Source organism: Colletotrichum fioriniae (assembly GCF_027942845.1).
Source record: "Colletotrichum fioriniae strain IMI 355084 chromosome Unknown scaffold_15, whole genome shotgun sequence".
NCBI lineage: Eukaryota > Fungi > Ascomycota > Sordariomycetes > Glomerellales > Glomerellaceae > Colletotrichum > Colletotrichum fioriniae.
Genome location: NW_027076851.1, coordinates 1,096,885 through 1,368,897, shown reverse-complemented (window position 1 = coordinate 1,368,897; position 272,013 = coordinate 1,096,885). Strand labels below are relative to the sequence as shown.

The window sequence follows — 272,013 nt, the reverse complement described above, 5'->3', positions numbered from 1 at the left end:
ATCCTGGCAGTGGAAGGGGAACGCAAACTAGGGAGAGTAACCATTCAAGGATAGATGGCAAGCCGCAAGCTGCGAGCCGCACGACGACGAGCTGGTGATGGTGGTGCTGGGGGGCGGGGAGATAGCGAAGGGTAGGCAATAATCGAGGGAGGAGAAAATGAGAGATTCGATCATGACTTACCCATGGTGACGGACGACTCGGGCAATGCGAAGAGAGAGAGGGGGTGAGAGTGGTAAAGATTGGTTAACGACTTGATACAGAGTAGGTCGTGCCGTGTTGCGATGCGAGGCGTTGTTGGTTTGTTGCTGCTGTGCGTTGCCGTGATGCGATACGTTGTGAAGTGATGTGACGCGCGCGCGCGTTACTGTCCTGAAGAGATACCTGAGGTCGGGTCAGGCAAGGTCAGGTATCCGTAGATGGAGAAGGGTGTTGAGGTAATGTGGGCGGCAGGCGCAAGGCGACCAAGGTCAGGTAAGGTCAGGTCCAGGCAGGGGGAAAGGATGGATAGCGCAAAAACAAAGGACAACGGGTCCAGTCTCCCCGTGTGTGTGTGTGTTTGCGTGTGTGTGTGCGAGGTGCGCGCGTGGGTGAGAGGTGAGAGAGAGAGAGAGAGAGAGGGAGGGAGGCAGAGAGAGAGGTTGGGCGGGTAAGTGGTAAGGCAGTTAGCGACTGCGCGTGTCGGGTGTGGTGTAAAGGTGTGTGAGTGGGCAGTGAGTGAGGGTGAGGTGGGCGGCGAAAGCAAAACGGAACGGAGTGATTCGACACGAGCTGGGCCGGAAGAACCTCAACGACGCGGCTTTGGAAGCTGTGGCGCACGCGTGGGGGCGGCGTCACTAGTCCCTTGGATGCTTGGGTGCTGCTTGGATCCAGACGATATTTATTGTTGGCGACTGGAGCTGAGGAAAGGCAAGTGGATGCTTGCTTACCTGAGGTGAGCTACAGCCTATCTTACCTGACCTTGAGCTAAGGTAGTAAGGAAGGTCGGTAAGAAAGTAAGGTATGCTAGCTACCTGGGTAAAGCAAGGGAAACCTCGGTCAGCATTCGAGCTTCAAGGTAAGGTACCTAAGGAAGGTAGTTTGTCCAAGGCTGAAGATGGCAACTGACAGAGGTGAGGTGGGTTTGCTGAGGAAGGTGTGACGATGCCAATGGAAGGGTGGAAAGTGCCCAATTGTATGGAGCACTGGATCGATGGATGGGGAACTTTTTGGCGAAGGGAAGTAAGGTAAAGAGGCACGAAGGATGTTGTGCCTTTCTGGTCTGCAACAACAACAAAAAAAAAAGATAGAAAGAAGAAAATGAGGAAGCGAAATGCACGGTACCTTAGACACGGTACACCCACCGTACGGGGCACCTTACGATTGGGGAAACATAAGGTAACTAACTGAGCGAGGGCGGCGAGGCCACCTCTCATGGCGACTGCAGCCAATTAGAAGCTAGAAGCTCAAGAGGGAAGCCTTGTATGTAGAGCGCCAGGCGCCATCAGGCATTCGTCAAGGTGGTCGTCAAGGTGGTCGTCAAGCTCAATACCTTCCTTGCCTTGCCATACCAAGACCTAAGGCACCTTAGAAGGCCAGATACCTACCTTACCTACCATTGGCATGGAAGATACCTAGAAGATGGTACAAGCAGGCAGGCAAGCAGGCAGGCAAGCAAGCAGGTGAGAGAGTATGGCGACTGCCTTACACAGCAAGGTAAGGTAGGTATCAGATCTCATGATTCTCGCCTGTCCCGCCTAAGGTAGGTAAGGTACCTGTAGATACGAAGAAGGTACACCACGCATTGCTTACCTTGTTAGGTGCTCAGGTACTTTGGGGTAAGGTGCATCACGCATTACCTAAGGTAGGTATCTAAGTAGATATCTAAGGTAAGGTAAGTGCCTCGTCGTCAAGACGGGATAATCAAGGTACCTTGCCTAAATTTCTTGGAGTTCCATTACTCACTTTGGATTCGACGTTGCGCCCGTAGCTCCCATCCTGATCCGTGCATAACCCGACGACTCTCCCGCTGAACGAGCTTCTTCACGTTCATTGGCCATTGGTAAGCTGTGCTTGTGGAGAAGAGCTGCAGGTAATCATGTAATTAATGTGAACACTCAACACCTAGGCACAGCAGACGGCGGAGCTCCAGCACCCTCGAATGACGAATCATGTTGGTGGAGAGAATGGTTCAATTCGTTACGAATACTGCCTAGGTGCCGGGAATGCATCATGCTCTTCACTTTGGCAGCTTTGCTGCAGCTTCCGCCTACCTACCTTACCTACATACATAGTAGGGACCTAAGGTAGGCACGGCAAGGTCACATCTACTGACACGCTAAGGTAGGGAGTAAGTACATCAGCATTGGCACACACGCCCCTCCACCCCTCCATGAGTACCTACCTACTATTACCTTACACCAACACACAGTAGCAGTTAGTGACCTAAGGTAGGTCTGACCGTCCCGAATGGCGGTAGAAATGGATATTTCCTGATACTCGACATGAAAACCACTATTGTTAAGGCACCTGATTACAGTACAGGTAGTATCCATCTATCCGTAAGGTAAGGTACCTTACCTTACCTTACGGATGCCAAAAAAGATGGAAGGTACGGATGTGCCTAATAGGTGAGGTAGGTAGGTTGGTACCTTAGGGTAAGTGCCTGCTTGCCTGCCTCCCCACTCTGTCCACCAAGGTGTCACATCCCCGGTACTATCCTCCCTGTCCATGTCCAGTCGTAACCTTGAGGGCCATCACGGTGGCTCTGCTGAAAGCCGTGTCCAGTCTTCCACAACGGTTTGAATCATGACACCAAGTAACAATTACGGTCCGTCGGGAGTCCTTGACAAAAGCCGGCGGGAGGTCCCTGGCCCGAATGTGGATCGAAAAGCAAGCCTAACTGCCCGTGCAGCACTGCAGCTCTCAACCACTGATGGACGTCCCATCAGCTCGCCGGCGACTAGTGTACCTTGGTACCTCAACCGTTCCGCTGTCTTTCCCACCCGGACACTATCACTATCGATGCATTTCCTCGGCCCGTCCATGTCGTGCCCTGGGCTGTTATCACATAGTACATTACCTCTACGTCCATGGTGTTAGCTGCGACAAATGGCTCAAGAAGCAAATACAGCCTACTGATACCGTGCACATAAGCTAGGTATGTACAGTGAATCGGGCCATTGTAAACTTGAAGCATGTTATTATAGTGCTCAAGTTGCCACATTGATGTGGGTGCGTAAATGTGACCTGAATAACAGCATCTTGAAAGCAATCCAATCAGTCCACTTGCTTGAAGCAACCACCAGATTGGCGCAGGTGCCGTGTTACCATGGTGAGAAAGATGAGGCGTCCCGCAGTTGCCGGTACTCGATTGCCTCTAGATCGTCCCTACCTTACTGAGGGCAACTCGAGTGAGGTTTTCCTATCCGACTACCTCCCCAGTTACGTACCAATGATTACATGCTACTTTAAATATAGAAAGACTTTAATACCTTTTGTATTCTTCCCAGCTTTCCCTGTTCTTCGATGGTTCTTACTGCTTTTGATTCATAGACCACGTCTCGTTAACCCTTCAGCTTGGTATTGGTTAATTGTTAGTCATCCCCATTGAAGTATGCCGACTCAAAGGCACAGGGTGAGGTAGGTACCTTAATGGGAGAGCTTAGCTTAATCCCTGGAGAAAATTGGCCGATCCGGAGAACCAGTGCGCGCATGTATGTGGCTTATGTCGCCCGGGCGGGTTCACCCGAACCATTCAGGATGGCTTAGCTTAGCAGAGGGACGGGGCAAGCCCCTCTAGAGTTAGCCAACGTTTGTCGAAACCACGGGCTTGTAACACCCGTATGTCAAAAAGCTCGCCTCCTGCTTCACCGTCGCCATGTCCGTTCCTTGTCGTCCGGCTGCCAGATTGGCCTTCCGCTCCCTGCACCAGTGCCCGAGAGCTTCCGCAGTCGCGCCCCGGGCGACTCGTGCCTACCACTCCTACGACCACCCGGATCCGATAACAACCTTCCACCCTCACGAATCTACGATACTCTCCGCCGCGTATAAGCATGTCCCAGAGCATGGCTTCTCGCAAAAGGCCCTCGCTCTCGGCGCCAAGGACACCGGATACCTTGACATCAGCACCAGCGTGCTGCCGGACGGTCCCTTCAGCCTGATTCGCTTCCACCTCGTCACAAAACGCGAAGGCCTAGCCAACAAGGAGAAGGAGTTGTTCGGAGAGAGCTCGCAAGTTGGTGTCAGTGAAAAGGTGGAACTCCTCACCTGGGAACGGCTATTAGAAAACAAGGCCGTCATCGATCGATGGCAAGAGGTGAGAACCGCTCCTTTTTAGAGTCTGTTTGGGAGACTTCTTTGGTTCGATACTTATGCTGGATGCAATAGGCCTTGGCAGTCATGGCCCAACCGAGCTATGTGCCTGCTTCTCTCAAAGAACTCGCCAAGTTGGTCGATGAGATTTGGTTCCTATCCGGTGACACTGCCGTCGACCCTTCGTGGTATACCAAGCGCGCCAGCCTGTCCATGATCTACGCGTCGAGCGAGCTGTTCATGACCAACGACAAGTCGGTCGGTTTCAAAGACACCAGAAACTTCCTGCGGCGGCGACTGGGTGAGGTCGAAGAAGCTGGTGGTGTTATGGGTTCTCTTGGACAATGGGCCGGTTTCACAGCTAGCGCGGGTGTCAACGTTCTGAGGAGCAAGGGAATTCGAATCTAGGCCTCCTCAGCGGCAACGACATGTGTATAACAGGAAATACCGAGGCTGAGTTCTCGCTGTGTATGCTATTGTATATTATTGTTTCTAGTACGCAGACTTTGTCGCCCGCTGACGATGTCCCTGACGCTTTCCAGCCAGCAATCTCACTAATTGCTGTGCCGACACGTCCTATCTTATGTAGATGAGCCCTCGTCCATGACTTTGAGGGGGGTATGTTGCCCAGACGCCTGTCACTGCCAAGAAATCATTTGTTCCTCCACCCACGCTTTTTGATATACGAAATTTGATTGACCTGAACGCCGTTGCTCATGGAATTGTGAATGAAAGCTAGAAAGCTGTGGTATCAAACCAACGTCCGCTGCCGGGGGTCGGTTAAACTGTTACATGTGTCAGCCGCAACTCAGAAAGGAGCAAAGCGAGAGTTGCCCCCCAATGTAAAACAACGCACCGGATGATCTTGACGTCCTTGTCGAGCGTGGCTCGTCCTTCAATTGCGTTTGGTGTAATCATGATGTACTGACGTGATACGGAGCGTCTAGCAGCGGTGATCTGACAAAAAGGGGTGCTTGTTAGCAAAGCAGATACCATCACGCGAACAGAAAATCAGGCTTACAAGCATGTTTGTGCTGATGGTACGGTTGACATTGTCCATGAACACGTCAAATTCGTCCAGACATCGCAGGGGCGAGCCCATTGCCTCCCAAATGGCTAGCAGCATGCAGATTGATGAGAATGATTTTTCACCACCTGACAACGTCTTTGTGCTCCGGCCAGCAGTGCCCTTTCGGGTTTCATCCGGTTCCACAAACAATTGCAGCCGGCGCTGCGGATGGTCAATGGCAAGCTTGCCCCTGAAACCTCGCTCACTCAACAAGTATTGGAAGCAAATGCGAGCACGCGCCGAGATATGTCGCTGGAACAGTCGCCACCTGTTCAGTCGATCCTCTAGATTGAGCTTGCCTGCCGCCTGCTCCTCCTGCTGGCCCTTGTAGAGTTGCTGTGAAGCTTCGTATGCAGCCTCAGCCCTAGCCGCACGTTCCTTGATCTCCTCATCCGACGCTCCCAATCTTTGAGCCCTCTTCTCCAGCTGTTGGTGGATAACGGCATACTTGCTCTCGATACTCCTATGAGTTTCGCCTTCCTCGATGTACACTCGCTGCGGCGCCTTGTCCATGGCTTGTTGGGTGAAGTTGGCGACCACTTCAGCTTGTTCGTCACGCCTCGTTTCTGCTCGCTCTTTCTCGAGGACCGCATCATCACGGTCCTGGAACGCGCGATTCTTCTCGAGAACTGCCATTTTGCGCAGGTCTTCCGCTTTCTGGACTGCGAGTTGCAATTTCGTAATTCGAGCCTGAAAGTCTTTCATTCTCCCCTTCTCATCGGCAAGCGTCCTCTTGCACTCTTCGCATTTCTTATTGAGTTCATCTTGTCGTAGTCGCATTTCGCCGTATTGGGTTCCGTGATGCTCCCGTTCGGCTTTAATCTTCTCCAACTCTTCCCGGAGAGAGATAAGGCGACCATCTGCTCCTTCGTACTGGTCCAACTCAGCAGAGATATTTTCAATCCTGGCCTGAACCCGCAACAACTTACGCTCCAGCGATTGCCCCTGTTGTTGCTGATTATTGAGAGCGGCGTTGCATTTTGCGACTGTCTGGTCGAGCTCCCGCCGCTTCAGCTCTATCGAGCGTAAGTCACCGCGTAGATGAGCCAACGATTCCTTTGCCAGACTGATTTGTGTTTGGTCGTCAGACTTCATCCTAGGCGCTCGGGGGAAGGGGTTGATGGTTCCTGTGTTATATCCTGCACCGCTTGACCGGGCCATGCGAAGGCCGAAACCTCTCTTACCCGCGCCATCATGGAGGGAAATACAAGCTTGGACGTTTGGGGGAGGTGAATCGCTCATCATGACATCTTCTGCCTTCGTCCTCTCTCTTATCAGAACAATTTTGTCAATGGTGTGTGCCACAATGAGCTGACTGCGGACCCAATCATTGTCGAACTTGAGCACCCGGAGAACAGTGTCAAAGGCTGCGTCCGGCTCCCTGAGGTGGGTGTTGGGCGGCAGCCGCTTGCTGATGATGATTGGGGGAAAGCGCTGCAAGTTGACTTGTTGCATGAGTTTTGTGAGTCGTTGTTGGTCAGACTTGTTGGACACAAGGAAGCCATCCAGCGTTGCGCCAAAGACCGTTTCCAAAATTGGGGACCACTCAGGTTGAGTGAGCTGAACATGGGCTCCAATGGGCCCAACGGGCTTTTCGTGAAAGCCATTCTCTCGCTCGATCGCTTGAAGAAGGAGAGGTATCTTCTTATCGTAAGCAGCCCAGACAGAGCCTCTGTTCTGCTCCAGGCTACGCAAACGTCCTTCTGCCGAGGTAATTTCCGCCCTCTTCCTGTCGACATCGGCCTTGCCCCCTTGTAAGGCGCCCTGGGCACGATTTAGCTCTGCTCTGAGTTGCGGGACTGCGTCATTCTCTTCGGCGATTTGTTGTTTGATCATAGACTCTTCTGCTCTTGCTTCGTTCAGAAGACTCTCCTGTTCCTGACGGGCGCTCCCGGCTCCAGCGCCCAGTCGATGCTCCTCGGCTTCAATCTTGGTTTCAAACTCGGCCACCCCTTGCCCGGCGCTTTTGAGCCGTTGTTGAACATCTCTGAGTTGATGGTGTATGTCGGTGACGGATTGCTTGGCCTCTTGGTACGCCTCGTCGGCGAGGGCGATGCTTTCCTGAATAGCACCGGCTTCCTGTGATTCCGTTTCGACTGCACCTTGAGCACGCTCAAGGTGCTCGTCGCGCTGACTTAAAGCCTGCGTTGTGCGCTCAATGAGCATAGTAGCGCGTTGGATTTCCCCGTCCAGAGCAGCGACTTCATCGTTGTACTTGACGAGCACATCTTCTTGCTCAGCTACCTGTGACCAGTAAAGCTGATTACGGAGACGGCGATATGTCTTTCTCATTTCCTCATTCTTCTGAGCAATGTCCCTGAGCTTCTGCGCCTCTGAATGCTCTCTCTTCGCACGCCGGACATGTTCCTCTAGGGTCGGTAGCTTTGCCTCGTGACTCTCGAGAATTTCCGTCAGGAGTTTGTAGTCGTTATCAAGCTGTTCGAGCTGGACACCTCGAACAAAAAATTTGTATTTCATAGAGGGTGATGAAGAATTCAGAAATTGTCGGGCATTGTCCTGGGATAGAACATTGAGTGGATTGTCAACCTGCAAAGCCCAATACTCGGAGATCTCATCAACGTCGGCCTTTTTTGTAGAAATTGTTTTTCCAGTCACACTCTTCAGCTTGAAGCCACTGGCGCCAGCCCTGGAGAAATGACGTTCGACTCTGATGGTTTCGCCGTACAGATCGGGCTGATAGGCGTCTATGCCCTGATTCTTAATCCTCACAATGATGACAGAATTGTCTCTCCCCTCCTTGATGAAGCTCTTGAGACTTCCGCCTCTGTTAGTAGAGCTAGCCTTGCCGCCAAGACACAAGGTCAGGGCCGTGAGGACTGCACTCTTGCCACTTCCATTCTCGCCGACGATGAAATTGATCAGGGGACCGAGCTCGACAAAAAGGCGCTCGTGGCACATGAAGTTGATGCACTCGACACTCTCGATAATGCCGTTCTCGGCAGCATGGTTATCGCCGATGCGCTGCGGCCGGCTTTTGATTTTCTGCGTAGCACGTTGATCGTCTTGATCCTCGTACTGCAAATGCCTGAAGCCATCATCTCGGGCAATTTCGTATTGGGTTCGGGGAGGCGAGTCACGGCCAGCTCGTCCATCTTCCTCTTCTTCGTCCGCACCATCTTCGCTTCCGGAGCTTGGGAATTCGTCCCTCGGGGAGGTCGGCTTAGCCGACTGCGCAGTGTTTGATAGTCGAACCCGCTTTGACTGCATAATTCCAGAAGTGTCAGTTGATCTCATGGGTAATGTTCTGAATTCACATTCTTGAAGAAACCTACGGACGCGTTCTGAGCGAGGTTGGACCTTTTTTGCCGCACCTCAACCAACTCCTCCTCTCCGGTGCCTGCTTCCGAGACGGCGTGGGATCTCTTGGCGGGGGCCATGACGAGTAGCTCAGAAGATGCACCTGCAATTGCGCCTGCGTGGAAAAATTCCGCCGCGTCGCGCAATAGTGACTCAATGGGCCTATCGCACTGGGCGTCGATGAAGGAAGGTGGGCGCAGATGTTGGGTACCTTGCGTTGGATAATTTTGGCTGTAGACCTGCGGATTGAAGGAGCACGAAAGCTACGTGCGGCGCGTTGGATGGCGGAACGCGACTGTGTGGTTGTCCGCGGTGGGGGCTGAGGTAATGTCTGCCTTCCATGGATCGATCACTTAACGCGTACAGTGCTCCGGGCAGACTTTTATCAAAGTTACTGTGCTACCTAGGCGACTGGGGCTTTTGTGGAGCGCCTTCTGAGCGACAACGACGCTTCATGCCATAGGTATGCCAACACCAGCAAACAGTCTCTAAAGTCTGAGTTGCAGCTCTATCAAATAGATAGGTCGAGGTGGACAATTCAGGCAAGACAGACATGCACACTTCGGATCAAGTGTGTATGAAATACATGTTCACGAATTTCAATGCGCGAATCCTCAAAGATTTTTCGAAATCGCCTGGCTTCCATTGAAAGAAGTCATCCAACCTTCACTCAAATTATCAGCCCTGCCTGCGACTGAGTAGACCGCGAGCTAAAACCCACGGCTCTGCCTCAACAGAACAACAACAACTGTGTCCGTCGTCTACGCGCATTTACAACTTTATCTGGAGAGCCAAGGCACCTCGGAGCTACTTTTCATGTCTGATTCACAACGAGGAGCTGGAGATGGAGGGGACCGCAACGGAAAGAATGCTCTTAACCTACAAGAGAATTGCGTCGAGTACAGCATTTTTCTCGTCGACCCCAACGCCTCAAATGATGCATTGAAGCAACTTTCCCGACTCGAAGACATACGGAAATCTGCTCTGCAACTCGCAAACTCCCTGACCGCAGACTACATTTGGCAAAAGGGCCTCTTTACTCTCGATGTGGTCACAGAGCAAGGTTCGTCCAAAACCAGAATGATTCCATCCTTTGATTTGTGTGCTAATACTCCGACAGGCAACTCGTTTCTCCGAGGAACTACTGATTACGGAGATGCGATCGAGGACGAATGGCTGATTGTCTTTATCCTCAGAGAGCTTTCCAAAGCTCAACCCACTGCATGGATCCGTGTCTTTGACGCCGATGGGGAGTTTCTCCTCATAGAGGCGGCCAACGTTCTCCCAAAATGGTTGAGTCCTGAGACAGACCAGAACCGTGTTTGGATCAACCATGGCCGTCTGCGAATCATCCCTTACACAACCGAAGACGGCGCTAAGAACAAGCCGTTGGCATTATCGGACGCTTTGCGCGTCATCAAGGCTACCGCAGACTCTCTTCTGCACTCAGAGTTCATAGAGGCTGAGGCTTTCTATCGCCTTGAAAAGTACCCTGGCCAGATCCACAAGTCCATACACCACTCGCTCGTGACGATTCCTCGAAGACTTGTCCATGTCCTACAGCAGACTCCCAAGGCCGTTGCGCCAGCTGTGGAGTCCTTCTACCTCCGCGATGCGCTAGATCTGGACACTCTCCTGTCCAGCAAAAAAACCCTTACTTTTCCCCCAGTCGATCTTGTCACAGTGAGCGTCAAATTTACCAGGGTGTTGTTCGCTCAACTCAGATCGCAGAGATTCGAGCCTCCTGCCCCTTGGACTAGTCTTATCCAACGGGCCAAGGGAGCCGAGCACACACATCTGGAGATGGGCATGAAGCTCACTTGTGGGTTCGAAATAATGCTCAACAATGTTGAGAAGGCCGATAGTCGTGAAGCCAGGGCGGCTAGTATCACTGTCCAGGACCTTGAGGAGGATGGAGACACAGTGCTCCCTACGGACGAACAAATTCGCAGCTGGAAGGACGCCAGTCGCGAAGATGACGAGTCCTGGATGGACATCAACTACGAAGACTTTGAAAGAGAGCTGTCAGGACGTCAAGGCGGTACACAATCTCAATCGAAATCGAGCTTTGGAGATGCCACAACACAAGCAGACCTGCGCAAAATCGTCTCCCGATTTGAGGCCTTTCTCAACGATGAGAATGCAGGACTGGACGGTGCCGAGATCGATGAAATGGACATTGATGATGACGACGACGACGACGACGAATCTGAGGGAGAGCAGACAGACGAAGATGACGAAGATGAAGACAAGGCGGTCAGCTTTGATGAAGCGGAATTCTCTCGTATGATGAGAGAAATGATGGGACTAGCACCCGCAGAGTCCGACGTTAGTGATGCTCCAAGCAAATCGCCTGCGGTAAGAGAGAACACTAAACCCGTCGCGCGAGGCGAGGAACCGGACGGCGATGACCTTCGGAAGCTTACCGCTGAGTTGGAAGCTGAGCTCAATGAACACGGTGCTCTCAAGTTGAATCAACCTCAAGATAGAGCCCTAACTTCAAAGGACAAAGGGAAAGGCAGTGGGCCTGATTCAAGCAGTGATGATGAAGAGGCAAACGACGAAGTTGACATTGACTACAATCTAGCCAAGAACCTCCTCGAAAGCTTCAAGGGTCAGGGTGGTATGCCGGGTCCGGCTGGGAACATTCTAGGCATGATGGGACTTCAGCTTCCGCGAGACGAGGACAACAATGACGGTGAAGACAAGAACAAGCAATGAAGACAAACGCCCGATATCTCATAGGTCATTAATCAGTTTTCATTAAAACGACGAATGCATCTTCCTCCAGGAAGCAACCGTACGCCAGGCTCTAGACATGTCTTTCCCCAATTATGTTCTAAGAATGTTCGTTCATCATAAGCATCGCCTTTCGATATACGACCGTCGTCTACTACTCGGACGATTCCCCGCTCTTCGGCCGTTTCTTGGCCGGGCTTGATTCGCCGCTTGGTCTTCTCCCCCTCCGTGTGCCAGCGTCATCAAGAGCATCAAGCTGCGCCAGTATAGTGTTCAACCTCTTTCGTGCCTCCAATTCGCGTCCGTTCATGTCCTTTTGCGGGCGGAAGTATGTTCTCGCAATGTGCGTGATTGTATGGTAGCAGTCGTACAGCAGAAGGCGGACGTGAGCCCTCTCCTTGTCCTCAATCAGATCCGAGGAAAACATTGACATGATGGTGTGTCGAGTGTTTGAAGATCCGTTGAATCCCGCAAGAAAATCACCACTGGGCTCACGACCGACATTGAGAGCAAATAGTGGATCTCCAAAAATGAAGTTGCTCCAGTCCTTCATGCCAGCCATGACAATGCCATCGTCGTGTTGGAGAGTAAGTGACGTGCTGTCGTCTCTAGAATCCGAGCCGGTATCGTACCCATCGCCATCCTCGCTATTTGCGTCACTACCGTGGCGGTCTGTTCGTTGTAGTCTTTCCCGTGGTCTATCCTCGACCAGAGATACGTCATCTTCAGGGCCTCGTTTTCTGAGTACAAGGGTGTTGACATCTTTCCCAACGTCAACAGCCACCAACCGGGGTGTTTTGATTCCATCCAGCACATGCTCGAAGCGCTTGAACTGCCGTCGGATAGCACTATAACCCAACATTACTTGCATATCCTCCCCGTCACGAAGCACGGCTTCTAACATCGAGTGGAAGGCCACAGTCCAGGAGTGGACGCCTTTTGATTCCATCAACCTCGCGGCGACATCTCGCCTCGGGGGCTTCGTGGGATCTGTAGCTGGCGATGGCGCACGTGTAGGTAGAACAGCAAATGCAGGTCCGAACCGCCCAGTGGGTGATACTTGCTCGCAAAGCTGGCGGTATAATTGACCAATTTGAAAATCAATTGTTCTTCGTTCGGCTGACGAGAGTGGTGGACTGAGTTCGGAGATGGGGATGCCTAGTGTTGGCTTGACGAGGTTATATTCGAGGCCCAGCTCGTTCGAGGCGGCCGTATGTGATATGAGGGTTGGAACCAAAGCCCGCAGTTCTTGTACCGTGACATCAGAATGACTCGTCCCGCTCTCGTAAGTGGCTACGGGAGAGGTTGACTTGGGTGAGTCTCCTGTCTCCGTAACATTCTCGTGGAGAAGAGGCGTCTCGACAGTTTTGCCATCAAGCCATCTTAAAACGGCAGCCTCCGAGATGACGGAGGCTCGTTCAGATCGTAGCAGCTTGACCATGGGCGGCGGGGGAACGACGAGAACCAAGCTCGCTCCGGTGGAGACTTTGACTCCATAGACGCGTTGGCAATGAACCGATGGCATTACCTGAACTTGTTGGACGGTGGCCTGGGGTACCAAACGGCTTATAACGGTCTGTATTGGCTTTGCCGGAGGAGGCGGCGCACACATGGACGTCGCTGACACTGTATTGTGGTACAGGTTCTGCCCTATGGAAGGTCGATGCGTGACGGGCGGGATGCTGCAGGTCTGCGAAACGCTTTGGCAGGCGAATGGTATGCAAGGTGAAGTCGAGGTGTGAGTGCGGTGACACCGGCCAGGAGCCATGTGGTAGGGGTTGGGCGAAGTAGCTAGATATAGCCAGTCGTCCACAGCTTCCCAGACGAAGGTGTCGGGATTTGCAAGGTCGTGTTGCGGCGTAATATGGACACACGGAGTGGTCCGGCCGGGGACTTTGGACGTTTTCATGCCAAGAAAGGCAACACCAAGAGATCACTCCAATAGAAACGGTGTGTCTAGCGAGGCGGATTCGAAGGGTGAGCCGGCAAGTGAAGTTTACGGGGAATATTCGCTTATCTCTTCTGGGCTGGATGATGAGAAGGAGGAGGGTAATGATGATGACGACGGTAGCGTACTAGGTATGCGCATGAAATCACGGAAAGATGAGTCGACTACAAGCGAAAGGATGTTCGGCGATGAGCAGGGCAGAGGTTGAGGGCGTTTGAGAACCCAGGGGTGTGAAGGTCTGAGTGGAAAGGCCAATGCCAATGATGGAGTGAGTGAAGTCGGTCCACACACGAATCCTTGTTTCGCGACAAAAGACGGCAACCGTCCGAACAGAGGTCGGGGCGGCACCTCTTTGGGCCAGCATAAGTGTCTTCGTACGCCTCAAAAGAGAAGATGAGACAGGTGAGAGGAACAGGGTAAGCTAAGCTATGCAGTTGCATTGCAGCGGTCGAGGCGAGAAGCGAGACATGATGGGCGGGCGGCGCAAAAACCAGGCCCAAGGACATGAGCTCGATGAGGCAGCCAAGCATCGAGGATGACCATGAGCTGTTCCAGGACAAGCGAGACGGTCGTGAACAAGCCAACGCACGAGATGAACTAATGAGAAGCCGTAACAGGCGAGAGAGCAAGAGGTTGACAGACTAAGGCCCGATGGCTCGGTGGTGACGGGCGAGGCGTCGTGCAAGGAGCAACACTGGCTGAGTGGGTAGGAAGAGGAGAAGGCGCTCAATGAGCGGGTGAGGAATAAGCGAGAGAGACGACACTAAAAAGCGACAACGTATAAGCTGTCTGATAACAATCTGCCTTTCGCTAATTCACTTTGCCCATGAGGTGCGCAGGGAGGGAACAAGCCCGCAAGAGTACCGAAGAGCACCTATGGACTTCTAAGAGCGTGGGGGTGTGTGTGTGTGTGAGAGAGAGAGAGAGAGAGAGAGAGAGAGAGACTGACACACAAGTATGCACATACACATACAGTAGACAGGCAGAAAGAAAGAGGGAGCGGGAGGACCGAAAAAGCGACTGAAGATTTGTGAATGGATCTTACGGACATAGACCGAGAAGAGAGATGAGGTACCGTAGTGTAGATGAAAAAATGTCGGAAAAGGAGAAGACAGGCAGGGGCCAGAGAGGGGCTCTGCAACGCAGGATGCCAACAACAGACGAAGGAATGTGCCACTCGGGTTCAAGTCAAGCGAGGTTGCAGATGAAGGTCTTTTACTCCCCACAGGAGAGAGGATAAGCGTCGAGTCTGGGTTAGTCGTGCAGTTGACGATCTCCACATGCCACCTTATGCAGGCACTGGTAAGTGATGTAGATATTCCTGCAATAAGTTCAAGTATGTAGGGGCAGAGTATGCGAGCCAGTGACATACAGGCTGGTCTCTCTTCTCGCGGTATGGAAAAAGGTTGGATGGTCCGCGATCTGGGGAGGTGAGGTTGGTGAAGAAGTGGAATGAATGGAGGAAATCTATTCGTAGGGTTCTCATGATGGGATGGAGGTTAGCTTGGCTGAGAGGGTGACAGGGAACCCCCAGCGAGACTCTGCATCGTCAAGCGAGCCGGGGATTTGTTGATTGGACACGATTAAGCGAAACTGGCGGGTCTCGGATCCCCGCCCGCAGCGTCGGGGCGGCCACCCACTCACCCACTCTTTTCTCATCTCATCTCACTGTTCCATTCTCACAGCAAGGTAAGGTAGGTAGGTAGGTGCCTTACCAACAGTGCGCGGATACGGATCCATGCCAACGGATAAACACCTCAAGATCCAAGGGGCAGCCCTGGGCCAAGGTAAGATGAGATGGGAGCTTTGATACCCCGGATTGTCGTCAAATGCCAAGTCTCTATCTACTGTACGGATATCCGTACAATGGCCAGATTTAAGCTGGAATATCTTCAGTTAGCCGTCGTCTTCACCTGTGATGAAGTATATCGAATGCGTGCCTCGAGCCATTGAAACATCTGCCATGCTGAGCTTCTCACAAGAACGCTGCACATGTTGGATTGGAAAGCCTTCAGACGTGATGACTGCCTCGACGCTCACACAAGTTGTCGGAAATGCAAGCCCAAGATCCAGCCCACCAGCGCAGGAACTTTTGCTAGCGTCAAGCGGATTTGGCGAAGTATGCTGATGCAAGTCATACTTGAACTACTGTTTCCTTACTTAACTCCAAGGTAGAATATTCCAACGGGACCACCGAATCACATACCTTCTGGCCGGTCAGGTGGTCGCATTGTGCGAATGGCAAATCACCTCGCAATGAGGTAAGTACAGGATGCATTTACTAAGGTAAGGTAACATAGAAATCTAAAGTTCTGTAGGTACCTAGGTAGGTAGTTACCGATTGAGGTACGTACCCCATCTCGTAGCATTGGATGAAAGGTGGAAGACGGGCAATCTACACTAGAAGTTCTGCATCAAATATTTCAAATTCATCCAGCCAGACGGAATCCACTTGCAAAAGGGCTATGCTGCCAAGGTCTGATATATGCATGCACTGGGTCCGTAATGAATACTAATGATAGCCAATGCTGGATTCCCGGATCGACCGCCGACCCCGAGCTCCAACACACTGGCCCTCCCCCCCAGCCAGCTGACATGATATGGTGGAAGCGGCTAAGGGACGGATCTGGATCCCAAATAGAACATGGAAGTTTGGAACGTTCCATATGTTGGGGACTCGTCAAATTTATACTGATAAGGCTTAGCGCCGTCATGCTCGCCGACGCGCATTCTCCACACGGCTTACACCTCGCTCCACACTGGGCGCTCGGCTTTCAGCTGCTACTTTCCCACCAACACAACACATAGGTGACCGAGTCGCCCCAATGTTTGCGTTGGTTTCCCCATATCCCATAACACGTTGCAGAAATATCTGACCATCATGCGGTCGGTACTCGGTACAGCTCCGGTCGTTCATCGCTCTTCCTACGACCAGCATCCCATAGGCGAGAAACAGATCGAGGTTCCCATCAAATCACAATAAGCCCTGGGATTGCGAATACTCATAGCAACTCAGTCCGCATTACATCCGTACTAGAAAACACCCCACTGTTTATGCTAAGATTCAGATTCGACGATTGTCGCAGGCTATTTGGAGTTTGCGCGTCACGTACGTAAGACCAAGAGCCTTTACCAAGGCTACGCAACCAGGATGAGTTGAAACGCCGTATCTCAGGCTGCTGGCTTTGAACATCCTCGAGGGACGAGTAGGCATACATAAGACCATTCACAGTACAAACATCAAGAGTCTCTATGAATTCATCTCTCAGTGTACTGGAGAGGGCATATCGGCCTCTTTGCTGCACAATGTCTTGAAAAGGAACCAATGTGAGCCAAAGGCCCACCAATTTCAAATGACATTGCCATGTATAAGATACGGTGGTTGTCAAGATGCAGGTGAGTGAGCCATGTACTTTCTCGTCTCTCTCATCATCTAGTACTCACAAGGCCGATTGGCTGTTTCGCTTGGGTTTTCACAAAGTTTTTCCGTAGTTGGTTCCAAAACTTAGAGGATGGATGGACACAAGTGCATCCCTGACGAGCTCATACACTATTCAGGCTGCCTTGTCTTCACCTTCCTTTGGTGCCGGGCGATTCGCATTTGCTCCAGGAGACGCCTTGTACAGTTCGTTGACGTTGAGCTTCTTCAAACCATCCCAGTCACTGCGCTCAACAACACTCATGCCGCAGAAACTCTGCAAATCAGTCAGTTGATGCTCGCCAGCTCTATATTGCTAGTCTCCACTTACCTGGAAAACATCGACAAGTATGACTTTGTCGGCATTGGTGAGATCGACCTTGTGCCGCGGACTGACGACGCTGGCGATTTGCTTAATGAGCGTGTCGCGATCAAGCGAGTTGTTGCTGCGTATGGAAGGTCGGATGGCATACTGCCAAACATGTCAGCCTGAATCACTCGGCCAGGGTTTGTTGTGAATGGACATACTGTGCAGGCCGGCTTCTCAGTCTGAGCATCACTCCCTCCTTCAACCTTCTCTGCGTCGCCTTCTGAAGCCTGAGCAGTCTCATCTACAAGGTCGAAATGCGCAGCCAGAGCCTTTCTAGCGACTCGCACCACGCCGTTCTCAGATGCCTTATCCACAGAGGTGACCGGCGTCAGTCGGTTGATATACTTGGTCTTCCGCTCCTTGAGATCAGTGCAGACGCTGGCGTCTACGCACATCTTACGGCAGAGCTCTACGGGGTCGATAGGATCCCGCGTCTTCATGAAGAAGACACACTCGATACCGGCCTTGATGGCCTTGAACGTACGCTTGGTCTTGCCTTTGTTGACGTCGCTGATACCATCGAGCTCTTTCTTGATAGAAGCCTCAATGTCCTCGTCTTCCTCGTCTGATTCAACCTCTTCCCCCGGGGGAACGATGCCGTAGAGTGTCTTTGCGTACTGAGGGGCAGTCGTGTGAGTGAGCTCAAACGCGAAATGCTGGCGGAATCAACAGACCTCGTCACATAGTGCGCTGAATTCGCTAATGGACTTTCCATCCATGCCTCTGGCAAATGTCACCCAGATACCCTTGTCGCCAACCCCAAGAGCGACCCCCTTGTCCTGAAGACTGGCGACCTTTGCCTTGTGTTGCGGCGTCTGCCATTTGCCGGAACCTTGTCCACCCTACTTTCTCATTAGCCATGAACTTATACTGGACAATGGAGACTCTTCTTTTAAGCTTATTCAGCCAGAGTCAAGAAGAATGAAATGCGCAATGTAATACACAGGAATCAGATGGAAACATACCTTGCTTCGCTTAGCGGGATGGCCACCGCCACCGCCCGGCTGTTTCCTCTTTGCATCTGTCATTTTTCACGAGCTTTGCAAGCTGCAGCTCTGAAAATGTACGAAAGCGGTGCGCCGAAGCCTTTGTGAGCTGTGAGTATGGAGATTGTGGCTTGTGGGATAGCTGAGAGAGAAGCTTGGTGTGCTGCACTCAAGGTAGCTAGAAGAGGTAAAAAAGTCCACACCGCCCGAAGGCAAGAAATCAGACGAACTGGACCCGCTATGCCGTCTGCGTCTTATTGCAGCCTGAGGGTCAGTTCTCTTCAACCAGCCACCGTCAACAGCCATCAATGGAGTGAAGCTTGGTCGAAGCTTCTCAATTGATTTTGTAAAACTTGTATCTAAACGACTCGAAGACGGACGCTCTATTGTTGAAGCGATTGGCTTTGTATGCTGCTAACATGCGTTCTGAAAGTTCGAACTCCAGCGACAAAATATAATTCGATCATGGCTTCTGGGCCTTGGCGCCACTATTCTTTTACTCTTATGCCAGAGAAATTCATCTGATGCGATCAAACGCATAGGTTGGCTGTACCGGTTCCCGGGTTGGATGACTTGAAGGGAAGTCGAAATCCAGCTATGTAGAACGATTCCGCCTGCACATTTTTGTAGTTGATTCAATTTTGGCTTGCCTCCATGTGAGCACTAGAGACGCAGCAGAGGGAGGGAGAAGCCGCACCAGTCATCCAGTTATTGGCTACAGCCTAATGCACCTTGATGAGGCAAGTCAATATATCAACGAAGACACAGAACTGCCACAATTCACTGCAACCTTGGAACGCAGACTGAAGACGCAAGTATGCCATGCCTCTCAGGTCTTTCATGGCGCGACCGTCTTCAAACAACCCTCCAATACGAAAATACTTCTTTCACCCTTTCCTTTTGGGCATTGTAATAGGTACTTGAGCCTTGACACAGCAGAGGTATGGTGATACCTTGAAAGACAAAGGCCTTAAGCAAAAACGAGTGAGGGTGTCTATTGTCTGCAAATCAGTACTCGGTAGAACGTCGTCTCAAGTCAATGGTATCCAGCGCGGGAGGATAATGAACATATATATCTAGTTCATGTATGATCTAGCCGTAGTAGTCTCACTACGTTTTACAAACCAATAATCTAAAGCCAAGAATAATCATAGAATCAACCCACTACGTCTAGCCATGCGCCGAAAAAAACATTTCCTGCGCCGAGGGAACAAATCATCTTCTATGAAAAAAAAAAACTAAAAAAAAAAACTAAAACTATTGCCGTCTCTTTTACTCGACCTTTGCGTTGTTTCTAGCGCTGGCCTCGGCAGTCATGATCAATGCTCTTGGCGCATCCTCCTTGGGGAGGTAGAGCTCGACAAATTGCAGTGTCGTGGGGTTGTTGAACTCCTGGTCAGTCAGGAGCTTCTCGAGTTCGTCCTTTGTCTTGACCACGAATTTCTTGGCTGTCTGCTCGGTACCGCCGAACACTGTCGCAAGTTCCTTGTATTGCCATTGGACAACGTCATTGTACTCGGCCTCCATGCCGTGGATGAAGCGCTCGATGGTGTATCCATCATTGCAGATGACGAAGCTAGGAGACAACATTAGCGTGAGATTCTTCGAGTCGGTGCAACGGAATAAGGAGGTTGAACTCACATTGTCGTCTTCAAGCCATGGCGCAACATGGTAGTGACCTCCTGGGCCGTAAGCTGGAATGATCCGTCGCCGACGAAGAGAATCGTCCTGCGGTCCTCTCCCGCATCCTTGGCAGCGAGAGCCGCACCTTGAGCAGCACCGACAGACCAACCGATACTTCCCCAGAAGACCTGACTCAAAGCTGTGACCCCAGCAGGGAATTTGGTGTCCCAGATGCCAAAGTTGGCCGTTCCTGTCTCGGTGACGACGATGTCGTTCTCGCGAAGGTAGTTGCCAACGCGAGGCCACAAGTAAGCCTGGGTGATAGTTTGCGAGGGGTCCGAGTTGGGGCTGGGCACTCTGTTGATAACCTCGGGTGATGTGACGACGGAAAGCTGGCTCAAGTCAAGACGCTCAGTGACCTTGCGGAGGACTCCGCGCATGGTGATGCCAGGGTACTCGGAGTATCTGACTCTCATGTGTGTGCTGTGGAAGTCGATGGTGTTCAGCTGCGATGTCCTGTAAGAGAATCCAGCGGTGTTAAAGTCACTCTGCAAGAATGTTAGTAAACTGTCTTTGGGTTCTTAGGAGCAGCAGGGCAACCCACCTTGAGACCACCAATGGACAAGATCAAGTCTGAAGACTCGAGTCGCTCGCCCACATCGGGTTGCGAAGCGGTACCGGCATAAACACCACCGTAGTTGGGATGGGACTCGTTAACGGCACCCTTTCCCATAGGCGTTACGAAGACGGGAATCTTTGTCTTTTCAAGGAGTGCATGAACCTCGGGGAGAACGCGGTGGCGGATAGCGCAGGCGTCAATCAGCATGACGGGCTTCTTGGCGGCATGAAGGGACTTGAGGACAACGTCGACGACGTAGTCCTCTCTGTCAGGGTCGTTGATGGCCTCCTCGAGGTCGATGGGCTTGTTCAGGCGCTGGCCCTCGATCTTCTTCTGGACCATGTCGGTGGGAAGCATGATGTAGACGGGGCGACTGCGGATCCAGCACTCTCGGAGAGCATGGTCGATCTGGTTGGCAATCTCGGCGGGGTTATTGAGGCGCGCAACATCGCATGAAATTTGAGAACTCATGTTGGAAAATACGTTGAAATCGCCGTTGCCAAGTGTGTGGTGCAGGAGCATGCCGTTCTTTTGGGAGATAGTGGAAGGGCAGCCGACAATGTGTACGACGGGGATGTGTTCTGAGTAGGCACCGGCGAGAGCGTTGATGGCGGAAAGCTCACCAACACCGAAGGTAGTGATGATGGCAGAGATGCCCTTGACACGGGCGTAACCATCGGCAGCGTAGCCTGGAAAAATATCAGTTCGTCGAATCTTACTTGGTAAGTTGGTAGGTTGTAAGGGAAGGGAGGGTTAACTTACCGGCGTTGAGCTCGTTGACGTTACCAACCCATTTCAAGCCGCACTGGGGAAGATAGTCGAGGGCAACGAGGTTGAAGTCACCGGGAAGGCCGTGGACGGAGCGGACACCGACCTCATGAAGCCTCTTGAAAAGGTATTCGACGACGTCGACAGGCTCTATGAGCCCTTGGGTTCTGATATCAGCCATGATCGAATGTGTGTGTGTGTGTGTGTGAGTAGCTGATGGTGTGTGAGGGGTAGCTCTGGATGCTACCTCGAATGTATATTGGAGAAGTGTTCGTCTATGTAGAGCTGGAATGAAGAAGGAGAAATAGGTTACCAGCCAAGGCCAGAGGCGTATAGACTTATATCAAATTCAACGACCTGTGGAGATGGCGATACTGTTGATGTTCTCAGTCGGACTCGGACTCACTCGAGTCTCGGCATCATTGCATGGGTCGGCCAGGATCGTCAAGTCAGACCACTGGCCATTGCAGATTGAAACGACAGGGCCATCGGCGATGGGCGACAGCTCATGTAGCTCCATTTTCGTATAAGTGACAATAAGTGACAAGATACTAAGAGCCAGCAAGGCGGCTGAAGCGCAGGCAGTGGATACCGGGTCTCGGCATGCGACGGGCTCGATCAAGATTTGGGTCAAAGGGGACCAAGATTGGGTCCTGGCACCAGACAGGCGAGATAGTAGCGTTGTTACCCATCGTGGTGCGGCTCAGAATAGAGTAGAAGGGGAGCAGGCGATGATCCGTTGCACCGAGTAAGGAGACTCAGTCAACAGTGGGTGATGTAATTGAACACGCCACAGGAGGTTGCGGTCACCAATTCACCGGGCTCAGGCCGGACTAGGCCGGTGGGTTCCGGAGGTGAGGTGAGGTGAGGTGAGGTCCCAGATATCTGAGGGAAAAAAGGATTTGTTATGGTACCCTGTCACTGTTCGACGTAAGGCAACCTTCTACTAATAGTGAGACAATGGAATGGGACGATAATAGAGTTGCCCGCGTTCAGGGCAGAACAGGGAAGAAAGTGAACGTATCCGTCCTGAGCATCCATCTCCGTACGTGGTTTGTGGTTTGGGCCCTCTGGAAAAGTGACAGTTCTGGGCAGCATAAGGCCTAGAACACGTCAGGGCCAACCAACCCTTGTCCCCTGCGTGCCTGTGAGTGTGAGGCAATGGAAGCCCGCTGCCCGGCTGGCAACTTGGCAAGGTACGCAACCGTTGACAGGGCGGGATCTGCATCCACCTTGTCGGGATCCTGCGGCGTGCCCTCCCTCCTGTTTCCCACCCCCCCACGCTCCTTATCCGTACGAATTCACCTTGTTGCCAGACTTGGAACGTTCGCATCCTGCTTTGAGCCAACATAAGACCATAACATAAGCTTGAGGCCTCATGGATCAGCGGCAATGCACTATTACGACTAAGACAGTTCCATGGGGGGGTATTACCTCGCTTCCGGGTTTCCCTGACCGCCCCTTCCTGTTGTCGTCGTGCGCAAACGGGGGCGGGAAGGGGAGAGGCGCACCATTCGACATGATCTGATGTTGGCCCCAGCCTATCGGCCCTGCTACGGCGCAACGGCCCAATAAACCGCAATGAAAGCACATCAACCATCGTGCGCCTGTCAGCTGCGGAGCCGGGCCCGGGACCCGCTACGCTCGACTTCGGACCGCCGCTCGAAGACCGAATTATATCGCGGTTCCATTCGAACGAATCGCTTGCGCCTCACCCCCGAACCTGAGGGCGGCCGAAGAGAACGACTGACCTCTTCTCCGAGTTTTGAGGGCAAGTTCCCCCAACGAGAAACTTGATCAGCCATCAGCTTGACAGTTCAGCTCTGCCACTGGCCCATTCTCTTGCGTGGAAAAAATCCTGCAAATATCAGATCATGTTCTTTACCGAGGATCAGCAATGGCCAATGGGAAAAGCATGACGAAGATCTGCATGCATAAGGGTCTAGGAAGACAGGAATCTGTCATTCTTCACCTCAACCAACTGCAAGCAACAACACCCAAACCTTGGCAAGTAGGCAGTAAATGCTCACACGCAATACAATCTGGGCAAAGCTTTACAGATATGTAGTCTGCTTGCTTCACTTTTGTTCTATGTGGAGGATATAGTATTCTACATGTGGCTCGGCATTCTGCCTTGCTCTGCTGCCACTGGGTGAGTAGCATCGTCTATCAAAGTTTAACGCCCTTGACCGTTTTTGCGATACTGCCGCGTGTGCCTATCGCCGTTGTTCGTCTTGTTTTGTACACATTTATACAATTCGACCCGCGCCGCTTTCAATCGCAACGGCCGTCTTTCCAACCCGTCCGCCATCGCTCTTCCCATTTGCTGCAGTCAAACTCCTTTTTGCCCAGCTTCCGATTGACCTCGTTATGCGCCTCGCACAGCCAGTTTCCAAACTCGCTCCGCCCCTCCACTCGAATCTGTTCTTTTTGTATGTACGACTGGAAATCTTCGGCGCACACCCAGCAGGGGTACAGCTTGGAAAATAGTCTCATGAAACCTCGGAGGTCGTCTTTCTGGCTAGGGGAGGGCTTTTCGGGGTACGTCGCGGCGATCGAGTGTAGCAGTTGCCAAGTGCCTCGTCCGAGGGCCTCGACATCCGGGGGGCAGTCATCGACAGGCGTCGAGGCCACCGGAGTTGGTTTCTTGACCGAGCCGTTCATCTGAGAAGCCCAGCTCGAAAAAGCGCTCTTGGACGAGCAAGACCGACATCTAAAGATGACCCATGTCAGCTGTATCTCCGGTGAGGAAGCACCGTCGGATCGGATCAACGCCGTCAGATTACCGTCAAGATAGTTATGGGAACTTACGGTTTGCCATCTGGGCCCAAGACCATTCCCTTTGGTAAAGGCTTGGGCTGCTCAGCTGCCGCCGTCGCCGCGGGGGCTGTGGCGCTGCTTAATTGAGGGTCTCGCTCGGCGTCGGCCATGGCGATAATGCTGCACGAGAACTTCGCCCTTGTCGCGAGAAGCGAGACTAGTGTCGACGGGCCCTATAGAAATAGATTGGATGCGACAAGGGACTTTGAATGGGGTGATCTACCCAAGAGCGCGCGATGTCGGACAGTCTTCAAATTTTGGTTGGGAGGAATTTGTAAGCTGAAGGACTTCGTCACTACCTCAAGGTAAGGTAGGTAAGAATGTTCATGGCGGACCGTTATCGATAAGCTACCACACCTCACTAAAAGTAAGGTACCAAGATTGCAACCAGGAAGGCACTATTTTCGATCTGAAATTCCGAACTGATGACGAGATGACGGGATGCCGGGTCCCGTCGGCAAGCGCCGGGAGACCTTCGACGTACCCAGAATCTGCAATTGAGGTTCGGTTCGGTTTGGTTTGTTTTACCGTCCTGGTTTGGTGTAGTGTGAGGCGGGAGTCTCATGGTTTACGGATGCTGCAATCGGTGTCTTACCGGAGGATCCGCTGCTCAATCGATCCCACGCCATCCGCAAGGTACCAAAGAGATGAGGTGGGGTGTTTCTTGTCCCTGAGCCGCATGGCAGTCGTGCAAGGTCAACCCATTTGGTCACCCTGACTGCTGTCTTTTCGGACCGTCGAAATGCGTCCATAACCCGGGAGTTCTTGCAGAAGTATCCGTGATCAGGTACGAGTAGTTTCACCTGGACTAGCAACCGGGTCTCTATCTACTCGTTGCGACTCGGGAGCAGGCCATGTGTCTGGTATTATCCGAAAACCCCCATTTTTATCCCCTGAGCGAAGAATCTCATCAACTTCACTGTGTTTCGCATATCTAACACGAAGAACTCGTCCAGGACTCCAGGTGGCCCTGGTGCTTCAACAGAGTATTGACCTTGATACTTTGAACTTGACATCCGCCTCGAAATTGACAATGGCGATGAAGGCGAGTCGCTCGAAGAGAGTCGTGTAAGTGAACTGCCACGGACTTACCTAAGACAGTACGTACTGTAACTCTACCTTAATCCAGCTCCGCCTGCCCAAATTCACAAAGTCGCCCGCGGTGGGGCACCGCCGTTCAGTGCGATTACCATTATGACGACAAAGTCAACTTCCCAAGTGCGCAGTTGAGCGGGAAGTCGTCAGCCACTATTGATTTGATATTCCATCCATTGACTTTGAAACGTCTGAGTATTCTGACTTATTTGCCTTACTCATCACGACACAGCGGTCCGCAAAGACATTCGCCATGGCTCAGAACCCCTCATTAGCTCCAGCAGTCAAGGTGCCCGTTCTGCTGCTCAAGACAAAGTCAACCCCAGGCGACTCGTATGAGGACCTGCTCTCACGCGAAAGTGACGGGCGTGCCTTTGAACCAGCTTTCGTCCCCGTCCTGCACCACACCTTTCAGGAGCAGGGCATGGCGACGGTCAGGCACGTCTTGCAGCAACGTGGGATCAATGCCGGCACTGACGCCTCTTACGGCGGTCTCATTTTCACCTCGCAGCGAGCGGTAGAGGCGTTTGCCAGCCTGGTAGATGAGAAAAAGGGTCCGTCTCATTTACACCCGTACCATAGGCTTAGAACCCTTTGATCGTAAGAAGGGCAGAGCTGACCAGATTGATAGGCACTGAAGAAGACTGGCCTCATCTCCAAAACGTACCAGTCTACAGCGTTGGCCCTGCCACCACACGAGCTCTCCAGTCGGTCTCACAGCACACCCCGTTGCAAATATTCGGCGAGCACACGGGCAATGGCGATGCCTTGGCCAAGTACATTTTGAAACACTACGGCCAATGGTACCAAGACCGGCCGACAAAGCCACCGCTGCTCTTCCTCGTTGGCGAGCAGAGACGGGATATCATCCCAAAAACCCTCATGGACACCACTTTGCCCAGCGAAAAGAGGACCCAGGTGGACGAGGTCGTGGTCTACGGCACGGGTGTCATGGAATCTTTTCCTCAGGACTTTGAGAAACACCTGAAGGACACCGAGGACCGGCCGACGCGGTGGGTGGTTGTCTTCTCCCCGACTGGCTGCGAAGGCATGCTGCGTGGGCTGGGGATGCTAGATGAGTCCACGGGAAAGGTCAAGAAGGACGGGCTCGAGGGACGCAAAACGTTCATTGCAACGATCGGCCCGACGACGAGGGACTTTCTAAGACGAACGTTCAACTTGTACCCAGATGTTTGTGCCGAAGAGCCAAGCCCAGCAGGCGTCCAGCGAGGAATCCTTGATTTCATGGGAATGCAAAGATAACGTCTTTCTGGAAATATGCAAGATGAGAAACCGTTAAATGAACCGCTTACAAGCGCCAAGTGATAATATGACGACGAGGGGATCAAGGGGAGCACTGGTGGGTTGTGCCTAGCCTATGTATGACCATATGTGATCATTTCGTGACCTCAGCCCGTCTTTCCTTACGATTGCAGTACCTTCATACATCACTACCTAAGATACGTAGTTGACAAGTCTTTTACTTCCAGACCAGCATAAACCGCACATAATCAATGCGCTTCCTTACTTCGAGACCCGACCGATGTTGAAAGGTTGGATGCAGGGTGTGAGCATCACCAGACCGTTCGACGTTACACGGCCACACACGATGAAGGAGAACTTGCCGTTATGGGGCTGAGATATGTTTTGATTGGCTGCTTGTCCATTTAACTCGAGACGCGACCCACGCGCGTCTTACGCGCAACTCTTCCAAGCTTTCAACGCGTCGCATCCCAGGACGCGTTGAATGCCACACGGACCACGAGACCCAACTGGGGGCCTTTTGGATCCATTGCTAAGCAAACGATGAAGTTACAAAAAGAATTGGTTAAAAAGACACAGGAAACAAGCTTCTACATGTGAAGCATTTGCTGAGCCAGGAACATACAATTGCCTCACACTCAGTCCGATTTAGCGCTCTCAACGCCTCTGGTCCCTTGCGTGGCCCCACGCGTGAAATGAATATCAATGGCTCAAAAGGAATATTTTCGTATTACCGTCTCCTTGTCGAGAAATTGGCGGTGTTGCTTACAATGAAGCTATTCTCGTCCCTCGTGAAATTAATTGCGGAAAGAGACTGGGTAACATCTCCGGTTTTTGCGTATGTTATGCCGGACCATCATGGCCAGCATTTGGTATCATTCAAAAGTATAGTGTTGGTGATAATGACGACGAGGAGAGAGCCACGAGACGCGTCTGTGGGACATCTCATATCAAGCCAGGGGCTCATCAAATGTCAATCGTCTCCTGGCTAGACTGACGGGAGTCCTCGCCGAGGACAGGGCGACGGGTGTCTTCCATGCCTTTTGAGCAGGACTCGGCGTGATGTTGACAAAATCTGCAAAGTCGAAGCCTTGTCCGGGCGTATTGGGGAACATATTGCCGCCACCTGGGGTGGTCATGTGTGAAGAAGGTAAAGTCATATCTCGACTGACCTTGGAAGGAGGCGTCGAAGGAGGCTCCATCCTTGTCTTGGTAGATGGGACGGCGGGTGACGGAGAGGCAGCCAGGTACAGCAGAAGGTCGGCGCCTTCTTGACCAGATTTGACGGGTTCACCGTTGGCGCCTTGGTCTCTAGTACGACGATTCGGCAAGACTCGATTGCGCATTGGTGGTGTTGTAGGGGGAGAAGACCGAATATTTGTGGCCCTGAATGACTGCACGGGCAAGAGATCGTCTTCGTCATCCGAGGCTGCCGCAAAGTTTGGCGATACCAGGTCGTCTGCTAGTCTTCGAGCCCCCTGAAAGAATGAAACATCGGGGCCAGTGGATGTGGTGAAGTGCTGCTGTCTTCTAGGCTTAATCGGAGATGACTGCGCAAGCTGATGACTCTCTTTCCACGAAGTATGACCGTGCAGCGACTTGATGGGAGTAGGGGAAGAGCGATAGCGTTTGCTTGGGCTAGACGATGGACAATCGAAAGATGCCATGTAGGTGCGCTTGCGATGGCCGGTGCTCCCGTTGCTGGAGCCGATGGCGTCGGAAAAGAGGGGAGCTTTCAGAGGAGAGCTCATAAGGGCTCTTGTGGGATATGGAAGGTCGGAGGCGCTCGAAGAGGAGTCGGACAAGAGGTCTCCCTCGGCTAAACGCTTCCGTCGCAGTTCCTCCTCATACTTTGGTTCGATGGTATCGAGTGTCAGGTCTTCCCAGCCATGCTTGGTTTTGAATTGGGCGAGCGCGAGTCGGTTCTGTAGTCTTCGGGCTATCTGCAAGATTGTCAGTATCAGCGACATGTTGCTTTGTGAGGTGCGTTGCGGCCTAGGTTACGGCCCTTTGTCGACATACCTTGCTCACTTCCACCCTCTTCAAGACCTTGTCCGCCACCTCTTCAGGTTGTTGCTTCCACACAGAAGACATGACTTCGAGGTAGGGCATGCAGTATCTCGTGGATTGTGATGATGCTGTTGGATAAGAACAGGCCCTTCTTCTCTAGTCGATGCGATCCGAGGGTAGAGAGTAGGGAAGTGAAGTGTCGTAGCCGTCGTAGGCCGCCTGCTATAGTGAAAGCGGGGGAAAGGAGGATACTGGGTGACGGGAGTCCAGTCCAAAGGTCCGATCGTTGACCTGGGGGGTGAGACCTTGAGAAGCCCGTAGCAACCAACGGTCAAAGGAATGGTGGATGAGGGGTTGAATTGTTCTTCTGGAATGCGTAGGAGGAGGGAGTCTATGTAACAGCAGAGAAAGAAAAGGGTGTATGTGTGTGTTCTCAAGGAAAGGTGGAATCAAGGTCAGGAGCAGGAACTTGTCCCAAATCGAAGTCATGCACTGCGTTGTCGAGATTTTGCGATGGAGGAGAATGACAACGAAAGAACCTGGCTGAACGGGGAGAAAGAGGAAAGTTCGGATTGAGTGGTGTTTCCACCAGGTCAGCTGGCAAACGTAGCGCAGTGAGTGGCCCGGTCTCAGCGGATGGAGGACCCAGACGGGAAGCAAAATTCACCTACAGCCCACTGGACCCGACCAGACTCGTGGGCCACCTGCCTCTGGGTCCCTCTGAGTTTGCACCTCAGTCCAGGCAGGTTTCCCGTCCCATTGACATGGAAACGACCTGAAGCGCCAAACGCCCCCAAACGCGCCCCCTAAGGCTTTACCTTTACCTGCCATCAGCCGACTTTGGCTCTGGAAGGTACCACCCGCTGTCCTGTTTCGTGAGCTCGCCCGGACCTGCCCGTTCCTATCCTTTGGTACCTCAAGGTAAGGTAAGGTAAGGCACCTTATTGACGAGGCATTTCATCCGTATCTTGCTTTGGATATTTGCAATCGATCTTGATCTGCAGGTAATAGAAATGCTGTTGATAAGTGCAGGTTAGGCAAGAGGACCCCCGTAAAGCTGAGTGTCGATAGCCTCCACTACGCTACCCGCTCTCAAGACCAGCCGGAGTGAGGTGTTGGCTCCTTCAGAGGAGGGGGGCCATGCTCAGCTCACATACGAAGTACTGCGTTTCTAAGACTTCCCAAGCAACTAAGGTATCCCTCGTCGAGGCCCGGGCAGAAGCGACGGCGCGGATCAGAAACGCCTTACCAAAAACGGATCCCAGCTTCCCCAACAGCGGGTTTGCTCATCTAACTTGCACTTGTCACGGCAACTGAGGCGAGGGCGGGACCAAAGAACCTTTCGTCCTCGTTGCTGACCTCATGCTTCTCGTACCTTTAAGCTTGCTGGAAATTGTCGCCAACCGGACTGATGCTCGCTTTTTCTGGCTCCTCGAAAAGCTCGTTTCAACGCCGTTGTACTGCAACCATTTCTGACGCATTGGTCATGTACGGAGTAGTGCGCAATCACCGTCAAAGGCTCGACTAAATAAGACAGCAAGCATGCGCCATACTCCTCACAAGAACTTACTCCGTCTCCTGTTGATCCGTCCTGACATACGAACACTACGGAAGACTTAAGATTCGGTGTACCGTGTTCGTGTTGGCCGTAAGAGTGAGTTTCCGCAAGCCGTGGTCACTGGAATGAATGTCACTGGAAACGTCGACGCGTCCCAGACCTTGTATGGACATGACACTGTCCAGCATTCCAGCCTGTGAGATTCCTTTCACACTAGATACCGTTGGCAGGGCACTCATCTACCAATCACATGTGCGGGAAGAGCATGCAAGAGAGGTGTCCATGTGCCGAAGAGGGCATCCTCTACCTTATTCGTAAGGTGCCCGTGGTCAAAATAGGTGGTCATTTCCCCAGTGCTCTCGGAGTCCAGGGGCAGGAAGGAAAAATCAATTAAGACCCCTGTCGATGCTAACAGCTCCTTGGGCGCCTACCCACGCGCAAGCTAGCGAAGTGAGTTCACTCTGCAACCCACGCGGAGGCTCGTCAACCTCTCCCTGCCACCCAGTTTACGACACCATCTTGAGACAAGCGTGGTTGGTTGTTCGGGTCTCGAGGGACCAACAAGCGCCTCGCGGGGTGAAAATGAGCAAGTCTTGGAGGGTGAGCTGGATGTCATCGAGAAGCAACTGTCAGAAGCCAGTCTCAGCTCACCAGCGTTTCCTTCTCTCTGGATGTCTAGACCCACATCAGCCAACATATTATTCAATTACTCGGTATCCGTACCTTTGATACTCGTAGCCTACCTACAGAAAGCATCAAGAAAATGGGTCGGTCTTGATGGTAGACGTCGTCAAGTGCATCATCTTCTTTGCTGAATGCTGCGATTGGAGAACACGCATGGCTTTCTCATGCTTGCTTGCAGGATCAAGAGGGAGAATGCCCATGCGGCAGCACCCCGTTTGCCGATCATGAGAATACGAACGCCTGACGGACCTGATTCCGTATGGTATGCCTTCCTGTGGGTGGAGATAATTGGAGATCGAGGCATGTGCGTAATCCAAGACGGGTACGTAATTACTCTGTCACTCTACGAATAAGACGGATAATCGGATCTCTTTATGCGAATATCCACAAACTAAGGATGCTAGGACCTAGTTGCGTGTGTTTATTTGTCCATCATACCCAGGGCAGAGTATGGATAAACGGATAGTCGCCGCAAGCAATTCAATACCTAAGTGTGTAAGGTATCCACGGATGGGAAAGTGCCCATCCGGATCCTATTGTCCCTTGGGCGATACGACTACGTAGCATGCAGATGTGCAGGATGGTGCAGGGAGGAAGCAGTCTAGCTGCGGTATACGCCTGACAGGGGGACACTACCAAGAAATTTCAGACAAACAGGAAAGACTTTCAACCGGTTTCTTAGTATCGGGGAAACCACTGATACTCCGTACAGCACGGCTCCCTCTCCCTCTCTCCCCCTCCCGTGATTGCCCACTTTGGCCAAAAATAAAACCAATGGGCCACACGGTGGGCTTGCGGGCGACGTGAGTCGGAGTCGACAGTCAATGGCAATCGGCACGGCACGGCTAGTGGGTAGGTATTGTCAGGTACCCGAAGCCACCACCGACCATGACAGTTGATCTTTGCCGTCGACCCAACGGAATTGGGGCGCACTAAAGAGAAGAGGAACTCTCGCAGACACAGATTGGAGCCATACGTTCTTGCCAGGACTGCAGAAGCAATCAGTGTTCTCCTTACCGGCTGCTCGGTGATAGAATCTGCAAACAAGGAAGGTGGATGGAATAATTACAGAGGGCGACACGCAAATTCTGGAGTGCCACGTTGGTCGGCGGGCAACGGACATGCGGCCACCGAGAGACAGATCCAAACGCTGTATCTCGTTATTAAGAAATCGAGCTGCCAAGCACCCAAGGTGCGGATCGAGAACAGTACTGTTACACAGTATAACTCCAACTAAGTCGAACAAGGCATCGGCCACCGAGCCAAGATAAGATTTGAATAGGTATGTTAGCTCCCAGTGGCTGCCCATCCGTACCTTGCCGTGCTAGAGCCTGGAGGTGTGCAGCATGTCGCGAAGGCGATGGTAAGGTGGTGACTGGTCAGTGGTGGTGACTGGTCAGTGGTGGTGACTGAATTCCTCATCTCGATCACACCTTTCCATTTCGACAGGTGGATCCATCGGTTCGGCGCCCACGCCTCAACCCCTGGTCCTTGACTCCTTGCCGCCCGGGCCTGGCTGGCTGCCCTGTCATCATCCATGCTGATAGGCACGCACTACTGAAAGGTGGGAAACTGGAAGGTAAGGTAGCACAGCCACAGCCGTGAGCCTGCAGATAATCAGCCACCATCAGGTTCGGGAACCTGGTGTGAAAGTATGGATACAGACACGTACCACACCTAGGTAGGCTGCTTGAGTAACTTGTATGTACTTAAGGTACTATTGGTTTCTTGCTAGCCGCACTTGTTTGCGTGGTGTTGACGAAGGCCATGACGCTAGCCTCCAAATACAAATCTCATTGGCAGTCGCCCCCCCACTTCCGTTGGCTGAGCCTTTATCAATGTGGATGTGAGAAACTTGAATGCGATGCGACAGCTGTACGCGTGCTTCGTACGGACACCGAGAACGACATGAAGGAAGGTGCATGGAATTGAGCGGGATTAGCAAGGAGAAATGGCAATGGCTATCTGCGTACTCCGAAAAGGGATCGACATAGACCTACATTGCCTCAGCTACCTAGATAGCTACTATCTAGGTGGACATCAAGCGCGTAGGCACAGAGTACGCTGATCTGTCAATGAGAGTTTCAACGTTCGTTATCTCGCAATTTCGAGGTCGGGACACTGGAGCCCATCTCCTTGCCCAGTCTTGGTTTTTTTATTTTTATTTTTTTAAACTCCATTTTCCTGGTCAACCAAACCCCCGGTCGCAATCTCAATTCGTACTCATGTTTCCCACTCTCGAAACACCGCAACGTCATCGACGAACTTGCTGCCGGTTATCTGCCGACCAGCATGCCTACCTTACCTGGCTTGTTAGCAGGGCTCTTATGCAAATGTATGTACGAATCGTCGAATCCACAGGCAAATCTCGACATGGGTCCTGCCGTTGTGCTGCACCTCAATTTGCGCACCCGTTCGTACTATGCTAGTGTACCTGCCTACAGCGCATCCATATGCTGTCCCTCTTTGGACGCGCAAATCTGGATTTCGCTCCATGTCTAGCTGCATCTGTCGGCTCTTAAATGGAGACGGCATCAAGACTACGGATACGCTTGTCAAGCCGGGCCGTGAGACGTGAAGTGTGGACGTAGACGTGGACACCAACTGGACCACACCTCACTCCTTCTGGAGCAAGCGTCCGGACCTTGGATATTGCATGGAGGTACGCAGTATGGAGACCGGTCGGTATTGCACACTTGCACACTTCCAATTGTTGGACAACTTTTTTTGGTCACCTCTGGCTCTGAAGTTCTTTCCCAAGCTTCCCCCCCATCATCCCATCTCTCATCCCGCCCTCTCTCATCCCATCCTGGGTCTGTTCCCCTACTTTCCCTGCAGACCACTTGCGCCCTTTTTTCTTCTTCCTTTTTTGCTTGCTCTCCTGTTGCGCTGCCAATTCTACCTTCTCGCATCTGCTGCTGCTTGTCAAGTGTCCTTCATCGCAGCCGCACTCCTGCAGATCCGCCCACGTCGCCTACTTTCAAACGTCGACCATTCTGCAAAGAACACACACTCGTTGCAGATACCACTCGCTGATCAGTGACACGATTCGAAGCACCCTCCCCCGTCCGGGTTCTACTGCCGTTGGGATTCTCCCTGTCTTCGATAACCTACCTTCCTATCTACCTCTGCTCGTTCAGACAAACCCAACTCAGCTCTGTGCTCCTCCCTCCGTTGGACCCGAACCCGACTCTTGCAACTTGCATCATCTGCTCCTCCAGGACGCTGCACATGCCAAAACACCTCCTGCTGAAGCTATCACTCGTTTGCGGTTGAGCCGTCGCATGCTCTATGAGGCACAATGGCTCCGTCCATTCTCAACTTCAGAGGACTTCGGCGTCGTTCGAAAGCCAGCTTCAAGACCGACCGCTCAAACACCGACGTTTCTAGCGATGCCAGCAACATGACCACTCCCACTGCCACAAGCGGTGCCTCGACCCCACCATCCATGGCTCAAGCCTCCGATTCTGCTCTCGATCTCCAAGTGAAGGACTCCAATGGGGGTAATCCTCAAGCTCGTCCGCCGCTGCAACCCGTCCCCAATTCCCACCGACACAGCGTCTCTGGTATGGCAGGCCTCGGTTCTCCTGTTGTGGGCGGGAAATCGGCATTGCCAGTTTCTCAATATGCGCCCCGAATTGCAAATATCACCGACAATGCCTGGGTAAGTCATCTCAATCATATGCATGGGCCGTGGCCCCGTGTGGTATCACCTTCGCTTCTCCAATCATGCTCTTGGCGGCTTCGCTCAGACGGTCAGCCACAGACATCCGCAGCCGCGGCCACCAACTTCTAGCCGCAGCTTCCGAGCGCTTTGCTAATATTTGACAAGGTATACCAAAAGGTTCTCCTTGTACACGGGACTATTGGCGACTCCTCGCAGCACTCTCTCGATGGCACTGTTTCGGTAACCCGACTCGACGACAACTTTCCACCAACATGTTGGCCCGCATGCAACTCCAATTTCAAGGCCCTCGTCTACCTACAGCCAGGCCCAAACAAGATCCGCTTCGACTTCTCAAGTCCAAAGTTACCCAACAGCTCGTCATCTAATCCAATTCACGCATCCTACTTGACGATTCACATGTTGCCGGCGAATAATGCACCTCCGCTGCAGCTCGCTATCGTGGTTGCCAAGGATTCTCCCGAGACTTTCGATGCGGTGCCTACAAGGATCGAGCGAGAGGGCAATGATTTGGAGACGGCAGTCCGCAAATTCCGAATGGCCGCTTACCTCTGGCAAGCCTTTACAGCTGAGCAAATGTGGCGAAACAAACTTGGACGTCGTGTCTTCAGGTTTGAGGAGGAATGGACCGCCGGCACATCGAACCAACGAGATCGAGAGAACGGAAACTTGCGCTCCGAGGCCAGGATCCATATCATCAGGTCAGACAAGACAGTCGCTGAACTTAGAGATCTCGAGCTGGCGCAGCAGAATGAGAAGGCGAGCAAGAAGGGGGACCTATACGAAATAGCTGCTGAGGCGGTGAAACAATACTTTAGGCCACTAGGTGGTCAAAAGCAGTACGTTTCCGTGCTGATGCTCGATACGCAATGGGACAAGGAGGCGAATGTTGTAAGGGGTCACGCGGCGCTGGGCGGTAATGCAGGCGATCTGCACCTGGCCATTTTCGGGTCCCATTGCCTGCAAAGCTATCCCACGAGTTTCGAAGAAGTCGTCCCTGCATTTACGGATTGCACTCCGACTGACCTCACCTATGTCGCCAACGACTGCAACCAGGCTGGCAGCTCTTGGGAGGCAGCGAACATCGGGATTGGTGCTCATCTGCACGAGACAGGTCACCTATTTGGATGTCCTCATCAGGAATCTGGTGTGATGCTCCGCGACTACCTGACACTCAATCGCAGCTTCGTGACCCGCGAGGCATTTTGCACAAGGACCAAGTCCAAGGGGGGCCTGGTTCTTCAAGACGACGAGTGCGGTTGGCACCGCCTTGATTGCTTACGTTTCCGCGCCCATCCCTGCTTCAGGTTGCCAAACGATCCCCCCATGAACGCTGACGACAGCGTCCATGCTTTCCCAGTTGAGAGTGGAAACGTGGTCGTAATGGCGGCGACTGGAATCGCGTTTATCGAGCTATTCGCAGAGGACGATGATCTCTGCCGAAAATGGATTGAATACCCCCTCGAAAACAGTTCGGTACAACGTCAACTAACTCTGAACGACCGCGAGCTACGCGAGAAGCTCCCAGAGAACAAGCGGAAGGGGCGGCTTAGGGTGTCGGTCAAATCGCATGGCGGTGGTTCCTTGGATATCGACGATTTCAAAAAGCTGTGCTCCAAAGAGTCTTCTTTCAAACTGACACCTGGTCCGCTCGGCAAGACAGCCTACAGAGGCAAGCCTCTGGGCAACTCAGCCATGGATGGCACTGAACCACAGGAAATCATTTTTGAGAGCGGCGGAAAACAGAACCGAGTGCTCTCCCGCATCATCTTCTACCATGGATACGCAGTAGACGGCATGGAATTCGTTTACGACGACGACACAACGCAATTATTTGGGAAGCGGGGAGGTAAAGAGGGTGGCGATGCGTTCGATTTTGGTACGTCCTTTCTGCCTGGACCAAGCAAAGCTTATGAACTAACAAATACCCATTAGATATTCGCCGGGGTGAATACATCTCAGGCTTTTACGTCCGCTCGGGTGCTTGGATTGATGCAATTCAGGTCCTCACGAGCTTGGGCAGACGGTCGCCTATATTTGGCAATGCTCAGGGCGGATCTACGTAAGTCTAGGAAAAAGCAATTTCCATTTAATCGTCGGTTGTTGCTGATCATCCCGACAGACATACTATGATACCCCCAAGAGGATACACCATTTGCGGTGTGGCAGGTTCCTGTGGCGCCTGGGTCGACGGATTTTCGATCCTCATTGTTCGATAAAGGAAATCAGTGGCGTTTCTGTCATTCTTACGAGCGGCAGCTGGAGATAAAACTTAATAGTATTTACGAAATAGGAGGCAGAATGGGAGCACCAGTGCCATCATCTATGTGGCATGGTTTCCTGGCTCGTCCAAAATCCATGATGGAAATTGCGCGTCTTTGCTACAGCTTCCTGGCGAAGCACGCCAAGACAGCCGTCTTATGCTGGAGTATTCCATCCCAAACTATGGCACGCTATCTCTGGATGGCGAGCATCAAATGAAGGGGATACCGGCCTAGGAATACCGAGCAGACGGGATGCCTTGGAAATGGACAAGACTACGCATGGGACACGGTGAATTGGGTTGGGTGGCCACTCCGACGCAACAAGCGAAGGTGGTTTTCACAGCAGATGAACAAGTGATCTGCATCGTCGTTGTAAATAATACACGAAATGAATACACGGCTACATACATGAAGCTTAGACCTCGAAGCGGCACGTACGACATGGGCATTAACCTTCTGTAAAGAAACCTGCCAAAAATGTAGTTGGCCAAAAAGGTGTTGTCCCTTGAGGTAGCTTACCCCAAGGAAAGGTACGTGGGTGGCCCCCATGTGGCTGGCATATGCCAATATGATGCCCGTGCCAAGATTTCCCAGTTGTTGGCGGTGCCTGGACCGCCGTGCAATGTTATACGCCATGCAGTAAATCACGTGCACGGGACCTCGTGAGCTGGACCAGCTTCCCCGCTAGTCGACTTCAGGTCTAGAACGACAGGGCTATGACGGCATGTGCCTTCCCCAGCTATCCTAGTTGGCTTTGAGGCGGAAGAGTGTGACCGACTTACCTCATGCCTACCTACCTACCTACCTTGCTTGCCCAGCACCTCCATTCTTACTTCTTCCTACACCTGCCTCCTACTCCACGAAACTGCGTGCAAAAACCATCTCAATCCTCTCAACCTCTCTTCTCTCCGCTTTCATACCTCCTCTCGTGCTTCGTCCCTCTAACGTCCACTGTCGAGATTTCCAAAAGAGCCAGGAAAAAATCACGAGATTGATCGGCTGTACCAACAAGAATCCACCGTCTCTCTCCTCCGACAACGTCTATAAAGTCCACACAGCCTAGCCTCAGGGAAACCCCCAACCAAACATGTCGAAACGGACAAGCAGCGTAGCCACCAATGGCAAGGTAGCCAAAGACGCTGCTGATAGCTTCGCCGAGCCTGGTATGTTGCACGCACTACCCTCTTCAGATGCGACTCGAGCTAATGCGTCGCTTTCAATGCAGCCCACGATAAGCAGAATCTCCTTCTTGCGGCCGATCCTGGTCACTTTTCATTGATCCGCGCCCTCCACCTCGCCGACGCAATCACCCTCTGTAATGGTACGGTCTCGCATATCCCCAGCTTCTTCCGCACATTGTTCCAAGCGAGAAGCGTCTTTTGAGACCGGATGCACTGCAAGGTCATTGTGAGATGTTTGAGAACAAGAGCACTGCTGACTTGCTGTGGAATAGGAGCTTGTGGTGTCATGTCAATTTTCACCTCTCTGCGCTACTGTCTCGGCGATCCCTCGTCCACTAGCACTCTGTACCTCGCCCTCTCCTTCCTGCCATTCGGCCTTTTCTTCGACTTCATGGACGGTAAAGTTGCGCGGTGGAGAAAGAAGAGCGGTATGATGGGCCAAGAGCTTGATTCTCTGGCTGACCTGGTACGTTTTCAAGCGACAAATCCGTTCATCCGGGGTGGATGGTCTACACCCAGGACCCTTGGCAGAGATTGACGGAGTCTCTACTGGCGGGATTGAGTTAGAACAAGCCCGGCTGATACATGACACAGATCTCTTTCGGCGTCGCTCCTGCCTCTGTGGCCTTCGCCCTTGGCTTGCGCACACCCATCGACCACCTCTGCCTGACCTTCTTTGTCCTCTGCGGCCTCACTCGCCTCGCTCGCTTCAACGTTACTGTCGCCGCTCTTCCCAAGGACGCAACTGGAAAATCCAAATACTTCGAAGGCACTCCCATCCCTACCAGTCTTGGCCTTGACGCTGTGATGGCGTACTTGGTGTCTCAGCGCTGGATTCTTCAGGACCTTCCTCTCGGAACGTGGCTGTCGGGAACTGCACTAGAATTTCACCCCATTGCTCTTGTGTTCGTGGTTCACGGATGCCTCATGACCAGCAAGAGCATTCATATCCCTAAGCCTTAGGGCGCGTCTCCCAACGTTTGCGGTCACACAACGAGCTAAGCGGGCGAGAGCCTGTTCTTCCTAGTTCTGGAGGCCTGTTACGCTCCCAGAACGAGTTCCAAAAATAAAGAAACAAGAGGGGGTTTCGAAAGATCTACCTGCGCAGCAAGAACACGAACTGGGACCAAGAGCTGGTCTTCCGCTGCAGAATTATACGAGGCGAAGCCAGAGGTGAACACTACGGTGCGGGAACGACCAGTCAATTGGACTGCGGAAAAGAACGTCTGTAGCACAGAGATACACATCTAAGCGCGCACGCGAAAATACAATACGCATGATACCCTAGTTCTTACGTATTTGCCTCCCTTATCACTCGATTATCGTCTATTGACACTATTTGAAATTCGATTCTTCGTATTTTGTTTTGGCATACCCATGGATACGATTTGTGCCTCTAGTCTAGGCTACAAGTTGAAAATGTCTCACCACCCACCCAAACACCATCTTCAAAATTCATTTTGTTATGAAAAGCCATGCTCCATCTCTCACGTTCATGCCTTGTCCTCCTTGGGCTTCACTACGGAGGGGAATGGGTTATAGGTGCCGCGTTCTTCGCGCAGCTTCTTGATCTTCTCAACGGCCTCGGCGACATCAACGGGCTTGCCACGGTCCTGGCTTGAGGTGTCATCACGGTAGCGGATGTTGACCTGCTTGTTCTTCATTTCCTCATCACCAACAACAAAAATGAAGTTGTATTGACTATGCAAGTTAGTCACTTTCTTGCCCCAGATGGGAGCACAGTCTATGGTACGTACCTCAACTGGGCGCTGCGAATCTTCTTGGGCAGTGTGTTGCCGGACAGGTCGACGTCACTAGAAAGGGCGAGTCAGCGAATGTATTCCACATAGCAACGGATAGCGGAAGACTACTTACACCCACATGCCCTGCTTCTTGAAGGTAGCTTGGACTTCCTCGGCGTACTCGACGAAGCCCTTACCGACAGGGATGACCATGATCTGCCTAGGACTGAGCCAGAAGGGCCACTTTCCGGCAAAGTGCTCGATGAGGATACCTGGGACATCAATGTCAGCGTTGCTCAAGCGACATACCACCCGCAATTCTTACCGGTGAATCTCTCAATGGATCCAGCCATGGCACGGTGGATAATGACAGGGCGCTGGCAGCCGTTCGTCAAAGGCTTGATGACGCGCTTCTTCTCCTTTCCCTCCTCGCCAGTGCCGGCAGCCGAGTCGATAACGGCTTGAGGATCCTTGGCCTTGAATTCGGGGACCTTGGGTGCGGCAGGTGCCTCTTCTTCCTTTGGCTTGGTGTTGACTTCCGCTGAGACGTACTCAAGACCAAAGCTCTGGGGAAGCTGGAAGTCCAACTGAATTGTGGCGCACTGCCACTCACGGTTCAAGACGTCCAGGATCTTAATGTCAATCTTGGGACCGTAGAAAGCACCATCACCCTCGTTGATAGTCCATGGCACACCGCCTTCTGTGGCGGCGAACTCGTCAAGTGCCTGCTTCAGCATGCCCTCAGCCCTGTTCCATGTCTCAAGCTCTCCCAAGTACTTCTCTGGGCGAGTGGAAAGTCGGAGCTTGAAGGTGAAACCAAGCAAGCCGTACATCTCACTGAGGAAGTCAAACAAGTTGCTGATCTCGGACTTGATTTGATCCTCTCTGCAGAAGATGTGAGCGTCGTCCTGCTGGAACCTGCGCACACGGGTGAGGCCGGACAAGGCACCGCTGGCCTCGTTGCGGTGGAGGACTCCAAAGTCAGCAACACGCCACGGCAGCTGGTGGTACGCCTTGGGGGTGTGAGCGAACATAAGGCAGTGACCAGGGCAGTTCATGGGCTTCAAGCCGAACTTCTCTTTGTCGACATCGAGAACGAACATATCATCCTTGTAGTGGTCCCAATGACCACTGATCTTCCACAACTCTGCGTTGTACATGTTGGGAGAGATGACCTCGTGGTAGTCGCGCTTGAAATATTGCTCCTTGATGTAAGCCAGAAGGGTGTTGTAGATACGCGCACCGTGGGGCAGCCACATGGCACTGCCGGGGGAGAGCTCGTGGAAGAAGAAGAGCTGCTGGTCTTGGCCCAACTTGCGGTGATCACGGGCAGCTGCCTCCTCAAGCCACTTCTTGTGCGCAGCCAGCTCCTTTTTGCTAGGGAAACTGACACCATAGACTCGCTGGAGAGAGTCATTCTCCTGGTTACCGAGGAAGTAAGAGGCACTATTCTTCATGATGCTGAAAGCCTCGATACGGTCGGTGCTGGGAACGTGGGGTCCACGGCAAAGATCGATCAAAGGACCGTTGCGGTAAACAGTGGTCTTGGTACCATCGGGAATCTTATCGTTGATGATGTGCTGCTTGTACTTGTTGTAGCTGAACATCTCCAGCAGCTGCTCCTTGGTAAGCTCGAGACGCTCAAACTTCTGCTTCTCCTTCACAATCGATCCAACAATGGACTCGAGGGGCTTCCAGTCGCTAGCCTGAACAGAAGCGCCGCCGGGGAGCGCCATCTCGTAGTAGAAACCGTTATCGACCGGGGGACCGATGCACAGAGAGCATCCGAATCTCCTCTCACAAGCCTCGCCAAGAATGTGTGCGGAGCTGTGCCAGAAGACCTGCTTGCCCTGCTCGTCGTCAAAGTTCACCAACTCCAATTTGCAGCTCTTCTCCAGAGGTCTATCCAAGTCCCACAACTGGTTCTGATCACCGTCAAGTCTTGCGACAACGGTGCGCTTGTACAGGCTGTTGGAGATGCTCTTCGCGATTTCGCCGGGGGTCGTCTCGTAGCTGGTGCCCTGACGGATAGAGCCGTCGGGCATGGTGATGGTGATGGCCTCGCGTGGCCTGCTGGCGAGTTCTTCATCGTACTCCTTCTTCAACTTGTCGAAAAGGTCGAGTCTCCTCTGGAGAAAATCGGGGGGAGGGTTGAGCTCGAGGGGTCCGGCCGAAGCATCGCCAGCATCCTTGGCCTTCTTCTCCTTCTTTGGCGCCTTGTCCTTATTGAGGGCGACCTTCTTGACGCTTTCGGTGACGGCCTCGACGGCCTGCTTCGCGGAATCCATAATGTCGTCCAATTTAGCGGTCGTGGTGGGCGTGAGAAGAGTGAGGGTTGGAAAAGTGAAGGCACACGAAGATCGATTTTCGTGTCAACAAATTTGGGCGAAACACGGCGAAGCAACCCCGCCAAAGCCTACGGTGAGTCAAACAAGGTGTTCGGACGACTTTCTGGTGGTGTCTGGCCCGCACTCCCTGCAGTAGCACCCACCACCCCGCCAATGGCCCTCAAGTCAGGCAGGTGGGCTGGTGGCTGGCTAGGTATTGGAAATTTTGGCGGGGTCACCCGGAAGGGATTGTTCCGACCCGCCAGCTGTGGCCAATGAGGTAGCTCGATTGGCCTGCACCACAATTTGGTCGCTGGGAAATTTTCTGTCGGCTACCCGTTGGCTTCGTTTTTTCCAATAGCAGCACGAAGCACTCAGTACAGGAGCAGCTCCGAACGACAACCCGCCAATCCACATATCAACATGTCATTCGGACGAGGAGCTCCTCGCGGTCGCGGTGGTGGTGGTTTCGGTGGTCGCGGCGGCGGCGGTTTTGGAGGTATGGAATAACTTTGCATTTCATTATTCCAATGCACTTGCAGATTGGCTCTGCTCGGTGACGGAATTTACAATACGATGCTAACATAACTTCAAAGGCCGTGGTGGCTTCCAGAACAGAGACATGGGCCCGCCCGCGACCATTCTTGGTATGTTCTCTCGCCTTCTCGCCGTTTTATCTCACGAGAGTATTCTAATCATCATTTTTTGTATAGAGATGGGCAAGTTCATGCACGCTTGCGAAGGCGAGATGATCTGCGAGAGCATCAACCCCAAGGTTCCTCACTTCAACGCTCAGATCTTCCTCGAGAACAAGGTGCGACCTATTTCCCGTCGATTTATACCTCTATCGGAGTAAGCCAAAGGAAGGGAAAAAAACTCGACTAACTTCTTTTGTAGACTGCCGTTGGCAAGGTCGACGAAGTCCTCGGACCCATTAACCAGGTTTACTTCACCATTAAGCCCTCCGAGGGCATCCAGGCCACTTCCTTCAAAGAGGGCGACAAGTTCTACATCGGATCCGAGAAGCTCCTGCCATTGGAGAAGTTCCTGCCTAAGCCGAAGCCTCCCCCAGGTGCCCCCAAGGTCAAGCGTGCCGGCCGTGGTGGCCCGGCAAGAGGCGGTCGTGGTGGTCCCCGTGGCGGCTTTGGCGGCCGCGGAGGTGCTCCCAGAGGTCGTGGTGGCAGTGGTTTCGGTGGCCGTGGAGGCGGTCGCGGCGGCGGTGGCTTCGGTGGTGGCCGCGGTGCGCCGAGAGGAGGTGGTGGCTTCGGCGGCGGCCGTGGTCGGGGTGGTTTCAGCAGAGGAGGCCGGTAGGCCATGACTGGAGTTTTCAGCTTCAAAGTCTGAGTAGGGGAGGGTTTTATCTGTTGGACTACGACTCTGGCGTTCGGGTTTGCTTTGCTTTCTCATCGGGCCTGGCGATAGGGGTTCGAGGCTACATGTACATCATCCACTGTGGTCAACCAAAAATTAGAGAAAAGTCTTGATTGAAAATTTTGGACAGTTGTGGATGATCATGACCCAATATCCGCCAAGAGCTGTTGCAAGTCTCCTGGCCTCTGGTGTATTTTCTCTTCAAGGTCTTGAGGACGAGCCACTTGGGTTTGATCATCTCCGTTAGAAACAAAATCGATGAACAACTGAGGCCAGTACCCATCTCTTCAGGTCTCTTTTCTGGCCCTTGCTGCCTGGCGTCGGATACGCATCTCGCCTATTCTCAGTTCAATCCAGACATCATTGCAATGCGACAACAATAACAACAACAACAACAACAGTAGACCGCGCAAACAGCAAATACTAAAAATTGAAAACATCGGTCAACGAATGGGATGATCGAAATTCCGAATGGCGGTGTAATGAGATCGCGTTGTATGAATTTTGGTTAGCAGGCGACTAAACCAAGTTCTCCGTTGGGAAAAAGATGAGACTACTAAGTTATCAGCGGTGGATGCGCATGACTTCCTTCGCCTCTGAATGCGTCGCCAGTTCGGATATACTCGCGGCCTTTGCCGCGTGTTTCGCTTGCCGGAGCAAAGAAGACGAGTATTTGGTTAATATGAAATCAAGAGTGGCTTGGCTCCTACCTAGGTATCCGGTTAAGAATGGAGAGTCTAAGCGGCCTCCGCAGCCCCGTCGTTAGCTTTCTGCAATGAGGCTGAGTCTCTGACGGAATGTCATTTCCAAAAATATCCCAACGCCTTTCATTCCAGCTATTCCACATGCGACGGGAGCAATTCGAAATTTGAGCACACGATTGACGAAGACACCGGCCGTTATGAATAATTACGATAGAGTCCAATGCCATGTTTTCCCTAGGGTGACGTTTCTGTCGTCCCTTTTCCCCCTCATCCTTCTACTCATAGTTACTTCGCTTTCTCGCGACTCAGCCTCGAATTTCATATCGCATCAGCTCTCTCTGACAACTCTGACCCAAAGTCCGGACAGACTTCGTTCATTGTGTCAGCTTGGCACGAACCGTTGTTAACTCTGATCTGAGACCCGCTAATACGGTGGCACTTGTCTTACTGGACCAAGACTTCGGTCTCTTTCGTGTAGTATCACGAAAGTTCCCTTGAGCGGCCTGGGGCGTTTGCGAAGGATCTCTGTTGGTGGCGCGGTTCTTTGACAAGTGGGGAATGATTTACATCGTTGGCGCCAGTCCCCCATCCTCCTTCGCATCAGCCTTGCTTGTTTGCCGGGGTCCCTGTTACGACATTGTCTATCTACACATGCCCCAGGCAGTCGAGATATTGCCGAACATCAAAAGTCTATTCACTGGTCTGCCTGCTGTTACCCTCCGGTGTCTCTCTTCATGACCAGTCTTCCGTAATTGTGGGTACTAGGCACTAGCAATAGTCCTGGCGAACCGATGGAGGTCGTCACGTAGTACGATATCGCAGCGCCAGACTTGTGTGCCCGTCAGCTGTTGGTGCGATCCAAAGACGAGTGTCAATCTTGGCAAGTTAGTTCAATGTGCCGGCAAGATGCATATCTTGCATGTCGATTGCCGAAGGTCACCCCGAAATAAGAGAGACATGCATCAAGATCTCTCAACCGTGTCTGCCTCGAGTAGCAAATACGGATGCTCAGATGAAGAAGCATTGGCGCCACTGATACTGTTGTTAGACAAGCTCCAGCAGCCTCGAATCAGTCCTTCGAGACGGGGGACCACGGAGAGGCAGTGGACTGCTGCGGCGCCCTGATCAAGGCCCATGCCCATGACCATGGACCAAAGGATAATAACTGCCTACGCCAGCCCCCTTGCGAGAGCCATCGTCAGCATCCACTGGGAATCAGTAGCTCAAGCCTTGAAGTGGACACCAATTTGTTGAAATGCTTGAGCTACCAATGTAACCAAGGTTGGGCAAGTGTCTCGTTCAATACCTGATCCTGTGTGGTCTGTATCTCAGACTGGTCTACGTGCCCCTGCAAGCAAGTGTTCATCTATCAAGGCACTTCCTGCAACTAATCTGTATTGGTAAACGGTCTTTTTTGCTCTCTTTCTCGTCTTCTACTCCATCTTACCATTTCATTTGTATTGGCGTTGCTTTCTATTCTCATACCTTCATCTACCCGTCCGTGACTATTAGCTTTGCGTTGTTGCCCTTATTGAAGCGTTCAGTCGAGAATTGAACATCATATATCGATATTTCACCACGCCGCGGTCGTCACAGATGCGTGTACTTGACACACACCGACATGAGCAACTCAAGCACCACACATTCACCGTTTACTACTCGCACACCGACGACAGCATGGGAGACACGAAACGCAGACGAGGCAATGCAGAGGGTAGCGGATGTCATGATAGCAGTCACAGAGTCGTTCCGACAACAGTTTCGCGAAGAAAATGCGAACGACAGCAGGCCATTCGGGCCCAATGGACCAGGGAACTTGAGCTGGCGGACTTCGGCTCCGGTTCTCGTCTCTCCTATCCTCGACGACGACGGCGTGAGCCCTACCAACTCTCATCATTCTCGGCCGAGCACGGCTCCTTCGGCCCTCGACACCTCCAGACATGATGCTGTATTGTCTGTATCGCCCACTTCCTCTCGCGACCCGACGACGTCACCACTTTCACGAACCATGATGCTAGGGGCGTTGTCCGTTGGTCAACATCCGGCGACAGATAGCACATACCCATATAATAATCCAGAAATACAAGCCCAACAGCCGTCGACTTCGACGTCGTTGGCAAAACCCATAACTGCCACCACACTGCCGAGGGGATCAGGACCAGAGGCACTCGAACATCCTTCAGAGTACCCAGACTTATTCGAGGCTGCCAGGAGGATAGTCTTCACTCAACGGTTCAGGTCCTCAACGGAGGCAACGCCGCTCAACAGGCCCGGCGAAAAATCCAGGTACCCCGAAAACGAGGAGCGCATTTCCTGGGCTCTACAGAACGCAACTTACCCGGAAGAGCCTCTCCTCCGAGAAATACCTCCAGAGCCGCTGTCATCTGCAAAGGGGTCCTTTCTAGTAGCCGTCATCAGTCTGCACCAATTTCTCATGTTCGCCGGTCTCGCCCAGGCCATAGCACCGGCCCTCACCATCGCCGGGTCGTTTCCAGATATACCGAGCGGCCAGCACTCGTGGTTCACCGCAGCCTATACCCTCACCATAGGGGCATTTGCCCTACCCTCGCAACGCCTGGGCGAAGTCCTTGGCCGCAAGCCCGTGATCATCCTTGGCTGCCTCTGGTTCGCGCTCTGGAGCCTCCTCGCCGGCTTCTCCGTCAACGTCCGAAACGGCGGGGCAAACGGCACCGCCTACTTCTGCTTCTGCCGTGCCATGCAGGGCCTGGGACCGGCGCTCTGCGTACCCAACAGCTTCTCGGTTCTCGAAAAGACGCTGCCGCCGAGCCAGAGGAAAGACATGGCACTAGCGTTCTTCAGCGTCGCCGCACCCGTGGGCTTCGTGATAGGCGCAGTGATGTCGTCTCTGTTTGCCTACAACGATTCCTGGGAATGGTCCTTCTTCGTCCTCGCGGCCATCAACATCTCCGCCGCGGGTCTCAGCCTCCTAGTTGTTCCACGGCAAGCCCCTCGAAAAAGCCCCTATGATCATACCATCTGGGCGCAGCTCGACGTATCCGGAACACTCCTCGGCGGCAGTGGTCTCACCCTATTCAGTTTCACATGGAACCAGGCACCGGCCGTGGGTTGGCGCACGCCATACACCTACTTCATCCTCATCATCGGCGCCATGCTCCTCGCCGCCTTTCTCTACAACGAGACCGCCGCCGCGAACCCTCTCCTCCCGCTGCGCGCCATGACCGCGAGGCCCAATCTGATCTTGGGCTGCACGGCAGCGGCGTGGGCTTGCTTCGTCATTTGGGCCTTTTACAGCTTCCAAACCCTCGAGGTCCTGCGCAGCTGGGACCCTCTCCTCGCCAGCGCGAGCTTCGTACCTGTCGCCGTCGAGGCGGTAGCTGTGGGCCTGCTGCTGGCGTATCTCATGCCCGGAGAAGAGGTGTACTGGGCCTTCTTCGCAGCCGTCCTGTCCTTGCTACTGGCATCTATCCTCATGGCAACGGCACCGTCCGACCAGACGTATTGGGCAAACACGTTCGTCAGTACCATATTCGCTCCGCTTGGGATGGTCCTAACTACGCCTCTGGCTACCATCCTGCTCAGACAGAATCTGGCAGACGGGCACCAAGGAGTTGCGAGTGGTCTTGTTCTGGCCGTGTCGAGCTACGCAATGTCGCTGGCTATGGGAATCGCGAGGACTGTAGAGGTCCAAGTTAATTCAAGTGGCACGGACAAGCTGTCCGGGTTTCATGGGGCCCAATATTTTGGCATCGGTCTAGGTGGCCCAGCAGTAATATGTGCAACGATACTCCTCGTGCTAGCAGTAAAGTTCAGAGGTAGATCTGATGAAGACGAATGCGTCTAAAAAAGGTTTGGTTGGATATCATTTGCATTGTGCTGGAGATCGTCAAGGAAATAGAATGAAACACTGTCAAATTGGAAAAAAAGGGGGTCGGCACCCTCGTTGCTCTTTCCGCGCCTTACTCCCCTGAACGCACATTCTCTTCTCAATCGCATTGGAGACAAGAAACTTCGACACACTCATGCCATTGCGGCGAAGCACAAAGGATAGAAAACGAACGGCCACACCCATCTCTTCATCCAGTTCCACTCCCTCATATTCGAGCCATTGTTCCCTCCCAGTTGATCCGTCTTCCATGCCTTGTCCTCAACGTCTGGCTTCGACTCCGGGTGTACCCTTAGGGTATTCACCTGGAATGTGCAAGTTGGAAATCGTCGGTACGCTGTCGGTTCTGATGGTACCAGAAGTCGGACGAATAGCTGATAGCTGTTGATGCTGACGAGGCACATCCTGGCTTGCAGCTGTTGAGGATTTGTTAAGGCCAGAGAAACCGTTCTGCTCAACCTCCTTATTGTTCTGGGCATGGCCATCGCCCATGCCAACGATAGGAATTACGTTGACGTGACCGGCACTTTGTTCACCCGACGCGTAGTACTCGCCCGTCTCTTGCTGGTCAACGATGCCACTGTTGGAAAGGCCTGAGGAGGCTTTCCCGTTGCCATTCATCCACTGACCATACTGGCTGTTGCCGCCTGGTGTCTCGAGGCCACGGTCATATCCGCTGACATTGGAGACAGGCCTGGAATCATCGTCGTAGTTGCCTATGGCGCCATGATGGCTATGCACTCGCTGTTCCTCGTCTCCAGGTACAAATACTGCCTGGTGTCCACGGCTACCAGATTGAGATCGGCGGATCGCTTCGCTGGTATAAGGGTTGACTCCGTCTTCCTGAGCCTGCTGGGACAATTCGGCTGCGTGGGAAGGCATTTCTTCCATTGGGGTCCGGTCTGACCCTCCGTAACCTGTAGGATGTTCGGGATGTTCACTCGACCCGTGATAGACGCCGAGCATGCTTCCCGGTAGAGCGTATGCTTGCGCGGCGGCGTCACGGTCAGAGTTGTCAAATCCTGAGCTTACACTAGATGGCGAAAGAGGTGCCTGTAAGCCTCGCTGTGCGTTGACTTGGATGTCGGATGGGAATCGCCCACCTGCTTCGGGACGGCGGACGTCTTGTCTCGAACTCGTGCTGGCTGCGACCGCTGTGTCGGCCGAAAATGGCTCGTCGTCATCATCTTCGAGAACACCGTCGCTGCTAGTGGAGCGTTGCGAAGACTGGCTGAGGCTTCGGACGTGGCCGCGAACAAACTCGCTCCTTTCTTGCGGCGACCTCTCGGTGAGAACTTTGATATCCTCGTACCACGCCATCATGGTATCATGGCTCTCAGCGCGGAAGACCCATGTGTGACCACGGTGCATTGATCCAGTCTGGCGACCCTTGAGGATGAACTTGTTGGACGATCCTCCTTCGCTCGAGTGCGAACCTAATTTCTGCTCTGGAAGATATAAAGACATAACGGGGGCCTGGCCCTTGTCCGCAGACTTGAATTCATGAAGGTGAGTCGATGAAAGTACATACCTAGTACCAAAAGTGTCAGTAGGGCGATTTTGGTAACAGCCTCAACGTAATATTGGGGAGGGCGCGCTTACCAGCCAGCTGTGTAGCTTTTGAGGTATTTGCTTTTGCGCTCGAGCAATCCGGCGCGGATCTCCTGGCACCCAACGTGCTCCCGGCCGGGATAGTGGATATGCTCGGCAGAACGGATTGGGATGTTGGGGTCCACGAACTGGTCGTCCTTTTGAACGAAATGCGACCACTCAAAATCCTTGGGCATGGAGATCGGGCCAACGCGGAGCTCTTCAATTGCCCCGTACGCAGCATCAGACTCGCGCTTGAGTATGCCAGCATAGGCGTTATAAGCCTTCTGGATCTCACCAACCACAATAGCTTCAAGCTCCCGGCCAGAATTCTCCAAGTTCAGGTAAGCCTGATGCAAGTAGTTCTCCTCATCAATCTGGCGCTCAACCTGCCTGTCCACCGCGAGCCGCAGGAGGTAAGGATCTTGCTTTCCGGTCGTCAGCGAGGGGTCGAGGTCGGTCTGGCCCAGAGTGTCTTGTAAAGCCTTGACGGCCCTTCGGGTACCGTCCATCTCCCTTTCCACGGAATTTTTGAAGTCTCCCGACAGGTTCTTGATCTCCTTGATCTTCTGGTGTAGATCGTTTCTCAGCCCAGTGAGAGCCAGGATCACGTCCTCCTCAATCTCCTTGGCCTTGTTCGATTCTAGGATGGCGCCCTTGTGGTAAGCACGCAGTATTTGCAGTGCATCGTCGATGCCTCCCGAGTTGAGGAAACCAGGAGGGCTGGAGATGTTGTTGGCAACATTAGCCAGCTTCACCAGGGACTTGGACTTGTGCTCGTAATGGGTCTGGATTTCGCGAAAGTATGCGATAAGATCCTTGAGAATCTTGCGCCAAGCTGCAAAATGATGTAAGTCTTTGGCGTACACATAGTTCGTCGGCACTGGACAGAACTTACACTGGAATCGATTGGCTAGGGCCTCGGTTGGGTTCCCAGATGTTGGAACGGGGCAATGGAAAGCGCTGTGCACCTCATCTGCGTCGTTGGAAGACTGCAGAGCTAGACTACGAACGCTGCCAGCCTTCATGCTTCGACGACTACCGCTCCGCTTCAGACTGCCATTTCTGCGCAGCGAGCTCTTCTTCTTGAGGGTGTTGTGGCGTGAGGGGAGGCTCAGGTGGTCGTCCCCATTGTTGGAGACGAATGAGTTGGACCGCGGCATGTTGGAACCGTCAATGATACTGCTTCCTCTCTGACTTACATCCCATTCCTCTGTAAACTTGCCCTGGGTGGTAGCGGAGGGCACAGCTAGGTTGTTGTCGTACTTTGAAGCAGCCGTCGGGGGATCGTAGTATGCTCCGTCACCTCCTTGCGGGAAGTGTTGTGTTTGGTGGCTAACGGATTGCGCGTTGGCAAGGGTGTTGTAATGGGTTTCTTGGTCTCCGTCGTATGGCAGAGGAGCGGCGTTATGAGGAGAAGGATATGTAGATGCGCCGGAAGCGGGAGAGTTGTAGGACGAGGAGGAGGAGAGCTGAGGTGGTTGTTGAGGGAAATAGGACGAGGTGCGATTTGAGTTCCTGTCGGCCGCAGCGCCATAGGCAGTTCTGTCCATGTCTTGTGTAGCTGGTTCCCTGTAGGAATCGGGATCAGCAATGTGCGGCGCGTGGTTGGAGTATGCCTTTGGCGTGGGTGTAGACGGAGGCGGGGATCTGGCTGCCATTGTTGGCGTTCTTGGGACGAATACACGGGAGGTACAGTCACTCTGTGAGGTAAGGTAGGGAGACCGAGACAGGCCAGGAGGCCGGTGTTAATCTGAACGACAGCGACGACTCAAGACTAGCGCAAGGTATCAGCAGTGATGCTGGCGTCGGAAGGGGTTGCTGGTGAACTTTTAGACGGGTTTAGGCAGCTTTAGCGCGACGAAGGAGGGGGAACGGACGGGTCGATAATGGGCAAGGTGGTTTAGTGTATCCAGTTGCGGTGTGCTTGACGCAATAGCAGTAGGAGAGGGTAGTCTTGGGCTCAGACCAATGTCGTCATCAAGTACGTTCGAGTCGTGGTGGCGGCTACCGATTTGGCTCGGTGGAATGCTGATGTGTCTCGGAGGTTGGTTGCGCACCTTTGTGATTTGCGCGACTGTTAGTTGCCTCAAGGTGGTGATGACGGGAGCGTGCCGGATGTTGCAGGCTTGAGATTGGCACGTAGGTGAAAATAGAGAGGGGGAGGGGGTAGAGGGGAAAAAGGAGAGGAAGAGGGAGAGAGAAATGGAGAGAGACGGGTGCCACGATTGATGTTTGTAAGAACAAGATGGGGTTTGTTGGTGTTGCGCAGGATTGCTATCAAAACCAATAAGTTGTAACCAAGGTACCCAAGGTACCCAAGGTAAGCACAAGCACGTATGATATACGATAAGGTAAGGTATGGTAAGGTTGGTATGGTAAGGTACCTTAGGCAAGGTAAGGAAGGAGGAACCTTTTGACAGGACGGGAACGAGGATCGAGGGTGAAGCGTCACGCGTGATGGTGAAGGACGGGGCCTGGAGACTGGGGCGGGAGACAGCCCGAAAGTCAGGTAATTAGGTTCCCTGAGCCGGGGGTGTTTGCACGCCAGCTTCCCACTTTGACCCGGGGTATCGCAGTCTCTGGGCACCGCGTCGACGGATACAGACATTGCACGACAGGGGGAGGGAGGCGAGCGGGGTGCCCACTGGCCACTGCCATGTGCGCTTCCATTTCCAACTTTTACATTGCCTTTTCTCTTTCCACCTTTCTACTGTGTACTACTGTGTAGGTTCTGTCCGAATCATTATCTTAAGTGAGATGTCTTACTGGGGGACGGGAGTCTGATTACGATGTAATAGCATCCCATGTCATCGACAACGTGCATCATCGTCCCGTCTCTGGCCCGTCGCTGGTACCCGACTCCCTTCCATGGTAGCTTAGGTTTGCTCCGACCGAATCTGATGTTTCTGACTGTCACTAAGGTACCTTGAGGTGTGCTGTGCTGTGCTGTGCAGTGCAATGCGCGCGCGGGTGCCGCTGCAAGAACCTGGGCAAGCCGCAGCGCAACACGGACTGACGAACTCGGAACAAGGAGCTGCGCCTGAACGAGGTGCAGGCCCCAGGGTGCCCTCGCCGACCTAGCGCAGCTGGACCCTGAATTGCGCGTCTGCTTTGGGGGATTGGGATCGACCGCCCTAAGGCACCTTGGGTAAGTGGTAAAGTACTTTGCTTATTACCTAGGTACCTTGAGACATTGAATTGAACCTGTATGAACTCACAGTGACCTCCAGCTATCCAGATGAGCACCTACCGTGGACGAAACACCAAAGGGCATTTCATGAACCGTGTCACCAATCGTGCCAACCCAACCCATCACGGTATTTCTCACATTGTCCCTCTTGCAATACGTATCTCATCCAGATAAATATGTCGAACGACACAGTCATGAAGTGAAAGACATTCAAAGTGGTACATGGGCTGAGAAAGGTTTCCTCTTCTTACACTTACTTGACTTGATAATAAACCTCACTTGGTGACATTGCCTAATTTCCTCTTAGACTCAGGTCGTCGCAAAGGGAAATAAAAAGAAGAAGAAGAAGACGAAGGCCAAGAAATGTCCTCTGCACTGCGCGTCAGGCCCCGTCGATGACGTAGCCGCCCCTCCACAAAACCACCAATGGGTGACATTCGCTGCAACCTGACCATCAAACACCCAGGGCCCGTTTCCTTTCCAAATTCCACCTCACCTCACTACTGTGTCACTGTGTATCCGTATGAACTCTACTACGCACCTTACCTACCTGACGTTAGTACGGATAGGCAATCCCGATTCCCAGTTCTCCCTCTGGCCTCTGCATGCTCGTAGCTCGACGGATATCCGCCAACCCGTTACTAGTCGCCCGCGTCAAATCATCTTCACGATGGAAGATGCTGTCACCACCATCATGAACTTGACCAAAGTAGCAGCACGATCCTACCATCTCGAAAGGACGTGACGCATCCGTCCCACCCGGCCGGGCCGTCCAGTACCTCAATCCAGAGAAATAACCACATCAACCATTGATCGAACCAACAACCTGAACCATTCAAGCTGAACCTGAAGTTCACAGACCAATCAGCGCCCAGTCGCAGCACAAAACCCACTCGAGCTTAATCGAGGTCATGATCGTCTCACACACCACTAGCCAAGCGTTGTTTTCAAAACAGAAAAAAAGGTAACCGATTGCCAAGCACCCCGACTTCCCCATCAATCAACCATCTTTTTTTCCTGTTTTGTTTCCCCGTGCTTGTCGCATTCTAGCCGCAAACAACCCCCGAGCCCCCCGGGGCCGAGTGCCTTCGGCATGCCCGGGCAGTGCCTCCAAGTTTGAGCTGAATGCTGACAGAAGTGTGACTACGTGGGGGAGGGCTTTCCGTCGGACATTCACCAAACCCCTTCATCCGCCGTGATTCAATAACGGTCGACAGTGGCGAGTGCAGCCATTTCTTCAGACGTACGGAACTCTCATGTCCTGGAAGGACAGCTCGAGCAACACACATCAGCACTATTGATACGCGGGTACTTAGTGCATCAGAGGTCTAATGTGTATCACATGCAGTCAAGATCCGGTCGAGGGCACCACACCCAGATCGCATCCCCCGTGATAACTCACTCTATCATCAACTTTGCTTCGCCCTACCGTCACATACGACCATACCCATTGGAAAACTCGGGATCCCGTCCGCTCTCCCATAGATAAGCCAATGAGGGCCGGATTAGTAGTTGGGTCGGTGACGACCAGCGAATACCTGGTGTTGTATGTTTTTGAACTTTTGCCTCAGGCATCGTGAGATCGCGCAGTGAACCTGAATGGCAGCTGCGGCTGCTGCATACTGACCATCCATGGCATTTTACCAAAACATTTTGCCGAGTAGTGGACAATTGCTTCTTCTCTTACTAAGTTTTGCCATGTCTGATTGGACTGGGCTCAACTCCGCGCCGTCGTGCCTACAAAGCACAACTGATCCCCCTAGGTTTAAGTAGGGAAGTAGGTGGGTGGGTAGTTCATTTCAGACTTCTACGTATTGTGTATGCTGAAATCCAAGTGCGGAAGCCTGGCCTCGGATGAACCCTAAATGTTATTTACCCGTTGTCGTCCCTGATACCGAGTCTGTGCCTCTAGGTTCACGAGTAAAGTTGAAGTCGCAAAGTAGCAGATCCATAGCGTTCATCTCATGTTGCTTCGAGATGAGGTGAATTTATGTTAACTCCGATCTCACGCCTGGATAGTTCCAGGTGACTTGCAACTAAGTCTTCACGTTCAGCACAGACGTTGATGGTGATCATGTTTACTAACGCGCGCACGCTTGCTTGATCTCGATCTTCATCTCATCCACTCAAAATGCGTAAGTTGTGCAGCTGCTAGGAGGCGGTAATACCGTCTTTGGACTGGATGTAGCAGTCCTCGGGATCCCAAACGCCATGATATGCTATGACCGTAACCCGAACGCTCGACGCTATCCTCAACGTTGCGATTGCTATGCCTCCTCTGGTTTCCAAGTTCACAACTCCAGCCCATGTCGTCAAATCGAGCAAACACCTGTCCATTTCATTTCGTCGTTTGGTCCGGCCGCCAGGACCAGGCCAGCTCGCATTGTCTTTTAAGCCTCTGGCATAGGGGCACTGTCCGCTACGGGCTCCAGAGGCTGGAGCTTCGTCTTTCGCCGTGGCGGCGGTGCTTTTGGTGGTATCTTCTTATGTCCATTCAAATGCAACGTCGTCGTCGGTCCGACCGGCACGCCATGTCGGTGTTTCGGTACCTCCGGCAACGGCTTCTTCGGCCGCACAGCGCCTGCCCCGGCCTTTGCCTCCCCTTGTTTGGCCTCGGCGTCTGCCTCAGCCTTGCGACTCGGGGTGATGACACCCGGTTTCTCCATGACGGCGGCGACGTCGACAACACTAACGCTGCTCGCCGTGTCCGAACGTGTGAGACTGATTCCCAGGAACTTCCGGGCCACCTCTGCCTCGCCAGAAGCCTCCTGGTCGACAAGCCATTTCACTTTCGAAACTCTGTCGACTAGACGCACCGTCGTCTCGTCCGCAGGGGCAAAGTGAGAATTTCCGTAACCACCCAGAATCCTCAAGACCTTGAGTACCTCATCACGCTTGTAGTGCGGCGGGTGGCTCAGTTGCGTGTGCGCCAAGAGCGGGTACAGGACTCGGAGGTATGTATGGCGAAGCGATATCTTCTCGTCCGGCAAGTCCATCAGGTTCCTAATGATAACGTCAAGGAGAACCTTAAGGTCATTTGTGTAGAAGTATTCATATGTGGCTTTGGTTGTAAATAAAAGATAAAGGAGTTTCAGGATCAAAAGTTGTAGAGACGTCTCGGTCTCACGATTCAAAAGTAGAATGATGTTCTCTCCGAATGTGCGGAATGAATCACCGTGGAGACTCAGGCACTTGATCACCCTATTCGTCAGAGGGGCTGTGGGCGAGTTCGGATCGGAAGCGACATCGGTGGACGCAAGCATGTACTGTTCGTTGAGAACCAGCTGTTTTTATATTCGTCAGCGCCAGCAACGGGCAGAAGAGACCACGATGAGGGTAGTTATACCAGCACTCGGATAATTGGATAGTGGTATGGGTCGTGAACGTCGTTGGACAACTCCTCGATTATCTGGAAGAGGTATGCAACGAAGCCATCGTCGACCTGGAGCAAGTCGGCGGTGCGCAACCTTTCGACCCGGGACATTTCGTACATCAGCTCCAGAAGTAAGCGATGCAGCCTCAGATCCTGCTCTTTACGACCGTTAATCAGCTCGAGGAGGCGAGGGAAGCACGCCTCCTCGATCATACGAGAGTATAAGGCCTCGTCGGCATGGCCATCGAGTAAAAGAAATAGTACAATGGCGTGCAGCGACGGGGTTTCATCCTCCTGCAGAAGGCTGTAGACAATCTGGTTGCGAATGTAGTCCTTGTTGTCTTGGAACAGCGTGCATTGCAGCAGCTTCTCGCAGCAGGTGGCGACATCATTTTCGTTCTCGGGGAATTTGTCTCTGAACCTCGAAGTAAGATAGAGCCACGATCGCAGGGTTTCGTCGATTAAGTCGTGTGACTGGTATTGGGTAGTGACGACGTCGTCGAGCTCTGCAGTTGACGATGGGACTCTAGTCAGCGATGAATGTTACGATGCGCGCAGTGTGCGACGTAAAAAAGTAAGGTCTAGGAAGAGACGAAGTAGACAACATCATGAACAGCAAGGCGGGGGAGAATGGAAGAAGCAACGAGGGGTTGAATTTGGGGGCGAATTTGGCTGACCTTCCCAAAATTGGTGCTTGGTCTCGAGAGACTCGTATAGATCGAAGTCAGCCATGATGCTAAAACCACCGCTGATACGTGGGTGGGATGGGCTGCATCACCGGCGCAGTGCAAACAGCGACTGCTAGAATATGGGAGGAAGAGTAGAAAAGAAGAAGAAGAAGAGAAGTGTTAGATATTCGGTGGGATGAAGATGAGGCCGGCTGGAGTTTCGACTCTTTGTGATTTGATACACCACATGGCTTGACAACAAGGCCCCCCTCCTCAGGTACCTAGTCGGGCCAGGGCAGCCTGGATCCAGGCCCGAGCTGGATGAGGTAAGGACGTTCCACCCTTGAAGCACTGTACAGGCCCACTGAGCGGCAGCCGCAGCGACAACACACTGAGTCCTGGGCGGGAGTTGGTTGGCGGCTGCTATGCAGTGAGGGGACGTTTTTTTGGAGTGAAGGTGGGGGAAAATGGGAAGAGGAGGGGTGGGAATGGAGGGGTTGGTGCATCAATCTTCCACTGTATGTTGTCGCTGCTCTGGTGACAGCGCAAACGTGCACCTGATCCCATGCCGCCTCAAGTTCTTGCATGCCCCTCCATGCTTGTTGTTTCTCAATGGCGACTTGTGCCAATGATAGAGAAAGATTTGTAACCTTTCCGAGTCAACGCCGAATAAGAGGCAGGAACAGCTTAAACTTCTTGGAGTGCGCAAAACGAGTTGTGGTCAACTGTCAAAGCCTCAAAGGTTGATCATGTAAAATTATGCTGCGAGCTCTATGTGTAGCGTATATCTCGTTCAACAATTACCTATTACGACAGAAAGAATGAAGGAATGGAAACACAGAAAGTCGTTGAATAAGAGGGTATTGTATCCGTGTCGTAACCATCCCCAAATGCTCCAAATACTCTCAGTACCCTTGCGCCATATAACGCCTGTACTCGGGTCGCTCATGAACTATTGCCGACCAGTTTTTCCAAAGTTTCCTCCCAAGTGTCCTGCTCCTCGTCGGGTCTTTGGCCATCGTCGTACACCTTGACCTTGTCGGCGTACTCCTTAATGTTGCTAACGACATAGTCGGTAATCGTATTGCCTTTGCCCGCCGCGATTCTCAAGATGAGCTCGTTCAGATGTTGTCGTCCGAGAATATCGACGTGGTCTGCCGTCTTGGGTCCTCCGCGGGGATTGAATCTCTCGGGTTCATGCTCCATCTCGACAACCGTCACTTTAACACCGGCTGGGTTGTACCTCTTGTAGTTCCACCCGCGGTTACACATGTATCCCGTGCTGAGAAGATTCACTGTTCCGTCACCCTCTCCCATGACGACACCATGGTCAACCTCCCCCTGCGTGAGGGTTGTGTCGATTGTGATGTTCAGGTTTGTGAGAGCCGGCGCGTCTGGTGATCGATAGTAGTAGCCTCGCTCTGTTGCCTTGCCTACACCGTAGAAGCAGTAAATCTTGAGACTCGGTGCCAGGGGCAGACGTGTCTCCAGGGGGTTGATCCATTTGTTTGGGTCTTTTTCGTTGGCGTCGACCTCGGCTTGAGTGTGTGCTACACCATGGGAATAGGCCCCCTTCACATTCCTCGAGTACCACTCCTCTGTAGTATTGAAGAGGTAGTTCATGGCCGACTCGACCGTCAGATTCCGTTCCGGAGTTGTCCAATTCATGCCGCTGCGGAAATTGAGGAGAGAACCGTAAGACAGTTCCTGGTCCGGCTTATCATCAGGTGCCCATGTCGAATTGCCCCAAACAGCGTCCCCTCCAATAGGAAGCATGGAGGAAATGCCAGGCATAGCTCGGAAGAGCTGGGCTCTCTCATCTTTGCTCAAAAACTTCTCGAGGCCGTACACGGCAAATGCGTTGAGCTGGGCTGTGTCTCTCATCTCACCTGACAGGACAGCTGTCAAGTCCTTGACAGCACCAAGCATGCAACCACTCACGTTGATCCAAGCTTCGACGTGCTGTTCGACCCAATCGTCGCCACCTCGTCCACCGCTCTCGGATGCGACCCAGTGAAAGAAGTAGAAAAGGACTTGTCCTCCCATACTGTGGGACACGAGAACAGCCTTCTTGCCCGAAAACGCATGCGCAGTCTCAATGTAAGACTTAAGCCTCGAAAAGTACTGATCGCGTGTTTCGAGGTTGGGGTACGCCAAACGCCAGTCGTAAGCGGCAGTGAAGGAATTAGTCGGGTCGTAGCCTATCGATGCCAGATTCTCGAAAATCTTGTTCCATATCCAGTAGCCAGTGATGAAGAAGTCGGTTGCGTCGAAGCCTTGAGCAGCTCGTAGCTTGATATGAGGGGGGTCGAGACCGGTCTCCTGGTCCAGCATGATATGTTTCTTCCAATTTTCCTTGTCGAGGACCAGCGCACGCATCATGCTCCAGCTACCCCAGAGGCGCTTTCGGAAATACTGGCGGGAAACATTGGCTGTGCCCCACGACTCGAGGCCTGTTGAGATGACGCCGGGGACCATGATCATGGGGTGATGGGCATGAAGACCCTCGGCACGGGCCTGCAAGCCTACGGAGAAGGCATCGTAGCTATCGACGAATTCTCGCTCGCCTTGCTTTACAGCCAGCCATGTTAGTTCTAGCCAGCTAGATGACGCACGCCCGTCAAAGACGACGCCTGAATTGTTACTGACCACAAGCTCCCGCATATCCTTGACCAAGCCAGCTGGTAAGACATCGAAAAAGCTGTCCATGCTAAGCTCTCCAAGCTCGGGGAAATCTATGAGGTCGTTGCTTTTCGCGAAAAAGCCGGCGGCTATGATTCCAAACAAACTTCCAAGTAAGAAGATGGCGCCATTCCGGCGTTTCCGTGTCTTGGGTTTTACATGGTGAACGACGTGAGCTACAGTCTCGGATTTCTCGGGGCTTTCGTCTCGAGGGGTCGAAGGTTCGCTGTCGACGTTGCTGTCGGGGGGGATGGCTCGGCGCCTAAGAGTCGAGGAAGACATGGTCGCGGTCGCAAAGGGCTGCTACCAGGTGGAAGATGCTAATAGAGCGAAGTTAGCTCTTGAAGTCGATGTTTGTTGTAATAACCGAAGGGGGTCAGGCTATTCCATGGAAGTAAGGGCCAGGCGGCGCATACCTGAGCTTGGGGTGAAGTGGAAGCGAGGACGGTGTCAAGTACGCCGTCCTCCTTGGGCGTGGTCTGGTACTTATTGGGAGGCACGCGGGCGAATGGGCGATGGGACGGTGTGAGCTAAGCGGCGAGCAAGGGGGGAGGACTATGGCAGATCCAAAGCTAGGCAAAGCTTGTTTCGTGATTTGTTGGACAGATAGAGAGGGACGAATGTTGACAGGCAGCCCCGAGGCATGCGGGATTCAGGTGTGCTTGGCCGGGCAAGATTGAGAGCCAAGGAGTCCGGAGCTCGGAGGGTGGGATGTTGGAGGCGGCCGAGGAACGAGCAAAAAAAGATGCATGAGCTGCTTGACTTCTCCGTGCGGCCCGACGTGACGTCAATCTCCGAGGGGGGCAGCGTCTTTTTCGCATGTTGTCCGCCAGAAAAGGTACTTGAACATTAGGCGTGTTTCTGTATGGCTTGTCAGTACCCGGCCTTGTCGTGAGTGCGCCCGGCAGATGCACAGGCACCTTGCCGCAATGGGAGGCAGGGGGGTCCCACTGAACGAGGGCACCGGTATCCTTCGTAAATCCTTACCTTAGCACTAGGTAGTACTACCTCAAGTACATACATAAGGTACCTGCCTTACCTACCAGAGAATGCCAGTACAGACATTTTCTATTCTTCTGACAATGCTTATCGCGCAGATTCGTTCCGAAAGCGGCCAAGTCATTTCCTCCCTCTTGTGGTCTAGGTAATTGGATAGAGGTAATGGGATGTAAAGCAGACACTTAGAGGCAACCTAGGGGGATCGATCGACTTGCATGTGACTGACCTTGGACGAACCCCATTGCATGAACGCAAGCAAGAATTTAAACTTGGCAGATTTGACGGGGCAATTATCTCGCCTTGAATAAGACACAAAGTGAATCCTACTCGGCAACCTTGTTACGGTTTTCTCTTACTTCCCTGGAATATCCAAGTTTGACAACCCTCACAAACACCATCCAGCATACGCTGGCAAGCGTGAGGCGCCGCCATCTCTGGCTTCACCCTAATGCACCTTACTTTACCACGTGCTTCCCTCACCTGATAGATAGATACCTTTCCTCTTCGCGATGTCGAGTTTCCAAAACCCAAGTAGGTCGGAATGAGATGGGATTTCTTGGGTATCTACCTTACTCAAACCATCCTAGGTATCCAATGAGATGACTGTCGAGGGAGCACGAGGCTGGCCGTTTGGCATGTGACAGTGAAGGAAATTCACGGCGTTTGACTGGAAAAGGAATCTTACTGCCCTAAGGACAACAGGCCGCCCCGTCGGTAGACCCCACTAAGTGGCCTGCCCGCAAAACTGCCCTGACCTCCGAATCTGACAGGGACGATGGGCGAAGATGGTGGGCCTCCAGACGGGGCGCTACCGTACGCGTACTGCAGTTGGTAAGGTAGGACACTGAACACCACACGGTCTGAGCGGAGCTGGCTGACCTGAAGCACCGCAGCCAGAGCAACTCGACTCAGTTTTAGGTATCGAATGCAGCGTCCCCCGACTCCGACTCCGACTACGCCCATCAAGTTGCACCTGCAAACGCACATCTCACGATCCTGGTTTGGGCGGTTTTGCACTCGTCCTTGTCTCATTACCCACCAGCCGCGGCAGAGCCGCGCCTCTCCATCTTTTGCATTCTCGTCTTCGTCTTCCTCTACAGCAAATCGCGCGTCACACTGCGATAACCGACTATTTGCTTGCACATTCTCTCATCCGCCTCGTCTTGGAGCCAAAGACGTCACTTCTTGCTTCTTCCTCGCGCGCCATACAGATTGTCATGCCTTGAGACCATTTCACGTGCCGGTATAGGCTTGTGCGCAACCCCTCATCACGAATCTCATATCTTTGACTTCCACATCATCTCTTACCTACGAAGTCCGGCCTCAAACAGATATACCCCGCGAGACAGCAACATGGACGTTTCGAAGGTCACCCACCTCCCCTCGGATCTGCAGTACATCCAGTACGAGCATGGTCTAGAAGCGAAATACCTTCCAGCTATACGCTCTCTGATCGCAAAGGACTTGAGTGAGCCATACAGCATCTATGTCTACCGATATTTTCTATACCAGTGGGGTCATTTGTGCTTCATGGTGCGTTGCCTTTCTCTCAATTCCCTCTTGTGTCTGTCATCGCCGTTGCTTACTTAGGCCACAGACTTTGGACCCCGCCGACGGGTCTCTCATAGGTGTCATCATTTGCAAGCTGGAAGTGCACTCGTCTCACTCGCCGCCAACGCGCCGGGGCTACATCGCTATGCTCGCCGTGGCCTCACCATATCGCGGTAAAGGCATTGCGACAGCACTCGTGAAGAGGGCCATAGATGCCATGGCCCAACGGAACGCGGATGAGGTGGTCCTGGAGACGGAAGAAACCAACACGCAAGCCATGCGTCTGTACGAGCGTCTTGGGTTCTTGCGTTCCAAGAAACTACATAGGTATTACCTCAACGGCAATAGCGCGTATAGGCTGGTACTGCTGCTCAAACCTATCGACCCGGATGCCGCGTTTGATGATTCCGATGGCCAGTCACCCTGACTAGGGGAGTATGGGGAAGATCTGCTTCTCAAGTCAAAAAGAATGCTTGACAACACATGCGGCGTTATTTGACAACAACCGCCTTGATCGGTTCATCCAGACACTGAAAGATCAGATTGGGGTTACACATGAGAGCTGGCAGAGTATCTCCGTTGCTTTAGAACGAGACATTGCATGGGTTAAAACATGAGCATCACTAGGGGCATTGGTACCGGACTTGGTGGTTTATTGCGTAGTCAGTTCTGATAGATGGTTGAGCGGTGTACAAAGGGACAGAGGCAAATTTGTTTTTTGTTTTTTTTGGCAGGGCGCATGTCGTAATCCGTATTCACTAACGCAAAGGCTCGTGGCAGTACTCTACATGTACGGCTGATTAGAGGTACATATTGAATTTCATGTACACCAGAGGAGCATAGATGCGCTGGAGTCCGTCCTTTCAGCCTTGGCGACAATCGCCGACTCTTTCCGCCTGTTTTCTGTTTTTTGGACCGATCCAGCTGGCTTTCCCTACTAGCTCCCAACAACATGCAAACATTGAGACGAGTACTAGTCTTTCCGGCCTTAGTGAGCCTACAGCTGCGAAGAGCCGCGTCATCAAGTGAACCATATATAAGCTCCTCTCGGGAAGTGGGAAACTACATGACCGATGCTTGTCTAGGATAACACATCCCTAGAACTGTAGATCGATGCCTTCAAACCCCAATGATTGCCGGAAGCGATACCGAGATATGTAAACGCATCTTGGTCGTGTCAGACCGCGATTCTTTTCCGCGATAGGGGGCTTCTACGAACCTGGTTTATAGTAAATAGGACGTCCCATGGCCTCAACGAGCTTGAGCTCTCTCAGCCGACGCAGGACCCGAGTGACATCTGCCATGTCGCTGAAGTCGGCCGTATAAACGCATACAATCCGGTCTTTCCGACCGGTAGGATCCGTATACGGATTCCAAGGGGCAACTTTTGCGGCAATGCCTAGTTCGTTATTCGCTGTGGCCCTTGCTATGACGTTCCAGACTTCGTTGACATCCTTAGGCTGACAGAAGAGCATCCACTGTTTGACGAGAATCAGCTATCATATGCAGTACGCGCAGGCCTTGTCGAACACTTGCCTTCCCGGCCTTGATCTTACACATGTGTGCGAGGCTCATGATATCTCGGGTGGCATCTTCTTGTTCTTGCCTCAGCAATTTTGCCTGCATTGCTTTGGACTTGGTGGTCTTCTCCAGGCCTTGCTTGTAGTTGAGGAGGATATCTAATCTCTCCGAGCCCCCCTCGATGAGAGTATCAAGTCGCGAGCCCTCTTCCTCGGGTGCTTCATCCTCATTGCCTCTGCTCCGCTGATTCTGCGCATTGAACCTGTCCTTCCTGCGGATGTACGGATTGCATACGAAAATCCACGGGAGCCGCTCGCTGTGCTCCGTCGTCTCGGGAGGGAGACGACCCAAGAAGTCGTTGACGGTCTCAGTCAACTGCCACGCGTAGGGAACACCGGCGTACGGATTGTGGAGTTTAGTGCTGTCAAGAGGCTCCTTCTTGACTTTTCTGTCCATCACCGAGATGGAGGCCGCCGCCGCATTCCTCTCTTCCCACCACTGAGAAACGTCAAATGACGTAACCCGAGACTCTAGGTCGGCGACGATCTCATCGTCCCCTAAGTGCGAATTAGTTCGTCTTGTTCAATATCAATTGAGCTCATAAAGATGCAAACCGTAAAAGTCGGACTCGTCAGAGTCCATGTTGCCCAATGCAGACTCCAGGAAACACAGGAACTTTTGCTCAGAGATAATGGACAGGAATGGAAGTGCCTTGGCTAGCTCTAAGGAAAGTGCGGTGAACGTTTATTGTTTCGAAGCAGAAAAAGAAAGCGCCACCCCGGTAAAGAACAATGGTCATGGACTGTTATAAAACAAGTGCATTACTATCGACAACGTGAGGGCAACGTCATCCTCTTATGTATATGTTCGAGCGGGGGTAACGTGTTGATAAAGTTTAAATCTATTGAAATGAAGGAACAAGGGGATGCCACCGATACCCCGTCGTTTTTGGAAAGGATTGCAACTTCCGAACCGATTAGCGGCTGTCAATCCCGGGGTCGGGGGTTGCGGGATCCTTCCGCCTGCGCCGGGGCCGTTAACCCTCCCGGAACTCTTTGGCGAGTGCAGAACTCTACCTAACCACCGCACGTCAAATCTCAAATTCGACTTCCCCCACACGTCTTCCCCAGACTCCAAACCACCTAGACATTCCATTATCGAAAACCCGAGACGAGACAGCATTAGTACTCAGTGAGACACCCCGCATCTAGTGACATCCTCACCAAACACTCGAAAGCTGGGGATTGGTATTTTTTTTCTTTTCAGCCCAAAACCAGAAGACAACCTCACACAATCCACAATGGGTGACTCAGCCCCGACCATTACCTCAAAGCAGTCTCTCATCCTCGACTTGCCCCCAAGCTGCATAGAGTTCTGTTCAACACATCCGTCTTATTTCGTGGTCGGCACCTATAACTTGGTCAAGGAAGAGGAGACGAAGACTGAGTCGTCAGAAAACGCAGATGGTGCTGTTCCCAAGAAGTCTCAAAACCGGAACGGTAGCTTGGTTGTATACCAGCTCGTGGGCGGCCTTGTGTAAGTCTGCCGCTTGCCTGCAACAATAATTGTCTCCTTTCCCCTTTGGCTCACTCGTTGGTAGGCAACATGTGCAAACACTCATGCATCCTTCAGCAATTCTTGACCTGCACTTCTGCCCATCGTCAGGGCTGGAGGACATCTTGGCTGTAGTCTCGAGCACGGGAACACTTTCCATCTTTAAGCTGGCCCCGGACACTGATTACTCAGAGCCGTTGAAGCATTTGGCGACGAGCAAAATATCCGATGTACCTGAAGGCGTTCTCTTCCTCTCTGGTGTCTGGGACCCGAACGATGCCGCCTGTCTTGCGCTGACAACCTCGTCTGGTGAGGTGCGTATTGTAAGGCTCGACGGTTCATGGGAGATTATAGACGAAGAGGACTCGGAGGCTGTTATCACGCATTCTCTCGAGGCTTGGACAGTTGCCTTCTCGCCACCAGACCAAGCCAAGCCCTTCGTCCTCTACTCTGGAGGAGACGACTCGGCGTTGCGCTACACATCGTGTTCTCGCAGTGACGATTCGGGCATCGGGGCTCTGTTTGCGCCCCTCAACATCCCCGGCCACGGTGCCGGCGTGACTGCTATCCTCCCCATTTCACTTGCTCTCGCAGACAACTCGAGACTACTAGTTACGGGTAGTTATGACGACACAATAAGAGTGTTTTCTGTACAGCCGCCGCACGAGACGTATGGTATGCGGAAGGTCAAATGTCTCGCAGAGGAGAACTTAGGAGGGGGTGTGTGGAGGCTCAAGTTGATCGACATGAAGAGCAATGCTGACCGATGCCGCCTGCGCGTTCTGGCATCATGCATGCATGCTGGCGCCAGAATTGTCGAACTCGAGGGCCCGCTGGACGGCGAAGACTGGGTCGTGACTGTCCTGGCCCAGTTCGAGGAGCATAAGAGTATGAACTACGGCAGCGACTTTGTACCTGCATCGGGAGTCAAGCGTCTTGAGTGTGTATCGACGAGCTTCTACGACAAGCTCTTGTGCCTATGGGAGGTAAAACTAGCCTAGGCGAAGGTAGGGAAATGGAAATCCAGCAGAAGTCACCACTGCAATGGAAGAAGCCATTGCAATTTAATTGTTTTGATCAGACTAATAGCTTGGAATAGCAGGTGCCAGAGAAATATGGACAGCCTAGCCATGATGTATGGTCTTTCTTCCAACGCTAATAGCCGGCTTCATATATGTCGGGAAAAAACAGGGCGTGGTTCTTGTGCTTAAGGGGACTTGCTAAGTTGAAGAGTAAACTTGACCGAAGTTTCCATGCATACTTGCACAACTATGCCGATGTGATTTCCAATGAGGCAGTTCCACCGTTGAAGCAACTTGCGCAGTCTGTAAACAGACGTGTCAGATACTACTGCATTGCGGCATCAAGGGGTCCTCATGCATCTTTTCCCGCAATTGGATGATCGCCAACTCTTAGAAACGTGGGGGAAGATATTCAATCGTCAGATGGCGGGGTATGTCCCTGGGCAGGCATGCATATACCAAGACCAAGTTAGCTACCCGGTAGCATGGCAAGGTACGAAGATGCCGGAATTAAACAATATAGATTCACGAGAATGCATCTGCCTAGGCGAGGTGATGTGAACTTAGGTGGGGTGACAGTTTTTCTCCGCATCTCCCATGCTTTCGTCCAACTCACAACACATGGGCACTTGGGACATAGGACTTGAAGATAATTGGGGGGCCAGTTTAGAGTGTAGTACCTCACTTGAGATTGAAGAGATGAATAATGCAAATTATTAACCGTCTTGTGTGCATCACGACGTGTGGTCTCCTGGTTTATTGCCTGTCTCCAAGTCGGTCAGGTAAAGGCTCAAGGCAGGGCAAGGCAGGGTTTCATTGCGTTAGGTAATCCAGGTACAGATACCTGGCACCTGTGAGGTGACGGGAGTCTGAGATGGCCCAGCCCCAGGTACACGGTCACCCCCCGGCCCGAACAGCACAGCACCGGGGACAGCGCATCACAGCAGCAGCAGGGCACCCGACAGCAACCACATGGAACCTTGCCCTGTGGTAGGCGGAACCACTGAGCGCGTCGGACCTGAGGTACCTGAGGTACCTGGGGCGTGGGCGTGGGTCACACCTTGGGCTCAACTCACCACCTACCTGCCTTAACGCCGCGACAATTCCCACCTTTTAGCTTTACTTTCTGTCCGCCTCTGACGATGCAATTCAATATTGCTTCTTGCTGCTGCGGTTGCTAGTCTTTAGCTTCTATCTCTGTCACGGTTGCTCCACGGATACCATTTCCGCGAAGTTCTCAAGATCGACACTCGCTTTTGCATCTGCGTACCTTACCTTATCCAATCCCAGTCTAATCTCTCTGCTTCCTTCACTACTACCCCCCGACAAACTTTCCGCTGCTCAGCTTTGTCTTGCATATCCTTCTCGCACTCGACACCGCATCAAAGGTCAGAACAAACGACCTCGATAATTCTTGAGCAAGACCTTTTTGGCAGGTACATAGCTTGTGGTACGTCCTTGCATCTCAGCATATGCATGTTCTGTAATATACTTTCCTGTGCAGTCTTGTTCTTTTCCTCTTCTTTCCCATTCGACGGCAGCCGTGGCTAACTCTAATCTCGACTTCTTGGGCAGCATTCCTCACCGAGCTTGCACTCCGATCTTTTCTCCTACCTACTCCTCTCGCCGTCGAATTCCCTCGAGTTCACCCCCATCCGACGAATGAACCAGAATTAAGTCACCTGTTGGACGAGCAGCTTCCACAGCTGGACACTTCGCGGTGTATTGCGACCGACATTACCTATCATGGACGGCCGGACGCCCAATGGCGCAGCCGGCATGGCTCAGAATACTACTTCCACCAACGGCGGAAACACCGACATCATCTCCCAGATCCACCAGGCCCTCGAGGTCATACACAGTCCTTACTCCTCCAATGAGTCCCGCCGAGACGCCCAGCTTTTCCTCGAGAACATCAAGGGCATAGACGAGGCCCCCTTCCACGGATTCACCCTCGCATCCAACAAGTCGCAGTCCCCTGTCGTGCGCCACTATGCCCTGTCTCTACTCGAACACGCAATCAAGCAGAAATGGGCCGAATACAACGAGCAGCAGTCTACCATGCTGCGCGAATGGGTTATGGAGCTTTGCCGCACCTTGTCAAAGGAAGACCCGCTATACATCAGGAACAAGACAGCTCAGCTGTGGGTAGAAGTCGCAAAGAGATGCTGGGGCGCCGAGTGGATGGATATGGACGAGCTCTTGGTACGGATTTGGCAGATACCTGACTCTCCTGTCCACAAAGAGCTCGTTCTTTTCGTGCTTGAAACCCTGTCCGACGAGGTCTTCAATGGCGACGATGCTGTTGTTGCCATGCGCGAAGGCGTCCTCAGCAGGAGCTGCGTCGAAGTCTTTACCCCAGCTTCGGTTCTCAGAGAGGCATTCCCCAACAGAGTTGCAGGCCCCGAAGTGCGCTCTGGGGAGGAAGGGTGGCTAAGCAGGGTATCCGAGTTCCTCAGTCAATGTCTCGACGGTGACGCACCAAACAACGACCAAATTCGCTCTTGCGCCGTGAAGTCCTTGACTGTGTTTTATTCTCTCATGCCATGGGCCATTCCAAAGTCTGTTGCCGTCGCAAACTGCGTCCCAGTCATGTGCAGGGCTCTTGCAACTCCCGAGGTGTCCATCCAAAAGGTACCAACCAGACCGGCTTGTGCTCGTTCCGCCGATGAAAAGGGGCCAAAAGCTGACATTGACTAGGCCTCGCTAGAAGCTCTGCACGCGCTCTACTCCCGTTCCAATTTCTCTGAACAAGAGTTCAAGGACCTTGTCGCACCCATGTATGAGGCTAGCCAAGTAGACCTCATGAAGAGGCTCTTTGAATGGTCTGCTGTGGATGTGGAGGACATAGACGAGGACAAGTATCAATTCGGCAAAAAGTTCTCAGAGGTGTGTCTTCTATTATGCAGAAAGCGTATGAAGTTACTAACTGCTAGCAGATGTTGTCCCTTCTCGGCAACTACCTCGACCGGCGGTTCTCTGCCATATCTACGAACTCGGATGTCAGCGGTTTCCTCAACCTGCTGTTACTTACCGTTCAGAGCCAAAGTCTCATCATCGCGATTCCAGTCTTGGCAACCTGGACACGCCTCCTCAACAACAGGCTAATTGGCCAGAGCCCAGCCAACAGTCATCTCGTTGGGCCTCTTCTTGAAGTATGCGGCTCTCGCTTGATCCGCTACGAGAACTTGCCCGAAGACACCCAAGACCAGACCTTCATGTTCCTCATGGAGGATACTGATACCGTTCCCGAGCGTCACGCGTTTCTCGGCAACTACCGAAGATACAGCACTCAAGTCATTGAGACCATCGTCCAGCTCAAGCTATCCGACGCAGTATACCACGTTCTCGGTCAGGCGGAACACGTTTTGCAGCATCTGTATGACGAGAGCCCGCCAATGGATGGTGAGTTGACAGATAAATGTCTTGAGCGGAAGCCAGAGAGCAAAAACTGACCTTTTTAGTCGCAACCTATTTTAAATACTCTATGCCTGTTCTTCGTGTCGATGCTCAGTTCACAGTCATCGAAGCTGCACTCAAAGGCTACATGAAATGGAGAGCAAGCACCACTCAGCAGAGCTTACCAGATTACGTAGGTGAAGGAGTCTCTGATATTGGAATCAATGCTAAACTACTTGTAGGAGCAACAGCGTGCTGCATTAGAGAGGGATTTGGAGTCGTGGTGCACCAAACTTCTCGAGATGAAGTTCGAGGATCCTCTGATTCGAAAGAGAGTTTTACAGCTGTTGGTCGCCTTCTCAACAACTGCACTTGACAAAAACCCAGGTTTCATGCTCAAGGTTCTCGAGCACATTTTGATGACCTGGCCGGCGCCCCAGCCGGAACATCGTGCTTTCAATGAAGCGATCAAGGACTTCCAGTCTGAAAGCATGGTAGAGCTGCAGAGGCTAGCCTCCAAGGTTCCTGACCACTTGCTCGCAGTTTATGACCAAATTGAGGCAAAGGTCAACGACATGATCTCGTCTGGTACTCTGGACGAGAAACGCCAAATCGCTTATCAAAGCTTCCTTTTCATCATCATCCACCGAGCATCCAACATCGACCCGGCCAAACAGGTTGAACGACTCCAGCAGTTCATCAAGCCTGTGACATCGGCATGGCAGAACCAAGAGCTGAAGAATGCATTGTCATCTTACTCTGGCTTTTGTGAATTGATGGCCTTGGACAAGGCGAAGAGGTATCTGATGAGCCATCGCGTACATGAAGTCAAGGAATGGGGTTCCTGCGAGTTGGATGCGGAGGGTTTGGCTCTGCAGGCCGAATTGGAGGAAAGGCAAAAGGTCAGTAGAACCTGGACACATCCATGGTGTTGTAATGCTTACTTATCTACAGATGTTGCCGCTCCGCCCTACCAAGTCTTTCTTATCATTCTCTGTCGAGAAGCTTGAGAAGACGTCAACTCCGTTCCAGATCTCGTACCAGCTGTGGAATGATAGCTTTCCGCTGATCCTTCCGGACCTTTTACAGTTCCTCAGGTAAATCCTGCGTGATCACTTGTGGTGTTTGCCGACTGACAAGCTTTGTAGCCACGCCCACGCCTCGCACAACCCGGATAACTGGACAGAACTGCCTAACGAGATGAAGTCTGTTGTTGGCAATGTGCTTAGCGACCGTTTTTGGCAAGCAGGCATTTCGGAGGGCAGCAAAGATGAGTTCTATGCAAGGGTCATGGATAAGAAGAACACACTCGAAGGCCTTGCTTCGACGATCCGCGGAACCGTAAGGTTTGTTAGGGAAACTTGCTACGCGATCATCTATTGCATGAGTCGTTTGGAGATGCAGTTTTACGGCTTCAGCGAGCTGCCCGGTCCGCTTGCGCAAGCACTCTTCCAAAACTCGTTCCATCTGTCAGCACATCAGCAAATTAACCTGCTCAACCTCGTCAGGTATCTTGTGGATGACTGTCCCCTTGAGCAGCGAGAGCATTTCCTACCTCCACTTTTAGCTGCCTGTTTCCAGCAAATGGACGCCAAGATCAATGCCGAATGGGAGAACTTGGAACGTCAGCAGGCGATACAGGCAGCTGCTGATGCTCTGACCGAGGAAATGAAGTCGGAGAGTATCTTGCGCCAAGTCACCTATACCGCAGTCATTATGGTGGCGGATTTCTTGGACCCTACGAAAAGGAGTAAGTGAATTTTTCTTCTTTCTTCCTCCCAGACTTGATCCTCGCCCATCTCCTCTATTTTGCTCGGTTAGATTGTCGCAGTCTCCCTCCGACCTTCTGCTTCTCCAGGATCCCTTTGGGTCGCTCCGTAATAGACTGCCTGTCTGCTACCCCGCTCCTTATCCTCGTTATTTCCCTGTGCCTCGGCTGGGAGTAGATGCTGGTGGGGATGGCAGTGCTGATTCAAGGATTTCGGAGAGACGGTATACATGTCGAATAAGCTGACATGGAGTTCTAGACCCCCCGCCATTGAGATCTCAGAACGGTCAAGAGCAATTACGAAAGTATCCATCACTTAGGAAGTTTTGCCTGATGCAGTCGACCGTAGTCGAGCCACTGCTCCTCTTCTGCACGCACGCCATCCGCATGCGAGACACTCGTTGCTGCAGCATAATTCTGCGAGTGTTCCGTTCCATCGTCCCAGACTTCACCGTGGCTGAGCCACTGTCGCCGAAATCTCTGCCCCAGGATGGTGCTGAGGTGGCATCATCTAGCAGGGACCCTTACCTCGATACCACGCCGGTATCTGCGGAAGCAGCTACCGCCATTAGGGAATACATTGCCTCGGACGTGCTCCGGGCTTGCATTACCTCCTTCCATGAGCCTTACTTTGTGGATTTACAAAAGGACTTGGCGTCTCTGATCGCTGCTATAGTGGTTTACTATAGCCCTGTCACGAGCACCCCACGCGACATTCTCATGTCTCTGCCAAACATCAGGCAAGCAGACCTTGACAGACTCAATGACTTTGTGGCTAAGCCAGCCTCACACACGCGGCAGCAGAGAGCACTTGTGCTCGACCTGCTCAAGGACCTCAAAGGAGTTAGTATTGCGGAGATGGGAAAGCTCCCCAAGAACAGCGGCTTTGGACGCGGCAAGAGATCCAATCGTAGCAAGATGGCTCAGGAGTTCATGACACCGGCCAACGAGTCGAGAACACGGGGCGGTGGGGTTGCTGATGGGGGGCGTGCCACACCAGATGCCTTGGAGGGAGTGGCCGGCCTTTTTGAGGGCTGAGAAACCAGCGGGAACCTCTCTTGAGGATGGAAACGCACCGTCGTCTGGCATTGGCTATGTGCGAACATGTGCTCCGCCTCGACCCAGCCATCTGGCCAGCAGTTGAAGGATGGGCGTCCAACCATATGGCCGAGTCGAGAGTGACTGAATGGGTTTCGAGGTGGGCTCAGGATACCGCCTGGATTGGATTACTAGAAAAAAGAGCATAGACATGTCATGGGCTGATTGGATGGACTAGGATTCCAGCCATGCTTTGGAGGATTGAAAAGATACCAGTTTTTTTTTCCAAGGACCGCAGTCTTCCCCTCGCTTTAAGCTTTGCCATGTCGTTGAGCTGATAGTAGGAGGAGTTAGGGATACAGCAAAGGTGAGACTACAATGATCTAGATCGAAAAGTGACGCACATCAATATGCAACGAATTTGCCTGGAAACCAACAAGCACGCTGGCAGCATCTTGCTCAGGCCTTCCCCGAGCAGGAAAGCCCGTCATGGCGTACATTTGACAGCGTCGGGAGTTGAGATGGTCGGCGGGTGGGATGCGGCTGCAGTGCTGCAGGTGCAGGTGCTCGTATGTAGTCCGCAAGCATTTCCAAACTGAGATAGCTTCTCATCCCGGGATCCGGAAGAAGAGGGACCCTCCCTCCCCCGTCCTCCCCTCCCTCTCCCCTTCCCATGCAGGACTGGGCAAGTCTTTGACTGGGACTGGCTAGATGGTACATGAGGACTTGGGTATTGAGGGACCCGGGGAGGGGGGATTCACCAAAGGGATACTGGTAGACCGTAAAAGTGTGGACGGGGAGACCCCCCGCGCGATTGTTCGTCGTTGCACGGCCGATTCATAACTTTTGGGCGACAGATGTACCGTGATTGGAGCCCCGAGAACATGGTTTGAAAGAGAGAAGATCCCGTCGTCTAAACTGGACGTGAATAGCAGGTGCATCTGCCCATCTCGGTATCAACCTTACCACGTTTACTTTGTGTATCCGCAGCCGGGACTTCGGGACGGGAATCAGAGGACCCCAAGGCCCAGGGCCAGGGCTGTGGCTGTGAGGAGCGAGAAGGAGCGGGCGGGTAACCCGACGATCAACCTCGGCGATCGCATCGCATCACATCGCATGGAAACTGGAGTTGGCGCTACACGGCCGTTTTTTTTTTTCTTTCTTTCTCTCTTACATTGCACCCCCTGTCCTGGAGGTAGTGAGGTCGTTCTTGTTTATTTTCTCAAGGAGAGGGGGGGCCAAGGGCGAAGAACATTTGTACGCATGAGCTGTATGACGGTGGGGTTCGTTGAATCGTCGGTATCATTCCAGGAACCACATTATCGTCAATAAGAAACGGCGGCGGGAAGACAAGATTTCTTGTTCTCGGAGGGATTTGCGCCCCTCTCTGCGTGGAATGGTTTCCCTGACCTCAAAGTACAAAGTAGATGGAAGATGCCGAGGCCACACAGGTCATCATCACCCCTACGAATATGAGTAACCTCCATTCATCCACTAGCCTATCATGTCAATTAATTAATTTCTAGGAACGCCCGGTCACCACGTGGTCATCAGGAGAGAGGGGTGGAAGGGAATTGTCTTGGTTTCCCTGAAATCCCTCCCCTCTACCTGTCTTCGGCCGAGGCATTGAAGAGATGAAGTTGTGAGACGAGGAGGGGAAGACGATTCATCGGCGCTGGCTCGCCACACACACACACACACGCACACAGACACACCCCATGCCGCCTCTAGCGGCTAGATCTACTATCAATCTGCTTGGAACCCTACTTCAATTTGCCATCGATGAGCTGAACCGGCATTTCGTTGTTTGTGTTTGTGTGGTTTGATATAAGCCTCGGCAAGATGGCGTCGCGGAGCTCCGGGAGACGAGTACGTAGTTCATGTCCCTGTCCCATCGATTTGGGACCAAACCTTGAAGTTTGGGGAAGGGGGTGGGAAGGGATCTACCCCGTAAGCTCACCCACAACATGGTATCCGTAAATGGTAGATCGGCGGCGGCATACGGCATACACGGATACAGGCATTGAGAATTGGGGGCGATGGTGTTTTACAGAACGAGAAACGCAGCCTTGTCTTGTGGTATGTTGTTTGTGTGTACCATACCGTCGGCTTTTCGTTGCTGTATGCAGTAACACACGCCCGATGCCCAGAGCCGTATTGGCGGGTCTTACTCTGGGGCGATCACCGATGCGTTTCGGGGCGCTCTTCCCCATAGAAAGCGGTGACAAATAATCTCATCGAAAAGACATCCGTCGTTATTTCATTGCGGATTTGGGCACACAAGCCGGTGTGGGAGATGTAATGAGCTAGATGGAGTAATCTGAAAACTCGGCACTCCCAACGAAGAAGACAGGATAATAAGAGAGAAAACGGTCAAAGGTCCGAGTTAGTGTGCGAGAATGCGAGGAACTCTGGAAAAGTCCATCGGCGCGTTCTAGAATTCCCGTCTCCCAGTAGACGGGGTTTGGAAAGTCTCATACGGCATGATGAATTCATGGGACGAAGCACGACCTAGGGCTGGACCGGCAGTCACTAGTAAACTATGGAAGAAGCACTGAACCACTCGGCCGATGGAGCTGGTTCTTCAACGAGACTGGGATATGGCAAAGTCCCAGCTAACGTTTAACGCTCGTTGCGTCTTGACTTTGTAGATTACCTCATCCCTCGCTGTCGTTAATTGACCCTGAGCTTGTTTACCTTGGTAAAGCAAGGTTCCCGCGTTTTCCGGCTAAGCAGCCTGACCGTGAACTCAACCGACGACGAGTGTACGGAGTAGGCTTGATGAGCGGCTTTCGCGAAGTTGAGACAAAAGCGAGGTGTTTTGTTGCATGCGCCGGCGAGGAGGAGTATAACCTGTCACCTCATCGACTGTCTATGCGTAGATGACGAAGAGGTGCCTGAGAGACGATAGAATTCAGCCATCCTCGAAAGATAGACGCGGCCCGTGCAATGCGAAATCCCGTAGCCGCGAGTAAGGTAAGTGGGGTGACTTGCTTAGACTCAAGATTTATTAGTCGAGTGAGCTCCTGAATGATCCAGCTTACATCCGCGACGGATAGACTTTCCTGTGGTTGGGGATGTCTTGTGCTACTGCTGTCATGCCCCTCTCGACGGTTCACAACATGTAGATAGCATGTATCTTTGGCACAGACGCACTGTACGTCTGCGCCTTGCGAGGTATCGGTTGAGCTTGATACGCTGCAGCAGTTTGTTTTCGTTTGGTACATCCATTCATAGACTTTGGTGACTCCACAATTGAAGAGGAGGTTGGGACGTTGTCATAAATGACTGGTAACATGCAGTCCACCTTTGCCATCTCTTAATGCGTGAGCCCAGGCCAGGGTTCTGGAGCCGAATCGAGTATGTATCCTCTCGCACCTCTGGGGACCTGGATGTATCGGGTGGTGGTGTGTGTGTGCTAGGTATGAGTGGTAGGCCCCGTGGTCCCGTCAGAACGATATCTGGAGATCTGAGAGAAGCAACACGGTTCGCTGTGATCGACCGACCATGCCTGCCTAGTTCCGGAGACTGCGAAGATGGTCGAGGGGCCTTGGGGGCCTAGGCTGGCTGGGGAAGCTTGCGGTCCTGGGCTTTTGGTTGACTTTTCGCCGGCCTGGCTTGACAAATTTGTTTGTGCCAACGTCGGCCTGGCAAATGCCCAATGATGAGTGGAATCGACATTTGCAGCTCAGGATAGGATGATCTGGAGAGAGAGGCTCCCATGGAGGTTTGACTGCTGGTTTGACCAAACAGGGCTTCATAGCCTTTGATAGATTCTGCGGTTTGGCAGCGAGGCAAGCAAAGTATTGCAGCACCCGGCGTGGTTCCGCTATACTGAGGTCAGTCGAAAGACTGGAAGCCGCTTTCGTCTTGATCTCGTTTGACTGTGCGTCTGAACTGGATAGGCTCTGACGATTGCGCCGGGCCATACGATAGATGTCAGAAGGGGTTGATGGGCAAGTGACAGGCAACGTTGTTGGGTCATTGGGTCAATGATGATTGGAATACAATTGGATGGCCAAGGAAGGTTATCCGTAATCCATCGCCGCCGTTGTCGCACCAAGAGGGGATGAGGGGACCCAAGAAGTGGTCGACTGTGAGTCTGTGAATGAGACAATGAGGCTGCGCAAAGGATCGGACGCACTGGCTGGCGTGATGGTCTCGTTAACCTAGCCATTTGACAGGGGAGGGATCACTGCAGGATTCCTTCCATGCCACTCTATCTGCAGCTGATGGGGGCTTCTAGCGTAAAGGTAGCCTAGCTTCCACTAGTGATCGTAACATGTTGTCTCCAGTCGGAACTCTTGTCTTGTCTTGTCATACGGTAGCATGCCTTGGGGATACCTCAGTCCTCAGGTCGCTGGCTGTGGATCGGAGCGGAGAATGGAAGCAAAAGAAACAAGACTTTGACTGTGCTTCACAGCGGCCGCCGTACGAGGTCCGTGAGCCGAAGACAGTGCAGTGACACCTCACTTTGTTTGTCCGAGTCGAGTCAACTAGGCTGGGAAAGTTGTAACTGTGCGTTGGTCCGTTGGATTGGATTGTGGGTTCGAGTTCGAGCTTGTCGGCTGTTGTTGGTTGTCTGAGATGACGGGTTTTCTGTCAACGGCTTGGCGTGACGCGATTTTCACTTTCTGCGAACGAGCGGATGCAGTATTTCTGCACCGACAAGTCGATAGTTGCGAACTTGCGTTGGGGCAGAGGGTTTGTCAACGGTCCGATCCGGAAATGTCAAATTAGTAGATTGGCAGATAAAATATCCGTACAGTAGTGGTCGAGTCCATCAAAGCCGCCCAAGCGCAGATAGCAAAGACTGGAGACTCAAGACTAGAGAGTCAGTCAGACAAGACAGGCCAGAGGGTGATGTGCATTCCGGGGATCCATCCAGGCATGTTTGCTTTTCCCGCCAGCCATGCGCTCGAAACAGACACTCATGGCCCAGCTTTGTCTTGTTTTATCTTGTCTTGGTCGTTGCTCTTCCTTTGGGGGCCGCGCCGCTCACCTGTCTCCTGCATCTTAGTCACCAACGCGCAGACAAATCAACCGCGCTGTTTGTATGTCTTGCCGGCACATGTTTCCTCAAGCAGGAGAAGTACGGGACACTATGCCAATGTCTCAGCATATTGTCTCGGCTTCACGCCGTCGTCTCGTGGGAACTTGGAAGTCCATTGAGGAGGCAAGGGGACGCTGAGTTGCCTTCCTTCAGTGGACATCGACATTCTGTATGGATCTTATGTGCTGTGTCTCCAGAGGTGCTTCACTTTGATAGTAAGGCAAACTTGAGCTTGAAGTCTAAAAAAGACTATGTATGTGGAAGAGGCTGAAGTGTTCGAGAAAAGAGCACCAGCAAGTTCCTGACTATGTCCAAATGTACTGATGTACTAATCAGATCTGTAGGGAAAGCACCTTAGTGTATGGTACCTGACGACACTAAGGTACCTGACGAGAGAGAATTGTGCCCCAAGAAAAGAGTACGTATATGCCAAGACAGCACCGGCGTCCGTTCCGGAAGTAGCCGTTCAGAGACTCCAGACCTTAGTGGCTGCGAATTTTGAGTGTGCGGTGAAACCGTCCAAATACGGCAGCGCTAGTTGTAGGTAGTACTTTTGTGTGGCGCTTTGTACCTTGTACTGTGTGGGTTTTCGTGGTTTCTGCCGTCGAAACTCAGCTCTACCGACTCCTCCGCGCCATCTCATCCAGAATTCAAAATTCAGAGCCCAGAGTGCGATACGATGAATGCGGACAGAAGCAACGGCATCCCACCGCCATTGTGCTGGTCTTTTCTAGTCGATGTCGTCTTCCAGAGTCGATCCCGTTACCACCCAGCAGTATAAGCGTCCGCCCGTCAGCAGCCCTCGTCCCTAGACTCGGGTCCAGCTGAAGGGTACACAACAATGAACCAAATCATGGGGCCAGATGCAAAGGGCCAACCAGCGGCATGGCAGAAAGCCAGTCAGTGATGCCCAGTTGCTAGTGGGAGGTCGCCGATCCAGCTGGCCCGACTCCCCGATACTCGATGCTGTAGTGTATCACCAAGATCCCGGGCGTATCCTGGCCGGCGGACGAGCCAAGCCAGCTTCACATCCCCTCACTGTCACGCTTTCTGCGACAGCCACCGTTGGCGGGGGTCCTCCGAGTCCCGAGGCTCTTCTCCACCACCAATAACGGGTATCTTTGCTCCAGCACTCTACACAGTATGGTCTATGGGCCATGGGTGCCCTTTTCGGAGTACTTGGGAATTGTAGGGACGGTCGTATGATACGGTTGTATCCGTACCAAGGTGGACGGAATATTGTCCAGGGGAGAAAACAGGGCCCCAATAACAGGTTAACAATGCCATGGTGTGCAACCCATAGCGCCTCTACTTGGTTTGGGTTCTCAGGAGAGTTACATTCCCCCTCGGCCACTGACCTCTACCATACACGGTAGAGACTGAGTGTGCCGCCAGCTCAGATCAGCAACGTCTGCAGCTCCAGCTTGTTGTCAAAGCGGGCCCCCCCTGTTTCCTTTCCTTTTTCTTTGACGGACGCAATTCTGCTTTCCGACCGATTTCTGCCCTCTGGCTTCTGCCCTGCCAGCCCGTTAGCTCTGGGCTAACCTCTCCGTACAAAGCAAGGTATCCATACGTGGCTGCCGTATGCATATACCACAGTAGTAGTCCGTTTGTATTCCCTGCTTGCTCGTCCTTTTGCCCCCACCCACAATGAAAACCCCCCATCGCCATCATATTCCCCCTACCCTCCCCCATGCAACGCATCGCCCTGCTACAGGCTAGTTACATGCGCCATAACGAGAGGCAAGGTACCTCTAATCCAAGGTCGGGAAGAGGGGAAAAGAGAAGATGGAAAGGGTGGGAAGCATGTCTTCTGTAGTTCACTGCAGACTCTTTCTATGACCTGGCTAGCCAGCGCTTGTAAGGGAAAGGTACTTTGGTGATACCTACAACATGGAAGTTCTCCGTGGGGCTTACAGTATGCAGCATGTATCTGGCGTTTCCCTGGCCTAGTGTGTATCTGCACTCGAGAGGAGAATCTCTCGACAAGGGTCTGTTATTTGCCTGACACGACTTCACAGAGGACTGAGAGACTGCTAAATTAATAGAGACTGGCAGAAGCCCCCCTTTTGAACGGCATTTCCCGTCTCTTCCGCGTGTCTTAATCTCTCTGCCGATGCGAATATTTGGCCACATGTGCATGCCTCCACTAGCACGTTAGTAACGCGGAACATTCAACAATAGACCCGACTTATTATAACTGCATCTCCTACCCGCCCTACCTTACCTCACCTAACCTTAGCTTGTCCGTTGTTACCTTGTCCCAGAGCCGGAGGTATCCGTACTCAAAGTCTCGACCCGACATATTCGTACACCAAGAGTCAAGAAGTCAACTCTGGGCCCCCCAAACACGACACTCTTTCTTGTACTCCCTATCCCCTAGCCGAACCCTACGCACACGGCCTCATCGGCGCATCCTGCAACATCAATCCCATCTTGACACTCTTCACTTGCCGTGGCCGGACCAGGCACACCCCAGATCGTCCTAACCACGGCCACCCCCGGACGTAGCAGGGAAACAGGCCCAGTGAGACTCGCAACTGCGCCGGTTCTCAAACACCACCCGCGTGGCTTGGAAGCCTTCCATCCATGCGCTCGCCTGCCATTCTTCTACCACGTCGTCTACCGTTCTCACTCCCCTCACAACAACCTGCTTCCACTCACGCCTCGAGCCACGCATAGAACCGTCTTGCCTGCTCAGCTATCTTACTCGATACTCGTTCTACTCAATACGAATACTTTACAACCCAATTGGCATCCCTAGAAACGCGAGACCGATCTGACATATTCAACTGTCCGTCTCCCATCCATACCTTTGGTTCTCATTTGGTCCCGTCATTGGCCTCTCCCCGTCTCTTGCCACATACTACGCCCTTCTATCATCTCAACACGAACACGCGCTCCCGGACCCGGCTTGTCCCCGGCACTTGGTTCCAAACGCCCACATTAAGTCGCCCACCGGCTTACTATCCCCTTCAGCTTAGATAGTCATCGCCCTCCGCACACCAAAAGACACCGCCTCGCCTGTCTGCGAGTTTCATGTCGCAGCAATCTTTGGTCCAGACATCAACAGTCGATCTTTCACGCTCACCCTGATCGGCCGTCAGCGTGATCATCATACGCTGAATCACCCTTGAATAATCCTACGATTAAAGGGACCGGACGAACGTTGGGGTTATTGTAATACGAATCACCTCCGAGAAGCAGTGTCTTATAGTCACTGGCTAGTCTCCCTACCTACTCAACGCCGCTACATAGCTGCAAACATCAAAACAACTATCTCACTACAGCATCTCGGAACAAAACGTCATCATGGTCTACTGCGGAAAGCCCTCTAGGGGCTGTCAGATGTGTCGTACTCGAAGGATAAAGGTAAGACCTGAGATGGAGGCATCCGGGAGGGTAATATTGAAACATAGGTGGAAGTGTGTACTGACGCTGTCTTTTCCCGCTGTAGTGCGACGAGACGAAGCCAACATGTAACCAATGCGCCAAGTCACGCCGTCAATGTCCCGGCTACAAGGACGAATTCGACCTCGTCTTCCGGAATGAGACCAAAGCAACAGAGAGGAGAGCGCAGAAGGCGAACCGAAAGGCCCTTGCCCAGAAAGAAAAGGATCTCGACTCGCCGACATCAGGCTCAGACAAGAGCATCTCACCAACATTCAAGAAGGAGATTGATTCACCCGCAGCCGTCAGCCCTGGCCTGAACGTCCCAGTCGAACAGATGGCCAGCTGCCACTTTGTCGCTAACTACGTCTTGCTACCTAGGCAGGGAAGTACACGTGGGTTCATGGAGTACCTTTTGCCGCTGTTGAAGGTCGACCAAGGGAACCACCACCTGCAACATGCGTTCAACGCTTGTGCGCTGGCATCACTAGGAAACCGACCGAACGCTGCGGCGACACAACTGAGCGAGAAAGCACTTGGTCACTACACCAAAGCACTGGCAGAGACACACATCGCCCTAAAAGATCCCGACCAGTCGAAATCAGACGCCACACTCGCTTCCGTTCTTATGCTGGGTCTTTTCGAAAACATGACTGCTCGACAGATGGGCATGTTTGCCTGGGGCTCGCACATTGAAGGTGCCATTCAATTAGTAAAGGCTCGCGGTCGCAAGCAACTCAGAACCAAGACGGGCCTCCTGCTCTTCATCGCCGTCCGGACACAGATGATCATCCACACGCTCAGCACGGGTACAGCACCAATCATGGGCGTGGAATGGTGGCTCAGCGATGCCGTCAAGGACGAGTCAGCCGCCCAGTGTCAGAGACTAAACATCAAGACGGCTGAGCTGCGCGCCGAGGTCACAAGATTGATGTCAACGGTGGCCCGAAGCCCAGAGAATATTGACATTATGCTTGACATGATACGCCGGGCTCAGACTGTTGACCAAGAACTCATGAGCTGGATGAGAAATACGCCAGACTACTTCCAGTACACTACAGTAGCGTGGGAAGACAACGTTCCCAACGGAGACTATGCAAAGGCGGAAGTGTTCCCCTGGTCGTGTGGATGTCTATCAAGACTTCTGGATCGCCAGTGTATGGAACATGGCAAGAGTGTCTCGCCTCATTCTCGCGTCCGTCATCGTGCGCTGTGCGGCTTGGGTCTGCTCACCAGTGGACTACCGCACAACACCCGAATACGCCACGGCGGCCCGTACGTGTGTGGACACCATTAGCGATATTATCGCCTCAGTACCGTATCACCTCGGATGGCATCTCAAGAGGCCCGAATTACTCGAACGGGCAAACATCTCAGGCTTTGCCTGTGGTTTGGAGGAATCGCAAAAGGGTCTTCCCGGATACTTCCTCACCTGGCCTCTGGCGTGCTTGCACGGGCAGGACTACACGACAGACGCCCAGCGAGCCTGGGTGGTTGGACGGTTGAAGTTCATTGGTGATGAGCTCGGTGTCAAGTACGCCCATATTCTCTCACAGGTAAGCCAGCCTCAGCCCTCTTTCAAATTCATGCCAAAGTCCCATGATCCATCGATACTGACTATATTCCATAGATGCAAGTCCGCATTCCCTCTATGCTCATCAGGAGAGACGGCCTCATGGCCCAGCCGTACCCGCAGGCCCACAACTTTGAGAAGCTGCTCTCGGCGCGCTTCGCGCCGCCGTCTGCGGGCTACTCCATGAACCCTCTCCAACAACGCGAGGCCATGCAAAAGGAGTTTGTCGAAAAGCACAAGGCCGAGCTGCTCGCCAAAGCCACGGGCACCGCGGGCCAGGCCGGCCAGTGGGTAGCGCAAAATTGGTTGACGGTGCGTCCGGGCGCTCAGTGAGCCTTTTTTTTTGGGGGAAGTCCTGGGGCGCAAATGAGGTTGGAACGAGTTACGCCTTATCTATGACCATCTTTTTGGCATTTCCTACTTTTGGGTACATACACGCACACAATTGTGCTCTTCGTCCGTACTGGGAGAGGTATGCGGATTAGGAAATGCGGAATTCGATGTTGCGCATCACTTGGTAGTGACGAGGGAAGAAGCACAAAATTGGGGTCGCAGGTCGCTCAGCTTCATAACCATGTAAAAGGCAGCAGAGCATGAGTCTCGGCCTGGAGAAAGGATTTTTGATACCACGGCGTTTTCCCAGGAGGAGGACATTTGTTGTTTCCGTTGGCTTTGACTTCAAAGTTGATATCTCATGCATCATGCAGTACTACGTATACACTCACATTCCTTATCAAAAATTGCATCCAATCAACTTGTTCATCGCATTATCTTGTTAAGTGTGTCAAGCTTAGAATGAATAGCTTACTTAAATGAAGGGTAGTCCGCCTCTGTTGCTCGTCTTACGCATATACGCTAGATCGTAATTAAACCTAGGAAATCTCGTCGACTCCGTTCAAGGCTCTCGAAGAACTCAAAGTGAAAGGTGCTCTGGCCGTGACTAGCTGCAAAGTGCATATACTCCAGCTGCGCCGAGCTAGACACTACTGCATCGAACAAGTCCCGTTGAGATGTCATCCCAACCTTTGTCCGCTCGGCGCTCAGGCGGCGCCCGCTGCCCATTTCCCCTCTTAGCCATGACTGTCCTGACCATCCCAGGCCCTCTTCTTGGGTATCTCCATAACCGCTGGCCCAACTGCCCGCTCCAAGTGTACCGATTTGCCTGTCTTTCGCATCGATTTCCTGCATCCTACCGTCCCGTCCCGCTTGGACGTTGCTCACAATATGTCTGGTGATGCGCGCCCATCATTTGGTCTTCTTGATCTGGCCGACAGTATTACCGCTCAAATTCCAAGCCTTGACGACCCAACTCTGGGTCTTGTCGACGTAGTTCTCGTTCGAGGTGTGCTTGACGCCGACGCGGACGCCGTCCTTTGTGAAGACGACGTTCTTCTTGCCCATGCGCTCCGACGCGGACTCTTGGATCTTGTTGACGGAGAGATACACCTGCCAAAGCACCCAGGCAACGCCGGCGAGGAAGAGGAGGGTAATGATGAGGGGGATGATTTGTCTATGGGTTTGCGCGCAAAGAGTCAGCGGGATTTCCGTATTCTCTCAAGAGCCAGAGGACAAGTCCTTCCGTTCTTGTAATGGTCGCGCGACGTAAAATATAAGGTTGAGGCGCAAAAGTGAAGTGACCAGCCTTGAAATGCCAAGAAGTGCACCCTGGTGGATGCTGTTCGGGGGAGGAGTCTTACTAACCTCAAGGCCGAAGGAGGCGGCGGTTGCGCTTTCTTGCCCCACGCCATTGTTGCGGTTATACTCGAGATTTGTGTCCAAGTGATCCGGGGAAGGGTTTTGATCCTCTCGCTTTTATTTCTTGAAAGAAGGCAACAGTGTGAAACGAAAGCCAGAAAAAGTTGTGCTGTAAGAAGGCAAAAAAAAGTGCAGAAAATGCGCAAAAGTGAACGAGTCGCCGTCCGGCTAAGGGCTTCTTAAACAGGTAGGGCGATGTCGATCTCGAAGGTGGTAGCTTGTGGGTTTGCGTGAGGATAAAGAAATTGCGGTCTTGGTAGAATGGCGGAGAAGCTAAAGTGAAAAAGAGGCGAGAGACTACACAGAGGCAGGTTGTATAGAAGAAATGGAGAAGGGAAAGAAAAAGAAGAACAGGTGCCGGACGTTGGACGAAGAGGGAGCCGGGCTGCAGATTGAGGAGCGAGGAGAGGAGGGAGGGGTGGGAGCTAAAGCAAGGTAAGGTAAGGAAGGTAGCTCTGGTGGTCAGTCAGATCTGGAAGGGAAAACGGCAAGCACAAGCAAGCAATGGGAAGCAGTGAAAGAAAGTCTGGATGAAATTAGTCGTACAACTCAGTCTACCAACCTACAGAAGAGATACATCTCTACCTTATACCAATACCTGGCCGTTGAAAGAGGCAAAGACATGGACATGACCGTGGCACGTCGCAAGCTGCAGGCCGCACAAGCAGCATATTTTGTATTACAGTACCACCTTCTCCCCTCCCCACCACCCACCTTCCCGTCCCGCTATCCGTGTCTACCTACCTTGGCTACCTACGTGTCTATGTACTCTATACGGAGTACTGCGTAGGGAGCAATTCCAAGGTATACGGATACAGACGGGTAGTTCGATCTAGGCGCAGATTGCACGAGGGCAGCGGGCGGCGCATCCCCAGCGCGAGAAAGTTGAATCGCGTCGCCGCGACACGCAATCGAGCGACGGCCCAGTCCTCGGCGCAGGGGACTTGGATCTTGGAGGGGAGAGGGTCCAGGGGCTAGCGAGTGGGGATTCACGGCCCTGAGAGGCTGAGAAGAAGAACCCAATGGGCGACCTCGTGAGCGGGAGGGGCCATCAACCGTCTTGCCCAGAGAGGCAAGTTATCCACTAGAGGTACATACCTACATACACAGTAGGAGAGTGGAGGTAGGTAGTAGATCTTGCTCACCTGGTGCTGGTAGTACTCCGGTGTTCGCGGCCGCGGCCTCCCCCCTTTTAACGTTTCCGTCTTTTTTTCTTCGTGCTGGCCGTGGGAGGGCACTAAATCAAGTGCGCAACCTGGTTTTGATCATGGTAACTTCACCAGGTTTTCCAGCAATGCCTGCAATGGCTCATGAATCTACAGTAAGTTGACTGCGAGTAGAAGCTCACAGTATCTTGGCTGTCCAGTCGAGGGCCAGTTGGGATACTGCCAGCTCCGAAACATTGTTAAGATCATGCTGTCAGATCTTTTCATACTAGGTACAACCCGTCTTTGGAGTTTATGACAATACATTACACCACACAGCGTGGTTCAGTCAAAGTCTTCTTATTCCCATTCTCATGAGCCTGCTTTGTAAGGAGGTCCCCAGTCACTTGCGTGGAACTGAGACGCCGCTGAGGGGAGCATTGTGCCTTGCTGGATGCGTATCTGCCCCACGACATTTGATATCATGTATGGTAAGGTAAGGAACGAATATCAGTAGTTACAAAATAAAATTATGACAATAATAAAAGATGTACGTTACGCATGCCTGAGAGTTTTGCGCTGTGGTGGGATGCCTCTCAGGACTTTTGCACAATGCTCAGCTGGTCCTTGTCGTACTTAAGGGAGGTAGGAACCTGAAGTACTGTGTAAGTGTGGCCTTTCCCAGAGATCTGCCGAACGGGGTCCAACGCGGGGCTTTATCCGGACTGACCATTATTCCGCGCTCCGTCTGCCTCAGCCTCACTTGGCCTGTGCACTGAAGCTCCCCGCCACATGTCCTTGACCGCTGCCATGATGGCACACTCCAGCTAAGCCCGCCAGTTAAGCCCTTGCTTGCGATAGAGGTGCATAGGTACCTAGTCGACTTGGAGCTGGATCCAGTGGGTTGAACCACCTGTCCATTCGACTCTACCCAAGGCTGTCTACTGCAACTTTGCCCTCCCTTTCTCAATCGCAGCGCGGCTCGGGTATCTAGGTCAAGGTAGCCTCGCCTTGACGTATCTCCAATACCTTTTCGTCATCTGGTTCATGTGGACACATTTCCATTGACCAACATTTGCTGTCCTTGAACCCCTCGCTACCTAACGCCACGCCACCTGTTGCGTACATCCAAAAAGCCGGCATTGGCCACGCTCGATCAAATCGCATTCCCAACATCAACCTTTCCCATCCATCGCAAAGCCACAGCTTGGATCCTAGCCCACCCAAAGACTATCGAGCGCAACCTCGTCCTTGCCCCGACCGCCCACCATGTCGGCGCCGAACGACGGCTACGGCCAATATCCCCCGCAACAACAACCTTACTCCGACCAGCCCCAGGATGGCTACGATGCACAGGGAGCTCAAGCTGCCCAGCCAGCTGTAGCCGACCAAGGCAAGAAGAAGAAGAGAGGCTATGCTACCCAAGCTTATGAGTTCGGAGCTGGCGCCAACTCCAACACCGCCGGCGCACCTACTCAAGGACAACAATATGGCATGCCCCAGCCCCAGGCCGCGGCTTATGGTGGATATCCCGCCCAGGATGCTCAACCTGCTGCCGCCGCCTATGGCTCTCCTCAACCTCAGCAGTACGGCATGCCCCAGCCTCCTGCTGCTCAGCCCGGAGGCTACGGCGCGTATGCGGCCCCCGATGCCGGATATCCTGCGTCCGGCCTTGCCCCTGCCGCCCCCGGCGTCGGCGGCCTCAACCAGCAGATGGCCGGTATGAACCTCGGCGGCCAACAGACCCAGCAGCAACCTCCACCTGGCCAGGCCGCTCGTCCCGTGGCCCTGAACCAGCTCTACCCTACCGACTTGATGAACCAGCCGTTCAACGTGTCCGAGCTAGACTTGCCCCCTCCTCCTATTATCCTTCCTCCCAACGTACGTCACCATTCATGCCCGTAATCCTGGAGCTCAATTCTGACAACTAGACCTCTAGACTAGCGTAACCCCCTCTCCAGATGCGAACTGCGGTCCTAAATACGTGCGCTCCACCCTCAACGCCGTCCCGACAACACACTCTCTTCTAAAGAAGTCGAGGTTACCTTTTGCCCTCGTCATCCAGCCCTATGGAGCCCTCCACGATAGTGAGGACCCGATTCCCGTGGTACAGGACCAGGTCATCGCGCGTTGCCGACGCTGCAGAACATACATCAACCCTTTTGTTACCTTCCTGGACCATGGACACCGTTGGCGTTGCAACATGTGCAACCTGACGAACGATGTCCCCCAGGCTTTCGATTGGGATGCTGCTTCGCAAAGAAGCACTGACCGTTGGGGACGCTACGAGCTCAACTATTCCGTTGTCGAGTTTGTTGCGCCTCAGGAGTACATGGTGCGCCCGCCTCAGCCGCTGGTTTACCTGTTCCTCTTCGACGTGAGCTATGCTGCTGTCTCCACTGGCCTCCTCGCCACCAGTGCCCGAACCATCCTCGATAGCCTCGACAGAATACCTAATGCCGATCGCCGGACTCGCTTGGGTTTCATTGCCGTAGACTCCAGCCTGCACTACTTCTCAGTCCCCAAGGATGGCGAAGAGAATACGGAGACCAGCATGTTAGTCGTCAGCGACTTGGACGAGCCATTCCTGCCAGTGCCCCAAGACCTTTTGGTGCCCCTGACGGAGAGCCGCCAGAGCATTGAGAGCTTCCTGACCAAATTGCCCGAAATGTACCAGAGCAACCAGAACAATGGATCTGCCATGGGCTCGGCTCTTCGAGCTGGACACAAGCTGATTTCGGCTCTCGGCGGAAAGATTGTGGTGCTCAGCGCTTCGCTGCCCAATGTTGGCGTCGGCAAGCTGGACATGCGCGAAGACAAGAAGTTGCTGGGTACAAGCAAGGAAAGCAGTCTGCTTCAAACTGCCAACAGTTTCTATAAGAGCTTTGCTGTCGAATGCTCAAAGAACCAGGTTTCCATCGACATGTTCCTGTTCTCCTCGCAATACCAGGATGTTGCCTCTTTGAGCAACTTGCCTAGGTACACTGGTGGACAGACTTGGTTCTATCCGGGCTGGAACGCCGGCCGTCCGGAAGACGCCATCAAGTTTGCCTCCGAGTTCAGTGACTACTTGTCATCAGAGATCGGGCTGGAAGCCGTGCTCCGTGTTCGTGCCACCACTGGCCTGCGCATGAACGCCTTCTATGGTAACTTCTTTAACCGAAGCTCTGATCTTTGCGCCTTCCCCGCCTTCCCTCGCGATCAATGCTACGTCGTTGAGGTTGCCATTGACGAGAACCTCACGAAGAACGTGGTGTGCTTGCAGACTGCCGTTCTCCACACAACTTGTAATGGAGAGCGACGTATCCGCGTCATGACATTGGCTCTTCCGACGACCACAAATCTCGCCGATATTTATGCTTCGGCTGATCAGCAGGCGATCACCACCTACTTCAGTCACAAGGCAGTCGAGCGTGCCTTGAGTGGTGGTTTGGAAGCCGCTCGCGACTCTCTCCAGAACAAGTTGATTGAGCTCTTGCAAACCTTCAGGAAGGAGCTCGCCGGCGGCAGCATGGGCGGCGGCCTGCAGTTCCCCTCCAACTTGCGCGGCCTCCCCATCCTCTTCTTGGGTCTCATGAAGAATGTCGGCCTCCGCAAGTCGGCTCAAATCCCGTCAGACTTGCGGTCGGCAGCCCTCTGCCTGCTTTCGACGCTTCCCGTCCCTCTCCTCATGCAATACATTTACCCCCGTCTCTACTCGTTGCACGACATGCCCGACAACGCAGGTGTGCCTGACTCGGAGACGAGCCAGATTGTACTCCCGCCGCCGGCGAATCTCTCGTCAGAAAGATTTGCTCCGTACGGTCTCTACCTCATCGACGACGGCCAAACGCAGTTCCTCTGGGCTGGGCGGGATGCTGTGCCGCAGCTGTTGGCCGACGTGTTTGGGGTTGAGGACAGGACCCAGCTGCGGGTGGGCAAGGGTGCTCTGCCGGAGCTGGATAACGATTTCAACGAGCGGGTACGGGCAGTCGTTCACAAGAGCCGGGACCACAAGTCCAAGGGAGTCGGCAGCATCATCCTGCCCCATCTCTACATTGTCCGAGAAGACGGAGAGCCGAGCCTTAAGTTGTGGGCGCAGACACTACTGGTGGAGGACAGAGCGGACCAGGGCATGAGCGCAGCACAGTGGCTTGGTATTCTTAGAGAAAAGGTAAGGCCCCCTCCACCACCACCACCACTACCACCACCAACCACAACAACCCACCATGAAGTCGCAGTTCGTTGCCAGGATAGTATTGCTGACAAGTTGATTTAGGTTGTTACTTGATTGCAGAAGCGGTACCAAGGGGCAATTGTAAGTGAAAGGTGGTAGCATGTGGTACTAGGTTTATTTAGACCAATGTCTCTATCAAAACTAGAGATCAATACGCAAAAAATATTGGCCGAATGAGCTTTACACGCCGCCAGCATCTGCATGTGATCGGGGGACGACGGACAAGTACAAATGCGGATAGCTCTGGTGTGTGGTTCCAATACTAGGCGATACCAGTGACTCTTGACTCCGTAAGTGAGAGACGGTGATAGGAGGGGACCTTGCGTGTGTACGGAGTGGTCTCGTGGGAGAGTTGACTAGTCTCTCGGAACCTTTGGTCTCTAGGGAAATGAACTTGTCCCGGGACGTTGAGAGGCTTGTGGGGTTGGTTTGTGTCGTACCTACTTGGTTGTTGGTGCTAGGCGTAGGTAGGCGCAGTCAGTTGAGATGTTGTATCACTCAATAGGGTGATAACAGCCGCCGCGAGTCCAAATATGATCATCTATGCTGCATTCTTGCAGGGTCTCAGAGAGAAGAGGCTGAGTAATACCCGTCGTAACTGAGGATTCGGGTTAATACCAGGTAGTCTTGGCCAGGCTGCTGCTTGTATCACCACCGCCCCAGCTGTCCTCTAGTGTACTCTCTCCTTCGATGGGCATGGGAATTGGGATGAGGGGCAGCAGGGAGAAAAAAAAGGTGAAATCTGGCACCTCAGCTACGGGCTGGTTGATTGGGTGGGCTTGTGTGAAACTGGCACCAGTGAGAGGTGAAACACACGCGCCGAGGGTACAGAGGGGGCCGGCTCGGGGGCCAATGGCGGGCGGTGCTAGGCGCCGGCTGTACGTGTGCCGTGGCTTGCAGACGTGCTGGCCAATTGACTGTCCAGAAGTCGATTTTGGCATTTTCCATCACATGAGTTACTGGTATAATTAGCACGTTTGTCACTTGGATGAGTTGGATTGTGTTCAGCTGGCTTTGTTCAATGTTGGACTTTTTGTTGGAAGAGGTGGTGATGATGCAAAGAGCGAGGTAAGTCAGGAAATGTGGGAGACCTTTTGTTTTGACGCTTCGGCAGCTCGGCGAAGTACCTTATTAGCTGTGCGAATAGGTACTTGGTACTCGTACCTAACTTCATGAATAGGGACCCTCTATGGTGTGGGTAGGAGTTCCCCTTGGCCCATCGAGAAGGAGCCTGTGCCCCTGGCAAGAAGGGTGGAATACCGGGGATATGCATGTATCAAGCTCGTTCCGCTTGTGCCGTCCCAGGTCCCCTTTTGCCGTACGTTGCTTAGTTGGTGCCGTCACGAACAGAAGATACCTTCTTAGCTTTCCAGAACTTGGAAGATCTCATCAAGTTAGGAGAAAAACCTCAAACAGCATGGTTCACCATCCCGAAGTTGAGCTCATCAGCCGTGTTGTGGGTCGTCCGTTCCCACCTAGTGAGGCAGGGGAGAATGGAGAAACTGGAGAGGATCCTGAGTCTAGACCAAAGAAAAGTGTAACCGTTCGAGACCGCGGCAACGTGGGCTGAAAGCTGGCAGGGAAGAAGCATTGATGGGTAGCCGCCGTCGAAGCTTTCAAAGGGGCGAGTCGGTTTGCTTCCATTGAGTTGAGACTGGGAGACGGCATCGTCTATCCGAGGCTTTGTTTTGTTCTGGACTTTGGCTGATTCTGGTTCCCAAAGACTGGGACGGATCCACAATGGGGCACTTCTGTGGTCATCGTGAGACCTTTGGCTCGATGCTACGGTGATTCAAGGTTCAAGTTCGGATTGTTTTTGATTGCTCTCGGGCTGACGGGTCGGCGGGAGGGGCGGAGCTTGCCTAGACTTTATCTGAATCAGAGATTAATTAGTCCTTGAACGGACGCGGCCTAGTAGTTGATCGGAAAGTCTACAATACTAAGGTGCGGAATAGTCAGTCTGGTGTTCCCCTTCCCTCGCGCGGTTGTGTAGACGCGGAAGGGCGACTATGGATTCTTGGACGGGTGTGGCGTAGGCTGTGTTCGTTGGTCAAACGTTGACGTTGGTCTCATGTTTTTCGTATCGATCGAGGGTTGTCCTTCTTTCCTCGAGACGCGGTCTCATTGTGATGGCCCATTCTGATTCTGGTGCCAGGGCTCGGTCACGTACCACGGTTGGCTATTCTATTTCTTTTGTCTGCTCAGCAATTGGCTCGGCGGTGATGCTGGGATAGCCCTGATAGCGAGTCTTTGGAACTCCCTTCTCCCGTCGCACATGCAAACAGGTTGGGATTCCTTGACTACATGAGGTAGATCATTCATCCATCAGTCAGCGGTTCTGATTCATTGTGTTGTTCGGCTAGAACAGGTCTATTGACGTCAACTGTGTTTGTAGTTTGGCATGCTTGATGGAGGCAAAGGTTAAGATGGTAAAGGTTGTCGAGGACTGAGGTAAGAATCAGGATATTAGGCAGTGGAACCAGGAAGAGGAATGAGGGATAGTTGCGTATTTGTGGATACAACGTTATGCGGTAGGGTTACGGATACTGAATACTGGGTAGTGTATCCGTACGGCGTAGGGAGTACCTTATGTACAGGGCAGGATGCGGTTCCCCCCCAGGTTGCAGAAACGGCCTCGCGTGTTTCCCATTACTTGGGCCCTGGTTCAAACGACTAACTGGTGCCTTACGATAATGGATGGGCTGGGTCTAACTTCTAAGTGGCCCTTGCCTGGGGGGTTTGGGGGTTTTCCTGAAGCAAGCACGTTTCCAAGTCAAGGTATTTCGACCTGGATCGGCGTCCCTGACTCCCTGGGTGGGCTGCAAGCTCAGGTGAAGGTATCCATACATGCAGGTATAAGCAGGTACCTCGTGTAATACTTGCTTACCTTACTGCGTAAAGTACCTCACCTCAAGGTAGGTTGCTTCCATCTGTAAACTTGATTGCCGCTGCGCACCTCCCCTCCGGCGTCCATAGGTCTAGTGTAGTGTACTCCGTACACAGTAAGGTAGTCCTTCCTTACGGGAAATAAGTGGCGTACCCGTCCGTTACTTACCTTTGGTACATATTGCGCAATCCATCAGATTTGCCAAGCAATGATTCGTGATACCTATGTGTTGAAGCACCAGTTGGTTCGTACCAGAGGTAATGAGGTAAGGTAAGTTGTCTACCTTACCTTAGCCCGACTTGCAAACGTTCTCGACTCTCGAGTGCTTTGAGATTGGTTGGTTCTCCAGACAAGATACTTTGTCTCTCCCCCATTGTTAAGCCTGCGACTACCTTATCCTCAGGAACCAACCGACACCACCAGCTACCTAAGCGTGCTAAGGTAGTCCAGGGTCAGGTCCCGCTATCTCCCCCTCCTCTGGACCCCCTCCCCTCCCCCCCTCCCTCTCCTCCGCTTGCGCCGCCTTCCTCGATCCCATTCCCAGCTCTCTCAGTCTCGCTCTCTCTGAGGTATCTCAGGGAAAACCTCTTACAGATCACGCTCTACTTTGCCGTCTCGCTCTACTGTTAGTGGAAGACGAGGCAAGAAAACCAAGGAGGTGATACCTAGTACCTCATTCTAAGTCTGACCAACAAACAATTCTCCAATCCAAGGTCTCATTAAACGCCCACCTGTCAATCTCACCACCACATCACATCGAGAGACAAGACACTGACACTGTGACATCTCTACAAAGACAAATCTGCAGCGGGGTAATATTATCTGACCTGGCCTTGTCCACACAACTCTCGCTCTGCCTACCTACCTACCTTACCTTACCTTTCCTTTCCTTTCCTTTACCCACGGATGGATACCTTACCACAGTACACGGTAGCTTAGGTAGACTCCCATACCTAGTCCCATCCATTCCCGTGCCGTCGTCTCCTCTACCCATTCCACCCGTCCGTCACCTCACCTTATTACCCTTAGCTTGACCATCGCACGTTTGCGACCTTTCCTTCTCCTCCTCCTCATCCTCCTCCTTCTCCAGCCTCACAGCCGCCTCACCACCTTCTTTCCCTCTGACTCTCTCACTCTCTCCGCTCCCCTCCTTTCACCTTGACTTTCTTCACCAGAATATCGAGGGCCAATTTACCTCAACTGCATACCGACTTGATCTGACCTAACCTCATACTTCCTCGACAGCTACTTAGCATATTCTCGCTTCGTCGCAAGTCTCTGGTACGTATACTTTGCTTTGAGTCTTTGTCCTCCTGTCCCCAGCTGTGTATTTGCATTCCATCCCCCGTCAACTATCCGGCACCATCTTGAGATCGTCGTCATTGCAATCCTCGGCGACCTCATTGTCCGGTCCCTGCCTTTCTTACCCTCTCGCAATTCAACGTCCCCTAGCCGTCCTTCATTTTCTCCCCTTCGCCTCGCTTCCCTTTACCCTCACACCCGGAAGATCATACCGGCAGACACATCTATCTAGGTAGGCCAATTCCAAGCGAGAATCACAGAGCGAGAGAGAGATAGGGAGGGGGAAAGAATGCACCCAAGCGGCAGCAGCTATATCCCTCGGCCCCGGTCCAGGAGTTCGTGAAGCTCAACCGCGTTGTTCTCTTCCGGGCCCGCCTACCTCGTGGTGTCTTGTCCCCCTCCTTTGCGCATCTTAGACGTATCTCGTCTGAAGTCCCCGTCGCAGTCGCAGGGGGTGCTCGGTTCATCGCCCGTTCCCCTTACCTTTTGCCTCGTTTCGTTGCGTCGCGACCCGCAACCCGCTTGCCCTCACCTTACCTCACCCTTCAAGCCACGCAGGCTCCCCCTTTCTCTGTGCTTCGCGCTTTGCTATCGCTCATCTTCTGGAAGCTTGTCTGCGCTGCATCTAGGCTGTCGCACCAAAGTCTCCCGGAGGAAGATGGATTGCTTTTCGAGAAGCCACGGAAGAAGCCAAAGACAATGGATAGGTTCGGACACCCGCTCAGGTACCTGCCTTGTCTGCGGTTGCTTCCTCTATTCTCTGGGTGCTCTGCTCTGAGTCTGCGCTGATTAAACACTGCTTTGTCTCTTGCAAACCTGGCTACCTTAGCACCTGAGTTCAGTTCCTTGGGTCCTGTGGTCCTTGGGTCCTTTATCCGTACCCGACGACCGACAACCCAGCTGGTTCCATTCTGGTTCTGGTTCTGGTTCAGGACCCTCCCCAGTGCCTCTTCACCTTGCTTAACCTTGTGCATCCCGGGATACCTGCCTGTTCTGTCACTTGACCCGTTGGAGCTCCTTCCAGCTAACACGATTCAGCTAACACCAATTCTCTGCCTGCAGTTCCCGCCTAAAGCAGCCCTCTCTCTCTCAAGTCCGGACACTTGCAAGCCATTACACCTCACTGCACACCCCCATCCTCAACCGACAAATTACCTGCCTACCTTACCTTCCTCAAACACATCTTTGCTATCGAGCAAAGGCCACACACGATACACACTCCCGTCAACATCAACCATATTGTGGTACTAGACGACAGAAAAGAAGAAGAAGAAGAAAAAAAGAACGAAAAAAGTGACCGACATCCGAGACGTTGGCAAGAAATCCAAACACGATCCCGGCCTGTGACAAGCGGACCTCACCCAGCACCCAAGGCCCGAGCGGACCAAAGAAACACGGCCCTCGCCCACTTTCGAACCTCCGACGACACTCGTCCCCTTCCACCCTCCCGTCCGCATCTCTCTGTCCCATCCTTCCCCCCTCTCGAGATACTCTACAGCCGATCCGCCTGTTGTCTGTTCATTGACTGGACCGACCTGGTTGCGTGTTCTTTCTTCCAATCCAACCAAAGAACAAAGTACCGCCGGTTTGCGACCTCAAGCTTTGTGTGTGTCTGCGACGCCCATCAGTTTTTTTTTTTTTTTTTGACAGCCGCCGTCGGTCGATCCCACCCTTCCTTTCGACAAGTCACAAACGGCCTACCCGCCAATAATTATACCCCCCGCAGAACCAAATACCGGAATCCTTTCGCCTCCTTCCTAAACCACCGCGCAAACCAGCAATTGTGGTTCTGCAGGGCGGCCTTATTAGGACGACTTAATTCTCTCCCTCATCCTCCCCCCTTTTTTCTCCGCCCAAGGTTGCATCTCGTTCGCAAGGACCCGCCTGTGTGGTATTACTCCGTCGGCCAACTGCTCCGGCAACTTCCTCTCCACATCGACACCATCGTCGCACATCGCTCACAATGTCGCGCGCGAATCCCCCCAACGCTTCGGGCTCCCGAAAGATCTCGTTCAACGTCAGCGAGCAGTATGACATCCAGGATGTCGTCGGCGAGGGTGCATACGGAGTCGTCTGGTGCGTTATCTTTCGTCTCAATCACAGTCCAAGAAAGACCGGGTTGCTAATTCATTACTCTATAGCTCGGCGATACACAAGCCTTCTGGCCAGAAGGTCGCCATCAAGAAGATCACACCTTTCGATCACTCCATGTTCTGTCTGAGAACTCTGCGTGAGATGAAGCTTCTTAGATACTTCAACCATGAGAACATCATCTCCATCCTCGACATCCAGAAACCCCGCAGCTATGAGACATTCAACGAGGTTTACCTCATCCAGGTGAGCAAGACTTCCTCGTGTGCCACACCCATGGGAACGGGCCATTCACTGACATAATTTCCTTTGCAGGAGCTCATGGAAACGGACATGCACCGTGTTATTCGAACCCAAGACCTGTCTGACGACCACTGCCAATACTTCATCTACCAAACCCTTCGCGCTCTCAAGGCCATGCACTCGGCCAACGTCCTTCACCGTGACTTGAAGCCCTCCAACTTGCTTCTGAACGCCAACTGCGATCTGAAAGTCTGTGACTTTGGTCTGGCGCGTTCCGCTGCATCTCAGGAGGACAACTCGGGTTTCATGACGGAATACGTGGCGACTCGTTGGTACCGTGCTCCTGAGATCATGTTGACGTTCAAGGAGTACACCAAGGCCATTGACGTGTGGTCTGTCGGCTGTATTCTGGCCGAGATGCTGAGCGGAAAGCCTCTGTTCCCCGGCAAGGACTGTAAGTTGGACTGTTATTCAGCCCCAAGCAACGATACAAAGCTGACCACACACATGACAGACCACCACCAGCTCACTCTCATTTTGGACGTTCTTGGTACCCCGACGATGGAGGACTACTATGGCATCAAGTCCCGCCGCGCGAGAGAGTACATTCGCTCGCTTCCCTTCAAGAAGAAGGTCCCTTTCCGCACCCTGTTCCCCAAGACGTCCGATTTGGCTCTCGACCTCCTCGAGAAGCTCCTCGCTTTCAACCCTGTCAAGCGCATCACCGTGGAGGACGCCCTTAAGCACCCTTACCTCGAGCCGTACCACGACCCGGATGATGAGCCTACTGCGCCCCCCATTCCCGAGGAGTTCTTCGACTTCGACAAGCACAAGGACAACCTGAGCAAAGAGCAACTGAAGCAGTTGATCTACCAGGAGATCATGCGGTGAGCAATGACGCAGGGTTTTCAAGCAAGAACAGAAGCAAGTGAAAGAGGAAAACACGATCCACAGCAGGTGCATGATGTGGGTCAGAGAGACATGATCCTGCGGGACGATGTCAATGAGAAAATCACAGCGAGGCTGCTGAGCCTGCGGGTGGGGGAAACGATTATAGACAAACCATGCGGGACGGATAGGAGAGTCAAGGCCGTGCAGCCCATGGTGATTAGGAGATACAAAGGAACATATGTGAGGCGAATCAGATTCGACTAGAACCAGTCGAGTGAACGATGGATAGGCAAATACTTTTCTCGTCTAATTTCCTCTTCTTTTGCGTTGCTTACATTGGCTACTTGACCTCTCGTGAACCCAATCGTATAGATATCTCTGGCCGCCCGGCGTCGACAACGTCACTGATACAAGCTTGAAGGAACATGAGGAGAACACTGAAACCCACTGCAAGATATGGAATCGTTATACCACCGTACGACAAACGTGGATTCTCGGTGGAAAAGCCCGACAGGGTGCGAGCTTTTTCAATGAGCATGGATGAGTAGTAGCAGAGCAACAGGATTGATTGATTGAGCATTACCAAGTTTGTTGTCGGATGACCCAAAGATTGAAAAGGGAAAAAAAACCTGGATGATGGATGGGTGGAAAATAGGGATTCTTTGGCCAAGGAATTCCCAGGCAAGTCGTATATCCGGTCATTTCCATGTTCTTTTTGTCGATGCCTCCGGGAGGCTGCAGGTGCTTTTCGATGGCCCGATGTGGCATGGCAATTGCCATTTTCCCGGGTTGTTGTGAGTTTCATGATCAGCTGTGGGTGTAGGTAGGTAGGTATGTGTATAAAAACGAAAGCTGGCAGTGCCTCGTATCTTACAAGATACAGAGAGCGAATAGCATATCGAAATTTCAAAAAGGACTCTATATGTTCCACCCAGTTGAAGGGGGTTGTCGTTGGTAGGTTTTTAGTTCAAAGAAAGGAGAGCTTCGGGGTCAGAGTAAAAGCTAAGGGGTCACAACCGATATTCTTCGGGAAGGAATGTATTAAAGATGTGGTTTTTTTTTCTCCGGCTTTACAGGCGTAAAAGATCGACCTTAACGGGATCAGTCTTTCAAGAGAAATCACACGATACGGTACACTTTTAACTACACGGTAGACGCAATGTACCCCAAGCAAGCGCTCAACTCAATATGGTGATTTCGATATGAAAACCGCCATGCATATGTAAAGATGTGTTGATTCTTTAATTTGGATAAGGGGGTATTGTTATAATCATTAAAAAATGTCTCGAGTCCTCGTTTGCCCGTACAGTCAAGTCCGCTCCAGCTCAGTCAGTGCTCTCGCTCTTGTGTCCCTCGAAGCGAGGATTGACTTGAAGGTGTGTCGAGCCAATCGACGGCAAGGTTCCCAGACTCCCAAAGGACAGAAAACGGGCACGCGGTAAAAACTGGAAATTCCGCTCGCGCCCCTGGTCGACTCGATCCAGGTCCTCAGAAAAAGCACCTGTTCGCGGCATTGTCGTTGCCAAGGATTGCCGCAGAAACTTCTGTCAGCCGTTTTTGCAAAATAACCTGTCGCCTTTACGCCCCCTTTGTTCCAACGCCTAGCCCCAGTCCCAGTCCCAGTCGTATATCTGTGTGGTGTATTTGTCTCTTTTTTTCTTCTTTTTGTGCGTGTGTGTGTGTGACTGATATATTTTCATCCCTTTCCCCTTCCGCAGAGGAACACGAGCGTCCGCGATTGCTGGGCGTGCTCCGTGTCCATGCTGCGTATATCAGCGTGCTGTTGTTTCGGCGGCCGGTTCGGTAGCCCTGCCAGGCCCTATCTCCGTCAACTTGGGGTTTTTTTTGAATTCTATTCTCTGATAACCACCCGTGTCCATCTTTCAGGCACCAAGCACCCAAAGCTCCACACCTAATACGCCAAACTTTTCTCCCTCGTCGCTCAGGGGCTCGTTACCAAAGGTATGGCTGCGCCCGCTATGGCCACGATCGAGGCTGTCGTCGAGCCACAGGCCGTAGTGACCGTCGCCGGCGCCGACGCTGAGGAAGCCCGTCTCGCAGTTGATGTAGTAGTCGTTGATACCCGAGTACGGGAACGCCTTGAAGCGGATCGACTCGCTCGGCGCCGGGGACGGCGCGTTGTTGCGGTCGCCGAAAGTCGAGCGTGTCGGGCTGGCGACCGTGGTGATGCGCGTCAGGTTCGTCGTGTCGGCGGAGGGTGGTGGCGGGAGCGGGGTAAGGGTTGACGCACGCCAGAGGAAGCATTCGCCGTTGCCAAAGTACTTGGACGCGGGGTGTGGGTATTCGGAGAGGTAGGCGCCGAAAGTCTGGTCGTGGAGGAGAAGAGAGTTAGCTTATAGCAATATCGAGACCGTTGGCTACGGTGACAAGTTGGGCAAAGAGAGGAGCAGCAAGAAGGGAATTTTCCACTTACGCCGCCTAGATCGTCCCTCACGACTAGAACAAACCCGACTCGCCGGCCCTGGAACTCGGCCGCCTTTTGGTATAGTGTTGCCAAGCTGGCGCCGTCCTGCTCCAAGCTGTATATCAACCTCCAGTCCTCCTTGATCCTGAGCCTCTCTGGGAGCATGATCCGAATCTCCTCGGCCACGCCGTGACTCAGCAGCCTGGCGCTCTGCGAGGTGCTCTCCTTATAGCCGTGCAGGACAATGGGGTCGAGAGGCGGCGGACGGAACGGGCTCGCAGTTCGAATGGGTTGATGACTCGGGAAGAAGACGCCGTTGATGCCATCCTGGAAGCCCCCACCACCGCCGCCGGCGGGCTCGGTACGCGCGTGGGAGAGGTGTGAAGGCTCGTGCGAGTGACCGTTGTGGCCGTAGGACTCTGGAAGGTCGGAGGAGAAGCGGCGTATCAGACCGGACCACATTGTTGTGATGACAGAGTTCGATAACGACGGTGCGGCGGAGGAGGAGTGGGTTGGCGTGTGGGCGCCGGAGGAGGATGGTGTTTCTGGAGGACTCTGGTAAGCCATCTCTCTGTCTGTCCTTGACGTCCGGGTCAAGCCAGCATATGATGTCGAGGCCGGCAGTGGGTGGTCGGACGTGGTGGGGTGGCTAGGTCCGGTTTTCAAGGGTGGGCGTGGAGAAGATAGCGTGGCATATATGGGAACAGGTCGGTTGCGGTGGCCGGACAGGGGCTTATCATCGAGTAGACGGGCGCTATGAGAGAGTAGTTGAGGCGGCGGCGGCGGAGCGACGGAGGGCAATTTGGTGCTCTCCTCCTCTCTTCCTCTTTCTCCCTTCAGGCTAAGGGTATGTGCTGAACGAAAACGACAGTGGTTTTACTAAGGGCGATAGTTGGTAAGTCAGAAAAAAGCAAGAAGGGCTGGCTGGCTGGCTCGGGCTGTTTGACTTGGTGTCGTGTTGATTGGGCAAGGCGAGTAGAAAGTGGCCGGTAAGGAGGTTGAGTAGGGTAATCCGAGAGTAAGCTAGGTCGTTGGACAACGGGGCTTGTCGCCGGTGGTGCAACTTTTAGCTTTCGGCCAACGGCGGTGAGTTCGGATCGGTCCCGCCGCAGAGGGACTGGGTTAGCCCGTAGGATACACACCGAGGTCTGTCTGTAGATATATGAAAGTATTTGTGGATAGGAATTCCTGTAAGCAGGACGGAGCGAGTAGGGGGAAGGGAAGCCTTCAGTTTGTGATTTGGTGCGTAGCGGGGTCCTTTAATGGGAAGTTGATGCAACGGGGAGGAGCGAGATGCTGTCAATTCGCAATAACTAGGCTAGTGCCGCTGGTTCGAGATTGGATTTCTTGTACAGAAGACGGGCAGTAGATATCTGTTCTTTGCCTGCTGCCTTTAGCTCTGCATACCTTGAGCTGTGCCTAGGCTCCCTACCTTACCTTGAGGTGCCCAAGGTAGAAAGCAGTGGACTGACCCTTTGACGTAACGCCTAAGCTACCTCGGTGTGGTGTGTATGGGCATGGTGCATTGGCCTGCCCCCCTCTGGGCTTGATGTCGTTGGAAGCTGTCGACAGCTGAGTGGACGCCGCTGAATGAGGGGTAGTTAGGTGTTTTGGCCTGTACGGACTGCCTGATGGGAATACGCAACTAATCCTACCCAACGCACAACGAGGTTGCTTTTACGTCTTGTTCCTTAACTTTGGCTGCTTCCTTTCCATGTGTCAGCACCACCCACAGTACCAACCACACATTAGCTGTGTATTACCTGACCTGGCAGACATTCGGACGGCGAGGTACGTAACTATGACAGATGTCCCGGGACGGGAAGTGCAAGTGGTGTGATTCGACAGGGGTTCGCGACCAACGGAGCAGCTGCCCCCCGCCACTTTCTGCCAGCTGTTCATCACGGGATCCAATCGTTCCTTATCAGTCATAATCATACCTTACTACGGAGTACCTTACCTTACCTAAGGTAAGCTGCCAAGGTATAGAGTACACATCAACCAGTATCACTTATACCTTTGCCCCACTTGCATCCCAAATTCATGCTTCTTTTCCCTGCCGGCCACCCCCGGCCGGCGCCCGGACGGCCGGTCTCGTCTCCGGTTACGTACAAGTCGCAGCCATACATGTCGTCTTACCCTAGCATTACTTGATGAAATGGGTACGGAGTACACGCAGGCACTGGTGGTGCCTCACCATATCACCACCTTTTAAAGGGAAACGAAACAGCAGCGATAATAATGCATCTCACAGTGTTCATGTTGCGAATGGTTGGTCATTTGGAAAGTTACTCATTTCAATGGGATAAGTTTTCACTTTGTAGGATTCATCTAACAAAACCATTACAGTGGAACAGGCTTTGTGCTGCTCCTCTCCTTGCCGTCGCAACCCGCTTGTAAGAAGCTGGGCAGGGAGGCCGGGGATGAGTATGGGGCGTCTCATGGTCAAGAAGTTTTGACTTTTGCTTCGTGAGAAGGGAAGAGAACAAGAACGAAAAAAAAATGAAGCTCAGAAAACACGGACGTTGTGATCTGTCTCCTCGAAAACACCAAATACACCACAACCGGTCCCCAAATGAGATAAAAGGGTCCCTTCATTTTTTGGTCGGTATCCTTCATCATACCCTCTCATTTCAGTCTCTCTCATGTCCATATCAACCATACCACCAGCCGTGGCTGTTCCTCAAATGCCCCTCCCACCCATATCGCGTGAAAATCGTTCCTTCTTCTGGTGATTGACCCTTTTCTTCTCAATCCCTCTCCAACCCTCTTCGTCTCCAACGTTTGTACAAGTAGTGAAAGATGTGTTTTGGTAATACATAATGATGATGAAACCTCCCTCCCCTTACAACGCCTTGCCGACGCTGTTCTGGCTTCCTCCACTGGGTCTCCTCACGACATTCTTCTTCTGCTCTCCGGCCCTGTAACCCGCAACTGGGCTCTCGGCACCCTCGTTGCGATAGCCAGGTCCGCTTGAAGGCCCGACGTCCGGCCCGGGATCACTCCAGCCGTCCATGCTCACACCGCTGCTGTACTTTGAGCTGAAGCTGTCCGCACGCGTGTGAGCATTGCCAGGTACGCGGGGTGCGCCCCCGCCGCCTTGGCTGTAGTTGCTGCTGGCTTGCGTCAACCGGCCACCGCTGCTGCTACCGAGACTGCTGCCCAGTAGTTCGGGTCTTTCCAGATCAAACGGATCAGATCGGAACTTGTTCCGCCTCGTTGCGAAGCTCTCCACGCTCTGCATCGAGTCTCGGTACATAGAATCCAGGCGCGGAGAGTAGGTTGAGCCGCTAGGGGGTCTGGTTGTGGTACCGCCAACAGAGGTTCCTCTTGACCGGCGTACATCAGCGACGTACGTCGACGACGGTTTTCTTGCGGCGGCGGGTGCTGAAATGGCATTGGCATCGGAGAAGGGGTTGTTGCCGTTGCCGTTGCCCGGGTTGGCCACGGCGAGCGGCGCCGGCTTCGCCGAGTTGTGAGGTAACGCGTTGATATCAGAAAAGGGGTCGGCGGAAGCGTTGTCAAAGTTCAATCCCAGGCCACCAAGGAAGTGATCGGCGGAGCCGGCACTGCCTTGGTTCCGGCTCACTCGCCTCCTCTGAGCTTCCCGTTCAACCTCTCTGTCGTCCATACCCAAAAGCGTCAAAAAGTCGGGTTGTCCTGGCGCGGCCGCTTTCCTATCGCTCATGTTGCGAGCTGAGGCGAACGGGTCCTTTTCGGCATTCCGGTCGCCGCGGAGTCGCCAGTTGAACTTCATATCAGCCGTCAACCGTTCCCACCAATCCTTGACTCGATCCTTTGTAGTCACGACGTCTCGCGGTCCACCATGATTTGATAGAGACGAGCTGTTTCGGCTGTGCTGGGAAATGTTCATGAACTGAGCGCGATCGTTAGTCGAGCCGCTATCCCGGTTGCGCGAGACCAATCCACCGAACTGGCCACGGAATCTCTGGAAGTTGTAGCCAAGCGCGGCCTTGAGCTTTGCTGAGCGCGGTGTTGGGCCCAGAGATCCTCTGTCAATGACATATGACGACTTTTCCCTGAAGCTGGGATCCGTGGACAACGGAGTAAGAAGCGTGCTCCGACGCTTCTTGAGCAACCTCTTGCGCCAGAACCAAAGCAGGAAGCCAAACAAGCCAATTACCGCCACAGCACCAACAACACTCGAAGCAATCACAACAGGAGTAGCCACGCCCCCCGATCTGCTGCTCGAAGCAGGAGCTTGACTGGTGGAGGGAGCATCGTTCCCCGTCCCTGCCTCACCTGCGGCAGTACCCGGATTCAAGGGCGGCGAAGGCGCGATAGCTCCAGCGCCTGCTCCTGCGCTGCTCGTGGATGAGGGTGATGGGCTGATATTGCTGAAAAACGCGGGGGGCGCTTGAGAAGGTGTTGGTGTTGGGACTGCGTTGGCATCAGTCTGGCTGGTTACTGGAACGGGTGGCAACACGACTGGGGCAGGTATTGAAGAAGAAGAAAAAGATGAGGCGGGGGGAAAGATCTGGGCGGGAGTAGGAGGAGAACTCTGCACAGGAATATTGGGAATATTTTTGAAAAGTAGGGATCGTCGCCGGCGGTTCAGCGTCAACAATGGGAGGCTGAGAAGACGTTGATACTGCTGGAACCGGCGGCGGCGGGGGTGGTGGTGGAGGACTCGATACGACTGGAGCAGGCGGCGCTTGTGTCTGCTGTAGAGGCAGTGGATTTGAAGAGGGGGTATTCACTACTGGAGGAGGGGAGGGGGAGGGAGGAGGAGGAGGTAATGAGGAGCTCGTCGTACTCGCTGAACTAGTTGTCAAAACAGCTGGAGGTGGTGGTGGCGGCGGTGGTGTTGTTTGCGGTGGTGGAGGCGGCGGCGGCGGAGGAGCAGGAGCAAGAGTTGCTACTGCTGGAGGCGGCGGCGGTGATGAGCTCACTTGCGGCGGCGGTGTCGATCGGGTCGTCGAGTGTGATGTCGATGTCGAGTGAGACGTACTCGTCGAGGCACGTTGCTGGTTGTTTGATTTTGACTTATTCCCGTTCCTCGGCCTCGCCGTACACCTCTTGCCATTGAAAGTCGTGATGAAAGCCCCATCCGGGAGGTTCGCGTTACGATTTGGACTCGACATTGTTGCAATATGTTGCGATTCCAGTCGCAAAAAACTGAATAGTTTCGAGAATCGAACAACAAGGATCCCGAGTCGGGTTGAAGAAAATAGACTGATACTAGGAGAAGCCTAGCCGGCCATCTAGGTCGATTCGCAAAAGCTCATTAGGAACCGGTTCCTTCTGAAGCATAAACGGCGCGAGAGCCGTGAGAAACCGGATTCTTCGGTGGACGAAAACACGTGTAAGCAGAGAGCACTGCGCGCAGACAGTCTAAAGGGTGAGACTGTGTCGTCGAAGATCGATGTCGTCGATGTCGTCGAAGTTTGTCGTTCTCGGTATCGAAGCGAATAAACAAGACGCTGAGAATAGAAAAGAAGCAATCACCAAACTAGTTGGGAGAGGAAGAAGATGAAAAGTCGAAAAGGCGTGAGAAAGGTGTCACGGAGAGAATCAAAGGTGGTGGTAAGGAAGAAGACGAGGAGGGTGATCGGGGTAAAGGGAGTGTAAGAGACTAAAGGAGGGTATGGCAGGGTAAGGTATGGTCGGGCAAGGTTATGGTTAGGTATGGTAGGGAAGACTAAGAGAGACCAGCCAGGGCCTGGTCGGGAGTGGTTTGGTATGGATAGGTTTGGACTGGTACGGCAGGGTCTGAGTCTTGACTGAGGCTCGCGGGATGTCTCTCCGATCGTGCGGGACAGGGACCACACACACCTCTTTCTGGACCTCTCACAAACAGAGACGGGCACCGGTTTGCAACATGCAAGCAGGCACTTGCGTGTTACATGATATAGCATGGACCACAGGCGTGTGTACTGTGGTATCGAGGACCGATGTGTATCTCATCAGCCGGGGGAGGTGAGCACCGTTGACTCTTGAGGGAGTAGGGTTATCCGTGGACCGTACTTCGTACAGACTATCCGTACCTTACGAGGAGGACCCCATACAGAGAGGAGAAGGAGGACGAGGAGGACGAGGACGAGGACGAGGAAGCAAAGAGCGGTAGGCGCCGAGCGACAGCGTTACTTCGGGTACGTCTCCTTACTCTAATCGAGGACGACCAAAGTGACAGACCCTAGACCATGAATGGACCAGAGGCAGAACTAGACCAGAGCAGACTCTAGGCTAGGCCAGGCCAAACCAAAGTCACCAAACCCAAGTAAGGTACTACACCCATGACAGGGCGCCGAGGACGGGCATGCAAGTCTGCAGCCGCTCCAGCTGCAAATGCAAGGCATGCCGCAAGTTCGCAAGTCGCAAGATCAGGAACTTGAAAGATGGCTTTGCGTCCTTGGCCTTTGGTATCCATTTGTACACTAGTACGGTTCTAGACGCAGTCTCCCTCAAGTTGGGTGTTTGACTCGACTTTGAGCCGAGTCGTGGAACGGACTCTCTTTCTCATGACAGGAAGGGGAAGCAGCAGCAGCAAAGCACCGGCATTGATGGTGTCAGTCGCAGCATGGAAGGATTGATCAATGTTTGATGGATCTCTCCCACACACATCTCTTTTTCGGGCGCATCGCGGGATTGATCCAACGGGCATTGGTGGCCGTGTCTTGTCTGAGAAGGTTCCTTTGGGAAGGAAGTGACAGGATGTAGTTGCTGCAGCGCTGGGACCCAGGTATTGATGGACGAATTATGATGGGAATGGAAGCGTAGGCGCATCAAGATGGGAACCGATGCTGCAGGGATTGGGGGTCTGACCTTGAGAGACAGAAAGAGAGATACTTGAACGTTGCCCAATAACGGCTATGAAGGATGAAGCAGAGACAGGAATGGGATTGGGGAGAGGGAGGAAGAGGAAGAGATGGAGTGTCCAGTCCAGAAACGGCGACCCCCCCTGTCTGTAACACACCTGAAGCACGAGAACCCGCCTCCAAGCAACCCCAGGCACGTTCCAGACCAGGGGTCCCCAGCCTCACGACGCAGCACACTAGTAACCACTACCGACCTACAAGTTCCTGTGCAACGACTTTACTGAGTAGAGTGCCAGAGAATACACAGTAGTCTCTTTTGCGGCGTTTCCTGCGTGTACAGAGTAATTCTAAAATGTGGACAATGAATGAAGGTATGTATGGACAATAAGCTCTCGACTCTCTACCTATTCTTCATTGGGCTGGTGGTTGGGTTCACCGTTCACCGTTCCTCTGCGGTCTGCGGTCTGCGGCTTGCCTATGACAGTCTAACCCTAAACACGTTGGTTGGCGGCCCCTCCACAGCTTGTTTTCCTTGGTTCACTTGAAATCTCATGCCAGACATGCCAGAACCATCTTGTCGACGTGCGCTACAACTGACAAGCTTACCGGTAGTTCTCACCTTGGTTGATGATGGTACGGAGTAATAGCTAAGGTAACTAGTCGCTACCTAAGATAAGGTAAGGTGCTGCGGCAGTGTCAGTACGTATCTACGTACCGGCCGTTACCCCTGCATAAGTCTCGTCTGTGGCGCCGAATCGGCCAACTGCGTGCCTGCCTTGGAAACGCCGCAACTGCAAGACACCTCGGTGTCCTGTGGTGTGTGGGGCCTTCCCGTTGCAGTCGCAGCGCATCCGACGGGGAAAGGGAACACTTCACTTCTTTCCCGGCGGCATTGGCATTTTCCATGCTTGGTCGAATTCCATGATCCATCTGCTGCACACCTCACCACAAATGCCAGAAAGTCCTTCTCGCCATTGTTCGGGTGTGGCCCGACAACCCGTCCTTCCTGTTTATGGACCGGTCGTTGCATTTCGAAGAAGAGTCGGAACGAGACCTCTCCGTCTCCAGCAACACTGAACACTTCAATATCCATCCATGCCCGTGTACTTTGTATCTGGCGTCATGCAGCAGAAGCGGCAGAACATCACCACCATACATACATACATACATACATACATACATACATACATGCCGCAATATACGCGCAATAAACTCGAGATGCTTGGGCTATATCTGACGTACCTGCGTATTCCAAAGTACTTGTCCACATACGTAAACGAATACACGTGTAGATGAATCATGGCTGGGCAAGGGCAACGACCAAGTCAGGCCAGATCAGGTGCGTGCGTCTTCAACCCCTCCATTTAATTAATCTATCTCGAGTTTATTTCTCCTGCCTGCGGATACCACCAAGAAGTCATCGCGAAACTTCTCTACCCTGGCACGCCGCACAACGCTGCTTCGGAACATTCTTGGCTTTCCCCCTCGCCCACTGCGCGGTTGGCCCCTCATTCCTCATTCTCCGAAAGTCTCCCCCTCGTCAGCTTCAAAAAGTCATCTGTAAATAGAATCCAGTCTAATACCCTACGCCCTCTCGGCCATGATCTCTCAAACAAATTTGCGGCCCGCACTCACCGCTGGGCTGGCCCAGGGCAGTGGCCCGCCCTTCTCGCCTGTCGTGCACATCCGGAGAAGGCCTGCCGCGGCTACCACCGCCGTGGCATTCGCGACTCCTTCTCACTGGTTCCCAGACTCACAGTTGCAACTCGCTCCCTTTTCGGCTGCATGAGACACCATCCAGCGCTCCTGTGCCCACCAGCCTGCAGGAAACAAGAAACGCCATGCACGACGCATCGCCTCATTGAGTCGGTTTAAGAGAAGCGGAGTCGTAATCGTCGTCGCCGTCGTCGTCGTCGTCGTCGCCTAGGTACGCTTCGACCGAACTGCGGACACATCACCACACATCCATCTCTCTCATCCTCACATCGTGGTTGGCCGTCTCTTGCAAAGACCCTTTCACCCAAACTACAAATTCCGTCCCTCCTTCGGCCAAACCCCGAACTGATCGATTCACCTCATATTGTGAGCATGAATGTCACAAGAAGACAGAGGTCGGAAGGAACCCTTTGCTCGGTCTTTTGTGCACTTGGACTATCAGAGCACGACGGAACCCTCTCAGGACCCTTTTACCCTCTACAAGCTTCATTCCTCATCATCATGCCCGCCAAGACCGCACCATTGCTCAGTCTTGACTGGCTTCTCAAGGTCTCTGGTCATAGGTGGATTAAGACTGCTATGCCCATCGGTTGCAGGCAAGCCCCCTGGTCCCCATGACCTCGTGGCATAACCACCCAAAGTGGACGCTTGAGATGGCAGTCCCGCAGGCTCTTCCCAGACTGGTCCACGAAAGCGAAGACCACCCCGCAAGCCGTTTCCAAAAGACTCTTTTCACTCTTTTCATGGTCTTGGCCCGTTTTGCCCGCAATTGCACCCGACCACATACAGCTTGCCCACTGAGGAGGGGCACGCTGCACGGGGGTGGTCACTAGCGACCGAGACGTCAAACACCCCAGGGGCTATTAGTCGGTCGATCAATTGACACGGGTATCCCCTGGGACAACATGGCAAAGTGTCTGACTGTGACCTGTGCAGTGTACTCCGTACAGATATTTTGCGCGCCGTTTTGCCCCAAATCCTCAAGCAGCAGCCGGGAAACGGGTAAAGTTGTTCCCTCTACTGCCATGTATGTACGGAGTACAAGGTGTCGTTGAGTTGGCGCGTCTCGGATATCGACATGAGAGAATGTGCACAACCTTTTCCAAACGTGCTCACCAGCACAGCACAGCCCGAATGCCTCACGGCCACTTCGCGCACACCGAGTATATGGTGCCGGATTTGCCACTTGACGTCGCAAAGTTCGGATTCTTGGTTGTTGTTGCGCCCGTTCTGTGAGGATTTTTTGACGTTTGACAGGTATCCCAAGATCTTGAATCCCTAAAGGTGGTCGATCATGTTCGGGCTGCCAATCCTCCTGACATGGTCAATGCAAACTTTGTAAAGTTAATGAAGAGGGGGATCTTCACTTCCGAAGATGCATATCAATGGATGAGGGGCAGGGCATAGGGCTTGACAGAGTGACACAAGCTTAGAGAAAAGATCAAGACTCCAATAGATGGAGAGAAGACGACCCCCCGGCCGGCTCAAACACAGGCCGAGCTTCCTCCCCCTCCGTGCTTCCTCTCCCCCTAAACCCCCCATATGACGAGACAATACTCCGTACCCATTACCACATTACCCAATATTGGAGGGCTTTTTTTGCAGTGTACTCCATAACATAAAGTGTTTGCTGTGTTTTGCCTCCTGTGCTAGATCCCCGGATCATCAAACAAATGATGAACAACCATAAAACCAAGAAAGGAGTGAAACTCGACGACCACAAACATCTTTCTTTTACAGGGGCGAAAGCAAGGGCGACGTCAAAACCCCGTCAGTGGTTCACATTGCAGATTTGGTTTGTTGGAAATGCTGAGGTTGTGACCCATATCTCAAGGGACCAGACACCAGAGACTCAAGACGACGTGTTGGACGGAGTCAAAGACACGTCGTCGATTCTCACGAGAACTGCTTACTTCGTGGTATCTTGAAAGCGATTGGTTCCCCCACGGATGGTGGGACTAGTTCGACATCTGTTCGACACTACTGTCGTAGAAAAGGTCAGACGGATTTCTCACTTGACGGGCTGGCCGACAGCAGCAGTAAAATAAAATAAAAAAGACCTCGTTGAACTAACTCTACGGAGGAAAAGACAGGACGAACGAACGAGTGACAACAAAAGTCAATCAATCCTCGAGGAAGGGTTCATCAGTCTTGCACCTTGGAAGGGGAAGGGCTGTGCAGTTTTGCACTGATTTCTGTGCTTCCTCCCACACCCCCTTGGCTGCAGTAGGCCGAAACGAAGTACGCGTACGTATGCAGACATTGACAGTGCTCTCGTGTTCGTGTGTGTCTCTCGCCGGCACTTCTTAACTCCATGGCCTCCATACCAGGTTTCCATGGAGATCGTTGGTCAGAGAGCTGAGTACTAAGCTTGCTGGTATCAATGATATGATGTGCAGGTAAAAGGCTCGAGAGTAAGCTTAGTGCTGAGTCTTAACGTTCAACGTTCAACCCGACGAGTAGTTTAGGCATAACGAAGGGGACCCAGAGAGCAAAGATAGAGGAGCAATAGCATAAGGCGTTGAATTGATGAACCCCATCTATCCGTATGCCCCCTCCCCCTTTCATGGGTTTGCCCAGATCACAGGTCCAGTGTATGTCCCTGGGCGCGCGGAAAAATTTTTGAAACCAAATGGAAGAAAGAAGCCTGAAGGTGTATTTAGGATAAGAATGGCGGGGAAGGGGAAGGGGGAGGAAAGAGGGATTCCCGGTGCGAGTGTCTTTCTTTGGGTTGATGGTGTCTCACATCGCGGCGCTCCGCTTTGCACGCTAGAGCAGCCCCCGAAACACGGGAGCCCGCACCGGACGGTCGGGACAGAAAGCCAGCCACGGCTTCGGGGGATTTTGTAGCCTATGATTGATATTGAGATGTTCCCGACGGAGGGATGTTGATATGGTTTGAGGCTATACCAATGATCTTTACCTCATGACCACTGTCTGATGAATCCTTTCCCAACTGGCCGCCAGGCAACATTTATACAGCGAGGCAAAAGGTGAATGTTGTTCCCTGTTCAGTGTGTGTAACAGATGGCTTCCTTATACCTTCACTCCATGCCCGGGCTTCCAATAATGTTCATGACATCTACAGCATGCGTACGGCACGCCCTCACGCCGAGACAAAATAAATTGATAAGGCGGCTAGCGTGTAGCGAAATGCATGACGTCGGGATCTGTCTCGTCCTTGTTCACATAATGGCACCAAGCCGGGTCCACCATGCGGCGGAGCGGCCGGGCTATAAGTCCCGGAGCGTTGGATACCGTCCCGTCGGTGAGGGGGACGGCGGGGGACCCCACATCACACTCGTTGTCCCGCGATGTTTCTCCGATCCGCTAATGACTAAGCAGGTTTCTACCATGACAGGCCCCCGCTATTGTCGACGAGCTCCTCGCGGAAATGTGGACCGGAATGCCGCGCGAAAAGAGTCGGGCTCAACTGGTCAAGACGGGGATAATGAATGTGGCCCTCAGAAACTCGGACTTAGGTGTTCGGCGTCGTTGGAACTTGGAAACCATCTCCCACAGTCCGCTCTCATCCACCTCCAAAGACTCAACGGGAGCTCAAACCCGAAGAAGAAGGCCTGAACAGAAAGAACCCCTCAATCACAATCCCCCCCTCGCGCCATTATTGTTCCCTTCCAATCGCCTCGCACGACATCAAATCACAGCCTTCGGTTGATCTATGTAGGTCCCAGGGTCAAGTAGCAAGCCAAACCAACACAGACAAAATGCGCCAATTGACCTATGGGATATGGCGTAGACCCCAGGAGATGGAGCCCGCAGAGCTGCAGTCCTGCAGAAACACTGCATTTGGTTGCACTTACACAGTATACTAGGTACGTTGAGGGTTGTGGGGTCGTGTGTTCCCCCGTCGTGGTTCCAACAAGCAAGAAGCAGGCTCCGGTACGGATTTGCTGCTAAAGGCAAAGTGCGGTGGGCGAAAGAAAGAGGAGGTACCCAGCATCTAGGCGGACGCCGTTTGAAGCGAGAGCTTGGCGGGACCATTAAATGCAAAAAGTGTGCAGGTGTTGTCCGCTGTTGGAGCGTGTTTCCCATCCATTGACGGCCATGATGCACATTGCACCCGTAAGTCAGTTCCGTCGTTCAGGGGTCTCGTGCTTGAGTTGCCCCATTGACTTAAGACTGACCAGGCAGGTAACGGGGGCCTGCGTGAATGCTCTACCAACTGCATTTCCTGCTGCTTCCTCTGCGTGCTCTGCGTGCTCTCCTGAGCTCCGGATTCCTCTCCTTCCTCTCTTCGTCCGCGTGTGGATGTGATGTTTGTGTGTGTCCTCTTTCCCCTCACCATCCGGCCTCCTACATTCTACACCGTCAATGTCCCACTATCTTCTTCTTCTTCTTCCCAGCTACCTGGGTCGGAATTTGTACATGTTTTCTCTTTACTCGTATGCAACACCTGTCATCTTTTGACTTTGCAGACTAGAGGCCTGTCTGATAAGTTGATCAGCGTCAAGTCAGTAAGGTATCAAAGCCTTGTCAACGGGCACTGAATATATCGCTCTGCAGTTTGCATCGGTATCTCCAACGAAGCAAACCAAGGCTTCGACCCCGCTCGACGTCGCGTATACCCGTACCTTACCTTATTACCTACTCAAAAAAAAGACCCCACCGCTTTTACCTAGTGCTATCGCCGGCCGGACCACCACACTTCCCCGTCCTGTTTCCTCTACCTCCCGTCGCCTCATCTCACATCACACGTCTATCTGCTGGGAAATCATAGCAAAAGGTCGTGCCATCTCAAAAACTATCGGAAAATTTAGCTTTGACCTTTCCCGCCAATATGTTTGGCACATATCCCGCCCTGGGTGAGTTTACTATTTCATTGAGTGCAGCCAGCGTCGGTCATTACCTCATCTACCTTATTCTGAATAAGACGAAAATGACAATGCTTTGTGACCTTTTTGGCGCCTTTTCCAGTTGTCTATTGTACGGTGGCGCCCCTATTCGTTGCTCAGCGCAAGTGGTCATCCGTTTCTCTCACCCCCATTCTCCTTCATCATTCCCTCTGCGTCGTCTTACCTCTGCCTCATCCTCTTCTCCTCAAGTAACAATATCCTACCGTACCGTCCATCAATGCCTTCACGGCTTAACCTACTCCAACCTTAAAACATAGAAGCCGTCAATGCCGTTACCTGTCGTGATCCTGCAACGGGAGCCCATCCCTTCCGCGCTTGATCTACCTCCATTCTTTGGCACCGCTTCCTTGGCGGTCCGTTCGCGGGGTCGCCTGGTCTCGGCCGGCGTCCGCTTTCTGTCGCCCGAATTTCATCTCACCCGGCCATTTTCATTTCTCAGTGTCCGACCAATCGTACCAAAGGGAACCTCTTACACGTCTTTGGACTGCTAGCGCTACTGTGGCACTCGGATACTCTCAAGTTTTCATAAAATATGTTATCCTAACAATAGCTCGCTAGCAAATCTGCCAACCGCAGTCAAGATCGACCCGAAAGACATCCCACCTCCAACGCCAGTCACGTTGCCACAGAGCCGGCCCCAGCTGAAGGCTTCGACGACGACGCCAGCAGGCCAGAGGAAGCCATTGACTTCTGTCCTGCAGGACATCTATCGCCCCGGGGACATCAACACCGCCATATTCGACGCCTTGGGGGTTCACCTCATCCCGGATGCTCCCACCGCGGATCTCATTCCCGATTCCGCTTACCTGCCCGACTTTGAAGGCTGGGGCAAGCTCTCCCCTGAGGAGGCACGTGAGAAGAATGCCGAAACTCGGGTGGTTCTGAATAACGGCGTTCAGTCGCCCGGCTGCCAGACCTTTCTCGACCGCCAGCGTGAGCTATCTCACTCAAACGAGGATGCGTTCCGAACCGTGAGGCGCATTCCCGCACCCAAGGGGCAGCAGCAGGCACGCCTAGGTAACTCGTACGAGTTCTTCAGATGCCTGGAGGCCTTCACTACCTATTGGGATGACCCCACGAACCCCTATGTGCATACTGGGGAGGCCCAAGAGGCCAAGGACGTCGTCATCGACGGCGACAAGGCCGAGCGGGACAACCCGAAAACACCGGAGCGGCCTCGCATTTTCCGCACCTCGACCGGCTCATCGATGCCGGGCGAGTACCGCCAGAGCCTGTTGACGGCCTTCCTCAAGCTCGTAGCATATGATTTCGGCTGCAACGTCTCGGCTCCCCGGACGGAACCCCGTCTGCACGTTACTAGCGGGCCCGCGCCATCGTCGCAAACGCAACTCTCCAAGCGCCAGCAGGCAGCAGCCGCCGCCGCCACCCCGAGGACGTCGTACTTCGCCTCCGGGTGTACCTTTATCTTCCGGACCCCTCGCACGCGAGAAGCGGCCCGGCAGGGCATCGTAGAGGGGCCCCTTGCCGCCGTCTCGGCGCGCGCAAGCATCTCGTTTGATAAAGAGAACGAAGAGGTTATTGACCTGGCCCGCGAGCTCGTCGCCGCTCTCCTCACGGCCCAGCACCGCGCGCGCGAGGGCAAGACGGAGAAGAAGTTTGGCGATGGCGCGTGGTGGACGACGAAGCCGCGCTGGGGCGGCGGGTCCGGCGGGCCCATCGGGCGCGAGGTCGAGCGGGACGCCATCCAGGGTGACAAGGACGACGCCGCCGCCGCCGCCGCCTCCGGTGCCGGAGCTACTGCCTCCGCAGAGAGGGGCCAGCCCGCCGCCAAGAAGCCGCGCAAGAACATGTCCATCTACGACAACTACCGTATGGTCCGCCCTCCGTCGGCCAGCTGGGACCGCAAGACGCGCTACGAGGCCATTGGCAAGGTCAAGGGCGTTGGGTACGACGACGTCTACGTGATTAGCTCGCTGTTCCACCACATTAGCGTGCTGCGCGTGCGCGTGCCCGAACGGCTTCTCGAGGTGCTCGAGGGCGCGGCCGAGCAGGCGGGCAACGATGATGTTCACAGGAGCTGGGGACAGGTTGAGGCGCGCCGGAGCCCGTGGTATGATTTCTTTGTGCTCGAGGAGCGGCTCGAGGCTATGAAGCTTGTTTGGTCGCTCATGGGCTGGCTGATGAGAAAGCCTGAGGAGGAGGAGGAGGCGGTGACGGTGGGAAAGACGGAGGAAGATATCAAGATGGTTGATGCTTGAGATGGGACATGAACGGGGTGAACCATGTGGGATGAAGTTGGAGAGTGGCGATAATGGGAGGCAGGATGGAGAGAAGGCCGGACATTTTACGTTTCTGGGCATGGCGAGGCTTCATAGATGGCTGACGATGTCAAAAGACCAAATTCATATTGAAAATTTATATTCCTCTTTGCGTCATCTTCCAATTTGCAGATGTTATGCAATTTACACATAAGGTAGCCATCGTCACTGCGCGCATTCGAATAGCAGCGGTTACGTCTTCAACTAGGTCCAACAGAATCAGAATCTTGAGCGAATATCCGCGTAGCAGCAGAAGTCGACTCCATTGGCTAAACCTTTCAGAGGGGTGGTATGCGCACGACATATCGGTTAGGGGTGTCAACATCTTGGGAAGCAGACCTTTTCCCATCTTTGAATGGCTAGACTCTCTCTCTTTGACTTTATCTCTCAAGTTCCTCTGCCTTACCGAAACCAAGTTTTCCAATTTCGACCTTGGTTTTCTCAGGGTGAGTGAGAGATGGGAAGAAATTCTTCCATCTTTCCCAAGCCAAAAAAAAAAACCATTGGCTTGGCTTTCTAGTCTGTGATAGGGAAAGTTCATGCACCATTGAAGCCCACGTTAAACTCTCTGGATTAATCACATCCAGGTTGTCGGCATTTAACATGTAACTTTTTTTGAGCAACACATCTCGAGAGGTACAACAAAATAGCGTTTGGGGGTTGGTAGACAATTAGACTTTGAGATAAGCCCGGTGTCTACATGTACAGCCGAGGTGACAAATGAAATCATCGGAGCGCCATTTCTCCCATGGGAGTGCCTAGGATGTTCGTTGAGATCTATACAATGAATTCCGGTTCGACGAGAACCATCATTACTGCCAGAGATGTCAAAACAAATAATACCGGAATAGAGGACGTGACGTTCTCGTACAGCTCCCCCCTTCAAGACTGAGAATCTACGTCGATGCTGAATGCTAGTAACTCGTGCAGTAATGTTATCTCATGATCTACAGCGCAGTGCTAAAGGTAAAGCTACACAACAGTTCATGATAAAGGTTGCACGTGCTCCATGCATGTTGATCACTCGAGGAGCCGTGAATAAACGTAAAAGTCTAAGACCTCAGAGCCTCAAGAATGCAATTGTCGACAGGGCGATCCCTTACATATTGCATCCGATTCCTGGCCAATCGACATCCCCTCCCACCGCTGAGGGTCTAGATGCATTGAAATGGCAATCCAGCTATGAGATAATATGGTGTATTCATCAGAGACACGCTATGGCAGGCGGTCCACCCCGCTCGGTTATGTGAAATGTTTACGGAACGTTTGTCTTGCGGGCCTCCACAGCAAACCAAACTAGGGCCATCGCCGCAGCGCCACTGGAAGCCGTTCAACTCTCACATATTTGATTGTCGTATTCCATCAATTGACCGAGCTTCTTACATCGTGTGATTAAGCTCCCTGCGCCCGGGAGGCTTTGATTTAGTAGTTGACTAGAGCAATGAAGCCGGTGGGCTGGTTTCGACGGAAGTAGCATTCGGATACGAAGGCTGAAAAGCCCCAAGATTGTCAAGATCACGGTTGTAGACATCACCGCATCTAAATCGGGCATGGCAATCCGTTGAGCTGAGCCGAAGACACTGCTAGCATGACGATGGATCATGAATGAGACCACCCTAGAAGCAAGGAGCAGATTGAAGAAACCGCCAGACTAGGTGATGGGGACTCGCTTGATCTGAGTTCTCCAAGACCTGGTTCCGGGCGAAATTCGAGAAAAATCAACTTTTGCAGAAGATGGAAGCTCATTCACCCTAAATCGAGGTCAAAATGCGGGAAAACGTGAACCTGAGACCTGTGATATGCTGGTGCATCAACCTTAAAACTCGGCTAACCACACTGTTGGGCGGCAGAAGCCTACCGTGCCTAGTGGTGACGGAAGATGCCACAAGGTTACGATGCGTGCGGTGCATCACGGTCTTAGACTGACGTCCATTGGCCCCGATGGTAAGGATGAATGTCCCGGGACGACGGCGCCATGCAGCCATGCACCAAAGGCTTGGGACAAGATGCCCACGAGGCTTGGTAAAATGCTATACGCCAGCCGAACGTTGAACTTTTAGCCCATAGCCACGTCTCTCGTAAGTCGACGGCTTACTGTCCAATCGATTTCAGCCACGTCTCCGGGGGTGATGTTTAGCTTTGGTCTGCTCAGAGACATGGCCGCATGCTTTCTCTCCACGTTTGCCGGACCACCTCATTTTGGACTTGGATGGACAGGTCTTGCTGGCCGTCAGAAGTCGAAATTGCCTTTTCGAGTCGCTGGAGGGCTTGAAATCGAGACCCCTTGGCGGAATGGAGGCTGCATATACCGTCTGCATACTTCTCGTGCGGTGAGGTGTCAAAGACACGCACCTACGGATACAGCACATACTGTGAGATATGACCCGTCCAGATGAAAGTTGTCTAAGACCAGTCAATTGGAGTCTCGGACAGATGCCGGTGTGATGGTGTCGCTTCTGGACCCCAAATGCTAGGTACCAGGGGTAAGTGGGAAAAAGGGGAAGGGCGATGATTCGTCAGAAATCGACGCGGCCCCTGTCCGTCAGGAGCGCCACAGTGATCGGCAATCCCGTAAGCTTACCAGATTGAGATCGGGGAATAAACGAGTGCGTACTCGAGCTCCTATCAACCACAGACGTCGCGTTCTGATTTCTCAGTGGCGCTGTTTTGCTGGGACTGCGCACCGAAACGGTTCGAATGAGGGACGGGAATCCCCTCGTACGACACCAACAGCGCGTCCGTCACTACTGACAGCGCGCTTTCGCTAGGGTCCAAGCTAGAAGACTGCTGTCATCCAGACAGCAACGGAACAGAGAGTTGAGGTTGCGTGCAGCGGCCAGGTATGACAGCACCGGGCTCGGGTCAGTAAGTGGCTTTGATGTCGGCAAGACAGCTTCGAATTCGGCGCATGCTCCGTAACGAGGTTGGAGACGGGACGGATGGCCGGGCACGACTAGGGTGCCGATATCGATCTGCGCAGCGTTTGGAAATCTCAATTGTTGATGAATCCTGGGTTCATGCTGTCTATGGCTTCTGGTTGGACCATCTGCCACGACCATCAAATTGGTAATGAGCCCAATGCCAGCCAGAAGACTGCCGTTGAAAATGGAGCCATGTAGCATCCGATTGAGTAGCGACACTAGTCAACGGGATGATGGTCGGGGTGGCACAACGTTGCTAACGTCGGAAAGCCGAGAGCGACAACATGACATATTGACCGAGCGGCTCAACAACAGCTGGGCTTGGAAGCGAAGCGAAGCGGATGGGTTTACCGCGCGGAGGCAGCCGACTCTAATGCAGTCCGAGCTGTGGTACTATCGTGAGGCGCTTTCAGAGCTGTGCAAACGACTCAATGTTTGGTTCGACTGACGCGATATGGCGTCTAAGAGTGCCGTTGGAGGTGGTAGCGCGGCATAGCCCTGCTGGATCGGCGTAGGGCGGTCAAGTTTGGCGTCAAGTCTCAGCTTGACCGGGGCAGAGAGTTCAGCGGGACTACCTTGGTCGGGTGGAGACGACCACAGCAACACCAGGGCCATGGATGATGGATCAAGATCGAGTCCTTAGTGTATTTCAGAGTCTATAGCGTTTGCTTGGGTCCTGTATGGGCGGGAGTGACGCAGAGGCAGAGAGAGGGTGGAGGTGAAGCTGGATGACGGTGTTGCTTGGTGCCCGTTTGGGCTAGGGTCAACCGTGTAAGGGAGGGCGAGGCGGTGGGTGGTTAGTTTGCCGTTCGTTGCCATGTTGAACATGCTTTGCTTTGGTGCGGTTCCGTTTTGGTGACCATTGCCGAGACGTCTCGGGGAATGAAGTTACCTTAGGTTCCGTTCCCCCAAGTCACATATCGAGTTGAAAATGGCTGCGGCTGAAGACGGTGCAAGGGTTGTCTTGGATTGGCGAGCAGGCTGAAGAGTGAAGACTCAGGGAGAGGAATGCGAAAATCTCGAGGGCAATGAGCAACGAGATTTGCAGTCCGAGTGTGCCAATCTGAAGTCACCTTTCACCGTATTCCGTAGTGAATACTGAGGCCATGACGACGATGCAGAGAAAAGTCCGAATGTTGCACGCAACACTAAAGGTATGCTACGTATTCGGTAGTACGTCGGTACGCATGGCAAGCCGCAGGGCAGGGCAGGGCAGTAACGGTGGCACCGAGCCCCAGTTTCCCAGGTCAGGGACGGTAGGTACACTACGGTAGGGACGATGGGCGCGACATCCATCACATGGTGACATGGTGGCATCGCAGCAAGTGCTGTTTACAGGAAAACCCCAAAAGGGGCCTAGCGCTGTCAACTGTGCCCCATTTCTCGGTTCTCACCGGGCTGGGAACGGCCTTGGTATGGCCCGTGCTCGTGGCTGATTGTCTGCACCTGCCACCTGCCCTGCGTTTTTCTTCCCAGTGCAAGAGCATCTCCGGTGCAGACTACCCAAGGTGCAGACCCTGCCCCGGTCATGTTTGCTTAGCTAATGCACCCAAAAAACACCATCAAACACATCAGATGCTCCCATGCACACTGTACCTTAGTGAGAGGTGGGCGGATTGTGAGGTACTCGGATCCACCTCCGCTAGCAAAAGACTCTTGGGAACACTTGGGCTTTGAGGCCGTCCCTGCCGTTTCTTCCGTCAAAGTACAATCGCCATGGTGCCCGGCCTGCCACATGCCGTTGCTTTCCTCGGCGCCTACGACGACTGATCCAACATTACGTAGTCTTGTTAGCCCTACACTCATCATCTACCTCCACTTTGCGAACCTCTTTCCGCTTTACTACCTTGATCTCATGCTTTGTTCAGTCGTGCTGTTCAATCGTGCTCTTGACGGTGCCTTGATAGGTACATTGCCTATTGAGTGCAGTGGGTGTACTACCGTACTTCATAGAGTATCTGTAAGCTAAGGCAGGTAAGCATGTTGTGTGGTTAGATTGTTTCTTCCCCGGCACCCCCCTCCCGCCAAAGGCCCAAAACACATCCAGCCCAGCCAGGTAAAAAGGTGAAGGTGATTGACAGTGGACCTGGTGCGTGCCGACAACCTTAGCTCGAACCCCTCCACCACACACCCACGCCGCAGCGCCGCAACGCCGCGGCGCATCTTGAGCCTCGAGGTACCCTGCTCCTACCTTACCTTACTCCAGCACATTCTACATTCCTCACATTTCTTCGCTCCTCCAACCCGAACACTCCGTTCACTCCATTTTCTCCTTCTTCCATCACCTCAGCTCGCTTTCTTTTCGAGGCTGTATTGCATATCCGCGCCGTCATTTCTTTTTACTGCCACACCAGCTCACACCTCTGTTGCGCCCAGCTACTGAATCACCGTCTGTCCTAAATCTACTTGCCCGACTGTACCTTCGCCTACCTAAGCTCTGCCGAAGCCGTCTTCTACCCCAATCCGTCTCACAAGCCGGCTCCAAACCATCAAAAGAGTCAACTAGGGTCCTTAGCCACCCTTGCTGCAGGATCCCTTTCCCGCTTTGAGATAGGCCCTTCAGCTAGCCCTCCTCTTCTTCATCCTCCTCATACCGTAAGGTACTGGTAAGCTTGACCACGCTCCTCCAACCAGTTTCGCGCTCAAGAAAGGCTGACACTGCTCTTGTGCTCACCAACTTAGTCTCGAGACCTAAGCACGCGCATTCTCGTCCCGTCCCTACACCTCAACCACGACCCCCTCGCTTCCCCTCACCATTTTCTGAACTCGCGACAGCCGTACTTCAGCTTCGTCGCCCATCTATAAAGACGTCCGGTCCCCGAAATCTTCCTTGCCAACACACTCCTCTTCGAAGACCATCTCGTCGAGCTAGAACCTCCTTCCACCACGGCTTGTTGGCCTCGGGTCACCAAATACACACAGATCGGGTCTGAGAATAGTCTCGCCGCCTTGACAAGATGTCAGGATACCCGGGCCAGTACGGAGGATACCAAGGCGGCCCGCCGCCGCAGCAGCAATACGCGCAGGGCGGCTATTACCCGTATGAACTCCAACCTTTGTTCGCGTGCCCGCGCTCAGTCACTAACATGAAGAGCAAAAGCCCTCCACAGCAAGGATACAATGGATACCCGCCCGCTGGGTCGGGCTACGGCTACCAACAGCCGTCGCCTCAACCTTACGGATACAACCAGGTACGGCTGACTGTCAGCGTTGTCCGAGTGTCGTCAACTAATGGAATGCTTAGCCCCCTCCCCCGCAACAATATGGTGGATATCAGCAGCCCCCGCCTCAACCAAACTACAACAACCGTCCAGGTGAGTTTGAAACTTGTACGCTCGGAACGGACATTGTAGAGTTGACAATCATCGTTATGAAGGTGTACCCACCGTGAACTCGAATGCTTACATGCACGGAAACCACAACGCTCCCCCACCGCCACCCTCACAACCGCAGAGATTTGGACATGGCGCGCCAAACAACTACAACTTCCAGTACTCCAATTGCACTGGCCGGAGAAAGGCGTTACTGATTGGCATCAACTACTTCGGTCAACGCGGTCAGCTGCGTGGTTGTATCAACGATGTGAAGAACATGTCGGCATATCTCGTCGACCGTTTTGGGTATAAGAGGGAGGATATGGTTATCCTCACTGATGACCAGCAAAATCCCATGAGCCAGCCTACAAAACAGAATCTTCTCAGAGCCATGCATTGGCTTGTGAAAGACGCGAGACCCAACGACTCGCTCTTCTTCCACTACTCAGGTAAGTGGCGAACGACATTGCCATATGCACTTAGACACTAATACCTCCAGGCCATGGTGGTCAAACAAAGGATCTCGACGGCGATGAGCCCGACGGATACGATGAAGTCATTTACCCTGTAGACTTCCGCCAAACCGGTCATATTACGGATGATGAGATGCACAGAATCATGGTTCAACCTTTGCAGGCTGGCGTGAGGCTGACTGCTATCTTCGATTCTTGTCACTCGGGTACTGCACTCGATCTCCCCTACATCTACTCGACCCAGGGTATTCTCAAGGAGCCCAATTTGGCCAAGGAGGCCGGCCAAGGTCTACTTGGTGCTATTTCGTCATACAGCCAGGGCGATCTGGGCGGTGTTGCAAGCAATATCATGGGCTTCTTCAAGAAGGCAACGACTGGCGAAGATGCTTACCAACGCACCATGGCCACGAAGACGTCGCCTGCTGATGTGGTTATGTTATCAGGAAGTAAAGATGACCAAACTTCGTATGCTACCCCCTTCTTTCTATTTTGATGATACCCTTTTTGTTTTCACTGCGCTTTACGGATGGCCTGGAGATTTCACATTAGAACCCCCTGATTGTGAAGCCTCTCCTGGTGGGATGGCTAATTCTGGAGACTGGGGGCGAAAGCCGCAAAAACGGAAAAATTTGGGGCGTGCAAGCTGCTTTGTGGATAAATCCCTCTCATGTTTTCTACTTTATACCTGTTGCATCAGGCCAACGATGCTCTTTTATTGCTCTAGAACAAATTGCAGCCCACTTGCGGCCGCAGTTTGCTTCTAGAGCGATGAGTTACGTTGGATCTGCCTCGGTCCACGAGTGTGGGAACGACGACTACATCAAGGCGAAATCTTACAATGCTGTTGGCAAGCTGGATCTATGCTAATTTCACCTCGCAGGGCCGATGCAACAATCGCCTCCCAGGCTACCGGTGCCATGTCATGGGCCTTTATCACGGCCATGAAGAAGAACCCTCAACAGAGCTACGTGCAGCTCTTGAACAGTATCCGTGACGAGCTCTCGACTCGCTACACGCAGAAGCCTCAGCTCTCCTGCAGTCACCCCCTCAGTATGTTGCCCCCCGCGGCCAAAAGAAGGAGCGAATAAACATCCATGTTATCAAGACGGCTAATATCATCGTAGACACCAACCTCTTGTTCGTCATGTAAATCATAATCCTGTGTGTCACACGGCCGGTCCGCCTTGTATATGTCATAATGCCCTACTTCGGCCTGGAAACATAAATACTCAGGGTTGCTTAGACATGGGTAGGCATAGGTCATCATTGGAAAAGGAATCGGTTGGCATGGCGAAAATTGGGGATTTTGGGTATCATTTGGGTGGCTTCATTTTGTTTTTTTTTTCGGGCAAGTCTTCTTCGCCACACTCCCGATGCCTTTTCCCGCCTCTCGTATAGTTGAGATGGCAAGTACCTACCCTCACTCGAACAGTTCTCGGAATTGGAAATCAAACAAAAAGTTGATTCACGTCACTTCAATACGGGACGAATCCGGAAATGTCACCATGTGTGTAAAAAAGAAGGGATTAAACATCTGTTTAGGTATTCATGCCTTCCTTTCCAATTTCTTCATCATGCAACCTAATGCCGTGTTTGGAAAATGCATGTCCTACTGCGTAAATCCAAACAAAGTGAAATATGACAAAACTCCTTTCCCATCCCGTCCCCGTCCGTCATTCTACCAATAAACAAACTTTAAGGGAAAAACAAATGTTTTGATGCTCGACGCCCAATACGCCAGAAGAGGGACATGAGCAGCAACAAGGTATGCCAAGCATGGACCAATAATCATCCCGATATTCCTTCTCCTCCCAGCTCAAGTGATCCTCCGTCCAATCTTGGGCTAGCTTGCAGATCCCATCTTCCAAATATGGATAATCATCAGCTCCAAAAGAGGAAATGAGAGTGCCCGCTCGCTCGCTTCACTGCAACATCAAGGGTTTTTTTTTTTGGTCGTCACGCAGTTAGGCAGTAATACTGTAACACAACCGGCTGTTGCTATGCAGAAACAATACAAGACTGAACACCATATGCTAAATGCGAAATGCGGATGTGCTGAATGAGGGAAGTAGGTGAAGAGCGGGATTGGATGGGTATTGGATGGGATGTGTTCATGGGTGTGATGGACCCGAGATGATGCCGCGACATCTTCAGCTCGGCTGCAGCGTGATGAATGGGGAAGGCGTTTCGCAGATGAGCGTTACTCTCGCAGACATCCGAACCGCCATTCACCATCCACCAGTCACCATCCCATCCATCCACCGTTTTTTTGCTTCGGGAACACCATACTCCGGGGTATCTAGGGGTGTAACATAATCTGACTGGACCTCCAAGTCGAGGCTAGGCGAGACCGAATCGAGACAGAGAGAGATAGACTGTGACCAACAAATCATTAGGCCGCAACGTCGTCATCGGCATGCACGACCTTGAGCTGCTTCCGCCTCTTGGTCTTGCGCATCTCGTCGACGCAGTCGGCCAGCTTCTGGCGCGTGGCCTCGTGCTTGGCCCATTCGCGCGCCGAGATCTGCATTCTGGCAATGAAGCGTGCCATCGTCGCCACCGTCTTGAGCGTCGGTCGGCCGGACGCTGTTTGCTTCCTCGCCGTCGCCGAGGAGGATGAGGGTGGGAGGGGTCTGCGGCTGCCGAGCAGCTCGCACCGGATCTGCTCCAGTTCACGCAGCTGAGCCTTGTTGCTGATTCTGACGTTAATATCTGGACCACCGAAGGGAAGAAAAAGAAGAAGGCAGTCAAGGGTACATACCATGCGTTGGCAATGTCGAGCTCCAGCTGCAAGAACTTCTTCGCGTACGCCGCGTCGGCGCGCATGCTGACCTCCCGCTTCCACCGCGCCTGCATCCACTCCATCTGCAGCGTCATGCCGCGGAGCTCCTTGGTGTGCTTCGCGTCCGCATTCTCGGCGGCACGGATGACCGTCTCGAGCGCCTCGTCCGTCTGCCTCATTCTCTCGTCCGTCTCGGCGGCGAGTCGGGCTGCCCGCGGGTTCTTCTTCTCCGCTGCGGCCAGCGCCTTGAGGTCTCTGATGTCCTTTTGCAGCTTCTCTGCGGTCAGGCGGTAGGCTGCGCGCTCCGCCCGCGCCCTCTCGAGCTTGCGACGAAGCGAGCCCTCGGCGGCCGTCAGCTCATCAATAGTCTCCTGCTGCTGGATGACGTCGTGTTCGAGAGCGTCTGCTTCGCTTTGTGTTCTGCGGAGCAATTCCTGGAGGTCTCTCTTCTCGGAGGACGACATGTTCTCGATGTTGTGACGGCCGTGGCTTACAAGCTGCCGGTCTTGCTCTGCCTTCTCAAGCTTCTGCCTCAGACGATGCAGTGCCTTTTCGTGGAGAACGGTAGCTTCGTCAGCATCGCGCTGGACATCCTCCAGTGCCTGCTCCAAAGCAAGCTTCTGGTCTTCCAGATCATCAAGCTGGGTTTGCACATCTTGCTCGAATTTAGAGGCTTTGCGTTCGGCCTCGCGAGCCTTGGTCTTGAACGTCTGAATCGATTGCTGTGCGGTAGAAAGTTGATGGCGCAGCTCAGTGACTTCGGACTTTCTGGCTGAAGGACTGGAGGATGCTGGAGATGTAATAAGCCGAGACATCTCAGCATCGTGGGCATTGCGCTCCAGGTCTGCGATCTGCTTCTTGAGACCCTTGACAACGTCCTTGTGGGCTGCCTCACGTTGGAGGAGCTCGCGTTCCTTCTGTCGTGCTGTAGAGAGATCGCGGCGAATAATGGACATCTCGCTGTTACCCTCACCGATGTTAGCAGGGATTTGTTGAGTCGTCGCGAGCTGGTCTTCGTAGTCTCTGATTCGCCGTTCGAGTTCTCGTATTGTGCGTCGTGTAGCAACTGATTCGTGACCTTCTGATGAAGACACCTCCCTCAATTTGGCTTGAAGCTGGCGAATTTCCTGGTTGAGGCGATCCTCCTCTTCTGCGGCTTTTTCGATCTCGTCTTCGAGAGACTTTTCGACGTTCTGCATTTGCTCCGCCAAAGCCGTGTTCTCGTCTTTGAGTCTTCGTACCTCGTTATCAAGCTTCAACTTTGATGTCCTCAAGTCCAGGCGCTCTCGATCGATGCGGAGGGTCTCCTCGCCGTTCTGATGCAAGCGCTTCATTTCGCTCTCAACCTCATCACGCTCTGCCCTTGCTTCGGCCAATGAGCTGCGTAAGGAGTGCATTTCGAGGTTGAGGTTCGCAAGTTGATCTTGCAGCGTCTGCTTCTCGCGAGACACCCTATTCACCTGCACAGTCGACTCGGAGATTTGGGTTTGCAGCCTGTCTTGGAGTGATTCCTTCTCCTTGTTCAGCTTCGACACGAGTGATGTGGCCTCGTCAAGCTGAACTCGGAGTCGCTCGATGGCTTGATTCGACTTGCTGGCGTTCTCTTGAGAGACCGAGGCCGTACCACGGTGTACCTCATCGAGCTCCAGCTTCAGCGCGTCGCATTCCTTCCTTGCAGCTTCCAGTTCCTCGCGAGAATGTTCTGATTCCTCGTCTAAAGTCGTTTGAAGGACCTCAACTTCATCCTCCAGCCCCTCAATCTTCTCGCTTTGCGCTTGGTAGTCTAGTTGAGTTTGTCGGAGCTCATCCTGAACTTGAGATAATTCACTCCGCAACTCATTGAGCATAGACTGCCGTGTCTCGAGATTTTGCTGGAGGTCCTCAATTTGCCTTGTGAGGGATGCTCTCTCGTCCTTGTGACGTTGAGCTTCGCTCTCTAGTGCTTCCTGCAATCTTGATTCCTTTGTTGATAGATTGCCTTCAGCCTCGCGCAGAGCTGCAATCGTCCTTTCCAAGCCCGAGGCCTTTTCCTCCGCCCGTTTGCGCTCCGAATCCAGGGTTTGGCGGTCTGTTTCCCATTTTTCGCTGTCGTTGTCGTAGAGGTTGTCTTTCTCCCGAATTTCAGCCTGGAGGTCCGAGATTTCATCGTTAAGCCTGTCGATTTCGTCTCTGTATTGGCTGCGGATATCCCTTTCAATTTCAAGGGCATGGTCCCGCTCTTGGGCGAGGCTCTCCTCCAAATCTTCCACGTTCTTTTGAAGACGCGCCACGTCTCGTTGTAGAGAGTCAGACTCGCCTGTCAAGGCCTCGTGACGACTTTGCAGCATATTCTTCTCGTCCAGCCTGGACTCCAAGTCCCTTTTCAGATCTTCCACTTGAGCCAGCAGCGACTGGCGTTCGCGATCAGAGAATTCTCGTTCTTGACGGCCCTCATGCACGGCGTTCTTAAAGCTATCCTTCTCTTTCGTTACGTCGGAGAGCTGCTGTTCGATTCTGGCCAAATGTGACTGGTAGTCGCGCTCCGAGACTTCGCGGGCACGGCGATCTTCCTTGGCAGCGTTCTTGAGCTCGTCATTCTCCTTGATCGTTTCGGAAAGCTGCCGTTCGATATTGGCGAATCTTGTGTCGGCCTCCTCTAGCTCAGCTTGCAGGCGCAAAAGCTTCTCCTCCTTTTGTCGCGAGAGCCCCTTCGTGGCAATTGACTTATTCGCCAGCTCCTCTTGAAGCTCTTCCAAATCACCCTTTGCTTGCTCCTTGTCTGCAATGGCCTGGTTGAGTTTGTCTTTCATCTCTTCGACTTGCTCTTCCAAGCGACGGACATTGGTTTCCAGATCGTCAATGGTATCTCTTGCTTCCTCTAAATCATCGTTGGACTGTCCCTGTTGCTCAAGCTCGATCATTCGTCTTTGGGCATCCTTCATCTTGTCCTCCACGTCGTCCAGCTTCGCCTTGAGCTCGTCAATTTCGTCCTCATGGTCTCCTAGAAGGCGCTCCTTCTCGCGAAGTTCTGCTTCCAAATCGCCAATCTCGTCTTGCAGTTTGTCCACCTGCCCTTGATCGTGCTGTCCCTGACTCAATTGGCGCTGCATGTCGTCGAGATCGGCTTCTCTGTCCTCCAAAGCTTGCTGCAGTCGCTCAATCTCTGCTAGTTGTTTCTGGTCTGCGTACTTCTTCTTGGCCCTCTCTTGTAACTCCATCATCTGTTGTCGGTAGCTTTCGAGGTCCTTCTCGGCCGATGTCAGGTGCTTCTTGTACTTGTGAAGCTCCCTCGTCATGGTCACCTTGTCGACCTTCAGCTCGGTGTTCTCCTTTAACGCCGCCTCGCTGAAGCCGGGACCGGCCTTCCGCAAAGCCTCTTCGAGGAAGTGAATCTTGAGTTTCAGGCCAAAGTTTTCCTTTTCGATTTTATCGATTACGCTCTCCTGCTCCCGAAGCGACAACTGGTTTCCGTCTTGCAGAGGGCCTTTTCCGTCGCGTCGCGGCAAGACTACAAGCGGTGTAGACGCAGTGCTCGTGCTGTCGACTTCGGGGAGTGGCGTGCGATCCACGAAGGACCGGGATTGGTACATGGAGGTGTCGATATTGGGAATTGGCGTCATGTCCTCGTCGATTTTGTTCAGTGCGGGCGTGTTCGGCACGAAGCCATTCTCCTTGCCAGACCTTCGACGGATGCTATTCCTCGTGGCTGACTTCAGCATAGGAGTGAATTCTGCTCCTCCGAGGCCTGCAGGTAGGTTTTTTCGGTCTGCAAAGGGTCCGCGACCCCGCGGCGTGCGAAGGTTGATGCCTGCCGAGCGCCCGTTGCGCATTTGTTGCACCAAGTTGTTGTCTTTCGCCGGAGGAGACTGGAAAGAAACCTCTTGCGACATGTCGAAGTCGGGTTGTCGGCTAAGGTATGTCGCATCGCCAAGGTTTGTTCGCGGCGTGTCGAGGCCGCCAATACCTGGGGCGACCATCTTGACCGCGTTTGACTTATAGAGGGGGGGAAGTCGACGAGCGATTAGAATTGCGATCTCGTAGGTGTGGTCATAACAGTGGTTTGTTAGTGGTATATATGGATGGCGTGCGCTGTGGTGGTGTGAAGCAAGAAAGCAAGCGCAATGTCTGCGTAGCTATAAGATCTCGTGTGGTTGCGATAGCTCAGAACCTGGTCGGTCGCGGTGTTGATAGTGGACGGGACTTTGAAAGAGCAGCAAGGGACCAAGGGTACACGGTCGCATCCCAGACCGCGTTGTGAGTGTTGTTTACTCGTGTTCCTATCTTGGACTAGCGTGGTGGGACAGAGAGGGAACAAGTCGTGGTTTTTAGACCAATAAGCGGAATGAACTTTTGTCCAATCAAATGAGAGAAAACAGCAAGGTCTCCGCAGTTTAAGAATCCCATGACAGAGTCCCACTTTTTGACGACAAAACGTCAATGGACGTGGTGGACCTTGCTTCTTTCCACAGGGCAGCTTGAGACACTACGGATACAAGTGGGAAAGAACCTCCCATTGATTTGTGATGCAACCACTTCACACCGCAAGCGTCAAAACGTCACTACCTGCCTTCGATCAAACCGGCCCGGGGATGACCAACTCACAGAGACGACTGCTATCGATTTTATCTCACCACTTGAAGTCATCTTCACAGCTCTCATAGGTATCAAGACTCTACTCTATCTAGCTGTATAAGTCCTCCGCAAACCCCACCAACTTACCCCGACTACGCTTGCGACAGCATCCATCCTGGTCTTCTTCAGTTTTCCTTACCCGTCGAATTCATAGTGTGCGCATGAGGCTCTTGCCGCAATGCTCTCATTTGACCAAATTCCAGATGAAATCATCCACCAAATACTACATTACATTTCACCAGAGGACAACTTAATCACAGCGAACCTCCTGTCGAGACGTTTGCGCCGGCTTTCCAATGAGCCGATTTTGTGGCGATACTACTGTTTGCACGCGTTCAAGTTCTGGCATCCAAGTCACAGGTTCAACGAGAAACTGGAAGAGTCTCCATCCAACGTTCTATGGAAGCAGTTGTTTCTATTCCGCAAGAGAAGAAATGCTAAAGCTGCAAGCCAGTTCAGTGGAATTTTGGCAACCAAATATGGTCGAGTAAAGAATTTTGAAGAGATCTGCTTGCTTGGTCTTGACGCCAAGGACTTTCTCTTGGATCAGGCGCAGACCCCAGATGAATTCGAAGATGTTTTGGCCAGAAGGTAGGTAGCTTTCGACGCAACGTTTGTTGGCGCTTTCTGATCAGCTCCGCCCAGGTATTTCAGTAATGCCATTCTCGCTAGCATGCGCCGTGGGACCGCTATCCAAATTTGGGACAACCTTCGCAGTGATGAGGCACGCGAAGCTTGGAGACCCAACCATGTTCCGAAAGTTGTGCCTGGAAGGTTAGAGCGCGCACTTGCTGCTTTTGATATGTTTGTCATCCAGGACGATGAGGGTGATATAGATCACGTAGGTCTTCTAAGGGGCTATTATGTTATACCTCTTTGACTAACCCCTATGGCAGGTTTCCAAGCTTCTTGACAAACTCGCAGCCGAGTTTCGGAACAGTCATCCCGAATTCGATGGGCTCTGTGTTCGGGAAAGGGCATTGGCTCTGAATCGTTGGCTTAGATCCAACAATCTCACCGGTATGGTCGACCCTGAAACCAACTATCGCAATCTGCGGAACTGCCTCCTTGGTCATGCGCTGCGAACATCAGCCCACCAGTCACTTCCAATGGTTTCAGCAGCCATTTTCTGTTGCGTTGGCGAGAGGCTGGGATTGAATGCCCACTGTTGTGCGCTACCAGGCCATGTGCTTTCGATGGTCTTCGCGACGCCAGAATTCAGATTGGATGGCTCTAGAGTCACGGATCCATCAAGGCAACTTGAGAGGATGTATCTGGATCCATACGGGGGCGATGAAGAGTTCAGCAAGGAGACGCTACGACAGTTCATTGCCCAGGTCGGGTGGCATAGTCTAGATGTCGAAACAATGGCACCGGCAGCCGTATCAACAATGATTGGGCGTCTCGCACACAATATACGGCATACCAACCTCGTTTACACGTCTCAGGACGTGTCTATAGAGAGACTGGCTGGACTCGGGGCTGGCATCGCTCTCCAGAACCTTGAACTATCTGTCTATGCTGCTGCCTGGGCAACAACTCTCCTGGACCCGGATGCTTTTGTTGACGTGACATCGCATTTCGCACTACGATTCAACTCATTGCGCTTCGATGACGCCTGGATTGTGGAAAATATTTACATTACTCGGCCGCAACCGCATGGCGATGTATTTCTTGCTGCTCCAAACCCAGAATATATCCTTCGCCTCATTCGCCGGGCAGATGAGCAGCGCCCTGTGCTACGTGACTCACAGATGAATCTGGAGTACAAGATCGGCAATGTTGTCCGGCATGGCAGATACGGCTTTGTTGGGGTTGTGACTGACGGGGAGATGGCTCAGGGGTCAGTCCTCTATTACAGGCTATTGTAAGTTGACAGACGAGACTGACGAACAATGGCTAAATCTCTAACAAAACATCAGGACTCCCCCAAACATGCAAGGAACCTTTTCCTTGGTCAAGGCCTCAAGCCTTGAACTCGTGCGCGATCCTGAAGAGGCAGAAGCGGCATTGTTCCCCGACACTGGATTATTCTTCAAGCGATTTGACAGAGAAAGGTGCACCTTCATCCCTTCCAACAACGAGGTGGTCTACACGCCAGTGTAAGCACTGAACATTGTGGGTATCGATGGCTGAGGGGAAAGCGATTTGAGGCTTTACCATGATTGGCGTAATTCACGAGAAGTTACTCCTTAGAACAATAATAATGAATTTTTACGTCTTGCACACCCGTATGCCCTTTGTCCCGCCTCTTTACAAAGGCATGGTTATGGAGGCTATGTACCTGTACGTGAATAGACTTGCTGCTTTGCCGAAGCCACATGCAAAACCATCGACAATTTTTTCCAGACCGTAAACGCCCCCGAAGTGCAAATTCGATATCGATCCCTCGCAGTCCTGTGCTATCTTACTCTAGCCTCTTCTTTTTACAAGTCATCCTAGGAATTGGCCGCCCAATCCGCGAGCACACCGTGCTCCGCCAGCTTCTGCACCCAGGAATGGATCGCAGGAGTGTGATCCTTCTTCCTCCCCTGCACACGGTCGTCATCTTCATTCACAAAACCGATCTCGGTGTTGTACTCTCCGATCAGAGACTTCTGCTTCGTCACAAGATCATCGTAGAGATTGAAGAGTTCCACCATGTCTGTGGATGGCTTCTTGACCTTTCTCTCGAACGCTGGGTCCACGCGCGCCTGTTGTATATCCAACCCTGATATGCCGAAGCCGGCGAGACGCTCAATCTCAGAGCTCTTCAGAGGCTGGTCATTGCCGGCGATGAGACTTTGCCAGCCGTCGAGATCCTTGGTGCGCTTCTTCAAAACCTCAAAAGAGCGGAGCGTGCTCGCGAGCTCTCCCGACAAGATCCCCAACGGGCTCTTGCAGAGCGCAAGGAGGTTGAAGGTGAGGGCGGTATCCTCAAACTGGAGCATACGAGCCTGAATCTCGGGCTGGACCAGTTCGGCCCAGTGGACGCCCTCCTCGAGGGGTCCGATGCAAACGGGCCGCGTCTTGAGACCATCCAGCTCCCAGACCGAGCCGTTAGCCGGTACGTAGGCAATGAAGTGAAATCCCGACTCGTCAATCTTTTGCTTCTTGCTCTTCTTTGTCTTCTTTGCCGGCCCTCTGCGCTTTGTCTTCTTCTTGGACTCTGACGCCTCGGTCTCGAGGACGAAGTCGGCGTTCAAATGGTCCATTCGCCGGGTAAAGGAGTTGTGGACGGAGCGGATGAAGGTGTTTGAGCCCAGGGCGTGGCCGCGGAGCGGGGTGCTGAGGGTGTTTGTGGAATCCTTGAAGGCTTGGAGGTCCTTGCCTATATCGACTCCCGGGCTGTTCATGATGATGTTGGTCATGGCGACGGTTGCGCAGGCGTTATCTGTCGTCTGTGAAGCTTTGTGTGAGTATCTCTTTGCGGTCGAAGGGGGGAAGGAGAGGGGCACGTGAGAGAGCCATACCTGATTTGCAAACCAAACGTCGCGGCTGTCGACGACCGCGTCGTCCTCGTAGTTCTCAGAGAAGTATTGGTAGAGAAAGATGAGACCATAGACGGGCTGTGGAAGAGTCGCCACGTAGTCTTCATCGACCGCAAAGACCTCTTGGACCTTGACATCCTTGACGCCCATCTCTCTCAACATAGCATTGAAGAAGGCCTAACAAAATTAGCATCAGTCAGAGGATCGAAGCTGGGATAGATACTTGGGAGCGCGGGTCAACTTACAGGTTCAGATTCCACCTCACACCAGCCCTCCCACTCCTTGAGCTCGTCTTCGCCCAGTGGCGCCAGAGATTCACGGAGAAGCGTCTGGTAGTCTCTCGACTCCCTAGAAGCGGCAGCAGATGTTGAGGCGGCAGCCGTCTCGGTAGCCTTCCGCTTAGGATTCCGCCTTGAGCCGGCGGTCATAGCAATGGCGACAGCTTCACCGTCAGCTTCATCGTCAGCCTCACAGGGCGATTCCTTTCTCTTCCGCAGCCGGCCGGTTTCCGGCGAGGAATCCGGCTCGCCTGCTACCTCGAGAGCCACGTCGGCTTCCTGCGGGCTGGATTTGATTGCGTGGGTGTCGCGTTCGTGGTCTATAGGTGAAGGTACGTCATATGTTTGTTGGGCTTTGGTCGTTGGAGGCACCACGACTGCTGCGCTTGCCTGGCGACTTCGCAGCTGCCTTCGAGGCATCTTAGCAGGCGCAGGCGCTACTGAGGCCATGCTGATCAATGCCTTGTGGTGTGATGGCTTCAGTCGCTTGTTTGATGATTTCGAATGAGAAATCAAAGTGAAGAGTGATTCTGTCGGAAGCTCGTAGAAAGAAAGAGCTGATATTAAGCAAGTGGTGCAGAATATAGGCAGTGGTGAGTGGAGAGAAAGGGCGATAATAAGGGGATTAAAATGAAGATGGTGTTCGGTTGTCAATCGATTAAAAGGGAAGAAAAAGGTAGGAGACCTTGTCTACTGATGATGGGCAAACATTTCGTTGTTGATTCTGTTAAATGAAGGTGCCTTTGACCCAAGGTTGCCTTTGAGGACCAAGGACAATGTGAAGGGGGTCTACGAATAGGACATTTGCCTTGGAACTCGAAACAAGAGTTCCATTGACCAGGCCTTATTTGATGCTCTCATTGTGGAAGGAGCGACATGACAAGATGAGAGATCATTCTTTGTTGTAGTAACGCAGGGTAAAAATATCACCTAGTTGACGACAGAAGATGCGATGCTGACTTACCTCCATGACATGTGACGGCTTGAGAACTTGGGAGGATATGCATTTCTCGGAGAGCCTCCTATCTACTTGAGACTATACATTGGATGGATGAATTGACCTCTTTCATTGAGCCAAGGTAACTGGGTTGTAACTTTTCTGCTCACTTTGGGTTTACACGGCTGGTGATAGGAGGCGGCGGTACAGATATTGTGTCAAGATAAGCTTCAGAACACGGCGGGGATCGTCCATCGACAACGGGCAGGCTGCAGCTCCCCAGCTACCTACGTCAACAGAGGAGGAAGGCGGATCCTCTCAGCTTTCACACAGCGTATGTGCCTTGTCCGCCAGCTGTCATCGAGCTGAGGCCCTGTTAGTATCCCAAGGTGGTTCCACCAGACCAGCTCTACACCAATCAAAGCACATAGATACACACCGGGTGGGTGTTGTTGCCAGGCGCGTTTGGACGTGACGAACATTCACTGGAAATTTTGAAGCTTTTGGATTCCCGCTGCAGCTTTCCAAGTTCCATACCTCCACGACGTCAACAATAGCTTGCAACGCCGGGCAAGCCCTTTTAATATCCGACGCCAACCCTTCCCATCGCTCGGAGCGTAAGATTCCACCCATCATCGGCAAACTAAACACACCCCGATTCTTATGAGGCGACCTTGAAAACGGCATGCGATGAGCGCAACACCGAGACAGCGGACTGGTGGCTTTCCACAAACACCAGCCCGACGACAGGATCCCGACCCGAACTCCTCCGTTTCCTCCCAGAAGAGCAGTCACCGCACATCTTCGCTTCCCCAAGCCCCCGAGAGTGCGACTCGAAATGGCCCTGCGACCGCGCCCGTCATTCCATTGACCATCCTCGATGCTCCGCAACAGCGCTTCTATGCCTTTGCCATTTACGTTGGGTTGCTGGCATGGCGATTCTACGACTGGATTAAGCTTGTGGAGGATAACGATACATCGGCATGGCTATTCCTGAAATGGGTCTTTATCGACTTTGGCTTTCTCTTTGGCCTCCCGGAGATGAGGATACCATGGCTGGAGTTGTCGCAGCCTGTAGTCACGGCAATTTTCCTCATTCACGCCTTCTTCAACTTCATGTTGATGTTCAATATTCCGGTATGTACAGGAGGTTGTGTGCCGTTTCTGAGGCTAGGCTAACCACAAATAGCTCCCCTTGCAACCATGGCTCATTGGCTTCCTCAAGGTCTTCTACGACCGAGAGTTGGCTGTCTCCGAGAACACTGTCAAGGTTTCAAGCATTCTGCATAATCATTCCTTGATCATGGGCAGACAGATTATCAACATTTTGCCAGAAGGGTAAGAATCCAACAAGGCACAATAGCGCAGTTTCTTTTGCTAACATGGTCTACCAAGTTCTGCGGTTCTAAACTTCGAGCAAACTCCATTCTGCATTGGCGAAGGGCGCGAAACTATTCGACTGCCCATACAGTTCAACTCTACAGTGCCTGCTGAGATGGAGCTCATCCGCATCGACCTCGATACCAATCTGGAAGAAACGATTAAGCTGTCCACTAGGGAGGTTCGCAAAATCGCAAAGCAGATCAAGGACCAAACGGCGGAATCAAACCCACTGGCCCACTCTATCGAGTACCCAGTCAAGAAAACTGGCGTGTACCGCCTGGGCAAGGTTCTCGATGAGTACAAGCTTGAGGTCCAACGCACAACGAGGGACACCTATGTAGTGCCGTGCCCGAAGGCAGGTTTCCGGACGCCCGATACAGAGGACCGGTGCATCAGGGACTTGTCCAACTTGCTTGTTGACGTCACCGGAACGCCGCCCCTGAAAATTGTCTACAGCCGGACAGGAAAAGACAACGATCGCAGCTTTCATTTCCAGAGCCTGCAGCCCGAAGACTATACCTCGCCTTTACTCGGTACACCATCTTCTTCGTTGACTCATGTTGGTGATGAAGACATCTCCTGGGTTAAGCCCCATACGGTGGCTGTGCGGATCAACGAGACCCTGGATAGCCCAGGACAGTGGCAGTACGCCGTAGACGAGGTTACGGATGGCTTCGGCAACGTGCAGAAGTACGCTCCGTCTGCCGAAGATGCGGAAGTGCGTCCTCGGCCTAAGCATCTGGCACGCAACTTCTTCGTCAAGGAGCGACCCAGAGCTCGCTTACAAGATTGTGACCTACGCAGACCGGTCAAGGTTGCCAAGGGCCAAAAGGCGAGACTTCCAGTCAGTTTCTCGATAGCCGGTAAGAACCCGGATACTTCGCACACATTGACTTGGGAGTTCTCGCCCATCGACTCTTTGACCAACAGCGGAGACCATGGCGATCAGGTTTCCTTGGGCTCTTTCACCGCAGCCAACTCCCACGACAAGCCATATGTTTCGGAGCCTGGTCTCTACACACTCAAATCTGTTTCCAGTGGCTCGTGCGAAGGCGAGGTGCAGGAACCGTCGTCTTGCTTGTTGCTTAACCCACTCGAGCCCCAGCTTGCTCTCCGTTCCGAGGAGATTCCCGACAAATGTGCAGGTAACTCAGTGGGACTCCGAGTTGACCTGGACTTCATCGGAACGCCACCGTTTGTGGTTCGATACGACGTCGTTGACGAGCAGGGCAAGACCCGACACGAGCGGGTCGAAGCAAAGGGTCTCAGACAACAAGTCGAACTGAGACCCACTGCTGCTGGTCACCACAAGTACATCTTCAAGCAGATTGATGATGCTATCTACAAGGGCCAGCCTCTCAGCCCCGAAATGACGTTGGAAACGGACGTGAAGCCAGCCGCCTCTGCACACATCTCGCACCCAACCGGACTCAAGAGCGCCTGTCTTGAACAAGAAGTTGAAGTCGACATCCTCCTTCTCGGTGACGCCCCCTTCACGCTCGAATGGGAGCTTGTACACGATGGAAAGCGTAAATCTGAGCGTGTCACCGACATCGAGGGGTCATCATACAAGATTAAGACTAAGCCTCTTGCCAAGGGCGGAGAGTACACACTCGCTCTCAACAGCGTCCAGGATAAGTCTGGCTGTCGCACGTTCCTGAAGGATGAGCTCAAGATCTCGGTTAGGCGCCAGCGGCCCCGCGCAGCATTTGGCTTGCTCGAGAACAAGCGCATCACCAAGGTCATCGAACACGCCGATGTCAAGCTGCCTTTGCGTCTTCAAGGCGAAGGACCTTGGACGGTTTCTTACCGCAATGTTGATGGAAGCGATGAGATCTACGAAAAGACGTTGCGGAACGGCAACGATGTCCTTCCTGTGAGGTCCCGAGGCACGTACGAGATCGTCAACGTAAAAGACAATCAGTGTCCTGGTGTTGTGGACCCTCAGGCTTCCAAGTTTGAGGTCGACTGGTACCCTCGTCCAGAGATCACCGTGGTGCCGTCTGATACCATCACTTTGGATAAGGGTAAATACGTCAAACGTGATGTTTGTGAGGGGGATATCGATGCCTTCGAGGTCAACCTGAAGGGTAAGTCAAATCGTCATCTCCATTATCAAATCTCGCTAACTCTCGCAAGGCTCGGCTCCATTCCATGTTGACTACAACATTCAGCACAAACCTCCCCAGGGATATGCCTCGACCAACAAAAGGGACTTTGACACATCTCTCAACAAAGCGTCCATTCCTATGGACACCTCCAAATCTGGAGAGTACACATACCAGTTCTCCGCTCTCGCAGATAATCTCTACAACAGCGAGAAGAACTCTCGGTCTCTCATCATTGACCAAAGGGTCAACGCCAAGCCATCGGCTGCCTTCGTCAAGCCCGGTCAATCGTTCAAGTACTGCAAGACCGAGCAAGACAAGGAAGACACCATTCCTATCACCTTGAACGGTGTTGCTCCATTCTACATTGAGATCGAGATCAAGCATCACAGTGGGACTGTCCCTGAAACATATAGAATTCCTTCTATCCAGGGCAACACGTACGGCATTCACATTCCCAGGCAGCATTTGCGCCTCGGAATCCAGCATGTCCGCATCCGCGAGGTTAGAGATGCTCGTGGATGCCAAAAGAAGTACGAGATCGGTGCGCCATCTGTGCAGGTTCATCTCCATGACGCTCCTGCTATTTACCCTCTGGAGAGCCGAGGAGATTACTGCGTCGGTGAACGTATTGCCTACACGCTTTCCGGCACGCCTCCCTTTGAGATTTGGTACGATTTCCAAGGCCAGCAACGCAAGGCCAAGTCTAGCACAACCAACTTCCGTCGTATCGCTGAGTCACCTGGCGAATTTACCATTACCTCTATCTCTGACAAGGCCTCGGAGTGCCGCGCCTCTGTCGACATTACCAAGACCATTCACCCTCTGCCCGCCGTCAAGATCAGCAGGGGCCGACAGACTCGTGTGGATATCCATGAAGGCAACGAAGTGGAGATCCTCTTTGAGTTCTGGGGCACTCCGCCGTACGAATTCACATACACCCGCAGCTCCAATGCCCGCAAGGGCCAGAAGAGCGTGGTCCTTGAGACACGCCACGACGTCTCGTACGAAAGCAGCAAGATCATCCGCGCGAGCCAAGAAGGTACATACGAGGTGGTCGCGATCAAGGACAAGTTCTGCGCCTTCTCTACCCAGCAGGTTGCCGACAGCGGCAAGGAACAAAAGCTGCTCAAATACTAGAATGAATACAACGAAACTGGGATGAAGCGGGGGTATTTTCGGGATGGATACACACTAGCTTGGACTTGTTGTGTGTGACGAGAAAAGGGGCATGTTTTGTGTATACGTCTTTTGTTGGTGTGCATAGGCATTTTATATCATGGCATGGCGTTACAGATAGGGAAAAACCAAAGGTTGAATAGGGCTATAATCAGCATGACCAAAGACAATTTCTTTTTGTAATCACTCAATTGGACCGCGATTCTGTGCGCAGACGCTTCAATGACATGGTGAAAAAACAGACTTTTGATGCTCATGGACTTTTCCTAACCTCGCTATGATGCTCCAAATTACACTATCTACATTTCGTAGATCCTATCTGTCTCTCTCTATTCAGTGAGCTCAATCTTCTTGATCAAGTCACCACCGATTCTAGCAATCTCCAGCAGCACAGCCGGCTTGTTCACCTCAACCACATCGCCCTCATCGTCGTCTTCGCTGTCGCCCTCGACCCGGTGAAAGTTGTACGGCAGACCGACGCGGAACTTTTGTCGACTGCGCAGCTTAGGCTGCCAGATGGCGCCGATGACGGCGTCGCCGGACGCGCCGTGGAAGAAGACGAGGGTATCCTCGTACGCCGTCTCGAGCTCCGACAACAGGACCGTCGCCGGGTGTCGCGCGAGCGGCAGCGGGATCTTGCCCGTCCGCTCGTCGAGGTTCTTGAAGAGGGAGGTGCGGGTGCCCGCCTCGGAGGCGGCGTCGCGGGCGACGCGTTTCAGGCCCGAGGTGGAGAGGTGAAGGAGAACGTCGTAGTCTGCCAGGGACGGTTGGAAGAGCTCGGCGACGTCGAGCGCAATGCCTTGCTCCTTGATCTTTTTGCTGGCGGCTTTCGCGAGGCGGGTCATGCGGGTTGCGAGGAGCTTGGAGGGGCCCTGGCGGGTGTAGGCTAGGCCTAGGTGGTCGTGCGGGGTGGCGACGAAGAGGACGGCGTGGGACATTGTCGGGTCGCGGGCGCGCCAGGCCTCGAGGTGATGCTGGGCGACGGCGCGGTCATCGGCCGTCATATCGTCGGAGGAGTCGACGACGAGGGCCTCGTCGCGCCAGTCCCAGCGGGAGAGGAAGAGGATCGTGCGGAGGAAGCCGGACATTGTGCTGGAGGGCACCTTCCAGGGGTTCGGGTTGAGGAAAACGTGGAGGGCGAGGAGCTCGATGAGCTCTTCCGAGATGTGGCCCGCGAGCTTGTGTGCGTTGAACCAGTGCTTGACGAGGCGGATCGTGTTGGAGAGGGTGGTGAAGCGGGTGCAATAGGTTGTGATTGTCTGCGTGTGGAGGGGCAGGTGCTTGTGGCGCCAGTTGAGGTTGAAGAGGGCCTCTTCGGCCTGTACTCTACTCTGGGGGTCCAGCGTCTTGTTCCTGGCCTGGCGGTCTAGGAGGGTCTCTTCGAGCTCTGCGTAGATGCGCAGGCGGAAGGCGGCACCGTTCGGGTAGATGATGTCCAGGTAGGCGAGGTTGTCAATGTCCCTTGCTGCGTTGTCGCGGCCGAGGCTCGTCGAGATGTTATCGTGGGCGGCGCGTAACCGACGGTCGATGTCGAGAAGGAACTCAATCTTGGTCTCCTGGATGGCGACGAGGTTCTCCGGCCACTTGCTGGATGCCTCGAAGTAGAGGTTCACGTCCATGGGCGGAGGGCCGGATTTCTGAGAGAGCGCAAAGGGCGGCGTGACCGACGCGGATCGTAGTTCGGGTACGACGGGGGCGAGTTGTCTGACCGAGAGAGGCATCTCCTCCAGGCCGCGGATATCCTGCTCGAGCGTGCTAAAGGCCTTTCTCGCTGCCTCAAAGGATTCCCTATCAAAGGGCGAGATGTCCAGGGAAGGGGGGATATCGGCATCGTGGAAGCGCAGATCTCCGGCGCCGAGGCTCACGTGGCGCTGGAGGGCGTACCGGATGATTTCCTCGCAGATTTCTGCAGACGTCTGCCTCGTCCACTGCACGCACTCGAGGATGCTGCCGTCCTGGAAACGACGGAGCTCGGCCTTGTCACCCCAGAACTTGCGGAACTTTGCCGCCTCCTTCTCGAGCTCGGCCGAAGGACCATACTCCATCAAGCGGCCCATGTTGGCAGGGTCGAAGATGACGCCAACTTGGATGTTGGACAGGTTCGTGGGCTGGTTGCTGGTGATTGACCACGGTGCCGGGTCTTGGCTCGCGAAATGGATCAGCTGTGACCTTTCCTTCAACGCCTTCTTCAGAACGGTGTAGGCCTTGAAACTCAGATCCCAGACGGCACCTCGCCGGTCCGGGTTGGTGCTTTTTGAGTTGCTGTCCACATTTTGGATCTCGAAAATGCTGTCGAACAGGTGTAGCGGCAAGTCGGCTTTGGTGATGAAGGTCGGCTCGAACTGGTTCGCCAGAGTGTCGTTAAGTACTTCCATGGTGGTGCTGGCGTGGAAGTGGAGGAGGCTCGCCGACCAGGGGCTCATCTTGTACAAAATGTTGACCTCACGTTCGGGATCGAACATGACGGGGCCGTTCTCCCGAATAAGGTCAGCGCCCAGCTTGTACGTGCCGAAGACAAAGGGCTTCTTGGCAAACTCGGTAGACGCAAGGAACTGGACAGTGGCCTTGAATAGCTCAGTGCTGCTCAGAGCCGAAGAAAGCGCCGGCTGACCGTTCCGTCCACCGGTCTGCAGCAGCAAGGCCATCATGATTGCCCATTCAAAGTGACCAAATCCACCCTTGGCCAGCGAACTGCCCAAACCTCGCTGTTGGAGCCAGATTCTTCCCAGTATGCAAGCGTCTGCGAAGGCTGCGCAATCCGTCTTGGCTCTAGTGAGGACCCGCAGATACGTGACAAAGGTGTCTTCGGCCTTGATGGTCGAGCTATAGAAGGGCGTAGACACAGTCGACTCCTTGGCGTTCTCCGGCTGCCCATTTCGGTTGCTGTTGTACGCGGGATGCAACTTCTTCTTGGGGAAGACACCTTCGGGCGCGCAAGGAATGATCCGAATGACGAAATCCGCCTTTGAAGACCCCGATTCGGCCTTCTCGTCGCTCTCGTCGCTTTCTGAAGATTCGGATGTTGAAGAGGGTCTGATGGAGAGGACAGGCAGAAGGGCATTGCCATTGAGATTCTCGAACTCCAGGTCGGCAGATCCTGCCAACTCTTTGCGCAAAGCGGCTGCAATATTCGCAATATAGTAGGCTCTGCGGTAGAAGTACCGCATGTTCTGGTGATCCTTCTCTTGGAATAGCGAAGCCGGCATCTGCACAATCATGTCCACGCCCTTGTTGGCCTGAGCCTGGATCATCGTCCTCGAGACGTAGCTGCCCACGACATTGTAAGCGGCGGGCTTTTCGTATGACAGCTTGTACGGCGCATCGTCGGCGGGTTTCGGATCCGGGTAGGGAATTTTGACCTTGTTCGTCTTCTGGAACTTGCGCGTGGCTTCGGCGATCTACAACGAGGTTAATACAACCTCTGCCTGGTGGGGGAAGCAGCATCGTCGGGGATTACGAACAGGAATAGGACCGTGAGACTCAATTCCTTGAATCAAGTTTCTGATCTTATGCAACAGGGCGTCGGCGCCATCGAGAGCCTCGGCGTAGTTGACTTTGACTTCCTTCAACAGTTCGTCCGTCTGCAGTACGAATGGACTCGCCGTCGCGATGTTGGCAGAGATCTTGGAGTCGCCCTTGTGGGATACCTTGCGTCGCTTGGCGCTCTGTTCCATTTTGGCAACTTGAACGGTTCAGCCCGGTGTATATGATGTGCGGGTGGGCTGTCCAATTCGTGACCGACAAGCGCAATGGTACAGAATTACAGCAATACGGGTCGCAACCTCAGATCCATTCCACTGCTGCACCAAAGACGCGGCGATGCTGGGAAATTTTTTGAGCGTGGGGCAGCCGATAAGAGCTGGGAGAAAACTTATCCCTGGCCGATTGTCCGATAAGACATTGGACAATGCGACGGGTCCACTTTAACTTTGCGGTCGCCAGTCGCCAGTCGCCAGTCGCCAGTCAGCCGCTGGGCATCTTCTCGCGTACACCCCGCCTCTAAATCGTCCAGTCCATAAGCTACCTGGCGCTCCTGGTTACCTAAGGCTAAGGTATCCAGCGGATACTGCACCCAACCATGCAGCCATGGGGTTGGATAAATGTTAGAAGACACAGGACAGTCTCATCAATTGGCTTAACTATGTCGGTGTATGGACTGTACAATCTGGATATTCAACGATGACCTGCCTCTTGGGGCTCACCGTGTTTTCTTCTGGAGCAGTTGCATCGCAACAAGGACCGAGGATACAGAAGAGAGGCTAGCGGAACACTCCGGGGGTTTCTCCACAACATCGGATGGCAACGAGCCGCTCGAGTGCCGGACTGCGTACCGAAGGTTCGGAGCTAATGTTGACAGACGCAGGGGACCGCAGAGCTCTGAACCTCGCCAGCGAGCCAGCCTGCGCCTCGAGGGGTTGAGCATGCCGCCGGTATCGCAGTGACAATTTGTTGGTCCTCCGGGGACCTGGGGGTTTTTACTATGCATTAATACATTGTCGAGGGGACAGAGTGGCCGACAAGAGCGCCTGTTCGGAACTGAGATTGGAAATTCCTGACTTTTGTTCCGCTTCGGCAGAGTCTTCGGCAAACGGCGCCGCTTCCCGAACCGATCCCCGAGTTTACCCTTATTCATCCATAGCTGTATGATTGATGTTCTAGAAATGAGGTTTCCCTCTGACGATGCTGTCACTGTGTACTCTACGCAGGATAGAGAACCTTGGAAGGTGTAGACAAAACAAAGCATAGGTGCTACTGGGTATGCATTCTCTACATTAGAGGCTCAGCATTGTCTTTGCGGGGTTCAGACGGGGTTAAGGGGAAAGCTGGAGGTGGACTTTTCCCAGTTTGGCGTCACCCCAGAGCCCAGGCCGCAAGAACATTTAGCCCCGCCACTTTCCGAGTCGCGGAACATGAGAGGGGGGACTGCCAGTGACTGCTTAGCTAACACAGCCAAAAGGTACCTATTGACCCCAGAGTTGGAGCTTCTTTGTCTGCTGTAGGTTCTCAGACTCGCCAGTGGGTAGGTCCAAGCTTGAACGAACCCTCGTCCTTCCTCTTGCCGAGCTCAATCCCGAAGGGATGGGGCGGAATCAGAGGACCCCCCAGACACGCTCTCCCAATCCATCCCACATACTGCGCTCGGCGGCAATTCACGGTCTTGGAGCTAGGTCCTGGGGGATAAACGTAGATGCAATAAATTGGCCGGGGCCCCTTCGGAATCCCTCGTGACGAAAGGCGTTTCTTCTCTCCTCCTCCCTCCCCAATTCTTCTCTCCGGCTTCAGTCTCAACTCCTGTCAATAGCTTCTTTGACGTTGTCACTCTTGTGTACGGTGACGTGCTTCAGTCCGTTGCTCAACCATACTCTCCGGCCCTTGTAACCCTCCTCTGTAGTCACGTACTACCATCCACACACCCTCACACACCACGATGCCTTCAGCAGCTCTGTGTGCTCGCTCATTGCGAGCTTACGCTCGCCATGGCTCCAACGTATGTCCAATTGATCCGGAAGTGCCAGAGGGCAGCCCGCGTAGCTCAAACTAATCCTCTCGTGACAATCAGCACACTGCCATCCTTGCCCGCGCCTTCTCGGCATCTGCGCGCAGGCCAGAGATCAACAAGGTCTACCCCTCAGCTACTGAGGCTCTCAAGGACATGAAGCCCAACTCCACACTCCTCTGCGGTGGCTTCGGTCTCTGCGGTGTTCCCGATACCCTGATTGACGAGGTCCTGAACAAGCCCGAGATCACCGGTATCACCGCCGTCTCTAACAACGCCGGTACCGATGCTTCTGGCCTCGGCAAGCTTCTGAAGACGAAGCAGATCAGCAAGATGATTGCCAGCTACATTGGCGAGAACAAGACCTTCGAGAAGATGTACCTCACCGGTGAGGTTGAGCTTGAGCTTACCCCCCAGGGCACCCTCGCTGAGCGCTGCGCCGCCGGCGGTAAGGGTATTCCGGCCTTCTACACCCCGGCCGCTTTCGGCACCGTGGTGCAGACTGGCGAGCTGCCCCTTCGCAACAAGGCCGACGGCTCTCCCGACCAGTTCTCTTACCCCAAGGACGTCAAGGTCTTTAACGGCAAGTCTTACCTCCTCGAGGAGAGTATCGCCGGTGACTACGCCTTCGTCAAGGCCTACAAGGCCGACAAGCTTGGAAACTGCCAGTTCCGCCTGGCCGCCAACAACTTCAACGGCGCCATGGGCCGCAACGCCAAGATGACCATTGTCGAGGCCGAGCACATTGTCGAGCCCGGCGAAATCTCCCCCGAGGCCGTCCACCTGCCTGGCATCTACGTCAAGCGCGTGATTCAGAGCACCACCCCGAAGAACATTGAAAAGTACACCTTCGCCAAGGACCCCAACGATGCCGACGCCAAGAAGGCCCTCGGCACTGGCGACACCGCTGCCAAGCGCGAGCTCATTGTCCGCCGCGCCGCCAAGGAGTTCAAGAACGGCATGTACGCCAACCTGGGCATCGGCATGCCCATGCTCGCACCCGGCTTCGTCGGCCCTGAGGTCGAGGTTCAGCTCCAGTCCGAGAACGGTATCCTTGGTCTCGGCCCCTACCCCACCAAGGGCAACGAGGACGCCGACCTGATCAACGCCGGCAAGGAGACAGTCACCCTCAAGCCCGGTGCCGCCGTCTTTGGTAGCGAGGAGAGCTTCGGCATGATCCGCAGCGGCCGCATCAACCTCACCATCCTCGGTGCCATGCAGGTCAGCGCCAACGGTGACCTCGCTAACTGGATGTTGCCCGGCAAGGTCAAGGGCTTCGGTGGTGCCATGGATCTTGTCAGCAACCCTAGCGCGACCAAGGTCGTTGTGACCATGGAGCACACCGACAAGAAGGGCAACGCCAAGATTGTCAAGCAGTGCGCTTTCCCCTTGACCGGCAGAGCCTGCGTGTCAAGAATCATTACGGAATTGGTAAGTCTCTTTCTACCCCCTTTCTACCCTAGCTCACGTGGCACGATGACATTATACTAACTTGGCATGTAGGGTGTCTTTGACGTCGACTTCGCCAACGGACTGACCCTCATCGAGATTGCGGACGGAGTTACGGTGGATGAGATCAAGAGCAAGACTGAGGCGCCCTTCACCGTCGCCGACGACTTGAAGCCCATGTTGTAAAAGGAGCATATTGTATGAGGGAGATATTCTTGGAGAATGAACGAATCAGTGGAGGAGGTATATACCCGTCACGATGGGTACGCCATTGTCATCATCTAGAGTACGGCGTCAAAGCTTAGGGATCAAAATGATAGCCATGATTTTTGCATTTCCATCCTATTGGTACTACATATGCCCAAATTGCCTTGCCCGTAGGCGAACCCGAGGCACCTAAACGCCAGCTTATGAAAACGGTAAAAAATAATCATATCTAATCCTGTGACGCTGTTGGCACTTCTCTCCCAATACCAAGTTCGACGTGAGCGACTGGCCTTTTACACTCAGTCCGTCGAGTCCGGTAGCAACGTTAGCTTCCCTCTAAGTACGTGTCTCTCATCGGAACGGACTTCAAGAACCCATGAAAGACTGCAGAATATCATCGAGCCTCCTCCTCTTCTTCCTATTCGGGTTCAGCCCCGTCTCGACCTTTCCATGTTCTACCTTTGGCCTTAACGACTCCGTCGGCTTCCGTGCCGGCTCCTGCTTGGTCGCCCCCGACGACCTCCTGAAGAACGTGTACCTGCACGTGGCGAAGAGTCCCCGGCGCACATACGAAACGGCTGGGGTGATGCCCGGCCTGCCGGATCCGCAATGGCCTAGTTGGAGACACGCGAGCGGCTTCGCGGGCAGCACCAGCTGCTCCGACACCGCCTTGAGTAACGTACCCGTGGTCGGACCCGCCCTCTTGAGGTCCGCGTCCCCCGTGAGCTGGCCGAGGAAGGAGTACAGCCAGAAGCCCCACGTCTCAAAAGGGAAGCCCTTGCAGGTTTGCGCCTCGTATCCCGGCACGTCGACGTACATGGATAGGTTCCTCTTGGCGGCGTCGCTGAGGTGGTCGAGAAACGGGGGCGCGTCCTGGCCGCCCGAGGAGGAGACGTCGATCGTGATGGGCTGGTTGCTGCTCTGGCAGAAATTCATCAGCCCGTCGTCGATGTTGCGCGCCATGCCCTGGAGCTGTCTCGGCTTGTTGCCATCCTTGCTGTCCCCTTCCTCGACGGCGCCGTCGAAGAGTAGGAGGTACCACAGCAGGGAATCGTGCGGGCCGTGCAGCGGCTCGTCAACGTCCCAGCCATTCTCCTCCGCGGCGCCCCAGGCGTCTCGCCAGTCGCTCCTCGAGGCGTTGACGTCGTACAGCGCCAGCGCGGGAAACTTTGACACGTACCGGAGCGAGTGCGTCGTGACGGACTCGTCGCCCCAGAGACGAAGAATACGAAGCAGCGGGAAGGGATCGTCCATCTCGGACCAGCTCCTGACGAGGCGGTCGTCGACCTTGGGGAAGCTGGGGGCTTGTTGCTCGTCCATCATGGCCGACGCCGACGACGCCGGCTCGATGATTTCGAGAATGGCGAGGTTCTTGAGCCTAGGCAGCGCCAACAGTTCGTTCTCGCCAAAGGAGCAGGACCCCGTGATGGTCAGGTGCGTCACAAAGTCCACGTTGGGCGACTCGAGGGGTTTGAGGTAGTGGCGGAGACTCGCGCCGCTCGGCTGGCATATGTGTTGGCGGTAGCGATATAGGCCCAGCGTCTTTTCGTCGTCTCCGACGAGGAGGAATTTGGAAAAGACTTTCCAGGCTTGGAAGCATACACCTCTAACATCACGAAGATAATAAATATCACAATGCACATTTCGGAAAAATAAGAGATGATAGGTAGGAGCAGGACCAACCTATTCTCCAAGAGTCGCCATATCCTCCACAGGTACCGCCGCGGCAGATCTTCACGGGCGAGATGCTGTTCTTCCACGTCACCGATATTCTCCGCTATCGTGTGCACCGCCATATCGGCGAGCGACCTCGCACCCTTCATGCCTTGGCCGCCGCGACCTCTTCGTGGCTGCCGGCCGGTCCGCCGTGACCAGTCCCGGCCATTCTGGTACGTGTCGGGGGGCCGCTGTGCGACGACTTCTTTAAAGACTTGTCCGTTTTGGTCATACATGGGGGACGGTTCATGTAGAAACACTAAGCAGGGATAGCTTGGGAGGTCGGAAAACAGTTGTAACTGTATCACCTTTGAGAGTTCGTCATGGTTATGGCGATGAGTGAGATGCGATGACGCGTGAGCAAGGGAGGGACTCAGTGAGAGACCAGAGCACTGTGCCTTTACTGTATGTCATCTTATCGCACTGTACGGTCGAGATAACCTCTCCTCACACCGACAACACCTTTTGCTGTGGGAATTTAAGCACTTGGTAGTAGCGGGGAGCATTCAAAGCTTCGACTTGACAGTCAATTTCGAGACTGACATCTGGAACAATGTTTAATGCGCCTCAGCTCGGTCACGGCATCTCACTGACATATAGCAAATGCGGTGGGAAAGAATGTATCGCCGCAAAAAATTTCTCCAATCACCAATACAGCCGAAGCTGCCACGGGTCAGAGGGTAAGTGTGCGAATAAAGTGCGTCAGTCTCTCCTCCTGTTTCCCCTCCAGACACATTCATTGATAACGTGAAAGCCAGAGTGAATAAGGAGGATTAATATGTTTTATGATTAGGTAAAGAAGAAAAAGAGAAAAAGAGGAAAGCGTAAGCTTTTGCGCGCGATCTCAGCCTTGATATTGGTTTTTCGACAGTGGGTCCGGTGGAGAGGGTGGTTGGTTCGCGCTTAGGTTTTGCCGATGGCCGGGATTCACTTTCGGTCTTCAAATGCGGCTCGATACCTTGGTGGGCCACTTGGAGATGTCCTTGGCATTACTTTGCGATGAACCCGTTTCACACCAGGGTTGGTCTTCAGATTGGAGGCATACATGACCTATATCAGTGATTATACCACTTTGAGAGCTCTTCGTTTTATAACATGGACTAGATTGCACCAGCAGCATTCTCGCCCATGCAAAATGAGATAATACTCTTAGCACTTTGAGGACCAGTCGTAGTTGATTGACATGTAGTAAATACCACACAGTCAAATATCACTAGAGTGACTCACTCATTTGTAGGTATAATACCTAGACCTAACTTCTCTCTTGTAACGAGCTAACTCCTCGTGTTCTGTTGATCACCTTCGGTTTTGGTATAAACAAAGTAGGAGGAGTCTATAAAGCCGTGAGCACCGAGTGGGGTCAATTCAGGTAACGAATAAGAGCTGTCAGATTGAAATCATCCTATGATTGGCCTCACTCTTTCCCCGTCTCTATCAGGGTTATAATGTCAGGGACCGCGGCCTGGTAGGTGAGGAAGGGTAAGATGTTGCACCTGGTAACTAAAGTGAGGTGATTGCCGAAAACATACCATGTGTGGCTTAGATGACAGACATTCTGCGCATGCATGTGCATCTCCTGACACAGGCTGTCTACCTAGTGTACACTGAAGTCTGCCCGTTTTAGCGTGGGGCACAAAGTCGTGGCGGTGAAAAAGAGGCCAAAGAGTGGCCCCCTCGGGTAGAAATGGGCTGCTGCCGCCGGCCAATGAAGGTCAAGGTGTTTGTGTTTGCGGGACTCTGCAGGTTCAGGGACTGAAATGGACTGCAGTATCGTGCTTTGCGCGCCGTAACCCAACGATGCTGTTATGGTACAGTTGGTAAGGTAACTTGGCAGGGCGAAAGACCGTAATGATGATTGCCCCTCTGATCTGCCACACCTTATGAAGTCTGTGACTCCTCGAGCTATTCCTTAGTGTCTACCCAATGGGATCACAACTGAAGTCCGATTCACCGTGTTGACCCTGCTTTATCTCCAGTGATTCCCTCTTCCTCTGCCTCTAGTTTCCGACACCATAACCTTCTTCTTTTAAAACCACCACGTTCGAGTGCAGCCGCCGCCCACCAAAGCAGGACAGCACACTTTTACCCCGCCATCCTACCCTTTGCGCCAACTATCTCTGCTAAACATCCCACTTCGACCCCGCAATCTCACTTTGTCTACACAGACAATCAGAAGTAAACCAGCAGGAAAAAAAAAAGCCCTCCCCATCACAGTCAAAATGGCAGGCGGACAACCAGGAGGCAACTCTCGCGGCCGTGGCGGCAAGTTTAGAAAGTTCACCCGTGGAGGTTCGTCAAAAATTCGCCGATGACTTTGTTCAAGCGCTGGCTGACATTCTAATGATTGAAAAGGTGGCAAGCACTTCTCCCGTGATCTCAGACCCCTCGACGCCGATGGCAACGAAATCAACATGTGGGCCGCCGGCTCCAAGAAGAAGGACGAGGAGAGCTCCGAAGAAGACTCTGAAGAGGACTCTGAGGAGGAGTCCGACTCTGACGAGGGTGGCGCCGCCCAGGCCGAGTTGTCTCGTGCCGACAGAAAGGCTGCCGCAAAGGCTCGCAAGGACGCCGCCATAGCAAAGAAGAAGGCCCAGGCCGTCGAGGTCGGCGACCTGCCCCCCACCGATTCCGAGGAGGAGAGCAGCGACGACGATATGCCTGCCAACCCCAATCACTTCCAAGGCCTCTCGCAACCAGACCAAGGCGCCTGTCCCCAGCGCCGAGGTCGACGAGGCCGCCGAGGGCGTCAAGAAGCTGACCGTGGCCAACAACCGCAAGGAGCGCGAGAGCATGGAGGCCGCGCAAGCCAAGGAGAGATACCGCAAGTTGCACGAGGCCGGCAAGACGGACGAGGCCAAGGCCGACCTGGCGCGGTTGAGACTCATTCGTGAGCAGAGAGCGGCTGATGCTGCTCGGAGAGACGTAAGAATTTCAACTCAATTTTCGATTTGCCTCCTAAGGTAGACATTAATACTGATCATCCAATGTTTTGCAGGCCGAGAGAGAAGAGCGCGAGGCCCAAGAGGCTGCGAAGAAGAAGGAGATTGAGGCAAAGGAGGCCAAGAAGCGTGAGGCCGCCCTTGGCCCTACAGCGAAGAAGGGCAAGAAGTCTAGCAAATAAGCCGGTCCTGGCCAAGTCGGACATTCAGTGCTTTTTTTTTTTTTTTTGGCAATCTGGACACGACCTCAAGTTATATACCGTCGTTCTTCCTGGTCCATATTCGATCGCATCGTCGCATGCCTCGGATGTTACGTGGAAACCACAAATGTGGACAAAAGATTTCGTTTGCCAACCCCCTATTACCGCCATAAGCTGTCCTGCCAGACTCCGTGAAAATGCTCTATTTTACATGAAGCCAATTGTACATGCCTCGCACAGTGCAGATACGTGATTTGCCTCACATGCCACTTAACCCATCCGATCCAACGGCGTCATGCCACACCTGGTCAAAATCCACGCCTTCTTTTTGGAACAGATCCCGAATCTGCTTCGCCACCACAATTTGCTTTCAGGTCCAAACCCGCCAGGTTGCGAGGACTCAAACTGCACGATCTCGATCCACCGGAAGAAGAGGTTCTCCTTGCCGATTGCGTTGAGAGCATCCCTGAACTGGAACACCTGTCTCCGTCTGTCGTCTTCCTTTGCGGTTACGCCCTCTTCTTCAACTGACATCCAGCCGTAATCTTCATGATACACCAGTACCAAGCGTCTGAAGGCATCTAGTGCGACGTCGTTGCGGTCCACCATGGTGTGTGCGTCAATCATGGCCTGCCAGTCGAGATCCCACTGTCCCGTCATGGTGAGGTAGCCCGTCTTCTCCTGCAGGAGGAGAGGGGAGCAAGCTTGCCGGATGACCTGCTGCAGCGCCTCGTTGCGCTCCCTGTCCTTGAAGATGTCGCCCAGTTGCTGGTCCCACTCCCGGCTGCGCCGGACGTAGATTTCCTTTTCGCGGAAACCGACCTTCCAGCGCCAGCTGACCGGGTTGCTGTACGACGTGCCAAAGACGAACTCGACGGGCCACGGCCAGACGAAGATGAAGAGCATAAGATCCAGCGTGAGCGAGCCGCCACGCTTGGCAATCTCCCAGATGAGCTGTCCCCAGGTCGAGTCGGCGGTGGGGAAGGTCGTCTCGTTGGGGTAGCCCATGGCGGACTGGACGAATTTGAAGTAGTAGGGTAGAATCCAGTACATGCGCAGGATGAAGAGCGCGGCGACAGCCAGGTTCATGCCGACCGGCACGAGGAAGATTTTCTTCTTGAACTCGGTGGGCTTGGAGTCGATGTGGGTGATGTAGACGTGCTTTGGGTCAAGCGTCTCGATGAAGGGTTGTAGGACCTCTGCCGGCTTCTTGAAGGGCTTCGGCGGCGCGCCCGCTGCAGCCTTCTTGGGCGCCTTGGATTTGACAGCCTTCACTTTTGGCGCCATCGTGACCGTTCCGCGCACACTTGCTGTAAACCAGGTGTGCTTGTGAAATGTGAATGAGAATAAGTGAGCTCGGCCCAGGGTCTTTAGCTTCAAGCTGGCCGAATTTGCTTTACAAATGGGGGCAAGGGGGTCGCATGCCGTCAGGTACCTGCCCCTGACGTACCGAGTGGTGGGTCCAAAAACTGTCCAACTGCCTCCCGGCAGCCATTGGCTGCACATGCTGACCTCTCCAATTGTCCTGGGGGACGGGAGCTTGAGAAATTTCTGGGGCATTTCGAAGGAGCTCGAGCTCTACTTTCACTTTCTCCAGGCATTCCTTCGCAGCCTCTCATGTTGCGCCCATACACAAATCATGCTTAGATGTAGGATATGGAACGTAAGTAAAGGCATCCACGGACGATTGAGTCTTTTTTGCACATAATCTAATAGCTTTCTTTAGGAGCGAAGCAGTGCTTACGTCTGCGCCTTCTGCCGCCACCCCGCCCTGCCGCGGCAGCGTGATCTCAGTCGACCAAACTACTCCGATTCGACGAAACTTGCATCGAACGCCAGCCGGGGATTTGCATCATGGGGAGGCGGCAAGGGTTCTATCGGCTCGGGCATACCTAGGAAGTCACCTGGTCCGGCCAACGGGTCTGGATGGGGAGCGCCAGCGTTCGGTGCAGGCACGCCGCTAAAAGCACCGAGCCCCGATGGCCCAGCAGGAGCAGTAGCCCCCGCAGATCGAAGCAACGATGCCGACGATGGGCTTTTACCGCACGAACGCGCCGCGCGCCAGAAGCTGGCAGCCCATAAAGCCGCACAGGAGAAGGCCGTGCATGACAAAACCGAGGCGGCGAGGAAGACCCAGGAAGCTCTAGGACAGCCCGACCCGAGACAACGAGGTCCGAAGGGAGGTCTTGGGAGTGGTCTTCGAAGCGGCGGTCTTCGAAGCGGTGCGAAAGGAGGCTTGGGAGGCCTCGAAAGTGCCCCTAGAAGTACAGTAGAAAAAGAGGAAGAAAAGAAGCCGAGGCAGTTTTTCAGTGGCTTTGGAGATGGTCGTAAAGGAGGCCTTGGGGGTGGCCTTGGAGGAAGCCCTCAAGGTGGCTTGGGAGGCGGCATCGGCGCAAACGCAAAGCCGCGATCACAAGGCGGTCTCGACGAAAGACCTTCACGTTCAGCACCCAGATCCGACTGGAGACATCGTCATGATTCAGACCAAGCCCCGCTAAGCACACCTGTACCGCATCACCGACGCGCTGAAAGAAATGGACCCGGGGGCCTATCCTCCCAGAGGGAGTCGCGTCAGCGAAATGGTCTAGGCAAGTCAAACGCACTGGGCTCGGGCAACTGGGGCCAACTCTCAAAGAGGGCTCAAGACCCTACCATTGATTCTGAGGGTCTTTCGAGAGAGAACTTCTTCAACAAGTTTCAAGAACGGGTGGCTGAAAGCCCCATCCGGAACGACAGAAACCCACGATCATCCCGTTCAGAGCTCGGTGGCTTGAGCGAAGATATTCCGGGGGTCTATGAACAAGCTGCACCGAACACGTCTCAAAAGCCAGAATCCAAGACAAGGGAATTCGATGAGTCCTACGAGATCAACCGTGATTCTCGACGACGCGACAAGACTAGCAATCGTCGCGGGGATAGTTACGCATCCTCTCGGGGATCGTACAAGTCAAAAGGGCAATCGCGGTGGGAGGACGAAAATGATGAATGGGAAGATGGTGGTATGAGTCCCGCGGAACGCCGTCGTCTGAAGGCCGAGGCAAAAGCACAAAGAGCTGCGGAAGCGGCGGCAGCGGCGGCTGTCCCGAGTATTTTCCTGCCCGAATTCATCAGCATATTAAACTTAGGCTCCGCGCTGAAGATGAAAAGTCGCGAGTTTTTGAAGGCTCTGGCGGAAATGGGTTTCGAAGACATTACCGAGGACAGCATCATGACGGGAGAAACCGCGGCTCTAGTCGCTCAGGAGTTTGGATTTGAACCAAAAGTTGACACCGGCGCTGCGAGAGACCTCAAACCTCGGCCTCCTCCAGAAGATGTCTCGGTGTTGCCGCAACGCCCTCCTGTTGTGACCATCATGGGCCATGTCGATCACGGAAAGACTACGCTCCTTGATTATCTCAGGCAGTCTTCCGTTGCGGCGCAGGAACACGGCGGTATCACTCAGCACATCGGCGCTTTTATGGTCAAGATGTCTGAAGGAAAACTCATCACCTTCCTCGACACACCTGGTCACGCCGCCTTCTTGACCATGCGTCAACGTGGTGCCAACGTCACGGATATTGTGGTGCTGGTTGTGGCAGCTGACGACAGTGTCAAACCCCAGACTCTGGAGGCTCTGAAGCATGCCAGATCCGCAAAGGTGCCGATGATTGTAGCCATCAACAAGTGTGACAAGGAAGATGCGCGTCCGGATCAGGTCAAGGCCGACCTCGCCCGCCACGGTGTCGAGATCGAAGACTTTGGTGGTGACGTACAAGTTGTTTGCGTGAGCGGAAAGACTGGTCAAGGCATGGCTGAGTTGGAGGAGAACATTGTCACATTGGCTGAAATTCAAGACATGCGAGCCGAAGCCGATGGTATGGCTGAAGCTTGGGTGCTTGAAGCCAGCATAAAGCCATATGGCAAGTCTGCCAACGTGCTCGTCAAGCGTGGCACTCTGCGCCTCGGCGACTTCATTGTAGCAGGTACTGCCTGGGCCAGGGTCCGCGTTTTACGAAACGAAGCCGGACAGGAGTTGGACGAGGCGCCGCCTGGGACCCCTGTCGAGGTACTGGGCTGGAGAGACGAGCTACCTGCCGCTGGTGACGAGATCCTCCAGGCACCCGACGAAGATCGAGCCAGGGTGGCTGTCGACTACCGCGAGGAGATGCGGGAGAGAGAGGCATCTTCGAAGCAATTGGCTGAGCAAGAGCTTCGCGAACGTGAGGCCAAGATTGCTGCTGAGATAGCGGCAGAGGTCGAGGCAGCAGATGGCGACGTCGTCGAACCGGCTTCAACCACGAAAATCATCAATTTCATGGTGAGAGGTGACGTCGTGGGCTCCGTCGAAGCTGTATGCGCGACGATTAACGAGATTGGCAACAATGAAGTGAGACCTCGTATTCTCCGGTCTGCGGCTGGCCAGGTTTCCGAGTCAGATGTCGAGCATGCCGAGGCATCGAACAGTGTCATTGCCAACTTCAACAGTACCGTCCCCGGCCATATCAAGGCCATGGCGGAGCAAAAGGGCGTCAGGATTATAGATCACAGCGTCATTTATCACTTGGCAGACGATGTCAAGCAAGTCATGTCAGAGTCTTTGCCGGATAAGGTGTCGTCCAAGGTTGTCGGCGAGGCGGATATCCTTCAGGTTTTCCCCATCAACGTTAAGGGACGCAAGTACAAGAACATTGCCGGATGCAAGGTCAGAAACGGTTCGGTTACTCGATCAACCATGGCGCGCGTTCTGCGCGGAGGCGAAAAGATCTTTGAAGGTATGCTTTTCCCCCTTTGACCACCTCTTGTGTGAGGAGCGACCTAATCTGACACCGAATGTAGGCAAGATTGATACTCTCAAGCACGGCAAGAAGGATGTGAGCGAAATTAGAAAGGGCTCCGAGTGCGGTATTGCCTTTGATGGATTTACAGACTTCCACGTCGGCGACCAAATCCAGATGTATGAGGAGGTGAGGGAGAAGAGGTCTTTGTAAGATAATGGAAACAGCTGTAAGACGTTTGTACGAGATGACAAGACGAGGCCTTGGGTATAGAGTTGAGCTACAGTGGTGCTTGAGAGTTTCTCGACATCAAAGCTATTGCTCAGGAGGAGGACGAACGTATTCGGAGACACAACTCATACAACGCCAAACTGTAAAACAACTTGTGTAACCAGCCAATCATGCTGCTATAGAATATTTGGGGAGGCATTTGGCTACCTCAAATTTCATCATGTATTATTTATTTATTTTTTACCACCGTTTCGGGGCAGAAACCGTATTCGATGAGAACGTCCTACTCGTGGTCGTCGCTTGCGACCGCTCTTTCTCGAGCTTAGCCAACCCAATCTTATCCGTGACAGGTGTGGCATTGATGATGTTGTCAAACTCATCATCGTCCTCTCCATTGTCCGAGTCGGGCTCGACATCAGAGTCCGGCTTCAAGTTTTGTGGCCGTGCTATCGACTCGGGTTTCTTCTTCTCCTCTGCCGCGGACGGATTAGAGAACGTCTTTGACGCGAGAACCTTGCGCCGTATCTCCTCCATAGCCGCGTCATCATCGCTGTCGTCTGATATCGCGTAGGGGTCTTCGTCATCCTCTTCCTCTTCTTGGTTTTTTGCGGGCTTCTTGCCCAGGTATATGCCGTCAACACTGTCGCCTTCGCCAGACTCCTCTCCGCTCTCGTCGTCCTCATCATCATCGTCATCCTCCTCCTCGTCAGAGTCCACCATGGCCCTCCTATTTGTGTTTCCTCCCTTCCACATGTCGTCGGCATCAGCATCCTCTCTGCTGTCCGCATACTCCTTGTCGAGCCTGTCCAACCATTCCTCCTGAACCTTCTTCACCCCCTTTTCGTCTTCACTCGCGGCATACTTCTTCAGCAGACTCCCGTTGATCTCCAAGAACGCCTCGCCGTAGGAAAATGGCGCCAGAACCTGCTCCGACCACTCGGGGTGCCCGCAAATGTAAAAAGCCGCCGCCAGCGCCTCGACGCAGTTCAGCTTCCACGGCTTGCCGTAGTTGACGGTATTCGCAGCCACCAAGTACGGCAGCAGCCGCTCGCACTTGCCTCCGACCTTGTTCCACTGGACGTCCTTCATGCGCGCCCAACTGCACTCGACCACGGCGGCGCCGTACTGATCCATGAGGTCGCGGTCGGCCGGGGAGACGGTGTGTTTGCCATTGGGTGTGATGATGACGCCGTTGTGCCTCTGGCCGACGTGGAGATCGCGCATCATGCCCATTCGGATCAGCTTCTTGCCGGAGCACCGCTTGGGGTCGCAGTGGCCGAGATCCCAGCATGCTGCCTTGAAGGATGGGCGGGTGGAGGGGCCGTCGGCGTCGTCGCCATCGCGGGGTTGGCGTTGTCGCGGCGGTCCCGAGTGGAGCTTGCGACCGCGGGAGCTGAAGTTGTCTTTCTTATGGCGGACCATCTTGGAGAGTTAGGGTGCTGTGGGATCGCAAGGTGACTGAACGAATGTATCAGGGTTCAGTATATCCTTGGATGACTTAAAAGTTTGGCGGGGTATTGGAGGGGCAAATCTCAGAAGCGACCAGGAAAACATCAAAGTGCATAACAAGGTTCGAATATGCCAGTAAGCGTGATATCTCCGAATAAGGTAAAGAGGTGTGGAGGGCAAGCACAGGCCACCTTTTGGTGGCTCCTCCTCCCGCGCCGCCTGTCACTCAGCAGCCCCTCGTCACTCGGCCACAGATGCCATCGGTAAGGTACCTATCACAGGGTTCATGAGGGATGCCTGCGCCGACCTAATCCAATCTGTCCAATTCGCAGGCGCTCGCTCGGCCAGCTATTAATTCTTCACGGCCAACCCAATCCACCCACCGACCTTGGATGCGCTTCTCACATTGAGAAACTTGGACGAACGACGAGATCCCCAACTCGCCAAGATAGCTCCCTTACCTCCCCGCCCGAGGCCGCCTACGAACGCAACAGCCGCAACGACGACGATGGAGGCCGCATCAGCAAGAGCTGCGGCCCGAGACCGCTGGGGCGAAATGGGCGCTCCCACGCCGTCCCAGCTCCAGCGCTTCATTCAGGCCGCCTGCAGTCCCGAGAATTACGAGCCGAACCTCGCTCTGAACCTCGAGATCTCCGACCTGATCAATTCCAAGAAGGGCTCCGCCCCACGCGAGGCCGCTGTCGCCATCGTCAGCTACATCAACCATCGCAATCCCAACGTGGCCCTCCTCGCGATCAACCTGCTCGATATCTGCGTCAAGAACTGTGGCTATCCCTTCCACTTGCAGATCAGCACCAAGGAGTTTCTCAATGAGCTCGTCAGAAGGTTCCCCGAGCGACCCCCGATACGGGCGACGAGGGTCCAGATGAAGATCCTCGAGGCGATTGAGGAATGGAGAAGCACGATATGCGAAACGAGCAGGTACAAGGAGGACTTGGGCTTCATCCGGGATATGCATCGTCTTCTGAGCTACAAGGGGTACACGTTCCCCGAGGTCAGGCGGGATGACGCCGCCGTGCTCAACCCCAGCGATGTAAGGCGCTCTTTTTCATCGATGGCAGCGTTTTGGAGCTATACTGACGTGCATAGAACTTGAAATCTGCCGAGGAAATGGAAGAAGAGGAACGCGAGGCGCAATCTGCTAAGCTCCAGGAGCTCATTCGACGAGGCACACCCGAGGACCTGCAGGAGGCAAACCGTCTCATGAAGATTATGGCCGGCTACGATACTCGATCCAAGACCGACTATCGCGCCAAGGCCGCTCAGGAGGTTGCCAAGATCCAAGCCAAGGCTAGGTTGCTCGAAGAGAGACTCGAAGCTTTCCAACAGGGCGACACGATGCAGGATGGAGATGTGTTTTCTGAGCTTGCTGCTGCTCTGTCTAGTGCGCAACCCAAGATTCAGAAGATGTGTGAAGAGGAGTCGGATGACCACGAGGCCGTTGCGAAGTTACTGGAGATTAATGACAGCATACATCGGACAGTGGAGCGATACAAACTCATGAAGAAGGGGGATCTCGAAGCTGCCAAGAAGGTGGCCAGTGGTGCGCCGCTGCCATCGACTTCAGGCCCCTCCAAGAGTGCGGCGCAAGAGCTTTCTTTGATCGACTTTGATGGCGAACCAGAGACAACAAATGGCTCATCATCAAGTCAACCGGCCTCGCAATCAACAGGCATTGAGAACGATCTTCTCGGCCTTTCCATGGACGATTCAGCAAGCTACGGCCAAGGAGGTGCTTTGACTCTGGGGTTCGGAGCAAACTCGAGTAAGTCCAAATATAATCTTTGTTGTTGACGCATCCACATACTGACAAAAATTAGACATCCCAGGGCCGGCGCTACTCTCCTCCGTGACAGAAAACAACAGCGCAAAGGGACCCATGAGCAACACTGCAACACCCCAGCCACCATCCTTCTCGCAGTTCGCTTCTTTCACCTCTCCTTCGGCATCCCAATCTGGCACACCCCAGCCGTCTGGTATGTCTGCCTTCAAGCCACCCCAGCAACAGGCCACAACCTCGAACGACCCCTTTGCCGCCCTCGGATCCCCCATCTTCTCCTCCAAGCCTGCTACTCCAGCTCCCGCCCCTGCTATCGCTCCCGCGCCAGCAGCGCCAGCCGCAAACGACGACGACGAATGGGCCTTTTCGTCAGCCCTCCCTCCCGAAGCGCCTAGTCAGCCTAAGGAGCACAAGGCGACTGTTAGCGATTCCACTGTTAAGATTGAGATGATTGCAGGGAGAACGGGGACGGGCAATGCAATCAATCTCAGCTTCGCCTTCTCGAACAACTCTGCGCAGCCCATCTCAGAGCTTCACTACCAGCTCGCCGCCACAAAGGTCAGTCTTGCGCGTGTCTTTTCCAGACAGGTCATTTCGCTAACATTGATCAGGGTTATGAACTTGGCCTCAGGCCCCAGACTGGGCGAGAGTTGGCTCCCAAGCAGAGCAGAGGAGTGACCCAGTTCGTAGAAGTATGGCATGCTGGGGACAAGAATCGCAAGGTGCAATCCATCAAATTGCGGTGGAGGATTTCTTACAAGGTTGGAGCGGAAGCGAAGAACGAGATGGGAGAGATTACCGAGTTCAGCCTCGCATGATGATTCGGGGGTGCACGGAGGAGTACGGGGAAGAGAGTAAGTAGAAAAGGGGCGTTTTGAAGTGTTGGAAGATGAGCCCGCGCAACTAGCGCAACGCAAAAGAGGTATAGAATCAGGGTATTTAACAATCTGATGAGCCATCAACCAGTAAATCTGTCTAGTACCTCAGTCTCGTAGGTACCTAATGATTTGGCAGACGGGGTCCCTTCCTCGCATCTCCAGTTTCCTCACGTGCTCCAAGTCCGGATGAAATCGAGACGGTCCAATGGTTGAGAAGGAGGCGGACAGTCCCCACCAAAGCACCTGCCTTCCTTCCCATCACAGGATCAAAACTAGACAACCAGAACTGACGAGACCGCCTTGCCCTACCCTTTATCTATTACGTCCCGCGCTTCTGTTCTCGTTGACAGTTGGGCGAGTGGTTCCAAAGTAGCGGCGTGAGAGCGCGGCAGTGAAACCGAATTTACAGACCCTCTTGTTCGCTACTCGGTGGAGGCAGCCCTGTGCGACCTTTGAGGCCTCAAATGGCCGGGTTTAGCACGCGAAGGGGCTAGTCCCGAATCGTTTTGTGGTTTTGACTGTCTGTCTAAATTGATTTCTATTTGTTATAGAGGGATTTAAAATGTTGTGGTGGTGGTGATTGTTTTGCTGCTGTCGAGGTAGGTAGGCGTGTTTGTTTTGATAAGAGCGGGAGCTGTAATGTTTTGTTGTTTCTGTCCTGGTGCTTTTTTGTGATTCTACGAATGCGCGGACGACGGTGGTGGTCGAGGATGGCCGGGCGGGATGAAGACGGGATCGGGGTGGGGCCGTGACGGGCGGGCACTACGGCGTGTGGGGGGCGCCAGGTTTACCCTTTAGCCGCTAAAATGCACGTCCGTTGCGGGATGACCTCAGAGCTCCCGGTGAGATTCCTAGCTTTTTTATTGCGACTTGGACCAAACACTGCCTAGATTGCGGATCTAGAATTGGCACTGGCGTTCTCAACTGCCCATTGCTCCGGCTCGATTTATTGCACTTGGCAAAGAATCTCGTTGCGCAGCGAAAACAGGAGCCGAGTTTTGGCAGAAACCCACAACTGCCTAACGACCGTCGCCTCCAATTCTCCGCCCAGTCGCACGACAAAGATCAACACGAAAGATGGGCTCCGACGAAGAGCACCGTGGCCAGCGGTCACGACGTAGCCTCCACGACGATCAAGACGACGACGAACGGCCCCGCCGAGAACGAGACACCGCAGATCGCGACAGCCACCGCCGCAGACGCAGCAAAGACCGCGGCGACACCCACCGTGACCGCGATCGCGGCTCGGACAGACCACCACGCAAAGAGCGACGAAGATCCCGATCACGCGACAGGCGGGAGACGTCCCGCCGCTCGCGCTCACCAGACCCTTCCGCGCGGAAACGCTCGCGCTCACGAGACCGCGATCGCGGCGATCGCGACAGACACAGGCGGAGGCGATCCCCTCGTGACGACGACCGCAGCAGCAGGGACAAAGACTCCCGTCGCCGCCGACACCGCGACCGCGATCGAAGCCCAAACTCCGACTCAGAAGATACCTCCAAACCCCCAGAGCGCAAACGGCTCACGGCACCCACAAGCCCCATCCGCCGCTCCGGGCCCCTCCCAGAACAAGACGCCTCTTTCGCCGTCTCCAAAGGCGAAGAACCCGAAAAACCAAAAGAGAAACCCAACCTCCGCACAACAGGCCTCCTCGCGGCGGCCTCCAACTCAGTCCAACAAGCCGATGGCACCTCCATCGCGCTAAAATACCACGAACCCGCAGAGGCGCGCGCAAGCCGCCCGCGCGCGACCAGTGGAAGCTCTTCGTCTTCAAGGGGAGCGACGTGGTCGACACGGTGGACCTGAACCTGCGGAGCTGCTGGCTGATGGGCCGCGAAGCGGCCGTGGTGGATTTTGCGGCCGAGCACCCGAGCATCAGCAAGCAGCACGCCGTGATCCAGTTCCGGCACGTGGAGAAGAGGAACGAGTTCGGGGACCGAATCGGGAAGGTGAAGCCGTACCTCATCGATCTCGAGAGTGCAAACGGGACGGTGCTGAATGGGGACAAGGTTGCCGAGAGTCGGTACTATGAGCTGAGGGATAAGGATATGATTAAGCTGGGGCACAGTACGCGGGAGTACGTGCTCATGCTGGCGCCGAAGGACTAGAGACCAGGAAATGGAGATTCGCTGTGGCCATGGGATGGCTTAGGACAATTTTTTGGTCGCAGGTTCCAAACGCTGTAGAAGTACGGCTTGTCGTCAACAGAAATGTAGAACACCAATTATAGTCACATGAAGAGATGAAGCACCCGTGCGCCATTATCTTCTTTTAATCGTACTCTACCTTTAAACTCCTTGAACAAAGGAAACGCTCGGCCTACAAGGCCGCTTTAGAAGAATACAATAACCAATACACCTCTTCCATTCTGCTTCAACGCCAGCCTCTGGCCTCTCCCAAAGATTACTTTTGTCGCAAGCCTTGAAGTAAGACAGAATTCAAACAAGAGACCCAATCTACCAATTCCGTTCTTCATCATCGACGCCCTCTATGACGTTTTGCGCTATGCTCGGTATCCGAGTGTGATCCCTCCTCAGGCATACGCAGCCCCAGCCCTATGGGACTTGACTCTGGAGGAGACTCTGAGTCTGCCTCGCCAGTTCTGACTTGTCGCGAAAGCTCCACGGCTTCTTCATACCTGCGTTGGAGTCGATCGTCATCTGCCTGAATGCGCCGCCGTTCTGCTTCTTCAATGTTTACTGGAATATCGCCAAATGAGATGAGCCTTCCATCGGTAGTCCTGATACCCCCAGACCCGGATCTAGACATCGGTTCGCTGCTGCCAGGGATAGACCGCGGGCTCATTGTCGGGCTTTCCCGTATGAAGCTAGGAACACGACCGATAGGCAGTCGGCGAGGCATATTGCTGTGACCAAATAGCGTCTCGTCAATGGGCTGTCCCGTCTGCCTATTTCTCCATATGTCGTAAGAAGTCTGGTCCATTTCTATTGGGGAAAGTCGCGGTGAGGGCTCCGTCTCCACCATGGACGGCGCTCGCCGCTGAGGGAGACTTGACCTGACGCTTCCGCTGTTGCTGCTCAAAGCTGTGCCTGCTGAGCCAGTCGCTGTCGCATATCGAGGGTTTGAGCTTGGGTTCCTAGACATTGGCTGCGATGAATACCCATTAGGCGGCGTAGGATCCATATGACTTCCTGGCCGATAGTTGTCCTGATATGTGCTAGATGGAGCCTGCCGCGGCGGTGGCCGATATCCCATATTCTCGGCGGGTAAAACGTTCAGACTCGGGCGGCCTAGACATGGATCAGACTGGGAAAGAACATCATTGTCAGACTCATCCTGGTATGAGTACGGTGGCTGGGAGTTTGAATGCCGATCGAGGGGACGCTGTCGCAGACTACTCTCTTGGTTTGTGACAACGGACAGTCCGGAGGAAAATTGTTGTGGGTAAGCCAGACCCGGGCTGGAGTTCGCTGTTCTCACATCCTCCTGGTATGTGTACGGGAGTTCTTCCGACGATCTTGGAATGGACGAGATCGATGAACCGCTGGAAGAAGCCTTTCCTTGGCCTGATTTTTCATGACGCTTTCCCCCACTGACGGATCTGCCCAAGCGGCGGAGGAATTTTTGAAAGGACGGTTTCGAGGTGGATTCTTGAATTTGCGATTGGCGAGATTGTTCGGTCGATTGAGACGCATTACCAGAACCAGTCAGCTTTGGAAATTGGTTTTCTTTCAACCTGAGAGCTGTGGAAGGCGTGCGGCTGTTCACGGTCTGTAGGCTGTAGACGGACCGATCATCGTAAGCAGCTTTCCTGTCGATTGTCGCGGCCCTTGAAGGGGGAGAAGCGAACGTAGGAAACGAGGGGGTCTCCTCCTCGACTGCGGTGCCTGACACGGCCTTGGCGTAACTTAGAGCTCCAAGCATCGAGGTTGGCCTTACAGATGTACCGGCACTGGAGCTTCTGCCCTTGTCGTGTATGTAGCCACCGCCACGAGGTGGTGGTGGTGACCCCTTTTTTATGTACAGCAGTTCGGCCTCAGCTTCGCTTCTTGCGGAAACTTTGGAGCGACTGGGTGATCTGCCCCCTCTGGAAGACTGAGGTGGGGTGATGAGGCCCCTTGCAGACTCCCGACTGATGCTCACACGAGGATCGTTTGTCGCTACGGCAGTCTCTCTCCATGCTCCTCCACGATCATGGTAGCGCCTGAGTGACTTTTTCTTCACAGACCGGTGTCTGGCCACAACAGTCCACGCAGCGTCGGCCGTGTCATTGTATGGACCTTCTTCAATGTCGGGCGGGTATGGAGTTATGGTTCGATCCTCGGACCCCTGGTACTCAACCGGAGACGCCTGTTCATCCGCATAAGGTACATAAGGCATGTGGAAGTGAAGCGGGTTGTCCGTTGTCAGCGGCAATTTGTATTCTTGCTCTGCAACCGAGTAGGCTCCTGGTGATTGAGGGAGTACAGCGGCACCAGAGGCGTCTGTGGAATGCGACGATAAACTGTTCATACGCTCGAAAACAGAGTTATGGGCGGCTTTCTTTCCGTCGATGATTCGCGTAGAGATAGTCCTCTGTAAGTCGTTGAGGTCTGCGGGCACCTTCGCAAGTCGTTCTTCCAAATCTCTTCTAGCAGCGACAAGGTTCACAGGTCCGGTTCTATTTCTCAACGTCAGTCCTCAACGAGCTTCTCGTAGAGTCGAATCGAATGAAGAGAATAGAGTGATTGAAAACAAAACAGCAAAGAGATTGAATATTCATACAACCATAGGACTTGGACAGGATATTAACGCATAACAGGGGCTGCGATGGGCCTATAAGATGTTTTCCCACTTACTGCGAACTGGGTTGCTCTGTAGACCGGTGAGTCGGACGAACAATGGCATGGCGGTCAATAAGGTCCTTCAACCTCCTGCCGTGCCGAATATATTGTCTGTAGTCTTCGGGAAGGCCAGTGGCAGGCTCATCGTTCATCCTGGTATAGGCCTCATCGAACGACGCGCAGAAGACGCGGATGGCCCGCTCCAGCCAGAAATTCAGCTGTCCCTCCTTGGTAAGAAGTTCAATAAAGAACGCCTGTACAACACTGTGAACACGGAGTGTATCCAAAGGCTCAGGAGTCGCGTCGATACCGCTCTGCGAACTCGAGGAAGAGACGTCATCAGCTTCGTTTCGTTCAATAAGAGCGAAGCTTATTAAAGTAACGAAAGTCTGTGTCAGACTCCTTCTGCCCTTGGTTGTTTCCGTCTTCACAGGTGTACGCTTGTCCAAAGCTCCCAAACCAAGAGCCAGTAGTTCAACCGGCATGAATTGACTGAAGAAGGAGAGTATGTAGATCAGATTCAACGCGGCGTAATTACCGCGACTTTGCAACTGATCTCGAATCGCCATGTATGCAGGAAGCTCGCCAACTTTTGGTGAGTCCCGGAAGGTCTTGAGATACTTTGCGAGCGGTTCTCTAGTGGTATTCATGTTCACAGCAGCGGCATGAATCATCAGAGGGAGGCGACCCATCAGCTGTACCAATTCATGAGCTCGTCTGAGATCATCAGTGTTGTATGGGTGTTTCTTTCCCATCTCTTCGAGCAACAACTCCTGTGCGTCTTGAATCGGCGGTAGAGGCAACTTCATCATGCTGGGGTTGTCAAGAAGATGAGACCCAGGATCGCACCGGTCAGTTGATGTGTAGATAAGACTGCTGTTTGGCCGGTCGGGTATGTATCTGAGAATCGCTTTGTCGTTGACGCGAATGCCATCAAACACCAGCAGCCAATCGCTTGACTCATTGAACCACCGTCTGACGACATCGACCATGTTGTGTGGATTTAACAAGTCCTTCTTATGTTCTTGAGCAGCCATGCCCTTGATAGCCTGGGTTTTCGCAATGCGCCAGAACCCGTCTTCCATGTCTTGCAACGTGGTAGATCTGATCCAGTATGCGCCCCCAGAATACTCGTCCTTGTGATTGAAATAATACTGCCGAGCAAGATGTGTTTTACCGACACCAGGAATGCCCTGAATTAAAACCGCAGATGTCCCCTCTGAACGCCTCTTCGGGTCTTTCAACAGCTTGTGAAGATCTGCAAGATAGTCCTCTCGCCCTTTGAAAAACGAGTTGGGTCGGAATCGGTCAGGATGAACAAAATGAGGACCAGAATTCAAGACTTGGGGAGCGGAGTCAGAAACAGATGCGCACCGGGTGCTTGTCGTGTCAACAGGTGACAATGGTTGAGCTGCTGGAACATATCTATATTCTTGATGCATATGTCAGCATAAAGACTCATAATCGGCTTTCCATCATGACATGGGTTTCCGGGAAAGGAAAGCATACCTGAAATCACAGTCTCTGGAGGACTACCATACTCGCGAGTGATCTCGGCTGCCTCGGATTGTGCTCTAGCTCTCCTGTCGTCCATTTCCATATCCCAACGGGTTCGAATGACTGGCGGAGCCTCTTCTGCCCATGTCCGAATAGCGGTTGAAACGTTTCTGTATCCAGGAGCGCTGCTGCTGTTGAACTTGCACATTCCGGAATGCGGTGCCTCGATGCCGTAGTAAACAACGCCTGGCAGTTGCGGACTGGCCGAACTCGCATCCACCACCGTCACCATTGTTCCTCTGATGTCGGTCTTGTGGTTTTCATGGGCCATGTGGATATTGAAACGCTGGTAAAAGTCGAGAAAATGGCTATTGATGTTTTGCAGAGTCTCGTTGTCCTTCTTCAAGGTTTTGAGGAGCACCGACTCGCTCTCGAACATTTTCTTGGGCGCAATAGCGTCCGCCATCTTTTGCAGAACAATACCCCATGTTGCCATGTCAGATCCGGTGTGTGGCGTTCCTAGGAAGATGATTCCAAAGGTGGAGACGAAGATAGATCTGGCATCCTCTTGGTTCTTGTCTCTCAAGTCATTGGAATAAATGAGGGCTCGTTTGACAAGAATGCCACCCAGGCTGTGTGCGACGAAGATGATGGGATTCCTGTCTGTGCGCTCACTTTTACGATAGAGGGTGAGGTTCGTGACCAGTGTCTGAGCATGCTGGTAGATGAAGTTGTCGCTTGCACTTGTGCTTTTACCGGTTGTATAGACATCTGCGTTGTAGCCATAGACCAAGATATTGGCGCGAGTCTTTCCCAGGGACTGTGGTAGTAGATCTGTGGGCCAGAACACACCTTCGTCATGTTGAGACGGAGACGAAGACGAAGTCCATGTACTTTTGGGGTGACCATTGAGACCATGGACCAGGACGATATCGACGGATGCGTCAGGATGAGTGAAGACAGCACTGATTTCGTACCGTGCAACTTGCTTATTGATGGACCCCTGTGACAGTTAGCACCACAAACCATACCTGTTTTCATTATGAAGTATATCGGCAACACAAAGAAAGAGAGCGAGCTGACAGCCGAGAGAAGGACAAGAGGAAAGGGGGAATTGCATGAGGAAGATGGTGTAACAAGGATGCTGACGAGCATAGCGGCGGGCCGTTCCGTAACGCAAACAGGAAGAGAATGAGATGAAAGCTTACCATACTTGCTTACTCGAGTTCGAGTCAGCAGCAGGGGGGTGTTCTCTAACGAATGCTTATTTTCTTCCCACTAATGCGGCTTGTTGTTCTACGATTTGCTGATGTTCATGGGTTTCTTGGACTACCTTATGCGGCTCAAAGTAGAGTCAGGGTTGAAGGTAGAGGGGCCGTCTTTATACTAGGGGACTCCTGCCACCTAAGGTAGTCGCAGAAATCCAAACCTGAGAGCCAAGATGAGGCGGATGAATGTTGCGCGTCGAGTTGATCAAGTAGCGTCCAGCGCCTCGTTCTCAAGTCCTGGGCAGGCGCAGCGCCATAAGTAGGCTGCGAAAGTTAAATAACAGAGAAGGCAGACGGGCCGTGGATGTCCTGGTGATGGAGTGTAGCACGCCGGGCGAGTTGGTCACACTGGAACCGCGGTTCAGGCCGGTGGAGAAAGGATGAGAATAACGGAATAAGAGAGAGAGAAGAGATATCACGAGCCACGGCGGATGCGGAAAGAATCCAAGTGACGATCAAAGGTAGGAAAGAAGAGAGAGACAAGGGCTAGCTTGAAGACTCAGGGGGTAGTGGTAGTGGTAGGCTTGAACAGATGGAAGTTTCGCTGGAGGGGTGTTTAGTTGGAACAGGTGCGTTGTGGTGGATAATGGAACACCTGTTGTGAAGTGCCCCCTGACAGGATGATTTCGAGAGGTCAACTTAACCCCAGAATGCAACAGGGAAAGGGGCAGTTTGAGCAATTTGGGCAGTTTGGGGGAAGGATTTGAAAATCCATTGGTGCCCTGGCCTTGCTGGTTGCTACGGATAGTGTACTTGGTAGTCACGTCACGGCACATCATCTGCAGGTGCGAGATGGCCGGGGTCCTCCACTATCGATGCAACGACGCCTCACCCGGCTTTCGACTGTCAAGACACACCCACAAGTCCACCAGTACATGACACCTACGACACCCCAAGAAAGAGAAGGAGTAGGAGAAGAAGGAGGATGAGGAAACGAAGAAGGAACCTGGAGGGCGGCAACGATGCCGCTAGAGACTTGCCGTTTTGAAACATGCAAACGGCGCCACCGATTTCGTCTCTCTTTGATCTCTTGCCCTTTTGCTCTGCTTGTCTCGTTCTGTGTCTCTGACATACCTGTCTCTGTTCATCTCCATCCTTCCCGCAACCCGCAGCAAAGCGAGAGACAATCGCTCGCCTCTTTGCTGTTTCTGTCATGTCGTCACAAAGCTCCCGTGAGAGTGATGGCTCAACTTTCAGATTTGGCGCATGGGAATGGTCGGGATCAGCCAGGCGCTGGGTCCAGGCCGCGTACAACTGCAAGCAACACGAACAATATGCGCCCGAAAAGACTGTGAAGTGTAATGCGAAGGCGACGGCGTCGCCGCTCTGTCACTTTCGCTTCGATTTCGGTGAAGGCGTAGGCACAGACGAGGAAACAGAGCGGCTACGTAAGCAGCAACGACTTGCAACGCCTGTCGTGATGAAATGATAAAATGTTGACTCACCAGGCTTCGCTGAAGCTGAGCCACTGAGCGGTCTACCAATGGAGAGCGAATGAGGAGACATAGAGTCCTACTTGGGGCGAAGAATCAGTTGCCCTCGCTCCATGTCGATGCGCGAATGCACTGCACACCCCAGGCTGGTCTGGTGACTCAAAGAGAAGAGGCAATATCGAAAAAGCTCCCAAGCTCAAGCACACACAATATCGTTGAGTTAAGGTACGGAAATCCAGCCTAACGCAAGCCACTGTTTTGTCTCTCTGTCTCGATCCATCCCGCCGCTACGAGATATGCATCATGCAGCGCCGACACGGCCGCTTGTGCCTCTTAGTTTCTGTTTCTAGCACAGCACGGGCCGGGCATCTTGGCACATGCAACTTGAGTTCTGAACACACTCTAAAGCGGGTGAACGTCGAAAGAGGCTGCTACGTTAGTGTGTTCCTGTGACACACGACGACGCCTGCTATTATCTGACCTTTTTTTTTTTTTCTTTTTTTTTTTTTTCTTTTTTTTTTTTGACAGCCCGACGACAATGCAACATTAGAAATTTTGTGCTACCCAGCTCTCACAGGACTCTTTGCTCCGTCAAATACGACTCTCAAGCAACACGGGTTTGGTCGCATCACCTCTCTAGGTTCCCAATGCCGTCCGATGATACGGTGAAGAATCGGACAGCTGACCAGCGACAAGTGGATCTCCCTTCGATTATCGCGAGTTCGTGACGCCGTCTTGACTCAGGACGGCGCCTACAAACTATCAACGGCTGCCATCGGAACTAGTTCACGACACCAATACTTGACTACCGACTGCACTAGTCAAAAGGGACAGCTATGGAAACTGAGACTTTCAGACCGCTCCTCTAGGCGTCTTTACGAGATGCAAGCGCCTGGTTCCCGTGTTCCCGTTGCAGCCCTTTGACAAAGCCCTGAGTTATGTTGCTACTCCCGGGCTGGAATACAAGTAGTCACTGATCAATCAACACTGCAACCCAGAATACGGCTTGTTTTGCATCGGGGCAACGGAACTAGAATCCAGATTGGTGGGAATCATGGCAAGTTGACGTCTTCGGTTTCGATCCCCTCCCCCTCCTTGTGCCCCCGTTCGTCCCGGCAATTTAACTTCCACCGACTGTTGAGTATCACAGAGTGTTCTTGCCTCGTAGCTGAATTCTCATCTCTTTCATCCGAAACCACTATGAGACGAACATGTTCGTCGAGTGGCTGGCGATCTGGCGTTCACTTCGGATCAGAGTTCAGCCTCGCTTGGGTCTGCCTAACAGACCACATATCCATGCAGTCTTTCAGATACTTCCGAGGCGACTATCCGCCTTACGAACTTCCCCACGGTGTCACGGTTCTAAGGGATGAGCGTCGACGATGCAACATGTTGTGGTCCTCGGTAGCTACCGAGGCACGGGCGTGAACGCCTCTGGTAGACCAAGGTTTGATGCTACATCGACTAGGCTGCACAGAGCTTTGTGACGACGATTTTAACGTCGTTTGGAGTAGAAGAGCTGTCATCATACCTTTCTTTTCCCATAAATGAAATCAGAATATCGTCGAGTCACGTTACAGTCACGACGCACAAAAAAAAAAAAAAAAGTCTTCTTCGCAGGCGCACAAATGAGCGAGCTGTGCACGATCCCGACAGTTTGGATAACCCATCAAGGTTTGAGCACAAGCTCTTGCTACGGACGACTCGGAAATTGATTGAGGCAACCGGACACGAAACTCTGAGGCAGCGGCTGAAATAGAGTAACACGCTGCCGAGCCACTCCAGAAACTCCGCAAATCAAGACCTGAAAAGAGCTAGGCAAAGAGAACAAGTGCTGGAGTGGGAGAGGTGCTATTCGCGTGAGATGAATGTGTTGTCTAGAACTTGCAAGAAACCGAACTGCAAGTGAGGCCTAACTTCCATCGCTACTGATACACTCGCTGAACTTCCAAGCTACTAATGTGACGCCTTACACGGAGTCCGTATGACATCAAAAACTTGTACCATTTCTCTAGCAACTTACCACCCAGCTACTTACCACCATACATCTACCATACTCAGTTCACAATATACCAAAACAACAACAGCCAGAAAACCAACATACCAGTAATCACACCCGTGCTCACAAACCCTCCCCTCCCAGCAGCACCCGACTTCACAGGCACAGGCGGCGCCCAAAAGTAACCCGCCTCACCCTGCTCCCCAGAACCGTAAATAGCCCACTGCACATCAACATGGTTCTCCCTATTCGCCCAGCAGTGCATCATCCCGCTCGCGCCCGTCTGGCCCGTGACATTGTAATCTCGCACCGCGGTGCGGACCAACTCCGCGACGTCCACGCCGCCGACGTACCAGCCCGTCTTGATGCGCGGGAGCGCGTCCGCATAGGGCGGGCGGATGCCAAAGTTGCAGGTGCCGTGGGAGCGGATGCCGAGGATGGTGGTGTTGTCGGTGAAGCCGCGGGCGTACCAGACGTAGCGCTCTTTTGCTGCCTCGTCGGCGAGGAGGAGGCAGTCTGTTGTAAGGGGGGATGTTGCGCGGGTTATGCCTACGAAGGAGGAGGCGCCGCAGATTTCGTCTTCGTAGCGGCGGTTGCCGCGGAAGAAGTAGGGGGCCTATGGGTGGGGAGGAGGGGTCTGTTGTTTGGAGGTGGGAGATGTTGCTGATGCTGTCCGAAGGAGAGGACTGGGGAGGGGGAGGGGGGATGTGGTAGGTTATGTTTGTGCTGTTTGGGTGGTGTAGGAAAGGGGGGATGTAGAATGTCAAGGCTGGTGTGATGTTGGCGAGGGTGAGGAGGATGATGGGGAGGGATGTTAGTCTGGTCATTTTTGCGGTGGAAGCTTACCTATACTATGGAACCAAGATGTAATTATTCTGTTTGTGTAGACGAGAGCGGGAGATAATGAACTGTGCTCGTTAGTTGGGGTTGGTAACTTACAAGTTTGATGATGGTTGTGTTGATGTTCAGGTGTGTTCGAGGAGATGGTGTATTGTTGTAGAGTGTTGATGTTTTCTGTCTGGTCTGTCGAGAGAAGAACGAGATAGAAACCTCGGACATGACTGTTGGTTATGTATACCACTCTTCGAGACAGTTTCGTGGGATGGCCTCAAGCTCATTGTGAATAGACAAGGTTACGAAGAATAAAGGTTTTATTGTGTAAGTCCAAACAAGAGGCTGAGCAGCTATCACGTATAAAGAAAGACAAGTCCATTGTAAAGTAGACACAAACTATATAGTTTTCGAGTCTGAACCATGCTTCCTAACGGATTTCCTACATCAAAGAATGCTAATGTCGAATTAACTCTTCCTTGTCGTTGCTAGATGTTGGACAAGAACATTGTGATGGATAGCTTCGGACTAGCTTCGAATGTCTCAACGCCACAAACAGGGCGCAACGGCAACGTTTCAAACATCAATAGAACAGAAAAGACACATATGCTTGCTTGTCAACGTGTTGATTGCATTGAGCGATTGACCGCGTTGAAGCAGTCAGCTACCTAAAATATGGCCGCAGTTGAGAACGCCACCCCCAACTCCCGCCTCCAGAATTTTTGTTTTACCCTTCCCGGTATTTGTTTTTCCGCTTGAAATATTGCAACGCCTATGTAAAATGCAGCAGTGCTCTTTGAAGCACATTTTCCCTTTGTTCATGAGCCATGTTAAATGTCATGCGCGGAACCCGGACCCCCTTGACGATTTGGGTCGCCCCACGCTTATTCCCTTCTGAACCATTTTTGTTGAACTGGGCCTAAGCAAAGCCCAGAGTGGTATATATCGATTCCCTCCCTTGATCTACTCCTTTTCCCACGTCATACTCCCTAGCATACGTGGGATACTTGTCGCCACACAAGCCGCTGGCATGATTTAGATGCCAGCGTCAACGCGCCAGCCCTCAACAGGGAGGGGGAAGCTGCCGCTCCACTCGGCAACCTCCTTGCGGAGGTCGTTGATCTTGGTAACCTGGCCGCCGGCGACGGTGGCCTTGAAGTCCTTGAGCTTGTTGGCCTCCTTGGGCAGGGAAGCCTGGACCTCCTTGCAGATCTTGATGGACTCATCAATGTAGTTGGCGACGCGCTCGAAGTCGGCCTCTCCGAATCCACGGGAGGTCATGGCGGGGGTACCAATACGGAGACCGCAGGGGGTAAGGGCGCTCTTGTCGCCGGGGATGGAGTTCTTGTTGCAGGTGATGTTGATCTGCTCGAGAACGGCCTCAACACGGGCACCGTCCAAGTTGAACTGGCGGAGGTCGAGGAGGACCATGTGGGAGTCGGTGCCGTCGGCGACGAGCTTGTGGCCGAGGGCCTTGAACTTGTTCTCAATGGCCTTGGCGTTGTCAATAACCTTCTGCTGGTAGGCCTTGAAGTCGGGGCTGGCAGCCTGCTTCAGGGCAACGGCGAGGGCAGTGATGGTGTGGTTGTGGGGGCCACCCTGGTGACCGGGGAAGACGGAGAAGTTGATGGGGTTCTCGAGGTCGTAGAGGGTCTCCTGGCCCTTGGCGTTGACGGAGCGGACGCCCTTGCGGAAGAAGATCATGGCACCGCGGGGGCCACGGAGGGACTTGTGGGTGGTGGTGGTGACGATGTCGGCGTACTCGAAGGGGGAGGGAATGACGCCGGCGGCAATGAGACCGGAGATGTGAGCCATGTCGACGACAAGGTAGGCACCGACGGAGTCGGCGATCTTGCGCATGCGGCCGTAGTCGATCAGACGGCAGTAGGCAGAGGTACCGGCGACGAGAACCTTGGGGCGGAAGAGCTGGGCGTTCTTCTCGAGCTGGTCGTAGTCAATGATGCCGGTGTCGAGGTTGACGCGGTAGGGCATGGTCTCGAAGTAGGTAGAGACAGCAGAGATCCTGTGGGCGCGAGAGTCAGTCATGATTCTTCGTGTAAGTGTCACAAGCGTATGGCAACGTACTTCTTGGCAGGGGTCTGGTAGCCGTGGGACAAGTGACCACCGTGGGGAAGGTCAAGACCCATGAGGCGGCCGTGGACGGGCATGATGGCCTGGTAGACCTGAAGGTTGGCGGGAGAGCCAGACAAGCACTGGACGTTGACACCCCACTTGGAGGAGTCGAGGTTGAAGGCCTTGAGGGCACGGTTCTGGCAGAGGACCTCGATCTGGTCGATGTGCTCGTTGCCACCGTAGTATCTGGCACCAGGCTGGCCCTCGGAGTACTTGTTGGACATGGGGGATCCAAGGGCATCGAAGACGGCACGGGAGGTGACGTTCTCGGAGGCGATGAGGATGATGGACTCGCGCTGGCGCTTGATCTCATCCTTCATGATCTCAGCGACCTCAGGGTCGGAGTCAATGAGAGACTTCTCCAACATCTATCGGTGAGTCAGTATACAGCTCTGTAAAACATGGCGGGGCAAAATAGAGTAGACGTACCTCCTTGTGGGAGACGGGGAGGGAGTAGGAACCAGTAGCAGCCATTGTGATGTGTGGTGTTACGAAGGATCGTAGATGTGAAGTTGAAGAAGAGAAGAGAAAGATTCTCGCAAGCAATGGCAAGAGAGAAGTAGATGTAGGAAAAGAAGAGGAAGAGAGGGAGGCCAGCAAGGTTATGAAGGGATGGGGAAAAAGCTTGAGAAAATTTGGCAGAACATCGGAGGGAGCAAAATGTGAATCGAATGCTGAAGCGGTGGGGGTTGGCGGGGTGTGATTGGCGGGGTCGAGCTGTAAGTACTTCGTAGTCGTACGCAGTACGCGGTGGAATTGGAGAAAAAAAGAAAAAAAGACTGTGGCGGCCCCTCGATAGGTAGTCGACTGATGGCTTGACAATGGAAAGGCACCACTGGTACGGAGCACTACCTGTATACTTACCCTATGGGCAAGGTATGGCAGGGACAATTCGGAGGCATTTGGTTCGCTAAATTGGGACTCGACAGTTTGCGACTGCGAGCTTGGAGCACTTTGGGCCTTTGGTGGGCTCCCTGTGGTTCCCGGTGTGGCTCACCACCTTGTAAGTGGTTCCCGGTTGGAACGCTAAAACGGCGCTTCCCTGACGTTTCCCTGAACTCACATCCTGTGGCGGGTCTTGTCGACTCCGATTCTGGAACGGTTCCACGAGTCATCGAGGAAACGGACCCCATTTCACGACGACGGGGATGTGGTTGGACCGTTTAGTGTAGCTGCTCGTGCCTCCCCCACCTCAACCGTCTCACGACTCTCGACTCTAGAGCTTCAGTTCAGTCAGGTAGGCTTCGGGTGAGCCGGGACCATCAAGAGCGGACAATTTGTGGCAATTGAATTCTGAGTCAAAGCCATTCTAACAGCTCTTCTTCGAAAAGAATGACAACTCGCACGATTTCTCTTGATTGATGTGCTTCGTGGGTGAGTTCCCAGCCACCTTGTTCCTGAGAAACTGGGGGGAACTGGGGGCCGCACGTCGAGAATACCACCCGAGAAAGAAGAGTCATTCTTGAAACAGACTGCAATGTTCCGTCTCTGCGCTTAGCTACAGCTTCGATTCTAGAAACTCTGTGCTTGAAACATCGTAACCTGCGAGGCAGGATTGCCTTCCAAAAGAGAAGCAATCGCAGCGTTGATAGTACGACCACATCAAAAAACCCCGAGACGTGACAGTTGCGATGTCGGCGAAAGGTGAAAGTCAAGACAGTTGCATTTCTCCTAGCTCATTTCAAGCGCATCTGTGATTGGCCAGTGTCTGAACGACAACTCTACTGCGTAGATAATTCAAGACTTTTCACATCAAACTCTATGCGGCTTTGACGTGAACCATGAGATTCCAGCTTTGAGTTGAGGCACTTGCAAAGTGTGAGTTGGGCCAACACTGAGGCAATTGCGACTACCTGCGTGCAGTTTACCTTAGTCCATCTCCAAAGCGCATTTGGCGCGAGAGAACCTGGAAGGCCTCGATACCTTAGCTCAACAACATGGGTCACGTTTTGCTCCTCGAAAATGCTGACTCATCTAGACCGCATCCACATTGCCCCCGAGCTCCGAGACAGCCTAGCGGAGGATCTATGCTTATGGCCTCAGGTACCAAGGCGTCCGTCCAGATGTAGGCACCTGGGCTTTCAGGCACGCGGCACGCCTCGGATGTTAGAGCAATAAGGTAAGCAAGCCAAGCTTGGCCCACGGATACCCGAGTAAAAGAGAGAGAGAGAGAGAGAGAGAGAGAGAGAGAGAGAGAGAGAGAGAGAGTCAGGGAATCGGTTACCGAAGGCGAGCTGAGCTATCTTCCTTATCTCATCAATCCACCTCGTTGCGTGATGTCAAGGTCCCCGTCGCAATGTTAGCCCGTTGCTTACCTTGCACTCCAGCGCGTTCAACAGTGCTGCAGTGCATCTCTCTCCGGCGCAGTATCAACTGAGCGGCATCGAGGTGTAGAAGGCTGCAGGGACACGCGATCAGACACGCAAGCTCCGTAATGGCAGCCGCATCACCCTGCGAGTGTGAGAGATGGAGACGGGAGCAGTGTGAGTGTCAGTGTCACCAAGTGTGTGAGAGCTGCCAGGAGCTCTGTCTCGGGCTTCTAACTCGCTGCGTGCCTTGGGCGAGTTGGGGCAGCTCCGCGCCGCCTTAGGTTCCATGGTTGCTCCCCCAGCCAGCTAAAGTGGGCCTTTCGAGCCAACCCCAGCTTTTGATAGGCAGATAAGGTACCTGCACCTATCGGGTGCTGCGTCATGGTCCTTCGTGCCTTGCGGAGGCGAGTGGGCAGGTTGTCACGGGGGCGCAGTTGCTAAGGTAAGTCTGGGTAGTCTGCCACACTTCCAATGCCTGCCACAGCAAAGGTACCTACCTACTTAATAGGTACAGGCGCCGCCCCAGCTTCCGCATCTTCCCCCGTCAACACATCATCATCCCCCCCATCCGTTTCAACCGCCATCTCCTCAGCATCACAAGCACGAAGACGCAGGGCGCCAAACACCATCGTATTCTGGGTAATCGAGGTTGACAGCCACGATGAAGAGCACTCTCCTCACCGCGGCCGTGCTGTTGGGCGCGGCCCAGGCCGAAGTCCACAAGCTGAAGCTGAAGAAGGTCCCCATCGAGGAGCAGCTTGTATGTTTTGCCCATCGTCGTGCATCTCCGCAACAGTGTTTACTGACCGCCGTCATCCCTAGAACTCTGTTCCCATCGAGCACCAAGTCAGACAGCTCGGCCAGAAGTACATGGGCGCTCGCCCTGACAGCCATGCCGATGCCATGTTCAACCAGAAGCCCTTCACAAGCACTGGCGAGCACCCCGTGCCCGTGAGCAACTTCATGAACGCTCAGTGTATGTTTCAATTCATTCCTTTGTTAGTCACCATCAGTAAACTGACATTTGCACTTCAGACTTCTCCGAGATCGAGATCGGTACTCCTCCCCAGACCTTCAAGGTTGTCCTGGACACTGGTAGCTCCAACCTGTGGGTTCCTTCCCAGCAGTGCGGCAGCATTGCATGCTACCTGCACTCCAAGTACGACTCTTCGTCGTCTTCTACCTACAAGTCCAACGGCTCCGAGTTCGAGATCCACTACGGCTCTGGCAGCTTGACTGGTTTCGTCTCCCAGGATGACGTCTCCATTGGCGACCTTAAGATCAAGAAGCAGGACTTTGCCGAGGCTACTAGCGAGCCCGGCCTTGCCTTTGCCTTCGGCCGCTTCGACGGTATCCTCGGTCTTGGTTACGACACCATTTCCGTCAACAAGATTGTTCCCCCCTTCTACAACCTTGTTAACCAGAAGGCTATTGACGAGCCTGTCTTCGCCTTCTACCTCGGCGACACCAACGAGGAAGGTGATGAGAGCGAGGCTACCTTTGGTGGCCTCGATGCCTCTCACTACGAGGGCAAGATCACCTACATCCCCCTCCGCCGCAAGGCTTACTGGGAGGTTGACCTCGATGCCATTACCCTTGGCGACGAGACCGCTGACCTTGAGGGACACGGTGCCATCCTTGACACCGGCACTTCCTTGAACGTCCTCCCCTCTGCTCTTGCTGAGCTGCTCAACAAGGAGATTGGTGCCAAGAAGGGTTACAACGGCCAGTACTCTGTTGAGTGCTCCAAGCGTGACGAGCTCCCCGACATCACCTTCACTCTCTCTGGCTACAACTTCAGCATTTCCGCTTACGACTACGTCCTGGAGGTCTCTGGTAGCTGCATCTCCACCTTCCAGGGCATGGACTTCCCCGAGCCGGTCGGCCCCCTTGTCATCTTGGGAGATGCCTTCCTGCGCCGGTGGTACTCCGTTTATGACCTCGGCAAGAACGCCGTTGGTCTGGCTAAGGCTAAGAAATAAACGCCTATTCATAACCCCATTTCCTTGAGAATACGTCGATTCCTCGGTCAATCAGATTCAGGGTGCGGCTGTAATGTAACTACGATGGGTAGCTAGTCTGGACACCGTTGTGAGAATACCAATAGTAGCATTTTCCTTTGAGCATTTGTGTTATTGTGCATTGTCTATGTGAAATTAGGTCTACCTTTGAAGGCGTTTGAACTGCACTGCTGAGATTCATGGAATCACAATTTCTATCCAGCGCAATGATGCTATGGACATGTCATAGACCATGTAGTGAATAAGATTAATACTATTACGGTATTGAGACAGAAGCTTCAACAAACTACTCTCTGTGCATAAACTCTGAATCGAGATGGTTCAGCGTAATTACCAGCTGTAAAGGTACCTACCTCAATCAAGTCACAAAGGTGTAAGCGTAACGTGGAGCCCACTCTGCTCTCTGCACGGGCCAGATCATCACGTGGGTAATAGACCCGCTTATTTGGATCGGCAGGCCAATCGCTGCTGACCTCAGCTCAGTGCCTTTTCGCCAGCAACCAACAAGGACCCGTGGTTCTGTCCAATTTTCCAGTATAGCCTCCCGACAGTCACGCAGGGGAATTGCTCCAGGAGCATTTGCAAGGCGAAAAAAATCCAAAAACGGCGACTTTGATGGACCCCATTCATTTTCCGAGTACCGTTGCTTGTCTTTGAGTTTGTTCTTGGATGAAAAGGTTCCCCAACACGCCTGGCCTCGCGACGCTTGACGAAAAAAGGGTTTGGAGTTCCACCAAGACGAGCGACCGACGAACCTCGCGCGTCGCGACAATCCCGCCCTCCACTGGGCTACCTACCACCCCCGTCGTCCCGCGCGACATCGACAGAACGAACCGCCCGAAACGCCCTGGCATCGCGACAATTCCCACCGATAGCCACAACCACGATTCACGACGACGATTTTCACAATGGCGCAGCCGGATTCGGTCCAGGCAAACGGCATCCCTGGACCGGACCATGCTGAGTCCCCCCAGCCCGTCGTCCCTGTGAAGAGGAAGCGCGACACCGAGGATGAGGGCGACGAGGTCAACGGCGATGGACCGGAGAAGATGGAAGTCGATGCTGAAGTCCCAAAGGAGGATCATAAACCCCTCATCAAGAACTATTTCGCTGTTCTTAGCAGGTACGACTGCCGCGACCCCCTTTGCGCCCTTGGCTGCGCGCCATCCCCCCTTCGTCAGCCCCGAGGCCGCATTGTACTGACATGCAGTCCAAAGCTTCGATGCAAACCCGTCAATTCTGAAGCGTCGCCTTCCAGAACTCGATGCGGAGCAGCCCGACGCGAAACGCCAAAAGTCCGCCGATAGCCCAGCCACCATCGCCGACAAGGTCAGCCACGACTCGTACTCGCATGTCGACGAACTCGCGGCCGATGTCGTGGAAGCTGTCAAAGATCAACTTCAGGAACTTCAATCGGCCAAGGTTGAGAAGGATAAGGAGGTCATTGATGGCGGCGCTGTGGTGCAGACCAAGGAGTTTCAGCAGAAGGCCATGGACCTCCTCCGAAGGGAGATATCGTACCCACGCAGCGCTGTGAACGTCAGCAACACCAAACCGGTCCCAGAACTCACTCCAGGCAACGCTGTCTTGACGGTTGTTGGCCCTGGCCCTCATGGCAAGCAACTCTTCTCAAGTCTACCCAAGAAGGTCCCAGGACAGGAGAGCTTGGCTGCGAAGGCATCGTCCTTGGAACTTCCCCTAGGCGTATCGAAAACCTACATTGTTCCTTCTCGCCAGAGCGAAAGATCAGCTACTCTTGGAGAGCTCTTCTCCTCGAGCAGACCTCTCCCTCCACTGCAGCCGCCTAAGCAACCCAAGCAGCTGGTCAAGGGAAACGTCCTCGGTTTCTACCACCCCGAGCCGGCGCAAAAGTCCAAGTACTACAACGAATCTTACTCTAGCAAAAAGGTCGCAGTCGGTTGCTACTTGGACTACACCAATGCGGCACCCTCGTCTAAGAGCAAGACTAGACAGCGCGAACGCGCTCAAAGTCTTGCAGGTCACCGACCCTCGTCTACCGAAATTGAGGTTAACGAAATGGAGTCCTTGTTTCGCAGCGCGTTCTCCAGCTTCGCGCCCATCAGAGACGATTCCGGCTCCGTCATTCCGTCCAGTCATGCTGGTCGTATGTACTGGCAGCTTACTGGACAGCGCAACTTCAACCGCCTCATCGAGTCCGAGTTGCAGGAAGTCGATGATGATGACACGCTCGAGAACCACGTTGGTGAGAAGACTGAGAACGTGGACGAGGAGTTCGTCACTGAGGCGATTGAGAAGTGGGATGAATGGCTGGTGGATCCGGCGCTGGAAGACATGAACGAGGTCCTGTCGAAACCCAAGGATAAGGACCCCGCCGACAAGGAGGTTGACGAATTCCTCGATGAAGTCACCGACATGATTGAGACCTTGCTGTCGTATCAGCGCATCCGCAACCTCACATTGCCATCATCACAGAACCGTTACGCAGGTGATCCCGTCAATGGCGACTTGCTTTCTCACGGTGCTGTCTCGGCACCGACGGAAGAGGAGACTATGACGTACGAAGCATTGAGGGCTCAGCTGAGTCTGATTGTTGGCACTCTCCCTCCCTACGCAGTGGCTAAACTCAATGGTGACCAACTTGAGGAGCTTCTCATCAGCACCAAGCTCGAGGTCCGCACAGATCAGTACAAGGGCGTGATGGAGGACGATGCTGCAACGCAAGCCCGGATGCGTCAACAGCAGAACGCCGCCGCTTCTGCTCCGTCGAACCGGCCTGCCCCTCATCGAACCCCTAGTGCATCCACCCCTTACAGCAACCAGTACGCGGCGGCGCAGTACGGAACCCCCACCCGAACACCCTCAATCGCGCCGTCCAGCTATTACCGGTCGGGGCAGCAGCCTGCCATGCCCGCGCAGCAAGGCTCCGTTCCTCGTCCGGGCGGTACCCCCCACCAGATGCCTCATGCGCAGCAGCCCCGTCCCGGTCAACCGGGCAATTACCGGAACACTAATGGATACACCAACTATGCGCAGCACGTCGGAAAGGCACAAACACCGTATGGCCACCAGGGTGTTCAGTATGGATCTCAACAACGACCTCCACAATACTCTGGTTACGCAGGCACGCCTTCACACGGCACGCCCAATGCTCGCTTCCAGCAGCCATACCAACAGTCTTTCCCGCAACAGCCGAGCACGCCTTCCCAGGGCTACGCGGGCTACTACGCTAATGGTGCTAACAACATGCAATCGCGGAACATGTCGCCTCAAGTACCCGCTGGTCAATACAATTCGCCAACTCCACACCAACAGCAGCAACGGTACTACGGATCGACTCCCCACCAGAACGTGCCTGGCACCCCTCCGATCAACCGTCAGCATTATCCGAATGGTAGCCACCTCCCTCAACAACCTATGAATTCTCTAACTGGATACAATACAGCCGTTGCAAGGACAGACCAGCAGCGCCTCCACGCCGAGCAAGCGAGATATAGAGCCGCTGCACAGCAAACGAGCGCAGCTTTCGGGACCAAGATACAGGGTACACATGAAGGAAACAACATGACCCCAGTACCCGCCGACGACCAGAACGGCCAAGGATCTCCCTACAATGCCAACATGCGAGCGCGCATGGCCGCAGGCGGTACCCCGAAGCCGCAGAGCCCTGTCGGAAGTGTAGGAAAGCCGAACGGAACTCCACCAATCCCGCACAAAGTGACGCCGGTACCCATTCCGGTTATACCTCAACAGCAGCCGTACAGGAAGCCAAACTAGCAACATGGCAATCCTTACCTGCCGCCACAGGAATTATATCCGCGGATGCCTATTCCAGTGTCCAGCAGACTTTTGGCAGAGGCCGCAGCACGGAACGGTGGTCAGAAGACGACGCCATCTGCCAAGCCTCCGCCTCAACCGGTGCGACCTTCACCGCGGCCCGGCTCGGCAAAAAAATGATGCCTACGATCTCCGACTCAGTCGGCCGTGGTGTATCTTGCATCAACAAAATGCCGATTTCCATTTACTCTACGGTGTCTGAATAGCCAGGGAAGCGATGTCCTTTCGGAGTTGGTGTGAGAGAGGGACCTTTGTTTTTTTCTACAAATCTCGCCTGCGACTCGGGACAGCAGGTTTCGCTGTACTGAGCGACGCAAAAGTGGTGGTCTGATTGATGATGGATGGATGGGTACATGGGGAAGCAGTTGCATGAGAGAAATCTCTCGATTCGACCAACAACCCTGTGACTCTTGGCGTTCTGGCCCTTGTGTTATTAGAAAGTTTTCGGAGGAGAGTTAACAAAACTCGGTAGATGATCGCCAGGAAGGGCGACTGTTCTTTTCTCAGTTTTACGGAGGGTGTTTCGACATGGACGTGGTTTGTGCCACATTGGCACAATAGGAAGGAAGGGTTTTGCTTTTCCTTCTTTTCTTCTGTTTTCCATGAAACCAAACGCACAACGTGGGGAAGGGGAAATGGAATCATGGTCTTTTTATCACCTTGGCTCGGGAAACGGTGGAAAGGGGATAGGGGGGTTGGCTCCATGTGTATAGAGTGATTCGAGTAGCCGACACTTTGTATCCTAATCAAAACTAGTGGCATTTGCGTCAGAGTTGTGTCTTTGTGTACGTGTGTGAGAGAGAAAGCCATGTCATGCCAATGGATTAGGGTGTGCTGCTGGATGTAAGCGTGACTCCAAATCCGTCTGGACTCCTTTCCAGCCGGCTGGCAACAACAGTGAAGAGTTTGGTATAAGATGAGTTCTCGTGGGACTAACTCCCTTGAGCAAAGTTTATGCCTCATCGGAGCTTACAATAGACAAGCTTTACACGATCATCTCATTGTCAAATCAATCTGGTTCAATCCCGTTAGTGTTATCAATCTGTGATGTTGGAGAAATCAGGGAACATATGTGTCCCTTGGAAACGCCAAACAGTTCCAGCCTTGCTACAATCATAACTAAAGCATCCGTATATGGCGTCGCATTTCTGAAACCACAATCAACTGAATAAACCCAGTCATAGTGCTAACCTCCTTTGACGGGCTTCGGGAGTTGTGGAAGTAAGGTTTGAACACACTTGCCATGGCAGATCCCACAACTCAGTGCTGAACACCAAAGACCGAGTGCTTTCCGGTCCCATTGTGACAGCTGCCACGAGCAACTTGCAAGTCGCCGTAGCGCCTTGCGAAATAATATACCCAAGGGTGAGGCATTTGTTACTTCTGAGAGGCTGAAGTTTCCGGAAGACTCCAGCAAGGTACTCAATGAAAGTAGTCAACTCCACTCTACCATGTTCTTTACCCATGGTCTACCGACACCAGCAAACATTGTTTGATGTACACAACATGGCTACCTAAAGTGAGACGTGCAGACGACTAAAGTAGCCAGCCCTGACAACATGGCTACCTAGAGTGAGACTTGTGGACGACCAAAAGTAGCCCTAGATAATTGTGTGAAGTTGCGGGGTTTGCCTCAGCCAGCCACATCTGAAGGAAGCAACGTCAAGCACAACACTTGAACCGCGAACCCCTAAATTACAAGCTTACTCTGCAGCACGAATTTCAGGTAAGTCTCTATGAGAATATGATGATGAAGTCAATGGCAGGAATGTATGGAGAGTAAAAGTCGTCAGCAATCCTTATTGCTACTCAGCTCGTACTCAACTCGGTTCACGCCTGAGGGAAAAGCGGAAACCCAACACCGTGACGACAGGCAAGAGATGATAATACCACGTCCGAGAATTACTATAGCTCAATGGGAGATAAGCTATAACCAAAGGCCAAGGAGAAATCGTGCTGAGTACAGGCAACGCAAACAGCACAAATAGAATTGTAACCAGAGTCCCACTGCAAGCCACTCTAGGTACACAATACAACCACCTTTGATGAATCATCTGGGGCCAATTCAAACTTCATCACCGCGTTGGTCTGTGATTGTGGCAAGCTGAGCGTTTCCATCATTCCGCTATCACAAACTGCCGATCTGCGTGCTGTGCAAATGCCACCTGGGCATCTTGTAGGGCCCCTTTGGACCGATGCCGTGATGAGCGAGACAGCCTGACGAAGTCTGAAGAGCTCATTGAGACTGTGAAGATGATAGATTACCGGAAGAGGAAGATATGGAGGTCCTGAACCCGCAAAATTCGGCCCCATGGGGCTCACGACAAGCCATGTCTGGCTCAACATACCTAGGAGTGTCTTTGAACAGTATTCGAGACCGGTCTATGTGTGATGGGAAGTCGGTCGTTCGGAGACGATCAGCTCATGGTGGAGAGCTGAGTCCTGCAAGCATTGAGACCTGTCACACGCTAAAGGCGAAGAACACAGCTCAGGAGGATGAAGGTGACTTGTGACGGTCTGGAAGCGGCGAATGATACGATGTCTGCAACTGCCGACAGCTTTTCCAAGTCGTACATGGAATGAGGCTGCCCGATAATGTGAGGTCGGCACGATGATGACGAGTCGAAAGTCACGATGGTACGAAGCAGAGGCAACCAGCCAACGAGCAGCCCGCATGGAAGTTCGGGCAGGGAGACTCAAGGTCTTCTCTACTGTTGCGCATCTGTAATTGTATGTGAAATTTATTGCCTCAGACAGGAGGAGTGTGAGGAAAGCTACTGGTTCCAGCAAACCGCTCTCAAGACGATGGAAAATTTATAAAAGCAAGAGGCCACCCTGCCGTCTATGGGCTCTTTTCTGCACCAGTCATCAAATAACTTCATCAGATACCTATCTACCTTTTTACAACAAGTTCTCCATCTCATCAATCAATCCCTACATATCATATCAAAATGGGCGTCGTTGAGAAAGGCAACAAGATCTTCGTCTCGGCCAGCGAGATCGACAAGAACAAGGTCACTGTTGAGTGGCAGCAGATGGGCAAGCAACGTTCGCAGGAGTATTACAGTGTTCCCTTCATCAACAAGAGCCAGGGTATGTTGAAACCAATCGCACATGGATGTCCGACCTCTAACTAACCACTGCTATTCATAGGGGACCAGGAGAGCGTCCTCTTCATCCAAACCAATTACCTTGACGCTTTCAAGAAGAAGCAGGCCGCAGGTGAATCGGAGTTCACTGTTGTCGTTGACACCTCCTTCCAGTACGGCCAGAATGATGAGAAGACTACACGCTGGCTTGTCTACCATGACAAGAGCATGAACGCCTTCCAGGTAAGCAATAATAAGTTCTACCACATATTGTGGTGTAGCCTATAGGCTGACCCCAAAATTACAGTGGCGATTCGTTGCGAGTGTCAAGTCCAAGCTGGGCAACTCGCTAAGCTCGTTTGCTGGTGGCACCTTCAAGAGCTTCACTGGGGTCGACGTTGGGAGCTTGGCTGCGCTCATCGGCCACCCTCTTCGAGACTTCTAAGATTGTCAGGTCTGTACGGCAAGCTAGCAGCCATACGCTTCGCACCACTTCATTGATGTGGGATCAGATCCATGTCCGTTACTCTATCGGACGATGACTGAGGTCCACATCGCTTTTTTGACAACGCACCTTTCTTCACATTCGAAACACTCTTTTAAATCCCGGGTTCTCTAATATCTTAATCATCTGAAGTAGAAGAATGATAAATTTTATTCATTCTTCCAAAATATGGGACTTTTGAATCTTCGCGATGATGGGTGATGATTGATCCGTACGACCGACTGGTCTAGCTCCAGTATAGACCAGCTGGGAAAGTCGAGTGATTCAGGGATTTGAATGTTCGGTCTTAGGGGAGACTCTCGTGAGATTGGGATCATATAGTGATTCCCCGAATCGAATCCAAGTGGACTTGACGGCACATAGGTATAAGGGAGATAACGACGTGATAGAGAGAGAGACTCCGTTTGGAGTGGACTTCAAGCGAGCGATGCCTGTCAGCCATGAGTATTCATTCGAGTATACGCACAAACGATGTCTTGTATTTCTATAGACCACAAAATGGAAGGACCGAGAGAGAGGCCTGTTCCTTCCCCTTCTAAGTTCCACCCAAGGGTCAAACTCTTCATCCCGCTGCCCCTTTATCTGAAAGCCACGGGCCCACGTACTTACTATCTATCCCAAGGGTAGTCTTCTTCTTTCTACCCTCATATTCTACATTCATCTTCAAAATTTCTATAGACACTCTTGATTCTGTTGCTGGTCAACGGTCAAAGACATTTTCGACAACTTGGCCATCCTCGTCTATGAACCTTTCATCCTAAATTTTCTACCTTCCTAATTTCTTTCATTCATTTCCCCATTCAACGACATCATAAGAAAGAAGAAGTCGCTGGACGACTCCAAGGCCCTTCGACCTAATCATCTTATCTCAACTCTGTCCAGCTCTTTCGTTCCTATTCTCGCAACCATGGGCGACCTGGACCTCTCCCCGCTGCTAGAGTCGGGGGAATACAGCGATCTTAGACTCATCACCACCAATACTGATGATGGGGTTGAGACCGAGCACTCCATTCATCGTAACATTGTCTTCAGCCAATGCCCGAGATTGAGAGAAGTGGTGGTCTCCATTGGGCCACTGGTAAGCCCTGTATACAGAACTCATACGATATCTCCTAACAGCCTATCTTACAGAACCAAGTTAACGGAGTTGACATCGCCCATCTCAAATATGACGGCAAAGCACTCGGAACGATGTTACGATACTTGTACTCCGGAAAGTACGAGGCGTAATACTAGGTGGCGATCCGACGAGCGAGTGAGACTGGCCATGATGACCGGCCTCACTCAATGTACTGGTCCATCCATACCATGCATCTGGCACATGAACTAGGACTCCTCGGTCTCTATAGTGAAGCGTCGTGGGCGTTGTGTAAGGCAGCAAGACAACCCACAAATCACGTCGACTTCCCTGACACGGTCGACGAGCTCTACAAGACGTGTGGCCAGCACCCAGATTTCCCCAACCATCTCGCAAGTATTGCAAGGATAATTGCAGAGAACTGTCTGATCAGCAGTCGGCTTCAGGATCGACTAAAGCCCACCATGCTCAAATACCCGCAGCTTGCCCTCGACGTAATGGAAGCAAGCTTGGATGCTCTGTCTGAGACCCAGAAAGATCTCGTCGAGGCACAGGAGAAGATCTCTGATCTTCGAGCTCAGGGATTCAGAGCTGATGATTTTTGGGTCGAAGATGAGCGTGATAGAGAGCGTGCTAGGAAGAGAGAAAGAGAGCGTGATCGGGAGAGAAGAGAAGCAGAGGCGGTTCGCGACGCTAGCTTTGAGTTCAAAATTGTTCAGGGGAGCAAGAAACGGAGTCGCTCCTCTTCTCATATTGCTCAACAGTACCGGGAATTAGAAGGGGAGATCTAGTTCGTTATGAGGACTTGGGAAGGAAGGAGGGGAAAGCGATACAAGAGCCTAACGGCAGGAACGTTAGGACACTCGCTGGCGAGGAAAGAGCTGAACTCTATGACTGGAACTTGTGCTTTCAATTGCCTCACGATATCCGCGAGGTATGTCGCGACAAGAATTTTGATGGAAGAATAAACCTACTCACTCAAAAAATGGCTTCTAAGGTTCTGCATGAATGAATCCAAAATGTGACTAGAGAAAGAAAGAGCGACTTACTGCCTCTCTCTACAAGTAAGGGGAGCAGGAATGGACTTCTCGTCAACAAAAAGCCCTTCTCCCCTTCAACTCTTCCTATTCCTTCTTCATCCTCTCATATCACTGTTATCTCTTATTTGACCAAACAAACCAACCGAGAAGGGACCAAAGCTTGCAGATAACTTGATAAGAGCCGCTTTCTTTCCATCCATCTCACTTCAATTTGATTACCCCCGCAAATATTATACCGTATAGAACTATCTTATTGCTCGCTCAAGCATACTTCTAAATTTTCTCGCAACATACACTGGAAATTCAAGATGGCGGGTGTTGATCTTAGCAGCCTATTCAACTCCAGCAAGTGGAGCGACCTGACGATCGAGGCGTCCGGGAAGGTCTTTCACGGTCACCGGTGTGTTGTGTTTAGCCAGTGTGAGGCATGGAAAAAGTTGCCTCTGATCGTAAGTTGAAACCGCTCTAGCTATACGAAGCACTTAAGTAAGGTGTCTTTGCTAACACAAAGCCTATAGAACGGACGTCTCGTCCTCACTGGAGGGTACACCACCATGGCGATCCTTAAGTACATGTACACCGGTGCCTACAAGCCTTTCAACATTCCCTGCGTCAACAACAAACCAGAGGGACTTCAAGCAAACGCGGAAGGTCCGGCCTATGAGGTCGACTACAGCGATCACGGCGCGTTTCTCACTGTCTGCGTCTTGGTCCAAGCGAAGACGTACAACATGGCCAAACTTTACGCCCAAGCCAATACCGCACTCCTTACCATTGCGCCTAACCACACCAACCACGCAGACTTTCTCGACACCGTCCACTACATACTTGGCAATATTAAGAATGAGGAGGGACTGCAGATCGCTCTGCAAATGATCATGCCGCAGTACGAGACGGACGTTGGTCTGCGTAGCAGACTCAAGGGTCTCCTGCTCGCGCACCCCCGCCTTGCTTGCGCCCTCCTTGAGCATACGACTGAGGAGTTGCGTGCGATCAAGAGAGAGAAGAGCCTAACGTACTTTGTGAACAAGATGGAACACGGTGAAGCTTTCGGATTGGACTCACCGCAGAGCACGCCTCCGCGAGTTGTGCGTGTGACTTCCGCGAAGCGAAAGGGCGACGATGGTGAGATGCCCGAGATCAAACGTGTCAGAGAGAGCGTTGAGGAATAGGTGCCTGGTATATTGGATTCTACTTGGACAGGAAATGAGGAAGACACGGACACGTTGTCTTGGGGCAGAAGAAGGCCACTGGATCAAGGAGGAAAGATACAGCCTCTGAAGGGAAGAGGAACATAGAGTCTGCAATGCTTTAGTTAATAGACGATGCTGCTTTTCAAGATCATACAATCAAGATCAACTATGCCCCAAAGTCATTGATATGAGTTAACTTTGTATTGGTATGATTGGGTATCTATCCAAATATTCCCCGATTCTATCCCTTTTTATACACGACGCCTGGCACATCGGCCCCTCCAGTTGTAGTTTCCCATCATGCAGTGGGTATGATTACACATATCTTACACGTCCACCCCCTATCCGACACTTCCCGTTGGATGTCTCTTTCTCCCGGATGTCTTCTTCCAGCCCAGGTTGCTCTCGCCCAATGGCCAGGCCACGCTTGATGACTTCGTGTAGATTCTGATGGTTTCCCCACTCATCCTCGTATATATACTCCTCCACCTCTTCATCGGAAGGCCAGTGCATCGATCCCCCATTCCTGCTACCGCTCATTGCCGTGACCTCCTCGCGTAAAGCCATCACTGTCTCCTGGTCGAGCAAAGGTTCCGCGTAGGCTCGAAACGCACGGAATGCCCTCGCAAGGTACCGCGCGTGCGCCAGGGAAAGGTCATCACCGGCCTTGGGAGTCCACTCGCGGATGACCCACCACATTAGCAGGACCATCTCCTCGCGATCGCCAAGGAACGCGAGTGTGCGCATGTACGTGTTGATCGTAGCTGCTGTCACGAGCTTGTTAACATCGGGTTTGGGCGCGGGACCTAGAGTGGCGAGCGCTCTCCACGCAGCTTTGAGTTGGCTCGACGCTTTTTGGACTGTCTCGATTGCTGTGTGGCCGTGACCCAGCTCTTCGCTTTGGAAGATAGGGGTAAGGATTTGGCGATATGATAGCTTACTGAAAGAGCTATGAAGTCGATAGATGCGGCCCTTGGGGCTCTTGATTTTGCTATTCTGCGCTTGATATAGCGACAGAAACTCTTCATCTTCGTCTATAGTCCGTGAAGCAGCCGTGTCTTCTACGCGCAGGCTTCCCGTTTCCATTTCGTCAGTTGGTTGTTCCTCAGAACGAATTGGCGATTTGGCCGCATCTATGGTAAGCAAGGCGGCAAGTCGGGGCTGAACCGCTTTCCGTAGTACACTGGCAAATGCAGTGATCATGTTGAGATTGAGTCCGGAATGTCCCTCAGCCATCTTTAGGGCTTTGATCGCCAGATGCAAGACTTCGATATTGTTCTCGCGGGGCTTGCTGTTGCTGACCATGATGTTGGATCTGCCCAAGTTAAAGAGTATCGTCTCCCATGGCGCCCGGCCAGAGATGTCGGCTGAAGTCCAGCCCATTTGCGCAAGTTGAAATGCATAGTGGATGCTATACATGCTCTTGTTGGAGATGTGCGAGGGTGTATTCGATGTTCGGTTTGGCTGGAGGCGACAAAGCAGGTCGATGAATGCATGTAGTATGTCGTGGGGCGGGTTGGTCAACGCACTCCCCGTGAGACCTTGGTAGTCTTTCAGGCTCTGCCTAATGCTGCTTTTGAGTCCGTCCTCCAAGCTACTGCAATCGACATGATGCAAAGCGATGTCAACGCTTGGTGACTGCTTGATGAGTCCAGCCAAGAATGCTCCGCAAATGGGAATATCCGCGTTGTACATCTCTTCCACAATCTTGCGAATGCTGGGTGGGTTGGTCCGCGCCCTCTCGAAGTCGCTCAGGTTCTCGTCATTGTAGGGGAAAACCTCCCTCCCATCTCCGGGGAGGTTGTGATGCCCGGATTTTGCTGGCTTCGCAGAGAGCTTGGCTATCAACTCTCTGTACACCTCAAACGTAGGCTTCATCCCTTGTTCTGGGGGATGTTTGAACAGGGCCCAAGCTTCTTGTGCATTTCGAGTCGTACGGATCTGAGCTGCCCATGCGCCTTGCTCAACACGAAGATGACGCGGGTAGTTTGCCCTAGTCTGAACCGTTGGCGAGCCATCAGGTGCCATACCACCTAGGATATCCGTGATCAAGTCGAAGTCCTTCTTGCTATATCCACCCTCTTGCATCATGATACCGGCCTTGACAACTCGGCTTTGGTACGCCTCAGGACCAGACTTCTCCTCCATGCCATCGCGCATAATCCGATGTGGGGGCCAGTGACTGGCAAGTGTGCTGGCCGTGTCCCGTTCTGAAGCTGTTTTTGGTAGAGCTAGCAAGACTTGCCGAATCGCCCGATAGCTCTCTTCCTCAATGACCATGGTCTTCTCCGAGGTTGAAGATAGTGACAGAAGCTTTGTCACAGCTGTCCAATTGTAAGAGCTATACTGGTATGGAGACTTTCTCGATACGACTGATACAGCCTGCAGAGCGCGATTAAGCACCTGGCATTGGAGCCTGTACGCCTTGTCTGGGTGGCGATGGCCAGGCGGGATATTTTTGATGTAGGCCACTGAAAGCTCTGCGATATCGGGCAATATATCGGGTTGCAGTCTGCTCGCATGCTGACACAGTTTGTCGAGTAATTTGCTGAACAAAACCGGTGTGATTACCGAGTCTAAGTCAAAGGCCTGCGGCGCATCGTCGGACGTCTTATGTCGTTCCGCATACCATTCATTACAGTACCTCAGTAGTCCCAGCAAGGATTCGGGACTTTGAAAGTACGGCCTGCTGGTGAGCAGGTAGAACAAGACGAACAGTGGCTTGTGACCTGGTCTGCTCAGAAATCTTTCGACCCTCCTGTCCGGATCGCGCGGGATAATGATCCAAGCCCAACTAGACACATTCGCCTGTGTATGACCTCTCGCGGACAATTGTCGTAAGGTTGCCTGCCATTGCCGACCGTCACAGAGTAGGCGCGCAATGTCTGGTCTGAGCTCTGGGATCTGGCGGAGGATTTCCTGTGCGGTGATGACGCTGAGCTGGGGGGTCCTCAACCGTGCTAGGAATCGGAGATTGGATAGCTTGGATTCGGGTGGTGGTTCGGAGGGAAGGCGATACAGGTCGGCAGCATCGGCAAGAAGCAAATCTGAGAATATCGACCGCTCATGGCGCACGATCCGTATCGAATCGCGCCGTGATGGGGATCTCGGCGCTTCATGTGACTGAGGGGATCGTTTGAAAGGTCTGATCAGCTGCCAAGAAGGCGTTTGCTGTATTGCGGCGGCAGTATGGCTGGGCTGGTAGTTGTGCCGTTGGGATAGCTGCTTGGACGAAGAACCATGTTAACTAGAAGTCTGGGAGAGCTGTCATAGATGGAGGAGGTACTCACAGCTTGCCAGTCGCGGCCAAGCACCCATCGGCCCCTGGTCAGGACAATACCGTGTGATCTGGAAATGGGCGGCGGCCGCATTGCCCCATCTTCGCTAGCGAAACCTCGTAATCCCACGATTGAGATGCTGCGAGGCTACTTTATGTTGGGGCTTAGGGGAGCTTGATGAAGTTCCATAGAAAAAAAGGTCCGGGGGCGAACGTCGCGACTGCGGGAAGCTTTCCGCAGTGCATCACGTGCGATAAGGCAGCTCAATCGATAAGAAAAAGATCCCTGCTTGTATCTACCTAAGGTTCCATACTTAGAAACCAACAGGCGCCTTCTGCGAACCTGCGAAGCAGCATTATTTTTTCCTCCTCTTCTCTTTGTATCAGAATTGCTCAATGGTGCCCGGAATCTCAAAATGCGACCTTATCATTTCAAAATAGTATCCTTGCTCAGCCGCGGGCTGCACACCGCTCGCTCCATGCCCTGCCCGCAGCGATACTTCCATGTCACAACACCAGCGAGCATGCCGCGGAAGCGGACCTTCTTCACCTCGAACGTTTACCTTTCCCAGAGCACTGGCGAGCCGACCGCGAGGCCACCAAGGCAAGAAGATGACGAATCGTCTCAGCTCACAGCACCGAAGCGCAAGGCGGTGCGTTCCGCCGGCGCAAAGAATTCCCTACGGCGCGTAGCGATTATTGCCCAGCGGCCGGCGCAACGAGAACCAGGAGATGTGCCAGCAGAGGCGATGGATGTGTCTGCGCCTACACTGATAAACGCCGTGTGTGTTGCCGAAGCTTTCAATATGGGAACGGTTCTGGACATTCTGCGAGCGCATGGATTTGACATTGATCCATATCAGAGCGGGTTCGAGGCGAGCGAGGTGGTACACGCACGAGGTGTCAATGGCGGTGATATTTTCGTTTTTCCCTCGGGGACAATTGTCACTTGGGCCCTGCCCCCAGACGTTGTCACGAAGCAGTTGCTGAACGCGGCAGAAACGCCGCTAAAGCCGGCTCTTCGGGAGGTGGAGGACCTGGAGTACGTGTCCGATCCGAGCAAGGAGACGAGCAGTATGAAGGGTGATATCGTAGTTCTGGGCACAAAGCTCGAAGAGCGAGACGGCGACAGGCTGGATACAACCCTAGCTAAGATTGCATTCTCTTCCGGACTGGCCCGAAGTACAAAGCTTGCAGTGCTGGAAACTGCGCTGACGGCTTACTTTGAGAGCACCAGAAAGATTCCTTCCGTGCTATCAAAGGGTTCTGGCTTGCCTTTGGGCAGGAAGTTCATTTTGCAAAAGACAGGCGAGCTGTTGAGCCTTCGTGCGAGGCTCAATCACTATTCAGAACTCACTGACTCTCTTCCAGACATCTTCTGGGACAGCCGATCTGAACTGGGTCTGGAAGGCTACTATGAGCAGGTTGGCCGTGCGCTGGACGTCAACGTACGGATCCGGACGTTGAACCAGAAGATGGACTATGCGCAAGAGATTGCGAGTGTCCTGCGGGAGATGTCGAGCGAGCAGCATAGCACGAGGCTGGAGTGGATCATCATCATCCTCATTGCTGTCGAGGTCGTCTTCGAAGTCAGGAGGATTGTGCTCGAGTACAGAGAAGAAAAGGAGGAAGGTAGAGTGGAAGCCTAGGTTTATGTCTATTCAAACTAGGTACTGCTGTTGCACTTTCAAAAGATACCCAACTCAATGAATAAGGAAGATGCCAAATTATACCCATTCATCGCGATTTAGAAGTGAAAACACAATTGGCTTGCCTCGGCTTATGCTCAAAATCAATCTATCAAGGCACAGGGAGTGACATTTCTTCTGTTCGTTGCTGAGGTACTTGAGACAAGCTAGTATCACCAAAGAATACCTCATGGGGTGAAACCCCAAAACCACTTCTGCATGTTTCTTTTACCAAAAAAAAAAAAAGAAAAAGGAAAAAAAAAAAAGGAAAAAATGCAATATGTATTACCTGATGCTATAATGTTTGACTCAAGGCGCGATTGAGCAGTCCAAGGTGCCCGAACTACGCTCAACACATAGGTAGGTACTTCAGTGTGCAAAGTGACTTTCGAGGTTCCAGGAGACCCTGCGCTAGCCGCTGCAGGAACGGCCGAACGGCAACAGCATGGCACTAATTGTGGATCGCGCTTGCCTAATTAGATTCGCTGATAACTGTTGTAGAATGGCTGAAAGTAAACAATTGTTCTGAATGCTAAGCTCAAATCCTAAGGTCAGTAGATGAGCTTTTTCGGATTCTTGACCTTTTCGGCATTCTTTTGGCGAGACTGAGGTACTTAGTACTGCTCTCTTCTCAACAGTGGACATTACTCACCTAGGTACCTACGTCTAGTACTCTCTTCTGAGGCTTCTGAGGGAGGAAAGACCTCGCAAAAGATACCTCGCCTTCCATTGCTCGTCGCGGTTTGCCTTCTGCCAGCGTACCTACCTTGCCATTGCCCAATTCCGTACCATACCAACTCACCTTCACACCTGTCTGCACTCACCTAAATCAGTTAGTTCGAGGTTTTCCGTTGGACTCTGTTTCTTCTTTACCCAGCCTCAATACTTGGTCAGATACCTTCCATATACGACATCACGCTTCCGATCGTGCCCATTTCGAATGGGCACGCCACTACTTCGCCGACCTCACTTTGACCACTCCTGCCTATGAGGTCTCACTACTTTTAATTGCAACATACAGCTGAGCCGCAAGCCTTTCCCTGTTTTTTCGGCAAACAAAGCATCCATCAGGCAGGGTTTCAATGCGTGTGCGACAGCCGGGCCGTACCTACCTCGACCATGCCTCCTCCGCTTATTGGTATGTTTTCTTTGTCTTTCAGTATCATGTTGGCTAGTGTTCATCTCACTAACGCTTATTCAAGAAGAAGAGGAAATGGGGGATTTGGATGGCGATCTCCCTTATGATTGGGAGGAAGACCTGGATCTGCTTGAGGATCCTTTTCTCGCTGCTTATGACAACAATAAAGTCAATGAGACTTGGGAGCTGGAGCTGGAGCAGACCAACGAACTCCCCGACCTTTATGAGGATCGCGTGCCTTCTCAAGCTTTGGAAGCACCAGCACCATCACCCTTCATCGATGATGAGCTGCCCACATCACATATTCCAGGACCGCCGATGCTGGTCAAGGCTGTACCGGAAGCCCCATTACAGGAGCAGCCGGTGTTTGACGAAGATGGCAAAAAAGTAGGCACTATTCTACCTGCGATGACCAGCAAACCTCCGCGGAACATATCGATCGACATTCCCTCCAGTACTCTTACCAGGCCGGCGAGTCTCTACCAAGGCGAAGAGCCGCGACCCAGTGAACGAGAATGGGTAGCGGTGCGGTCTTTGTTACAAGAGATGCGACAGAACAGCGACGATGGAGAGGAGGACTTCATTGAGTTCGAGATTGAAGATTTCGCCGTATACATTGACGCCACGGTACCAGGGGGCAAGCTTTACAACGAGAAACGGTATCCCTGCGAGATGCGTCCTCTGCAACATTTGAGTATCCAGACCGCATGCACTCAAATGTACGTCGACGGTGTCTTGTCCGTGGGAGAGAAGCGATTTTTTGTTAGGCAAATTCCTTTCGACGAATTGCCCATTGGGAACTACGGGGCATCAGAGGCCACTGTCGGATCCGAGATTTGGATACGCTCCAAATATAGCGTTGCCATCGCCGATAAGAAAGGCCCAGATGTTTATTATCGGCTTGGAAGCCCAGCTACAGAGTACCGACGGTACCATGTCGGGTTTATTTGGATTGCAGATCTGGCTAAGCACGTGGTCGACTATCTCTCCGCTGCTATAGAGCAGAGTCGTCGTGTCACATTTCGGGACTTCCGATCCGACTTCTCACGATGGCTTGCAGATACGCATAGTCACTCAGATGCTTTCTCCAAATGGCGGCGGCAATATTCCGGAGAGGACTTTTGCACAGCAATTGTGCCAAACGTCGAATTCATCTATAAGGAAGTTTATGGAGTCCTTGGACACCGTAAAGCCACAACGATCTATCTCTGGAGAGAAATTCGCGAGTTCACTGCATTCGCTGATAGCCAGAAGAAGATACTCCGGGCCGCTGGGAGTGATGCTTATACGCCACAGACTTCACCGTCGCCAACGCCAAAGTCGACTCCAAAGACACGTCAGCCAGCTGACATACCTAGAACAGTGGTAACTCCTTACGTTAACGACTTGTTCCATCATTTACCCTGTGGGCTGATGATGGAGGCAACCAGTCCGAGCGCAGACGTGGAAAAGATCCGAAATGGCGTCATCCAGGGCCTAGGCTTGGAGGAGGCTATAAGAATCCATACAGCGCCTAAGGTCATACTTGAGAAGACCGGACAGGAAGTACGAGTCGGAGATGTGATTTCCACGCATAGAGACGACAACGAAGACCATTGGGTTCGAGAAGCTGCTACTGGCTTTAATGATGTCGACTGTTGGTTTGGACTCGTTCAAAAGGTCCACAACGTCCGCAATTCACGGCAGAAAAGTTTTGACGTCATATGGATTTACACGCCTACCCACACGCTCTGCGGTACTATGAGATATCCATGGAACAACGAGCTTTTCCTCTCTGACCACTGTACCTGCCGCGACTCTGCCGTCGGAAAGATCAAAGAGGATGAGGTACTGGCAGTACATAGGGTAGACTGGGGAGGTTCGTCTGGAACAGATGCAGAGTTTTTTTGTCGGCAAACGTACCTCCATGAGGAGCGAAAATGGATTACATTCAAAGAGCAACATCTGCGATGCCCTCACCGCCAAGGTAGACTGGAATTTTCTTACCTGGTTGGAGACACTTTGTTGGTAAGCCTAGAGTCAGATGACGCTACAGTCGAGCCTTGCGAGTTAGCAACTCTCCCCGACGCCGATGGTAAAGCAACCTTTCGCCGCCTGGAGCGCAGACATCGCCTGCAGCCTGACATGAATGTTCCACCGAACAAACTTGTCTACACCGACGAAGAGTTTACTCTTGGACAGGAAAACATCCATGGTAGATGTCTCGTTCGAGTCTTCGGCCCCGACGAAAAGATACCACCACCATATGATCGCAATGGCGTGGGCAATGCCTTCTACATAACGAAGCGATGGCGAAACAGTGTCATGAGTCCCATTATTGAGGATGCTTCCACTCTATCGCTCAGACAGGGATTCGATCCCAGGAAGCAGTTTCAAAAGCTCCGGGGCTTCGATCTCTTCTGTGGAGGTGGGAATTTCGGTCGCGGCCTTGAAGAAGGCGGGGCGATCGAGATGAACTGGGCCAACGACATCAACACCAAGGCCATCCATACTTACATGGCCAATGCTACCACCAATACCGTCCATCCTTTCGCTGGATCGATCGACGACCTCCAACAGCTTGCCCTGCAAGGGAAGTTTTGCGAAAGGGTACCTGAGATCGGGATGGTCGACTTCATTTCGGGTGGTAGTCCATGCCCTGGCTTCTCACGCTTGACCATCGACAAGGCCACTTCCGAGCAACGCAAGAACCAATCACTAGTGGCAGCATTCGCTTCGTTCGTTGATACGTACCGACCTCGCTACGGTCTGCTTGAGAATGTGATGGAGATCCTTCAGCCGAAGGGGCGCCGAGGCGAGGATGTGTTCAGCCAGTTGATTTGCGCACTCGTCGGGCTCGGCTACCAGGCAGAGGTCTTCTTGTTAGATGCCTGGAACTATGGATCTCCGCAAAGTCGAAGTCGAGTTTTCTTATGCTTTGCTGCGCCTGGCCTGGCTCTTCCCGATATGCCTCTCCATTCTCATTCTCACTATACGGCTAAGATCCGTAGTCGAGGATTGGGATGGATTCCTAACGGCAAGTCAATGGTCGACCGGCTGGTGATGCCCACCCCCTTCAAGTTTGTCAGCGCACAAGAGGCGACGGCTGATTTGCCTGACATCAAGGATGGAAAGGCAGACTGTTGTATCAATTATCCCGACCACAGAGTCGCCGTCGGTGTTACCAACAGATTACGCACACAGATGGGTGTCATCCCAATGCACCCACATGGAATGAATTTCCGCAAAACTTGGAACAAAGGAAAGGGAGTCATGACCCTGGCGGAGAGGAACCTCTTCCCGGAGAAAGGCGAACGGGTTAACGAGCTTATATCCAACTCCTGGGGACGAGCGTTACCAGGCAAGGTCATGCCGACGATTACAACTACTCCCGCACCCACAGATGCCCGCGTTGGATTCATCATGCATTGGGAACAGGATCGCGTTTTGACGATCATGGAAGCGCGGCGCGCGCAAGGCTTCCGAGACCACGAGGTCCTCCTCGGGGCACCCAAAGACCAATGGAAGGTCATCGGAAACAGTGTGACTAGGGAGGTGTCGTTAGCGTTGGGTATCTCCTTTCGCCAGGCGTGGTTGGGATCTCTGGTTGACGGGGATGAAGTCGCACCAAGAATCCACATTCTACACGACCTCTCTGATGATGTGCGAATGATGGACACGCCGCCTCTAGCGGAGTCGCGTACCAGTATATCTGGCTCGGCATCGCCAGCGTCATCGTCGAGTCGCGCCGTGCCTGCGAAGCGTCCTCTTGGAAGCACATTTTTGGTTGAGCGGTTCACGTTTAAGATGACGAAATCAAGCCGGACACAGACACCGAGGGGAAGTAGCAATACAGTTGAGGCGGAGGATGAGATTCAGGCCGAAGTGACGACCTCCTTGGTGACCTCGGACATTGAGATCATTGAGATTGACTAGGCATAAGGATGTTGAACCGGCATTGGAGTAGGTTGTTTATGATACCATTGCATTTCCGCGCGACAAAGCGCAAAGCTCACGGGCATTTCGGCCTTGAATCCTGAAGAAGGAGGAGAGTCAACACTTGGAGTCACTGGGAAGATAGACAAAACGTATAGCAAAGAGGATAATTTGAGCTTCACAGGTTAATCAATGGACAGAGAAACTGATTACGATGAAGTATTCTTTCTATATTGTGGATGAACAAAGTGCTAAAAACGAAACAAAAACAACGCTATTTTCCTCTGCCCAAGATTAGGTATGTAAATTTGATGACACAAAATGTATTGACTCCCGGCACCTGCTCCATGGCCCTCCGCTTCAAGCCCTGGTCACAGTCACGGTGACAGTCTCCTTCTCTTTCTCGGTAACAGTCACAAACACCGTCAAGACGGACAGACCCTGCTGAGCACCAATAGCCGGCATGGAAAGGGGTTTCGGCGTCGTGATTGGGCTCGGCGCGTCCGCGGCGGCAGAAGGAGCGTCCGTCGGGATGGGGTTCACGATGAGGGTATCCGTGAATGTTCCCGTCAATGTCACCGGGGTGCTTGCTTTGGTTGTTGTCGAGCTTGCTACTTTAGTCGTTGTGGGTTCTGCTATTGATGACTCGACGGGAGTAGATTTGGCTGTGCTGGAGTGGGCAGTCTTTGAGGTCTCTTCTTCCACTGTTGAGGTGCGCGTTTTGCGGACGGAAGTCGACGTCGTGGATGGGTCTTGTCCTTCTGCTGCTGTCGATGAGGGCGCAGGAGTTGGGGCCATGGTCTGGGTGACAAACACCGTCGTCGTGAAGCCTGGGGCTTGAGCTGCCGATGTTGTTCCTGGAGCACCTGGCGCGGTTACCGAGATGGTGTATGTTGCAATTACAGTCGGCGTGACGGTGACAGTACTCTCATACCCGAGGTCAGAAGAGGCCGGCGGCGGCGCTGGCACCGCAGTCGTAGTCGTAGACACTGAACCAGGCGCAGCCGTCGAGCCCGGTACAGACGTAGACGCAGAGACCGGCGTGCCCAGGATCTGGCTCGCGACCTGGGGATCATAACACCCGACAATGACCCCCTCCGTCGTCGTCATCGGCAGCGCGAAGCACGAGGTCCCGGCCCCGCAACTCTGTATCGCGAACGCCCCGTTGGCCCCGCAGATGCCGACTTTGCCCTTGACGCAGGCGATTTGACCGGCCGTGCAGGCGGATTGCTCCGTCAGGGAGGCGAAGAGGGTGTCGAATGTCTTTGCGGAGGCGAGGTTGTTGGCTGCCACGGCGGGGGAGATGGTTGCTGTCGCGGCTGGGGTGGAGGTGCGGATTGTGGGGACTTGGTTGTTTGGTGTTCCTGTTACCTGGGGTTGGAGTGTTGATGAAGGGGTTGAAGAGGGCGTGGTCATTGTTGGGAGGGAGGAAGAGGTATCTGGTGAGGGTTGGGGATTCGGGATGGTTGTTGTTGATGCTGCGGTGGGCGTTGAGGAGGCGAGAGATGAGAGAGGTGCTTCAGCTGTGGTCGTCGACTGTGCCACCGAGGTCTCTCCTCCAGGGACGGGGAACGGCAATGAGAGGGACGACTGCAGCGGTGTACCTGGGGAAGCGGAAGAGGAAGCACCGGGAGATCCTCCGAGATGAGGAGTGACTGTCAGGCTCTCGGAAACAATAGCTGAAGCAGAGGCGCCGTTTCCAGGTACTACGGACGACACATTCTTGAAGCCGGAGGTAAGGGAGGGCGGCAAGGAGATGGTGCTGTCCATGGGAGGCAGAAAGACCGCCGAAGTGGTGGTCGGTACCGTCTGCGTCTCCACGGTAGACTCGACCGGTGTTGTGGAAGGACTCTGGTCCACGGATTGTGTTGTTACAGCCGGCGTCCTCGTTGACGAGCCGTCGAGGGTGACGAAGATTGGGGTCGGTGTTGTCCCATCTTGGTCTTGCTGTGTTACCGGCGGGGCAACAGAACTGCTTAGTTCTCTACGTTCGTGTAAGTGATGCTTGTGAGAGACAAGAGTGGTAGCGGGGCCGTACGATGAGGGTGATAGACTATCTGATGAAGCAGTAATGCTTTGACTATACGTTGTGTTCCACTCCCTCCGAAAACTGTGACATGTTAATGAGAATACATTGGATCTTGCTGTGGGGCTTACTTACTACCTCTCACCACGTCTTAATGGGCCGGCCTGCGTGGTCTGGGTGATCAGGAGGAGCAGTAGGACATCTGCTATGCGTAGACTGGGGAGCATTGTGATGTTCTGTTCTGAGCCGCCTTTTGCGTAGGGATATTGACTCGAACTCGCTCCCTCTACAGGGGATGAAGAATATTATGAATAAGAATTTGGTATCAATACCGTGTTGCCTCTCTCTCAGGCAAACCCAAAGATAGTTGAAAGAGAGCGGGTACAGATCTGGCGTCTAGGCACACAAAGGCGGCGATCAACAGAAGACTGGGAACAGAGTAGGAAAAGGCCACAAAGGACAAGGAAGGACGACGTGGGGAAAGGAACCGAGAAACAAAACACGAGAAAAGACGGAAGAGAAAGGAGAGTGGAAGGGGAGAAAGAGAGAGAAAGACGTCAATATGACTCGAAACCCACTGCGGACAGGCAAAGAAAAAATGATTGTATGACGAACGGTGTGTGCTTGACAACTCGTCAGACACGAAGCACGCGAGGATGCAGGCTCCATCTTGTATGACTGGACCTGACGGCAAGACAAGAATAAGAAGCGGTCCTGGGGTCTAGAACTCTCAACCTTGTCGTGGCCCATTCAACACGCCGGGCTGTGAAGGCATTCGAAACACTTTTAGTCTGCTGGGTCTGGCCAAGAGTGGAAATGGAGCCCCAGCTTAGATGAGGGCCCGGCAACTTGGGGACGACGTCGTCCAATGCCTTGCATTTCCTCTCTGTCTCGCAGCCGGGGAGTGATCGGATGTTTAATTTGTGGCCAAGCAAAAGGCCGATTACCTAGACCTTACCTTATGGAGTCCATCGCAAGGTTGCCGGGGCCGAGATGCCCATTGCCGCGAGACTGGGTAGATCGTAGCACCCACGCACCGTAGCAGTAGCGGTGGGTGGACGGGCAGAAATGGTATGGTTAAGCGCCTCACACCAAAGAAAAACAACGTCTATACGAGGTCTCTGGTGAGAGAAACGGGCCACTGTAGACTAATTTTGAAATGAGAAGGGGTTTCTTGGTTCTGGGTGTCTTGTGGTTTGGTGTCTTCGTCTTTGTTTCTGGAGAGGTTGATTGCAAACGCGCGGGAAGCTATTATTGGCAGTTTGGGGGATCCCTGTACTCTTCCCGTGCGACAGCAACCAATCATTGGGACGGCGCTTACACCACCTGGAGCACTGTGGAGACCAAACGGTGCACGCCTGGCCCAAGCTTCACTCGTCGCCTCAGTCTAATAAAACGTCTCACTCTCACTCTCACTCACTCGCCTCACTGCTTCTCACTCACTCATCCACTCTCATTCATAAGTCAGCTACTTCTCACCCTTGATCAATCCTCGAACTTTCTCATCATCATAATTCATAGACTCTCCTCAGTTCTTACGTCATGCTGTCAACCCTTATGGCACTTCAGCACGTCAGCCACAAACACCTCCTGCTTAGTGGCTTGTTTCGGCCGAGTCTCATGCAATCACATTCATGAGTCCTGGCCTGATAACACGCGAGGCCGAGTCACAGCTTGAGTCCCTTCAAAACGTTGCATTCTGACATTCCGCGTCATCCTGAGACTATCATCTGTCAACATTAGCCTGGCGACTTGGCTCTTGTTCTGAGCGTAATAGCCACTCGCGCCGTCGTCTCCTTTGTGATTATTGAGGAGACTCGTCACATGCATCGTACCGGTGCCCTATCTCTTCCTGATCATCAAGCCGCTCTTCATTCAAAAGTTACTATGTCTCGTCAAAGTCGGGCTGAAATACGCTTTCCAAGAGGCTCTGCTTATAGTGCATATATCGCGACTCCGCCTTCGCCCGCGGTCGGCCTCAACATACCATTCCTCATAGCTTTGCTCCCAATTTTCTCAAAGTTGAGCGCAAGGTAGATTTTTAGCATCTCATCATCCAAGCAGATGACCATCGTGCAGCTGTTCAAAGTCTTGTCAAAGTATGATTACCCAAAGCACGTGGGCTGCAAATGTCGTGCCACCTTCCCCTCTCGTCTCCAAAGCCAAGGCAAAGACTGGGGGGTTGAACTTCGCAGTCGTTGGAATATGCTTCTCTACCTTTGCCACGGGCAGCACGTTGCCCATCCCGTAGAATCTATTGGGACAAGCGGGGATCACACTCCAACTGCCAAGCCGTACCCTGGGCATAGAGGCGTCTTGGCTCCCAGGAACGCTGCAAAACATGTGCCCCAGGTGACGGAGCCATTCGCGTTTATCATCCAGATGAGCTTTAAGACGGTGAAATAACTCTCATTTTTCAACACAAGTAATGACTCCTTCCATTATTGGCAGCAAGGAATTGCGATCCTCTTACTAGAATCAGCAAGACACTATTGAATGTGATCCGTCATGCCAAGTGAGTACGCCGCAACAACGGCTGCAGGCGGCATAAAACATGACGTGAGGTACTACAACACGCGGCCAAGAAAATTGAAGATGAAGACTTATAAGAGTAAAAGTGATGGCTGCAACCTTGATGGCCTTTCTGAGAGTCTTTATCCATCGTAGAAGTGCCTTCCAAGATGCGCTCTTCAGCCGTGGTCTTTGCCGCCTTGGCGCAGTCTGTCCTGTCGCTTCCCAATGTCAAGAACTTCATCTACATTGTTCCGGATGGATACGGTCCCGCCTCTCAGACGATGGCAAGAGACTATGTCTCGCTGCTCGAGAATGGTCAAAACCCCAAAGCACCCGTGAGCTTCCAGCTTGCAGCTGATAAGATGGTGCGTTAAGGAATACTTAACACTCATGTTATCCATACTTACGATCTTGGAAGGTCCTCGGCAACGTTCGTACTCTCTCCAGCGACAACCTTATCACGGACTCTGCCGCCTCTGGAACCGCCTTTGCCTGCGGTGTGAAGTCTTACAACAACGGTACGCGCGCCTCTCATGAAAACGCGACGGCCTTTTACTAAAATATGCCAGCCATCGGCGTCAACCCCGCTGGCGAGCCTGTCGGTTCCATCCTCGAGGCCGCCAAACTCGCGGGCATGATGACGGGTCTAGTCGTCACCAGCACCATCAACCACGCTACCCCCGCGTGTAAGTAAATCCAAAACTGAAAAAGCCCTGGTCACATAGAGCCTTGCAACCAAAAGACGCACCACTAACAGATCCAGGCTACGCGGCTCACGTTGCCGATCGCAACTCGTACGCCAAGATCGCGGAGCACGAGATTGGCTACGGGCATCCGCTCGGCCCCGTCGCCGATGTTCTCCTCGGAGGCGGCCGGTGCTACTTCAAGCCCGCGTCCGACTCGACCTCTTGTCGGAGAGATGAGATTGACCTCTTTGGCTTCGCCCAGGAGCACGGCTACCATGTGATGCAGAACCGGTCGGCCTTTGACGCTCTCGATAAAGGTCTCGGCGACATTCGCCTTCCTTACATTGGTCTCTTTAATGATGGTACTTCGATCCTCCACCCTCCCGGTGAAGACATGTAGATGATAACACACTGCCAGGTCAGATGATGTACGAGATCGACCGCTCCCGCCAACCCTCACAAGAACCCTCTCTCCTAGAAATGGTCGAGACGGCCCTCAACTCCCTCCACCGCGACACACACTGCAAAGAAGAGGGCTACTTCCTCATGATTGAAGCCTCGCGCATCGACCACGCAGGCCACGCCAATGACCCGGCCGCCCACCTCTTCGACACGATCCACTACAACGAGGTCATGGGCTTCGTCCGCGCGTGGATCGACGAGCACCCAGACACCCTGCTCATGTCCGCCGCCGACCACGAGTGCGGCGGCCTGACGCTCAACGGCTTCAATCCGCTGCCTCTCGCCAAGGTCAACGCCTCGACCGAGTTCCTCATGGATGTGTGGGACGCGTACACCGGGTCCGATAAGAAGGCCTTTCTGGTGGGTGAGATTCTGCCAGAGTATGGGCTTGCTGATGGCACAGACGCCGAGGTGAATACACTCCTCGCCGCTGGCTCGCTGAGCTCGGAGCTGGGGAACTTACTGGCTAGTCGGGCTGGCGTGCACTGGTCTACTGGGGGTCATACCGCTTCCGACATCACGCTGTACGGATACGGTGCTGGTGAGAATGGAAGGGCCATCAAGAGTGACATGTCTGGTAATTGGGATAATACCGAGCTCCCAAAGTACATTGAAAAGGTGCTTGGCGTCGACATGGGACAGGTGACGGCGTTGCTGAGGGCTAATGGCACGGATTGGGTTGGGAAGAGGGATTTGAGTCGACGGTCTGATGAGCATATTCATGGACACGACCATTCTCACTAGAGTAAAGTGTTCTTGTTATGTCTTGTGATCGTTCGCGTGGGGATTTGGACAAATTCAAGTCTGAGACTTTTATGTATTCATTTCTTGTACAACACATCCAAATCTAGTAGGACAATACATCAGAGCTACTGGCCATTGCGTATGGCAGAACAATACCTCATAGATGGACACGAAATTTGGTAAAGCACAAAATTTTCTGTAATCGTGGGACATCTTTCATTTTGACCGTGTTCTGAGCCACAAGCCTATCGCCATTCGGCTCCTCGTCTCTAGCCCAAACCCTCCCAACACCCCCTTAGACACCACACTCTTCTTTTTATTCCTCTATCACGATAACTCCATCATTCAAATCCAAACGCCGCTCATGCTAGATTGATTCCCTCAAAGAACGTAAATGTACGGCTCAGACCCGTCCTTGGGCCTGTGTTTGCCTTGCGCCACGCGCCTGTTATGCAAAATGTAAACGGCCTCCTGCAACAGGGCGAACGCCATGCCGACCGAGACCATAATAATCATCGTCAAAAGGCCTTTATCGTAGCTGTCACAAAAGTCGTCAGACAAAGCTGTGGTAGGTTGGCCTGGAAGAAAACTTACAAAGGCAGGTCGTTACCCCTGAAATACTGAGATCCCACCATCAAACCACTGATGGCAGACATCACCCACATGCTTCCTCATCTGTCAGCTTCTGCTAGATTTTCAGGATGAAGCGAATACTTACGCGATTCCGATGCTGCGCTCTCTGGGATCACGGCAGTTTACCTGCAACCAGGTATTATGCGCTGGATGGTAGCACACAGCAAAAGCGTTGATGGCCGTCCACAACCCCCACCTCGACCACTTCCCGACATGCGGATGCACGGTCCGGGCCACCACCAGTATGGTCAGGTAGCACACATGTCCCAACAGAACCGTCGATCCTCTCTTATTCGACCGATCACTCAGCATGGCAAAGGCAAAGACGACGACCATGGCGAGAGACGCGCCGACCGCGGCTAGGGCGTTGGCGCTGATGCGGTCGAAACCAAGGGCCCTTTTGGTAGAGGTGGGCAAATCAGTACAGCGCTCCTCCAACCTACGGGGGAAGAAAGAAGGCAACTGAGCTTACATGATGATGGAAGGGGTATACGTGGTTAGCGGCGACCATGTCGAAAAGACGCAAAAGGTGGATACGTAGTGTGGCCATCTCTTGTAGTGCTTGACTGTCTTCCAGACGAGGGCCCAAGGGATCTCGATACCTTGTACTCCATCGCTCTTCCCGGGCTCATCGATTTGCATTCTCTGTTGTAGAATCTGCTGTTGTCTTGTCGAGAATCGAATCAGCCCTTGGCTTCCGAGGGGTTTTGGCGTGTCAGGGGATCCGGGGAGGAGGAAGACGAGCATCATGGCAACGACAAGAGTCGCCAGGCCCTCAACTACGACACTGTATCAGAAGAATCCAAGGAATGAAATGGACGGAGAGAAAAAAGAAGAGAAAAGGAGGAGGCCAACACTCACTCAAGAAAAGCCATTGCCAACCCGTCAACCCACCCTTCCCTGCCAGTTTCAGTATCCCAGAAGCAAGCAGCGGACTCAGAGCGTTGCCGCCAAACTGCCCAAACATGAACACCGCAATGCGCTTCGCCAGCTCATGTCTAGGGTACCAGTTGGATAGGGTGTACATTGATCCGGGGATGTACCCGGCCTCAGCGAGGCCGAGCATGAGGCGGATGGCGAGGAAGCCGGCGCGGTTCTTGACGAGGACTTGCAGCGTGGCGACGGTGCCGAAGAGAAGGACCTGTAGGGATATCCATTTCCGGGGGCCAAACTGTTGGAAGTGGAATTTAGCGTAATATCCCCCTGAGTAGCAGGCACTTGAAGGTGAAACTGAAAAAGGGGAAGTGAGATGATTTGGGGGATGGGTTGTGCGGACGCACCCTTTGTAAGAGCAAGTTGCATGGAATCTCCAGGACAACAGTGCCCATAAACATGAGCTGGTTCCCCAGATTGATGGTATCCTGACTGACGTTGATATCCCTCGCGAAGCCGGCTGTAAGTGCTGAAGCCAGGTTCATGCGGTCGAGCTGGAACATGAGTAGACCCAAGACAAGTAGCGGCAACACAGTCATGTCGATTCTGAGACCATAGTATGTTAGTCTCACTCAACCCATGAAGCTACTTTAAGCTTAAAAATCCTGTATCACTGGGAGGCGGGGGGGTCTTACTTCCTCTTGGCCTTACGTTCCTCATCGACGTTCCATTCCAGCTTGTCCTCGGACGCCACGACGGATCGGTCCGTCGGCGTGGTGCACACCATCTTTTCATCTGTCCGAGAATTCATAGCTGTCGATCACGGCAGTTACACGCACATACACGAGAAAGAGACCATGAATATTGGCCATTGGATTTAGCTGGAAATGCCATGGTCAAATGCTTTTGTCTCGCGTAGTCGGCCATCCAGGTTCTCCGTCAGACTCTCAGTGCCCACAGTCAGCCCTGGACCACAAACCCATGTTTCCCCCACATTCTCTGCGAATATCCTCAAGAAATTCAGGGTTCAAGAAGGCGACGTGATGTAAGTGCTCGCACCTTGATGGTCTCCCACCTCCGGAGTAGTCGTCTGGTCGGGAAGTACTGATAAGTGTTATCGATAACAGCACATGCTCGTGACGGCCTGGGGGAGACGAGACGGGAGAGACAACGTTTCCTCGCACGATAACGCCATCGGGCGCTAAGATGACCAAATCGACTTTCCACCACCGTGGGCAGCACCGGCATCCCTGTCCGACTACCCGGTCAGGCGGTTTAGGACGACATGATTGGACACATTAGCTGTTTGGTAGTGGGGTCCACCCCTGTTCACTTGAACCCCTCCATCCGTCCGCTGCAAGCCGCTCCCAAACTCTCGGGAGGCGGGCAGCTAAAAAAGTGAGAGCATTCGCACTTCGCGAGCGTTTACCTGCGCGTATCCTGTTCCCTTTTCCTTCTTGATCTCCAAGTTTCTGATGCCTTCTGTGTTCCCTGTTATAAAGACTGTGAACCAAATCGGGCAGAAAGAGTAATTGTTAGAGAAATGTGCGCAGTCAAGCGGGTTGCCGTCATCGGCGCGGGGCCGGCCGGGGCCATTACCATTGACGCCCTGGCGCGGGAGAAGACTTTCGACGTCATCCGCGTGTTTGAGCGTCGAGAGGCAGCGGGAGGATGCTGGTGAGTCCTTCTTTCGTTTGTTGCAAGTTGTTTCCATTGAACTGTTGCACGAGGTTGGTTCAAGGTTGTACTCATATGGAGCACATTGGAGTACCTTGATGGTTAAAGCTGTTCCTGGAAATACTTTCAGGTACCACCTTATGAACGAATGGACCAGGCAAAATGAGAACCTTGATGGAGCACTAGCATCTAGAATGCTAAAGCAGATGGCCAATTGCTGCAGCCAATGAACCACATCATCAATGTCACCAACTAAAGCAACCTCGGCCAAGATGTCATCAGCAGACGATGAGATGAAATAGAGACGTTCACCGTGTTTGAACCAGACGCCGCCAAAGAACATTAACTAACCCTTCCGCTACCACAGGGTCGGCGACCAAACACCACCACCACATTTGACAAACCTCTCCTCACTAGCAGCCCGGACCGCCGACCAACCCCTCCCAATCCCGGAAACACTCCTCCCGGACACCGAAAGCCCCGGCCGGGTCGGCCTCGGCCCCGGCCCCGCCACGCTTCACCGAGTCCGGAATCTACCCCTACCTCGAAACCAACGTCGACGCCATCCCCATGTCCTTCTCCGAGGAATCACTCCCCGACCAGCGCACCGACAACTCGATTGCGCTGCACGGGCCCGAGACGCCCTTTCGGCACTGGACCGTCGTGCGGGACTTTGTTCAGGGGCTGGTCAACCGTAACGGCTACGGGGATTTCGTCTCCTACCGCACCACCGTCGAGCGCGCTGAGAAGGTTGGAGACGAGTGGAAGCTTACTCTCAGGAGAGAAGGGGACGAAGGAGACGACTGGTGGGTTGAGTACTTTGATGCTGTTGTCGTTGCGACGGGGCACTACTGGGTTCCCTACGTCCCTCACATCGAGGGCCTCGAGGAGTTTGAGAAGGCGCGTCCGGGAAGCGTGATTCATAGCAAGCACTTTCGCGGACGAGAGCATTTCCGCAACAAGGTGAGTCTTCCCTCATGATCTCTCTCTCTCCCCCAGTCACGAAAACGTCACTGACCACTCTGCAACCCAGCGCGTCGTCGTAGTCGGCGCCTCCGTCTCAGGCGCAGACATCTCCATCGACCTCGTCAAAACAGCCAAACTCCCCGTCTACTCCGTCGTAAACGGCCGCAAAGCAAACCTCTACTTCGGCGACGGCGCCTTCAACCACCCGCACATCTCCCGCCGCGCCACAATCACCCACATTGACCCTTCCACCAGAACAGTCCACTTCCAAGACGGCACCTCCGTCCCCGGAGTCGACAGCATCGTCCTCGCCACAGGCTTCACCTGGACCCTCCCCTTCCTCCCCTCCGTCGAGCTGCTCAACAACCGCGTCGCGGGGCTCTACCAGCACGTAATCTACCACGCCGACCCGACGCTGCTCTTCATCGGCGCCGTAGCGGCGGGGCTGACGTTTAAGATCTTCGAGTGGCAGGCCGTTTTAGCGGCACGCGTGCTGGCTGGGCGGGCGAGGTTGCCGTCCCAGGAGGAGCAGGCGAGGTGGGAGGCGGAGAGGGTGAAGGAGAAGGGTGATGATATTCGCTTCTCGCTTGTGCATCCGCACTTTGAGGAGTATTTCGAGACGGTGAGGGAGCTTGCGGGCGAGCCTGAGGGTGGGGTGGGTAGGGCGCTGCCTGTGTATGATCCGTCCTGGTTTCGTGTGTTTATGGACGGTTTGGAGTTGAGGAAGAAGATGTGGGTGAGGTTGAATGCCGAGGCGCGGGATGAGCTTCAGACGACGGCGAAGGGGGCTGGGAAGGAGGGGGGGAAAGTTCCTATTGTGACTACGATTGAGGCACCGCAGGAGGTACGGTAGACTCAAATACTAGTCTGAAATATGATATGCGAAGAATCCCATCTACCTGGCATCATCATGGTTGAAGGCGTATACATGCTTTGGCATGACTGATATGTGCTGTGGTGGATGACGATGATGCCGCTTGCTTTGCGACATCTTCATGATGTCGTGCTTGATACCAAGAGAATTACAAACAGCCCAAGTTGGCGATACGAAAGTCAGCTAGTCAGAATGATTTCCTCATAAAATCCAAAGTCCCAACCGCCAATATTGATGGCTTGTACTGAGCACCATCTGATAACGCACACTCACGTTGCCGGCCATATTCATTGGCCATCCAAGCCACGTGATCATTCTGAAGCTGGAGGTCAACTCAGATCCTTTCGTTCCCTAGACGAACCAAATCCTCTCGCTAAATGACATACGTGCAGCGGTTGGAACCAAGGGGTTGGGATAAGCGCTTACATGTGGGCACCGTCTTACATCAGACGACAGGCAGTCATTCCTAGACTACATCGGCCACTCCTAGCTCGCGTCTCTTGGGGTGAGATTAAAAAAGGGAAAGCCATGCTTCTGCATCTTAAAGGAAAATAATGCCAGCGCATGGCTTCTGTTGGACTTGGCGAAGCTCACTGGGTGGGTTTGAGCTGGATGGTTTGCGACAGCTATACATAGGGGATCAAGGAAAAAGCATCGCATGTGAAAAAGAGCCAAGATCCCACGCCTCAACAACTACAAGCGAAAACATGGATCGGTTCTTCAAGAAAGAAGAGTCTTTGAATACAGACACAGCAATGGAACCCTCACCACAACCATCCAGCCCGCCAAAGCGAGGCCTCAAGCGCCGCTTCACCGACCTCCACGTCGACATCACAAGCATTCTACACGGCTACACCCCCTCCCCACACTTCCTCGCAAGCGACGTCACCGGCTTCCTCCTCTTTACCCTCCTCGCGACAGACTGGCCATCCATCTGGCGCGCAAAACTCTTCCGCGCCGTGCCCTGTGCCCAAACAGCCTCTGAGACCTTCTCCGGCTTCTGGAACGCCTTCTGGCAGGAACGCTGGCACCAGGAAGACCACGCCGAGTCGAAGACGGACAAGTGGAACCCTTCGCTTTACAAGTCTCCGCCGCCGCGGATGCGCTCGTGTCGCGAGGTGCTGAATCGGCAGCAGGCATTGCGGAATTGTTGCGCTGCGCAGATGGCGGAGCTTGAGGGGCGTGAAGTGGTCAAGGAGATGATGCTGCAGGTTGTGCTGGCATTTTGCTGGCTTTGGGCGGTGCTTAAAGACTACAAGCAGCTCCTCTGCCTGGTGGATGCCATAGAGACCGATGGAGAAGGGTGCCGGCGGGAGGAGGTTGAAAGGGAGGTGCCGGTGGTGGTGTGTAAAGGAGAGGGAACTATGCCCGTGGCGCGGGGCGGCCCGTCATACTGTTGCTTGAGACGGCTCCAGCAACATATTGATCGTGGACAAGGCCTTGTTGACAAATTCGTAGAGCTGCAGATGTGTGACAGTACCGACCATACGCTTTGGACGGAGATGGAGTGGCTAAGCGAGAAGGAAGGTGAAATTCCTGCAGAAATGCTGCAGCAAGATCGGTTTCTTGTCAATCGTGTCGTTTTCTCGGCTGGTCTCTCATGGCTCATGGTTGCCATCAGCTGCGACTTTGCGACCTTCTACTTCCTCGTCCTGATACGGCGACTGAGTGCTCGTTTACTGCCGTAATATATAGTTTTATAGCATCGAGAAAATCCTTTCACGAAACGTTACCGTCAGACACTAGACGAGAATGCCATGCTGAAAGCTAATTCTTGATAGTAATATTTTATTGGGGGCATGTATTCATCAGCACTGTGAATTGGGATATCGCTTTCCATGTAAACGCCTTGCAATGCAAATGTCGACTTAGCGTCGTCTTCTGAACTTGCTGTTGTATCCAGGCCCGCCCTTCGCGCCGTGATTCTTAAGTTTCAATCGCCGGAAATTTGTGTGCGCCATCGCGTTCACCTTTCTGACAGCCTTCTTGACCGCCCCGACCTTTTCCGTCTTCTTTTCTTCCTTCTTCTTGGACTTGGCCTTTGGTGCTGACTCGTCAAACTCTGACTCCGATCCCGAGCCCGCAAGCTCATCGTAGTCGTCCTCTGGATCGCCACTATTTCGTGTCTTGGGCGCGCCTTCTTCATCCTCTTCTTCTTGTGCCTCGTCCTCGGCGGGAGCAGATGGCCGCTTGACGTGGACAGGCTTCATATTGGATCTTCTCGTAGTTCGTTTCTGCCCCTTCTTCTTGTATACCCTCAATGGCATGCCATCACGACCCACTTGCTCTTCATCAGGGCTATCGTAAAGAGCCTCGTCGTCGAAACCTCCCAGAGGCAGGTTGACTTGACTGTCTGCAGCGAGAATATCCGCTTTCGGCTTCGGAGGCACTTTAGGCTGCACTACCTCGCCTTCCACCTCCCGCAGAGCTTCGAGTTCGTCTTCGTTATCCAGGTTGTCTTCTTCCACCTTTCTGAGACTTGCTACAATAGCACTGAGGCCACGGACCAGTGGTTTCCGAGGTAATCGCAGGGGCGGCGCTGTGAAGTCATCGCTCTTGCTTGGTGGTGGTTGGGTGTGTCTTTTGAGGAAGGACGGCGTGCTGAACTGAAGCTTCGAAACAGTTGTTGGTGTTTTGGCGTCTGCTGCTGGAATATCTTTGTTCTTCAGAGGTGTCATGAAGCTGTCTAGCATTTGTCGTTTGCTCGTGGACATTGGCGTCCGCCCAAACTTCGCATCGTCCTCCTCGTCCATAGGTGTCCCGCGCTTTCTTGGTGTCGTCATCACTCTGGCATCGGCAGAGGTATTGATATTCATGTTCTTTCTTGACGGTGTGCCGAGCTCTCGCTCTACCATCAGGTCAAACAGTCCCAGCACTCGACCATCGCGTTGTGGTGTAGGTCCAATCGATCTTGGAGCCACGGGACTAAAGAGTGTTCTAGAGATCGAGGGGGTACTAGTGAGGGCGGCATCTTCGGAGTTCGTCCTTCTCTTTGAGGGTGTTTCGGTGTGCTTGGTTTTCTTCGAAGGAGTTCTCGCGAGAGGGGGGATATCGTCCCGCTTCTTCGGTTTGGGAGCTTCTTTTGAAGGGGAAGGAGTCTTTCCTGAAAGGATGTCGCGGACTTTGTTGTACTGCTTGTACTTTTGCGCTGGTCATTTATGTTAATATTTGATTACTTTTGTGCTTCAGAGATAAGATACTCACCTATGTCGGCGTTGCTTTTGATATCGCCTCTACCCGGCTTCTTCCCATCGTGAGACTTTGCCCAGGAGGTTTCCCACGTCTTGAGTTCGGCACGTAGTTTCTGTGACTGGAGCTCATACTCTGCCTTTGTCGGGTCGTCCATTGTGAGGCAGTCGTTGAACAATATGCATCTACGTCATTGAAGATTGGGGAGGGCACAAAGTTAAGGTTGAGTAAGTGGTTTGGAATGAGGTACGTAGTTGAAGACGTCCAGGGTGGATTTCAAGGTGAAGGGAAGTAAACGCGGTTGCGACGCGACAGGGGAAAATCACTAAACACGAAAGATCCACGGTCGCCCAGCAGCACTTTAGGTACGTACCTTCCAGATCAAAGCGCTTGCCCCACCATCGAATTCCTTATCTTATCAGAGTTTAAGTTGCTTGTCATGCTGAGTAACAAAGCCGTTACGTTGGGGTGACTCGGTGACATCATCGTCTTCCTTCGTCATACACCACTTTCTTTCTCTTGAGCACGCTCTACACCTGTGGCATGTCCGCCGAAGCGACATCCAGCGACAACTCGAGTCCACGAGATCTTCATTCCGTCGTCCTACAGACAACGCTGCAGGAGATCACTACGCGACCGACGGATCTTCAAGACTGTTGCGTCATTTGCCTCGAAGAGATCACCGAAGGCTGTGAGGCGCAACCCTGCCACCACCACAATTTCGACTTCCTCTGCCTCGCGACATGGCTGGAACGACAAACAGCATGTCCGCTATGTAAAACCGAGATCAAAGAGGTCCGCTACGAGTTTAGCGACGACCGAAAGCAATGGAAGACCTTCAAGGCCCCAGAGAGACCCCCGGATAAGGCTGGAGACACAGCGAACGCCTCTTCTAGTCAGCAGACAAGGCGGTATTACTCTCAAGCTCGCCCACGGCGGCCACGGCCACATGCGCCTTCGACAACTCGGCCCAATCTGTCTCAAGATGAGGCAATCACCCGCCGAAGACATGTCTATCGACATCAACTGTACTCGCTACACGTGGGCTCGAACAGGATATCAAGATACAGAGACTTGACTCCGCAAATGTTCGCCTCCGATACAGAGCTTGTCTCGCGCGCGCGTACATTCCTGCGGCGAGAACTACAGGTCTTTGAGTTTCTCTCGCCCGACAATGATGCAAGGCCGCAAGATACCGACCCAGTCCGACGTCGCAGAGCCAACAATGCCGAGTTCTTGCTCGAGTACATCATCGCTATCCTCAAGACCGTGGATATGCAAGGCAGCATGGGCCAAGCTGAGGAGCTCATTCAAGAGTTTCTGGGCAGAGAGAATACAAGATTGCTGCTTCACGAGCTTCGAGCGTGGCTGAGAAGCCCCTACATGTCGCTTGAAAGCTGGGATCGCGCTGTGCAATATCCGGATGTCACACCCAAGCGGCGACGGTCACAGAGTCCCAGCACAGCCAATCGTGGAGAATCGTCCACGACCACCAACAGTATATACCCTTCAACCTGGAGGAGAGACGAAAGACGCAGGTATCGCAGGCAGCCTTACGAATCGCGTCGGTTACGGAATGACCAGAGATTACGAGAGGCGACAGAACGCTACTCGGTTGATTGAGCACTGATAGCACAACTCGAACACGATGATACCCTTTGGTTCTGGCTTTACACGTATTTGCGGCGGATCCTTTTGCGGAACTATTTTGCGCAGTGGATGACACAGGATACAAGCTTTAGACTGGCCTGTGCTTTATTAGCTTGCGACTTTGCAAGGGCGGCAGAGCGGCAGGGCGGCAGGGCCCTCGGCGGTGGTAATGAACAAGGGGGCGTAATAGACTCCACGAATCATGAATGCAACGTAACAAACCAAGTGCCGAAATGCAGAGTGCCGAACGCCATCGGAACCTTCCCAGACCCGCCTTCGCCGACTTTTGCTTCGGCTGAATAATGGCGGGTGTGGGCTCTCTTGTGCTGATGAAGAGACAAGACGGGGTAAGCTCGCTCGATATGGAGGAATCCCGCCGGCCTTTAGCTAAATGATTCCGGTCGGATCGGGCTCCGGGTCTGATTGGTAATCAACTCAAAGTCGGCGCCAGTTACGGCGGAGTCCCGCCGTATTCGATCGAGGCCGAGGCCGAATTTTACGACATATTTGACGTCTTTGATTCCCATGCCGTAGATTTTGAAAATAGATTTTATTTTACCATATCTGTGTATTCAAATTCTCCTACATCGTCGCGTAAGAAATTCGAAGAGTGAATGAACACCGCACGCCAAGCAAGCAAGATGTCCACCATTAACATCACAGTCATATCAGACCCTGTCTGCCCCTTTGTAAGACGCCTTTCGCCAAGTTTCGTATTTTGCCAAGGCAATGTCACTAACCTCACTCGCAGTGCTATCTCGGCAAAGCCCGTCTGAACAGAGCGATAGACCTCTACAAAAAGACGTACCCCGGCGGCAAGGACGACACCTTCAACGTGACGTGGCAAGCCTACTACCTCGACCCGACGGCGCCCCGCAAGGGCGTTCCCGTCAACGAGCGCATGGCGGCGCGCTTCGGCGCCGACAGGCTGGAGATGATGCACGCGCGCATGAAGAAGCTGGGCGCCGCGGAAGGGTTCAATTTCACATTCGGGGGCAAGATCGGGCACACGCGGGACGCGCACCGGACGATCCAGCTGGCCAAGACCAAGGGTCCCGAGGTGGAGAACGCGGTGGTGGACTCGATTATGAAGAGTTACTTTGAGGAGGACGGGGATGTGACGAGCTGGGATATGATTGTGGATGCGGCGGTACGGGGTGGGCTTGAGAGGGGGAGGTGAGGAGGTGGCTTGAGGAGGGTAAGGAGGGAGGAGGTTGATAAGCAGGTGGAGGAGGCGTATCGGATGGGGGGTTAGGGGGTGCCTCATTTTGTGATTGAGGACAAGTATGAGGTTGGAGGCGCGCAGGAGGTGGGTGAGTTTTTGGGACAGATTGTCGCAGCGAGAGAGGGGTGGGAGGGCGGCCGGGGACAGGATGGGCTTTCGTGTTGACGTTCTCATGGCATACACGCGCACACGGAGAATACGATCGGAGTGTAGGATACTTTTTGGGTCATGATGGAGCTTTGTTTGAATTTCTGGGGTATCATGTCGTAAAACAACCATGGCAGTAGAAGCGCCCTCGTTTAATATCCTCATTCCTTCTTTCCAACCAACATCACATGTTTAACAATGCTCCCAAATCCTTTTCCATCGCCCGTAAACGCTGCTGCAATTCCCGCTTCTTCTTATCAAGCTCCCTCACAAACTCCTCCTCGGCCCGAAGATCCTCTTCTGTCATGACATCCTCGCCCGCCTCTTCCTCCTCATCCCCCTCGTCATCAAAATCCTCGTCGTCGCCCTCCCCCATCCAGTGATCCTTATTCATCCTCTCCACCGCGGCCTGGTTCTCGGCAACCTTGGCCTCGTAGTACGCCAATGTGTTCGTCTGGTGCGCGTACCGCGACCTCAGCTGCGGGATGCGCTCGAGGGCGCCGGGGAGAGCATACACGCCGCACAGCTTCGTTGCGCCCTGCAAGAGAACCTCGACGTCGACATCGCCTCCTTTACTCGCAGCCTGGCGCTCGCCGCGCCGCAGCTGGGCGTGGAGGTCGCCTCCCAGGACGGCGGAGACGGCGGTGTGCCGGCGGGGCCCGCCTATACCGCCGCCGCCTGCTGCGCGAGAGGTTCCTGGCGGGGGGCCGGTGGTGACTTCGCCCGAAGCGACGTTGAAGACGGTTTGGCGGCGGGAGGTAGTGGGTTTCGCTTCTTGGTTTTGTGCGGAGGATGATGATGTTGTTATCGGTGGTGGGGGTGGGGGTACGGAGAAGAGGGCGCGTTCATGGGCTTCGGTGTCGCGGATTAGGGAGGTGATGTCGGTGTTGTAGAGCATTGCATTTGTGAAGATCTTGGGGGTGGGAAGCTGGCGTGGTATGTTAGTGAATGTCTTGGATGGGGGCCAAAGGGAGGGCATCTTGGGGAGGGTGCTTTGATGAGGAGGGGTGATGCGTACGGGAGCGAGTCGATGCCCTCGCAGGAGAGAGCTATCTGCTCGAGGTGGATTGCGAGCATTGACATAGTGGCGTCTTCTTCTGTGATATCTAGAAATTTGACCTTGCGCTCTGTAGGCAGTCGACGTTGGATGTGTGATGTGTTGATGTTGGATTTGGAGCTTTCCCAATGTCAACAAACTGCCCCACCAAACACATGATTTGTTTCCCCAGTTGGAGAAGGAGCTCTCTCCCGCGACCTTGCTTGGTGCACGGACCAGCTCATGTTTATTCCCAAAACCTACAGCTAAGTACTCCGTAGGGTGGGCGTCAACTGCTCCTTCCTCAACTCTCACTCATCAACTCTTCAACAGCTACGTGCTGTCATCATTCTAACCATCGTAGGCCCAGGCGCTACCAGAGTCATGCATTCTTTCGATGAGATTGAGGCTTTGAATAGCAGGCTATGACGGCTGAGACCGGTGATTCTACCGAGGCTCAAGGCATCCCCTCGTTGGACGGCAGTACGAACACCAACGATGCCAATGAAAGATGAATAGGAGCAACTGCGCCAAATCTGACAGCTAAGCCTCTCCATGTCTCTCTCACGTTTGAATCACTCGACGGACATGGAAGTAAGAAGTCAACTCACAAAAAGTTTTGGTGATGTATAGCTGCACGCGGTAGGACCCAAACAACACAGCTCGGTATCTGCCAGATCGCCATCCCAGCCACCAGCCACTCACTTCCCCTAGACGACGGTCAGACCTTGGGCATTATTCACGAGGCTATCATTCCGTACCAAGCACATTTGATATTCAAGGCTGCCTGTTGCCTCGCCGGGTGAGGATCGCAATAAGCGGCTTGGACCCTCGACGATGTGACTCTATCGGGCTGAACGTGCCGATTAGCTGGGCATACAACGTCAGAAATGACGGCAGATGGACACTCTCATTGGGTCCTATGCGCGTCTGCTGGCTCTCCTTCAAAGGGCTATCTATTGGCGCATGTGGTGGTGTACTCTTTTTACGGCAGCCTGTAAGACGCCCACATGCACCTCAAACAGCCCCAACAACGCAAGGCATAAATAGTTGCTTTCTCTGACTTGTTGTCATTTTCTGTTTGCGACTCTACCGGCGTGACCGTCATCTGCTTGTGTACTCTGTCACCATCTCAGAGCCTTGCATGATAAATTACCAGAGGTATGTTTTCGGTCTCTTGGTGCACAGCCTGGATCTGACTGCATCTCGCTCTCGCGCATCGCATCTTCGCTTATTCGCACCCCATCTCAGCCCCCAAAAACACACCAGACATTGTCAATCTTCAAGGCAACAGGGAGGGCAGGCAGCGGGGTGGCGCCCTAGCCGCTACGACCGACCCCCCTAATTGGCGAGTGCCCCCTGGTCGAGTGACCAGCCAAGATGGAAGATGGGCGCCGTCGTCTATCCCGGCCCGGGTTCAGGCCAACTCAGCCCTGCCTGCACCTTGTGTCTGCGGTGTCTCTACTTCTTTTCTGGAGCAGAAAAATGTCTTACCCTATTCCCCATGAAATGCTAACGACCGCTACGAGGGGAACTAGGATCTCTAGTTTGTGGTTGGAAGTTTGTTCGTTTGTCTGACCGGCGCCGCCCTCCATCTCCATCTTCCTTCCCCACGATATAATGCCGCGTGAGCACCCACCGTCCGTCTCCCGTTGGTCACTTGACCACATTCCCTTTCTGTCATCACCCTCTCTGTCATTTTCACTTTCGCCATCTGGCTATTCTTGGCTCTATATTGTGCTAGCCATACCCGTCGTCATGGCCGCCGGCCTCTTCTCCATTCCAGGTTTGGGCGACAGGTTCGCGGTGCGGTATCGATCACGACAACAGAAACGAACAGAGCTGCATAAACAGAGGATGGGTTCGACAAAGTTTCTCGGCTCCCAGGTGGGAGGCAGTTCCGTCATCAGCTACTCTTATACCGATTTTCCCTGGAAACTGCTCGCATGGGACATTTACTACTTTTTCCAGTACATCTGGGCGCTTCCATGGATTGTTTGGCCTATAAGTCCAGCCGATTCGGGGGATCTCGATGAGTTGGCCTTCACGAGGCAGAACCTCTTTTGTGTGGGAATGCACCTATTTCTCTGCGTTTTACAAATTGCCTTCATCTTGGCGTTGCCATTTGCTGTCTTATTGCCCATTTGGATCGCCGGCCTCGCCTTCGGTGCCTTCTTCGCCGTCAACTATTTGCTCTGCCTATTGCTGAACGGGCCAACCCTCACCTACGCCTCGGATCCCAAATACGCACCAGAGCTACCGGAGCACGCTCACGAGAAGTGGATCTTTTTGAATGGAGTTGCCGTTGGGTAAGTTGTGATCGACTGCTATTATATGTTCCCAGTACATTTCAGCATGCATATACGGGAAACTAGATGGGGGTATAACAGACTGACTAACACGGCATCAGGGACCACTGGATGAAGAACAATCTGAACAGACTTGCCCTCACCTTCAAGCGGCCAATCCTCGGTATTCACAACCAGACTTCGGGAATCCTCTTTGACGTTGTCGAATGTCTCATCCAACGGAACTTGGGATACGCGACCTACGATGTACGAATGTGCTATCGAATTGTCAAGGAAACGCTCTACAACCCACAATACTCCAAGGTGGTCTTTGTCTTGCATTCGCAGGGAGGTATCGAGGGTGGCCTTGTTCTCGACTGGCTTTTGCAGGAACTGCCGCAAGATCTTCTTGCCAAACTCGAGGTAGGTGACACCGGACATTCTGTATAACAACACTTCTAACAATGTCCAGGTATACACATTTGGCAACGCCGCAAACCACTTCAACAACCCCCATCGCCACGCAATGTCCCAGGCTCTCGCACAAAACAACCCAGCTGCCATGACCTTGACCACGACCAGCATAACCCACGGCGACTTCGTGGATAGCCCCATATCGCCAATCGCCAACAGCGGTCAACAACGCCTCGTCTCCAGTCACAGCACGGGGAGCCAAGGCGAACACGGCAACCCACGCACACCCAGCCTCCCCAAAGAGTCGTCCTCTATTTCTTCTCGATCATCGACGGCCGCACTGGACCGCGCCATCGGCCATGTCGAGCACTACGCCCACACCACGGACTTTGTCGCCATCTGGGGCGTCTTGCACTTCTGCACGTCCCTCACGGCGGACCACAGCATGCCGCGCTTCATCGGGCGGCTCTTTGTCAGGGCCTCGGAGCGCGGTGGACACCAATTCTGTCAGCATTACCTCGACGGCATGTTCCCCCTCGCAAAGGACCCGGAGACGGGCGAGTTTATCGGCGCCGCAGAGGAGAGCGAGTTCATGGAGAGCGAGATCCAGGTCGGACGGCAGGGCGATGCCGGGGCCAACGCGCGTGAGGCCTTTGAGGTTGCGTATTTGGGTCGTGATGTCAATAACGAGGTTGAGTTCCATGGGGAGCATGTCAAGGGACGGCATAGGAAGAAGACGGTCAAGGTGAAGGATCTTTCGAGGTTGTGGCTGTACCGGAATGGACGGAGTCCGCCTGAGACGCCGCCTTATTTGTATACAGAGAATGGGATTGTGAGGAACGCGACTTTGTAGATGAGTGAATGAAGTTTTGTGTTTTGGTGTGTAGGTAGTTCTATAGAATGATACCCTCTGGTTGTTATTGCGCACATTCGGCTCGTTCATTATATAACGACGATTATTGAGGATGGTATCAGTTTCCTTGTTTGACTTACATAGTTCGGCGCTCCTACTTGTGTACGGATCGTCGTCGGGAAGGTATGCTGATAGAGTGATATACTATCCAGCAAAAGGACTCGGTTCTACTGGCGTTGAGGCTGCAATTCATTTCCCCATGCACATCACGACGACTGGGTAGTAGGGAGACATCAAGTGAAAATAAGAATAAAAAACAACAATGGGACGACTAATCGAGGGTTCGAACTTGGATCCCGAAATAGACAGGAGACTTCACGGCCTAACCGGGGCCTCTGCAGCTCGAATTGAACCCCTCTACCATACGACCCAGGTGCTTATTGTTGAGGAAATGGTGATGAATGATTGGATATAGAGCCTCGTAGGCGATCTGGGTCGTTTTCTGGGAAGGTACCGCAGGAATTATTGAGAAGGCGAGGAAGGTATGGATTCCACACTGGCACCTGCCTTTTATAGGTGCCGAGATATCTACTACCACGTCTTTCGTCTTATTTGTATTTGTAACAGGTTTTGGATCACAGAGCTCTCTCTGTGAGGACATATAAGGATGGGTAATGCGCCAGAGACCTGTGGATGGAGGCAAGGCATCACGCTCACCTGAGATTCCGGTGCTATCGTAGGGCTGTAATCCGAGATCTAGAATCGAGCCATTCCTTATTGCTTGGATTTTTGCATTTCTCTTAACTGTGTCTGACAGTTTTAAGTAAAGAGGGGGAAGACATTCCATCTGAGGGTCTTGGTCCTTGGCTCGTGAGTATTCAGCAGTGTATTTGACCAGAACGAGGTGGGGTTGCCGAGATTGGCTGTGCGATGCGTTCGTTGTCTTAACTTGGGATGTAGAAGATTGTGGCCTTATTGAGTACCTTTCTGCATGCTGAGGAGCAAAGGATAGAGTAGAGACGCAATATGTTGCTGGGCAACAGATCACTAGAGATTCGACTGCTGCTTGGAAGATCAACAGGTCCTGCCCGCTATTGGATGCGGATTTATACTCGGGCTGCCGACGGGCTTCAAGAACAGAGTCGGAAGCCAAAGGCGAGATTGAATTGAGAGTCGGGATCTGGCGTGAAGGGGTGGGGGACGAGGAATCCCCCACTCTGGCCCGCAATCTATAGCAATGTATCGGTCTGTTCCTGAAGAGGCGATGGAAAGCAGATGTGATGTGTGGCCACCATGCCCTCTCTTCAAGAACATGAAACTTCAACGAATTTTGATGGTCAATTGTCTTTTCTGAAAGAGCAGCTCATAGTTTGCAGATCTAGCCTTGTAAGAAAGGATAGAAACGGCTGATACTAGACTGAAAGACAACATGCGATAGTTTCAAGAACGAGTATCCACGCAATATTGTAGCCGGAGACTCGTGACTTCATTTCTGGGCTTGTGTCAATGGAGAGCAAACTATTGATCCAAGTTAGTGTCGAATGTAACTTGAAGCTGGTGTTACCGACTTTGGTGATGTTCCCCTCGGTGAAAGACCCTCACCGAAATGTCAGACGGGCAGCGGGCCGAAAGGGGTCCAGTGTGAGGTGAGGTGCGTGTGAGTGGAGCCTACCTTATCGCAATGACTCACCGAGTGGCGGGTAGTGGGTCTGCTCTCTTTTTTTTCGCCTGCAAGCTGCCCGGCTGCGGCCTTGCCCCTGTCGATGAGATGGGGACCCTGATAAAATCGGCTGGGAAACGACGATGCCAGCGCAAAAAACACGCATGCCCAACGGGATCCATCATTTCATGTCGGGACCCATGTCTATCCGTAAGGTATCCGTACTCCGTATGTGAAAAGTAAAATGTTCAAATCAAATTGCTTGGGCTTGACATGTGCCCGGTCACCTCTTCATTTTGGTTCCCGACCATGAAACTCGGCCTGGTTCGATTTTCTGTTTCCGCTTGGATGACCTCCTCGACCCATTCCAAGTAGTTCTCCTTATTTAAGCAGTGGCATGATACTCGTCCGTCATTCAAATTACTCACTTCCGTGTAAAAGCGGATGACTGGACTAGGGACACCGCCTCAGTGTGAAGATATGTGCAATGTCAGAGCTATTTTGATCAAATGCGCAAAAAGCAAGGCGGCTCGCGCAATGGTTGTTGTGGCGCGCGTCCCGAGAGAGAAAATGTTTCCTCCCAACAAATGGACAATGAATAATGGATCCATGTCCGAAGCTACCTGCTTTATAAGGTAATGAAGATAAGTCACGGTGAAGGAGCTGCCGCAAGCTATCCGTCGAGCTAAACCAGTAAAGCTGTCCAAGACCGGAAAGCAGGGGACCTCGCGCATATCTTAGCTTGGCTGAGAACGGGAAGAGAAAAAAAAACTGTCAAGAATAGGTCCGCATGCCTCAGCCCTGGCATCTGGTTCGCGGCTCGCGCCATCTTGGAAATCTTGTCAATCATTTTATTATCGGGCCGCCGAAAATTGACGCAAGCCGCTCCCTGCGCCTTCGGGTTACCCACCGATTCCACACACCTGTTTGTTTTATGCTTGGGAGGGGCCCATCAGAGCGGCAAAGGAGGGTCAAAGGACTCAAGAAGGCAACTTGTGGTCCAGAACGGTGTGAAGTGGCCCCATAATAAAAACTGGAAATAACCCGAGCCGATCTCGAATTGGTTTCGCCATCTCTGCGGCGCCGCGCATTTTCTGCCCTACGCGCCTCCCTATCAAGGGTCAAAGGCCTATCTACGGAGTCCTGAGGCGTCGCTTTTTGATAAGTGACTCGAGGGCGAGAAATTTGTTTTCATACAAGAGGAAACGCCCTCCCTCGCAACTTCCATTTTGACAGTCAAACATCCACTAGGAATTGTTTACCCCCCAACCCTTGGAGCTTCCTTGAAGGCTCCTCACATCATCATCAACAGCAACATCAACAACACCGCCTAAAGGCATCATACACACCACCAAGCCATGCAGTCGGTCCACATCAAGCACGGCTCAATCCGACAGGGCAAGTTCGACATTTACTGGAGCAAGGACAATGAGTGGGCCATTATCGACGAGGAGGAGGAGGAGAACGAGCGCAGGCTGAAGGAGCTTCATCGCCTGAGCACGCGATACTGGAGCGCTGGTCTCTTGGTTGTCCTGGTGCCCGCTATGTGCGGTCTACTATGGTGCTGCCGGTAAGCATTCTTGTCTTCCACCTCACTTATCTTGAGATCTCACTCACTAACACCTCACGTCAGATTCAGAAGACGCCTCTAAAAGTGTTCGCGGGTTTTCATCACTCCACTCAACTCCTTACGATTGAAGTCTTCAATCGAATTATGACTATCCTTCGGGCATGTCACGCCCTTCAGTAGAGGTTCTATCTTGAACCGACTGGGGCGAAATGAGCGATGTCGTCGAACTACCAAAGATCAACGTCGCCATGCGTTCGTCTCGACGTCGAAAGCTCTCATTTCTTTTTCGATTCCTCGCTCATTGAACCACCTCGTCCACTTCCTCTTATCAACCTCTCATCAACTTCAATCTTTCCTTGCTTGGCCTGCGCATGCTCAGCCGCCGCAACGCCAGCATCAAGCCCAACATGAGCAACCCCCTTAACAACACCGTGCGCCGCCGTCGCTGCTGCCGCGCTCGAAGACGACCCGCCGGTGCTCCCCACCAGTACATCAGCACACACCTCGGCCCCCTCGATCGCGACAGCGCCAAACGTCACGCTAAGCGCCATCGGAACCAATAAGTCCCCCTTCTTCGTCTTCACCGCCAGGCCCCTCTCGACGGCATGCCGCTCGAGGATCCGTCGTTTCCTGCGCGCGTTGCGGATGCGCGCCGCGTCGTAGGGGACCATGAGCCAGCTGAGCCCCGCGGTGACTGCGCCCGCTGCAGTGTGGAGCGCTGTTGCGGTCGAGCTGCCCGCGAGCTGGCGGACATAGTGGGATCGTCGGGCGATGAGGGCTTCGTTGGACATTTGGCGGCATTTTAGGTCGTATGCTTCTGCGTTGAAGGGCATTGTCTTTTTGGTCTTCAGGGTTTGGAGTTCTCGGTTAGGAGATGGTGAAGGGTTATGACGAAGGGAGGGGTCTGATATGGAAAGAGGCGGGAATCGAGGATGAGGCTGTGTGGTACTTATTCCATCTCCCTCAGATCTAGACTGAGAATGTGGTCCCTCGGGAAGCACCTTGCAGTTATAACAACATCTCCAGCTATGGAGATTGCAATCGACCTACCGTCACAAGTACTCAGACGAAGATGGCCTAGGCGGACAGAACCAAACAGAACGCATGAATTGCATAGAAAGAATAGAAAGAAAGGCCGCAGCAGCTCGCACTGATGGAGGCTGACGGAACCTTGAGCTTATCAGACCATCCAATTTTTTGTTGTCAGTTGTCAGTCGGGGGGAGATAAGTCCGGCCCCGCCCATACCCATTTCTAATGTCCAGGACCGACTCCGAAGAGGGGTAGACCGGGGCCGGTTCTTTCGGGCCCCGGGATAGGGGGGTGTGGATCAGTGCGCCGGACGATCCCGGTGTGGCGGCAATGTGCTCCCGTCTCGACATTGGACGGACTGGGACCGGGGCTGCGGAGGTTCAAATTGGTCCGGCAGTATTCGAGGAGGCGGCGAATCGAGGCTGGTTCTAGTCTGTAGAGCTTTCGCTGCGAAAGAAGAAGTTTTGCTACGGGCCAGCAGTCAAAAAGCTGAATAGACATGGTCTCGTAGTGAGTTGATCCGGTTTCCTATTCAATATGTCCGTTCAGCTTATCGACTGCTGGTTCGTGGTAAACTTTTTTTTTATTTACGGTGGAAGCACTTCCTGACTTGTTCACGTCGTGGCGCCGAGCCTTTTTCTGGGGCGGAGTTTCGGAGTCCGGCTGCTTGAACGTTGGTCTGCTGACGGCCCGGCGCGCGGCCGTGGATATCAGATGGTCCAGGCAAGATTCTCAGGTACAATTTTCTCGTCATCTGAAGTCGCGAGCGAGTGGACGGGAAGGTTGTGGTCAAGGAGAAGCCGGGTTCGGGCGCCACGTTTATGATTATAGGAAAGCTAACGAAGTAATGAAGTAAAGAGTAATGAGGTTCTCTCGCATTATTAGGTCTTTAACATTATGAGGTCATGAGCATCGTGAAAAATTTCATCCTCTCCTTTCCATCCTTCCATGAGCCTCCCGTGAGCCTCCCATGAGCCCTCCCATTCCATAATTTCCCATCCGATGCTGTACAATGACCCCAATTTACGGGATCCGATTCGTCGTGGTCCCGCCACGAACGTCTCTTTAAGCTCTCAACTCGGTATCCCGCCGGTACGTCCACGAGTGAGCGTCCGAGTACACGGGCTTATACCCCAACACGCCCTCGACGAGCGAGAGGATAATGGTGGGCGTGAGGATGAAGGCGCCGCCATACTTGTGCTCCGAGACGAGGACGAGGCGGTCGATGCTCGCGCCCATGCCGAAGGCGCACTGGTGCAGCTTGACCTCGACGGCGGGAGGCTGTGTTTCGTTTGTAAGTAACCGCAACTTCATTCTCTTGTGTGATAAAGTCTCGAGAGAGGTTCTTACCTTGCTGCTAATCTGGTTATTCGTCCTCCTCCACTTCTTGAAGTAATCCGCCAAAAACCTGAGCGTCGCGCTGTGGCTCCCCTGGATCTCAATCTCGTGCGCGCCGCGGCTGTACACAATGAGGTGGTACGGCGCCTTTTGCAACAGCTCGTCCGGGCGCGGGAGCGCATCGGCTTTAGGCATGAAATCCGCCTGAGGTCCTCTCGACGCTGTCGAGCTGATGGAAGCGCGCTGACGGAGATGACCCGTACCGCCTATAGAGAGACGGTTTAGACGGGCGTCCATTTCCAGGTCGGCCCAGTCTTCTGTCGGAGAGGCGGAGTAAGGGGGCAGCTGCTTGTGGTGGTCGGCGAAGCAGTCCTTGATTTCGGATTTGAAGAGGGGGTGGAGGTCCATTGGGGTTACGAGTCGGAGTTTAGGGAGGGTGATGAGGAAGCCTCCTTGGTCGTCGGACCATACTGTTGAGGCGTGTTCATCGCTGGCGACCTATTTTGCATGGTTAGTCGGGGTGTGATTACAACACGGATGTGGTGAAGAGCTCACTTCGACAAAGAGTCGCAACCTCGACCAAGTGAGTCTCAGCTTGTCCAGGAGAGTGTTAGTCCACTCCTCATTCTTCTCGTCCTCGAGAAGCTCCGTCGCGGCGCGGCACCATGCTTCGACGGTGCCGGCGACGGCGGCGACGAAGTCGATCCTGTCTGCGTACTCTGTGTCGAGCTGGGTGAGGAGGATCTGCCAGTCCGGGTTGACGTCTACTTCGAGGCCGAGGACGTCTCGGAGGGCCTTGAGGGCTTGCTGGAGGTAGCTGTCTTCCTTGGTCCAGTGGTCACGGATTGCAACCTTTACTTTGAGGGGTCTGGGATTGTGTTAGTCGACTCGTGATACCCTACGAGTGTGAGAGGCAACTTACAGAGTTGTCATGCCAGGCGTGAATATGTTATGGATAGTGAGTTTCTTGATGTGTGAATCTGAGTGTCAGATGAATGAGATGATGATGATGAGTGAGAAACAAGTGATCTCTCTTTTCTCTTCTCCGTCGTTATAAGAGGAGTCATCCGGTGGTTGATATTCACCTTCCCAAGCAGCACGAGTGGAGCCGCGATGCAACTAGACGCATCAGTCGATAATCCACCCTGGCCACTTGAACACACTTTCTGCCTCCCCCGGCGCCGCCAAGATCGGGCGCCAAGAGGTGCCCGGCAGGACGGTGGCATGCAGCTGGGCATGTGGCGTCACACTCATCCCAGGCCGTGCAAAATGGCAACAAGGGGGGAGGCGGAGTACCTTTTCCACGTCAATCATGCCATATGCGACTTATGGAAAAAGAAGGAAAAAATAAAATGACACAATGCACGTGTACGGTGTAGTCGGGTGGGTTGTAACTTGTTGATCTGGGTTTCGAGAGAATACGACGTTGCGGAAACCTTGGTTTGGTAAAGTGCGTGCTGTAAGCTCCCGAAAAAGAGAAGAAAACCAAGCGCTGCGTCTTTACACCTCATAGCTTACGGGCGGTACGGAGCCTTCGTTACGAAGTTACTAACAAACCATCCCTACCCAAGGTGCTAAGTAGTATGCAGTATCCGTAATGAACCAGGCTACCACTTAAGACCCCACCCCACACGACGGATCACCCCCCACGACGGATTACCTAAAATAGACGATTTTCTAGACTTTAACTTTTCGATATTATAACTACGAATTCGATTATTAATAATATAATATTACTAAATCTAAAATTCTAAATATATATTAATAAATTAAGCTTTTTTATATTAATTATAAGCCTTAGAACTATAACTAGGCGCTATGAGCGAGCCTTAACTTCTTTTTTTTATTTTTTATAATAGCTTCGATTTATATAAATTATTTATTTAGATTTTATTAAATTTTTTATTTTCGTAATTAGCTTATATAACTCTATTTAAGTTTTTAATAATTTAATAACTAATTAAGTATTAACTATAGCTATATTTTAAATATTTAATTACTTATTTATTTTATTAAATATTAATTTATAGGTAATAGAATTATAATTAGTTTTGCCCTTATTTTATACTTAGAGCTTTTAATACTTTTTTAAAGTTTCTTAATTTTTTAAGGGTAATAATATTATAATTTTAAGGTATTTTAAGGGCCTTTAGTAATAAAAGTTTTTATAATAATACTTATAAAATATTTATAAACTATATTATAATAATAAATTTATTAAATAGGGGCTATTTTATATTAACGGGCTATAACTTTATTACCCTCTAATTAATATATATATTTTATTTTATAAATACTTATTTTTTAAGCTTAGAAATAATAGTAAAAGAAATTCTTTTTTTTAATTAATACTAAGCTAAACTAAAAATTATAATTGTTAAGCTTATTATAATAATATATTTTTAAAAAAATAAAAAATACTAAGATATTTAGAGACTACGTAACGTAATTAAAATATAATAATAAATAATATAAATAAATACTTTTAAAATAATATTATTATATAAAATTATTAAAAAACGTAACTATTATAATTATTAATAATAAGTAAATATTTAAATTAGAGTTTTTTTAGTTTCTATTTCTATTTAAGAAATAAATATTTTAAGTAATTATTTTAATTTAATTATATTTAAAGTCTATTTATTTAAAGAGGACGTAAAGTTTTACGAAGTATAATTTAATATTTTTTTAGGGAATTATTATTATTATATAGTCTACTTTTTTAAAAAATAATTAATAATAAAAAGTAGCAGCTATTTATAAAAATATATTTAAGTATAAATATTTAAATATAGTCCTTAGGGGTCTAGATATAAATAAATTTCTTTTTAAAGTTATTTAGTATTAAATAGTCCTTATTATTCTTTTTTATTAATCTTATTTTATTTATATTTTAATAAAAGGACCTTAGGATTTTATTAATATTTAAAATTATTAAGATTTTTTAAAAAAGCTTTTATAACGTTAATAATAATAAACTTAACGTACTTTAAATCTATATAACGGGCCCATAATATTAATAATATAAGATTTTTTTATAAAAAGCTATTTATTTACTTTTTTTTAAATAAGTATTAGTTATTATTTTATTAAATAATTCGTATTATAAACTCTTTAACTTAAATATAAATCAGAGTAAATCTTAACTAGCTTTATATAATTACTTAATAAGTAAGGGATTATTCTTAGTACTTATTAAGCTTTTAATAATTCTTTTTAACTTTTTAATTATTATAATACTTTTTTAACTATTTTAAAAAAAATAATATAAAGGATTCCTTAGTTTATAATAGCTTTTAAATCGATTTACTAAAACTAACGTCTATTTCTATATTTTTTAATATAATTTTCTATATAACTAGGTATGGCGAATTTATTAATAATTTTAGTATAATTTTTATAGTTTTTTTATTATTATTTAATATTTACGTAGTATAATAATAATAGTATTAAATAAAGGAAAAAGTTAAGCTAATTGAGCGATCCGTCGTGGGGGGTGGGGTCTTAACGGTGCAGTTAGTCTGGTCCGGGGCACGGCGGCTGGATCTGCAATGGGTGGGACGCATCAGGTCAGATGATGAGCTGATGGTTCAGCGCGGGTCCCCATAAGCGGCCACCCGCGTGAACATGCCACAGCCCAGCGGTTCCATCGGCCGGCCGGCACGCCGCGCAAACACACACAACCCATCAATGATCCATCAATCCAAAGTGACAACAAGCAGAGTTTTAGGACGTACATCTGAGCCTCTCAGGGGGGGTGTTAGATTAGGTGTCAATGACCAAGGCACGTGCCGGGTTGCAGCGGTCTTGTTAACACGACATCCCTGCGATTAAGAGTCTCGAACTCTCGACAACTCATCTACGGTCAGACTCATACAGACGGTGAGAGAAAGAAAAGGAACACCAAGACCGGGGAAGAGACAACAATAGCACCACGGCGTCACGGCCAACGGTCCGGTCCGAACAAGAATTGTCGGATACAGACGGACGGGCACCAGGGATGATGATGTCACGCTTTTTCAACCACCTCACATCTCATCCTAAAGTAGTGTACTCCATATGAGCTCTCCGGCGTGTTGGCGGCCTCCTTCTCACCCGACAAGTGTTCCCGCCCGCGCCCGCAGCTCCCGGGTCCGCAGACATAGTTCAACACTTTAATTAAGAGACGGGCGCCGGTTTCGAGTGTGTGCCGCCGTTCCTACGCTGGATTACCAATTTTCCTATTCCGTACACTGCCACAGCCCTCAAAGTGGCACCCAAAACTCCGCAGTGATGCGTAGCTGCAGTGCCGAGCACCATTTGGTAAGCCGATCGAATATCGATGTTTACACCCTTACGAATTACGACATGCGAGACTCGTCTCATGGGTAATGGACTCATAGAGGCGGCTGTTGATCGACATGTCACCCCGCAATTCCCCTCACTGCTCACTGCTGAGTGATACCCATCTTTACCTACCGCGTAAGTGCTAGTTTAGATGGTTAGGTAAGCTAGCTCTCATGAGCAGTGAACCCCTGAATGACTGCCTGAGCTGTTGCACGATGCACCGCGATGCGCCACCACTAAAACTCAACGAACCTCACCTGCTCATATCCACAACATCAATATGAGGAGAGAAGAAGCGACGAGGCTAGGCAGATGCCAAAGAATAACCTCCACAACCTCCACATGTGTTCCGCCGTTTTCTGTTTAGCCTCGTCAGGCTGAATACTTAGTCGCGACTTAAACCCTGTGATTGAGCGCGACTAGTGGCCGTTGGCGGGCCAAGAGCCAATAGTGAGGCTGTTTTCATCCTTCATAAGGAGGAGCTGAGAGGAGGCTGAAAAGAGAGGGGGAAATGCGAGACACTCGATCGGATGACTCAAGCTAGGCTTCAGGAGTTTGAAATAACGGGATGAGAAGGATAAAATGCTGGTATTCAGACTTGACGACTTCTCACACTAGATGAATTTGACCTCATCAATCTAAATAGAACTTCACTTTGTATAATCATCTGATTAATCGCCATGTCTCGCTTGCCCCCTGCCGAAAAGCTCCCTCTCGCAGTGCGGAAGAATAGTATGTACTCATATCCCAAATCAACACTCACAGTTACTGACCACCTCCGAGTCCGCGATGAATGGGAGAACAAAAAAGAAGACCTCCAGAAGCAGCTCTCTGACGTCCTGGGCGCCGAGTGGTCGCTCAAGGACATCAATTACAACGCCCTCTACCCCTACGCACAAGACGGCTGGGCCAGAGAGTGCCTAGGAAGCTGCATCGAACAGTAAGATCTAGACGCGCATATACGTGGGAGAAAAAGCAAAAGAGCATTTCAAGCTCTCTCATCTAACAATCAAAACCAGATACGTATCCGGGGCAATCTACAATCTCAAGTCGTTCGCTGAAAGGTACGGCGAAGACGGCAAATCCGAGCTCAACTCCATCTGCCACGCCCGCTCCCTCATCATCGACCTCGACGACCGCCCCAAGGGCGAGCGCGTCTCCTACTCCGGCGTCATCGTCAAGGAAGGCGGCGTGCTGGCGATCGTCTTCTCCGAGGGGAATTTGGGCACCAACGTTGGCTCCGCCATCGAGACGCAGGGTCTCCTGAGCGCCTTGAATGCCGCGTCTCCCGCCCCGGGGTCCGCCGCGGCGATGAGTTTCGCGGCCCGCAATGCCGTGAGGCAGGACTATGATCCGCAGATTGAGGAGACCAGGAAGTCGTTGGCGGATATGCTCGAGAGGCCTGATATTGCGCTATGTCCCAACTTTGAGACGAACTTTGAAAAGATGAAGGCCGCGGCGGCGACGAAGGGGAGCGAGGTGAGGAGTGACTGGGAGGCGAACTTTGGTCTGTTTACGAGGATGTACTTTGAGGGGCTTAGGTCTCAGATGAGGTATCAAAAGTTTGATGATGATGATATGTTGAGGGAGGGGTTTAATGAGGCTGCTGAGAAGGGGCAGATTCACTTCCGGATTGTGGACAAGATGGCGTATGCGACATATGGGGAGGTTGTGTTGGAGGATGGGCTTATTTGTCTTCAGGTATGTCTCGTCGACTTCACGGTTGAGATCCTTGCTAACCAGTTTTACCAGACCCAAGCGCATAACTTTGGGACGAATGTCGATTACGCGGCAGAGAAGCTCTTGGACCAGCTCTAGGCGGGTGTTCGTATGTGCTCAAGTTGAGCCAACGAGGCCAGGGATATTTGTGAAGTTCAGACTCAGCATTTGCACTTCTTACCACATCATGTCAAACGCAGCCAACTCGAGCTCCACATTGGTGAGACCAAGGTTGCTAGTATATGGTAGAGCCGCTAACAGACGGGTTCTCCAACAGACGGGTTCTCCAACAAGATGATGCCGATCACCGAGGCAATTAGATAGACAACAGAACAATCTACTGCTCAGAACAACCTTCGTCCCTACCTCTCCTACGACTTCTATCACTACCTCTATTATTGCCTCTATCACTAAATCTATCCCTCTCCTTACTACTCCCTTTACCTCTATTACTATTCTCTACTTCTCGGAGTGTATTCTATGAATAATATGCCTGAAGGAATGAGCACTTGAGATAATGACAAGGATATCAGCATAGATATAAGGGAGAAAGCTATCAATGATGTATTAACCGTCGGACTATTATGTCACCCACTGAGATACCTATCTACCGGGCTCTACGGCACCACCGTCTGCTATCGACAAGCGAGCGACACATTGACGTCTCGAGCAAGGCACCCATCACGCCACCAACGAGCGCACCTCCCGCATCGCCTACAGTAACAAACCCTAGACTGACCTCCCGAACAACCGTGTCCCTCCCTTCTCCGACCAGCCTTGCCAAAACATTCACATATAAAGACCCAGCCGCCAGACCAATCAAGAAGACCAAGAAAAAAGCGAGGTGCGTTGAGACAAGGAACACGGCGTTGAAGAGGGCAACCGCCGTCCAGACGCATAGAGCCGTCAGATGCAGTTTGAAGTTTCGCGCCGGGAGAAGCCTGAGCGAAGACTGTCCGATCCAGACTCCTAGCTGTAGGGCCATGCTGTACGTTGCGAAAAAATGGGCGAATGTATCGAATATTGTGCCATCGAGCGGCCTGGCGAGGCCGTGTTGTGAGAAAGATATCGCTGCGGATGCTGTGAAGAGAGGCAGCATCTCTGAATGCATGAGATTGCGGAGCATCTTAAACCTGCTTCGCTCGTGAGTCGAACCGTCAGTCCCGTCGTGCCATTGGAAGGATTGTCCTTCCTCGGCAATGGCGTCCTCACGTTGCTTCCCTCGCGCGTCATTCCTCGTACCCCTTTTCGAGAATCGTTGAGGCAGTATGAAAAAGTGAGCCACCAAAAACAGAGCCGCAGCATAGTAGACATAGGTCGTGGCGCTACGCAGAAGCTTCCCGGCACCGTACGTCAAAAGAATCGGCCACACGGCGTTCTCGAGTACCCCCGCGCCGGTACCGAAGCCCCACCCCGCTAGCCCCGGAAGCCCGGCGCGCCCGATCATTCCGAGACAGGAAACCTCCATCGTCGCCGATGCGATAGATGCAATCATGGTTGTCGCAACACGAATTGGCGGTGGCACGTTTGGTGGCGTGTCATCTGCAATTCGCTTGAGAACGACCCATACCGCCGCGACGAGGAGCGGTCGGATTCGACAGGGTATGCGGTGAATGATGAACGGGAGGGTTAGTTTAGTGAGGAGTACCGGCGCGACTTCGATGAGAATGACGATGTGGCGGGGGTATGGGATGATGAGGTAGTTCGAGGCATGGATGAGGGACGGTAGGACCGTATTGGCTAAGCCTGTGGTTCGTGTGAGAGCATGTCGAGATATGGTTGCGATACAATGCTTGCTGCCCGTCATCAATTAAACCGTAAACTCACCTATCAGAGAAAAAGCCAAAAACGTCCGAAACTCGTCAAAAGACCAGGCGGTCCGGGCCGTGGTCTTACTTTTTGACGCCATCGCGAAAGCGAGGTCTCGGAGTATCTCTAAGGTTCACGACATCCTGCAACCGCCAACCGAGACATGGGGGTTTCCCTCTAAAGAAGTATAAGGAAGAAAGACTACTGCGGCCTTATTCGACATCAACTAAGGGAATTCAATCGTCACGGAGCATGTCGAGGAATCAATAATAGAGCTGCTCGACATCCACGTGTTAGTGCTTTGAGAATCAAACGTGCATGGGTGGTGAGTGGGTTGTCCGGAACCCGGTCCGGACGAATCGAATCCACCACGTGGGATGGACCCGGCAGTTGATAGGGAATTAGGGCCCCGCGTCGGACCCGCCGATCCATATGACCGTAACGGCAGCACGCAGCTATGCCGGCCGATTGTCATCTTATCAGCGTCGTCAGCTCTGATTTCTTAATGCAATGCTTGCCAGACGCGATGATTTAGGCGTTCGTCTGAAAAGCAGAACGCGCCGCAGGCGGCAAAGCCATTCTCTCATCCATCAGTGTCTACCTCTGCGAACATGATGATACCTGGAATGGCGCCTAGTATGTTTCCATGGCGTCGATGGTCGAAATCAAAGATTGAGACGCAAAGCAGCATGTGGGATGGCGAAGCTCAACACCGCCGCCAGAGCCCGGTTGCAAGGTCAGGTCAATATTGTGCCGCTACTGTGAAGTTCATCCTACCTGTCATCATCTTCATGGGCGCCTTTGGCTTCGTCTTGACGAACTTTGTAAACTCCACCAATCTATTTTGCTCTTATGATACTGCTAACACGAACTTCATAGTTCCCTGCAGAGTTCAGACACTTCATCCATGGCAGTAACACAGAAAGAAGAATCACGGGATCAGACCTAGAGACCCTCAAGAGTTCAACCCATGTTGACACAGGGGGCTCACGCCGACTGCGACTCTTCATGCCCGCCGACGGACCAAACATCAACCTCTGCAAGACGGTCATGTCTGCCGTGGCGCTAGGCTATCCCATGCCCACACTTCTAAACTGGAACGGGGAGTTCAACAGGCCCGACTGGCACTTTGCCGGTTCCCACATTGCAAAGCTCGAGTCACTTCTGGCGGTCATTGATGCGCTTTACGAAAAGGATGACGGGGGCGATGTTAATGAGAACGACCTCATTCTCCTTGTGGATGCCTACGATATCTGGTTTCAACTTCCGCCATCCGTCTTGATTGAGCGCTTCCATCAACTAAATCGCAAAGCCAACATCCGGGTGCAGAGGCAATGGGGGGAAAGTGGAATGAAGAGTGGGTTTCCCATTAGTCCCCCGACGCAAGACATCATCGTCACCACGGCCAAAGATTGCCAGCCGGACTGGGAGTCAGGGTCCGATCCGCGATACGACTACTGGCCAGACTCGCCCCTTCCACGAGACTTCTACGGCGAGAAGACTGACCAAGTGCTTCCTTACGTCTTTGACTCGGCGAGGAAATACAAAAAGATTCGACCGCGATGCGTCAATAGCGGGATGATCATGGGTACTATCGGATCATTACGGGGCGCGCTGCGCAAGAGCAAAGAGAAGATTGAGAAAGCCGCCGTTAGCGGGCGGCAGCTGTGGAGCGACCAGGCACTCTTTGCAGAGGTTATTGGAGACCAGGAAGTTTATCGCCATTGGGTCCGGGGTCTCTCTTCAACGTGGAATGGCTTTGTTTCTCAGGAGAATCTGGGGAGCGTGCCGAAGGAGGTGCGGAGGATCGCAGACGCGGCACTGGCTGGCGAAAAGTTTGAATTCGGGATCGGGCTGGATTATGGCTTTGCCACGATCCCGCCTACCTGCTCCTCCGAAGACGACGGATACTTTGTGGAGCTCGACGATGCCGAGTCCATTAAGAAGGAGTCTGAGAAGGCTGCAGTCCCGGGCGAGGTGAGGATTCAGGGTATTCCAGAGGAATTGCGCGACGTTCCTCGGCCTCTGCCTGGGTATACCTGGGGTAACGTCTCGCTCTACACCGACTTCTTCTTTGGTACCGCGCCTGTGGGCATACATCACAATGCCTACATCTTTGGGCTGAAGAAGTGGCGGCTGGAGAATTGGTGGAGTCTGACCTGGTTTTACCCTCATTTGCGTGATCTCGTGGTCCAGGCTCTCGATGCGAACCGGAAGTTGATGCCCCTAGCGAGACTTCTCACTCGTGGCGACAGCGGGAACGAGATGATCTACTGGGCGGCGGAGGAAGAGGTCAATGGAAAGAAGAGTGTCATGGTGTACGACGGCTCGAGAAAGCCGGGCGACTTTTCAACTATTGGATGGGATGGAGTCTGTCAAAAAGGAGACGAAAGGTGGTATGATGTGCTGTTTGGAGATGGAAAGGGGCCGCTGAAGGTCTGATCTATGTAGTGAAAAAGCGTAATGAACTGTGAAATTGGTGATGGCGGGGTAAAGCCATCGCTTTCTCGAACTCGTACTTCCGCTAGCGGTTTATGATATCATGCTTCTTTGCGTTTGACTCAATATCTCGCCATTAACCTTCGCCACAAAGCTTTCCATAGATAGCTCCTTTACTATGTGAGAGCTCACTCTGATCCTCATCCAGCCTCATCCAGCCTCATCATGTCAGCATATCATAGCAATCTCAAGTTTCTTTGGATGATTTCTCGTCTAGCTACTATATGCTTGATTACTAGCCATTTCATATCGTCCCATCCGAGACCGAAAAATGACGCATCATATTGGATTGTCTTGCATTGGACTGAGACAACTTCCATCGTAGCGACGGTGAGGGTCTACTGGATAGCTCCACCTATTGAGCCCTGGCAGCCACGGCTTCCTACGCTCTATTTTCCTGGACAAGGTCGTGTCTCTTAGATTGAAGCAACATAGGCGAGCGCTAAGATGGCTATGTATTACCACGATAGACCGAATACTTCGTCTGCACAGTCATCACGAGGAACACTAGTATCGTGCCTGATCCAGGCCGATGAAGGTCAAGAGTACTTCAAAGCCGCAATGGTCTATCAGCTCACTACGTGGACTTTGGTTCGAGGATGAAGTCCCAGAGACATTGATTGTATCAAAATGCCTCTGTTGTGCCAAGCTAGAAAGTCCCGGATATGTCCTAAGCCATTGACGGTGATCATCATCGCATGAGGCTATGTTGATGGAAATAGGAGGTCGAATTAGAGACCTCGTTTTCGCATCAAGAAGCGTGTAAACAATATTCGGGACAACCGGTAATGAATGTCAATCCAACTTCAATATACAATGACGAGGACTGCCCGTGATCATCCAATGGGGAGTGTATGCGAAGATCAAATAGTATACAGAACAATGGAAAGAGACCCGCGTAGATGATCCAGTTGAATAGACGGCGCATACCTGAATTAGGCATGTTGTCGTATTTGAAGTTGTCTCATTGGCTAGTCCACAGTTTCTTGGCTGTGAACAAGCCCCCGTAATGCAACGATACTTGTGGGAATACTCGGACCCGAGGATCTTAGGGGGAGGCAGCGCAATAGGCCTGTACTTGGATGTTTGCTTAGATGGCAATGCTGTAGTCCATGACAGATCATCTCGTAGTCGTAATGAGGTTCTATGTTGTCATCGATTTGTATAAGTTGACTACATCTCCCTGCCGATGAGATGCCTCCCTTCTCAACAGTCAAGGACAACGTTCGCCCACTCAAACTTCCTCCTAGTCCTGTTTCTCCTGATCACAATTGACTCTCTTTTCTACTCCCAAACTCGAAAGTCTGAGCCTCGCTAGTCTCAGAATGAAGCAAGTCAACATCTTCACCGCGGCCATGGTAGCCTGTATGGCCCAGCTCGTCGTAAGTTTCCCTCACTCACTCTCTACACCCGCAACACCACATCTCACCACCTCCTTCATTCCAAAGGCCTCAGCAGACACCGTCGCAGACTCCCAAAACGTCACGGCCCCAGACTTCATCGGCAAAGCAGCCACATCCCAACCCCTCCGCCCAAAGGAACGCTTCACCCCCGACGCCCTCCACGCCCACATTGACGGCGGCAACACCCGAAGCGATGACTACATGGGCCCTCTCGGCATCTCCCCAGTTGCCTCCTCAGCCGCCGTGCAAACAGGCTACATGTTCTGGGAGAACAGCACGAGCCTCCTCGTCGCAATGGAATGCGTCTCCGCCCAAGCGCCCATCGGCTTTTGCCTCGCGGCGCTGGACCCGGAGACCATGGACGTCCTGGTCCAATGGACCGCTTCCGAGGGGCGTACAGCCGTCTCGAACTACTGGCAAGTCGTCGACAACCACGTCGTCATGCCCACCATCGAAGGCTTCATCATGGAAATTCAGCGCCTCGGCACCGGCGCGTCCACGACCTTCACCCAGGTCCGCGAGGTCGACGTCTCGTCTCGTCTCCCCTCGGGCTCCATCATCGCCATGGCGGGGTACACGGAAGACGAGAACCTCTGGTTCGTCGCCACGCCCGTACCGCTCGTCGGCCTCGAGGGGACCAACACCACTACCGTAGGCTACGTCCAGCCTGATGGCACAATCTTCAGCACCGCCTTGGAAAGCCAAATCGTCGAGAACGGCGTGGCCGTCAACGGGAAGAACATCTACGTCGTCACGAATCCCTCCGGCTCTGAAGACCACGCCGACGCCCGGGGTCACTTTTACGCTTTCCGAGCGGATACCGCCAATGGAGGCGGCGTGGTCGCGGCCTGGCACGAGACGTACCTCGCCGGCAGCGGTATCAAGCCGGGCGGCCTCTCCCGCGGCTCCGGCGCGACACCGAGCCTCCTCGGACAAAAGTACGTCGCCATCACGGATAACGCCGACACGCAAATCAACCTCAACGTCTACCGCCAAGCTTCCGCCATGACCGAAGGCCAAGAATCGAGCTTCGTCTGCTCCGTCCCGCTCTTCTCCCCCGGCGCGAGCCTCAACGAGGCGTCGCTGACGACGCACTTTGACGGTACGACGTACAGCGCCATGATCCCCAACTGCTACAACTCCCCCTCCTTCCTCGATGTCAGCGAAGATGATGTCAACGGCAGCTATAACAACCTCACGCAAGTTGCTCCCGGCGTGGCCCGCGTGCGGGTGAATGCGGACGAGAGCTGCGAGTTGGTGTGGGATTTGCCGATTGTGGCGACTATGGTGACGCTGTCGACGGCCAACGGTATCTTGTACGCGTACACGCAGGACCGTGAGCTCGCTGTGGGCGGGGAGTACGTGTGGTATATTGCGGCGTTTGATTATGTCTCTGGCCAGGAGATTTGGCGCAAGAGGGTGGGTGCTGGTGGCGTGTTTAACCCTGGTCCGTCGCATATCCAGCTTGGTGCGAATGGGAGGATTTATGAGGGTATTTTTGGTGGTGTTGCGTGGGTTGAGGATTCTCCTTTCCCTTAGATGGAAATTCCTTCGTTGCTGGTGGTTCTGGTGAGAGAAGCTGCTTGGCATTGTCAGTTGGTGAACGGCGGTGGTCTCGAAAGGGGGCAAAGCTATGTAGATGGAAGGTTGCTAGATTCCACGCACACTAGAGTCAGATTGCTTATTGTCCCATCAATCCAACTTCTTCACCACTACTTTCTGTTCCCGAGAACGATTAGAAACATCTCTAAAGGGATGTCGTGATTATACTTACATAATGTAGCCAACTTTGGCATTAGCCTTGTGACGATCTATGAATTCGAGTAGAAAGCTTACCCACCCTCCCTAGGGTAATGCAGAAAGCAGCAATGACACCACTTCTCCCCATCACCCTCATCATACAATGGCTATAAAGCATAAGACGCCTATACTAAACTCTCAACTCTCAGTCCAATCAAACTCCTCAATAGCCCACGCCATCTTTGGCCGCCACTCCCCCGGCAAAACGCTCATCACCCCATCAAATTCCTTCTCCGCCGCCCCCTGCGCCCACCACAGATGCGTCGCCCTCCTCAACAGCATGAAGAAGTAACCCACGATAGCCAACGCCCTCGGATCCTGCATCTCCAGCAACTCAACGAGCCGCGGCGGGACATGCGCGGGGAACCGCAGCAGATCACGCTGCAGAGCTGACCCCTGGATCTTATCGAGGCTGTCGACGGCGATACGATACGCTTCCAACGTCTCCGGCTCCGTATCATCTCCGTCGAGGCCTTCCAGCAGAAAGTCGAACATTCCTGACCTTGCTGGCCCCGACGTCTCGTTTCGCTGCGATGAGGTCTGCCGCTCTGGTTTGTAGAGGTGGCCTATCCTACTATTCCGGATCCCGGGCAGAGCGACCTTTAACAGCGCGTTGACGTTTCGAAAGGGCGTGAACCAGTGATGCGGGACCCGAAAACCCGCCTCCGGACCGCTGCTGTCGAGAAACGACTGATTCGCGCTGGTGTGGAACATAATAATCGTACACGTCGCCATCACGACAGGGGCATTCTGCGCGTTGATCCCCTCGCGCACAATCTGTCTCGAATGCGCCTCGATAGCCCTCGCCATATACGCGTGCGAGGCCTCCGACACGGCTACCGCATAGGGGTTAATACAACTGCTGCTGCCACTGATATCATCCAACGCCGCGGACCGTCGGAGGTGAAACGCCGCAAAGCCAAGCACAGCGTCCATGAGAGTACTGTCCGTCACGGCGAGGTCCGTAATCCAGCTCGACCAGCTCTGTTGGTCAGTCGAGGGGTACGCGGCCGTCATGGCCAGGTAGTGCCGGAAGAAGCGCGCCTTGAGGCCGTCGGTCATGGTGTCTACTAGTACGGGTGGGCTGCTGGGCCGTATGAGAGTCAGGGATGTTACTGGTAATGCTGAGAACGAGGACGACGCGGACGACGCAGACGACGATGATGACGATGAAGATAACGATAATATGAATGGTGGCGCCGGCGGACAAGTGGGTTTCAGACTGAAGCGGGATTGCAAATCGATAAAATCACACCGTAGGTTCGCCTTCGTGCAACCTCCACAGGCGGGCCGGACCTCATCGCACTTTTGTGTATGGTCAGTACTGCACTTTGTATATAAGGTAGGTAGGCAGAGAGCAAGGTAAGGTATGCAGTCTCAAGTGGGAACCATGTCCCGCCAAACCTCCCGCAGCCGGAACGGGGTCGTAAGATGTAGCGCGGGACACGGTGATCACCACGGTCATCATAAGGTCGGGCCGTGTTCGTTCAGAGCTCACCTTGATTCGCCGCGTCTTGCAGCGCCTGCAGCCGAGTCTCGACTTGTGATGGGCTCGTCTGATTCTCTCCGTCATTACGACCGGGTAAGAGAATATAGTGGATCTTACTTCGGGTATTTGCAGTAAGTATTGGGTCTAGAATCCTTCTGGAAAATACAAGATACACTCCACGTAAGGGCAAGCAAGCAAGAAAAAGAACGTGGCCACTGAGATGTGACGGGAGTGTCAGTGAGGGAGAAGAGTCTGTGAGAGGAGGGGATAGCAGAAGGGGAAGGGGTTCGTCGCTCAGATGCCGTCGATGCTTAGACCCGGTCCTAGCCAATGAGAGGCGCCGGAATACGGTCTTGGATAGATCTTGGGTCAGGTAGCGACATCCCATCTCAATCAAACTCTATCCCTACCGCCGATCTATACCTACCTACCTTCTTTATCTCACGTGTAGGTAAATAACTTTCATCCCAGGCTTTGCTGTGGCTTGGTATTCATAAGTAAGCCAGACATGTCCAGTATTTGCTTCGGGGCTACTCTCTCTTTGCTGCTCATTCTTACCCGCTCCAGAAGCTGTGGGATCATCCGATATAGCTTACCTACGGAGAAGCTCCTGATCAGCTTTTCGTCGTACATAAGTGGCTGTCTCACTGAGTAACTCTGAAATATCACATCTTGCGAGGTTCTACTTTCCTTCAAATCGTTCCCACTAAAGTAGGCCGTGTGTCCGGAGTCCTGTTCTCGATATATGCCTATAGGAAGTCGCCTGCACATCAAAACGTAAAGAAAAGTAAAGGGGTGGTTCCGCGAATCAGCCACCAATCCGTTGTGTGTGTATATCGTCCAATGACGGAGCCAGTCCGCGGACATCAACCCGAGGTATCTTGTTTTCCTGCCATTTCTCCCGTCATCCAATTCTTCGTCCCCAAGCTCACATTTCTCTCATAGAGCCATATGCTGTCAGACACAATGCGATCCGACAAAGAATCTGATCGCTTTGCTGCACGACCGCCTCGCATGTTGGCGAACGAACCCTTCAGAGTCTCTTTGCGCAGACAGTTGAGCCCTGAAGGAGCGTGAAACCCACCAAGGGAATCCAGTGTTGTCGCCAGGAGACTCATGCCTGCATCATGCTTTTCCGCATGGGGTGCCGTGATCTTCACACATGGTACCGCATTACGACGAGGCTATCGCCGCAATGCTGGACCACTCCACAGCCCCTTGCTTGTCTCGACAACCTTGTTTTGTTCACTGCCTGGCCGCAAACTTGCTGGAACACTGCTGGGTGCCGGACCTGCATCGGACATGACCACATCATTCTGGCTGTCGGCTTCGGGTTGCGTTCCGTAGCCTGAATCCTTGTGGCCCCCATTGCCGAGGCTGATGGCACTGTCGTCCTTCCTTGCGTTTTGCTGAGTCTTGAGGGCTGCAGCGCCACGTCCTGGCTCTTTTGACTTCGCCCCGTCCATCAAATTGCTCTGGCCCTCGCGAAGCTTGTTGATGGCACGAACTGTGTCAATTGCAGCATGCAGCGTCCTACGAGCATTGAAGTTCTTCTTGACAGTGGGCAGCAAGTTCTGGCCTTCGCCTTCGCCATTATTGAGGTAGCCGGCAACGAAGGGGTGTTGCAGGGCTTCGTGCGCCGTCATGCGCTTGTTCGGGTCAATGGTCAAGCAGCGACGGATGAAATCCTTTGCGTGGTCGGAAACACCCCGCCAGTAGTCGAAGGGGGTGAAGCTGTAGTCGGCGTTCAAGATGGCTTGCATCTCCTCGAAATCGCTATCGCGGTCAAACGGCGTGTAACCGCATAGAAGGAAGTAGGTGATGACACCGAGCGCCCATACATCTACAGGCTTGCCGTGACCAATCTTCTTGAAGATCTCGGGGGCCATGTAGCCAGGGGTACCGCATGTCGTGGTCAGCACGTGGAACTGCTCCTCATCCATAATGCGGCTCAGTCCGAAATCGGCAATCAGGAGATCTGCGTTGTCTTCTGGCGTACGGAACAGGAGGTTCTCGGGCTTCAGATCGCGGTGGACGATGCCGTGGTCGTGCAGATAAGCAACGGCAGAGAGCGTCGCCCGGATAAGATCTGCAGCGTCGGATTCGTAGTATGAGCCTTTGCGGCAGATGCGGTCGAAGAGCTCGCCGCCGAGAGCCAGATCGGTCACGAGGTAGAGGTTGTTCATCGTCTCAAAGTAATCGACAAGTGTCAGAATGTTCTGGTGGCCCATGGAGACCTTTTTCAGGACTGCGATTTCATTGCGGACCTGCGAGAGGGGTTGGATGTCAGTCTTTTGGTCGACGATGCAGAAGAAGGTAGTCGAAGGCGTACCATATGCTCTCGTCCGGCCATCAATCGCTTGTTGATGACTTTTGCGGCATAGTAGCGACCGGTATCAATGTGAACGCACTCCTTGACGACGGAGTAGGAACCGGCACCAAGCGTCTTGCCGACTTTGTACCTGCAGGGCTGGACCTGAGGTGACGGAGATGCTCCGTTGGCGCCGTTGGAAGCCATTGCTGCGGCCAACAGACAATGTGATGAGAGTGCTGGAGAGGCGAAATAAATGAGGCCACGAGCGTCGCCCAACGGTCGAGGAGAGTCAGGCGATAGCTCAGGAGATAAAGGTCGGGGTTGCGGTCGCGAGATCAAAGGGTTGGCGGGGTAAGCCGATGGCGAAGATCGGTCGGCGGTTTTTTGGGGTCGGTTAGCCTCACTCGACGTAGCTAGGACCGAGATTACAGGTTGGTTCGACAATGGTAGGGCGAACGAGACAGGTAGCGAGATTGTCTTGGAAAAGATTTTGCCTCTATATCCAAGTCGCAGAAAGAGAGAAATCGAGGCTCGAGGTGGAAGTCTGAGAATAATCTGGCCAAGATTGCTCAAAGGAGCGAGCAGCTGACAAAGTGGGCACGGCAGGTGTTTGGCTGGATTATTGGGCTGATTTGATGATCGACGGTCCCTGGTCGTGTTGACTGCCCCTTGGGAGGGTCTCGCGGGGCCAGTGTGAATTGGATGCAAGGATCAAATCGGCACACAGCAGATAGATGAAGGGGGTGATGTGCTGTCACTATGACGCTATGACGCTGATCAAGTTGACGGGCGTCGAGCACGCGATGTTTGGTAGAAAGACGAGACGGTGTTGGGAGATTTCGGAAACCAAAAACAACGGTGGGAGGAAGTGGGAGTGAAGAGAAAGAGAAGGATTCGAGGTTGCGGAGATACATAGACTGGATGGGAATCGAAGAGATGAACAAGTGGACCACACGCCGCTACACCAAAGATACTGGACATATAGGTATGGACACTAGGGGCACTTTAGCATCTTAGCACCACATGCGCCAGGTCGTTCAGCTCGAGACATCAAGGATTCTCACTTTCACTCGAACATGGAGGGTCCCGCAACTTGGAGACAGCTCACTGACATTATTCCCAGCACAGGAGCTTCGGCTCTCATTCTGACCACTGATCGTTTGAGAATTGCTCCCCGCTCTGTCGAGGAATCCCCCCTTGTCCCCCTTCATACATGTATTTCTTTCCACGACAATTTATCGTTATTCGTTAATAATTGAAGCGACCCATTCAGGATGGGGGTGCTGGACGGATGCTGACGGCCTGACGAGGCGGCTCGGGCCCAGCCATGAGAACTGGGGTCCCCACCCCAGCTGGCAACTGCTCGGTGGGCGCGTTCTAGATTCTATTTGGTACATACTCAAAACCGCCCCCAACCAGTCCGTCAGCTGCTCGTCTTCAGATCAGACTTCCTCTCGGTAAGATTGGGAGTCCAGCCTTAGGTATTCATGTCCCAGGACAAGATAAGGGGAAAGCTGTGGATGATCTGGCCGAACTGCAAACGGTCCAGAGATCTGGCGGGAGCAGCCACCACCACTCTATGATCTGCTTCTAAGCGATTCTTGCATTTACATTTACATCTTTCTATTATAAAAAAAAAGTACACATATCCGTACATCTACCCATATCTAACACAGACTACGCAGATTTCTCTGCCGTCTTGAATGTTAAGCATTCAGTCCTTGGCACATGCTCTTGAAATGCCGTTTTCTGAGTCAAAGTTCAGGGTCCAGGCTTAAACCCCTCTTGTTTGCCAGCCGGCCGTTCTTTGGTGCTTGGCCAGCTCTGGACCCTTCCCCACCAATGTCTTCTCTGCTCCGTACTTCGACCTGCTGGCGGCCTGGTGTTTGCATGTCTCGGTTCCGCCAACTTTATTAGCTGGGCAGAAAAAGCGACTGGGCGAGCTTGGTGCCACGACTCAACACCACCCGCTAGGTGGCCAGATTCCATCCCCTTTTCTCGCCGGACCGAGAATCAGGTGTCGGCATGTTGAACATTTTCTAGCCTGCTCAGTCAAAGGAACGTCGACTCTGCTTCTTGGTGCTCATTTGTTTCTTCTGCCTCAGTCGTCCCTCGTTGAATGATTTTGCTCTACACGCCTTGTTAGCCCCCCTCAGGTACATTGGTGAACGAGAAGACAACTCACATCTCAGCATGCTTCTTCTTCTTGTCAGAACTTGTTTCGCCAGGGACTGTCTCTTGGTATATCCTCTTGATCTCGTCGATAAGCTTTTGCTGGTTTTCCTCCGAGTTGGCATCTCTCTGACGGTGCGTTTGAGCTTGAAATGTCAGAGAATCCGACCTAGCTGTGTAGTATTTTGATGCCCTGATGCCTTGGTGTAGCAATTTGGGTAAGACAGGTAAGATGTCCTTAATAGGCCAAACAGTGACTGCTTTGCTCTCCGTTCTATCATGACATTAGAACAGAGGTAGACAAAAGATTAGAAATACCGGAATATCCAGCGTATATGCGAAGGGCCTACTTGTTGACATGCTGACCACCCGGGCCGCTAGAGCGAGCGTAGGTTGTTTGCCCCTTGGGGAGTTGACTGCCGTTAAAGGATTTGTGCCATGATCTTGCCTTTTCCAACTCTTCAGGATCGAAATCTGCCTCGAATGCTTGAAAGCGAGCCCAGCGAACGGGCTGCAGGGGTTGGATCAAAGGACTTCCGAATGTTGGACGAACATATCGACATAGACTTGTTGCGAATTTCATTGTGGCGATTAAGTTGATCAAAGGAAGACGTCAAACTGATCAAGGCAAAAGTTCAGACCAAACGCCATCTGACTGGCGAAAATAGGAGAGAATAGATTGAATCTTGAATGTCAAGGTAGGCGATTCTTTGCAGAACTGTCCAGTCTCGTTCGAACAGTAGTCATCATCATCATCAATTGATAGACCAAGTGTGTGGATCTGGACTTTTCCTCAGTAGTGATGTACCGTGTTTAGGAGATCATCAAACTGTGAGCTAGACACGGTATCCGAATTTGGCTAAGCGCGACCAAGCTGCCAGATGAAGCTAGCGTCGGGCTGTGTGGGCTTCCAACCGTTTTTCCCACGGTGACATTGGTCAGGCCTCATTCCGTCCAGCGCGATCGGCCAGCCTTGCGGAGAGCAGACGGGAGCTTTGGCAGCGGGTGGATGGCACCTTAGGTTGTTTCCCTTCACCTGCAGTCCTTCACATAGCGATTTTTTCGACTTTTTCTCCCACGCGGCCCTCCCCAGGCTCCACCACGTCGTTCGTACCTGAGCTTTTTAACCTTTTTTTCCTTCCACCGCACATACTTTCACGCGACACCGCCGCAGCAGCCACCAACCACATCTCGGTGCTCATGGCCTCAAGGTTCAACGTTCCTCCTGCATCCTCTCTCCCACCTCGCCTTTCTCCCACTGCTGAATCGACACCCCTCCGACCTCTTCAGCACCAGAGGAAAATAAACTCCCGTCGCAGAGATTTCTGATTCCTCCGAGTCGAATCTTCCATCTGCTGTCACAACGCATCCACTCACCCAATTCATACCTTCTTACTCCGTACTCATACCGCCGCCTGCCCCCATCGGAGATTCCCCCGTGCCTGCAGCCTCTTTTCTTTTGCGCCTGCTTCCTTCCTTCCATTCCCACCCCGCCTTCCTGTCACTCTGGGTATCTGCTCTTACCCTCTCGTTTGGGTCCCCAAACCAACCGACCCAGCCGTGCTTGCCTTGCCTCGCGCTTGCCTTGGCCCCTAAGTACATGACGGCATTGCTGCGGCGCGACTGAATTTGCTGAAAACAAGGCGCCCGGTTGCCTCGTTCGTCGCTTCCACTCCATTGACATAAAGCCCATTCTTTAACCCACCCGCCCACAAGCTTGTCTCGTCAACCTCACACAAGCTTCTTCTGCCTATTTCGCGCAAGCCTTGCCATCGTCGACATCAGCAAGCTTCCACAGCTGTCGTCACATCGCCCACTCGCATCTTCAGGTCACTATCAACACCAGTACTGCTATTTCTATCATCGCCAACCAGTGCGCCAACAACCCCAATAGCTTGAATGCCCGAACCGGAGGCCACCCCCGAGTTCCAGGCTACTGCCGCCGACCTCTCGCCCTATTGTCCATCTCCCCTCCACTCCGCCGCTCCAGCCGTTGTACCTGCTCTCCAGGATACTGCTGATATCCTTGATGCAATGACCGCCCACACTAATGGAGTCGCTCAAGGCGACCTAGACGCACCTGCACATGCGCAAACTTCGACCGAACCGTATGCGCAAGCTGCTACAGACAACGCAGACGCCGAAGACGACGTCGACAGTCTGGACGATGCCTACGGCGAGGAAGAGGAGACACACACGGACAAGGTTCAGGAACAGCAGGTGGAGCCAGATGCCGGCGAGGATGATTATCTTAAGATCTTCGACTCTCCTCTCCGGGACGCGGATCAAGATGGCGCGGAAGAGGATGATGTATCAAAGGCACCAGAATCCATTCAAAATTCCGCCGCTCCTGATTCTTTGACAAGCCCTTCGCAAGTGGCCCCCTCCACCGTCGCTGCCGCTGATTCCTCGTCGGCCACTGCTACTACTGCAGAACACTCCGCCAAATCCGCGCCTTCCCAACCAGCTGCCGCCCATCCAGGAGCTGATTCAAGCGCGCCTCATTCGACTGCCAACGGCGCCTCCTTCAACGCACGCAATGACAATGCTCCCGAGGATGACCCCGCCGTTGATATCTCTCGCCTTGTTGCTGAGATGACAGGCCAGGCGAGCGAGCCCAGCAACAACCAATCTCCCACTGGCTCTACTCAGAACTATGATGCTCAGCCATCGTCCAACTTAACCTCGTCTGCGTCTGCCACTCTTCCTCCCAGACCTCCGTTGCCCCAGCAGGCGGCTCCCACATATCCATCTGAAGACTATCGAGGCTTCCCTCCTCAGACCTCTGCTTCTCATGTCTCTCCCAACATGATTGCTCCGCCCACGCCAGGTCAACCGTCTACTTACGTAGCTACGGGTGCTCCCGGTGCCCCTGGTACCGCATCCGACATCTATGGCAGCCTCCCACCTCCACCCGCCAACGGTTTGAACGCGGCCATGCCCATTACTTCAATGAACGCGCCTCCCTATCCCACTCCTGGCGGCTACCCCGCCGGCCAGACGGACGATACTGCTGACCGCCAGAAGCTTTGGGACACCTTCGTAAACGACGAGCGCCGTTACATGGCTGATGCCAAATGGGATAAATTCCCCGATGGCTCACGCATCTTCATTGGTTCGCGCTCTCTCTCATCAGGCAGACCCGACGGCGCCATTGACTTCTTTTCAGGCAACCTGTCGAGCGAACGCGTTTCCAAGCGGGATGTCTTTGATATCTTTCACAGATACGGCCGTCTCGCTCAGATCTCACTCAAATCCGCCTACGGCTTCGTCCAGTACCACAACCTCGAAGATGCCCAAGCTGCCATGGACAACCTGCAGGGCAGCGAAATCAAGGGTCGCAAGATTCGTAAGTGGCCTTTAACAACATGCGCTGAGAGAACTCTACTCACTTTTACTAGATCTGGAAATCTCGCGCGCCCAGAAGAAGAAGGACGGCAACGAGAGAAACCGGTCGCCTGACCGTGGCGGCCGTGGAGGCCGACAGTCAGGACGTCAAGATCGCCAGGACGGGGCCAACTCGCACCATGACAACCGTCGTAACCGCGATGATTACAGACCGGGACGTAACAGCCCTCCTCGACGTGGTCATGGCCGTGAGGATAGTCACGGTCGGGATCGCTACCAGCAGGACTCTCATGACCGCTCCCGCGGTCGTTCGCGGTCCCCACAAGGATATGGCCGCCACAACGATGGATACCGTCGGCGTAGCCCCAGCCCACCTGCGGCCTATGGTCGTCCTTCTGCAGCTGACGACCGCCTCGACATTCCTCGCCGCTATGGCAATCAGGTCCCTGACGTTCAGTTCTTGCTCCTCCAGGATCTTAGCCGCGACTTCATCACCTGGGTCCAACGCGGTTTCACCGATCGAGGCCTGAAGGTTGACGTCATGTTCCTCCACCCAAGCTTCCCTCGTGAGGCTATTGTCCAACGCCAAGTCATCGAAGGCGTACACGCCATTGTTGATCTCGACATACAGGCACAAAACATGGGTAAGATCCCTCTACGAGTCTTCGACCGCTCCGGAGGCGTCAGTGCCCGATACGATGATTACCGAGACATCGACCCGCCGATCGCGGCAGAGCTCGTCCTCCGGGCCAAGTCACAGGCTGTGCCGGCCGCACCTTATCAGAATGCCCCGCCTCCCCAGCCTCAGTACCCAGGGTATGGACAGCCTTATGGAGGGCAGCCTGTGCCTCCTCAGGCACCTGCTTATCACGGAGGCCAAGGTCCGCCACGTGGGCCTCCTATCCAACAACCCCAACCACCGATTGGAGTGCCAGCCGACCTCGCCAGCATGATGAGTGGTATCGATAATGCGACCCTGCAGCGCTTGCTGGTTAGTTTGAACCCCCAGGGTGGACCGGCAGCTGTCAATAATGCTGCCGGAGCGGCAAATGCTCAGCTGCAAGCTCTTATGGGCGGTCTTCAGCAAGCGCCGCCTGCGGCACCAACGCAACCTGCCTCGTATGGCGGACAGGCCTTTGCTTCCAATGGCGCGCCACCCCCGAATGGCCCGAACGGCCACCCTCCTGCAACTGGCACCGGTGATTCCGCAGTCCAGGTTCAGAATATCATGGCACAGCTGGCCAGATATCGGCAGTAACGTGTGCGGTATGGGAGCTCATTTTACCGGCGCTTGATGAAGATATGATGTGGAAGGGGTTGGTTTATTTGTTACCCGGCGTTACGGGCATGCAGTCCCATGAGGCTGCTCAATAGGGCGGGAAAACTGTGCTTTTCTTATAGATCTGCAGAAGCCATGCCCAACAGGGCGGGTTGCTGTAACCCAGGCATTCACTATTACATAAATACAGTATTTCAAAATAGGTTTGTTTCTCCAAAGTTGAAACAGTCTCTAGAGTATGACACGTGAGAAATTCACAGCTTCTGAGTGGGCTTATTCAGGAAAGCTGTGCACTCAATCTCGACATCAGTGCCCAGCGGTAGCTGGTATACTGCAACACACGTACGGGCCTTTTCAATCCACAGTGTTAGCTTACATATTCTCTCAGGTTTCTATATCGTTTATGTCCTGCCAGAAACGACAGGTAAAGTGAACTTTTAGACATGAATGAGTGGGAACTTACAGGCTTGGGATCAAACGTGAAGAACTCATCATACGCCTCATTCATGGTGGCGAAGTCGGCCATCTTTGTAATGTAGACGTTGACTTTGACGACGTTGCGGAGGGAGCTTCCGGACGCCTCGAGGACGGCGGTGAGGTTCTTGAGGGCCTGGCGGGTGCGGTCTTTGACTGTGCCCTCGGCCTGGACCATGCCTGGCTTGTCGGGGAGGATGCCGATGTTGCCGGAGCAGTAGACCATGCCGTTGTATTTTACGGCTTGGGAGAATTGGGGGAGGGGCGCTGGGGCGGCGGTTGTGAGGACTTTTTCGATTTGGTCGGACATTTTGGCGGGTTGTGGTTGTGGTGGTGAGGAGGGGGTTGTGGGTGGTGATTTGGGCGGGCGATGTTTAGGGAGGAAGATGGAAATCTAGAGTTATTGAAGTCTCAGTGATTTCAAGATAGAAATGATTTAAAATGACAACGGGAGCCGTGAGCTGGATCAATCGATATAAGATGGGTTGGAGTAGCGAGAATGATAAATCCAACGACGGTGAGATTACACCGGCGCGGGGTCGGAGGTGTGATGTGGGTCCTTCTTCGCCGGCGGGTTGGTGGGGGTTTGATAGCGGGCACGTACAGGAAGGGCGCGCAGAGGATGGAAAGGCGTGGATGGTGGATCTCTTCTGTGCTTTGCATGCATGGATTATTCAGTGGATGAGGCTCTTTTTGACTTTTGGGGGATTTTGCCGAGAGGCTACTGAACGTTACTTTGGACCTGAGGTGACGGTATATGTATTGAGCTGGAATAAGTTGCTTGCATTATGCAGGGGTGATAGGATCGGGCTTGGGAAACTTTGTTTCGCCTTGTATTCGTTGGTGAGCAGCACATCGTTTGCATTTTACGATCTAGATCTATACTTTGCTCATGGGATTTCTTTGTCCTGAAGCTATAGACGGCTTCACAGACACTTGTCGATTACAGAGTCATAGGATGCGAGCGTAGGGTATTCTGAGCATGAGTCTGCCGATAGAAAGCGCCTGGCCCACTTTGGCGGGGTTGACGGAGGACTTCGCCGCGGGACGGTGATGGCGGGGTAATTTTGGCTGGCCGAAGCCGGCGCCATACTCCGGGGTACTAGACGTCGGTCTTGCGACGTCTTTTAAGCACCCAGATGATACCCATGCACAGTTGGCCGAGATTTCTGAAAGCTACTCAAATTATAATTCCTCTCCTAACGCCTTGTATGCTAATGATAATGAAGTAAACACTGCGTGCCCAAGCGAGAGACACAAGAAACACCACCATCAGAGCCTGGAGGAAACCTGGAAGCCAGCGTCTCACCGGAGAACATACAAACGTGTCAAAACTCATGGATCAACACCTTTTAGCTCCATTGCTTCCTTTAAAAGTTCTGCAATGGCACCAAGCCCCCGCCGAATAGCCATGTCAAGTAAGTTTTGATCGTATGGGCCGGGTTCTGTGGCATTAGCACCTCCTTCAAGAAGACTATTGACTACGACTGGGGCTGTAGTGTAGTGTGATGTAACTGCCTCAAATAGTGGCGTACGACCGTTGTTGTCCTTCGCGTCGGGGTCGGCCCCATGTCGAAGCAGAAACCCGACGAAGCGATCGCCCCCTACTCTAGCAGCGTTCATAAGGGGAGTCCGTCTCTCGCAGTCTCGTCCGTCAATTTCAAGACCATTCTCAACGGCCTTTTCCAAATCTTCGAGATATTCAGGATTCGCACTGTATACCTTACATACCTCATGGAGGAAGTTCTGGCCCAGATTATCGCGATGAGTAGGAACCAGACCTGCATTCAACAAGTCCTTCAGGATTCGGCCGAGCCTGTCGGGTCAGACCAAGAAAAGAGCGGTCTGCCCGAGCTTGTTTACCGTCTGCCTGAAATCAGAAGTTCCACTACCGAATTCTTGTCGCGACTTTTTAGGAGAGAATGTGGTTCCGCCATTATCTCTTTGGTGTTCAAGAATGCTGTGTTGCAATAGCAGACCCACGCTAGAAATCGCATCATTACCTACGGCAAGAAAAAGGGGAGTATAGCCATCGATGTCCTGTGTATGAACATTCGCATCTTCCTCAAGAAGAAGCTTTACGGTATCGTAGCCATATCTGTTTTCGCAAGCGATGTGGAGGGGTGTTTTCCCAGATGCGTCTCAGACATCTAAGCCGCACCCTCTCTGAATCAACAATCTAATGATTACTACGTTTGCAGATCTGATTGCCCAATGGATTGGCTTCATCCCTTCCGATCGAGATCCCTTATAATTTCTGTTCCATTATCAAGAAGAAACTCGATGAAGCGAGTTTGACTTCTTTGGACTGCCGCTACCAGAGGCGTTTCGTCAGACTCATACCCGGTATCGATGCTAATACCCGTCTCAAGCAGAACTCGCGCAGTGCCTATGTTTCCGGTTCTGGCCGCGCTGACAAGGGCCGTCTTGACGTCTTCATGTTTGTTTGCCGATGATGGTGGTTGTAGATTGGTGTTGGTAGCGACGCTTTGTTGCAATCTTGATCGCCTTTGGAGAAGGAGCCTGACGAATGTTTCCTGTCCCTTTTCGGCAGCGCGAACCAGAGGGTTATGGAAGACAGTCTTCGGGAAAAGGTTAGGTCGCGCGCCCAGGTCGAATAAGATTTCGGCGATGTCGACTTGCCCTCTTTCTGCAGCAAAGTAGAGGGGCGTACGTCCTTCTTTGTCTGTGCATTCAATGCTAGGGTGGACTTGGCTGCTATTGTCGAATTCTGGGGTATTGTATGATGTGAGACTCAATCTCTCTTGCAGAGCTTGTAATATATTGCAGCAACGATCTTGCGACGTCGTCTTGACCCTCCTTCAAAGCCGCAAGGAGTGGGTAGCCATGTCGACCTCCGTGTATCTCAGCATTCGGATTATGGTGAAGCGTTGTCTCGACTAGTTTCGTAAATCCTCTCTCCGCAACGATATATAAGAGGTTCGTAGCATCATGCTTCTGCCTTCTAGTTTTATGCTTTTCAAAAATATTGTTTCTCTGGATCCATTGTTCTAAGGGAAATTGTTGGAGAAAATCGGTCTGTGGGACGGTCCGGGCAGCGGCATTGGCATGGCAGAGTACTTGCTTGGTTGCATACTCTAGGAATGGAAAGCCACGGTCGATCATGGCTTTGAAATCGACGGATCCCTTTTTGGATGTGCGGAATAGAAAGTTATCGTCTCGCCAGTATTCAGAGATGTTGACTTGAGCCGAGTATTCATAGCAACAGTCCCTTAATCGATTGTGGCTTTGGGCCTCGAAATCAGCGCCCATCTCTGGCCAGAGAGTACGCAACCCGTTGTCCTTGATAAGAAAGTCACGTACTGATTCGTGAATGAATTGAACAGTCTTATTATCGGATCTCGTTGTTTCAGCCAGTCCCTTGGACGAACTGACAATTAGACGATCCATGAATTCAAACGGGATCGCATTGGGATCCCACTCTCCCAGCGTGTCAGGCTCCAGGCCGGAGGCCAAGGCGAAATAGTATTTTTCGCGTTTCAGACGTCGTACGCTGTAGAGAACCCATTGGATACAAAGAAGCAGATCGTCAAGGTTCTCTTGGTCTCTTGTCAATATATCCTGGAAGAGCTCGCTCAACTCGGATGGAATTTCTTTCAAGCGACTTTTGACTGCGAACAGGCGACCCCTAAGGTATTCCTTGTTGAGAATGTCGACCACCAGTACGACCCACATAAAAACACCAGAAAGCTTTCCGTAAGATTTCGGCGATGACCTCTTCACTCTTGGGCTCAGTGCCGGTCTTGAGACTAGTACGGACGTACTCTGCGAGATCTCTTTCATGACCGATTTGATCCTCCAGGATGAGCTTTTGGCCGTATTGTATATCGATATAGGGGTAGTGGCGACTGGAGAAGCAAATGTAGAATCGGAGATCGTTCTGAACCGCATATTGTCCTAAGTCTTCAAAGACCCCGACCATCTCTCGAACCTGACTCTCGGCGCACTCGTCAAGGGCGTCAATGAAGCAAGTAAGTTGCCGTTTCCCGAGTTTCCGAACGGCGCTACGGAAGAGGGTCTTGGTCTTCTCTAAGTCCCACACTACGAACTCTTGTGTGCCGTCGTTTATGTCGACTAAAGCTTGTAGATCGGGAATTTTCTCCAAGAGCTGATGTAGCAGCGACCAATACATTCCCAGCGTCGACTTCTCGAGCCCTTCGCCTCTTGCATTGAAAAAGAATGAAATGGAAGGCCCAATCGATGCGGCTCTCCTTCTCGCTCGGCTGAAGGCGAATTTCATGATCGTTGACTTTCCCGCCCCAGGTTTCCCCCTGATCCAGAGAAAGCCGTGATGCTGAGAGTACATCTTACGATCTATCCAAGTGGTATAGTCAGGATGTCCGAGAAGCCACTCGCAAGTTTTTGCATGATTGGTCTTGATATTGGCGTGCCGCTTGTCAATCTGATCAAACTTGAGTGAGTCTAGAAGCCTCTTGAGATCTGACGATGGTGTTGCTGTGGGACATCGTAAGCAGAAATTAATTTGGTGCGAGGAGAGCGTCATTGACTTACCAACAATCTGGACTTCAGGCCGCACTCGAGCAGTGGAGTTTCTTTGAGGTGGCGTGATGAGAAGAAGCTCCTTTGCGTATGCTGCGGCGGTAGCAGCGGCATATTTCTGCCATCGCTTTGCTTTGTGGGAATCCGAATAATCACAGATGCCGCGAATGACAGGGCATGGAAAATTGTCCATCAGCCCTGCAGCTTCCATCTCAAAGCATATCGATCCAAGTTCTTTCGCCAATCGGTCCCTCGTTTTCGCATGTTTCATAACCTGATTCCCAGAGGCAATGATTCCGTAGTGGATACTTGTGTTGCGCGTTGGCCGTAGATCGCGTGGTATAAGCTTCGATCTGTCACAATCGTCACAAGTTTCCCCAGAATGTTCATGTGTAATTCTAACCGATTTCGAAGGATAAACATCGAGGTTACAACACACCACAAACTGCAGCATTAGGAAGGAAGTACTCTCGACAATACGTTGGACCATTCACGATTCTCGAACGAGTAGGACGCCTCGCATACAGACTCGACTTACCCAAACACGCAAAGATATATAACGTAATTTCAATAAACTACTTAGAACCAGCACCACCCCTCGACATCTACGGAAGGATATTACCAATACTAACGGCGATTTTACCAACTAACCTACCAAGAAAAATCATCGACGTACGACAAATCAAGAACAAACTTCAATTCTTATCACAACCGCAAGGGCTAAGCGAAGAGTACAGACAGTGGTTAGACCTTCCTTCCAAAATCATCGCTACTCGACACCAGCTTCCCCAGGAAAAGGAATATCTTATCCAGCCTGACGACTACACTTTCTCACAGTAAAAAACAGCACAGAGCATTCCCAATTTCAAGCAACTCCTCAAACAATACCTCAACTGATCGCTCTTGCCCACGATTTCACGCCTACGTCAGGCCACTACTTAAGCCTCATCTTTGCGTACTGTCAACTCACACTCTTCTCTTCCACAAACAACTACAACATGGCAGAGCCCGACAAAGACTCCGCCGAAGCGGTCCTTCCTGGCAACGAGGAAGTCGAAAAGGATGATGCCGTCGACGAAGAAGAGGAAGGAAGGGACGACATTTTTCATAGCCTAATCCAATCCAATTATGAAAATAATTTGCGACGCGGCCCCGGAATCCTGAGGACCGAATGGAACGAACAACTGATGGGACCGCGCCCGGAAGTCTTGTCTCAGGCGCTGCTCCCAAAGACGAACAATGGCAATTCCCTCCCAAAAAGTTTCGTCACCGGAACAAAAAAGAGAACCAACGACCAGAAGAAAGCAGAGAGAGCAGCCAAGAAAGCCAAGCTGAGAGAAATGGCTAAGAGAAGGCAGGAAGCCGACAACTCCTCCTCCCCGGAATCCGACGAAGAGATGCCGACACCTGGCAAGGGTGCCACAGGAGCAGAGGACGACGGAGGACTGCCTACAGACAACGATGACGACGTCGTGAAAAAGAAGGCAACAGGGGCAGACAACACCGCCGGAAAGAAACCAACGAACAACACACAGGCGAAATCGGCTACCAACCCAAAGGCTACCAACCCAAAGACTACCAACCCAAAGACTCCCAAGCCAAAGAAGGGCGGCAAAATCAAGATTTTCCCGACAATGTTCCAACCCGCTGACGACAACCCTGATTGGCACTACCCAGACGATGACGATCAAGAACGGTTGGGAGATAAATTGATCAGCGCGCTGGACCTCGCAGTAGACATATTCAATAATGACAAGGAGGATGTCGTCTTCAAGAACACGGAGAAGATCGCAATTCTCACGACACTCTTCCAGACACCAAATGTCACCCAGAGGGGAGGCGACTTATCATCCTACCCGGCATGCAGGAAAATGCGCAAAAGAGAAGAGAGGGAGCCAACTTTCGTTGAAGCAACTACAGCACTACTCCTCTACCAACTCAAGCCACCAACGGGCATGGGCGATTGCGACGAATGGATCGAGATGTTGAGACACATACAGGTCTCCGACACTTCGGAAGACTGTGAAGAACTGGACGACCTTCTTGAAGCCTGCCATCGCACACGAGGCGGAGATGCGGCTGTGCTCGCACAACTACCCAAGCGCGCCAAGGCCAACGTAGTTATCCTTGACGACACCCCACAACCGGACACACCAGTGAACGACGACCAACAAGAGTTTTTCAACTTCGCCAAGAAGATCGACATTACCACCACAATGGAAAATCGCGCCCGCATGAACTACCTAATTCAAGAATTGAACACCCGCAAATGGCATGATCTGGCGACATACGCCGCAAAGATTATCAACCAAGGCATCTCGGAGGACGACAGGAAGACGATTCGCACGAAGGTCATCTCAGATCTCAACGCCAAATTGCGAGGCGAACCGGGCACATTGTTGCCAAAGCATTACACTATTACATGCACTAAGTGCGGAGAAAAGAGAACATTTTAGACGACTACAGCAGGCGAACATTTGAATTGGGCATATGGAAGTATTTTCAATCAATCGGAGGGCGAACATGGCATTATTTTACAGCGGGCGATGAGGACATCGCTATTTTTCGTTGGGGGGAGTTGTCATATGCCACGCCACCTGTGGCTCACAACGCCACAATTACCGTGGCGCAGCCACAACACATAGGGGCTTCGGCCCACATAGTTTAGCCAAATCAACCTTTACTTCACACATCCCTACCATACGGTAGCACCCATCCTTTCTCGAACTAATCGTCGTCGGTTTTGGTTTTTCCCTACCTTGTTGTCATCCGCTATCGGAGAAAGCCGATCACAATGTTTCAAGAATGCGCAGACGACTCTGTGGGACAAACGTTGTTCAAAATCACACATCGGAAGAGCTGTTCCTTGTCGTCCTTTGCTATCAACCCGGACCCACAACCTTGCGATTATCTCGAACAATCTCAAGGCCACAATCGATCAATATCTTAGGGAGATATGGACCAACCAAGGCCGCCCTCGGACAACGAAAAACAATTATATTACCATGGGCTCCCTTCTAGACCGATTTTAGTTGCACGCTCTGATTCGTTAACCAACCCTTGGAATCTTGTCGAGCAAAACGGTTGGGTCCGAAGAAAATGCCTTGCCGCGGTCGGCACCAACCATCTGATCGTTGGACTCTGGAATGACCACAACGGACCAGGGTCTCTGACCGACGACATCGTGGCAGCCCTCACCAGATACAATCTGGACTGGAATGCTATCGACATACTGAGAGTCGGCTATCTTCAAGACAACGAGGCGGATTTCCCAGTTACCATGTTCGTCTCGGCGAGAAAGGATTGTACAACGTGGCGAACCGCATTTGAGGCCGCCACAGAGTGTCATCGAGTATTAGGAGAACATGGGATTTTCGACGTAAACTGCGAGATAAAAGAGGCCAGCACACAACAAATGGTGTCTCCCTCCGCAACGCCTACCAGTCGGCCTACATCGGTCACCAACTTGCCCGACCCAACCGTGTCAGTATTCAAGATCAACAACACGAAGTGGACCTGGCCGTACCTCGAGTTCGGCTATGATCTTACTGATGGTTTGGGAGTGCCTATCGCAACTCGTGAAGTGCCCGAGCGACAAGGTACAAAAGGTATTTACCTTCGTGTCAAGCATTCCAAAAATGAGTCGGCCATGTTCGCACTTACGTGCCGACATGTTTGTTTCTGCCCCGACGATGTTGACGACTGGCTCCCCGAGAACGAATGGCAACAGACGACCAAAAGACTCGTGGTACAACCGGGCGAGCCGCACCAACGCAAGAGAACTCAAGACTTAGAGTATCATATCGCTCATATCTCCAAGAGAATCGTGGGACTTGAGAAGTCGGCACCGTCCCATACCGAACGGCAGAAAGACGAGTACCCAACTTACCAAAAGTCGTTGGCCACACTCCTAGACATTCAAACACACTTCTCAAGCCTTGAAAATTTGGACGACCGAGTTTTCGGAGAGGTTGCTTATTCCCGAAATTACAGTCTCGGAAGCCATGGGGAGTTGCAAGATTGGTGTTTAATCCGGCTCCATCAAGCCGCCCACCAACAACCCCTTGACCAACTATCAAACAGGGTGATGCTCGGCTCTAGTTCCACTCTCAGTCGGCTTTTTCCGTTTGAAGAGACTGTGCACGAGAATGGAGTCCTCAGTCTGACGTCTTCCGTTGTATCAGCGGCAGAGATTATGACTACAGTCCCAGCGTTGTTGGTTGGAAAGTACGGAAGTGGGAGTCAGGCCACGGTTGGCGTTTTCAACCAGGTCAAGTCTGTCCGACGTCACCTGGCGAAATCAGGCGAATACTTCCAGTCGAAGGAGTTTTGTGTCATATCAGCCAACGCCTCTGTCGATGTGCAAGCCTGCTTTTCAGTGGAGGGCGACTCTGGTTCGGTTGTGTTTGACGTAGACGGACGTGTAGTTGGAATCATCACTGCCGGGATCACCCGAACGAAGATACTTGAGGGATCGGACGACTATGATCTTGATAGAGCCGTCGATGTCACGTACGTTTATCCGATGGAGTATATCTTGGAGGACTTGAAGAGTTGCGGGTTGGAGGCCGAAGTCGTTTAACAGGTGAACTTTGTTGCCTCGTTATCAGTTAATTATTTCCCTACAAAAGACTTGGCAGTTTGAGTTGCGCCTTGCCCATGTACGACTTTCTCAGTGAAAACCCAACTGTTTCTTCAGTCGAAATAGATCAAATCCACCCGTCGTGGGAAGTGGCCGGAAGGGTGAAGTACATATATGAAGGGCGACCAAGATTGGGAAAGTAATGCCTTGTACATGTCTAAAATAAAGCCAGCCATCGCGACGGCTGCAGCCATGAGTAAACTGGAATATTGTGGTAATCTAATAAATGAAACCTTTGCTCTAAGGCTCTGTCTTGCAACATTGTGAGAGCACGACTGACCGATGTCAAAGACACCAGGTCTTGACTCTACATGTGTCTGTTCCTGACCACAAGACAGTGTGCTGCTTTCGCCTAATCCTTCTTTAATGCTTAGTCCAGTAATCCTCTAATGGCTTTGCCATTGCCAAACTCAATATCTTCTCGTGTGTTCGATCTTTGGGAATCCGTCAATCGAAGTAATTCGCACCCACCTGAAGGGCTCAGACGATGTCGGTAATACCACAGAAGAGCCGTTACGAGTGTTATCGGAACTGCTACAACCCAGTATACCCAGAACTTGCTCGAGACATTCCACGAGTCTGCTCCCGAGTCGTAATCAAAAAACGAAGTGCTGAAGACGGCTGAAACGAAAGTTGACGGTAGGAAGAGTAGTGTGAGAAAAGCCACGGTTTTCATGGCCTCGCTGTCCCTCTGCGTCGCGCGACCGATGGCTACAGAAATCCGGGCGTCGGACTGAGCAACCATGTTGTATGCGAGCGAGATCTCGTTGAAGTGCCGAGCCTTATTGGAAGCCGAGCGCTCTTGAAGGCTCGTGATCATCTCTTCGAAGAACTGCAACCGCTGATGCGTGTAATTCCAAGCCCGTTTCCATGCGGTGGAAGACCTGGATTGATCGTCAGGGCCAACCTTGTATGCCTCGTGTTGTAGTAGAATCTTCCTAGCAGCCTTGACGGCCAAATCTAATGTCTCTGAAACATGTATAGCATGTCGTGCAGTTTCGTGCAAATGACGAAAGTCGGGCGCAGTCTTTGAGGTGGCCGAGTTGGAGCCGTGGATTATGTCCCTTTGCTTCTCTGTGGTCCTGACTGTAACACGAACAGCCCATACAGCGGCATCTTGCAGAGTGACGACCTTCTCCAAGATTCCGATGTATATCCAGTAGGGGTCGAGGAAGTAGTCCGCGTTTGGTACGTTGTAAATGGGGTCGGATTCATCTTTCGGGACCCTCTTCATACTATCCGCCGCTGGTTGAACGGCGTCGAAGACGATAAGGACTGTTTGACGTGTCTTCGCCACCCAGTGCGTAATCACATTAGTCTTTGACCATTCATATCCTGTATGTCCTTCGTTCGTGAGCTTCACTGGAAACCGTGCCCATGTAGCTGTTCTCCCGTCAGCCAGCGCCCTTGGCCCTAATCGTCACGACTTACTCAGTCCTGCAGTATTTCCGTCCTCGTCAATCTTTGTCTCGCATCCAAAGTAGCCGTTAGAGTCTCTGCAATACCGTTTCCACCAGAGGTCTGGGATCAGGAAGGCCTTAGCATACTTCTCGCGGCATGCTGAACATTCGCGTATTTTCTGTGCAAAAGCATTGCTATCCGCTTGTCAGCATCGTGCTGTCACCGAAGCTATACTAAGCTTACACGATGCAAACATCGAAGTCTTCCTGGTCTGCTAGGTTGGATGCTGATTTCTTCTCACTGGCCTTCGTAGCCGATCTCCATTTTCGATCACCTATTTCCTGTTAATGTAGCTCCTGGTTCAATGGGATTCTCTCTAAGCGGACCTTTCTTCCAGTATAACACTTCTGGTTGCGGGCAAGATTCACAGCACATTTGGTCCATGTTGATTGATCGCATGGTAGTTGAAAAAAGTAGCTTATCAAATGCAGCATGAAATACTAGCCCTCTTATAAGACTAGATCAAAGGACTCGGCTGTGAAGATTGCTCAAGAATGGTTGCATTGTACATCAGGCTCTGAACGGGAGCCGCAAACCCCGCTTTAAGCGCCGATGCAGGCTGCATGGCAGGGCCTCTCGATACCCTGAGTTAACCAACCAGCGATTTGAGGCAGATCTGCTGCTGCAGGCAGGCGTTGTTTTGGACTCTGTCCCTGTGAGGAGTCTGTTCCAGAGGACTTTCCATCATATGAGCTATGCAAGCTGTGTAATGTGATACCGAAATTCATGGCTGAGCCACCAGCCTTGCCGTCCCGAGTGGAATGACTGGAGGAAGCCTGGAGCTAAACATTGCGGCCCGAATGCTGCGGTTCTTTGGTCCGTCCGTTGAGGATGTAACAGCTCCATACCTTGCGGTGACATGCAGAAAAGAAAACAAACAGCAAAGCTGAGAAGCAGTCGGCAACAACTCCAATGCCTTCTTTGTGGATCGAAGTGAAAGCGCGATGATGCTGCAGACAGTGGAATGAATGGAAGGGTCTTTCGGCAGGGTCCTTCCCGCCTGCCCACGAACAGCCGGGATGTTCGCTGAAATATCACCGACGCCTGCTTGGCAATGGGGAGCACTTGCCTCCACCAGAGACGGGAAAATTTGGGGGAAAGCTCAGGGGTCACCTCCTTAGCTTCCTCCTTCGGACCAATCAAGACGTGGCTTACCAAGCAATCCATCGCAGCTGGTCGATACACCTATTGGAAAACGAGCCTAAGCCAACCTAAAACCGCCTCGACTGCGAGGTGAGACTTTGGACGAAGATGCCAGCTGTGAGGTGTTCGTTCTGCCGTGTGTAGTCGGTTGCCCAGGCACACTTCTCGATATATGACAAGTGACGGGAACCTTCGCCAATTCCCACTGCAACTCCATCTCGTCTTCATTTGTGTAATTACCCGCTCGGTCCGAGCTTGCGGACTATCACAACCTTTTTCTGTCTGTCTTGTCTTTTGTCTTCTCATGTAACACCGAGCTCCATTGAGCTTCCTTCTTGTCCAAGTCTACCTCGCCATTATCCGCGTCACCCGTGAAAGATCGACCGCTATGAGTTGGCCCTACCGCTTTATCGACCTGTCCAAGGAAGAGGTCCAGATCCGGAGACAGACTCTGGATCGCTATGGCAGTTATGCTCAGTACTCGGCACTTACGCCAGTCATCATTGCTTTGCTCTTTCGGCTCGGGGCGTATCTCAGCCAACGCTGGCAGTCGGGAGCTTCCTACTCTGCTGTCCCGGGCTCTCCTGAGCTGAAGACAAGAAGACAGAGCTGGGGCCACAGCTGGGAGGCCACAATCAAGAAGTGGAAGTGGTGGCTCGCCGACGATGTCTACTTTATGGGGCAGCATTGGGGCCAAAAGGATCAATGGGTTTTTGGTTCGGCCTGGGCCTCATGGCTGCTGGTTCTGAGCGTGTTGGAGACGGGCGATGGTGAGTTGTGAATCCCCTCAATTGGATGTCAAACGTGATGAAACTCCAAACTCGACCTTTGAACCAACCCCCCTAGAGACTCAATTGAGCCTCAATAAAGTTGGAATTTGGTGCTCAAAAACACTGCCATTCGGACCGACCAAAAGAAAGGCCATGTTTCTAACTAGCTGTAGATTACCTCCATCTCACCAAGCGTTTCGGCATCATCGCAGTCTCCCAGATCCCCTTCCAGTACCTGCTGGCATTGAAGAGCTTCAGTCCCATCGCCAAGGCTTTCCGCACATCTCACGAGGAGCTGAACAAATGGCACCGCGTTCTCTCCCGTGTGACGCTATCCCTTCTTGTCCTCCACGCCGTATTCTACCTGAACTTCTTCGTGGCCAAAGGCATCGTTCAGAAGCGCCTCTTTGCACCCGTCGTCTTCGCCGGTGTCGTTGCATTTGCAACCATGAACATGATGACTTCAACAGCGGCTGCCACCGTTCGAAGGTACTCGTACCGCATCTTCTTCATCACCCACCTCATCGGTGCTTTTGCAATTCCGGTCCTGGTCTTCTTCCATGCCAAGTCGGCTCGCCTGTTCATGGTCAAGGCTATCATCGTCTTCCTCATCGACCTTACCGTCCGTCGTCTCCGGACTGTAATGGCTCTTTCGAAGGTTGAGACTATCCCAGGCACGAACCTGATTAAGATCTCTGCTTCGATACCTCAGCACAAGATCAGTGCTTTCCATACCCGCCCAGGTTCCCACATCTATCTCAGCGTTCCCGCTGCAGCACGACCTGGAGCTGGCCCAACATCCCCTGATGCAATGCTCTTTGAGTTTCTCTTTAACCCCTTCACCGTTGCATCCGTAGACGAGGATAACGGCAGCCTTACTCTGGTAGCTCGTCAACTTGATGGCCCACTCACACGGCATCTCGGCCGTTTCGCAAACGCGGGCACCGGCATCGAAGACGGCAAGGTCCCGCTCTGCATCGAGGGCCCCTATGGTGCCGCATCCCTCCACTTTGACAAACTCACCGGATCCTCTGTCGACCGCTTCCTGTTGGTTGCTGGTGGCGTAGGTGCAACATTTACAGTACCAATCTATCACGCCATTCTCCAAGACAATCCCAGCGCCAAGGTCGAACTCGTCTGGTCCGTACGCGGCGCCAGCGACGTAACCTGGGCTACGGCCACCGACAAGTCCGTCTCCAAGAGCGTCCTAGACGACCCCAACGTCCGTGTCTTCCTTACCGGCGAGGCCCTCAACTCGGACTCTACTGGTCCCATGGCCGGGCTTCCTGCCGAGACCAACGCCGAGGGCGAGATGGAGATGAGCTCGCTGCAACGTGACCGAAGGCGGAACCGTCTTACGAGCGAGAGTAGCCGCAAGCGTCCGGACTTGCGCAAGATCGTTGACGACTTCTTCAGGCAGGGGGCCGAGGAGAGGGTTGCGGTGCTTGTGTGCGGACCGGCGGAGATGGGACGGGAGGTGCGGGAGTATGTCGGCGCGTGGGTCATGAGGGGCCGGGACGTGGTGTGGCACAATGAAGCCTTTGGCTGGTAAGGACCTGTATGTTCGTAGATTTGAATACTTTGAGTCGATAGAAAGATATGGCCGAGGCTACTGGGTTGGCGTTTCTGTCTTGGTTATTCGGTGGTCTGCCCTAGAAATCATAGCCATCGTTCCAAATTCTTCGTCTCTTCCCCTGCTCAGTAATCGTGTTCTGGTCATCTCGATCCAAGAGTGAAATTTCCACAGTATGCCGAGGGGAAAGAATGTCATTTTATCTATTACGAAACACGCTGCTAGGATGAAAAGCCTCCCTAAACGCCAAAAATCGTAACTCAATGCTCATCCGTCATACCGCACACGTTTCCTTGGCTTCCTCCTTGCTAAAGAGCTTTAATCAGCCCGCTTCTTGGAGTCGCCGATATCTCCCGTCTCCATATCCTTGCTCTTGACTTCGCCAATATCGCCATCGCCATCTTCCTCTTCCCAGTCGTCCACCTGGTTCTCATCCCAGTTATCCACTTCCTCCTCAAGTGACCTACCCCCACTGCTGGCACCAACACCAACACCAGCACCCCCATCCCTCGCACCACTAGCCTCAACAACACCAGTCTCATGTCCCTCGCCAAGCTCCACATCCTCCTCGTCCTCCCCGGGGACAGCCTGATACGTCTTGGTCCGGCGCTTGCGCTCGAGCATGCGCTTGTGGTACCACGAGCACAGGCCGATGCCGGCGAGCGAGCCGACGACGTTGGCGACGATGTCGTAGAAGTCGAACTCGCGGCCGTTGGGGAGGAAGCCCTGGAGGAACTCGGAGCCGACGCCGAGGATGAAGGTGCAGACGGTGAGGGTGAGGTTGAGGGTGCGGCGGCGGTTGGTGTCGAGGATCCAGTAGAAGACGATGGTGAGGAGGAAGAAGGTTGTGAAGTGGAGGACTTTGTCGTTTACGTATTGGCCGAGTTGGAGGGTTGTTAGGCCTGCGTAGCCTGCGACGAGGAGGAGGGCGAAGAAGACGCCTGGAGGGGAGGAAGTGTTAGCTTAGGTCTGCGTACTTCTGTTTGCGAGGTTGGGCTGGAGCTGATGCTCGTGCTGAAGCTAAGGTAGAGATGAAGCTGAACTGGAGCTGGAGCTGCGTCGCCCACTCAGCTCTTGGAGGAATCGATGAAGATCCAGAACCATGGGTGACCGTGGTTGGGCTCTTGACGTACCTGCAAAGGGCAAACGTATCCGCATTTTGAAGAGACCTGCAGCAGCTCCTGCAGATGGTGGTGTGATTGGTAGCTTGCGATGGGTAGCTAAGGTAGCTAAGCTTTTGGAGTGTCTCGAACAATTATGGGCGTCTCGAGTGATGGAGGTGGGCAAGGACGTTCAGCTACAAGCTGGCAGAAGAGAGAGGTCGAGGTTCGTGTTGTGCGTTTGCTTCTCAAAGATGAAAGGGAAACTGGCCAGGGTTGTTCGTAATGGGGTCGTCACGGACGAGGGTGAGGTGTCCAGCTGGCCGGAGCTCCCAAGCGACTGGATCAAGCGAGGGAGAGCTTTTTTCTGCTGCGGGAACGCGAAAATGGAGTTCAGCCCACTGACGGAAGGAGATGTGCAGCAGTGGTGGCGCCCCCCAACCCCAGGCTTTACTGCGTGAGGTACGGGACCTTCTTCGAGGACAGGGGTAGGCCCCCGAGGATTTTGGAGCAGATAGAGGGGGCCCGGTTTGGTCGGGTTCAGGTGGCCCGGGCGGAAGATGCCGTGGGCCGCAGTTAGGTACTGTCGCGATATGGATGTCTGGGGGTGCCAGACGCGATGCGCGCCCGTGGATGCGGATGAGGTCACTGGGGGTGGGTGTTGGGAATTGAGGTGCACGCACGGGATGATGTGTAAAGGGGGTGAATTGAGATACCTGGTGGTGCTGCGGTGCGTCGCTGAAGAGTTTCTGACATTTGCAACCTCTGGAAATCACATAAGCATCACCACTCTGTTCGGCAATAAAGTACCTCCAAGTTCCTCCTCCCCCCAAAGCAAACTCTCTGTGTTGTGTTGCTGGTCCGTCCTGCTGTGCTTTGGTGCCTGGGGTGCGCTTCGTGGCTCGTTGCTGACTGCGACTGGTTGGCTGGTGCCATCACGTGACAAAAACGTACGCGATCCGATCGCTCAGCGCTGGGCCAAGGGGGGAATTACGGTGGCCTCCGCTCGCGCCGTCGTCGGCATTGGAAGTTCATGTACCTGCATCCCGCAATCGCGGCACCCATCATCACCCCAGTGCACCTCATTTCTGGGTCCGAAAAAAAGGTAGATGAATTGACGAGCATACTGAGACCTTGGAGAATCATTTTTAAGTACATGCGACAGCCTTCGTGGTGGTCTGTGCTGCGTAACTCGTGGTCAACCAAGGTTCCGTGTACCGCTAGCAGCGGCCAACTCGCCGTCTTCAGGCAAGGGAAAAGTTCCATCGCGTACTTGCGTACGAGCCTCTCCAAATCCTCAACCTCACCTCTCGGAACCACCCAAAAGACCCCTTATTCCAATCCATCAATACACAACAACCACAACCCGTCACGTCTCCGAATCGCGAAACTCATCTCTATCGATGTCGCTCTTTCTACTGATGCGCTCATAACGACCCTTTGCCGCCCGGACTCGGTCCCTGACGAGCGCATTTCCTTGCGCATGGCGACACGCCGCCCACCTGTCGCTATCATCAATCCGGGCCCAAAATGTCCCTCCCCAATGGCCACCACGCATGGCAGCCGCCGTCCCTTCATCACCAACCCTCTAGTCGCCTGTTCCATCAACTTGATGATGGCCCTGCGCGAAACGGAACCCCCGTCGACCATTCAATGTCCTTGATGCCTGAGGCACAACCTGATATTGAAGAGGAACGACGACGCGCCTTGTTCAAAGATCTCTATCATAAAAGCGAGGCAAAGATCTCGCTGCTGTTCGCCGACGATGGATCATACAACTATTCCGCCATCGATGCGTTGCGCCGCCCCTCGGCCCCTCCCCCTCCATATTACTCCCCTACCACCGACCATGCGCCGATCCAAGAGCCTCCATTAAAGAAGGCCAAGCGGGTCATCGACGAAGACGATTACGGCGATGACGATGACGAAGATGAAGAAGAAGACGCGGCCGCAGCCGATTCGAGTAAACCCGTGAACGGCATTGCGGCCGCCGGCGCCGGCTCGCTACTCTCCCCCTCAAAGTCCGGTAGTTCGCCCGTGCACTCCGTCAGCTCCCCCGGCAAACAGCTCGAGAAACTCAAACAGGCCGATGGATCTGGAGACAGCACCAAAACGAGCGAAGATGCGCGAAAACAGCTGGAAGAGGCGCGTAACGCGACCGAAGAAGCGGCGAGACGGAGCTTCCATACCATATTCTATACTCTGGAAAACGACCGGACTGCTATGCTGGAACAGCAGCAGCTGGAGGAGTCCGAAAAACAATTGCAGGCCGAGATGGAAAACAACAATAATCACAGTCAGACAAATGGCGCCCAGGCCGAGAACCACGGTTCGCTCAGCAGCGCCAACTTGGGCGCGTCAAGTTTAACCCTCAAGCACTTGATTGCGAGGATAGACATGAAACGCGACCAGGTTCGCGCCTCTGACGCAGAATTGCGATCGCTTATGAACGAAGTGCGAAAGAACCGAAGTAAATGGGCCAGCGAGGAGAATGTCAACCAAGAAGAGTTGTACGAGGCCCTCGAGAAAGTTTTGACTGAATTGAAGGCACACACGGAGTACTCAACGCCCTTTCTGCAGAGGGTGAACAAGAGGGATGCGCCGGATTACTATAACCGTAAGTTGCCTCCAGGCAGACAAGTTTGACTCGGATTGGCTAACCACCCTTGGCACAACTCAGTCATCAAGCAGCCAATGGACATGGGATCTATGACGAAGAAAATAAAGTCCCTCACGTATAAATCGAAGGCGGAATTCGTCACCGACCTAAACCTGATATGGGACAACTGTCTGCGCTACAACCAAGATATGGGACACCCTCTGAGGCGGATGGCCAATGGCATGAGGAAAGAGGCCGAGAAGCTTATTCCTCTCATCCCGGACCTCGTCATCAGGCCGCGAGCTGAGGTCGAGGCAGAAGAGCGCCGTAAACAGAACGGTGGTGAGGAAGACGGTGGTGACGACTCGGACGATGAACCGATCATGTCATCTCGCGGTCGTACTGCCGGAACTAAGGGCGCCAAGTCCCGGAAACAACCCACCGATCAGAAGGAGGGCACCCCCAGCGTTGACCAGAAGCCGGTGCTGCAGCTGAACGGCCTGCTGGCTAAGGGCCGAGAAGGCTCTGAAGCAGTTGACGGCAGCGGATTCGGTACGCCCATCGCTGGCTCGGCAACACCTGGCGGCGTCAACGGACACTCAGGCATCGGAAGCAACGCTGATGCTATGGATATCGATGGACCCACGTTGAACGGCATGGCCTTGGGACAAGCTCTCAATGAGGCTGCAGAACAGGCCTATGAGGACGAAGAGTACAAGATCTGGAAGCAAGTGACGAAGAAGGACCGCGCACTCATCGCCAAGGAACGTTATCAGCTTTTCAAGGACAACAAGCTGAACACTGACGCTCCTGCTCTACTCCGAAATAAAGCCGGCATTCGATGGTATCTGAGAGGGCAAAAGGAAGCCGAGGCCCTGGGTGTCATTGGCCAAGCCCAGGCGGACTCGTCTGCTATTGCTGCTAAAGAGGCCGCGAAGCCTGCCGAAACTCTGGCCGAGGGTATGGAAGGAGAAGAAGAAAAGATCGTACCAGCGTATTATGAACCTCTGACAGTTCTACCGGACATCCAACCCAAGCTGCAGTGGATTGAGGACGGCGAGGGTCACGTCATCAACCAGCATGAGGAATATCTTCGCATGATCCCCGAAGGTCACTTCAAGGCGCCAAAGAGCAAGTTTGCCAGCAAGATCGACAGCAACATCCATCAGATCCAGGAGACGAGGAAACTTTCGAGCAAGATCGGCGTGATTAAGCAGATGCAGATCCAGACTCAGGTATATACAGGTGTCGCCGGCGGGTGTATTAGTCTTCTAACTCGTGTGTTCTAGGTTTACAACAACCAGTTTCCCAAGTCCAACTACGAATCTTTTGTGGAGCAGGATGCGGAGCCATCCTTCATCGCAGATGATGGCCCGGTCATTGCACCAGAGACTTGCCGTAGTGCCTTGCAGCGCTCTGTGGCAAAGATTCTCTACCACACCGGTTTCGAAGAGCTTCAGCCCTCTGCTATTGACACCATGACGAGCTTAGCATCCGACTACTTCGAGAAGATCATCAAGACCTTCAACGTGTATCGTGAGGCGGAGAAGATCGAAGCACCAGCAACGCGTGTCGAAGGAGGCTCTCGATTCCAGTCACGTTTTACTCCCGAGGAAGTTATCTTGCACACGCTCGACGAAAACGGATGCGACCTGCTCAGTCTGGAATCTTACGCCAAGGACGAAGTCGACCGGCTCAGCTCGAAGCTCGGCGGCATACACGAGCGTATGAAGTTCCATTTGACCGAGCTTTTGCGGCCTGCCCTTACCCAGGAAGCCGGACAAGATGGTGTCGGTGCCTTCAAAGACGGCAGCGAGCAGTTCGTTAGTGGTGACTTTGCTGAGGATCTCGGCGAAGACTTCTTTGGTTTCAAGGCCCTGGGTCTGGACAAGGAGATGGGTCTTGATATGCTCTCGGTTCCTCTTCACTTGCTCCAGTCCCGTGTTCGCAACCAATTCCAGATGCAGACACAGACGGTTGGCGCGGAGGTCACCGACCTCTTCGAATCCTTGCCGCCTGTTGAGCCCATTACGACGGAGAACATCCACGGCCAGATTGGTCTCGTCAAGAACTTCTTCCTGGCCAAGCTACACGCTAACGGCGATACGCCCTTGGTCGAGGACGAGGAGCTTCCTGTTAAGCAGAGGCGGCCCAGACCCCGTCTTGGCGCATCTGGAAAGATTGTCTCACCGCAGAAGAGGCCGCCCAAGGAGCAAATTGCCCTCGCCAAGAAGAAGAAGAAAATGGAATTGGCGGCGCAAGCCAACAAGGATGCCAATGCTTCTCCAGAGAAGAAGGGCGAGACTACACCGGCAAAGAAGGTCAAGCACGCCAACATCAATGGCACCGGGCCCAATCCAGCGGCGATCGCGCTGCCTTCAAGCCTGGAGCGGAACGAGAGCATGCAAAGCCAGGGCAACGCCAGTCAGACCGACAAGGACGAGCCTATGGGCATGATGAGTCCCGAGAGTATTGAGAGATGAGACACAAGGACGTCATGAGACTTGCGATTTCTCCCATATATATATACCCGTTTTCCATATACGAACATGGCAACTTATGGCGATCCTGCCACTGAGTCCGCAGTGGAACCGGGTTTCCATTACCACCTTTTCAGAAGCATGTCGCGGAAGCAACCAAAAAGGCTTTGCATTCATCAGAAGCAGTCTCCTTGCAACCTTCACAATCCTCAGACATTGCTTGGCATCGTACACCTATTCAATATACGTTTTTGATCCACACTCCCTTTTTTTCATTTCACCAAACATCCCTCGGCGTTGAGGTTGGATCGTCGTTTCATCGTTCGGGAAGGGAAGATATAATGCTGCACAAAGAAAACCCCCGAATTACATAGCTCGGCGCGGCTATTACTAAGACGAGTGGGATACCCAAAAAGCCAGCAAATTGGCGGTCGTTCATGGAGGGGATCGTTATCAGAGAGGAGGCCGAAAATGTACGGTTTGGTTTCTTGTCATTTTCAACAGTGGAAGGGTGGATTCCAATTCTTTCTTGTCCGTTGGCGGTACTGCAGCGCGGGAGATATTCCGCCCTCGGACTAGAGAAGGGCAGGGTGGCTTCTACTTGGTCAACGACTTTTTGGTGTTTTTTGTTCATCTCGTATAGTGCAGAGGATAGGACCGCCACCTTTTATGATGGAAAGCCGGAAGAGAGTTCAGGAGGTTGTCTCATTTGCTTTCTTGTGGTTTCGAGACGAGGGTGATATACGTGAGGGAACCAAGTAAGACTCTGGGAACTTGGACAGATGACCGGATGAGACATGGCTATCCGCACGTCTTTCGTCATGACAGCATTTTGGTTGATCTTGATTATTCCTCGTCTTTGTGTCGCGTGGAGTTTCGATGACATGCGTAAAGTATGGAAATTGTTCTTTGTAAGATTGTTAAACGGGAACGCGGGGTTGAGGG

At 52.9% G+C, this 272,013-nt stretch overlaps 75 protein-coding genes across 75 annotated transcripts; 42 read left to right on the top strand and 33 right to left on the bottom strand.

The window, feature by feature from the left end:
• Window positions 1–3,857: 3,857 nt before the first annotated feature.
• Window positions 3,858–4,316, top strand: COQ9 (Ubiquinone biosynthesis protein coq9, mitochondrial; the record flags this gene model as incomplete). Its single annotated transcript, XM_065759087.1, has 2 exons — window positions 3,858–3,863; window positions 3,912–4,316. The coding sequence occupies 2 exons, from the start codon at window positions 3,858–3,860 to the stop codon at window positions 4,314–4,316; spliced, it is 411 nt and encodes a 136-aa protein (XP_065612397.1).
• A 918-nt stretch (window positions 4,317–5,234) lies between these two features.
• On the bottom strand, window positions 5,235–8,588 carry smc6 (Structural maintenance of chromosomes protein 6; the record flags this gene model as incomplete). The annotated part of the gene is made up of 2 exons (XM_065759086.1): window positions 5,235–8,511; window positions 8,584–8,588. 2 exons carry the CDS (start codon window positions 8,586–8,588, stop codon window positions 5,235–5,237), a joined length of 3,282 nt encoding a protein of 1,093 aa, XP_065612396.1.
• A 1,313-nt stretch (window positions 8,589–9,901) lies between these two features.
• On the top strand, window positions 9,902–11,399 carry N0V96_010869 (uncharacterized protein; the record flags this gene model as incomplete). Its single annotated transcript, XM_065759085.1, has 2 exons — window positions 9,902–9,909; window positions 9,977–11,399. The coding sequence occupies 2 exons, from the start codon at window positions 9,902–9,904 to the stop codon at window positions 11,397–11,399; spliced, it is 1,431 nt and encodes a 476-aa protein (XP_065612395.1).
• Window positions 11,400–11,571: 172 nt separating this feature from the next.
• On the bottom strand, window positions 11,572–12,140 carry N0V96_010868 (uncharacterized protein; the record flags this gene model as incomplete). Its single annotated transcript, XM_065759084.1, has 2 exons — window positions 11,572–12,103; window positions 12,136–12,140. The coding sequence occupies 2 exons, from the start codon at window positions 12,138–12,140 to the stop codon at window positions 11,572–11,574; spliced, it is 537 nt and encodes a 178-aa protein (XP_065612394.1).
• Window positions 12,141–17,110: 4,970 nt separating this feature from the next.
• On the bottom strand, window positions 17,111–17,868 carry N0V96_010867 (uncharacterized protein; the record flags this gene model as incomplete). Its single annotated transcript, XM_065759083.1, is given in 3 exon segments — window positions 17,111–17,809; window positions 17,836–17,843; window positions 17,862–17,868. The coding sequence occupies 3 exon segments, from the start codon at window positions 17,866–17,868 to the stop codon at window positions 17,111–17,113; spliced, it is 714 nt and encodes a 237-aa protein (XP_065612393.1).
• A 1,543-nt stretch (window positions 17,869–19,411) lies between these two features.
• N0V96_010866 (uncharacterized protein) lies at window positions 19,412–21,330 on the bottom strand (the record flags this gene model as incomplete). Its single annotated transcript, XM_053196884.1, has 4 exons — window positions 19,412–19,715; window positions 19,781–20,310; window positions 20,367–21,070; window positions 21,144–21,330. The coding sequence occupies 4 exons, from the start codon at window positions 21,328–21,330 to the stop codon at window positions 19,412–19,414; spliced, it is 1,725 nt and encodes a 574-aa protein (XP_053045572.1).
• Window positions 21,331–25,488: 4,158 nt separating this feature from the next.
• HEM4 (uroporphyrinogen-III synthase) lies at window positions 25,489–26,327 on the top strand (the record flags this gene model as incomplete). Its single annotated transcript, XM_065759082.1, has 2 exons — window positions 25,489–25,497; window positions 25,785–26,327. 2 exons carry the CDS (start codon window positions 25,489–25,491, stop codon window positions 26,325–26,327), a joined length of 552 nt encoding a protein of 183 aa, XP_065612392.1.
• Window positions 26,328–27,277: 950 nt separating this feature from the next.
• Window positions 27,278–28,439, bottom strand: N0V96_010864 (uncharacterized protein; the record flags this gene model as incomplete). Its single annotated transcript, XM_053196887.2, has 2 exons — window positions 27,278–28,270; window positions 28,350–28,439. The coding sequence occupies 2 exons, from the start codon at window positions 28,437–28,439 to the stop codon at window positions 27,278–27,280; spliced, it is 1,083 nt and encodes a 360-aa protein (XP_053045575.2).
• Window positions 28,440–33,880: 5,441 nt separating this feature from the next.
• N0V96_010863 (uncharacterized protein) lies at window positions 33,881–36,330 on the top strand (the record flags this gene model as incomplete). Its single annotated transcript, XM_065759081.1, has 3 exons — window positions 33,881–34,243; window positions 34,412–36,143; window positions 36,200–36,330. 3 exons carry the CDS (start codon window positions 33,881–33,883, stop codon window positions 36,328–36,330), a joined length of 2,226 nt encoding a protein of 741 aa, XP_065612391.1.
• A 2,872-nt stretch (window positions 36,331–39,202) lies between these two features.
• Window positions 39,203–41,739, bottom strand: THS1 (threonyl-tRNA synthetase; the record flags this gene model as incomplete). The annotated part of the gene is made up of 4 exons (XM_053196890.2): window positions 39,203–39,410; window positions 39,467–39,523; window positions 39,585–39,723; window positions 39,777–41,739. The coding sequence occupies 4 exons, from the start codon at window positions 41,737–41,739 to the stop codon at window positions 39,203–39,205; spliced, it is 2,367 nt and encodes a 788-aa protein (XP_053045578.1).
• Window positions 41,740–46,287: 4,548 nt separating this feature from the next.
• N0V96_010861 (uncharacterized protein) lies at window positions 46,288–47,676 on the top strand (the record flags this gene model as incomplete). Its single annotated transcript, XM_065759080.1, has 1 exon — window positions 46,288–47,676. One exon carries the CDS (start codon window positions 46,288–46,290, stop codon window positions 47,674–47,676), a length of 1,389 nt encoding a protein of 462 aa, XP_065612390.1.
• Window positions 47,677–47,979: 303 nt separating this feature from the next.
• On the bottom strand, window positions 47,980–49,038 carry SLM2_2 (phosphatidylinositol 4,5-bisphosphate-binding protein; the record flags this gene model as incomplete). Its single annotated transcript, XM_065759079.1, has 2 exons — window positions 47,980–49,000; window positions 49,031–49,038. 2 exons carry the CDS (start codon window positions 49,036–49,038, stop codon window positions 47,980–47,982), a joined length of 1,029 nt encoding a protein of 342 aa, XP_065612389.1.
• A 278-nt stretch (window positions 49,039–49,316) lies between these two features.
• SLM2_1 (phosphatidylinositol 4,5-bisphosphate-binding protein) lies at window positions 49,317–50,179 on the bottom strand (the record flags this gene model as incomplete). The annotated part of the gene is made up of 2 exons (XM_065759078.1): window positions 49,317–50,146; window positions 50,176–50,179. 2 exons carry the CDS (start codon window positions 50,177–50,179, stop codon window positions 49,317–49,319), a joined length of 834 nt encoding a protein of 277 aa, XP_065612388.1.
• A 4,712-nt stretch (window positions 50,180–54,891) lies between these two features.
• Window positions 54,892–56,606, bottom strand: LDB17 (pre-rRNA processing; the record flags this gene model as incomplete). Its single annotated transcript, XM_053196894.1, has 3 exons — window positions 54,892–55,785; window positions 55,848–56,380; window positions 56,552–56,606. 3 exons carry the CDS (start codon window positions 56,604–56,606, stop codon window positions 54,892–54,894), a joined length of 1,482 nt encoding a protein of 493 aa, XP_053045582.1.
• An 881-nt stretch (window positions 56,607–57,487) lies between these two features.
• On the bottom strand, window positions 57,488–59,506 carry LRO1 (phospholipid:diacylglycerol acyltransferase; the record flags this gene model as incomplete). The annotated part of the gene is made up of 1 exon (XM_053196895.1): window positions 57,488–59,506. The coding sequence occupies one exon, from the start codon at window positions 59,504–59,506 to the stop codon at window positions 57,488–57,490; it is 2,019 nt and encodes a 672-aa protein (XP_053045583.1).
• A 2,070-nt stretch (window positions 59,507–61,576) lies between these two features.
• Window positions 61,577–62,201, top strand: naa30 (N-alpha-acetyltransferase 30; the record flags this gene model as incomplete). Its single annotated transcript, XM_053196896.1, has 2 exons — window positions 61,577–61,756; window positions 61,821–62,201. The coding sequence occupies 2 exons, from the start codon at window positions 61,577–61,579 to the stop codon at window positions 62,199–62,201; spliced, it is 561 nt and encodes a 186-aa protein (XP_053045584.1).
• A 2,394-nt stretch (window positions 62,202–64,595) lies between these two features.
• Window positions 64,596–65,850, top strand: N0V96_010855 (uncharacterized protein; the record flags this gene model as incomplete). The annotated part of the gene is made up of 2 exons (XM_065759077.1): window positions 64,596–64,831; window positions 64,992–65,850. 2 exons carry the CDS (start codon window positions 64,596–64,598, stop codon window positions 65,848–65,850), a joined length of 1,095 nt encoding a protein of 364 aa, XP_065612387.1.
• Window positions 65,851–67,617: 1,767 nt separating this feature from the next.
• Window positions 67,618–71,028, top strand: MSN5 (karyopherin; the record flags this gene model as incomplete). Its single annotated transcript, XM_065759076.1, has 7 exons — window positions 67,618–68,397; window positions 68,572–68,760; window positions 68,811–69,276; window positions 69,336–69,463; window positions 69,513–70,172; window positions 70,225–70,367; window positions 70,419–71,028. 7 exons carry the CDS (start codon window positions 67,618–67,620, stop codon window positions 71,026–71,028), a joined length of 2,976 nt encoding a protein of 991 aa, XP_065612386.1.
• A 9,413-nt stretch (window positions 71,029–80,441) lies between these two features.
• N0V96_010853 (uncharacterized protein) lies at window positions 80,442–82,425 on the top strand (the record flags this gene model as incomplete). Its single annotated transcript, XM_065759075.1, has 4 exons — window positions 80,442–80,501; window positions 80,587–81,641; window positions 81,676–82,075; window positions 82,150–82,425. 4 exons carry the CDS (start codon window positions 80,442–80,444, stop codon window positions 82,423–82,425), a joined length of 1,791 nt encoding a protein of 596 aa, XP_065612385.1.
• Window positions 82,426–83,337: 912 nt separating this feature from the next.
• Window positions 83,338–83,840, bottom strand: N0V96_010852 (uncharacterized protein; the record flags this gene model as incomplete). The annotated part of the gene is made up of 2 exons (XM_053196901.1): window positions 83,338–83,602; window positions 83,794–83,840. The coding sequence occupies 2 exons, from the start codon at window positions 83,838–83,840 to the stop codon at window positions 83,338–83,340; spliced, it is 312 nt and encodes a 103-aa protein (XP_053045589.1).
• A 2,421-nt stretch (window positions 83,841–86,261) lies between these two features.
• SEC24 (COPII subunit) lies at window positions 86,262–89,250 on the top strand (the record flags this gene model as incomplete). Its single annotated transcript, XM_053196902.2, has 2 exons — window positions 86,262–86,873; window positions 86,932–89,250. The coding sequence occupies 2 exons, from the start codon at window positions 86,262–86,264 to the stop codon at window positions 89,248–89,250; spliced, it is 2,931 nt and encodes a 976-aa protein (XP_053045590.2).
• A 6,110-nt stretch (window positions 89,251–95,360) lies between these two features.
• On the top strand, window positions 95,361–96,622 carry tmk1 (mitogen activated protein kinase; the record flags this gene model as incomplete). The annotated part of the gene is made up of 4 exons (XM_053196903.1): window positions 95,361–95,473; window positions 95,539–95,734; window positions 95,804–96,185; window positions 96,246–96,622. The coding sequence occupies 4 exons, from the start codon at window positions 95,361–95,363 to the stop codon at window positions 96,620–96,622; spliced, it is 1,068 nt and encodes a 355-aa protein (XP_053045591.1).
• Window positions 96,623–98,505: 1,883 nt separating this feature from the next.
• Window positions 98,506–99,614, bottom strand: OXR1 (oxidation resistance protein 1; the record flags this gene model as incomplete). Its single annotated transcript, XM_053196904.2, has 2 exons — window positions 98,506–98,949; window positions 99,057–99,614. The coding sequence occupies 2 exons, from the start codon at window positions 99,612–99,614 to the stop codon at window positions 98,506–98,508; spliced, it is 1,002 nt and encodes a 333-aa protein (XP_053045592.2).
• A 2,278-nt stretch (window positions 99,615–101,892) lies between these two features.
• N0V96_010848 (uncharacterized protein) lies at window positions 101,893–104,152 on the bottom strand (the record flags this gene model as incomplete). Its single annotated transcript, XM_065759074.1, has 2 exons — window positions 101,893–103,464; window positions 103,772–104,152. 2 exons carry the CDS (start codon window positions 104,150–104,152, stop codon window positions 101,893–101,895), a joined length of 1,953 nt encoding a protein of 650 aa, XP_065612384.1.
• An 8,530-nt stretch (window positions 104,153–112,682) lies between these two features.
• Window positions 112,683–114,635, top strand: N0V96_010847 (uncharacterized protein; the record flags this gene model as incomplete). Its single annotated transcript, XM_065759073.1, has 2 exons — window positions 112,683–112,687; window positions 112,967–114,635. 2 exons carry the CDS (start codon window positions 112,683–112,685, stop codon window positions 114,633–114,635), a joined length of 1,674 nt encoding a protein of 557 aa, XP_065612383.1.
• Window positions 114,636–121,432: 6,797 nt separating this feature from the next.
• Window positions 121,433–121,896, top strand: MCA1_3 (Ca(2+)-dependent cysteine protease; the record flags this gene model as incomplete). The annotated part of the gene is given in 2 exon segments (XM_065759072.1): window positions 121,433–121,438; window positions 121,450–121,896. 2 exon segments carry the CDS (start codon window positions 121,433–121,435, stop codon window positions 121,894–121,896), a joined length of 453 nt encoding a protein of 150 aa, XP_065612382.1.
• Window positions 121,897–122,241: 345 nt separating this feature from the next.
• Window positions 122,242–122,491, top strand: MCA1_2 (Ca(2+)-dependent cysteine protease; the record flags this gene model as incomplete). The annotated part of the gene is made up of 2 exons (XM_065759071.1): window positions 122,242–122,246; window positions 122,284–122,491. The coding sequence occupies 2 exons, from the start codon at window positions 122,242–122,244 to the stop codon at window positions 122,489–122,491; spliced, it is 213 nt and encodes a 70-aa protein (XP_065612381.1).
• Window positions 122,492–123,743: 1,252 nt separating this feature from the next.
• On the bottom strand, window positions 123,744–127,883 carry N0V96_010844 (uncharacterized protein; the record flags this gene model as incomplete). The annotated part of the gene is made up of 2 exons (XM_065759070.1): window positions 123,744–127,845; window positions 127,876–127,883. 2 exons carry the CDS (start codon window positions 127,881–127,883, stop codon window positions 123,744–123,746), a joined length of 4,110 nt encoding a protein of 1,369 aa, XP_065612380.1.
• A 3,351-nt stretch (window positions 127,884–131,234) lies between these two features.
• N0V96_010843 (uncharacterized protein) lies at window positions 131,235–132,994 on the bottom strand (the record flags this gene model as incomplete). Its single annotated transcript, XM_065759069.1, has 2 exons — window positions 131,235–132,443; window positions 132,512–132,994. The coding sequence occupies 2 exons, from the start codon at window positions 132,992–132,994 to the stop codon at window positions 131,235–131,237; spliced, it is 1,692 nt and encodes a 563-aa protein (XP_065612379.1).
• Window positions 132,995–134,533: 1,539 nt separating this feature from the next.
• On the top strand, window positions 134,534–137,025 carry N0V96_010842 (uncharacterized protein; the record flags this gene model as incomplete). The annotated part of the gene is made up of 2 exons (XM_065759068.1): window positions 134,534–134,542; window positions 134,953–137,025. The coding sequence occupies 2 exons, from the start codon at window positions 134,534–134,536 to the stop codon at window positions 137,023–137,025; spliced, it is 2,082 nt and encodes a 693-aa protein (XP_065612378.1).
• A 458-nt stretch (window positions 137,026–137,483) lies between these two features.
• Window positions 137,484–138,112, top strand: N0V96_010841 (uncharacterized protein; the record flags this gene model as incomplete). Its single annotated transcript, XM_065759067.1, has 2 exons — window positions 137,484–137,489; window positions 137,534–138,112. 2 exons carry the CDS (start codon window positions 137,484–137,486, stop codon window positions 138,110–138,112), a joined length of 585 nt encoding a protein of 194 aa, XP_065612377.1.
• Window positions 138,113–138,480: 368 nt separating this feature from the next.
• Window positions 138,481–141,825, bottom strand: UTP22 (U3 snoRNP protein; the record flags this gene model as incomplete). Its single annotated transcript, XM_053196912.1, has 2 exons — window positions 138,481–141,549; window positions 141,613–141,825. 2 exons carry the CDS (start codon window positions 141,823–141,825, stop codon window positions 138,481–138,483), a joined length of 3,282 nt encoding a protein of 1,093 aa, XP_053045600.1.
• Window positions 141,826–143,628: 1,803 nt separating this feature from the next.
• On the top strand, window positions 143,629–145,283 carry N0V96_010839 (uncharacterized protein; the record flags this gene model as incomplete). Its single annotated transcript, XM_065759066.1, has 3 exons — window positions 143,629–143,679; window positions 143,712–145,079; window positions 145,152–145,283. The coding sequence occupies 3 exons, from the start codon at window positions 143,629–143,631 to the stop codon at window positions 145,281–145,283; spliced, it is 1,551 nt and encodes a 516-aa protein (XP_065612376.1).
• A 387-nt stretch (window positions 145,284–145,670) lies between these two features.
• N0V96_010838 (uncharacterized protein) lies at window positions 145,671–146,917 on the bottom strand (the record flags this gene model as incomplete). Its single annotated transcript, XM_065759065.1, has 2 exons — window positions 145,671–146,807; window positions 146,909–146,917. 2 exons carry the CDS (start codon window positions 146,915–146,917, stop codon window positions 145,671–145,673), a joined length of 1,146 nt encoding a protein of 381 aa, XP_065612375.1.
• A 2,411-nt stretch (window positions 146,918–149,328) lies between these two features.
• Window positions 149,329–149,911, top strand: N0V96_010837 (uncharacterized protein; the record flags this gene model as incomplete). Its single annotated transcript, XM_065759064.1, has 2 exons — window positions 149,329–149,336; window positions 149,401–149,911. 2 exons carry the CDS (start codon window positions 149,329–149,331, stop codon window positions 149,909–149,911), a joined length of 519 nt encoding a protein of 172 aa, XP_065612374.1.
• Window positions 149,912–150,429: 518 nt separating this feature from the next.
• N0V96_010836 (uncharacterized protein) lies at window positions 150,430–151,446 on the bottom strand (the record flags this gene model as incomplete). The annotated part of the gene is made up of 1 exon (XM_053196916.2): window positions 150,430–151,446. The coding sequence occupies one exon, from the start codon at window positions 151,444–151,446 to the stop codon at window positions 150,430–150,432; it is 1,017 nt and encodes a 338-aa protein (XP_053045604.2).
• Window positions 151,447–151,798: 352 nt separating this feature from the next.
• On the top strand, window positions 151,799–155,126 carry IFM1 (translation initiation factor IF-2; the record flags this gene model as incomplete). Its single annotated transcript, XM_053196917.2, has 3 exons — window positions 151,799–151,822; window positions 151,886–154,910; window positions 154,975–155,126. The coding sequence occupies 3 exons, from the start codon at window positions 151,799–151,801 to the stop codon at window positions 155,124–155,126; spliced, it is 3,201 nt and encodes a 1,066-aa protein (XP_053045605.1).
• Window positions 155,127–155,384: 258 nt separating this feature from the next.
• Window positions 155,385–156,566, bottom strand: TSR3 (ribosome biogenesis protein tsr3; the record flags this gene model as incomplete). The annotated part of the gene is made up of 1 exon (XM_053196918.1): window positions 155,385–156,566. The coding sequence occupies one exon, from the start codon at window positions 156,564–156,566 to the stop codon at window positions 155,385–155,387; it is 1,182 nt and encodes a 393-aa protein (XP_053045606.1).
• Window positions 156,567–158,021: 1,455 nt separating this feature from the next.
• GGA2 (ARF-binding protein) lies at window positions 158,022–159,072 on the top strand (the record flags this gene model as incomplete). The annotated part of the gene is made up of 2 exons (XM_065759063.1): window positions 158,022–158,025; window positions 158,444–159,072. 2 exons carry the CDS (start codon window positions 158,022–158,024, stop codon window positions 159,070–159,072), a joined length of 633 nt encoding a protein of 210 aa, XP_065612373.1.
• A 1,006-nt stretch (window positions 159,073–160,078) lies between these two features.
• On the top strand, window positions 160,079–160,980 carry N0V96_010832 (uncharacterized protein; the record flags this gene model as incomplete). The annotated part of the gene is made up of 2 exons (XM_053196920.2): window positions 160,079–160,084; window positions 160,252–160,980. The coding sequence occupies 2 exons, from the start codon at window positions 160,079–160,081 to the stop codon at window positions 160,978–160,980; spliced, it is 735 nt and encodes a 244-aa protein (XP_053045608.2).
• A 4,415-nt stretch (window positions 160,981–165,395) lies between these two features.
• N0V96_010831 (uncharacterized protein) lies at window positions 165,396–166,417 on the bottom strand (the record flags this gene model as incomplete). The annotated part of the gene is made up of 2 exons (XM_065759062.1): window positions 165,396–166,376; window positions 166,409–166,417. The coding sequence occupies 2 exons, from the start codon at window positions 166,415–166,417 to the stop codon at window positions 165,396–165,398; spliced, it is 990 nt and encodes a 329-aa protein (XP_065612372.1).
• A 3,897-nt stretch (window positions 166,418–170,314) lies between these two features.
• Window positions 170,315–171,315, bottom strand: N0V96_010830 (uncharacterized protein; the record flags this gene model as incomplete). Its single annotated transcript, XM_053196922.2, has 2 exons — window positions 170,315–170,872; window positions 171,307–171,315. 2 exons carry the CDS (start codon window positions 171,313–171,315, stop codon window positions 170,315–170,317), a joined length of 567 nt encoding a protein of 188 aa, XP_053045610.2.
• An 807-nt stretch (window positions 171,316–172,122) lies between these two features.
• On the bottom strand, window positions 172,123–173,694 carry SHM2 (Serine hydroxymethyltransferase, cytosolic; the record flags this gene model as incomplete). The annotated part of the gene is made up of 3 exons (XM_053196923.1): window positions 172,123–173,110; window positions 173,173–173,588; window positions 173,650–173,694. 3 exons carry the CDS (start codon window positions 173,692–173,694, stop codon window positions 172,123–172,125), a joined length of 1,449 nt encoding a protein of 482 aa, XP_053045611.1.
• A 2,496-nt stretch (window positions 173,695–176,190) lies between these two features.
• APR1 (aspartic proteinase precursor) lies at window positions 176,191–177,511 on the top strand (the record flags this gene model as incomplete). The annotated part of the gene is made up of 3 exons (XM_053196924.2): window positions 176,191–176,289; window positions 176,352–176,505; window positions 176,565–177,511. 3 exons carry the CDS (start codon window positions 176,191–176,193, stop codon window positions 177,509–177,511), a joined length of 1,200 nt encoding a protein of 399 aa, XP_053045612.1.
• A 1,088-nt stretch (window positions 177,512–178,599) lies between these two features.
• Window positions 178,600–181,306, top strand: N0V96_010827 (uncharacterized protein; the record flags this gene model as incomplete). The annotated part of the gene is made up of 2 exons (XM_065759061.1): window positions 178,600–178,605; window positions 178,796–181,306. 2 exons carry the CDS (start codon window positions 178,600–178,602, stop codon window positions 181,304–181,306), a joined length of 2,517 nt encoding a protein of 838 aa, XP_065612371.1.
• Window positions 181,307–184,317: 3,011 nt separating this feature from the next.
• Window positions 184,318–184,743, top strand: N0V96_010826 (uncharacterized protein; the record flags this gene model as incomplete). Its single annotated transcript, XM_053196926.2, has 2 exons — window positions 184,318–184,459; window positions 184,520–184,743. The coding sequence occupies 2 exons, from the start codon at window positions 184,318–184,320 to the stop codon at window positions 184,741–184,743; spliced, it is 366 nt and encodes a 121-aa protein (XP_053045614.2).
• Window positions 184,744–187,386: 2,643 nt separating this feature from the next.
• N0V96_010825 (uncharacterized protein) lies at window positions 187,387–188,250 on the top strand (the record flags this gene model as incomplete). Its single annotated transcript, XM_053196928.1, has 2 exons — window positions 187,387–187,527; window positions 187,597–188,250. 2 exons carry the CDS (start codon window positions 187,387–187,389, stop codon window positions 188,248–188,250), a joined length of 795 nt encoding a protein of 264 aa, XP_053045616.1.
• Window positions 188,251–188,586: 336 nt separating this feature from the next.
• Window positions 188,587–190,681, bottom strand: N0V96_010824 (uncharacterized protein; the record flags this gene model as incomplete). The annotated part of the gene is made up of 2 exons (XM_053196929.2): window positions 188,587–190,595; window positions 190,675–190,681. 2 exons carry the CDS (start codon window positions 190,679–190,681, stop codon window positions 188,587–188,589), a joined length of 2,016 nt encoding a protein of 671 aa, XP_053045617.2.
• A 1,391-nt stretch (window positions 190,682–192,072) lies between these two features.
• Window positions 192,073–193,197, top strand: N0V96_010823 (uncharacterized protein; the record flags this gene model as incomplete). The annotated part of the gene is made up of 1 exon (XM_053196930.1): window positions 192,073–193,197. One exon carries the CDS (start codon window positions 192,073–192,075, stop codon window positions 193,195–193,197), a length of 1,125 nt encoding a protein of 374 aa, XP_053045618.1.
• A 3,431-nt stretch (window positions 193,198–196,628) lies between these two features.
• Window positions 196,629–198,289, top strand: N0V96_010822 (uncharacterized protein; the record flags this gene model as incomplete). The annotated part of the gene is made up of 2 exons (XM_065759060.1): window positions 196,629–196,633; window positions 196,720–198,289. The coding sequence occupies 2 exons, from the start codon at window positions 196,629–196,631 to the stop codon at window positions 198,287–198,289; spliced, it is 1,575 nt and encodes a 524-aa protein (XP_065612370.1).
• Window positions 198,290–198,649: 360 nt separating this feature from the next.
• Window positions 198,650–200,010, bottom strand: N0V96_010821 (uncharacterized protein; the record flags this gene model as incomplete). The annotated part of the gene is made up of 2 exons (XM_065759059.1): window positions 198,650–199,653; window positions 200,004–200,010. 2 exons carry the CDS (start codon window positions 200,008–200,010, stop codon window positions 198,650–198,652), a joined length of 1,011 nt encoding a protein of 336 aa, XP_065612369.1.
• A 2,986-nt stretch (window positions 200,011–202,996) lies between these two features.
• On the top strand, window positions 202,997–203,915 carry N0V96_010820 (uncharacterized protein; the record flags this gene model as incomplete). The annotated part of the gene is made up of 4 exons (XM_053196933.2): window positions 202,997–203,194; window positions 203,248–203,347; window positions 203,399–203,515; window positions 203,587–203,915. 4 exons carry the CDS (start codon window positions 202,997–202,999, stop codon window positions 203,913–203,915), a joined length of 744 nt encoding a protein of 247 aa, XP_053045621.2.
• An 80-nt stretch (window positions 203,916–203,995) lies between these two features.
• Window positions 203,996–204,721, top strand: N0V96_010819 (uncharacterized protein; the record flags this gene model as incomplete). The annotated part of the gene is made up of 1 exon (XM_065759058.1): window positions 203,996–204,721. One exon carries the CDS (start codon window positions 203,996–203,998, stop codon window positions 204,719–204,721), a length of 726 nt encoding a protein of 241 aa, XP_065612368.1.
• A 3,177-nt stretch (window positions 204,722–207,898) lies between these two features.
• Window positions 207,899–208,885, top strand: N0V96_010818 (uncharacterized protein; the record flags this gene model as incomplete). The annotated part of the gene is made up of 2 exons (XM_065759057.1): window positions 207,899–207,904; window positions 208,325–208,885. 2 exons carry the CDS (start codon window positions 207,899–207,901, stop codon window positions 208,883–208,885), a joined length of 567 nt encoding a protein of 188 aa, XP_065612367.1.
• A 1,614-nt stretch (window positions 208,886–210,499) lies between these two features.
• N0V96_010817 (uncharacterized protein) lies at window positions 210,500–211,432 on the top strand (the record flags this gene model as incomplete). Its single annotated transcript, XM_053196936.1, has 1 exon — window positions 210,500–211,432. One exon carries the CDS (start codon window positions 210,500–210,502, stop codon window positions 211,430–211,432), a length of 933 nt encoding a protein of 310 aa, XP_053045624.1.
• Window positions 211,433–211,612: 180 nt separating this feature from the next.
• On the bottom strand, window positions 211,613–213,090 carry N0V96_010816 (uncharacterized protein; the record flags this gene model as incomplete). Its single annotated transcript, XM_053196937.2, has 2 exons — window positions 211,613–212,892; window positions 212,949–213,090. 2 exons carry the CDS (start codon window positions 213,088–213,090, stop codon window positions 211,613–211,615), a joined length of 1,422 nt encoding a protein of 473 aa, XP_053045625.2.
• A 2,018-nt stretch (window positions 213,091–215,108) lies between these two features.
• N0V96_010815 (uncharacterized protein) lies at window positions 215,109–215,763 on the top strand (the record flags this gene model as incomplete). Its single annotated transcript, XM_065759056.1, has 2 exons — window positions 215,109–215,113; window positions 215,364–215,763. The coding sequence occupies 2 exons, from the start codon at window positions 215,109–215,111 to the stop codon at window positions 215,761–215,763; spliced, it is 405 nt and encodes a 134-aa protein (XP_065612366.1).
• A 376-nt stretch (window positions 215,764–216,139) lies between these two features.
• Window positions 216,140–216,853, bottom strand: N0V96_010814 (uncharacterized protein; the record flags this gene model as incomplete). The annotated part of the gene is made up of 1 exon (XM_053196941.2): window positions 216,140–216,853. The coding sequence occupies one exon, from the start codon at window positions 216,851–216,853 to the stop codon at window positions 216,140–216,142; it is 714 nt and encodes a 237-aa protein (XP_053045629.1).
• A 2,513-nt stretch (window positions 216,854–219,366) lies between these two features.
• On the top strand, window positions 219,367–220,546 carry N0V96_010813 (uncharacterized protein; the record flags this gene model as incomplete). Its single annotated transcript, XM_065759055.1, has 2 exons — window positions 219,367–219,372; window positions 219,752–220,546. The coding sequence occupies 2 exons, from the start codon at window positions 219,367–219,369 to the stop codon at window positions 220,544–220,546; spliced, it is 801 nt and encodes a 266-aa protein (XP_065612365.1).
• A 3,018-nt stretch (window positions 220,547–223,564) lies between these two features.
• On the top strand, window positions 223,565–223,780 carry N0V96_010812 (uncharacterized protein; the record flags this gene model as incomplete). Its single annotated transcript, XM_065759054.1, has 2 exons — window positions 223,565–223,573; window positions 223,604–223,780. 2 exons carry the CDS (start codon window positions 223,565–223,567, stop codon window positions 223,778–223,780), a joined length of 186 nt encoding a protein of 61 aa, XP_065612364.1.
• A 271-nt stretch (window positions 223,781–224,051) lies between these two features.
• Window positions 224,052–224,609, bottom strand: N0V96_010811 (uncharacterized protein; the record flags this gene model as incomplete). The annotated part of the gene is made up of 1 exon (XM_053196944.2): window positions 224,052–224,609. One exon carries the CDS (start codon window positions 224,607–224,609, stop codon window positions 224,052–224,054), a length of 558 nt encoding a protein of 185 aa, XP_053045632.1.
• Window positions 224,610–225,871: 1,262 nt separating this feature from the next.
• Window positions 225,872–226,770, bottom strand: N0V96_010810 (uncharacterized protein; the record flags this gene model as incomplete). The annotated part of the gene is made up of 2 exons (XM_065759053.1): window positions 225,872–226,614; window positions 226,764–226,770. The coding sequence occupies 2 exons, from the start codon at window positions 226,768–226,770 to the stop codon at window positions 225,872–225,874; spliced, it is 750 nt and encodes a 249-aa protein (XP_065612363.1).
• A 4,383-nt stretch (window positions 226,771–231,153) lies between these two features.
• N0V96_010809 (uncharacterized protein) lies at window positions 231,154–232,291 on the top strand (the record flags this gene model as incomplete). Its single annotated transcript, XM_065759052.1, has 3 exons — window positions 231,154–231,205; window positions 231,257–231,413; window positions 231,493–232,291. 3 exons carry the CDS (start codon window positions 231,154–231,156, stop codon window positions 232,289–232,291), a joined length of 1,008 nt encoding a protein of 335 aa, XP_065612362.1.
• A 2,617-nt stretch (window positions 232,292–234,908) lies between these two features.
• N0V96_010808 (uncharacterized protein) lies at window positions 234,909–236,443 on the top strand (the record flags this gene model as incomplete). The annotated part of the gene is made up of 2 exons (XM_065759051.1): window positions 234,909–234,914; window positions 234,953–236,443. The coding sequence occupies 2 exons, from the start codon at window positions 234,909–234,911 to the stop codon at window positions 236,441–236,443; spliced, it is 1,497 nt and encodes a 498-aa protein (XP_065612361.1).
• A 1,382-nt stretch (window positions 236,444–237,825) lies between these two features.
• Window positions 237,826–239,442, top strand: N0V96_010807 (uncharacterized protein; the record flags this gene model as incomplete). The annotated part of the gene is made up of 2 exons (XM_065759050.1): window positions 237,826–237,834; window positions 237,949–239,442. 2 exons carry the CDS (start codon window positions 237,826–237,828, stop codon window positions 239,440–239,442), a joined length of 1,503 nt encoding a protein of 500 aa, XP_065612360.1.
• Window positions 239,443–239,841: 399 nt separating this feature from the next.
• Window positions 239,842–240,765, bottom strand: N0V96_010806 (uncharacterized protein; the record flags this gene model as incomplete). The annotated part of the gene is made up of 1 exon (XM_053196949.1): window positions 239,842–240,765. The coding sequence occupies one exon, from the start codon at window positions 240,763–240,765 to the stop codon at window positions 239,842–239,844; it is 924 nt and encodes a 307-aa protein (XP_053045637.1).
• A 1,611-nt stretch (window positions 240,766–242,376) lies between these two features.
• cmk1 (Calcium/calmodulin-dependent protein kinase type I) lies at window positions 242,377–243,710 on the bottom strand (the record flags this gene model as incomplete). Its single annotated transcript, XM_053196950.1, has 2 exons — window positions 242,377–243,459; window positions 243,525–243,710. The coding sequence occupies 2 exons, from the start codon at window positions 243,708–243,710 to the stop codon at window positions 242,377–242,379; spliced, it is 1,269 nt and encodes a 422-aa protein (XP_053045638.1).
• A 4,018-nt stretch (window positions 243,711–247,728) lies between these two features.
• On the top strand, window positions 247,729–249,140 carry NAB3_2 (nuclear polyadenylated RNA-binding protein 3; the record flags this gene model as incomplete). Its single annotated transcript, XM_065759049.1, has 2 exons — window positions 247,729–247,733; window positions 247,838–249,140. The coding sequence occupies 2 exons, from the start codon at window positions 247,729–247,731 to the stop codon at window positions 249,138–249,140; spliced, it is 1,308 nt and encodes a 435-aa protein (XP_065612359.1).
• Window positions 249,141–249,226: 86 nt separating this feature from the next.
• Window positions 249,227–250,284, top strand: NAB3_1 (nuclear polyadenylated RNA-binding protein 3; the record flags this gene model as incomplete). Its single annotated transcript, XM_065759048.1, has 2 exons — window positions 249,227–249,415; window positions 249,469–250,284. The coding sequence occupies 2 exons, from the start codon at window positions 249,227–249,229 to the stop codon at window positions 250,282–250,284; spliced, it is 1,005 nt and encodes a 334-aa protein (XP_065612358.1).
• A 275-nt stretch (window positions 250,285–250,559) lies between these two features.
• N0V96_010802 (uncharacterized protein) lies at window positions 250,560–251,089 on the bottom strand (the record flags this gene model as incomplete). The annotated part of the gene is made up of 2 exons (XM_053196953.1): window positions 250,560–250,655; window positions 250,769–251,089. The coding sequence occupies 2 exons, from the start codon at window positions 251,087–251,089 to the stop codon at window positions 250,560–250,562; spliced, it is 417 nt and encodes a 138-aa protein (XP_053045641.1).
• Window positions 251,090–256,298: 5,209 nt separating this feature from the next.
• On the top strand, window positions 256,299–257,756 carry N0V96_010801 (uncharacterized protein; the record flags this gene model as incomplete). The annotated part of the gene is made up of 1 exon (XM_053196954.1): window positions 256,299–257,756. One exon carries the CDS (start codon window positions 256,299–256,301, stop codon window positions 257,754–257,756), a length of 1,458 nt encoding a protein of 485 aa, XP_053045642.1.
• A 2,556-nt stretch (window positions 257,757–260,312) lies between these two features.
• Window positions 260,313–261,778, bottom strand: N0V96_010800 (uncharacterized protein; the record flags this gene model as incomplete). The annotated part of the gene is made up of 4 exons (XM_065759047.1): window positions 260,313–261,217; window positions 261,374–261,537; window positions 261,587–261,677; window positions 261,772–261,778. 4 exons carry the CDS (start codon window positions 261,776–261,778, stop codon window positions 260,313–260,315), a joined length of 1,167 nt encoding a protein of 388 aa, XP_065612357.1.
• Window positions 261,779–262,934: 1,156 nt separating this feature from the next.
• On the top strand, window positions 262,935–264,868 carry N0V96_010799 (uncharacterized protein; the record flags this gene model as incomplete). The annotated part of the gene is made up of 2 exons (XM_053196956.1): window positions 262,935–263,316; window positions 263,490–264,868. 2 exons carry the CDS (start codon window positions 262,935–262,937, stop codon window positions 264,866–264,868), a joined length of 1,761 nt encoding a protein of 586 aa, XP_053045644.1.
• A 339-nt stretch (window positions 264,869–265,207) lies between these two features.
• N0V96_010798 (uncharacterized protein) lies at window positions 265,208–266,047 on the bottom strand (the record flags this gene model as incomplete). Its single annotated transcript, XM_053196957.1, has 2 exons — window positions 265,208–265,830; window positions 266,023–266,047. The coding sequence occupies 2 exons, from the start codon at window positions 266,045–266,047 to the stop codon at window positions 265,208–265,210; spliced, it is 648 nt and encodes a 215-aa protein (XP_053045645.1).
• A 1,472-nt stretch (window positions 266,048–267,519) lies between these two features.
• Window positions 267,520–271,071, top strand: SPT7 (Transcriptional activator spt7; the record flags this gene model as incomplete). Its single annotated transcript, XM_053196958.2, has 3 exons — window positions 267,520–268,606; window positions 268,670–269,823; window positions 269,878–271,071. 3 exons carry the CDS (start codon window positions 267,520–267,522, stop codon window positions 271,069–271,071), a joined length of 3,435 nt encoding a protein of 1,144 aa, XP_053045646.2.
• Between the last annotated feature and the right edge of the window lie 942 nt (window positions 271,072–272,013).